The sequence below is a fragment of the Hypanus sabinus genome, chromosome 10, assembly GCF_030144855.1.
Source record: "Hypanus sabinus isolate sHypSab1 chromosome 10, sHypSab1.hap1, whole genome shotgun sequence".
Classification (NCBI taxonomy): domain Eukaryota; kingdom Metazoa; phylum Chordata; class Chondrichthyes; order Myliobatiformes; family Dasyatidae; genus Hypanus; species Hypanus sabinus.
In genome coordinates, this window is record NC_082715.1 from 23777767 (window position 1) to 24066124 (window position 288358).

Consider the following 288358-nt stretch of genomic DNA (forward strand, 5'->3'; position numbering starts at 1 on the left):
ATTGCTGAGGTTCCCCACCATCCATCTCACTATCTCTTTGACCCACTAGCATCAGAAAAGAGGTACAAAATTAGATTTGCAAGACTGGGTAACAGCTTCTTCCCTCAGGTATGAGACTAATGAATACCTGCCACCATACAGGTCCTGTAAATAGGACACCAACTTGTTTACTGAGACTGTACAGTTGACTGCTTATCTGTGTTGCACACTACATGCACTTTGAATTATATTCTATTAGCTTATTTGTGGTAATATTTTGTTTTATGTGCTGTGTGTGATATGTTTTGTAGCTGCACTGTGGTCCGGAAGAACATTGCCTCATTTGGTTATATATAAGTACAGTCAGATGACAATGAACTTGAACTTGAATTTAAGAAACTGCTGATCTCCTGGGATTTTTACACACAACATTCTCTAAAGTTTCCAGAGAATGGTAAATGGTAATGAGCAGCAGTTCTATGGGTGACAACACCTTGTTAATGAGTGAGGTCAGAGGAGAAGGGCCAGACTGGTTCAAGTTGACAGCAACCCAGATAATAACACATTAAAAGAGTGCTGTGTAGAAGAGCATCTCAGAATCCATAACACATCAAACCTTAGAGTGGGTGGACTACAACAGCAGAAGATCATGAACATTCACTCAGTGGCCACTTTGTTAGGTACAGGAGGTAACTACTAAAACAGCCACTGAATGTAAACTGCATATGTTTTCTATCTTCTTGCAGTTACCCTGATTGGAGACTCCAGGCCATATTTCTTCCAAATCCACAGCCATTTAAGTAGCGTCCATAATGTAAACAGTAGATGATTTACTGTCTTTACAGTCGTAAAGACACTGAACTAAATTTGCAACAGGATGGCTAGTTAGAATAAATTATTTTGCCCCACATGGTTTTGAGTGTTAAAATCTATGTATCAATTTGTTGGAAAGAGAAATTTTATGTTATTTTATTTAAACAGCAATTTTCTTAATGGCTGTTGGGCATTGCTCCAGATTCCAGCAGCTGCAATCTCTAGTGTCCCTATATTAACATTAAGAATTGGAGACAAAGGTCACAATAGATGTTGAAATCTGGAGTAAAACTGGAAAAGCTCAGTGTATGTATATGCAGTAGAGAAGTGAAAGATGCAGTGTCTCAACTCAAAACTGTACAAACAACACAGGTATGATTTGCAGAGGGCTCTTTCAAGGGCGCAGAGATGATTTCAAATGAGGTTGGAGGCGTTATCAGATGCACGGCAACTCTGGCAGGGTCTGTAAGAGATTACTTTCTACAAAAGCGAAACCCAATAGTATGAATGGCAGCGATGCTTCACTACTAGATGAACTCAATGCCTTCTATGCACGCTTTGAAAGGGAAAACACAGCGACAGCTGTGAAGATCCCTGCTGCACCTGATGATCCTGTGATCTCCATCTCAGAGGCCAATGTTAAACTGTCTTTAAAAAGAGTGAACCCCTGCAAGGCAAAAGTTCCCAATGGAGTAACTGGTAAGGCTCTGAAAACCTGTGCCAACCAGCTAGCGGGAGTTTTCAAGGACATTTTCAACCTCTCACTGCTGCAGGCAGAAGTTCCCATTTGCTTCAAATAGGCAACAATTATACCAGTGCCTAAGAAGAATAATGTAGGCTGCCTTAATGACTATCACTCGGTAGCACTCACAACGACAGTGATGAAATGCTTTGAGAGGTTGGTTATGACAAGACTGAACTCCTGCCTCAGCAAGGGCCTTGTCCCATTGCAATTTGTCAATGGCAGATGCAAACTCAACGACTCTCCACATGGCTTTAAACCACCTGGACAACACAAGCACCCACGTCAGGATGCTGTTCATCGACTACAGCTCAGTATTTAATACCATCATTCCCATATTCCTGATTGAGAAGATGCAGAATCTGGGTCTCTGTATCTCCCTCTGTAATTGGATCCATGACTTCCTAACCAGAAGACCACAGTCTGTTTGGATTGGTGATAACATATCCTCCTTGCTGATGATCAACACTGGTGCACCTCAGGAGTGTGTGATTAGCCCACTACTCTACTCTCTCTATACACATGACTGTGTGGCTAGGCACAGCTCAAATACCATCTATAAATTTGCTGATGATACAGCCATTGTTGGTAGAATCTCAGGTGGTGACGAGAGGGCGTACAGGAGTGAGATATGCCAACTAGTGGAATGGTGCTGCAGCAACAACCTGCACTCAACATTAGTAAGACGAAAGAGCTGATTGTGGAATCAGGAAGGGTAAGATGAAAGAACACATACCAATCCTCATAGAGGGATCAGAAGTGGAGAGTGAACAGCTTCAAGTTCCTGGGTGTCAAGATCTCTGAGGATCTAACCTGATTTCAACATATCAATGTAGTTATAAAAGAAGGCAAGGCAGCGGCTATACTTTATTAGGAGTTTGAATAGATTTGGCATGTCAACAAATACACTCAAAAACTTCTATAGTTGTACCGTGGACAGCATTTTGACAGGCTGCATCTCTGTCTGGTATGGAGGGGCTACTGCACAGGACCAAAAGAAGCTGCAGAAGTTTGTAAATCTAGTCAGCTCCATCTTGGGCACTAGTCGACAAAGTACCCAGGATATCTTTAGGGAGCCGTGTCTCAGAAAGGCCGTGTACATTATTAAGGACCTCCAGCACCCAGGGCATGCCCTTTTCTCACTGTTACTATCAGGTAGGAAGGCACACACTCAGTGATTCAGGAACAGCTTCTTTCCCTCTGCCATCTGATTCCTAAATGGACATTGAAGCTTTGGACACTACCTAATTTAAAAAAAAATACACAGTATTTCTGTTATTGCACGTGTTTTTTAATCCATTCAATATACATAACTGATTTACTCATTTATTTATTATTATGTTTATTTTATTTATTTTTTTCTCTCTCTGCTAGATTATGTATTGCATTGAACTGCTGCTGCTAAGTTAACAAATTTCACATCACATGCTGGTGATAATAAACCTGATTCTGATTCCTTTGCCTCCACAGGTGCTGCTTGACCCACTGAATTCTTTCAACAGTTTTCTTTTTATTTGCTTAGAATTAAAAATTGCTTTCTTTCAACAGCTTGTTCCAGGAGGATTCCCTGTCGATATATCCCCTGAAATTCCTCCAGGTGGCTTTCTTAAAATCCAGTTATCACCAATGTGTTGCTCATTTTTAATATCTGTGAAGCTCTAATCTCAATCCTCCACTGCCTTGCAGCTATACCCACTCATGGACAAGGATTAGGGCATAAACCCTGAGGAAAAATCTGGAGCTAGAGTCCCTAAGGCAGTCATACGTTGAGTTCAATGCTGACTGGCAACTCCTGCAACACAACTGGTGCCAAACTGTATTGGACTCTGCCTTCCTTTGGATTCATTAGTTGTGTAAAGAGCGGACGTCTGCTGCTTGGACAACAGCTTGCTCTCCATATCGTATTGCCCTAGATTGCAATGGAGGGCCTCAACTACTGTTGAAATTCATTCATATATTGCCTTCGTTTTGTGTGCTTACACCACTGATTTCAAATGCAAAGTCTATCTCAAAATGCAGTTATCACGTCTCTACATGTGTGCTCTCTGATATGAACTGTTGCCTTCTGCTCCCATTATGTGCCAATGTACAAAAGTCATTGCGCATATACCTGTGGCATCCATCAGATGTCACACATGTCTGTTGTTGCTAATTTGGACTGAAGAAATTTGCTGAAATCCCCAGGTACAGCTCCGAACCATCCAAACCACACTTTGATCAGATAATGAAGGCCTATTCAAACTTAAGTTTAATGGCCAGACTTGTGCTGCTGTCAAGGAATCTGCTACAGAAGCTTGGTATTGGACTTCCATTGATACCAAGTTTACAACAGAGCCTTCTGAAGAGCCATGGCCTGTAAGATTATGGACGGAACTGAATGGACATGAAAAAATAGATGGCCTTTTTGTGGTACCATACAGTTTCTATGATTCTTACTGCAATTACTATTTCTGTTACAGTCTCTGACCCTGACCTCACACTCCTGGCTGGGATGTTATAATTCATGCATGACACAACCACTCCTGTGGAGAACTCTCATTTTAAAAGCTCCTGCCATGGTTGAGAATCACGCTCGTAACATTAGAATGCTAACACAGCATGTAGAATTACTTATGGTCACTACATATATCTGTACTCTAGCTTCAGCAATTGCACCACCTTGCACAAAAATCCTTGTACCATATGCCGGAGAGAGCCATGCTGTTTCTCTGGAGCAAAATCAGTGCAGGTACTACACAAAGAACTGTGTCAATGTGGATTTTGCCATACCACATAATTTCAAGTTCATTTTCAGGTACTCAGATAACATCCTGCTTCAGAAAGAATATGAGAAAAACATATGAAGCCCACTTAAAGGATTTGAAAAGCAGAGGCATAAAAGAAATCTTTCAAAATCTGCTTATGTGAACAGACATATTATTGTTTAAAGCAAGCATTCAATCCGGAGACTGAAACAAATTCCCATCTGTCGGGAATTCTCCACTATAAGGGGTTGTGAAGACAATATATCTAAAGAGGAGATGGATCAATTTTCAACAGATTATGGAATTGATGGCTGTGAGAAGCCGACACAGAAGAGTAGTTGAGGCATGGGCCAGATACACCATTATCATATCTTCTCAAGTCCATGTGTTCAATGTTGCTGGTTAATATTTATGATAATATTAAGACATCTCCACGGTCTGACCAGACTAGATGTCAACAAGGAAGTGTCAAACACCTGGCTCAGAGTTGGAGACCTCTTCCTAGAAACAGAAGTGTTCTTTGTGGTAATACAGGACCAAGTAGTTAACGCAAAAATTTGTCAAAAATACAGAATAAAAGACCAACAAATTCCAGATGATAAAAGTAGAAAATTCCGAGAAGAACCAGAAACAATCCAACACATTACTGTATCCTGTGCCAGTTTAACTCAACTGATGACTTACACAGGTACAATCACATGGCAAACATCATTCATTAAAATCTTGCTTTAAAATACAAATTCATAAATAAAATCACACCTTACTATAAATACACGCCTGATCCAGTTTTGGAGTCAGAATACCACAAATGGCTGATCAGTTATTACAGATAGGATAATCCATAATAACCATCTGGATGTAATAATACAGTATAAACAAGCAAGAACAATTTATTTAATATATATCTCTATTCCAAACACATGTAACTTATAGAAATCAATAAGTCAAAAATACCAAAAATATGCTGAATTAAAAGAGGAAATTGAAAGACTTGGGAAAATGAACAAGATGTACTTTGTCCTGATAATAATATCTACAACTGGAGTCATCCCAAAGGCACTACACAATAGCATTTAACAACGAGGGCTACACAGTAGTACTGTACCTCTATAAACAAAGCCACAGTACTAAGCACCATTAGAATAGTCTGAAAGTTCCTAGCAATTGAGAAATGTGTGTGCTTGGCTGTGCCCATACCATCAGGTTTTACCAGCTTGACCTAAGAAAATATAAATAATAAGAATAATAACTATTTATATAGCACATTTCATACATTAAGATGCAGGCTCAAAATGCTTGACATAGAATGTAAAGAAAAATCAATATAGTCATAAAAATGAGGCAGAATTAAAAATTATAAGTCAACTGTTATACAGAATAAAACGTAATCAAATGTACCACATTATATAAACATAAACAACATCAACAGACATTAAGAAATCCTGTAAGTTGGTCAAATTAAAGAAATAGGGTTTTAGAAGTGTTTCGAAATGTTTCGCAGTGTTAAGATGGTGTATCTCAGTTGGTAGAGTATTTCAGATCTTTGGTGCACAAGAGCAAAAGGCAGCATCACCTGATCTTACATGCTTGGTCCCAGGAACACTAAGCAAACCAGTATTCATGTTTGAATGTAATTATGTCTGAGGATATTGTTCTGAGTAGAAATACTGATGTTATTGAACTCCTGTGAATTTGGAAGACTTTGCAAATACATTGGTTTCATATTTTAATTGCCTTGTGGTGTCTTCTGTCACTAGCCCAGCTGTCAGAGCATAAAAGAAGACAAGTCAATAGGAGCAAGAGTCACGAGACCTTTCAAACCATTCAAAATAGTTCAAGACCATTCAAGAGCTTTGACCAGCGGCCAATTTTGAGAGGATGTCCACTGCCTAAGAATAAAAGGCAGCAGCGGGTCAGTACAGTGACAAAGAGCATTGACCAGTGACCAGTCGGTGTTTGAAAGTGATTACCAAATTAAGGAAGGCAGAGACAAGCACAGACGCCATTATCCTAACAGCTGTCATCTGAGTGGACATACAGTGGTGGCCTGGAAGCTTCAAAGAAGAGAGGCTTCATCAGCTAGGCTCAGAGGGATGATAGGCAGGATAGTGGAATGCTCCTCTTGCAGGATGTGGGAAGACAGGGAGACCTCCAATGTCCCCGACAACTACAACTGCGAGAAGTTGTGATGTTGTGGCCATTACTGAGACTTGGAAAGGTTACTTCGAGTGCCAGGCTTTAGATGTTTCAGAAAGGACAGGGAGGAAGGCAAAGGAGGTGGGGACGTGGCACTGTTGATCAGAGATAGTGTCATGGCTGCAGAAAAGTTGGAAGACATGGAAGGATTATCTACTGAGTCTCTGTGGGTGGAAGTTAGGAAGAGGAAAGAGTCAATAACTCCACTGGGTGTTTTTTATAGGCCAACCAATAGTAACAGGGACATCGAGGAGCAGATACAGAGATAGATTCTTGAAAGGTGTAATAATAACAGGGTTGTTGTGATGGGAGATTTTAACTTCCCAAATATTGATTGGTATGTCCCTAGAGCGAGGGGTTTAAATGTGGTGGAGTTTGTTAGGTGGGTTCAAGAAAGTTTCTTGATACAATATGAAGATAAGCCTACAAGAGGAGAGGCTATACTTGATCCGGGTTTGGGAAATGAACCAAACCAGGTCAGGTGTCAGATCTCACAGTGGGAGAGCATTTTGGAGATAGTGATCACAACTTTATCTCCTTTATTTGGAGAGGGATAGGAATAGACAAGTTAGGAAAGTGTTTAATTGAAATAAGGGGAAATATGAAGCTATCAGGCAAGAACTTGGAAGCATAAATTAGGAACAGATGTTCGCAGGGAAATGTACGGAAGAAATTAGGCAAATCTTCAGGGCATATTTGCAAGGAGTTCTGCACAGGTATATTCCAATGAGACTGGGAAAGGATGGTAAGGTACAGGAACCATGGTGTACAAAGACTATTGTAAATCTAGACAAGAAGAAAAGAAGAGCTTATAAAAGGTTCAAAAATGAGGTAATGATAGAGATCTAGAAGATAATAAGGCTAACAGGAAGGAGCTTAAGAAAGAAATTACAAGAGCCAGAAGAGGCCATGAGAAGGCCTTGGCAACCAGTATTAAGGAAAACCCCAAAGCATTCTACAAGTATGTGAAGAGCAAGAGGACAAGACATGAGAGAATAAGACCAATCAAGTGTGACAGTAGAAAAGTGTGTATGGAACCAGAGGAGATAGCAGAGGTACTTAATGAATACTTTGCTTCAGTATTCACCAGGGAAAAGGATCTTGGCAATTGTACTGATGACTTGGAGTGGACTGAAAAACTTGAGCATGTAGATATTAAGAAAGAGGATGTGCTGGAGCTTTTGGAAAGCATCAAGTTGGATAAGTCACCAGGACCAGACAAGATGTACCCCAGGCTACTGTGGGAAGCAAGGGAGGAGATTGCTGAGCCTCTGGCGATGCTCTTTGCATCATCAATGGGGAAGGGAGAGGTTCTGCAGGATTGGAGGGTTGCAGATGTTGTTCCATTATTCAAGAAAGGGGGTAGATAGCCCAGGAAATTATAGACCAATGAGTCTTACCTCAGTGGTTGGTAAGTTGATGGAGAAGATCCTGAGAGGCAGGATTTATGAACATGTGGAGAGGCATGATATGTTTAAGAATAGTCAGCATGGCTTTGTGAAATGCAGATTGTACCTTACGAGCCTGATTGAATTTTTTGAGGATGTGTAAACACTTTGATGAAGGTAGAGCAGTAGATGTAGTGTAAATGAATTTCAGCAAGGCATCTGACAAGGTACTCCATACAAGGCTTATTAAGAAAGTAAGGAGGCATGGGATCCAAGGGGACATTTCTTTGTGGATCCAATCCAGAATGGGTTTGCCAACAGAAGGCAAAGAGCAGTTGTAGATGGGTCATATTCTGCATGGAGGTCGGTCACCAGTGCTGTGCCTCAGGAATCTGTTCTGGGACCCCTACTCTTTTTGATTTTTATAAATGACCTGGATGAGGAAGTGGAGCGATGGGTTAGTAAATTTGCTGATGACACAAAGGTTGGAGGTGTTATAGATAGTGTGGAGTGATGTCAGAGGTTACAGCGGGATGTTGATAGGATGCAAAACTGGGCTGGGAAGTGGCAGATGAAGTTCAACCTAGATAAGTGTGAGGTGGTTCATTTTGGTAGGTCAAATATAATGGCAGAATGGTAAGACACTTGGCAGTGTGGAGGATCAGAGGGATCTTGGGGTCTGAGTCCATAGGACACTCAAGACTGCTGCACAGGTTGACTCTGTGGTTAAGAAAGCATACAGTGTATTGGCCTTCATCAATAGTGGGAATGAGTTTAGGAGTCAAGAGGTAAAGTTGCAGCTATATAGGACCCTGGTCAGACTCCACTTGGAGTACTGTGCTCAGTTCTGGTCGCCTCACTACAGAAAGGATATGGAAACCATAGAAAGGGTGCAGAGAAGATTTACAAGGATGTTGCCTGGATTGGGGAGCATGCCTTATGAAAATAGGTTGAGTGAACTCGGCCTCTTTTCCTTGGGCAACGGAGGATGAGAGGCGACCTGATAGAGGTGTATAAGATGATGAGAGGCATTGATCATGTGGATAGTCAGAGGCTTTTTCCCAGGGCTGAAATGGCTAGCACAAGAGGGCACAGTTTTAAGGTGCTTGGAAATAGGTACAGAGGAGATGTCAGGGGTACGATTTTTTATGCAGAGAGTGGTGAGTGTGTGGAATGGGCTGCCGGCGACTATGGTGAAAGCAGATACAATAGGGTTGTTACGTACCCCGTAACTGGGTGTCTAACCAGCAGAGAAAGAAGAATCTGTTGGAGTCTGGTGGTACCAAACTAAAGGTGTTTATTAATAAAAATAAGCAAAAACCGTATCAATAATGCAAATATACATATAAAACAAGTTAACAGTAATAAACCTAAAAGTGTAGGAATAATAATAATAAGCAATAATAAACAAGCTCTATCAATGTCTAGGGGTAAATAAATTGCCATAGAATATAAAGTTCAGTTCATGATTGCTGATGTAGTTATGGTTGTTGTATTGTAATTGTTGGAGAGAGAGAGAGAGAGAGAGAGAGCGAGTGAGAGGTAACAGCTACAGCATCCAAACCTTCCTTTGCTTTCTTAATCCATCGTATCGGTGTGGTCATTCAGTTATGACCTCTCCGTCCTTCTGCTAGACCGTTCTTCTGTGGCAGACTCGTCACTCTGGCATGAGTGGACACACACACACACACACACACACACACACACACACACACACACACACACACGTCCCCACCGGCCCTGCTTTTACACTGATAGCCTTAATGACTGACCTCCTGGTTCGGTCTTCGAAGCCCCCACCTTTCTTGTGGGTTCCAACACTCAATCAGTGTCCACTGGCGTGTCTGGAGGGTGTCTCTCCAGACCTGTCTTTTTATCCCTACTCACGGGGACTCAGCTATCCATCACTCCTGAATGACTGCGTCCATCAAATAAGGCCACTGCTTCTGTCCACTGAGGAATGTTTATGAGCAAACTATTGTCCTTGCAGCAAAACAGTAAATAATTTAAAAAAAAGGAGTCACAATACAGTTAATCAGCAATTTCCCCCTCTCTCTTATCTGTTGCAGATGTCCTTGCCTGTTTTTCATCTCTCTCTCATGGTCAGCATAACAACAGTAATAGTTCATGGTTCTCAGGAAGGGGGGGGGGGTTGGGAATGGTTAACCCTTCACCCCATTGTCCATCAGGTCTGTTCATCACTCATAACAGGGTCTTTTAAGAGACTCCTGGACAGATACATGGAGCTCAGAAAAATAGTGGGATATTGATAACCTTAGGTAGTTTCTAAAATAAGGACATGTTCGGCACATCTTTGTAGACCGAAGGGCTTATATTGTGCTGTAGGTTTTCTATGTTTCTATGTTTCTAAATGCATGACGGTCCAGCTTCTAACGATCTGTATTAAGAAGTTGGAGCTGGAACTGAATGAACTCCAGATCATTCAAGAGGCTGAGGGGATAACAGATAGGAAATATAGAGAGAGGTAGTTACACACAAGTTACAGGACACAGGAAACTGGGTGACAGTCAGGAAGGGGAAAGGGGTTAAGGAGCTATTGCAGAGTACCCCTGTTAATCCCCCTCAACAGCATATATATCACTTTGGATAGTCTGGGGCAGATGACCTAACAGGATGAAGGTGCAGTGTGTGAGTCTCTGGCACTGAGTTTGCCTCTGTGACTCAGAAGGGAATGGGGAGAGGAGGCGAGCTGTGGTGATAGGGGACTCATTAGTTAGGGAATTGAACAGGAGGTTCTGTGGACGAAAATAGATTTCCAGATGATATGTTGCCTCCTGGGTGCCCGGGATATCTCAGATCAAGTCCTCAGCATTCTCAAGTGGGAGGATGAACAACTAGAAGTTGTGGTCCATGTTAATACCCAATGACATGGGTAGGACGAGTGATGAGGTTCTGCCTAGGGAGTTAGGTGCCAAGTTAAAGGTCAGAACCTCCAGTGGTGTGATCTCAGGAGTTTTACCAGTGCCTCATGCTGGTGAGGCCAGAACTAGGAAAATTATACATTTTAATACATGGCTAAGGAGTTGATGTAGGAGGGAAGGCATAAGATTTTGGGATCATTGGACTCTCTTCCAGGTAACGTGGGACCTGTACAGAAGGGACGGCTAATATCCTGGTGGGAAGGTTTCTCAATGAGGTTTAAACTAGAGTCGCAGGGGAATTGGAACCAGAGTGCCAGAACTATCAATGGAGAGGTTGTGGAGGCAGATGTTGGTAAGTCCTCAGACAAAGTCAGGAATCAAAAGGTTGAGCACGGTGCATCTGGTTTCCTGAGCTGCTCTTATTTCAATGCAAGAAATATCATAGGAAAGGCAGATAATAGTAATAGATAATAGTCTGTAAGTCTAAACCATGAGCGGGGTCAAGCAGTGCTGCGTGTGAGGCATGGGGGCCACCATCTTGCATGCCCGGATGTGGGCAGCTATCTTTGTCGGCATCAACATGCCCCGCCCCCAACCTGTGTGAGACATGGGGGCCACCATCTTGCATGCCCGGATGTGGGCAGCCATCTTTGTCGGCATCAACATGCCCCGCCCCCGACCCACCGGTGTTTACCGGGCACCAAGACGGCAGTTCAACTCTGGCCACCGTAACCCTCGACCAAAGCGCCCCACACCAGCTTGCAAGGTCAATGATGGACATCCTGGTGGAGGGGCACAGGACTGGCTGCCTGTTTGACACGGGCAGCATTGAGAGTTTTATTGACCCGGACACAGTGCAACACTGTGGACTCGTGACACGGCCTGTAAGTCAGAGGGGCTTCTGGGTCACATTCCACGGACATCCGGGTGGGTTGTGTAGCGACATTGGTGGTGAATATTGGTGGCACAGAATATCGGAACTTTGCGCTACTAATCATGCCTCACCTGTGCTATTGGGGCTGGACTTCCAGAGCCATCTCGAAAGTGTGACTATGGCATATGACGGGCCCCTCCCACCACTCACTGTCAGGAATCCTCAGTTTGGTGGGACTTCGCCATATACCCCGCTACTGACCCCACACACACACACACACACACCGAACCACATGTCCCGCCCAGCACCATGCCGACAGCTGTGCTACCGACACCACTTGCAGCCTCTCCACCCTCAAGATCCCTCCCCCATCGCTGTTCGGCAACCTGACCCCCAACTGTAAACCTGTGGCAACTAAAAGCAGGAGGTACAGCGCGGGGGACAGGGCCTTCATTCAGTCAGAGGTGCAGCGGCTGCTTGGGGAGGGGATCATTGAGCCAAGCACAAGCCCTTGGCGGTCCCAGGTGGTTGTTGTTCGGACCGGGCAGAAAAATAGGATGGTCGTGGACTATAGTCAAACCATCAATAGGTTCACACAGCTTGATGCGTACTCCCTACCCCGCATCGCAGATATGGTCAACCAGATCGCTCAGTACAAGGTGTACCTGACAATAGATCTGAAATCCGCTTATCACCAGCTCCCCATCCGCCCAGAGGACTGCCCCTACACTGCCTTCGAGGCGTGCGGCAGGCTCTATCACTTCCTGCGCGTCCCATTTGGTGTCACAAATGGTGTCTCGGTCTTCCAGAGGGAAATGGACCAGATGGTGGACTAGTGCCAACTGAAGGCCACATTTCCCTATCTGGATAACATCACCATCTGTGGTCGCGACTGGTCGGATCACAACGCCAACCTCTAATGATTTTTCCAAGTGGCCGAAGCCCTGAACCTTACTTATAACAGGGAAAAGTGTGTGTTCGGAACCACCCGACTCGCTATCCTTGGGTATGTCATGGAAAACGGGGTCATTGGCCCTGATCCCGACCGTATGCGCCCCCTGTTAGAACTCCCTCTTCCCACCACTCTCAAAGCCCTCAGACAGTGCCTGGGTTTTTTTTCCTATTACGCCCAATGGGTCCCCCATTACGCAGACAAGGCCCGGCCCTGGTCAAGTCTACCACTTTTTCCCTCTCTGCTGAGGCCTGCGCAGCCTTCAGCTGCATTAAAGGGGACATTGCCAAAGCAACGATGCATGCGGTGGACGAGACCATTCCCTTCCAAGTAGAGAGTGACGTCTCCGATTTCGCGCTTGTTGCTACCCGCACTCAGGAAGGCAGGCCAGTAGCATTCTTTTCTTGTACCCTTCAAGGCTCTGAAATTCAGCACTCCACGGTGGAGAAAGAAGCCCAGGCCATAGTGGAAGCTATTAGGCACTGGAGGCACTATCTTGCCGGCAAAAAGTTCACCTTGCTGACCGACCAGCGCTTGGTTGCGTTCATGTTCAGCAACCAACCGCGGGGCAAAATCAAAAATGATAAAATTTTGCGGTGGAGAATAGAACTCTCCACCTACAACTATGACATCCTGTACTGGCCTGGCAGACTCAATGAACCCCCTGATGCCCTATCTCGGGGAGCATGTGCTAGCGCACAGCTCGACCAGCTATACGCCCTTCATGCACATCTTTGACACCCAGGGGAACCCGACTTTACCATTTCGTGAAAGCCCAGAACCTGCTGTACTCCCTGGAGGACATCAGGACGATGACCAGGGACTGCCAAATCTGCGCTGAGTGCAAACCGCACTTCTACCGTCCTGAAACGGCGCAACTTGTCAACCCGCCCTTTTGAGCGACTGAGTATTGACTTTAAGGGCCCCCTTCCCTCCACCAACTGCAATGTCTATTTTCTCAATATTATCGACGAGTACTCGCGGTTCCCCTTTACCATCCCCTGCCCCGACACCACTACCACGTCCGTCATAAAGTCCTGTGCCAGCTCTTCACTCTGTTCAGATATCCCTGCTATATCCACAGTGATAGAGGGTCCTCCTTTATGAGTGACGAGCTGCGCCAGTACCTGCTAGCTAGGGTCTGACTACTACTAGTCGGACTACGAGTTATAATCCCCGGGGAAATGGACAGGTGGAGAGGGAGAATGCCACAGTTTGGAAGGCCACACTTTTAGCCCTTAAGTCAAAAGGGTTGCCGGTCTCTCAATGGCAGGAGGTCCTCCCTGAGGCACTCCACTCTATCTGCTCCCTGTTATGTACGTGATGCACCATCAATAACTCACTCTGAGACGTAAAGGCAAGATATTGGCTTTTACTGACTGGAAGAAGGAACAAGCAGTGGTTGACCACCATACTACATCCTGGAGACTGAGAGGCCTGGCTCAGGCCTCAATCGCCTTTATACAGGGGTCTGTGGGAGGAGCCACAGGAGCAGTCAGCAGGGGGCGTGTCCAGACAGGTATATATAGTTCACCACAGTACGTCCACCAATGCCACCCCTCACGAGCACCTATTCTCTTTTCCCAGGAAGTCTGTCACTGGGACCACCCTACCAGTTTGGCTGATGTCCCCAGGGCCAGTGCTGCTCCGGAAACATGTGAGGAGTAATAAATACTCCCCGCTGGTCAAGAGGGTTCACCTTCTACATGCGAACCCCCAGTATGCCTACATGGTCTTACCTGATGGGTGGGAGGACATGGTCTCCATCCACGACCTGGCGCCCGCAGGAGCAGCAGACCACTACCCCGAACACTCCACGGTAACTATGAACCCTGTACCCGAGGTGACAATGCACACACCAAGCCCTACACAGACTCCTCACAACACTCATATACCGGGCATCTCGTACGCGTAGATCCAGGCGCCTCGCACACGCGTGAGGGATCACTGACACCTAGTGGGCTGACACCTCCAGTTAGGCCGGAACCAGCACAACCTCCATCTCTGGTGCAAGCACCACCGGCGCCTGTGCAATCACCACCACCGGCGTCTGTGCAATCACAGCCGGTGCTACGTAGATTGCAGCGACAGATTCGACCACCTGAAAGACTTAACCTGTAAATATACTTGTAAGAAACTTTGCCACATGGGGACTCATTTTTTAAAACAAAGGTGGGGTGAATGTGGTGAACTACATATACCTGTCTGGACACGCCCCCTGCTGACTGCTCCTGTGGCTCCTCCCACAGACCCCTGCATAAAGGCGATTGAGGTCTGAGCCCAGCCTCTCTGTCTCCAGGATGTAGTATGGTGGTCAACCACTGCTTGTTCCTTCTTTCAGTCAATAAAAGCCGATATCTCGCCTTTACATCTCAGAGAGAGTTATTGATGGTACATCAGGAATAAGATAGATGAACTTGCAGTACAGGTTGCAGATTGGCATCATGATGTTGTAGGCATCACAGAATCATAGTTGAAAGAAGATTACAGCTGGGAGCTTAATATCCAAGGATATACACTGTATTAAAAAGATAGGTAGGAAGGCAGAGGAGGCAACTTTGAAAACAAATCCTCAGAAAGAGGTGACACTCAGCTGGTCAAGCAGTATCTATGGAAAAGAATACAGTCGACGTTTTGGACCGAGACAATTCATCAGGGCCTGATGAAGGGTCTTGGCCTGAAATGTTGACTGTACTCTTTCATAGATGCTGCCTGATCTGCTGAGTTCCTCCAGCATTGTATGGATGTTACAACAGCCGCGGGGAATTTCAATATGCAGGTAGATTGGGAAAATTCGATTGGTGCTGGATTCCAGGAGGGGGATTTTCTAGAGTGCCTATGAGATGGCATTTTAGAGCGCCTCTTGACTGAGCCTACTAGAGGATCAGCTGTTCTTGACTGAATATAGTGCAATGAACCAGAACTGATTAGAAAACTTAAGGTAAAAGGACTCTTAGGGGAAAGTGATCACAATATGACCGAATTCACTCTGAAATTTGCAAAATAGAAGCTAAAGTCAGACGGAGAGCATTCTGACAGGCTGCATCACTGTCTGAAAGAAGCTTAGAAGGTTGTAAATCTAGTCAGTTCCATCTTGGGCACTAGCCTACAAAGTACCCAGGACATCTTTAGGAAGTGGTGTCTCAGAAGGGCAGCGTCCATTATTAAAGACCTCTAGCACCAAGGGCATGCCCATTTCTCACTGTTACCATCAGGTAGGAGGTACAAAAGCCTGAAAGCACATAGTCAGTGATTCAGGAACAGCTTCTTTCCTTCTACCATCCGATTCCCAAATGGACTTGGAAGCTTTGGACACTACCTCACTTTTTTAAAATACAGTATTTCTGTTTTTGTACATTTTTAATAATCTATTCAATATACATAATTGATTTACTTGTTTATTTATTGTTATGATTTAGTTTTTTTTTCCTCTCTCTGCTAGGTTATGTATTGCATTGAATTGCTGCTGCTATGTTTACAAATTTTAGGTCACGTGCCGGTGATAATAAACCTGATTCTGATTCTGATTCTGTTTCAGTATTACAGTGGAGTAAAGGGAATTACAGGGGCCTGGCAGAGGAGATGGCCAGAATTAGTTGGAAAAGAACACTGGCAGGGTTGACAGCAGAGCAGCAATGGCTGAAATTTCTGGAAGCAATTCAGAAGGCACAGAATATATACATCCCAAAGAGGAAGAAGTATTGGGAAGGAAAGAGGGCACTACTGTGGCTAACAAGGGAAGTCAAAGCCAACATAAAAGCCAAAGAGAGGGCACATAATAGAGCAAATATTAGTGGGAACTTAGAGGATTGGGAAGTTTTTAAAAACCAAAAGAAGGCAAGTACAAAGTGACCAAGAATGTAAAAATGGAATATTAAAGTAAGCTAGCTAACAATATTAAAGAGGATACCAAAAGTTTCTTCAGATACATGAAGTGTAAAAGAGAGAGTGAGAGTGGATCGAGCAGACTGCTGGAAAATGATGGTGGAGAGATAGCAAAGGGGAACAATGAAATGATGGACAAACTGAATAAGTATTTTGCATCAGTCTCCATGGTGTAAGACGCTAGCACTATGGTGGAAGTTCTAGAGAATCAGGGGTCATGAAGTATGTAAAGCTACCATAACGTGAGAGAAGGTTCTTGGGAAACTGAAAAGTCTAAGACAGATAAGTCATCTGGACCAGATGGTGTACACCCCAGAGTTCTGAAAGAGGTGGCTGAAGAGATGTGGAGGCATTAGTAATGATCTTTCAAGAATGACTAGATTCTGGAATGGTTCTGGAAGACTGGTAAATTGCAAATGCCACTCCACTCTTTAAGAAGGGAGAGAAGCAGAAGAAAGGAAACTATAGGCCAGTTAGTCTAACCTCAGTGGTTGTGAAGATGTTGCAGTCGATAATTAAGAATGAGGTCTCAGTGTACTTGGAGACACATGATAAAATAGCCCATAATTAGCATAGTTTCCTCAAGGGAAAATCTTGCCTGACAAATCTGTTGGAATTCTTTGAAGAAATAAGGAGCAGGATAGACAAATGAGATGACCTTTGACAAGGAGCCACACATGAGGCTATTTAACAAGCTACAATCCAATGGTATTACAGGAAATATTCTAATATGCATAAAGCAGCGGTTGATTGGCAGGAGGCAAAGGGTGGAAATAAAGGGAGCCTTTTCTGGTTGACTGCCGGCGACTAGTGGTATTCCACAGGGGTCTGTGTTGGGACCACTTCTTTTTACATTATATGTCAATGCTTTATATGAGAGATTAAATGGTTTTGTTGCAAAGTTTATAGATGATATGAAGATAGGTGGAGGGGCACTTAGTTTTGAGCAAATAGGCTACAGAAAGACCTAGACAGATTTGGAGAATTGGCAAAGAAGTGACAAATAGAATGCAATGTTGGGAAGTGTCTGGTCATGCACTTTGGCAGAAGAAATGAAAGGGTTGACTGTTTTCTAAATGCAGCGAAAATACAAAAATCTGAGGCGCAAAGACACTTGGGAGCCCTTATGCAGAATTTCCTACGGGCTAATTTGCATGTGTGAGTCTGTGATGAGGAAGGCAAATGCAATGCTAGCACTTGTTTCAAGAGGACTAGAATATAAAAGCAAGGATATAACGTGAGACTTCATAAAGCACTAATGAGGCCTCAGTTGGAGTATTGTGAGCAGTTTTAGGCCCCTCATCTTAGAAAGGATGTGCTAGGGTGGCGAATCAGAGGGACATTAGGACCATGTGAGTCCTTTGTTTCAGGGAATCCTGGTTAACCCATTCTGTACCGGACGCAGCAATTCAGATCAATGGGTTTACTATACACCATCAGGATATAGAGTCTCTGAGAAGCAGAGTGTGGAGGAGTATGCCTCATGATCAACTCTTCTTGGTGCACAAATATATCAATGATGTTCCAATTCTGCTCACCAGACCTGGAATATCTAGCAGTTAAGTGCCGTCCTTTTTACCTACCACGGGAGATTTCCAGGATCATTTTGTAGTGGTATACATTCAACCACAGGCCAATATCAATCAGGCTTTAGATGATCTGAGCAATAGGATCAACATGCACGAAACAGCACACCCTAATATCACCATCATTTTGGGGGATTTTAACCAGGTCAGTCTGAAAAAGTCATTAAGCAATTACTATCAACAGATTACTTGCAATACCAAAAGAAACAACACACTGGATCCCTGTACACCACCATCGAGATTGCCTCTGTGCTATTCTATGCCCTCACTTTGGGAAGTCTGATCACCTAGCTGTACTTTTACTCCCTGAGTACAGGCAGAGACTGAAAACTGCAGCACCAGTAATGAGGATCAAGAAGGTATAGACAAGGGAAGCACAGGAGCACTTACAGGACTGCTTTGAATCGGTGAACTGGACTGTATTCAAGGATTCATCTTCAAATCTGAATGAGTATGCTGCAGTTGTTACTGACTTCATTAAAACCTGTGCAGATGAGTGAGTGCCTACACAGTGTTACTGTACATTCCCAAACCACAAGCCGTGGATGAACCAGGAGGTACATCGTCTGCTGAAGGCTAGATCTATGGCATTTAAGTCTGGTGTCCCAGGTCTGTACCAGAAAACCAGGTATGATCTGCAGAGGGCTATTTCAAGGGTGAAGAAACAATTTTGAATGAGGTTGGAGGCGACATTGGATGTATGACAACTCTGGCAGGGTTTGCAGGACATTACTTCCTACAAAGCGAAACATGAATGGAAGCGATGCTTCACTACCAGATGAACTCAACACCTTCTATGCATGCTTTGAAAGGGAGAAGATAACTGCAGCTGTGAAGATCCCTGCTGCACATGGTGACCCTGTGAACTCCATCTCAGAGGCCGACTGATGTTAGGCTGTCTTTATTTATTTAGTTATTTATTTTTACCAGTTCCAAGTTTATTGCAGGTAATATGAACATTCAGTCATTGTGACTGACAAATCCAACATGATGAGTTGCAGGCAGATTTAACATTTCTCAATTTCCAAACCATCCTTGAAGAAAACCATATATGGAGTACCATCTGGATGATAAATTAGCAATGCAACCATCCCTTCAGTATCCATATTTTCACCTACATAAAACTTATAGTCTGAAAAGTTACTTAGAATATCTCCAACAACAGCCTTAGCACTCAAAGTAAAATTTTCCAATGCTTCTGGGTTTTCTTTTTGAATTTTTTTCTCTCAGGCGTTTCATGTACTCCTTTATGTAAACTTTGTAATCATTTTTGGCGAAATAAGTTTCTTTGAGATGGTGATTCAAGATAGTGTCAACTCCACTGACCGTTAGCATGTCAGACAGCTCAGGAGGACTTTCTTGGGAAGCATTGCCACCAATTAATGAGTCATCAATCCCTCCTTCAGTTCTGCTAACATACTTGCCCTCCACCTTGTAAGTGAGACCCTTCGGGCCTTCCTTGATCTTGTAGATGTCGGAGAACACCTCATCTCCCGAAACGACACACCTGAAGAGCCTCATGGCGATGGAAGGACGCACCTTACGGCCCTGCAATCCCGACCGAAAAAGCTAGGCTGTCTTTAAAGAGGGTGAACCCTTGCAAGGTGGAAAGTCCCAATGGAGTAACTGGTAAGGCTCTGAAAACCTGTGCCAGCCAACTAGTGGGAGTTTTCAAGGACATTTTCAACCTCTCACTGCTACAGGTGGAAGTTTGCACTTGCTTCAAAAAGTCAACAATTATACCAGTGCCTAAGAAGAATAATGTGAGCTTCCTTAATGACTATCACCCGGTAGCACTCGCAACTACAGTGATGAAATCCTTTGAGAGGTTGGTCATGACTAGGCTGAACTCCTGCCTCAGCAAGGACCTGCATCCATTGCAATTTGCCTGTGGCCACAATAGGCTCTTCACACAGCCATAGACCACCTGGACAATACAAGCACCTATGTCAGGATGTTGTTCATCGACTATAGCTCAGCATTTAACACCATCATTCCCATGATCCTGATTGAGAAGTTACAAAACCCGGGCCTCTGTACCTCCCTCTGCAACTGTATCCTCGGCTTCCTAAATGGAAGACCACAATCTGTGCGGATTGGTGATAACATATACTCCTCGCTGATTATCAACTCTGGCGCACCTCAGGGGTGTGTGCTTAGCCCACTGCTCTACTCTCTCTATACACACGACTGTGTGGCTAGGCATAGCTCAAATACCATCTATTAGTTTGCTGATGATACAACCATTGTTGGTGGAATCTCAGATGGAGATGAGAGGGCATACAGGAGTGAGATATGCCAACTACTTGAGTGGTGCCGCAGCAACAACCTGGCACTCAATGTCAGTAAGCTGAAAGAGCTGACTGTGGACTTCACGAAGGGTAAGACAAAAAACACATATCAATCCTTATACAGGGATCAGAAGTGGAGAAAGTGAGCAGTATCAAGATCCTGGGTGTCAAGACCTCTGAGGACCTAACCTGGTCCCAACATATTAATGCAGGTAAAAAGAAGGCAAGATAGCATTAGGAGTTTGAAGAGATTTGGTATGTCAACAAGTACACTCAAAAACTTCTATAGATGTACTGTGGAGAGCATTCTGACAAGCTGCTTCACTGTCTGGTATGTTGGGGGTGCTGGGGGGGGGGGGGGTGGTGGCTACTGCACAGGACCAAAAGAAGCTGCAGAGGTTTACAAATTTAATTGGTTCCATCTTGAGTACTAGCCTACAAGGTACACAGGACATCTTCAAGGAGCAGTGTCTCCAAAAGGCAGCGTCCATTATTAAGGACCTCCAGCATCCAAGGCTTGCCCTTTTCTCACTGTTACCATCAGGTAGGAGGTACAGAAGCCTAAAATTACACACTCAGTGATTCAGGGACAGCCTCTTCTCTTCTGCTATCCAATTCCTAAATGGACATTGAACCCGTGAATACTACCTCACTTATTTAATATTCATCCTTCTTAATGCTTGTTTGAGCACTTTCCTGCTATCTTTATATTCTGTATTGGCTTAGTACAGGGGTTCCCAACTTTTTTTATACCATGGACCCTGCCATTAACCAAGGGGTCTGTGGACCATAGGCTGGGAACCTCTGGATTAGTATGATTTTAGCTTCCTAAACCTTAGGTATGCTTCCTTTTCCTTCCTGACAAAATTTAGGATGTCTTGGGTCATCCAAGGTTCCCTTACTTTTACCTTTCTCATCCTTATTCCTAAAACAATGAAAACCAGGGATGCTGAGCTACCAGACCTTTCCCCCGCATGGCCAGATCTCTGTAATGCCCAAAATGTCACAATTCCATGCATTGACCCAGGCTCTAAGTTCATCCTCCTTACTTCATTCTCAGTATTGAAATAACCATATTTCTGCCCATCAGTCCCACCATGTCTATTATCCTGCCCTTTGCTGGCCTTTTCAGTCTTGCCTGTCGTATCACCTTGTGGCTCGTATGCCCTGCCATTCTAGTTTAAACCTTCTTGAGCAGCTCTAGCAAGCCTCCTGGTGAGGTTATCAGTTCCTCTCCATTTTCAATGCAAACAGCCTTGATCGCACAGGTCCCATCTGCCCTGGAAGAGAGCCAAATGATCCATAAACTTGAAGTCTTAACTCCTACGCCAGCTCCTCAGCTGCATATTAAACTGCACTATGTATCAATTTCTCACCTCAGTAGCACTACTAAACCTGAAATTGTTGTTCTGGAAGACCAGTTTTTTAAAATTTTACCTAGCTCCCTAAAATCCCTTTGCAGGACCTCAGGCATGGTCCCACTGGTGGACTATGACCTCTGGCTGCTCACCATACTCTCTCAGAATGTCTTGTATCAACTATGCGATATTGTCTTCACCCCTTTATATTGAGTCCCCTATCACTATAACTCTGTCTGACTTCATCCATCCCTCCTTTGCCTCAGAGCCTGCCCGGTTCTGGTTCTGTGGCTTTTCATGGTCCTGTATCTTAATGTCTGTTTACTTCCATTACAATTATCAATAAACCTTCCATTCAATAGTGTCTTTTATGTTGTGTTATTTCTAAATTAGCTTTTAGACTGCAGTGTTATGAGGTCATTCAACAATAAACTCTGATTAAGCAATAGGACCGCGAATTATTTTTACTTGTGTTGTTTTTTTTAAGTACAGTGATTTTAGATGAAGAACACTCTGCTCTCCTTTGTGTGCTGCCATTGGATCTCAAAATATATACTTAAACTACAAGGCTGCCTCTGTAAATACAGCATCCTCTCTGCCGTACAAGTGTGCCAGCCTGAATAATGTACATACATATTGTGCTTGAGTCATTGAACTTCCTACTTTATTACAAGTTGAACAATATTTAGAATCAAAGAATGGTATTAAACTGGTACTGTGAGGTGGCATGTCAGAGTAGCAGGTAGCATAACGCTATTAGAGCACCAGCGACCCGAGTTCAATTCCTGCGGCAGTCCTGTAAAGATTTGTATGTTCTCCCCATAACTGCTCTGGTTTCTCTGGGTGCTCCAATTTCCTTCCACGTGCCCAAGATGTACAGGTTAGTAAGTTAATTGGTCATGTGGGAGTAATTGGATGGTGCAAGCTCATTGGGCCAGAAGGGCCTGTTACTGTGCTATTTCTCTAAATAAAAAAAAGATGTTCTGTGACCCATTGCACCTAAGGCAATTGATTCAAAGTGCTATTCAGTTACTCAACTGTTCTACTCTTTTCCCATAGCCCTGTAACATTTTCCCATAAGACCATAACACACAGGAGCAGAATTAAGCCATTGAGTCCACTCTGCCATTCCATCATGGCTGATTTATTATCTCTCTCAATCCCATTCTCCTGCTTTCTCTCCATAACCTTTGACTCTCTTACTAATCAAGAACCTATCAACCTCCGCTTTAACTCACAAACAACAGAAAACCTGCAGATGCTGGAAAGCTGAGCCACACACACAAAACGCTGGAGGAACTCAGCTGGCCAGGCAGCATCTATGGAAAAAAGTACAGTCAAAGTCAGAAAGTACAAGACCTGCTGAAGGGTTTCTGCCCGAAACGTCGACTGTACTTTTTCCCATAGATGCTGCCTGGCCTGCAGAGATCCTCCAGCATTTTGTGTGAACCTTCACTTTAAATATACTCAATGCCTTGGCCTCCACAGCTATTTGTGCAATGAATTCCACAGATTCCCCACCCCCTAGCCCTTGAAGTATTTATTCAATTCCTTTTTATTACTATCAAATCTGCTTCCATCACCATTTCAGACAGTGCATTCATTTCATAATAACTTGTGGTATATTTTTTCCTTGACATCATCTCTGGTTCTCTTATCAATGACCTTAAGTCTGAGTTCTCTGTTTACTGGAGTAACAAGCAATCCCTTGAAAGCACTCAGCAGATTGAAAGGCATCGGTGGAAAACAAATTGTCGAGGTTTCTGGTCTTGATACAAGGTTTCAACTCAAAATTTCGACAATTCCTTTCATCCACAGATACTGCGCGACCTGCTGAGATTTTCCAGCTATTTAATGTTCCATATTCCAGCATTTGAAATATCCTGTGTCTGTTCTGTTGAATGAACTTTTTGACATTATTAAGACACAGATGAAGGGCTTTCAACCCAGTGTGTCCATATCAACTCCCAACACAGCAACCCAATCAGTCTCATTACACCTTTCCTTATTTCCCTGCAATTTATTCTCTCTCCTGTCCCTCAATTCTCCTTTCAGTCCTTCTGCCACATACTTGCAGTATGGGGAAATTTAACCTACCAGAACATCTTTGAGATGTAGGAGGAAACCAAAGGGCACAGTAGAAGCTTTTCTAGGTAAACTCAACACAGACAGCAGCCAAGTTCAGGACTGAACCACGACCCTGAAAACATGAGGTACAATGTTAACAGTTGTGTACAACATTACAATATCAGAACATTCTTTATTTTAAACACCTCTGTCAGATATTGCCAATCTTATTACAAAATCCAAAGTATATTTGTTATTGAAATATGTGTACCATATACAACATTGAGATTCATCTCCTTACAGGCAGCCACAAAAGAAAGAAACCCAACAGAAACCTTTGAAAAAGAAGACCATCAAACACCCAATTTGCGGAGAAAAAAAAACAAATTGTGCAAACAATAAAAGTAAGCAAATAACATTCTGAACAGAAGTTCACAAAGGTGAGTCCACAGCTACAAAGTCAGTCACAGCCTGTCCAGGAGCCTGTTAGTTGCAGGTCACAGCCTCAGATCAGCACAGAGACAAAAAACCCTGAATACAAGCTGAATACTGACCCTGATACCCTGACTTTTCAATTTAGCCCGGTGTTTAGATTGGCCGAACAGTGAGTTGCTCCTCGCTCTAGATCCAGGCCCTGCCACTTTGATACCCTCTCAGGTCTGGGATCCGCCACCTTGATTTGGCTCATACTCAGCCTTTCCATTCTGGCTCAATGCTTAAATCGGTCAGACATTGGCCATTTCCTTGTACTTGGGCATGGGCCCCGCCGCCTCAGCTCCACCTCACCTCCACTCACCTCATTTTGATTCTGCCTCATAAAATCACCTCAAAGTCTACTCCAGGCTCATCCCCTGCTTTCAAGAGGCCAATTAATCCTTGCAAAATCAGAATCTGAATTACTTTGTAAAGAAAAAGGTCTAGAAAAGAAATAACTTTCTGCAGAATCCATCACACATGTTATGAAATATATAAACAGCACCTTGAAAGTTTCTTGAAATTCACTTTTTGTTCTAAATATTCTCTTTCCATTCCTTTGAGCATTCCACTACCATGAAACAAAAAATATTGGACTGATCTGGTGCTATCTGCCACCTTTTCAGTTTGGGTCATGAGACATGAATGTGCATGTATGAACTTCTCTCATTCATGGTGTCAATTCTGGATTAAATGAAAAACTGTAGGCAAATTGCTCAATAGATATCCGAGTTACAACCACCAATTTTCTGACATCTTAGTGGAGAAAACATGATGTAAGTGTCATATTTATGTTTACATTTCAGAATCAGAATCAGGTTTAATATCACTGGCACATGTCATGAAATTTGTTCTTCCCCCAATATATATTGTGTCAAACAGCAACTGAGTCCAGATAAAGGGTCAACTCTCCAATTCCCTTCATAGATGTTGCCTGACTTGTTGAGTCAACTGAATCATTCTAGATGATAGGTCTCAACCCAAAATGTTGACTGTGCATTTCCCTTCATAGATGTTGCCTGATCTGCTGAGTTCCTCCATCTTTTTGTGTGTTGTTTCAGATTCCATTAAGTAAATTTAATACTTTATTTATTTTAAAGAATATGTTAATTAAACACACTTTCAATATTCAAAAACTCTCTACAAACTGTTTGATGAACAATATTAAGAGTATGAGTGAAAGGAAAGAGTTAGACTTTGATTGAAGTAGCATAGGAGCAAAATAGTACTTCTCTGCTTAGAAATCCAGTCCAACTCAAAACAGTCCTAACTTGGACTTTCCTGAGTATACAAAAGCAAGGCGTTGGCTGCTGACAGGTGCTATCAGCAGTTTGGTAATTCTGCCTATATTAACATTGGTACATGATGTGATTGTTATGTTTTGCTAATGAACTTGCAGAACATGATTTATTTCCTGTTACCTGGCCATTCCTAGTGGGTATTTTGATGTCAACGGCAAGCATTTCAGCCAATGTAACAGCTGCTGTGTTTGGTATGAAATATCAGCTTTTCTTTTATTAGGACTGAAGTTTGCCCTTATTACTTATTTAGGTCTCCTGAAAGATATAAAGCTTGCTAAAATGATTACACTGCTTGGAGAGTAATGTAGTGTGGGTGGAAATGCAAGTTTCTTTCTTTGATAATTTGAAAAGAGTAAGTTTAAAATTTGTTAAAAGTTGCTAATTTGTTTAGTAGTCTCCCACTCCCCAGAATATTACACCCCTGTTCAAAACTTCTTCCGGTCACAGGGAAGAAAAATATATTTTATTACTTTAGGCTCATAATGGGAAAACTTCTTGTGACCATTTAATTCTCAGTCAGAGAAGCTCTGGATAATTAGCGACAGCCAACGTGGATTGGTTAAGCAGCAGTGTATATCTTGATTTTGAAGGGTCTTCAGATGGACAATTGCCTCTGAATGCCACCGACATGAAAGTGGAAGTCAGTCCGGAAGAAGATGGTGCCAGCAAACAACCGACCAAGGGAACATCCTTCAGATTGTTTACGAAACTGCCTCTTTCACTTTTTTTATATCCTCTTTTTCTTTCAAATGTAGTTCTGCTACCATTAGAGCCTGTGATCTACATTTTGGTGGTGCGTTTTCAGGCCAATTAAGTGATCTGGCACCTTACTGGCTCCGAGAATCTCTCTCCCTTGCTCTTGCTCACTTTTCCTGGAGGAAGTTCTGTGCATTCCAATGGTCTCTCTCTCTCCCTTGATGCTGTCGGAGGACGGTGCCGGAGTCTTGGGTCTGGGCAAGCTTTAATTGATGCAGTTTGTGGACTGGACTCTGTAGTTCATGTTATGATGTGTTTCTGGTTTCTGTGTTTTTGTTGTCATTTTGTGTGATTTTGATCAGGGTGGCCTGCAGATAATGAACGACACAGCACTAGATTGAAGTGAACTGCATTAAACTGAATATGCCTGGACTCTTCTGAAGGCTTTTGTGGGTTAGTGTTTTATTGTGTGTGTGTGTGTGTGTGTGTGTGTGTGTGTGTGTGTCTGTGTGAGAGAGAGAGAGGGGGGGGGATTTATGTGTCTCTTTGAATGGGCTCTGTGTTTTTTTTTGTTTCATGGCTGTCTGTGGGAAGATGAATCTCAGAGTTGTACACTGCATACATACTATGATAATAAATGTATTTTGAATCTTTTCAGTCTGAATTTTCCCGGTTCTTTCATTCTAACCACACTCGTGGTTTCTCCTCAGAGAATAATCAACCTCCTTCTATATGCCTAACGTTGGGTTAGACCCAGCACAGATTATTCAGCTCCTTTCAGTTCAATGGAGAGGAATGGCTCTGTGTGAGTTTCAAGTAAATTACTTTTTAAAATTTAATAAAATAAATTTTAAAGTGTTTAATTGTTAAATCAATATGTATTTTGTGTTTCAGATGCTTTCTAATGTTAGAATGTTTTAACTTATTTCAATTTTTATAAATTGTGTTTTTATTTTTAGCAGTCTTTTAAGTACTTTTCCATGTTTGTGAACATCATAGAAATTCATGGAGATGCGAAGTCTTTTGATGGTTTTAAAAATGGATAAGCGAATGAGGTCAAAATAGCTGTCAAACTATTCTACATTCAATAAATGTAATCAAATGATTATCTTTTAAAGCAAACATTCTTTCAATTACCAAATATTCATATGAAAAGTTAAGTTGCAGATAAAACTCATTTATTCATTTGGGAAAATGCAATTGGTGTTGGCCCTTCAGGATATAGTTTCCTTCTTCCTTACCGTTATCACATTACTTCACCCAGTGTCATAAGGTTTCACACTCTTGGGTTTACAGAGTCTCATTGCAAATGTAGTCGTACATTAAAGAAATCCCATCTGCTCCACTAAAATCCACAGTGCGTAACAGATGGCCTACAGGGAAGAAGAAGATACCACTGTACGGGGGGGGGGGGGGGGGGGCAGCTGTCAATATGGGCAGCTGATTGCTCACAATGCTGGGTCACGGGATCCAAAATGACTCATGGGCCTTCTGCTAAAACCTAGGAGCTAAGGACAAATTATAACACACACAAATTGCTGGAGGATCTCAGCAAGTCATGCAGTATCTATGGAAGGGAATAAACAGTCACCACGGGTAAAGTCCTCCTCACCATTGAGCACATCTACACAGATTGCCATCGTAGGAAAGCAGCATCCATCATCAGGGACCCCACCATCCAGGTCATGCTCTCTTCTTGCTGCTTCCACTGGGAAGAAGGTACAGGTGCCTCAGGACTCATACCACCAGGTTCAGGAACAGTTATCCCCATCAAGCTCCTGAGCCAGAGGGGATAATTTCACTTAACTTCACCTGCCCCATCCATGGACTGTTTGTTGAACTGTGGACACTTTCAAGGACTCTTCATCTCATGTCCTTGATATTTATTTATTATTATTTTTATCTCTTTTGCATTTGCACAGTTTGTTGTGCTTTTCAGATAGGATGTTTGTCATGCTGGGTGTGGTTTTTCATTGATCCTTTTGTGTTTCTTGGATTTACTGTGTATGCCCACAAGAAAATGAATCTCAGGGTTGTATATGGTGCAATATATGCACTTTGATAATAAATTTACTTTCAAATTTAAACACTTCAGGACTGGAAAGGAAGGGGGCAAAATAAGAAGGTGTGAGAAGGAGAAAGGAGTACAAATGTTCACAATAGACAAATTGTATCTTGATTAACCTGGCTGTGTTCTTTGACAAGGTTTCACAAACTGGAGAAAATGTGTAGATGTCTGAAATGCACTTTGGTGGAAGAAATAAACAGGCCAACTATTATTTAGATGGGATGAGAATTCAAAATGCAGAGATGCAACCGGACTTGGGAGTCCTTGTGCACGATACCCTAAAGGTTAACCTCCAGGTTGAATGGGTGGTAAAGAAGACGAATGCAATGTTGGCATTCATTTCTAGAGGTATAGAATATAAGAGCAGGGATGTGATGTTGAAGCTCTATAAGGCACTTCATGAGACCACACTTGGAGTATTGAGTGCAGTTTTGGGCTCCTTATTTTAGAAAGGATATACTGACATTTGACAGGGTTCAGAGAAGATTCACGAGAATGATTCCAGGAATAAAAGGGCTACTGTATGAGGAACATCTGGCAGCTCTTGGGCTGTATTCCCTGGAGTTCAGGAGAATGAGTGGGGATCTCCTAGAAATATTCTTAATGTTAAAAGGCCTAAACAGATTAAATATGGCAATGGTTTTTCCTACCTTAGGGGAGTCTAGGACAAGAAGGCATGATTTTAGGATTGAACGGCATCCATTTAGAACAGAGATGCAGGGAAATTACTTTAGTCAAATGGTGGTAAATCTGTGGAATTTGTTGCCACAAGAGACTGTGGGGGCCAAGTCATTGGGTGCATCTAAGGCAAGAGATGGATAGGTTCTTGATTAGCCAGGGCATCAAAGGATATGGGGTGAAGGCAGGGGAGTGGGGATGACTGAAAGAATTGGATCAGCCCATGATTGAATGGTGGTGCAGATGGGCCAAATGGCCTACTTCTGCTTCTATATCGCATGGTCTTCTGGTCTAAATCCATGCAACACACACAAAATGCTGGAGGAACTCAGCAGGCCAGGCAGCATCTATGACAAAGAATACAGTCAATGTTTCAGACCAAGACCCTTTATCAGTTCTGAAGGGTTTTGTGTATGTTAATTAAATGTAAGACCATCCTTTAAAACTATCAGCTAAAATAAAAATATTAAATTGAAAAATGTAGATTTCAAGGGAAGTTTTCACTTTGCTTGTTGAGATGGATACATCTAAGATATTTTCTTGCTTTTTTCACTGAACAAGAAATAAAGTATTGAATTGTAAAACTATTGTATTCTTTGCTTGTGGCACAATGAGTTTTAGACCAGTAGAAACAGACCATAATGAAAGCTCCAAGAGCATTTGCTAGAAACCGCTTAGGAAACTGGCTCAGCATTATTGAAACCAAGATTTGTTTCAATTTATCAAGAAATCTTTCCAGTCCAAAGACAAATTTCATTGTCAGGAAAACTGCTGCAGGATAATGCCCATACTGCCAATATGTCAATCACCAGCTAACATAGCTCATAATGAAGTTTGGAGAGGAGACCTTTCTGATTAAAATTAGGTAAATAATTATTTATTTAATAGGGATCCAGAGCAGAAAAGGCCCTTCTAGCCCAACAAATTGCATTGCCCAGCATTTCACTGAGTTAACCCTTGCCTAATCACAGGACAATTTACATTGACCAATTAACCTACTAACCAGTACATCTTTAGACTCTGAGAGGAAACTGCAGCACCCGGTTCATGAGACTGTAAAACTCTCTATAGATGAGCTCACCCGCATCTCCTCCACTTCCCGCACTTCAGCCCTTAACCCATCCTCCCGTCACCACAACAGGGACAGGGTTCCCCTTGTCCTCACCTACCACCCCACCAGCTTCCGGATCCATCATATTATCCTCCGCAACTTCCGCCACCTTCAACAGGACCCCACCACCAAGCACATCTTTCCCTCCCTACCCCCCTCAGCTTTGCGCAGGGATCGTTCCCTCTGCGACTACCTGGTCCACACGTCCTTCCCCACAGAACTCCCTCCTGGCGCTTATCCCTGCAAGCGCAAATGCTACACCTGTCCCCACACCTCTCCCCTTACCACCATTCCGGGCCCCAGACAGTCCTTCCAGGTGAGGCAACACTTCACCTGCGAGTCTGCTGGAGTCGTCTATTGCATCCAGGGCTCCTGGTGCGGCCTCCTCTACATCGGCGAGACCTGACGCAGATTGGGGGACCGCTTCGTCGAGCACCTACGCTCTGTCTGTCACAATAGACAGGACCTCCCGGTTGCCACCCACTTCAACTCTGCCTCTCATTCCCATCTAGATATGTCCATACATATCTACTGCCATGATGAGGCCAAACTCAGGTTGGAGGAGCAACACCTCATATACTGTCTGGGTAGCCTCCAGCCTGGTGGTATGAACATTGAATTCTCCAATTTCCGGTATTTCCCTCCCTTTCCCCCTTCCCCTATCCCATGTCTCTCTCTGCCTCTCTCCCCTTTCAACTTCCTGCATCTTTATCTCTACAGTTCTTTCATGCTTATCCCTTCCCCCTCCCCCCTTTATCTTTCCTCTGATTGGTTTTCCACCTGGCACCTCTAGGCCCTACCCTATCTCTATTACTGGGCTTCGGCCCTCTCTTCCCCCCCATACCTGATGAAGGGTCTTGGCCCGAAACACTGGCTACTCTTTTTTCACAGATGCTGCCTGACCTGCTGAGTTCTTCCAGCGTTGTGTACGTATTCTCTACAGATGGTGCTGGAATTGAACTCTGAACTCAACAGTTTCTAAGATACTCAAACCACTCCATCTGTCATCACAATCATTACACATTTCTACCTCATTCTGATGCTTGGTCTGAACAAAAAGTGAACCTTTTGACCATGTCTGCATGCTTGTATGCATTGAGCTGCTGCCACATGATTGGCTGATTAGATATTTGCCTTAATGATCAGGTGTAGAAGTGCTCCTAGCAAAGTGGCTACTGTGTGTATATTTTATGCCTAATGTTATTGCTACAAAAATTCACAAGTTATCTCATGCCTGGGGAGCCACTGTTATAACTTCCTGTTGTTTCAAAGAACTCTATCAGATTAATCAAGATACAATTTGTCTTAAACCTTTAGCTCATCACAAATCTGTACTCCTTTTTTTTTGAGAGCAATTGTGCTACACTGGGATATCCAGAGTTGTACTGTTTGCCTTATTGCACCCGCTGCAGATTGTTGTCTTGCAATGCTTTTAGATGAGACATAGCCTTCAACCCAGCACTTTGAAGAGCAGTAGGAAACTTGCAAATATTTGTTCTTTTGACAAGCATTAGATTCAGATCAGTTTAATTTATTATCATGTGCAGCAAAGGACTATGAAATTCCTTCCTCACTTGAAGCTGACAGAATAAGCAGTATACATGGTAATAATAAATACGACTGTGAATACAACAATGAGCTCAAAACAACTGGATCGCGTAAAAAATAGAACTGCAATCCAAAGTCTTGCAAAAAGAAATGCTGAAGTGACAATAACCAAGGGAGGAAGAATTAAGAGTCCAGTGATGCGGCAACACCATTGGGAAGGGAATGCGAAAGAGGTGATTGATTTGTCTTTCCCCCTGGATTCAAACTGAATGGTTTAAGAACCAATATATCATTTGCCTTCCTCTACTTGTATATTAGCGTTCAGTGATCTGTGGGCAAGGACAGCTAGGTTTGACCATCAACAAACTTGGAAATATGACAAGTGTTTACTTCAACCAAATTGTCAAGCACTGATAACTGTGGTACTCCCCTAGTCACATGCTGCAGATGACTTGGGTGAAAGCTGGCATCAGGGCTTGAAACGACCTCAGTTCAAAATGTTGACAATTCCTTTTCTCTCAAAGATGCTGCTTGACCAGCTGAATACTTCCAGCAGATTGTTGGTTGCAATGTCTGAACCATACTTTTCTTGAGACTTCTCTCCTAAATGCATCTACATACAGGCAATCTGCAGTTCTGTTCCTAAGAACTGTTTGTAATCCTGTTTGTACATTGCAAATGAACAAAGACAGTGTGCGGGAGAGGATCGCAGAGGCAGATGTGACAGAAGAGCAAGCAGGAATGGAATGAGGTGCTCATAGCTGGGTCACTTACTGAGTTAGTGAGTGAACTTGTCTTTTCTGCACTCTCAGTTCTGATTGTTGTGCCATGGGGCGGAGAAGCGAAGGCACATGGAAATACCCCATTCCCATCCAGCAGAAGGTGTGTGAAGTTCACCAAATCATCTCTATCCATCCTGCAATCTCCCAAATGCTCAATCTTATGTATAGGGTGTCCATAAGGAGGTGTTCATAATTAAAGGAGAACCTGCATGCATTTTTCACACTTAGTCAAAAGATCTGTTAGTTAATGATTATACTTAAAAGTAAATAAACTAAGTGATTGTGAATGTGCCGCTTGAAGTGCATCTACAATATGGTATTTATAAGCATACATGGTTATTATTATGGAAAAATAGGTAACAACTCATTGACAACAACTTCAAATCCTTCAGTGTACAAGTTCAAAGTTCAAAGCAAAATGTATTATCAGACTACATACATGTCACTACATACAACCCTGAGATTCTTTTTCTGCAGGCATATTTAGCAAAGCTATAGAACAGTAACTGTAAACAGGATCAATGGAAAACAAACTGCAAATGCAGATATAAATAAAGAGCAATAAATAACGAGCTTGAAATAATAAGATAAAAGAGTCCTTAAATGAGTGTAGGTATCCCCTTTTGTTCAACAGCCTAATGGGTGAGGGCTAGTAACTGTTCTTGAACCAGGTGATGTGAGTCCTGAGGCACTCGTACCTTCTTCCTGATGGCAATATTGAAAAAAGAGCATGGCTTGAGCAGTGGAGGTCTTTGCTGATAGATGCTGCTTTTCTATGGCAATGTTTCATGTAGGTGTGCTCAATGGTTGGGAGGGTTTTACCCATGATACACTGGGCTGAATTCACTACCTTTTGTAGGATTTTACACTCAAGGGCATTGGTGTTCCTATACCAGGCTGTACTGCAGCCAGTCAGCATATATTCCACAGCATAGCTATAGAAGTTTGCCAAGGTTTTTGATTATATGCCAAATTTCCTGAGGAAATTGAAGTGCTATCATGCTTTCCTCCCAATTATATTTATATGATGGGTCCAGGACAGGTCCTCTGAGACAGTGACATCCAGGAATTTAAAGTTACTGACTCTCTCCACCTCTGATTCTCCAATGACTACTGGCTCATGGACCGCTGGATTTGTTTTTTATCAAGGGAAATGATGAATATGACAATATACTGGGAACAACTAGTTTGTGAAGTTCACATTCTTTGCTGTGATTCACTCCAACTGCAAAGTACAGGAGGCATGGTAGCATAGTGGCTAGCACAACGCTTTACAGTACCAGCGATGCAGGTTTATTTCTCACCGCTGCCTGTAAGGAGTTTGTACGTTCTCCACGTTACCATGTGGGTTTCATTCAGATACTCTGGTTTCCTCCCACGGTACAAGGAGGTACCAGTTGGTACGTTAATCAGTCATTGTAAATTGTCTAGTGATTAGGCTAGGCACGGCTTGAAGGGGCAGAAGGGCCTATTCCATTCCATTTCACGATAAGTAAATAAATAAAACTGTTGAAATCATTGCACAGCACAATAAGTGTTTTTAAAGATAAGGCAACACAAATTTCAAATGAATTACTTGGAACACAGTCTGAAGTGAAAAAAAGCATATTACTCAAAATTCCAACTGTGTGCTTACTTTCTCAGAATAAGTGAAACATACATTTTTGACTTTGGAACCAAGTCAATTTAAGGAGATAGACAATATGGTTCTATTACGGGAAGGCATACAGTCACAGAGATCTGTTTAAAGGTTGCAGTATGTCATGCACCATTGACTTCATTATGACTTAATAGAAAGGTATGAACAGTATGTTCTGTTGTTCAGTGAGTTATGCTGGTAAAGAAGGAAATATTTAAAGAGTAGTTCCCTTTATAATATTTAAGTATAGATATTTATATAGTTATAGTTCTTGAAATGTATATAGAACTTCAAGAAATATTGAAAGTTCTTGGGGGATCATCTAGAGAATTTTAAGGTGAGTGACACTACATTGCCAGTTATACTGTAGAAGGTGGCACCTTAACAGACAAAAGTAAATCAAACAGAGGAACATGAGTGATGGTGGCATGGTAGCATAGTGGTTAGCACAACACTTTACAGGAAAATTGGGTTCAACTCCTGTCACTGCCTATAAGTTGACTTCCTCCCCCTCCCTTGCCCCATCCCAGTTTCACTCTGCCTTCTCCTCCAGCTGCCTATCATCTCTCTCATGATTCCGCCTTCATCGACTACCCATAGTGCTTTCCTCTTACATTTCTTCTTCACCTTTCCTGCTATCCTCTCCCTGCTTCTCCTCCCTCGCCCCTTGATCTTTCCCCTTACTTTATTGGTTTTTCACCTGGCACCTACCAGCCTTCTCCTTCTCACCCTCCCCCACCTTCTTTATAGGGCCCTTGCCCCCTCCCTCTTCAGTCCTGATGAAGGGTCTTGGCTCGAAATGCTGACTGCTCGTTTCCACGGATGCTGCCCGACCTACTGAGTTCCTCCAGCATGTTGTACGTGTTGCTTGTCTCAGTATGTTCTCCAAGTGACAATGTGGGCTTCCTCCAGGTGCCCACAGTCCAAAAGCAACTGGTTGGTCATTGTAAATTGTACCTTTCGCCCCCCCCCCCCCATCCTTCCAGATCCTCTTTCTTTCTCCATTCCCACCTGCTTGCAGCACTCCCTCACTCCACTCCCACCCTCCCACCCCCTTAAAGGGTTTCCTCCCTCGCTGCCTCCTGCCACTCCTTGCTCCGCCACCTCTCACCCAAGGGTGAAATCAGGGGATTGTTGCAGTGTAGTTCGAAGGGCCAGAAGGCCTGTTCCACGCTCTATCTCAACAAAATAAAGTGTTGCACTGATGAAGAGATGGTGAATGCCACTAACCTGAGAAGCCTCTTAGCCATGTCTCTGTAATTATATACCTTAACATAATTGTCTATTTTCAAGTTGACAATGCTACAATCAACAAATTTATCTGGTTCAGTTACTTAGAGAAAAGGACTAGCTAAATAGTAGAACATCAATTTCCTTTATTTTCATGTGTAAAGGGGGTTTCTTCTTTTTTCTTTGTTACTGTGTATGTAATCAAAAGGGCTTCGTTGTTTTGTTAAAAGCAGGAATGCTCCTTTGTTGCGAGAGAGTGCTGGAAGCTTGTTTGGGTTAAAATTTACTGATAACGAGAATTGTATTCCTTTGTAAACCAAATGGGGATTAATGTTGTTCTTTCTTCTGAGTCTGTAAGCGGTTGTTGATGGGCTTTTGGGCAGATCGGCGCGAGGGGGTGAGAGAGAGAGGACGCAATGTTGTAAGCTGGGCGAGGAACGGACCCCAAGCGGGGGTCCGAGGCCAGGAAGTACTCCGAGGAGGGGGATGAAGCTAGATGTGCTTGGTTGACCACTCGGAGGTCCTGAGCTGCCAGTTGAGGAGTTCGGAGGGGATCGAATGGTGACCAGAAGACTTCAGTAATTGAGCTCCAACAGTTGTGCACGAAGTGGTTTGGACTTTGATAATTTTGGCGCCTTTTCTTTATTTTTTTTCTCTTCATATATACTGTATCGTTATTAATCACTTAGTTATATTAACCTTTATAAATTGTACTCATTTAATCGCTTATGGTGTACTGTCTGTTTTTGGGCGAGGCAGACAGTACACTTTTGACTTTTGATTACATACACAGTAACAAAGAAAAAAGAAGAAACCCTCTTACATTCCTGCTTTTAACAAACAAAGAAGCCCTTTTGATTACATACACAGTAACAAAGAAAAAAAGAAGAAACCCCCTTTACACATGTGCCATAGAATCCAGGGCCATTATTGACTATCTGTGGCCTCACCTACAGTAAACCAGAAAATGCAATGACTTAACAGATTGGGACATGCAAATAAATTAAGGCAAAAGCTAAGATATCATAAACAAAAAATACATTACTGAATAAATTTAGAATTTTTTGAAGTTTTTCTAGGGGATTAGGGCTACGTAGATAAAATCTAATAAACTGCCAGGAAAATATATCATGTAACAAAGTTGTTGTGGTAGGACCTTGTTGTTCAGAGGGCACCAACCAGTGTTTAAACACATTTGATTTACTGAAGGTAAACCCACAGTGAATTTAAAACAGGTTGCATTGAAGAATCAGCAATATATTTCCAATTCAGGATGGTGTGAGACTTAGAACAGAGAACAGCACAGCGAAGGAACAGACCCTTCGGCCCAAAGTCTGTGCCTAGCATCGTGCCTGGTATGATCGGTAGTACTCCATACCGTCCTGTGCTTACCTAAGAGCGCCCTGAGCGCCTGTGATACCTTTCAGGGAACCTGCGTGTGGTGCTATTCTTATGAACCTGTTGACCTTTTGCCTTTCTCGCTGCTTCTTTCTGGTTGGGAAGAGTAATTGCAGAAAAGCTGTCACGGTGGCCGTAGGTATTGAGGGTCATGGAGGGCGCAGGCTACTTAGTTCAGGCTACAGGTTAGTTCAATGTTCAGTTACTGTATAGATTTCCACTGCAGGATTATTTACAATTTTGAAAACTTGTCATCCTTGTAAGGACAGTCTGGCAGAACGGCATGTGAGGTGAGGTGAGGTGAGGCGAGGCAGCTCCTCGTTACCGCAGGACTGGAGCCTTTGCCCAGGCGCTCGCTGTCATTGTTGCGTCGCTAACGCGCAGGCGCAGAGGAGAGTAAACAGGCGGGGAGCGGCGGCACTGCGGCTGGTCGCCGATAACGGTCCGCCGGTGCCGGCCATCGGAGCAGCGCCAGTCATGTGAGTGCCGCCGTCCCTCCGCGGCCCACGCTCGCAGGCCAGGCCCGACTCGGTGACGAGCCTGGTAAGTGAACGAGCGTGGGAGGCGGACGAGGAAGCAAGACCAGGAAGGGTGGGAGGTGGCCGGCCACGGAGCAGTAGGTGACGGGGAGGGAAGGAAGGAACGCTGCAAGGAGGCGGGAGTGGAGTGAGGGAGCCTCCTTGCAGCGCTCCCTCACTCCACCCCCGCCTCGCAGCGCTTCCGTCCCCGAAGACCTGCCGTTTCTTGCTCAGCAAGGAGGAAGGGGGCGGGAGCGCTGCCAGAAGTCGGGGGTGAACGAAAGAGAGGGGAATAACATGGGAGCATGAGGTAAGAAAGGGGATTTGGGAAGAAGAAGAAAGGGGTGTGTGAGGGTGAATGTAGGGGTTCTGGGGAAGGAGGCTGCGAGTTGCAGTGGAAAGGGCTGGGAAGTAACGTGGTGAGATGGTGGTGTGACTAGGGAACAGGGTAAAGAGGTGCTTGAGAGAGATGGTGGAGTCTATGCAAGATGGGGTGAAGGAAAGGGAGGTGTACAGGATGTATTCATGATGGAGATTTGGTGAAACAAGTTTAGTATGGGGGCTATATGATTTAGATGGGGGACTGGATGTTCAAGAGGTCAGGGTTTGAACAAGCAAGAGGAGATTGGGGTATGAGAAGGGAGTTGCGAGAGGGGGATGAAGACTGTGTGTGGGTAGGGATAGTCTGCAGTGAGCTGTTGGGGTATATGGCTATGTGAAGGGGATGGGTGGTGATGTGGGGTATGAAGGGTTAAGATGAGAGGGAAATGGGGAAAAGTTCTGAGGGTGGGAAGATACAAGGGAAAGGACAAACATTAATGGGAAGGAATGAGGGCATGAGCTGGAGTCAATCGAGGATTGTGACGTGACAAAGTATAACAGAAAAGGTGAAGGAATTGGGGGTAGGTGAAGAAAAATTGGTGTCAGCACCTTGAAACTTAAACATCACATAAATGAAACGAGATCCAATTTCAGAACACTCAAAAGAGGAAAACCTCTGTTAATTGTAGCAACATTAATAATTATACACCATGACTGTACTTGTACTTGAGCTATTGCTCTGTATAAGGATTGCTGTCTTGTTTTTCTGAGTTGTACTGTTCATTTAAAGCATTCTCTCATCATGCCTTTCCACACAATGCTGCTAAATTGAGAGGTGACATTTTGAGTGAAAGTCTCAGTTCATGTTTGAAAAGATACATTCAGTGTGCTGCCAGACTCTGACATGATCTCAACTAAATATATTTTAAAAACTGCAGATGCCGAAGATCAGAAATAAAAAATAACAGAAAATGCTGGAAATGCTCAGCTGGTTCAGCAGCATCTGTGGGAAGAGAAATAGTGTTTCAGGCTCAAGACATTTTGTCAAAACCGGGAAAGAAGCCTCTAGGTTTTTGTTTATTTCCATATGTATTCAATTGCTTTTCAGAATCAGAGTATTCTGATGCATTTCTCTCCATCTCCTCAAAAGGCCGACATCACTTTGCAGAATATAATCACAATAATGTATGTGACTTTGGATTTTGCTTCAGTGTTTGTCCATTCATCAGAAAGATAATCCCAATCCATTAAGTTTAGTGTGCTAATTTTTTTTTTTGGCAATTGACAAAACTGTGTTACACACTGAGGAAAATACTGGAGTGAAATCACAAGGCCCACCCAGCAAGTGCTAGTTTTATAGATCCAGACTCTCTGCTGTTGAGGGAAAAAATCCTCGTCCTCAACTGAACACTGCAAATTATCTGTATCTGATATGACAAAACATTTGTGTTATCTTCAAATGTGTGCTTATAAAAGGAAATTAAAAGTTATATGCAATGACAGCAGTCAATAGAAAAACATTGTAAAATATGATAGATACAGGGAGACCTGGAATATATGTCAACTGGTTAAGAAGTGATCTATAATACCTGCCATTATTGATGGAGTCAAAGATATATAATGTGAAATACATTTATAGTTTGCAATTGGGTCAGAAGGGAGAGCAGATTACAGGATGTGATAGTACTGCAGAGGAAATTTACAAGGATGTTGTCCTTTCAAGTGAATTTATGCGACTAGATGTTCTGTCTTGTTTTTCTTTGGAGTAATGGAGGCTATAAAATGATTTAATGGAGATATTTACAATTGACAGGCCTAGGCAGGATCAATAGAAAATGTTTGTCTTTGCAGGAACATTAATGCTAGGGTCATGATAAAAGTAGTTGGAAAGATTAGAAAATTGAGGAATTTTTTGTACCCTGAGCACAGAGCATCTAGGACTCTTCATGTGAAAGAATCATGAGGGCTGTAACCCAGTCTGGCAGCCCATCCTGATGCTCCTGTACCACCTCCCTGAAGGTAGCAGGTCAAAAAGATTATGGGATGTGTGGTAGGGATCCTCAACAATGCCATGGATTCTTTGTATACAACACTGTCAGTAAATGTCACAAAGAGAGCGGAGGATGACCCCCAGTGATCCTCTTGGTAATGTTTGCTAACCTTTTAGCAATTGCTTTTATGGTTTTTACCAAATTGCCTGGAAAAGGGGAACTATTAGATTTTTGGATTTGGATCCAAACTATTTGGATTTCCAGAAGAAATTCTATAAGATTCATTATAACAAGTTCCTGTGAAAAATAAGAGTGCTTAGGTTTTGTTGTAAGGCCGATTAGCAGCAAACAAAGTTAGGACACTTACATCATTTTAAACATTGCCAATCAGTATCCAGTAGGGTGATACAGACACTACAGTGAAATAAAGAGAATTACAGACACATGAGAGATGACCTGGCCAAAGTTGATTGGAAGGTGACACCCGCTTGGATGATGGTGGAGCAGCAATGGCTGCAGTTTCTGGGAGCAATTCCAAAGGGTAGATACATCCCAAAGAAGTAGTAGTATTCCAAAGGCAGAATGATGCAACCGTGGCTAACAAGCCAAAAATAAGTCAAAGCCAACAAAAAGCAAAAGAGAGGGCATATGATAGAGCAAAGGTTGGTGGAAATTTAGAGGATTAGGAAACTTCTAAAAACCAACAAAAGGGAACTAAAAATGCCATGGGGGGACGGAGATGAAATATTAAGGTAAGCTGGCCAATATTATCAAAGTGGATACTAAAAGTTTTTTTCAGATACATGAAAGGGTAAAAGCGAGGCAAGAGTAAATATTGGATCGCTGGGAACTAATGCTGGAGAGTTAGCAATGGGGATAAAGAAATAGATGAACTGAAAAAGTATTTTGCATCAGTCTTCACTGTGAAGGCACTAACAGTATGCCAGAAGTTCAAGAATGTCAAGGGGCAGAAGTGAGTGCAGTTGCTATTACTAGGGAGAAGGTACTTGGGAAGTTGAAAGTTCTGAAGACGGATAAGTCACCTGGACCAGATGGTCTATGCCCCAGCTTCTGTAAGAGGTAGCTGAAAAGATTGTGGAGTCATTAGTAATCTTTCAAGAATCAACAGATTCTGGCATGGTTCTGGAGCACTGGAAAATTGCAAATGTCACTCCGCTGTTCAAAAAGAGTGGGAGTCAGAAGAGAGGAAATTATAGGCCAATTAGCCTGACCTCAGTGGTTGGGAAGACGTTGAAGTCGATTGTTAAGGACGTGGTTTCGGGATATTTGGAAGCACATGATAAAAATAGGCCAAAGACAGTATTATTTCCTTAAGGGAAACACTTGCCTGAAAATATTGGAATTGTTTGAGCTAACAGCAAGAAGAATCAGTGTACTTGGATTTCCAGGCCTTTGATAAACTGCTGCACATGAGGCTGCTCAACAAGAAAAGAGCCCATTGTATTTCAGGAAAGATACAAGCATGGATAAAGCATTGGCCAGTTGGCAGGAGACAGTGGGAATAAAGGGAGCCTTACAAACAAGAGAAAATCTGCCAATGCTGCAAATCCAGGCAACACACACAAAATGCTGGGGGAAACTCAGCAGGCCAGGCAGCATCAATGAAAAAATGTACAGTCAACATTTCAGGCCGAGGCCCTTCGGTAGGATAAAAGGACAATTTTCTGATTGGCTCCCACAGCAATTGGTGTGCTGCAGGGGTCAGTATTGTGTCTGCTTCTTTCAAAATGTATGTCAATGATTTGGATGATGGAATCGATGGCTTTGTGGCCTAGTTTGCATATGACACTAATATAGGTGGAAGGGCAGATAGTGTTGAAGAAGCAGGGAGGCTGCAGAAGGACTTAAACAGATTAGGAGAATGGGCAAAGAAGTGGCAGATGGAATACAGTGCCAGGAAATGTATGGTCATGCACTTTGGTAGAAAGAATAAACATAGAAACATTAAAAAACCTACAGCACAATACAGGCCCTTCGGCCCATAAAGTTATGCTGAATTAAAGCATAGACTATTTACTAAACGGAGAAAATTCAGAAATCGGAGGTGCAAAGAAACTTGGGAGTTCTTGCGCAGGATTCCTTAAAGGTTAATTTGCACTTTGAATCAGTGGTGGAGGAAGACAAATGCAATGTGAGCATTCATTTTAAGAGCCTGTGAATTAAAAGCAAGGATGTATTGCTGAGGCTTTTTAAGGCATTGGTGAGGTCTCACTTGGGATATTGTGAGCAGGCACAGGAGATTTCAACATGCAGGTCGATTGGGAAAATCAGGTTGGAATTAGATCTCAAGAGTGAGCTTGTTGATTGCTTATGAGATGGTTTTTTTTAGAGCAGTTTGTGGTTGAGCCTACTAGGGGTTCATCTGTACTGAATTAGATGTTATGTAATGAACTGGAGGTGATTAGAGAGCTGAAGCAAAAAGAACCATTGGAAGTCAGTGATCACAATATGATTGAGTTCAGCTTGAAATCTGATGTGGAGGAAGTAAAGCCTGATGTAGCAGTATTTCAGTGGAGTAAAGGAAATTATAGTGGTATGAGAGAGGAGTTGACCAGTGTAAATCGGAAGGAGATGCTGGCAGGGATTACATCAGAGCAGCAGTCACGTGAGATTCTGGAAACAATGAGGAAGGTGCAGGGTGGATGTATTCCAAAAATGAAGAAATACTCATGGCAAAATAGTCCACCTGTGGCTTGACAAGGGAAGTCAAAGTTAGTTGTTAAATTATCACTGGCATATAGCGTGAAATTTGTTAACTTACCAACAGCAGTTCAATGCAATACATAATATAGACAGAGGGAAAATAATAATAATAAGTAAGTTAATCAATTACAGTATATGTGTGTTGAATAGATTAAAAATGGTGCAAAAACAAATAATATATAAAAAAAGTCCTGTGTATTTTATATATATAAAATATATTTTAAAAAGTGAGGTAGTGCCCAAGGGTTCAATGTCCATTTAGGAATCGAATGACAGAGGGGAAGAAACTGTTCCTGAATCACTGAATGTGTGCCTTCAGGCTACTGTACCTCCTTCCTGATAGTAACAATGAGAAAAGGGCATGCTCTGGGTGCTAGGGATCCTTAATAATGGACACTGCCTTTCTGAGACACTAATCCTTGAAATCCTGGGTACTAAGTAGGCTAGTACCCAAGACTGAGACGACTAAATTTATGACCCTCTGCAGCTTCTTTCGGTCCTGAGCAGTAGACTCCTCCCCCCCCCCCCCCCCCCCCCCCCCCCCACCCCCATACCAGACAGTGATGCAGCCCGTGAGAATGCTCTCCCTGGTAAATCTATAGAAGTTTTTGAGTGTATTTGTTAACTAACCTCTTCAAACTCCTAATGAAGTATAGTTGCTGTCTTGTCTTTTTAATAGCTGAATCAATATATTGGGACCAGGTTAGGTCCACAGAGATCTTGACACCCAGGAACTTGAAACTCCTCACTCCCTCCCCTTCTGATCTCTCTATGAGGATTGGTGTGTGTTCCCTCGCCTTACCCTTCCACAATAATTGAAGTCCACAATTAGCTCTTCTGTCTTACTGACATTGAGTGCCAGGTTGTTGCTGTCACACCACTAGTTGGCATATCTCACTCCTGTACACCCTCTTGTCTCCATCTGACATTCTACCAACAATGGTTGTATCATCAGCAAATTTATAGTGGTGTTTGAGCTATGCCTAGCCACACAGTCATGGGTATAGAGAAAGTAGAGCAGTGGGCTAAGCACACACCCCTGAGGTGCATCAGTGTTGATTGTTAGCAAGAAGGAGGTATTATCACCAATCCGCACAGGTTGTGGTATTCCGGTTAGGAAGTCAAGGATCCAATTGCAGAGGGAGGTACAGAGGCCCAGGTTCTGTAAATTCTCAATCAGGATTGTGGGAATGGTGGTATTAAATAGCTATAATTGATAAGCAACATTCTAACATAGGTGTTTGTATTGTCCAGGTTGTCTAAGGCGGTGTGAAGAGCCACTGAGATTGCGTCTGCCGTTGACCTATCGTAGTGATAGGCAAATTACAGTGGGTCTGGGTCTTTTCCGAGGTGGGAGTTCAGTTTAGTCATGACCAGCCTCTTAAAGCATTTTATCACCATAGATATGAGTGCTACTGGGTGATAGTCATTAAGGCAGCTCACTTTATTCTTCTTGAGCACTGGTGTTATTGTTGCCTTTTTGAAACAAGTGGGAACTTCTGTCCATAGCAGAGACAGGTTGAAAATGTCCTTGAAAACTCCTGCCAGTTACTATTGCGGTTACTATTACAAGGGAGAAGATGCACAAGAAGCTGAAAGACATAAGTGTACATAAGTCACCTGGGCCAGATGAACTGCACCATAGGATTCTGAAAGAGGTAGTTGTAGAGATCGTGGAGGCATTGATAATGATCTTTCAAAATCATTGGACTCTGGCATGACTCCAGAGGACGAGAAAATTGCAAATGTCTCTTCACTCTTTAAGAAAGGAGGAAAGCAGCAGAAAGGAAATTATAGATCAGTTAGCCTGACCTCAGTAGTTGGGAAGGTGTTGGAATCAATTGTTAACAATAAGGTTATGGAGTAGTTAGTGACACAGGACAAGATAGGACAAAGTCAGCAAGGTTTCTTTAAGGGAAAATCTTGCCTGGTGAACCTGTTGGGATTCTTTGAGTTTACAAGTAGGGTAGATAACCGGGATTCAGGGGCTATTGTATATTTGGACTTTCAGCAGGTTACAAGGTGCCACACATGAGGCTGCTTATCAAGTTAGGAGCCCATGGTATTACAGGAAAGTTATTGGCATGGTTAGAGCATTAGCTGATTGGTAGGAGACACAAAGGATCCTTTTCTGGTTGGTTGTCAGTGACTAGTGGTGTTCTGCAGGGGTCAGTGTTGGGGCCACATCTTTTTATGCTGTATATCAATGACGTAGATGGCTTTGTTGCCAGGTGTGCTGATGATATGAAGATTGGTTGATGGGCTGGTAGTGTTGAGGAAACAGGTAGGCTGGAGAAAGACTAAGTCGAGTTAGGAGAATGGGCAAGAGAATGGTAAATGTTGGAAAATACATGGTCATGCACTTTGGGTATGCTATCTTCTAAATGGGGGGAAAATCCAAAAATCTGAGAAGCAAACGGACTTGTGAGTCCTTGTGCAGAACACGCTGAATATTAACTTGCAGGTTGAGTCAGTGGTGAGGAAGGCAAATGCAATGTTAGCATTAATTCGAACAGGCAGCTATGGAGGCCAGGTCATTGGTTGTGTTTAAGGCAGAGCTTGATAGGTTCTTGATTGGACATGACATCAAAGGTTACGAGGAGAAGGCCAGGGAGTGGGGCTCAGTAAGGGAAAAAAGGATCAGCCATTTTCAATAGTGAAGAAGACTCGATGGGCCTAATTCTGCTCCTATGTCTTATGGTCTTTAATCCATTCAAGTGTCTGCTAACAGTGGGATAGATCTCCACTCCCCCACATTCCAAATCTTCTACTAATTTTTTTTCCTCTAGTCCTGCCAAAGGTTTTTGGTCCGAAATGTTGACTACACTTTTTTCCATAGATGCTGCCTGGCCTGCTGAGTTCCTCCAACATTTTGTGTGTGTTGCTTGGATCTCCAGTATCTGCAGATTTTCACTTGTTTGTGTGGATAGACGTTGTTCTTGAGTCCGATGGTACCTGCTTTCAGGCTTTTGTATTTTCTGCTCAATGGGAGAGGGAAGAGAGAAGAGAGAATGCCTAGTATGGGTGGGTCTTTGATTATGCCGACTGCCATACCAAACTCCAGACAGAGCAAAACGCTCAATGAATGAACAGTCAATGTTTTGTGTGAAGACTCTTTATCAGGACTGATGAAGTGTCGTACCCAGAACGTCATCTGTTTATTCATTTCCATAGATGCTGCCTCAACATATAGTGTGTTTTGCCTTGGATTTCCAGCATCTGCATAAATATTCATTTCTGTGATGCATCCATTATGGTGCATCAATAAAAATCAGCAAGAGTGGATGTGGACATGCCAAATTTTTGTAGCCTCCTGAGGCAGTAGAGTCATTGGTGAGCTTTCTTGGCTATGACATCAACATGGATGGACCAGGATGGGCTATTAATGATGTTCACACTTAGAAGTTGAAGCTCTCAACTTCAGTACTATTGGTACAGACAGGAACATGAGCAGCGCACTAATTTCTGAAGTCAGTGACCTGCTCTTTTGTTGACATTGAGGGAAATGTTGTCATGACGCTGTCATTAAGCTCACTATCTCCTTCCTGTACTCCGACTCATCGTTATTTGAGATGTGGCCCACAATAGTGGTATTATTTGCAGACTTGTAGATGGAAACAAAGCAGATTTGGCCATGCAGAACCAACACTACAGGGAGTAGAGAGCTGAGGACGCAACCTTGTTGAGCACCAGTGTTTAGAATAATTGTGGCGGAGATGGTGTTGCCACCTATATTTACTGATTGCACTCTGTTAGTCAGAAAGTCCAGCATCCATTGCAGAGGGAGACATTATTTCTCAGGGTCTGGAGTTCAGTGATGAGTTTGCTTGGAATATTTTGAAGGCAAAACTGTAGTCAGTATGCAATAATACACACAAAATGCTGGTGGAACGCAGCAGGCCGGACAGCATCTGTAGGAAGAAATACAGTCAACGTTTCAGGCCGAGACCCTTCATCAGGACTAACTGAAAGAAGAGATAGTAAATTATTTGAAAGTGGGAGGGGAAGATCCGAACTGATAGGAGAAGACAGGAGGAGGAGGGATGAAGCTAAGAGCTGGAAAGTTGATTGGCAAAAGGGATACATAGCTGGAGAAGGGAGAGGATCATGGGATGGGAGGCCTAGAGAGAAAGAAAGAGGGAGGGGAGCACCAGAGGGAGATGGGGAGCAGGCAAAGAGTGATTGTGAGAGGGACCAAGAGAGAAAAGGGGGGGGGGGGGGGGAAAGAGGATAAATAAATAAATAAATAAATAAATAAAGGGTGGGGTAAGAAGGGGAAGAGGGTCATTAATGGAAGTTAGAGAAATCAATGTTCTGCCATCAGGTTGGAGGCTACCCAGACAGAATATAAGGTGTTGTTCCTCCAACCTGAGTGTGGCTTCATCTTGACAGTAGAAGAGGCCATGGATTGACATATCAGAATGGGAATGGGACGTGGAATTAAAATGTGTGGCCACTGGGAGATCCTGCTTCCTCTGGCGGACAGAGCGTAGGTGTTCAGCGAAACGGTCTCCTAGTCTGCGTCGGATCTCACCAATATACAGAAGGCCGCACCAGGAGCACCAGACACAGTATATCACACCAGCTGACTCACAGGTGAAGTGTCGCCTCACCTGGAAGGACATTCTGGGGCCCTGAATGGTGGTGAGGGAGGAAGTGTAAGGGCAGGTGTAGCACTTGTTCAGCTTGTAAGTGCTGGGAGGGAGATCAATGGGAAGGGATGAAGGGGACAAATGGATAAGGGAGTTGTGTAGGGAGCGATCCCTGCGGAAAGCAAAAAGGGGCGGAGGGAGATGTGCTTGGTGGTGGGATCCCGTTGGAGGTGGCTGAAGTTATGGAGAATTATACTTTGGACCCAGAGGCTGGTGGGGTGGTAGGTGAGGACAAGGGGAACCCTATCCCCAGTGGGGTGGCAGGTAGATGAAGTGAGAGGAGATGTGCATGAAATGGGAGAGATGTGTTTGAGAGCAGAGTTGATAGTAGAGTAAGGGAAGCCCCTTTCTTTAAAAAAGGAAGACATCTCCTTTGTCCCGGAATGAAAAGCCTCATCCTGGGAGCAGATGCAGCGGAGACGGAGGGATTGCGAGAAGGGGATGGCATTTTTGCAAGAGACAGGGTGAGAAGAGGAATAGTCCAGGTAGCTGTGAGAGTCCGTAGGCTTATGGTAGACATCAGTAGATAAGCTGTCTTCAGAGATAGAGAGAAAGATCAAGAAAGGGGAAGGACCAGGTAAATTTGAGGACAGGGTGAAAGTTGGAGGCAAAGTTAATGAAGCCAACGAGCTCAGCATGCATGCAGGAAGCAGCACCAATGCCGTCATCAATGTAGCAAAGGAAAAGTGAGGAACGGATACCAGTATAGGCTTGAAACATGGACTGCTCCACAAAGCCAACAAAGCAGGTGTAGCTGGGACCCATACAGGTGCCCATGGCTTCACCTTTAATTTGGAGAAAGTGGAAGGAGCCAAGGAGAAATTATTAAGAGTAAGGACTAATTCTGCTAGCTGGAGGAGAGTGTGGTAGAGGGGATCTGGTTAGGTCTGGAATTCAAAAAGAAGCGGAGAGCTTTGAGACCTTCCTGGTGGTGGATGGAGGTATATAGGGACTGGACATCCATGGTGAAAATAAGGCGATGGGGGCCATGGAACTTAAAATAATTGAAAAAAAATAAGAGTGTGAGAAGTGTCACGAACATAGTTGAGAAGGGATTGAACAAGGGGGGATAAAACAGTGTCGAGGTATGCAGAAATGGGTGGGTGGGGCAGGAGCAAGCTGAGACAGTGGGTCTACCTGAACAGACAGGTTTGTGGATCTTGGGTAGGAGGTCGAAATGGGAAGTGCAGAGTGTGGGAACTGAGGTTGGTGGAAGTGGATGGGAGATCCCCAGAGCTGATAAGGTTGGTGATGGTGTGGGAGTCAATGGCCTGGTGCTCCTTAGTGGGGTCATGATTGAGGGGTAAATAAGAGGAGATATCAGCGAGTTGTCGCTGTGCCTCAGCAAGGTAGGGGTTAGTATGCAATAATCTAACATAGGTGTCTTTACTGTCCTGATGATCTAAAGATGAGTGTAGGGTCGGGGAGATGGTGTTTGCTGTAGGCTTGTTTTGATGGTGTGGACAAGAGTGGCAAATAGAGTACAATATTGCAAAATATGAGGTGGTGCACCTCAAAATGAAGAGTTTGAAAAAAGCAGATTATTATTTTTAAATAAAGTGTAAAAGAATAGTATATTTTAAGACACAAAACTCCAAAAGGAAAAGATGAGGCTCATGAAGCCTTCTGAAACAGCAGTAGACCTGAGAATTGGGAGTAATTTTGAATTCAGCAGAGGAGTGCCAAGATACTGACGAAGAAGAGTAAAGTGGAATATTAGTGTCCACTGGTGAGAAATTTTTTAAAAAGACTAGCAAAAATGTAGAAAAAATTAATTAATGCAAGCAATTCTGGGTCCATTTTATAAAGTGACATAGAAATTAAACAAATACTTTACATCTACTTTCACGGAAGAATTACCAGACACATTTACAGAATCAAAGGTTTAATGCGGATGAGAAACTAAGTGGTGATCAAAAAATAGTACTAGAGAAGTTCCTGAGCATGAAAGCTGATACATCATGAGGACCTGATGGTCTGCAACTTTGGGGGTAGTGGATGCTCTGAATATCATCTTCCTGTGTGCTATGGATTCTGGATTTGTTCATTTGGAATGGAATGTTGTAAATGCATTCCCACTATTTAAGAAGGTGGGGATGCATTTGTCAACAAATACACTCAGAAACTTCTATAGATGTACCGTGGAGAGCATTCTGACAGGCTACATCACTGTCTGGTATGGGGGGATGGGGCTACTGCACTGGACTGAAGGATGCTGCAGAGGGTTGTAAATCTAGTCAGCTCCGTCTTGGGTAATAGCCTACAAAGTACCCAGGACATCTTCAAGGAGTGGTGTCTCAAAAAGGCAGCATCCGTTATTAAGGACCTCCAGCACCCAGGGCATGCCCTTTTCTCATTGTTGCCATTGGAAAGGAGGTGCAGAAGCCTGAAGGCACACATTCAGCGATTCAGGAACAGCTTCTTCCCTTCTGCCATCTCATTCCTAAATGGACATTGAACCCTTGGACACTACTTCACTTTTTTAATATTTACTATTTCTGTTTTTTTTTTGCATGATATTTAATCTGTTCTATCTATCTAATTAATATATACATACACACACACACACATATGCACACACACACAATATACTGTAATTGATTTACTTATTTATATATTTTTTCTGTTCTATATTAGGTATTGCATTGAATTGCTGCTGCTAAATTAACAAATTTCACAACATATGCCAGTGATAATAAACCTAATTCTGAATCTGAAAGTAGGAAGGTAGAAAACAGGAACTCCTGATCTGTTAGCCTAATGATAACAGTAGGGCTAATGGTGGAACCATAGTGAAGAATGTAAAAGTAGATCACCTTGGAAAAAAAAATAGGATTGACCAGTGTTAATTTACACTGTTACATGTAAATCTAGTTTGACTAACATATTGGAGTATTTTGAGAATCTTGACTGGCAGGATAAGTGGCAGCAGTAGAATTAATTTCCATCAGGCTGCTGAGGTCAGTGCAGGAAGTTTGCTAAGAAGGTTAGAGTACTGGCATCATGGGTAAACATACTGATACGGACTGAAGTTATTTTTGGACAGAAAACAAAGGAGTAAATGGGTCTTGGCTGGGATTGGCAGTTTTAAGACGAGTGGGTAGCACAAAGGTTAATCATTTACTATTATCAATGAAGTTGGAAATATGACATTTTGTCTCTTTGAGCACATCCTTGATTATAAAGTAGCCGGATCCCAAGCAATATCATATTTCCAAGTTTACTGATAATAAAGCAGAAGTAGGATTGTGAGTGCAGACAAACAAGTGAGAGATTCCAAGAACATATGGACAATCTAATTGTGTGGGAATATAATTAATATCATTCAGTTTGGTGCACAAAGCAAATAGTAGAGTATTTGTCAAATACATGGGTAGTGTTCAAAGTGACACGTGTCTGTAAATAAATCACCAAAGTCAAACTACATTTATTGTGAAAGTATGCATACTACATACAACCTTGAGATTCAGCTCCTTATAGGCAGCCACAAAACAAAGAAACCCAATAGAACCCATTTTAAAAAGACTGTTAAACACCCAAAGTGCAGAAAAAAAGACATCATGAAAACAACTGAAGTTCACGAAAGTGAATCCATAGCCACAAAGTCAGCCATCAATGTAGTCTTAATTCAGCACGGAGATGAGTAAACCTCGCAAGGCAATGAGCTGAACTGGCCCTTCCCTCACCTCTGGCCCTGACACCCGGATCTTTTCAATCTAGCCAGGCTCTTACATCATTCAGAATTTGGGCCATTCCTCACTCTGAGGCCCAAGCCCTGCCCCACCACCTTGATTCAGCCCATACACGCTTCACTTTAACCCTTTGAGACTTTAGTTCACGCCACAAAAATGCCAGCTCATAAAGGCACTTCAAATGCTCAGCTTCAAAAGGGAAGTTACAGGCTATTGATTGCAGTGATCATTTACCAGAAAAAAATGATTAATACAATAATCAGTATTTTTCTTTATTTTGTTTCTTACCAGCAAGCAGTTGTTGAGTTTCACCAGTGCCATTTTAAATCATCTAATATTAAGGTGTGGCAAGCAATTAGGAAGAGATTTGGTATATTAGCCTTTATTTTGAGTAACTTTCAGGAGTAGGGAAACATTTGCGCAATTGTAAAGGGCTTGATAAAAACCATAGCTGGTTGTATAGAAAGTATGGTCTTATGGAAGAAAGGATGCACTTCCATTGAGAGACTGCAGTGAAGTTCCATTGGACTCATTCCAGAGATTTCAGATTTGCCACATAGGGGGAGATTGAATAGACTGGTAATTATTCTTCCTATCTAGAAAGGTGAGAGGATATTTAATCAAAACTTAGAATATTTTTCAAGGGTTTAACACAAGGAGATTATTTCCCCTGGCTGAGGAGTCAAGGTCAAGGGTACTGTGCAAGTAAAGCCATAAAGATGGTGATAAACCTTTTGAATTCTTTACTCTGGTTGACTCTGGAATCGCAGTCATTTTTATTTAAAACTGATATTACTGGTCACTTATGAAATAAAGACATGGGCTTGATGTTTGAAAATGGTACTTGGGTAAAAGACCATGGTCTTGATGAATGATGCCACAAACCTGAAGGGTTGTATGTCTGTTGCTACTCCTGCTTCTGTGTTTCCTGTTAAGACTACAGTTCTGTCCAATACCTCCTTTTTGGGCATTGATGGTACCTACAAGAGTCACTGCCTCAAGAAGGCAGCATTCATCACTGAAGAGGCCCACAATATTTCAGTAAGCACTTGATACATTTTTTGTGCACAATCCGTTTAAAAATTGGCAGTCAGAGCTTTTGCATAATATAAAAGCGCTTAACTGAAATTCTTGGTTAAATTTCTCTACAGGTAAACAATAACTAATTATTTTGTTTGTGAATTGAATCACAAGATCTTGTCATTACAGGAATTTTCCACGTGGATGACAAGGAACCTTGAAACTCGCACAGCTTAGCTGCAGAGCACCGGAAGAAAACAAACATCAGCATTTGAATATCCTGCCATGGAGACTAAAGAGTTGAGAAAAGAGAGAAGACCAGGTTACTTTGCCAGGTGAAATATTTCATATCTACTTGTACACTGGATCATCTGCTTTCACAATACCATTTATTATTGTTGCAAAGAATTTAAAGTGTTAATGAATACCTACAGATCAAGCATGCTTAGATATGACTGGAGCACAGACTGGAATCTGGAAATATTTGTTGATTATTGCCTAGACTCTGGAATAAGCATTTACAAACTAGACTGTTTGGATGCAATAAGAAGTTTATTTTGAGAAAGGAAAATAATATTTAGGGACAAATGTGTCATATGTCAATTAGTGGAGAAAATAAGTTTCCTACTTTATAGTTTCTAATATCTTAGGCTGAACATAGTGTTGGAGATTGCAAGAATTTAAAGAAATTTACATGTTCATTCATCTGTCCTACTAAATGTGCCTTAGCCACAAATTTAGAATCTGTATACATGATAGGTACATTTTATTTTGTTTTGAATTTCCCCTCTGCTAATATAACATCTTTGGGTAGAGTTGTTTATCTGTTGTCTGATTCTCCACATTCATTTCATTTCATTCTTGTCCATGAGGTATTAGGTTTGAGCTCTGGAATCTAATATTGATGTTGATGCATCATGTATTTGAAGAACTGAATAGAATAGATGGGTGGAAACTAATCCTGAGACCTTTTACAATATTGTAGCAGCAGTGGGTCTGGTTTAGGCATGAAATTAAAAGCATCTGGAATATGCCATATTGCCCCCATCCTAAATTTTAAGACTAATCTTTTTTTAAACCAATCTATGCTTAATATAATTGACAGTGTGACAGATCTCTGCAGCCATGAAGAGGGGTAGAAAGCTGCTGGGGAATGGGGGTTGTGACAGAAAATAAAGAAAGTGCTTTTCTCAACTACTGAGTCAGACTTTCTCAAATCCAAGATGTTGGAGAAATGGTATAGTTTATATTAGATGGCAAGGAAGCAAGTGAGATGGTTGTGAGGTCAAGATGGCTGTTGTCAACTTACATATATGCCCTGATGTGTGTTTGCATGCCAAAGTCCAAACTGCCCGAGGCGTTTATTGGATAAGGTTTGCTTTGAAGCTCTCCATTTTTAAATAATTGATTATACTGTTCCAAAGTTGCATATTCTAGTTGACCAGAGCCATGAATTTTATTCTCTTGTTCATTTCTATGCTGCTTGAAACACGAAGATAAAACTGCTAAATATTTAAGAATTTTTCTAAGTAACTTAATATTAGACCATACTTTCTCTAAGTAACCCTCTGCCAAAGCATTTTATTGCTTAAGAGCAAAAAAAAAGGAAGAAATCATTGTGTGATACTAGTTTAGTGGTTTATAAATATTCTCTTCAGCATTCATCAAAATTTGAAAATCTTTATTTAGCTGAACTGCTTAAATAACTTGGTAAAGCAACATGGTTTGGACAATTGCAATGTTTCAGTCTTATCATTTTGTGTTGTCAGAGCCAAATTCAAAGGAAAACAAAATGTACTTAGGAGTACAAGTGGTGGTCAGCCTTTTTGCACTAGTAGCATTGAGTCTTGCTTTTCATTCGCAGGTAGACACACAAGGTGAAAGAAGTGAGAAAGGAAATATTGGATGTAATGAATGGATGTATAGAAAATTTGAAATGTGATGAGAGTAAATAGAAATAGATTTTGCAGATTTAGGAAATCCAGAGTTGCACACAAAATGCTGGAGAAACTCAGCAGGTCAGACAGCAACTATGGTAAGTAATAAAGAGTTGATGTTTCAAGCCTAGACCCTTAATCAGAAGTAAATGCTACATTAATATTTTCATTTTGTAGTGGTACATCATTTTGCTGTGTATTGTAATATTAGGGTTTTTTCTTCTTTGAATAGTTGCCTTTGAAGAATTTTGAGCATTCATTTGGACTCTGGAAGAAAATTATGCTGCCGAAGTACTGATTCAGACTTTGCTTTGAGTTGGTCATGTCACATGTGTTTAGTAGCATTTCTGAATCTGTTTTAAGCAACCCAGTCACATGGGGTTAGATTGTTATGATTAATTTAAACTGAAGTATTAAATTGATAACAATAACAGAAGGGATGATTAAATGTTTCAGTAAAAAGTGCAGTCATAAATTCATTTCAAATCTAGTGGTTTAATATCTGGATTTATTTATTTTTTATTTAGAGATACAGCATGGAACAGGCCCTTCCACCCCAGTGAGCTGCACCACCTAGCAACCCACCTAGTTAATGCAAGCCTAATCACAGGACAATTTATAATGACCAATTTACCTACTAACTGATACATCTTTGGACTGTGGGAGGAAACCGGAGCACCTGGGGAAACCCCAGGGGTTTAAAAAAATAGATATCTTTTACCATAGCCATATAGGAATTTGGTTCATAAGATTTAGTGTCAAATGAGTATTGAAGGAAGATGATGAATAGTGGCTCTACGTTTTTTAACTAAGTTTATTTTGCATTATAGTGGCATGCTGCAGAGTTCCTTACCATTTATATTTTGTGTATTCTATGGGTAATAAAATCTACATCAATTGATCTCACATGAACTCTGTTCTGGCACCTACCTCTCTCTCAGATACCTGGAGTGAGAGTGTGAATTGAATCAACTTTAAAATGAGCCATTGCTTATCACTGTCATTAGTCAAGAGCCAATAACATAATGTACTCTCATTGGAGTGAATGTGAACATGGACATGTTTTTCAATATTTATGAAGCAGATTTTTGTCATTTAGTAAAAATATTTTTCCTTCTGCTTGAATGATATAATGTGTCAGCAGTCTGATAAATAGTGCTGTGAACTGGTGTCAGCTTGTAGTCAATGACAGAGCCAAATGAAACCTTTACTTCTAAATAATGTGCAATTGGACCGTAACTTCTGAAGAATGAAGATTTCATATAGATTAGGAGAACATTGTATCTACTTACCTGTATCAGGTTCCGACTTTGAGCTTTTGAATAGGTAGGGTTATTTTGTAAAGCATTCAATTTTTATAATTATGGCCTATGAGTCCAGTTAGGCCCACAGAGCAAAGACACCTGTGCATGTATTTGTTTAACATGTACTTGATGTTGCACTCCAAGAAGCACACAATACTTCACAAATCAACCAACTGATTCCGCTGGCATGGAAACCATGATGATTGGAGCTGATGGATTTGTTGCAGCCTTCATCCGCCTTCACAGCAGTTGAGTTCGAAGTAACTTGGTCCACCTGTTCCACCATTGAGGTCTTGGTTGGATATTAGTAAAATATTATAAATAGAAAATAGAAGTAGATCATTTGGACTTTCAATCTTGCTCTGCTGTCCAATATGATTACTGTATACAAATTACAGCTTTTTCTTAATTTCTCTTAAAGCCTTTGTAGCTAAGAAATCTATCTGTCTCCTTAAAGAATATTCAGTGTCTTACCTCTACAGAGGTTCCTACAATTGTCATAGCCACAAGAGACAGTGGGTTAAAGCTCCCAATAGTTTGGTGACCAAGCTTGGTGGAACAGTTTCTACTGAGAGGAGAAGTGGCAAAGGCCACTGGCACTTTAAAACCAGTTGCTTTGGGCAGATGGGCTCATCAGCTGTGGTTGGTAGCTCAGCTAGGAGAAGAAAATCTCTGGAATTAAACCTCTGCTGCTTTGCAGCTATACCCAGTAATGGCGAAGGCTTCAGGAGTAAATCCTGAGACAAATCCACAGCTGGAGACCCTAAGTTGAGTTCAATGCTGACTGGCAAATCCTGCAGTGTCACTGGTGCTAAACTAACAGTGTCTGCTGTTCCTTTGGATTCATCAGCTGCATGCACAGGGAAGCCTACTCACCTGGCCCTGGCTCACCTATATAGCTACTATGCAACATCCATATTTGGCCCTGATCAATGCAAGGCCTACGACCTCTACAGATCTCTGTGATAGAAAGATTCATCAGTCTCTGAATTTTAAAAAAATCTGTTGTTGTCTCAGTCCTAAATCTCTTATCTGATAACCTGAGACACTAACTTCTTGCCATAGATACTGCAGTCAGGCAAAACATCATCCCATATTCAGAACACAAGATATCTGCAGATGCCAGAAATCCAGACCAGCACCCACAAGAAGCTGGCAGAACTTACAAGCTCAGACAGTGTTATGAACATGAACAAACAGTCAACCTTTCAGGCTCAGACCTTCTTCAGGACTGGAAAAGAAGGCAGAAGACACCAGAATAAAATGTGTGGAAAGAGGAAGGAGGGCAAGCTGGAAGCTGATGGGGAAAAGCCATGTGGGTGGGAAAGGTAAAGGCTGGAGAAGAAGGAGTCTGATAGGAGAGGAGAGTGACACATGGGGGAAAGGGAAGGAGGAGGGGACCCTGGGGGAGCTGATAGGCTGGTGAGGAGAAGAGAGATGAGGCCAGGATGGGGTATAGAAGAAGAGGGGAGGGAGAGGGGAAAAGAAAAAAATTACTGGAAAGAGAAATCAATGTTCATGCTTCAACTTAGAAGAGTATAAGGTCTCTCCTTCACCCTAAGAGTGGCCTCAGCGTGGCAGAAGAGAACATAAACTGACATGTTGGAATGACAGTGGGAAGGAATTTAAAAAGTTGGCCACTGGAAAATTTGGCTTTTGCTGAATGGAGTGAAGGTCTTCAAAAAAGCCATTTCCCAATTTATGCCGGGTCTCACCAATGTAGGGGAGGCAGCATTGGGAGCACTGGATCCAATAGATGACCCCAACAGATTTGCAGCTGAAGTGTTGCCTCACCTGGAAGGACTGTTTGGGGCCATGAGTGGAGGTAGGGGTGGAGGTATGTACTAGGAGAGAGATTAGTGGGGAGGAATGAATGGACAAGGGAATTCTGGAGGGAGTGATCCCTGCAGAAAGTGGAGTGCGGGTGGCTGTAAATATGTATTTGATGGTTGGATACTGTTGAAGATGGTGGAAGTTGCAGAGTGTGATGTGTTAGATATGGAAGGGACTCTGTCACTGTTAAGGCTGCAGGAAGATGGGGTGAGTGCAGACATCTGGGAAATGGAGGAGATGTGGGTGAGAGCAGTGTCAATGGTGGAGGAGGGGAAACCCCTTTCTTTGGAGGTGAAGAGATACCCTCCTCCTTCACCTTCCACATCCAACCCATCATTCTCATCAACTTCTGCCATCTTCATCATGATTATACTGCCAAACAAATCTTTACTCCCCCATCCCCACTCTCCGCACTCTCTGCAACTCCCTTGTTGATTCGTCCCTCCGCACTAATCTCCATCCCTGCAAGTGACAGGGATGCTTCACATGCCCAATCACCTCCTTTCGGGGCCCCAAACAGTACTTCCAGGTGAGGCAACCCATCAGATTTGTTGGGGTTGTATATTGTATCTGGTGCTCTCAATTCAGCCTCCTCTACATTAGTGAGATTGGACATAAATTGGGGACCGCTTTGTCGAGCACCTTCACTCCTGTGGTAAACTACATATACCTGTCTGGACACGCCCCTCTGCTGACTGCTCCTGTGGCTCCTCCCACAGACCTCTGTATAAAGGCGATTGGAGGCACTGCTCCTCCCTCAGTCTCCAGGATGTTGTGTGGTGGTCTCTTGCTGCTAATAAAAGCCTATCGTTCGCCTCCCATCTCCAAGAGTTGTTGATGGTGCATCAATTCCTTCTGGCAAAAGTGTTATTTCCCAATGGCTAACCATTTAAATTCATATCACATATCCATTCTGAATGTCGGTCCATGGCCTACTCTTTTGCCACGATGAGGCCACTCTCAAGGTGAAGGAGAAACACATTGTATTCTGTCTAAGTAACCTCCAATTTTGTGGCATGAATCTCGATTTCTCCTTCCACTAATTTTTTTCTTTATTTTGCTTTTCCCCTCTTCCTTCTTTCATTCCCCACTTGGCCTCCTACCTCTTCTCCTCACCTGACCATCACCTTCCACTGGTGCCACTCCTCCTTCCCTTTCTCCCATGGTCCACTCTCCTCTCCTATCAGATTCCTCCTTCTCCAGCCCTTTACCTTCACCACCCACCTGGCTTCAACACTTCAACAATCACCTTCCAACTTGTCCTCCTTCTCCTCCCCCCCCCCCCCCCCCCAGTCTTTTTATTCTGGCATCTTCCCCCTGTCTTTTCTGATGAAGGGTCTCGGCCTGAAACATCAATTGTCTATTCATTTTCATTGATGTTGCCTGACATGCTTAGTTTCTGCAGCTTTTTGTGTGTGTGGATCCCAGATCTGGCTGTATCTGTACTGTCATCAAATTACAAAGATTGCTCTAGTTTGCCCATTTTAAAACATATGCAAATTTGCTTGTTCTACTGATTTTATTAGGATTGCTAAATAGGTTCGTTCTTTTCCTTTAGTTTGTGTAGTTTAGCACAGTAATTCCTTGTAATTTATGTTAGTTTTAAAGTTAATCTGTTTCCTCTGTGTTTTGCTTATGCCCTAATGTATCAATCATTAACCTGGACAATTGTATCATTGTTTCCAGTTGCCCTTTGGGCCCTTTCCTAAGTTTTTATGTACAGGTTTAAGTATTAAATAAAATCATAATATAACAACATATTGAGCTTCATTTGTGCATTTCTCAGAGCAGTTACAATATCTAATTACGACCAAGAACAGTAATTGTGGATTTCACCGTTTTAAATTATGCGGCAGAGTTTAAACTGAGCAAGTTTCAGTTTTTAAACAATTTTGCATTTTATATGGCATGCTTTTTATTTTGTGTTTACATTTGACCTTAATGTCTACATTCAGTTATTTGAAAGGCCATGTTGTTCATCCCACTTAAGTTTGTTATTAAATAATATAATTAAGACTTGTTTTTACCTTCAGTCAATATTTTATTATTTCTTGAATCTGCAGTTTATCTGATTTTTCTGAGTTTTGAATATATCATTCTCAATTATAACCATCTGAAATAATTTAATTTGATTAATTTGCTACTGTTTGGTGGAATGTGAAGAGTACAAATGTGAAGTTTTTTTTAATCTAGTGTGCAATGTGAATTCAGATTTAAGTTATTGGGGAATTTGACTCATGAGCAAAACAGAATTATCTATCACCTAATCTTTCTGTTCTTGCAACATTTTTGCCTAGATCAACCTGAATAATTGAATTTGCGGGAAAAGATTGGGGAAGAATTGACGTGGTGTAGGATAATTACTAAAAAGTATTGAGATTTTAGATTTGGAAGTATTCTGTGAGCTGCTCTTTTGCTCTGTGTGTGTGTGTGTGTGTGGATATATTCAGTGTGGATTGGGTCTGGAGAATGGGATTTTATATAGCCATAACAGAAACGTGGCTGAGAAAAGGGCAGGGCTGGCAGGACCATATTCCAGTATATTCTATGTATGACAGAGGTACAGGTGTAAACGAGGAGGTGGTATTGCCTATCTAATAAGGAGGACATAAAAGAGTGCTTAAGGATGACATAGAACCATAGAACATTACAGCACAGAAACAGGCCTTTGGCCCTTCTTGGCTGTGCCTAACCATTTTTCTGCCTAGTCCCACTGATTTGCACCTGGGCCATATCCCTCCAAGCCCCTCTCATCCATATATCTGTCCAAGTTTTTCTTAAATTTCAAAAGTGAGCCCGCATTCACCACTTCATCTGACAGCTGATTCCACACTCTCACCACTCTCTGTGTGAAGAAGCCCCCCCCCCATGTTCCCTTTAAACTTTTCCCCCTTCACCCATAACCCATGATCTCTGGTCTTTTTCTCCCCTTGCCTCAGTGGAAAAAGCCTGCTTGCATTCACTCTATCTATACCCATCATAATTTTATACACCTCTATCAAATCACCCCTCATTCTCCTACGCTCCAGGGAATAAAGTCCTAACCTATTCAACCCTTCTCTGTAACTCAGTTTCTCAAGTCCCGGCAACATCCTTGTAAACCTTCAACCTTATTAATATCCTTCCTGTAATTAGGTGACCAAAACTGCACACAATATTCCAAATCCGGACTCACCAATGTCTTATACAACCTCACTGTTACATTCCAACACTTATACTCAATACTTTGATTTATAAAGGCCAATGTACCAAAAGCTCTCTTTACGACCCTATCTAATTGTGACGCCACTTTTAGGGAATTATGTATCTGTATCCAGATCTCTCTGTTCTATTGCACTCCTCAGTGTCCTACCATTTACCTCGTATGTTCTACTTTGGCTTGACCTTCCGAAGTGCAATACCTCACACTTGTCCGCATTAAACTCCCATCTGCCATTTTTCAGCCCGTTCCTCCAACTGGTCCAAATCCCTCTGCAAGCTTTGAAAACCTTCCTCACTGTCCACTACACTTCCAATCTTTGTATCATCAGCAAATTTGCTGATCCAATTTGCCACATTATCATCCAGATCATTGATATAGATGACAAATAACAATGAACCCAGCACTGATCCCTGTGGCACACCACTTGTCACAGGCCTCCACTCAGAGAAGCGATCCTCCACTACCACTCTCTGGCTTCTTCCATTGAGCCAATGTCTAATCCAATTTACTACCTCTCCATGTATACCTAGCGACTGAATCTTTCTAACTAACCTCCCAGCCAGGACCTTGTCAAAGGCCTTACTGAAGTCCATGTATACAACATTTTCATCCACTTTCCTGGTAACTTCCTCGAAAAACTCTAATAGATTGATTAAACATGACCTACCACACACAAAGCCATGCTGACTTTTTCTAATAAGTCCCTGTCTATCCAAATACTTGTAGATCCTATCTCTTAGTATTCCTTCCTACCGATGTCAAATTTACCAGCCTGTAATTTCCCGGCTTACTTTTTGAGCCTTTTTTAAACAACGGAACTACGTGAGCTATCCTCCAATCCTCCGGCACCTGACCCGTGGATATCGACATTTTAAATATTTCTGCCAGGGCCCCTGCAATTTCAACACTAGGGAATACTTCAAGGTCCGAGGGAATACCCTGTCAGGTCCTGGGGATTTATCTACTCTGACTTGCCTCGACAGCAAGCACCTCCTCCTCTTTAATCTGTATAAGTTCCATGACCTCCCTATTTGTTTGCTTTGTTTCCATAGTCTCCATTCCAGTTTCCTTAGTAAATACAGATGCAAAAATCCCATTTAATATCTCTCCCATTTCTTTTGGGTCCATACATAGCCAACCACTCTGATCTTCAAGAGGACCAATTAGCCCTCCTGATTTCTTTCTTAAGTATTTTCTTACTCTTTTTATACTCCTCAAGCAACTTATTTCCTCCCTGTTGCCTATACATGTTAGACATTTCTCTCTTCTTCTTTATCAGAGTACCGATATCCCTCGAGAACCAAGGTTCGTTATGCTTATTCATTTTGCCTTTAACCCTGACAGGAACATACAAACTCTGCACTCTCAAAATTTCTCCTTTGAAGGCCTCCCACTTACCAATCACATCCTTGCCAGAGAACAACTTGTCCCAATCTACGCTTTTTAGATCCTTTTGCATTTCTTCAAATTTGGCCTTTTTCCAGTTTAGAACTTCAACCCGAGGACCCGATCTATCTTTATCCATGATCAAGTTGAAATTAATGACGTTATGATCACTGGAACCAAAGTGTTCCCCTACACACACTTCCGTCACCTGCCCTAACTCATTTCCTAATAGGAGATCTAATATTGCATCCTCCCTAGTTGGTACATCTATATATTGATTTAGAAAACTTTCCTGAACCCATTTTACAAACTCTAACCCATCTAGACCTTTAACAGTATGGGAGTCCCAATCAATGAGTGGAAAATTAAAATCCCCTACAATCACAACTTTCTGTCTCCTGCAGTTGTCTGTAATCTCTCTGCAGATTTGCTCCTCCAATTCTTCCTGACTATTGGGTGGTCTATAATACAACCCTATTAATGTGGTCATACCTTCCCTGTTTCTCAGCTCCACCCATACGGCCTCAGTAGACAAGCCTTCTAATCTGTCCTGCCAAAGCACTGCTGTAATATTTTCCTTGACTAGCAAAGTCACCTCCCCACCCTTCATCCCTCTGCCTCTATCACATCTGAAACATCGGAACCCTGGAACATTGAGCTGCCAATCCTGCCCCTCCTGTAGACAAGTTTCAATATTGGCTATGATGTTATAATTCCATGTGTCAATCCAAGCCCTCAGCTCTTCTGCCTTTCCCACAATACTCCTCGCATTGAAATACACACACCTCAGAAGATTATTACCACCACACACAACCTTACTATTTGTGACTTCGCATGAACTACTAACATCATTTATTTTTACCCCTGTTCCACTATCTACTCTGGCACTCTGGTTCCCATCCCCCTGCAAATCTAGTTTAAACCCTCCCCAATAACACTAGCAAGCCTCCCTGCAAGTATATTGGTCCCCTTGTAGTTCAGGTGTAACCCATCTTTCTTGTACAGGTCCCATCTGCCCCAGAAGAGGTCCCAATGATCTAGAAATCTAAAACCCTGCCCCCTACACCAGTTTCTCAGCCACATGTTCATCTGCCAGAGTATCCTACTCTTACCCTCACTGGCATGTGGCACAGGCAGCAATCCAGAGATTACTACCCTCGAGGTCCAGTTTTCCAACTTCCTACCAAACTCTGTACTCACTCTTCAGGACCTCCTGACTCTTTCTACCTATGTCATTGGTACTGATGTGTATCATGACATCTGGCTGATCACCCTCCCACCTCAGAATGCTGTGCACATGATCAGAGACATCTCTGACCCTGGCACCTGGGAGGCAACAAACCATCCGGGAGTCTCTGAGTCTCTGTCACGACCACAGAATCTCCTGTCTGTACCCCTGATTATGGAGTCCCCTATCACTACCACTCTCCTTCCTCCCTCCTTTCTGCACTGCAGAACCAGACTCAGTGCCAGAGATCCAGCTGCCGCAGCTTGTCCCAGGTAAGGCCCCCCCCCCCCCAACAGTATCCAAATTGGTATGCCTGTTTTGGAGGGGAATGGCCACAGGGGAACCCTGCACTACCTGCCCTTTCCTCTTCCCTTGCCTGACGGTAACTCAATTACCTGTGCCCTATTCCTTAGGTGTAACTACCTCCTGCAAGCTACTATCTATGAATTGCTCAGTCTCCCGAATGATCCGGAGGTCATCTAGCTCCTGCTTCAGTTCCCTAACGCGGTCTGTTAGGAGCTGCAGCTGGATGCACTTCTTGCGTATATTGTTGTCAGGGACACCGGAGGTCTTCCTGACTTCCCACATCCTGCAAGAGGAGCTTTCCAACATCCTGCCTGGCATATTCTCTAGTCTGAACAAAAAAAAGCAAAACAGAAACTTACCGGAGCCTACCCTCGCCTCTGCCTGTTTCTCACCGAAGCCTGATTGAGCCAAAGCCATCCCACTCCAACTCAGTCCACTCTGATGATGGCTGTTGTATATGATGGTCTTCCTTTTAAACCTTGGCATGCTACATACTTGTAAGATCATCCAGTGAGATCATTATGAGTAGAATTTCGAAATGAAAATGGGAGTGGGGCTTTATTATACACTCATCAGTAGTCAGTGGGAACGAAAAGGAGCTGTGTAAAGAAATTGCTCATAGTTGTAAGAACAAATGAGTTGTGTTAGTAGGAGATTTTAATTTCCCTGGTATTAGCTGGACAACCCAGACTGTTAAGGGCCTGCACAGATATAGTTTGTAAAATGTGTCCAGAATAGCTTCCTGAGTCAATATATTCTGGAGGTTATAATACTGAACTTCTAGTAGGGAAAAAGGCAGGGGAAGTAACTGAAGTGGCAGTTAAGGAGCACTTTGGATCTAGTGACCATAATTCTATTAGATTTAAGATTGTGTTGGAAAAGGATAGGACAGGTCCACAAATCAGGGTATTAAGCTGGAGCATGGCTAATTTTGGGGTAATTAGCTAAATTCTCATGTGAGCCTGTTTGAAGGAGTAGGAGTGAATAGAAATGAGCATGTTCCAGGGTGAAAGGGCAACTTTGGCTGATGAGTGAGGCTCTGGTTGTAAAAAGGAAGGAACCATACACAGGTTCGGGAGGTTAGGGACAAGTGAATCCATTGATGACTATAAAAAAGATTAAGAATACATTGAAGAGGGAAATAAGGAAGGCAAAGTGGGAATGTGTGATGAATTGGGCAGGGAAGGTTAAGGAAAATCCCAGGAGGTTCTGTAGCTATGTAAATAACAACAGGCAGCTAGGGAGAGAGTAAGTCCCCTTAGAAATCAGCAGGGCTTGCTGATATCTTGAGCTGTCAGAGATGGGTGGGATTTTTAATGAGTATTTCTCTTTGATGTTTGTTGAGGGGAAAATTATGATTGCTCAAGAGAAAAGGGAAACAGGTGGAGATGTTTTTGAAGGCATTTATACTACCAGGGGCAAGGTGCATCCTGCCTTACAGTTCATTAAAGTGGATAAATCCCAGGGTCTGACTGTATGTATCTTTGGACTTCGTGGGAGAAATTGCAGAGGACCTTTCAGAGAGTTTTGCTTCATCATTAGCCATTGGTGAAGTTCCCAAAGACTGAAAAGTGGCTAATGTTCCATTATTTAAGAAAAATATCAAGGACAAGGCAGGGAGCTACAGGATGGTCAGCCTAAGATCAGTAGTGGGGAAGTTACAGGAAGAAATTCTGACTGACAGGATCTATCAGCATTTGAATAGACAGAATATGATTAGGAGTCATCTTGGCTTTATGCATGCTCGATGAACCTTTTGGAATTTTTTGAAGAAATAACCAAAGTTTAAGCAGCAGATGCTGTCTTATTTGGATTTCAGCAAGGCCTTCAACAATGTCCCACGTGGTTGGCTGGTTTGGAAGGTCCCATGGAATCCTGGGAGAGGATTCATAATAAAAGGTGTGGTGGTTGAAGGTTGTTTGTTGGATTGGAGGCCTATGACTAGTTGTGTGCCGCAGTGGTTGTTGTTGGGATCCTTGTTGTTCATTCGTTATATAAATCATTTGGACACATGCTCAAGACTTGATCAATAAGAATACAGGTGTCAAAATTAGGAGGTATTGTTGATGGTAAAGAAGTTTATTATAGAATGCTGAGAAGGATCTTGGAAGTGGGCTGAGAAGTGACAAATAGATTTCAATACAGATAAGTGTTAAGCGATGCATTTTGGAAAGTTAAACCAGCATAAGACTTATATTATGAATGGCAGGACACTAGGGGGCGTAACAGAATAGAAGGACCCAGGAGTGCGAGTGCATAACTTGTTGAAAGCAATATCACAGATAGTTGGTGAAAAGGTGTTTAGCATATTGACTGCCATCAGTTAAGGCACTGAGCATAGGAGTTGGGACATTATGTTCAAGTTTTACAAGTTAATTGGCTGCATTTAGAGTACTGTGTACAGATTTGGTTGTCTTTGTAGGAAAGACATGGTTAAACTGGAAAGAGTGTAGAAAAGAGTGACAAGAATGTTGCTAGGACTAGAGGGCCTGAGTTATAGGGAGCAGTTGGCCAGGCTAGGTATTTATTCTTTTCTTACACTTCCAAGGAATAAATGAGAGATGACCTTAAAAAGGTTTATAAAATCATGAGGGGGGAAAGATAAGGTGGATGATAGCATTCTTTTCTGGGAGGAGGGGGGTCCAAACCTAAGGAGTGTAGATTTGGGATGAGGGGAGATAGGTTGAAATGAACATGACAGGCAACTTTAGAATTCAAAGCGTAGTGAGTGTATGGAATGAACTGCCAGAGTGGTTGAGACAGGTACAACAATATTGTACTAGAAACACCTGTATAGATACATAGAAGGACAGGGCTTCCTGACCTTCTTTACGTCATTAACCGAGGAGTCTATGGACCCCAGTGTTTGGAACCCCTGCCTTATAGGGATTAGGGCTGAATGCACAAAATTGCCCTGCAGTACTTCCACATATTTGGATGCATATTCAAAACAACTGGGTTCTGCTTATGTGCCTTTAAGCTCAGGTTTGTACTGCTAAAGTAATTCTGCCGATTTACTTTTTGACAGAAAAGCAGATTTTTGTGTATATATTCTCCTCTATTACTTGATTTCTTCATTAATAACTGGTTTCTTTAATCTGCTAGTTTTCTAGACTTAGATTTTAACATCATTGAGACTGCTGATATTATGCTTTGTTTTGTCAGTCCCCAGGTCCTTAATAAAGAATCCAATTAAAATAACAACACCTGCTTATTGAGTATTCACTGAGCATATGTAATCCAAATGCATAGTACACAACCTGACTGATAGAGCAAGTGCCTCTAGCATACTAGAATGGTTTGTCCTGCATTCAGAATATTACAGTCAGAGTAACCAAAGAGGTCTCTGAGTCAGGGGAAGGGGAGATATCACTGCATGTGTCACTGTCACAATCTCTCCCCTCTTGTTTTACCACAGTACTTCATGGAATGTGCATATTCTGGCATACAAAACCCAGTGAGGATGAATTGAGGATTTAAAGACAGAAGATCTGCAGATCATTAATGCTTTTGATTAGCTTCTGGCAATCCAATACCTTATTCCTCTTACTTTAGCTTCAGAAAAGCAGTAGAATTCAGTCTTGCAGAATTTTAAATACATGCTAAAAAGAAAATTCACAGTTGTCATCCTCCTGCAAATAATCCAATTCTTATCCATCTCCTATCACTTTTTTTGTTTCATTTGTTACAGCAGTGCCTACTGTAATCTTGAGATGCAGATCCACAGTGATTGATTTCTCCCCATGCTTTGGAACTGAATAAGAACCCTTCATGTCTGACATTAGATAGTGAATATCTGAACTTAAAGTAAATATTGTCAAGGACTATTAGTATCCCAGCTAAATTCTGACTCCTTCGATGTTATTTAGGGGACATTAACCAGCAAAGAAAATCTACATTGATTTCCACCTCCCATATCTGTCCCAGGATAGTTTTCTTTCTGTCATTCACAGTAATATGTGTTGGAGAATAAGAGTTTTTTATTGTGTTGATAAATGTTTATAGTTCTCAATGATTTAATCTGTGTCATATTAAAATATTCCAGACCACAGAGTGCTGGCTGCACCTCCTGATTAAAATATTAAACCAGGCTGTTTCTTGCTGTGTTGTCTCTTCACATGATACCGCAGTTTGTTAACTTATCCTCTTTCCTCCTGGCAGAGAGTTTGGATTTGGAATCAAATGGTACAGAACTCCTGATGACATTGTTTTTATTCATCTTGACTTTCAGCATCTGCATAGTATTTGATGTCAATGTCTACCATGCATAGCCTATGCTTCTATGTGAAAATAATGTAACAAATGACTATTGTGATAGGTTCAAGGGGGATGTTAGGGGCAAGTTTTTTACTCAGAGAGTAGTGGATGCCTGGAATGCACTGCCTGGTGTGGTGATAAAAAAAAATATATTAAAAGCTTTTAAGAGATGTTTGGATAAGCACAATGATATATGGAAGATGGAGGGTTATGGACATTGTTTAGGTAAGAGGGATTAGTGTTCGGGTGTTTTTAGCTGGTTCGATGCAATATTGTGGGCTGTAGGGCTTGTTCCTGTGCTGTGCTCTTCTATGTTCTATATTAAAATATTTTTAAATTGTCCTTTTCTTTCTCCTCCTCACCAAGTTGATTTTTCTAGCTCTATTTTACAGCTGTGTGTTATAGGGAAAAGTGGAGACCTTCATTGCTAGGATGAAGGAAACCAATCATGCAAGTTTTGTGGCCACTGCTGTACAGACGTGTCAGGCTGATAGCTGGGTTTTTGCCACAGCTTGCTAATAAATATTTACTCCTTATTGGAGATGCCTTATGACTTACCTGGGGAGAATATTTTTTTACTATCCTCATTGTGAAGTCTGGATTGCCCAAAATGAGACTCCCAGGTTTATGTACTGGAGCTTAACATGGAGTAGAACTGTTGATTGAGAAGTGATTATTAAATCTTCCCTCATTAATTTATATTTATATTTCATAACACTTTAAAATAATTTAACACTATTCCTTTGTTTTTGATAGTTTTCAAATTCTGTGGGAAGGAAAGTTGGTGTCTGTCCTCCAAAATGCCATGTCATTGCATTTTTTTTTGCTTTATTGTTGTAGTAATGTGGCTTTATTCTATTGAGATTTGGAAATGTTTTCTGTATTAAAGTTCCTGGTGTGCCAGTAAAATCTTTTCTGTAATTACTAATGTACCTTCAGCCATCACAGGAACATTCAATAAAATGACCAAACGTGACTTTTTTTGTAGGACATATTCTTACTGTATGTTGGTTCATGGCCTCCTCTTGTGTCAAGATGAGGCCACTCTCAGGGTGGAGGAGCAACACTTTATATTCCACAAAGTGCACTGCAGATGCTGTGGTCAAAGCAACACGTACTTCAAGCTGGAGGTACTCAGCAGGTCAGACCTGTCTGACCTGCTGAGTTCCTCCAGCTTGTTGTATGTGTTACCTTATATTCCATCTGGGTAGCCTTCAACCTGGTGGCATTAATATCAATTTCTCCTTCTGTTCAAAAAGAAAATTCCTTCCCTCTCCCTTCTTTTATTATCCACTCTGGCCTCTTACATCTACTCACCTGCCTATCACTTCCCCCAGGTCTCCTTATCCTTTCCTTTCTCCTGTGGCCCACTCTAATCAGATTTCTTTCTCTCTAGCCCGTTATCTTTACATTCAGCTGGCTTCCCCTATTACCTTTAAGCAACTCTCCCTCCCCTCTCCCCCCATCTTTTTATTCTAGTGTCTTCCTCCTTCTGTCCAGTTCTGAAGAAGGGTCTTGGCCCAAAACATTGACTAAACTGTTTATTCAGTTCCACAGATGCTGCCTGACTTGCTGAGTTTGTCCAGCATTTTGTGTCTGTTGCTTCTCATGTTGTATATCCAATTCGCTGTTGAAGAAATTTTAGTTAAAATTTTTATCACTTTTTGACTATTTTCAGGCTGCTTCACATGACGTCCCCATACGTCTCTCTCTGTAGCCTCTCACTAAATCTGCACTGGTAAGTTTGTTAGAAATTGGTGGAAGACCTCGGGAGGAAATGTTGTATGTGTAGGCATTTAGCAAGTACTTTGTACCACTGGTGATTTATGGTACGTTTAGCTGCCATTGCTATAGGCTTTATTTTCTGCAAGCACTGACATAACATGAATTTAACTTGGAGATCATAGTCCATCCATGTTAATTTCAGCAACTTTATGAGCACTTATTTTTAGTTGCATGTGTGCATAATTTCTAAGTTTGTATCTAAAATATTGGATCATTTGATCCAATAGGTTACTGCTATAAAAGGCATTACTGGAAAGATTTCTGCAGTTATGAGATATACAGTATGTCTAAATGTTTACAATTAGAATTAAAGAGTGATATACGCTAACAATTCATACTTCTGGACACTTAAAGTAGTAAATGCTCTGTAATACCTAGCAAAGAATAGCACATTTAACTCTGTGCAGTTAAATTTTGGTAAGCCCAGAATTCCCTGTTAAATATGTTTGTAAATTCCTTGTACTACCTTTTCTACAGTATTTAAAGACTCAATAATTACTTAACTTCGTAATTATCACTTCCGTGGTTATTAGTATCATAATGATTAATTTGCCAGTCTAGTATCCAGATGTGCAGGCTGTTAATCAGAGACATAAAGCAGTTACTTGAATTTCAATTCTATTAATCAGAGATTAAAAATTTGGATCAGTATTGGTGCCAATGAATTACCAGATTGTTATAAAAGCTCATTGTTTGTTTGTTGCTTGTTTATTTATTGAGATAAAGCACAAAACAGGCCTGTCAGGCCATTCCAGCCGTGCTGCCCAGCAACCCCTAATTTAACCCTAGCTTAATCATGGGACAATTTACAATGACCAATTAATTTACCAGCTGTGGACTGTGGGAGGAAAACTGAGCACCAGGAGAGAACTCTAATTTTTTAAAAATTTTATTTAGAAATACAGGATGGAGGTAATAGGCCTTACTGGTCCAACATGCCCATGCTACCCAATTACACCCATTAATTAATTACACCATTAATTACACACTAATTAAACCACTAACCCGTCTGTACATCTTTGGAATGTGGGAGGAAAATGGAGCACCTGGAGCAAACCCATGCGGTTACGAGGAGAGCATGGCTCTGTAATAGCATTGAGCTAACTATTATGATACCATGGTTTTGGTGAATGAAATCTGCCACTTTTTCCAATCTGTCAACTATGACTCCATACAATGTTGATTTAGTTGACTCTTTCTGACTCTGAAATCACCTGTGGGCAATCAATGGGAAAATATATATTTATCATTAAGTACATATTATAAAACATTACTGGAACTAGTAATTTTTTTTTCAGTAATTATCTGGAAAATTTCATGGTATATATGGCCATACTGAAGGAATCAAGTCAAAAGCTTTTTGAATTGTTTCTCCTGAAGTTTTACCCACCCCCCCTCATTATTCTGAACTCCCTACTTTTCTCTCTTAATTCACCTGCTTTTGTCTATCATTCCCACAGCCTTAATTCCAGTATTAGTGAATGCCCAGCTTTCCTCTTAGAACCTGATAATAGTTCATTAGTTAATAGTTATTTGTTAAACTGTTAATTGTTCATACTCTGTTGCTGCCTCCTTTGCTAATCACCTGGGATCATCATTCTCCTGAATAAAACCTTGATACTTCCTTTCTTAAAAATGGGTTTCTACCATGGAAGGAACTATTGTTTGACATGGTCCAGATCTAGTTGTTGGAAAGTTTAGAGTTGGCCTTGAGCAAAAAGCACTCTACTAATCATATATCTACACATTTTGTTAACGAGTTTAATACTGAACATTTTCATTGCCTCTCAGGTTTTGTGCAGATGGAGGTTGAGAAAGATCACTGTCTTGCTCTAGGAGATAGTAGATGATGGCACAGTTTCTTATTCTAGGAAGAGTTATAGACTACTTTCCACTCAACCACATTTTAATAGTTTTGAGAAGTTACATTGCTTATTTACACCACTTCCCATTCTGTAGTACACTGATGTTCTTGCATTTTAATGTAACGCTGAACAGTCCATAATTCAATGAGAAACTAAATATTTAAGATGTAGCCAAAATCTTAAAGTTTGGTGTAATTTGTGAACTGGGGAAAATGGAATTCAGTATTGTATTTATGCAGTGTAGTTAGATAATTGACTGTGGTTAAATAGTCTCCAAGTATGTGAAATAAGATATGGATTTGGCCAATCAAGCCTGTTTAACTGTTCGATAAGATTAAGACCTGCTTCAACTTCATCCTTTACAATTCCTTCAATTTCCGTTGTGTCCAAAAACTTGTTGAACTCGATCTGTATTATATTCAACCCCTAAATATCCATAATCCCTTGAACAGAGTTTCAAAATTTGACAATTGTGCAACAGAAGAAATTTCTCATAGATGTCTGAAGAATGTGTCCCTGATTATGAAGCTTTTTCCATGGATCTAGACTCTGCATTCATGGGAGCAGCTTTCCAGCATCTAGTGCATATAATCACTTAAAAATAATTGGTCCTTCTGAGGATCACCTGTTTGTTGTGTAAAATCTCGTCCTTATATATTTATTGCACTTAAGTCTTTTGAACCTCTTTCTGTTGGAAATCCCTTAAATTGCAGGAATTATTCCAGTGAACTCTGCATTCCCTGCAAGGAAAATTTTCTTTACAGTTTGCTTTTTTGCTTACTGCATGTTGGCTGTGATTAATATAGGAGTTTGCAATCAAAGCACAGAAGATTGGAAATATTTTTAGTTTTCAGTAATTCTGATAATATTAAAGGTTTGAATAATTCTTTTATCTATAAGTTTTCTACACTGCTGTTTGCTTTTCTATTTGGAGAAATAAGTCATCACTTATATATTGAATGCTATTTTTAATAACTATGTGAATGTGACCTTCACTTCCTTTGGTTGTGTGACTATGCAAACAATTCTGTCTCTTGTTGAAATGAGTTGGAATATCATATGTATCCAGAGTGATTGCAATACGTCGGGGGGAGGGGTGGAAAATGACCAACAATATGCTGGTATTTGAGGTATAATACAAAAGGGACTTGGTGCATCAGTGTTAAAGGCAATAAAACTCCCATAATGTAGCAGCTTTGGACATTAGATCATAAGATATAGGAGCAGAATTAAGCCTGTTAACCCATTGAGTCTGGTCAGCTATTTCATTATGGCTGATCCAATTTTCCTCTCAGCCTCAATATCCTGCCTGCTGCCCATAAGAATCAAGAATCTTCTGCCTTATATATACAGAAAGCCTTGGCTCCCCCTGCTGCCTGTGGCAAAGAATTCCACAGATTCACTACTCTCTGTCTAAAGAAATTCATCTTCATCTCCATTTTAAAAGGATACCCCTCTATTCTGAGGCTGTGTCCTCTGATCTTAGACACTTCCACCATAGGAAACATCCTCTATCAAGGCATATTACCATTCGATTCCAATGAATACAGGTCCAGAGCCATCAAACACTCTTCATATGACAATCCATTCGATCTTTGAATCATTTTCGTGAACTTCCTTTGAACCCTTCTCCAGTTTCAGCACATCCTTTCTAAGATAGGGTCCCAAAATTGCTCACAATGCTCCAAGTGAAGCTTCACCATTGCTTTATAAAGTCTCAGCATTACATCTTTGCTTTTATATTGTAGTCCTCATGAAATGGATGCTAACATTGCATCTGCCTTCCTCACCACAGACTCGGTTTGCAGATAAACCTTTAGGGAATCCTGCACAATTACTATTGCCAGACTAGTAGTTTTGTTTTCCTTCCTGACAATTAGATGTCACTACTATTAAGACTCAAATTATTTGAACTTTTTCCTAATACCTATTCAATAATAAATTTTCCATCTAACCTTACAAGTTTAAGCAGAAGAGGAAATGGATAAGTACTCTGGTCCTTAGCTCCAGCTACAAGGATGGGTGTTACTGACTTCTGGCTTTTGAAACACAACCCCATTCTGTTTACACACCCTACTTGCAACTGGGAACCTTCATCTCAAACCAGACCAATGAATGAGTCAGATGCCGAACCATCAAAACATGAACTTTCAGATGTTGGATTATTGGTCTTTAATTATAGATGATTTGTTCTCGTTCACAAGTACCATATTGTGTCAGGTTTGCTGGATTTCCTAACCCGTGTTTCTCAGGTACTAAATTATGGTGACGTCATCTCATGAGTAATGCTGAAACAATATCTTGGTTGGGTTGATGTCATATGTAGGAGTAAGCAGTTATGCCTTTGGTTGCAAAGGTGTATGGCAAAGATTTGAATTCTTTTTTTCTCTTGGAAGCCACAACTGTGTCACAGTTACTATAGAGGAAACTAGTAACTTAAAAAATCAATTAAACACTATGTTAACATGATCCTGTTTGTTTTGTAAGTTTTTGGATTTATTTGATTTTCACCAGTCAACATTATTTGTACCTAATACTGAGTAACTCTACAATATATTGACAAACATAAAGCTACTAATAGCTGATAGGATACTCACTCTGTTTTTCGATTCCTCTCATCTGAAACTCTCTAATTGGACATAGGAAAACCACATGCCCAAAATGCCTCTTGAAATGGAGTCTTCTCATTCAAAAATATAATATATTAGAAATGCTCAGCAAATCAGGCAGTGTTTATAGAGAAGGCAACACTTAATATCTCAGGTCCATAATTTGTTATCTGTATTGGGCAAAAGATGGAATAAAGGAAATATAATGAAGAAGGCCTGAAGGTGAAAACACAAAAGGAGAAGGTATATGATAGATCAGAGGGCAGCAGAGATTAAATCTTTGGGTTATCATATGCTACTTCTAAGTCATTCCATGAATTGATGCCTGGTGCCAGCCAATGAAGCTCATTTTCTATTGCTTGTGTATGTGTATATATATATATATATATATATATATATATATATATATATACACACACACATATATATACATATATATACACATATATATATACACACGCACACACGTATGTACATATGTATACATGTATGTACATGTACATATGTATGTAGAGGCATGCGCTTTATGAGGCATTAAGAAACAACGTTTGAATGGCTCTGCTGTTTTTATGGAAGCATGTATATACCATTCATTGCAATTGTTGCTCTAGATTTTTAAAGCATGCCAATAACCTAGAATTACACCTGAGTTCAAATATTTCCAATTCCTTCTCTTGGTGTGCATGAATATATTGAATTGATATATTAATTTACAGTGGAAAAATGAACATTAATAAGGTGAAATCTATGCATCATGATTAATAAAACTGATTTTGAAGGAGAATGCTACAGAATAAAAGGTCAATTGCAGTAGGTCAATTTGAAATGACTTGGTTGTTTTAGCAGACCATCCAGGCTCAACTCAAAGTTGAGTTTAATTGCATCGTTGTAAAAGAAGTACAGTAGGCAATAGCTAGAAAAGCATCTGAATGTGCAGTTTGTTCTTTTAAGCCAGTTTTTCCAGTTTACTTTTAAAGTACACAATCAAGAGAAACAGTGGGTTTTCCTTGTATTCTGGTTAGAAGTTAGGAAAACAAAAAAAGAGATAATAGTTACACACTAATTCAAAGATGGACCATGTAGAATACTTCACTGTGATGTGGCAGACCTTTGCTACTTTCACAACATTTTATTAATAATTTAAAAAGAAGAATTGAGAGTGTTCTGTTCACCCTCTTGTCCTTCAATGCTTTTAACCATTGTACATACTAATTTTAATCCTCTAATGTGAAAATGTTGCCAAAAATAATTAAACTATTCCAGATGCAATTTAAGCAGAGCTTAACACAATCATTTACCCCCTTGTGTTGTGATTCCTTATTGCAGCCATTTACTTTAATGACCTTTTTCCAGTATGAATGATTGCTGTTCATGAATCCCTTAATCACATTGCTCCTTCATAGTTCCAGGCTTTTAATTATTTATATAATACTTAAAATCTATTTTGAAACATTTTCTTTAGGTCAAAGGAGTTCAAAATTGATGACATAATCTTAAGTTTAGAGAGGAACTGTTCCGGTTGATAGCAATAGAATGTTCTTTGCACAAATGATATTTGAAATTTGGAACTTCCTCTCACTTGCTGAAGCTAAAGCAGTTGAAAATCCAAAACTGAATTGAGTGATTTTGGTATGTTTTGTAATGTGCTCAGAAAATGGCACTTTCTTATTTGAAATGTATCCAGTCATAAGATGAGAAGTAAAATTAATTATATTTCATATAATCGTCCCTGGCCGCCTCTTCCTCCTCATCATCATCGTGCATTGCAGAGTACTTCAGTGAAAATTACATTTCTACTATAATTTCTCTGGATGCAAGTTCTATTTACGTGCACATTGTTTTATTTTAAGGTTGAAAAGAACAAAGCAACTAAAACAAAAGGAAGCGGAATCTACAAGCTGCAATACTGAAAATCCATTGCCTAAAATAGAAATACAAACTGGTGAAGATGACACTAAAGAAAATCTCCGTGTGTCTTCACGACATATGATTGACAATGAAAAGTTCATGGATAATTCAGAAAATTCGTTGAAAAGGGATAATCCTGCAGATGACAAAAGAAAATCTGTTCAAAGGAAAGAAATCCGACGTGCAGAGCTTAAGAATTTTTACTTGTCTGGTAGGTAATTGTAAATCATCATACACAGATTTTATAGCTGAAGATTTTTTCAGTTATGTAAAATGAAAATGCATGATGGAAAAGTGTTCCTGGTGTTACTAAGTGAAAAAATACAAGCAAAATTTTTACTTAGGGCCAGTCACAAAGCGTCTTTTTTTTCAGGTCAAATGGGGAAACACCTTTTGGAACAGGAACTCCACAATAGACGCATATACATTCAATCATTTTTTACATTTATTGTGATGCGCAAGTTGTCCTGAAAGTAGAACTAAGAAAGACTGTAGTATTGCATATAGAAAGATTGGAGAGATTAGGGCTGTATCCCTAGAACAAAGATGTCTAAAGCGAATGGACAGAGCAAATAGGAAGAATCTGTTTCCCTGAGTAGAAAGGCAAAGACCCGGGGCATGGATTTATAGTAACTGGAAGAAGGATTAGAGGGGAGATGAGTGAAATTGTTTCACTAGAGAGTTGATGACCTGGGACTAGCTCTCATGCAGAGACTCTCTCCACATTTTAAACAACACTATGCAGGATTCAAAAGTTGCAAATTTGGGGCTATGATCAGGCTGGTGAATCTGTTCCTGTACTACAAGGTGTTGTGACATATTAAAGCTAATGGCTTAACAGGATGGAGTTAAGGATAAAAATATGAGATTGGGAGACAAGGCAATGTGAACTTGTACTGGACAGATTATAAGAATTTATCTGTTCTGTGGGAGGTGATGGGTTTAAATTACCGAAAAGTCCAGGGGAGATTGGGGGCAAGATGTTAGGTAAATTTGCCACTCTAACTTGATCTTAGTGTTTGGGTGAGTGGAGGAATATGATGGGAGTTGGTAGCAATGTGGGGTAAATTAAATGGCATTAGTGTAGAATCAGTAGAAATGGGTGCTTGGTGTTTCACACAGACTCTAGCCCAAATAACCTATTTCCATGCTGCATCTCCTTAACGTTTTTTAAACATCTTGTTTGAAAGGAGTTTACTTAAAGCAAGTTTCAGTGACAGGCTGAAATGATAACTGATGCACTATAGCAGAGATGCACGCAGTCAGATTTTGTGGTGGAGAGGAAGTGAACAGAATTTCATTCTGGGTTACGTAGAACGAATAGGTTTGAAACATGGCCCAGTTGATTTGGCATGCAAATTGATGTTCAGAATGAGAAGTTGGTGGCTGGCACTAAAGGTGATGACATCACTGGATTGATTTCATAAATGAAGGGGCTACCCTTTTCAGAGAGTGAGGAAGAATATTGTTTAGAAATGTTAAAGATGTTCTTATAAGTACAAAATTCTGGGAGAATAAATGTGAGAAACTGTTTCTTGAGCTGGAGTTTCTGCTGTTAGGGGTTGTAATTTCAGGATGAAGGCTTAGCCATTCAGGATCTTCAGATGAAAAGCATTTATGAACAGGGTGGTAATTTTTTGCATATTTGCTTCCGGAGGTTATGGGAGCTCAGTTGCTCAGGTTGAGATTGATTTCCATATTCAAAAATCAAAGAACTTGGCGTTGTAATAGGAAGGTGGGTAAGACACTGTGCAGGCTTGAATTTACTGATTAGTAGAGCACTAGTAAAGTATCTTAATGGGCCACTCTTGCTTTTATTTCTTGATGGTCCTGTTGTTTAACTTATTTCTTGTTCATCGTAAAACCTACGCTGTTTTTGTGAAGGGATTCGTGGTCGTATAGATTTAATTATGCTGCCTTCAGTTTACATGAGAAACAGTTAAAAAATAAGACTAGATCAACCAAAGACTTTGAATATTATGGTCAGGTTCCAGAGATGTTCCACAGCAATTCTCTTGTTTAGTATTCACAATGTGTACATTGTGTGACTACCTTGCAGAGCACCTGCATTCAGTCTGCAGGAGTGACTTAAGAGCTTTCTATTTCCTGCCACTTAAATTCTCCATCTAGCTTTCATTCTGAGAAATCTGTCTGTGGTCTGTTCTTATAACAAAGCCAGATGCAGGCATGAGGAACAATACATTTTGTCACTTGCAGCTTTCTGCACTCAGTATCAAAGTCACTCAAAATCTACGTATTTTCTCTGTATTGGGTCAAGTCATCCATTAGCCCAGTTTCTCTCTCTCCATCGCCACAGCCTAATGTGCTTTACATGTCATGCATTTTGCAGCTCTTACTTTGTTCCTCTGTCTCAATGAAGGTTTTTGGCCTGAAATGTTGACTGTTTATATCCTCCATAAATGCTACCTGACTTGTAGTCACAGAGTCAGAGGAGTACAGCACAGAAACAGACCCTTCAGTCCATCTAGTCCATGCCAAAACTATTTAAACTGCTGAATCCCATTGACCCACACCATGACCATTGCCCTCTGTAATCCCATTCACCCTCATTTCCTGGTTATCCTGCAACAACAAAACTCACATAATATGTTGTCAATTCATATTTTTAATTTTTTTTGCCACTGAACTATACTTGAGGACAATTTACAGTAGCCATATAACCTAATGGGATATCCTTGGGAAGTGAGAGGAAACTGGTGCACCTAGCAGAAATTCGTGGTCACAAGGAGAACGTAAACTGCACAAATCATTTGGGAACGTGGTTAAAACCCACTCCCTGTGGTTGTGAATCAACAACATTAAATTACTGTGCCATTAAAATCCTCAGACCTACTGGACTGATTCATTAGAATTGTTTTTTCCACCCTGCTGTTTGTTTCCTTGCCAACTGTGAATTCTAAAGTATTTAATCAACAGTATCCAAGAGCAAAAGGTCCATGTAATTTTCTCCCTCCCAGATATCTCCAAATGCTTGTGGCTTGTACTCCAACTCCCAAACTCTCCTGAAATTTTTGTGAACCTTCAACATTTACCACAGGTCTAGTCACTTCGATTAAGTGTCCAGAAGTTTCCATTTATGGAGGCAGTAGCATATCTGCTATCCTCCAATTACAAGAGATGTATTAAACAAATTACCTCAGAATCAGGTTTGCTATCATAGAAACATAGAAAACATACAGCACAAAACAGGCTCTTCGGCCTACAAAGATGTGCCGAACATGTCCTGACCTTAGAAATTACTAGGGTTACCCATAGCCCTCTATTTTTCTAAGCTCCATGTACCTATCCATAAGTCTCTTAAAAGACCCTATTGTATCCACCTCCAACACTGCCGCTGGCAGCCCATTCCACGCACTCACCACTCTCTGCATTAAAAACTTACCCCTGACATCTCCTCTGTACTCACTCCCAAGCAGCTTAAACCTGTACCCTCTTGTGGCAACCATTTCAGCCCTGGGAAACAGCCTCTGACTATCCACACAATAAATGCCTCTCATCATCTTGTACACCTCTATCAGGCCACCTCTCATCCTCCGTTGCTCCAAGGAGAAAAGGCCGAGTTCACTCAACCTGTTTTCATAAGGCATGCTCCCCAATCCAAGCAACATCCTTGTAAGCCTCCTCTGCACCCTTTCTATGGTTTCCAAATCCTTCCTGTAGTAAGGCAATCAGAACTGAGCACAGTACTCCAAGTGGGGTCTGACCAAGGTCCTATGTAGCTGCAGCATTACCTCTCGGCTCCTAAATTCAATTCTATGATTGATGAAGGCTAATACACCTTCTTAACCACAGAGTCGACCTGCACAACTGCTTTGAGTGTCCTATGGACATGTATCCCAAGATCCCTATGATCCTCCACACTGCCAAGAGTCTTACCATTAATACAATATTCTTCCATCATATTTGACCTACCAAAATGAACCATTTCAGACTTGCCTGGGTTGAACTCCATCTGCCACTTCTCAACCCAGTTTTGCATCCTATCAATGTCCCACTGTAACCTCTGACAGCCCTCCACACTATCCACAACACCCCCACCCTTTATGTCATCAGCAGGCTTACTAACCCATTTGTCCACTTCCTGATCCAGGTAATTTATAAAAATCAGAACAGATCCCTGAGGCACACCACTGGTGACCGACCTCCATGCAGAATATGACCTGTCTACAACCATTCTTTGTCTTCTGTGGGCAAGCCAGTTCTGGATCCACAAAGCAATGTCCCCTTGGATCCCATGTCTCCTTACTTTCTCAGTAAGTCTTGCATGGGGTACCTTATCAAATGCCTTGCTGAAATCCATATACACTACATCTACCGCTCTTCCTTCATCAGTGTGTTTAGTCACATCCTCAAAATATTCAATCAGGCTTGTAAGGCACGACCTGCCCTTTACAAAGCCATGCTGACTATTCCTAATCATATTATACCTCCCCAAATGTTCATAAATCCTGCCTCTCAGGATCTTCTCCATCAACTTACCAACCACGGAAGTAAGACTCACTGGTCTATAATCTCCTGGGCTATCTCTACTCCCTTTCTTGAATAAGGGAATAATATCCGCAACCCTCCAGTCCTCCGGAACCTCTCCCATCCCCATTGATGATGCAAAGATCATTACCAGAGGCTCAGCAATCTCCTTCCTCGCCTCCCACAGTAGCCTGAGGTACGTCTCATCCGGTCCCACCGACTTATCCAACTTGATGATTTTCAAAACCTCCAGCACATCCTCTTTCTTAATATCTACATACTCAAGCTTTGCAGTCCGCTGCAACTCATCACTAGAATCACCAAGATCCTTTTCCAAAGTGAATACTGAAGTAAAGTATTCATTAAGTACCTCTGCTATTTCCTCTGGTTCCATACACACTTTCCCACTGTCACACTTGATAGGTCCTATTCTTTCACGTTTTATCCTCTTGCTCTTCACATACTTGTAGAATGCCTTGGGGTTTTCCTTAATTCTGCCTGCCAAGGCCTTCTCTTGGCCCCTTCTTGTTTACCTAATTTCCTTCTTCAGCTGTTAGCCTGATAATCTTCTAGATCTCTAACATTACCTAGCTCTCTGAACCTTTTGTAAACTGCTCTATTCTTCTTGACTAGATTTACTGCAGCCTTTGTACACCATGGTTCCTCTACCCTACCATAATTTCCCTGTCTCACTGGAGCGTACCCGTGCAGAACTCCACACAAATATCCCCTGAAGATTTGCCAAATTTCTTCTGTACCTTTCCCTGAGAATATCTGTTTCCAATTTAAGCTTCCAAGTTCCTGCCTGTTAGCCTCATAATTCCCCTTACTCCAATTAAACACTTTTCTAACTTGTCTGTTCCTATCTCTCTCCAATGTTATTGTAAAGGAGAGAGAATTATGATCACTATCTCCAACATGCTCTCCCACTGAGAGATCTGACACCTGACCAAGTTCAATTCCCAATACCAAATCAAATACAGTCTCTACTCTTGTAGGCTTATCTACATATTGTGTAAAGAAACCTTCCTGAACACATCTAACAAACTCCACCCCATCTGAACCCCTTGCTCTAAGGAGATGCCAGTCGATGTTTGGGAAATTAAAATCTCCCACCACGACAACGTTACACCTTTCCAGGATCTGTTTCCCTATCTGCTCTTCGATATCCCTGTTACTATTGAGCGGCCTATAAAAAACACCCAATAGAGTTATTGACCCTTTCCTGTTCCTAACATCCACCCATGGAGACTCCGTAGACAATCCCTCCATGACATCCACCTTTTCTGCAGCCGTGACACTATCTCTGATCAACAGTGCCATGCCCCCACCTCTTTTGCCTCCCTCCCTGTCCTTTCTGAAACATCTAAAACCCGACACTTGAAATAACCTATCCTGTCCCTGAGCTGTCCAAGTCTCTGTAATGGCCACCGCATTATAGCTTCTGGAACTGATCCACGCTCTAAGCTCATCCGGTTTGTTCACAACACTCCTTTGGTTAAAATAGACTCATCTCAAACTGTTGGTCTGAGTGCATCCCATCTCAATCACCTGCCTATCCTCTCTCACACACTGTCTCCAAGCTTTCTCCATTGGTGAGTCAACTGCCTCTTCCCCAGTCTCTTGAGTTTGGTTCCCACCCCCCAACAATTCTAGTTTAAACTCTCCCCAGCAGCCTTCGCAAACCTCCCGGCCAGGATATTGGTCCCCCTGGGATTCAAGTGCAACCTTTTGTACAGGTCTCACCTGCCCCGAAAGAGGTCCCAATGATCCAGAAATCTGAATCCCTGTCACCTGCTCCAATCCCTCAGCCATGTGTTTATCCTCCACCTAATTCTATTCCTATACTCACTGTCACGTGGCACAGGCAGTAATCCCGAGATTACTACCTTTGAGGTCCTGCTTCTCAACTTACTTCCTAACTTCCTGTAGTCTGTTTTCAGGACCTCTTCCCTTTTCCTACCTATGACATTGGTACCAATATTTACCACCTCCAACGGGATCCCACTACCAAGCACATCTTTCCCTTCCCCCCTCCCCACTCTTTCTGCTTTCCGCAGGGATTGCTCCCTACGCGACTCCCTTGTCCATTTGTGCCCCCCCCCCCCAATCCCTTCCCACCAATCTCCCTCCTGGCACTTATTCTTGCAAGCGGAACAAGTGCTGCACCTGCCCTTACACTTCCTCCCTCACCACCATTCAAGGCCCCGACCTGTAAGTCGGCTGGTGTGGTATACTGAGTTCGGTGCTCCCGGTTTGGCCTTTTATATATTGGTGAGACCTGACGCAGACTGGGAAACCATTTTGCTAAACACCTACGCTCCGTCCACCAGAGGAAGCAGAATCTCCTAGTGGCTACACATTTTAATTCAATGTCCCATTCCCATTCTGATATGTTTATCCATGGTCTCCTCTACTGTCAAGATGAAGCCATACTCAGGTTGGAAGAACAACACCTTATATACCGGCTGGGTAGCGTCCAACCTGATGGCATGAACATTGACTTCTCTAACTTCTGTTAATGCCCCTGCTCCCCTTCTTACCCCACCCCGATATATTTAGTTTTCCCCCTCCTTTTTTCTCTCCCTTTCTGCCCATCACTCTACCTATTTTCCATCTCCCTCTGGTGCTCCCCTCCCTCTTTCTTTCTCCCTAGGCCTCCCATCCCATGATCCTTTCCCTTCTCCAGCTCTGTATCCCTTTTGCCAATCACCTTTCTGGCTCTCAGCTTCACCCCACCCCCTCCGGTCTTTTCCTATCATTTCGCATTTTCCCCTCCCCCTCCTACTTTCAAATCTCTTACTATCTTTCCTTTCAGTTAGTCCTGATGAAGGGTCTCGGCCCGAAACGTTGACAGTGCTTCTCCCTATAGATGCTGCCTGGCTTGTCGCGTTCCACCAGCATTTTGTGTGTGTTACGTTATGAAATCTGTTGTTTTGTGGCAGCAGTACAGTGTAATGCATATTGAAATAATTAAAAAACCTATAAATTACAATATTACCTCATCTAGTTTATTATATTAAACTAACTTAACAGACAGTTGCTATCAATCACATATCTGCCTTCTGACATCACACCATGAATTTCTGTTAAGGCACTTTTCAGACTGCCATTGACCCTACCCCTATGCCAGTGTGGATTTAGGATCATGGACACTATTCACTGTTCTTTCTTTCTTTTTAAATCTTTTTATTAATTTTTAAGCAAACATAAATGAAACATGAATACAGAGAGTTTGAGAGTACATAGTTAATAGTTTAAGTAGGCATTCAAATATATGATAATCAATATATAATAACCTCCCAAACTCATAGTATTTATGAACAAAAGAAATATTTTAAAAAACCCAAAAAAGAGGAAAAAAAACACTAACCAATATGGGCCATTGCATAATGTCAAATATATACAGTAGTGCCAATAACTCCGAACCTCCATCCAAATAATTAAGGATAATAAAAGTGAGGTTTAGGAAAAGACAATTTAACTCATATGAAAATGTTGTATTCACTGTTATCCCTTCCCTTATAGAGTTGTACAACACAGGCAGGTCTCGTGGCTCACTATCAAGTAATTTATCTATACTAAACCCATTTACCAGAACTTGGCCTTCTATATATGTTAAATTTCAAGTGCTTGAATGTTAAGGCACCATATAAGTGTTGGATTCTAGATTTCAAATGCTTCAGGTAAATAAGTTCTTTCTCAGAACCTACTTAACCACTTAACCCTTCATCTAAATCTAAGCCCTCTAGTTTTAAGATATCCCTGTGAAGTGAACTGCCTGTGCCTCTCATAATTTGGTATATCTTCATCAGGTCCTCTATTCAAAGGATAACAAATCCAGTTTATTCTCAGACTAAAATACGCCAACCCAAGCAACATCCTGGTGATTCTCCTCTGCACCCCCTTCAGTGCAGTTGCATCCTTCCTGTATGGTGTGACCAGAACTATAGGTAGATACTTTATTGATCCCAAAGGAAATTACATTGTCACAGTAGCATTACAAATACATAGATATACAGATATTAGAAGAAAGAATAAAAATAAGTTACCTCAAACAGTCTAACAGGAGGGTAATCATTTCTCCAGCTATAGGTTGACTCATTATAGAGCATAATGGCTGAGGGTAAGAATGACCTCATATAGCACTCTTTGAAGCAGTGCAGTTGTCTTAGTTTATTACTAAAAGTTCTCCTCAGTTCAGCCAAGATGGCATGCAGAGGGTGAGAAACATTGTCTGGAATTGCCCGGATTTACCATAGGGTCCTTTGTTCTACCACAGCCTCCAGTATGTTCTGTTTGGCTCCTATAACAGAGCCAGCCTTTCTAATCAGTTTATTGAGGCTGTTGGCATCACCCGTGTTGATGCCATTGCCCCAGCACACTTCTGCATAAAAGATTGTACTGGCGACAACAGACTAGTAGAACATGTGAAGGAGAGGCCTGCATACTCCAAAGGAACTTGGTCTCCGCAGGAAATAGAGGCAACTCTGGCCCTTCTTGTACACAGCCTCTGTGTTGGTGCTCCACTCAAGTCTGTCATCCAGTTGCACCCCCAGGTACTTGTAGATCCTCACCACATCCACATCCTCACCATCAGTAGTAACAGGGAGCAGTGCTAGCTTAGTCTTCCTAAAGTCCATCTCCATCTCCTTTGTCATACTAAAGTAGAGCTACAGATGATTCAGCTTACACCATTTGACAATGTCTTCCACTGGTGCCCTGTATTCATCCTCCTGTTCTCCCTTTATACACCCAACTATTGCTGAGTCATCAGAGAATTTCTGTAGATAACATGACTTGATGCTGTATTTAAAGTCTGAGGTATACAGGATAAACAGGAAAGGAGCCAATACAATCCCATGTGGCGCCCCAGTGCTGCTTATAGCCATGTCTAACACACAGCTCTGCAGCTGTACAAACTGTGGTTTGCCAGTCAGTTAGTCCATTATCCAGGATACAATGGATGTGCCAACCTGCATTGAACGGAGCTTTCTCCCCAGTATTGAAGGCACTTGAGAAATCAAAAATCATGACCTGTGCTGTCCTGTTTATCGAAATAGGATTAGTCTCTGTTCTGCAGGTAGATGACAGGATCGCCGATTCCATTGTGCTCCTGGTAGACAAACTGCAGGGGATCAAGGGCTGATCTGACCAGGGGTCAGAGGTAAGCCAGGATCAGCCTCTCTAGGGTCTTCATGATGTGTGAGGTCAGGGCCACTGGAGGGTAGTCATTGGTCCTTCTTGGGTACTGGGACCACACATGATGTTTTCCATACAGTTGGGACCATTCCCAGGCTGAGACTCAGATTGAAAATGAGTAGGAGAACTCTACACAGCTGCTCAGCACTCCCTCAGGACCTTGGGGTCCACACCATCCGGTCTTAGTGCTTTGCCGTGCCTGAGTTTCCGCAGAGCCCTTCTCATCTGTTCAGTCGTGAAGGTGAGTCCATGATGACTGGGGAGTTGGTGGAAGGTAAGGGGTGGGGGAGGTGAAGATTGGGATGATACCAGTTCGTGTGTGGATGGTAGGTTCAGGGCAAGGAGGGAATGTAGACAGTTGTTCATCTATGTGTTAAATTGGAGAGAGGAGGGGAGGTGTTGGTGCTGAGGGAACAATGGGTGCCTCGGCACTTGGACTGGTGTTCTGAGGGGGCTGTGAACAGGAGGGCAATTGTCAAACCTATTGAAGAATTGAGAATTGGTTGAACTTATTAGCCCATTCACAGCTGCATTCCAGGGTCCTGCAGCTAGTCTGATTGAAGCCAGTGATATTCTTCATGCCTCTCCACACCTCCCATGTGCCACTCTGCCTAAGCTTGTTCTCCAGCTCTCTCCTGTATTCCTCTTTAGCCACCTTGATCTTCTCCACAGTACACCACTTGTAGCCTAACCAATGTTTTATAAAATTGTCACTGATCCTTCTCCTTTATGACCTATGACTTCCCTGCTCTTACGTTCTGTACTCCAGTTAATAAAGGCAAGTATCTCTGGACTGCAAAGATGCATACATTAGGATACTCTTTATGTATTACTGCTCAGGATTTAATAACATCATCCCCTTGAAATTAATAAGCTTCTAGACTTTGGCCTCGATGCCTGCTTGTGCAATTGCTCTATTTCCTCACTTGCATATCCCAATCAATTTGGACTGGCAACAATATCTCCACAATCTCCATCAGCACAGGTGCATCTAAGCACTGTGTGCTTAGGCCACTGCTCTACTCGCTTTACACTAATGACTGTATGGCTAAGCACAGCACCAATGCCATATTCAATTTTGCTGACAATGCCACTATCATAGGCCAAATTGAAGGTGGTGACAAATCAGCATATAGGAGGGAGATTGAAAATCTGGCTGAGTGGTGTCATAACAACAACTTCTTACTCAATATCAGCGAAACCAAGGAGCTGGTTAAGACTTCAGGAGGAAGAAACCTGTCCTGGGCCCAGCATGTAAGTGCCATTATGAAGAAGGTACTGAAGCACCTCTGCTTCCTTAGGAGTTTGCAAAGATTTGGCATGACGCCTAAAACTTTAACAAACTTCTAAAGATGTCTAGTGTAACGACTGGCTGCATCACAACCTGGTATGGAAATAACAATGCTCTTGAATGGAACATCCTGCAAAATGTAGTGGATATAGCCCAGTGCATCACGGATAAAGCCCTCCCCACTTTTAAGCACATGTACCCGGAGTGTTGTCGCAGGAAAGCAGCATCCATCACCAGGGACCCTATCACCCAGGACATGCTCTCTTTTGACTGCTGCCATTAGGAAGAAGGGACAGGAGCCTCGGGACTCACACGGTCAGTTTCAGGAACAGTTATTACCCTTCGACCATCAGGCTATTGAACCAAAGGAGATCACTTCACTCAACTTCACTTGCCCCATCATTGAAATGTTCCAAAGACCTCTAGATTCACATTCAAGGCCTCTTCATCTCATGTTCTCAGCATTTGTTCCTTTTTTTTAATTTGTTCTTTGCAGCTTGTTATCTTTTGCACACTGGTTGGTGTGGTCTTTTATTTCATTTTTCATAGTTATTATTCTATTATAGTTTTATTGAGTGTGCCCACAAGAAAATGAGAGTTGTGTGTAGTGTGTTTAGTGACATATATGTACTTAGGTAATAAACTTATTTTAAGCTTTGCTTTCTCCTTCAATTTATCTACTTGTGCATCTGCTTTCAGGGATCCTTGAACATGTGCATTAAGGTTTCTCTCAATACTCTTGGATCGTATCATTTTAGCATTCAAATCATTATTTGGCTTCACAAATGCATCACCTCATTCATCAGCATTAAATTTACAGCACCAATGGGAAACTAGACCACTCCAAAATTAAAACTGCCTCTACTTCCATGTTGCATTATGTGGATAGTATTTACATTTGTGTACATTCAGAAGCTGATGGCCAAGTTCACTGAAGTGTGGCCAAATTTTGCAAAACAAAGATTTTACCAAACTTTTATCTTCAAATGGTAAAGATCCACAATAAATCTCTGGGAACTGTGATCCACTTTCCTTATCTTGGTGCCACTTGTCAACAGTAGTAATAGTATTAACCACCAATTTCCTCTGGTAAAGTGTTTAGTCATCTGAGGAAGGATGATTAAGTCTAATCTGTCAGTCAAAAATGAAAGCAAATTTATTATCAAACTATATAATGTCACCATATACAAGCTGGAGATTAATTTTCTTGTGGGCAATCACAGTAAATACGAGAAACACAATAAAATCAATGGAAGACCACATCCTACAGGACAGACAATCACCAACATGTAAAAAACAACAAACTGTACAAATACAAAAAGAAAAAGTAATAATGATGAAAAAATAAGCAATTGTGAGAATCAGAATTGTGTTTATTATCACCAGCATGTAATGAGAAATTTGTTAACTTAACAGCAGTTCAATACAATACATAATATGGAAGAGAAAAACACAAAATATCATAATAATATACTAAATAAATTACAGTCTAGGTGTCCCCTGCTTTACGAAAGTTCGCTTTACGCCGCTTTGCTTTTACAAAAGACCTACATTAGTACCTGTTTTCACTAACCGAAAGAAATCTGAAGAGGATTTTCACTTTTACAAAGAAAAGCGCCCACTTTAAACTTGTGTTTACCCCGAGAATACCATGATAGTGAAGCCTTGTGTGGGCAGGTGTTTTATGTGCTATTTGGTAGGTTATTTTTTGGGTCTGAGAATGCTCAAAAATTTTTCGCATATAAATTAATGGTAATTGTTTCTTCGCTTTACGCCATTTCGGCTTATGAAAGGTTTCATAGGAATGCTCTACTTTCGGATAGCAGGGGAAACTTGTATACATATATTGAATAGATTAAAAGTTGTGCAAAAAAACAAGTAGTATATATTTAAAAAATGAGGTAGTACCCAAGGGTTCAATGTCCATTTAGGAATTGGATGACAAAGGGGAAGAAGCTGTTCCTGAATCGTTGAGTGTGTGCCTTCGGGCTTCTGTACCTCCTACCTGATGGTAACAGTGAGAAAAGGGCATGTCCTGGATGCTGGAGGTCCTTAATAATGGATGCTGCCTTTTTGAAACACCACTCCTTGTAGATGTCCGGGGTTCTTTGTAGGCTAGTACCCAAGATGGAGCCAACTAAATTTACAACCTTCTGCAGCTTCTTTCGGTACCAGGCAGTGATGCAGCCTGCTCTCCACAGTATATCTATAGAAGTTTTTGAGTGTACTTGTTGACATACCAAATTTCTTCAAACTCCTAATGAAGGATAGATGTTTTCTTGCCAACTGCATCGATACGTTGGGACCAGGTTAGTTCCTCAGAGATCTTGACACTCAGGAACTTGAAACTGCTCACTCTCTCCACTTCTGATCCCTCAATCTGATCCTTGGCTTACCTTTCCCGAAGTCCACATTCAGCTTTTTCATTTTACTGACCTTGAGTGCCAGGTTGTTGCTGCAACACCACTCCACTAGTTGGCATATCTTACTCCTGTATGCTCACTCGTCACCACCTGAGATTCTACCAACAATGGTTGTATTGTCAGCAAATTTATAGATAGTATTTGAGCTATGCCTAGCCACATGTGTATATAGAGAGTAGAGCAGTGGGCTAAGCGCACACCCCTGAAGTGCACCAGTGTTGATTGTCAGCGAGGAGGAGATGTTATCACCAATACCTACAGATTGTGGTCTTCTGGTTAGGAGGACGAGGATCCAATTGCAGAGGGAGGTACAGAGGTCTAGGTTCTGCAACTTCTCAATCAGGATTGTGGGAATGATGGTGTTAAATGCTGAGCTATAGTTGATAAACAGCATCCTGGCATAGGTGTTTGTGCTGTCCAGGTGGTCTAAAGCTGTGTGGAGAGCCACTGAGATTGCATCTGCCGTTGACCTATTGTGGTGATAAGCAAGTTGCAATGGGTCCAGATCCTTGCTGAGGCAGGAGTTCAGTCTAGTCATGACCAACCTCTCAAAGCATTTCATCACAGTAGATGTGAGCATTACCGGGTGATAGTCATTAAGGCAGCTCACATTATTCTTTTTAGGCACTGCTATAATTGTTGCCTTTTTGAAGCAAATGGGAACTTCTTCCCGTAGCTCTGAGAGGTTGAAAATACCCTTGAATAGTCCCGCTAGTTGGTTGGCACAGGTTTTCAGAGCCTTACCAGGTACTCCATCGGGATCTTCGGCCTTGTGAGAATTCACTCTCTTTAAAGACAGCCGAACATCGGCCTTTGAGGCAGAGATCACATATTGAAAACATGTGATGAAGAGTCCTTGAAAGTGAATCCAGTTCAGTGGGAACAGTTCTGTGATGGGGCAAGTGAAGTTATCCCCCCTAGTTCAAGAGCTTGAAGTTGAGGGTTAAAAACTGTTCCTGAATCTGGTGGTGCAGGTCCTTAGGCTCCTGTACCACCTTTCTGATGGCAGCAGTGAGAAGATGCATGCCTGGGTGGTGGGGGTCCTTGATGAAAGCTGCTTTCCTGTGAGAGTGTTCCATATAGAAGTGCTCAATGGTGGGAAGGATTTTACTTGTGATTGACTGGACCATATCCACTACTTTTTTGTAAGCATTTCCTTACAAAGCCTTTGGTGTTTCTATGCCAGGCTTTGATGCAACCAGTCAATATATGCTCTACCACACATGGAATCCATTTAGAAATCTGATGCAGAAGGGAAGAAGTTGTTCCTGAATCGCTGAGTGTATGCCTTCAGGCTCCTGTGCTTGCTTTCCCATGGTAATAGTGTGAAGAGAGCATGTCCAGGGTGATGGGGATCCTTAATGATGGAGTTAATTACTACAGTCAAGAGACATTTATTCTGACACAATAGTCTGGCTGATGAGGATCTGGACCTAGTGTGAGCAGATGGGATTGGTGTAGACTAGCGAGAAGGTTGGCATGGACTTTGTGAATTAAAGGGGCCATGTTGAGATTATATGGTTCCAACTTAACACTCCCCTCCATCTTTTTCCCTTTTACTTACTTCATTCTCAATTTTTTTTCTCGCCTGTCCTGTTGTGTGTGTGTGTGTGTGTGTGTGTGTGTGTGTGTGTGTGTATATGTTTGTGTGTGTGTTTGTTTCTCTGCCTGCCTTTCCCAGTTTGAGTTCATCAGTCTCAACCGTCCATTTCGGAAGATTTCCAGTCAGGGACAGACAGTTAAGAGCTGTGTTTCCATGTGCCTCCAGTTTTAAAATTTCTGTCCATATATGAGAGACTATCCTTGTAAATATAGCTAGCTGCAGTCAACCCCTAATACATACTAATTATCAGCTATCTTTTTGAAAAAATTTTTGTACATATGTCCAAAAGTATGCAGAGCTCCAATTTTCAGCTATTTCCTCCACATCAGAATCAGGTTTATCACCATGAGATTTGTTAACTTAGTAGCAGCAGTTCAATGCAATACATAATATAGAAGAGAAAAAACACAAAATAATAAATTACAGTATATGTTTATTGAATAGATTAAAAATCGTGCAAAAAACAGAAATGGTATAAAAAAAAGTGAGGTTGTGTCCAAGGATTCAATGTCCATTCAGGAATTGGATGGCAGAGGGGAAGAAGCTGTTCCTGAATCGTTGAGTGTGTGCCTTCAGACTTCTGTATCTCCTACCTGATAGTAACAGTGAGAAAAGGGCACGCCCTGGATGCTAGAGGTCCTTAATAATGGACGCAGCATTTCTGAGACACCGCTCCTTGAAGGCTAATACCCAAGATGGAGTTGACTAAATTTACATCCCTCTGGCAGCTTCTTTTGGTCTTATGCCGCACTCCCCTCCCCCCACCATACCAGATAGTGCTGCAGCCTGTCAGAATGCTGTCCATGGTACATTTATATTAGTTTTGGAGTGTTTCAAATCCAAGATGTTATTAGCTATTTTGAGAAGGAGCTTCTGTAAGTCCTTCAAGTTTATAAACTGTCTTGTTCTTGTAAACAATGAAGTAGGATAATATCTCAAACTTCTCGGCTTCACAGCCTTAGCAGTCTACCTCCTTTTGTGCGGAGATGTGGTGTGCTTGTGTTTACACCTACCAGGTGGGATCGCTGTGTTCCTCCTGGAAAAAGCGTTGTGTAAAGCATGTACGGAGTGCACCGACAGAACAGCTATTGGCTTTTGAGTTCTGGGGCTACGATAGTAGTTGCATTGTAGTTTTTTGGAATTGCTGTTCTGGGGTGTTTGTTCACTCGAACTGATCGGGTAAAGACTTTGAAGCGCTTGCAATCCAGTTGTCGCAGAATTCTCCACAACTTTTAAGAATGTTTGCGCTGGATTTTTTTTAATGCATGATCCCATTGAAATGTGGAGGATTTTCACTCCAATTAGTTACAAATTACTTGGGAAAATCAGTCCGAAGGCGAAGAATTATTTTCTTCTGGTTATTCGGCAATCAACGGTAGCGAAGAGTCATTGAACCCTGATGCCGAAAGAATAAGTGGCAAGGAAAACTTGATTGAATCAGCTTCTAGTACGTACTTAGCTATTTTTCCCAGCCAATATTATAAAATAGTGACACTTTCCTGTAGCAGTTTTCTAAGTAACAACTGTGAATTTTCTGTAAACACATAAATATCATTCACCAGACACCGTTGAATTGCTGTTGTAAATCGTTGGCCATACAATTCCCTTCTCAGCCTCGGGATGGCATTCTTGACAGTTCTCTCCCGAGTAGCGTTTCCCACTCCTTCAGACTTCTGTTTAACACAGCTTTTCAAACAACTGTTGCCTCCTCTGCCTTTGTAAACAGCCATCCTACTTCAACCTGATTTTCCTTTAAAATCCTTTGGCGTAGAGACATTGTCACAGACCACTATAGTACAGAAAAGAGCCTTTCGGCCCATCTAGTCCCTGCTGAACTGTTATTTTGCCTAGTCCCATCTACCTGCACCCAAACCATAGCCCTGTGTACCCCTCATTTTGCAGGGTTGCCCTGACGAATGGTTTTGACCTGAAATATGGACAGCTTGTTAATTCCCACAGATGCTGCTAGACTTGTTGAACTCTTCCAGCAGATTGTCTGTTGCTGCAGATTCCAGGACCTATAGTCTCTTGTGTCTCCTTGACATATTGTAGTCACTTAAATCTGAGCCAATCTTGCCCAGAATTGTCATTTACATATTAATCTGAGAAGTACAGGCTACAGTGAATATATAATTTTGCAAGCCATCCATCCAGCTCTTTTCAAAACAAATACTTTGAGGTAGTTCAAGTGAAAAACAATAACAGAATACAAATATAATCAAAAACAAGAGTCCCGCTGAATGGTTTCAGCCCAAAATGTTGACTTTGTTCTATGCCTGTCCTGCTGAATTCCTCCAGCATTTTGTGTGTGTTATAGTCTTTCAGTCACAGTGCATGTAAATCACAAAGAGCAAGAGCATTAAGAGATAGATTAAGAGCAAGAGTTCACCATTAAAGATCAAGAGGTCTGTCTGTTTTAACAATGGGATAGAAGCTGTTCTTGAGTCTGATTGTGTGCACTTTCAAACTTTCTTTTATCTTCGAACCAGTGGAAGTGGGGGGAGAAGAGAGAATGTTCATGATGGGAACAGTCTTTGATTATGCTGGCTGCTTTTCCAAGGCAGAGCCCATGGAGGGGAGTTTGGTTTTCATGATGGAATGTGCTGTATCCGCAATTTTCTGCAATTTCCCACATAGGCATACTAAGCTGTGATGCAACCAGATAGGATGTTTTCAGTGGTATATTTGTAAAAAAAAAAATTTGGTGAGGGTCAACAGAAACATGCCAAATTTAAGAGTGTTCTGCGTGAGTCATTTCAATATTTTTCTGCGCTTTTTTCAGTATAGAAAAACTTCAGATTAAAACAATTAATTACACCCTGTATAATGCTCTGGGACAACTTCTTCCACCAGGCCGTCAGAATGATTCATTCACGCTGGCACAATTGTATTTCCAAACTATATTGACAGTTCTTTTCTATATCTTACTGTACATACTATTTATTACAGATTACTATAATTTGCACATTGCACATTCAGACGGAGACGTAAAGATTTTTACTCCTCACGTGTGTGAAGGATGTAAGAAATAAAGTCATTTCAATTCAATTCCTTTCTCTCTGTCACCCATCTGCAGCATGGCCACTGTTGATTACACCATTCTTCAGTGCCTTTGCACCATTATCCCATTTATTTCATTAGTATTTGCTCAATCATATGTAGTAAATGGTTACAAAGTCTTCTCCGTCAGTGTCGTTAATACATATTTATTCTTGGCCTTCTATTTCCTGCCAACGTGCATCACCCTGGTAACATCAGAAACACTGGTGTTCATTTCTGCCCGATAACCTGGTCTACTTCATTACCACCTCTTTTGAACCCTTCACCATTTCCAGTGTCAAGATGCTTGTGTTGATATTGGATGCGTAGAGAGATCAAAGACCTTCTGGCACTCCTCCGACATTGTCTGGATTTGGATCAGTTCACAACCTTTGTTTGCAATGTGACCCCGAGATATGCTTTTAGACTGCCTTTACTAACACTGCAAATTCTTGCTTTCAGGATGTCACCTGATGCAGTCAGTCTTGTGTCCGTTGGTAAAGCCTGAGTTCTTGCCTTTGTCTGCCCTGCATCTGAAAATTCATGACAACTTACCAGCTTCCATGTTCAACTGTTTAAAACTGTTTCTGCAAAGCTGGTTCCCAAATTCCTCACTTGATTATCCACATTGATTCCTATTTAAGTGGTGCTGCATTTTTAAAATTTCTGTCTTTGTTTTCAAACTTCTTTAAGGCCCCTCCACTATTTTGGTCACTTCCTCTGACTCTGTACTTTATGGTAATAATTTAATTTTAAGTTGCAATATTTGTGGAAGTTGTTGTCTTTTCCTCAACTTGTGGCAGCCCCAGCCTGTCACCCACTTCATTTCCTTACTTTTATGAAATACTGTAATCATCAAGTCTTTAATCTGTTTCATTATAACTTCATATATTGTTTTCCATTTAAACGGTTTACACTGTTTGCTTGCCCATATTTAACTTTTTTTTAAGCACAAGTGGGACTTCTTGCTGCCCATACATTTTAATTCCAATTCCCATTCCTGTTCTGACGTTTCGGTCCATGGCCTCCTCTTGTACCAAGATAGTGCCACTCTCATGGTGGAGGAACAGCACCTCATATTCCATCTTGGTACCCTCCAACCTGATGGCATGAATATCAGTTTCTCCTTCCAGAAATTTCTTCCACCCCCTCCATCCCTTCCTCCATTTCCCTGTTGTATTCCATATATACATACATGGAATTATGATGTAGTGGCCATTACAGAGACATGGCTGGCACCAGGGCTGGAATGGATTCTCAAAATTCCTGGATTTCAGTGCTTTAAAAGGGATGGGGGGGTGGGGAAGGGAGGAGGGGTGGCATTACTGGTCAGCAATACTATTACAGCTGCAGAAAGGGTGGGTAATGTAGCAGGATCCTCTTTTGAGTCAGTATGGGTGGAAGTCAGGAACAGGAAGGGAGCAGTTACTCTACTGGGGGTATTCTATAGGCCCCCTGGTAGCAGCAGAGATACTGAGAAGCAGATTAGAAGGCAGATTTTGGAAAGGTGCAAAAATAACAGGGTTGTTATCATGGGTGACTTTAACTTCCCAAATATTGATTGGCACTTGATTTAGATGGGTTTATTTGGGGTTTAGATGGGGCAGAGTTTGTTAAGTGTGTCCAGGATGGATTCCTGTCACAGTATGTTGACAGGCTGACTGAGGGAATGTCATACTAGATCTAGTATTAGGTAAAGAACCGGGTCAGGTCACAGATCTGTCAGTGGGTGAGCATCTGGGGGACAGTGATCACCGCTTCCTGGCCTTTAGCATTATCATGGAAAAGGATAGAATCAGAGAGGACAGGAAAATTTTTAATTGTGGAAGGGCAAATTATGAGGCTATAAGGCTAGAACTTGCAGGTGTGAATTGGGATGATGTTTTTGCAGGGAAACGTACTATGGACATGTGGTCGATGTTTAAGGATCTCTTGCATGACGTTAGGGATAGATTTGTCCCGGTGAGGAAGATAAAGAATGGTAGGGTGAAGGAACCATGGGTGACAAGTGAGGTGGAAAATCTAGTCACGTGGAAGAAGGCAGCATACATGAGGTTTAGGAAGCAAGGGTCAGATGGGTCTATTGAGGAATATAGGGTAGCAAGAAAGGAGCTTAAGAAGGGGCTGAGAAGAGCAAGAAGGGGGCATGAGAATGCCTTGGCGAGTAGGGTAAAGGAAAACCCCAAGGCATTCTACAATTATGTGAAGAACAAAAGGATGACAGGAGTGAAGGTAGGACCGACTAGAGATATAAGTGGGAAGATGTGCCTGGAGGTAGTGGAAGTATCCTCAATGAATACTTCGGTATTCACCACTGAGAGGGAACTTGATGACGGTGAGGACAATATGAGTGAAGTTGATGTTCTGGAGCATGTTGATATTAAGGGACAGGAGGTGTTGGAGTTGTTAAAATACATTAGGAAGGATAAGTCCCTGGGGCCTGATGGAATATTCCCCAGGCTGCTCCATGAGGTGAGGGAAGAGATTGCTGAACCTCTGGCTAGGATCTTTATGTCCTTGTTGTCCCCGGGAATGGGACTGGAGGATTGGAGGGAGGTGAATGTTGTCCCCTTGTTCAAAAATGGTAGTAGGGATATTCCAAGTAATTATAGACCAGTGAGCCTTACGTCTGTGGTGGGAAAGCTGTTGGAAAAGATTCTTAGAGATAGGATCTGTGGGCATTTAGAGAATCATGGACTGATCAGGGACAGTCAACATGGCTTTGTAAAGGGCAGATTGTGCCTAACAAGCCTGATAAAATTCTGTGAGGAGGTGACCAGGCATATAGATGAGGGTAGTGCAGTGGATGTGACCTACATGGATTTTAGTAAGGCATTTGACAAGGTTCCACATGGTAGGCTTATTCAGAAAGTCAGAAGGCATGGGATCCAGGGAAGTTTGGCCAGGTGGATTCAGAATTGGCTTGCCTGCAAAAGGCAGAGGGTTGTGGTGGAGAGAGTACGTTATGATTGGAGGGTTGTGACTAGTGGTGTCCCACAAGGATCTGTTCTGGGACCTCTACTTTGCGTGATTTTTATTAACAACCTGGATGTGGGGGTAGAAGGGTGGGTTGGCAAATTTGCAGATGACACAAAGTTTGGTGGTGTTGTAGATAGTGTACAGGATTGTCGAGGATTGCAGAGAGACATTGATAGGATGCAGAAGTGGGTAGACGAGTGGCAGATGGAGTTCAGCCTGGAGAAGAGTGAGGTGGTATACTTTGGAAGGACAAACTCCAAGGCAGAGTACAAAGTAAATGGCAGGTTACTTGGCAGTGTGGAGGAACAGAGGGATCTGGGGGTACATGTCCACAGATCCCTGAAAGTTGCCTCACAGGTAGATAGGGTAGTTAAGAAAGCTTATGGGGTGTTAGCTTTCATTAGTAGAGGGATAGAGTTTAAGAGACGCGATATAATGATGCAGCTCTATAAAACTCTGGTTAGGCTGCACTTGGAGTACTGTGTCCAGTTCTGGTTGCCTCACTATAGGAAGGATGTGGAAGCATTGGAAAGGGTACAAAGGAGATTTACCAGGATGCTGCCTGGTTTAGAGAGTATGGATTAGGATCAGAGATTAAGGGAGCTAGAGCTTTACTCTTTGGAGAGAAGGAGGATGAGAGGAGACATGATAGAGGTGTAGAAGATATTAAGAGGAATAGACAGAGTGGACAGCCAGCGCCTCTTCCCCAGGGCACCACTGCTCAGGACAAGAGGACATGGCTTTAAGGTAAGGGGAGGGAAGTTCAAGGGGGATATTAGAGGAAGGTTTTTCACTCAGAGAGTGGTTGGTGCGTGGATACACTGCCTGAATCAGTGGTGGAGGCAGATACACTAGTGAAGTTTAAGAGACTACTAGACTGGTATATGGAGGAATTTAAGGTGGGGGGTTTATATGGGAGGCAGGGTTTGAGGGTCAGCACAACATTGTGGGCCAAAGGGCCTGTAATGTGTTGTACTATTCTATGTTCTATGTTCCCACTCTGACCTTCTACTTCTCACCTACCTATTACTTTCCCCTGGGTTGCCTCCTCCTCCTCTTTTTCCTATGGTTCAATCTCCTCTCCTATCAGATTCCTTCTTCTCCAGCCCTTAACCTTTCCCAGCTACCTGGCTTCATCTATCACCTTCCTGATAGTCTCTTTTCTCTCCCCCCAACTTTTTATTCTGGCATCATCCCCCTTCCTTCTCAGTTCTGAAGGAAGGTCTTGACCTGAAAATATCAACTGTTTGTTCATTTCTATAGATGCTGCCTGACCTGCTGAGTTCCTCCAGCATTTTGTGTGTTGCTCTAGATTTCCAGCATCTGCAGAATCTCTTGTGTCTATGATTTTCAAAGTTTATGTGTTTATAATTTCAGCTTTGATAAATGATCAGTATGAAACAATCTGATAGATCAACACATCTGTCCTGCATGAGTACTGACTGATTTCTACAAATTGCTGATAGTAGGTTAGCATGAAATGAATGACCGAGAACCATGGACACATTTGCTTGTAAAGACGAAGATCTGAAGTGCATATTAAAACAGTATTGTTTTCCTCCCCTGAATTGAGATAGATAATTAAGATGGTGACAAAGATGTAACAGGACGAGATTCTGCAGATGCTGGAAATCTTGAGTCAAGATTAATTAGCTTCTGGAGATCAAAGCTCGCCTTTCAATGCATTACATGCCCTAATGTGGGAAATTTAAGTATGTTTACAATTTTTTTTTCATGTTAATGTACATGTGGTTATGCCCACATGTTTCCATGACTTTGAATTGCTTTAGGGAAATACAGAGCATGATTATTCAGCATGTTTCAGATAGCACCTTACATATTCCTGTCCATTTTTTTTCTGGAATCTCCCTATTCCCTTGCATTCATTTAAAGCTGAGCTTCAGTGCAGTGCGAGATAGATTTTACATCGTTACTTTTGAGATCAGAGCCCCACTCATACAATAAGAAAAGTAATGCTCAGATATTTTGGGTAAGTAGTTGTTCGGTATAGGATTGCTGAAAATTATAGTTTTGATTATCAGTCTGTCTCATCAATAAGGTTGTTAGACAAAACTAGAAATTTGTGGCTATGGCTGGCCTCTGCAGGTTTGAGTCAGAAACCAATGTGCACTGTAATACTGCACCCCGTAAAGCAAAATTAGTGGAGACATTTGAAGTTGCAGAAATGCATAAAATATGTTGTATTTATTTTATAAATGGATTAAAGATAATCTGGAAATTGTTTATTAATATCATTTTTATGTACCACGGATCTTTACCTATTATTTCACAGGATGCAAATGTTGCTGAGGGATTAACATCGAACGTCTTCCCAACTGTGGAATTCAGTTTATGGAAACCTTTCTGAGTAGATGGCTGAATCTGTTTTAGTCGGCAGCGTTGCAATAGAATGTGCTATGCTGAGTGGAAACATGTTTTATAATTCCATTATTTCAGTCCAGAATTTAATCACACTTTCGTTTGGATCAATCCACAACATTGTCTTTCTTTTCAAATTCTTCAGAAATGTTGTGATCCTGTTAGTTTTGGTGTGCTTTGTTGCAATTATTTATCATTGTTTTTTATCGGAGGAAGTGGCTTTAGTCATCTAAGCTTTGGGCTTTATAAATTCCCCCTTAAATGTTTTTGCTTTTTACTTCTTAAAAAGTACAACTAGCCTCTTTAATGTTAGATTTGCAGTATTTTGTTTCCTCATTATCACTGGCTTTTCTACATTTTTTTTGGAGAATGGAGTTTTAGATGTGGAGAAAAAGGCAATGTGCTATGAGGTTTTGACTGGTATCTGGTTTGATTGCTTTTGCCATAAAATTGTTAACTGCTTGCTTCTAAGCCATGCTGTTTGACTCTGGCTTACTCTTTCTTTGGCAGCCTGACTGTAGCACTTCAGTGTATCGCAGTGTAGTTTTAAAAGTGTCACAGTGAAGACAGTCTTCTGAATGGATAATCAGTGGGAATAAAACTTCTACCATGCACTTAATCTTTATCCTTCATTTATAAACATCTATAAGGCCAGCCCTCATGCTGCCAAGGAATAAATACCTAGCCTGGCCAACTGCTGTCTGTAACTGATGCCCTCTAGTCCTGGCAACATCCTTGTAAATCTTCTTTTTGCACTATTTCCTGTTTATCCATGTCTTTTTCTATCACAGGATACCCAAAACTGTACAGTACTGTACTCTAAGTGTGTTATCACCAATAATTTATATAATTGCAACATAATGTCCTAGCTCCTATGCTCAGCTCCCTGACTGATGAAGACCAACATGTTAAAACATTTTTCACCACCCTGTCTACCAGTGACACTGCTTTCAACAAGTTGTGCATGTACTCTCAGATCCCAATGTTACATAACACTCCCTAGTGCCCTACCAGTCATAGTATAAATCCTATACTGGTTTGACTATCCAAAAGGCATCTCCTCACTTATTTGTGTTGAAATCCATTTGCCACTCCTTGGCCAATCTCCCTAAATAATCAAAGTCCTTCCCTGTAATTTTTGGTTACATTGTTCACTATGAACTAATTTTGTTATCTGCATCCTTACTGATCAGATCTTGTGCATTCGTGTACAAATCATTTATACGAATAATGAAGAGCAACACCAACCCTTGTAGCACTACTCACTGGCCTCCATTCTACAAAACAGCCTTTAGCTACCATCCTTTCCTTCCTATTCTGAGCCAGTTTTGAATCCACCTAAACAGCTCTCCCTGAATTCCATGGGACCTAACATTTTAAACTAGGCTGCCATGCAAAATCTTGTTGAAGGCCTTGTTCACATCCATCGAGACAGCATCCAATGTCCTATCCTCATTTATCCTTTTTGATTTCATCTTGATATCTCTCACGAATTTTAATGAAGACTTTGCCAGGTTTAACGCTGTGCAGGATCATCATCAGGTGGGCTTCCTAATTTGAGAGTTAGGAAGTCTTTAGCTGCTTGTGCTGACCGGTTATTCTTCATGAAGTGTCTGTTGGTGCATTGCAGAGGCAGTTGATACTATACACACCAGGCTGCAAAGTGTCGTTATCTGCTGAAAACCATGCTCGTGCAGATAATTCCCAACATGGGAGCAAATGATTAGGGCTGTAGCATTGTTGCTTCCAGACTATTATTTTCACTTTCTGGGAATTAGCATTTTTGTAGAATTGTGACACTCTGGGTGAAAATTGAAAGTTTTTTTTTAGTTTGTTGGACTCCTTGGTGCCCTTACTGCTTATCCTTGAATATGAAAACTTCAGAGATTTAATACAAACAAATTTAAGAAAATGGCACTTATTTGCTTATCAAAACAAACACAGGTGCCAACAAAACTATCAGTGGAATTAATTTATTGGTTTATTAGTATCACCTGTACTGTGGTATAACAAAAAGCTTGCCTTGAATAGATTTCGTACAGATCATTGAGGCAGGTCATTAAGGTAGTTCAAGGTAAAACTACACAATACAGAATAGTGTTACAGTTACAGGAGTGCAATGCAGCTAGATAATAAGGCCATTCAAGGTAGATTGTGAGGTTATAAAAACAGAAAACCTACAGCACAATATAGGTCCTTCAGCTCACAAAGCTGTGCCAAGTATGTCTCTACCTTAGAAATTACCTAGGGTTACCCACAGCCCTGTTTTTTTCTAAGCTCCATGTACCTATTCAGGAGTCTCTTAAAAGACCCTATCATATCCACCTCCACTACTGTTGCTGGCAGCCCATTCCACACACTCACCACTCTCTACGTAAAAAAACTTATGCCTGACATCTCCCCTGTACCTACTTCCAAGCACCTTAAAACTGTGCACTCTTGTGCTAGCCATTTCAGCCCTGGGGAAAAGCCTCTGACTATCCACACAATCAATGCATCTTATCAGCTTATACACCTCTATCAGGTCACCTCTCATCCTCAGTTGCTCCAAGGTGAAAAGGCCGAGTTCACTCAACCTGTTTTCATAAGGCATGCTCCCCAGTCCAGGCAACATCCTCATAAATCTCCTCTGCACCCTTTCTATGGTTTCCACATCCTTCCTGTAGTGAGGCGACCAGAACTGAACACTGTACTCCAAGTAGGGTCTGACGAGGGTCCTATAAAGCTAAAACATTACGCAATCCTACGATTGATGAAGGCCAATGCATTGTATGCCTTCTTAGCCACACAGTCAGCCTGCACAGTAGTAGTGTGGACTCGGACCCCAAGGTCCCTCTGATCCTCCACACTGCCAAGAGTCTTACTATTAAAACTATATTCTGCCATTATATTTGACCTACCAAAATGAACCACTGAACAACTATCTGGGTTGAAGTCCATCTGCCGCTTCTCAGCCCAGTTTTGCATCCTATCAATGTCCCACTGTAATCTCTGACAGCACTCCACACTATGCACAACACCCCCACCCTTTATGTCATCAGCAGATTCACTAACCCATCCCTCCATTTCTTTGTCCAGGTCATTTAGAAAAATCACAAAGGGTTGGGGTCCCAGAACAGATCCCTGAGGCACACTACCGGTCACTGACCTCCATGCAGAATATGACCTGACTACAACCACTCTTTGCCTTCTGTGGGCAGGCCAGTTCTGGATCCACAAAAAAATGTCCCCTTGGATCTCATGCCTCCTTACTTTCTCAATAAGCCTTGTATGGGGTACCTTATCAAATGCCTTGCTGAAATCCATATACTGTGGCGACCCACTTTCTGCGCAGGCGAACCGGCTCACAAATAGCCAACGTGCGGCAGGAGACTTTGGTAATGCACCTCTGACGTCACTTCCGCCCGGAGAGGGTGGGCGCTAGGGATTAAATGCCAGTGCCGCAAAGTTTGAATAAACTAGTCTCAAAACGACTTACCGACTGCGTGTCGTTATTTCAGTGCTGTGTGTAGCACATCGCTACATTGGTGACCCCGATGGTCCAAACGGGATTTGGACCAAAGATGACCAACTCTTCATCTGTTCACGCAGTTTCACTAAAACTGCCGACTTTCTGGACGCTGCGACCACGCATGTGGTTTAGCCAAGCAGAAGCCCAGTTCCAGATTCGGTAGATCTCTTCTGATTCCACGTGTTACTATCATGTGGTGAGCACCCTTGACCAGGAGACGGCTGCCCAGGTTGCGGATTTCATACAGTCGCCCCCGGAAGAAGGCAAATATGAAGCATTCAAAGCGCTGCTCATTGGGACCTTTGGCCTCTCACGGTGTGAGCGAGGTGCCCGCCTGCTTCACCTGGACGGTTTGGGAGACAGACTGCCGTCAGCATTGATGAACAAGATGCTGTCCCTGGCTGATGGACACAAGCCCTGCCTCACGTTCGAGCAAGCATTCCTAGAGCAACTGCCTGGGGACATACATCTGTTGCTGGCCGACACAGATTTCAGCGACCCCCAGAAGGTGGTGGCCCGGGCAGACGTGCTGTGGAAAGCCAAGAGAGAGAGCATGGCGTCCATCAGTCAGACTACCAGGCCACGCCCCCAACAGCAGACCGGACCAGACCAGACCCGGCAGGGGGGCACACACAACACAGAGGCAGGAGTGAGGAGGCCAGTGAACAGTGGTGTTTCTACCACCAGCAGTGGGGCACAAAAGCCCGCCATTATCGCCCGCCCTGCAAGGGCCAGGGCCAGCTGCCGCTAATGACTATGGCGGCTGGCCACCAGGACAGCCTCTTGTACATCTGGGACAAACAGTCAGGACTCCGCTTCTTGGTCGACACTGGAGCGGAGATCAGCGTCTTGCCCCCGACGGGGTACGACACCCGCAACAGGAAGCCAGGACCCACCCTGAGGGCTGCAAACGGCAGCACTATACGGACCTACGGCACTTGCAGTGCAGCTGCAGTTCGGCACCAGCCGGTTCACATGGGACTTCACACTGCCCGCTATGGCCCAACCACTCCTGGGGGCGGACTTCTTGCAAGCTCACAGCTTACTGGTCAACTTGCAAGGGAAAAGACTGGTACATGCCGAGACTTTCCAGACGTTCTCCCTGGGTGAAACCAAGTTGCCGACCCCACACCTAGACTCCATCACGCTGTCGGACAACGAATTCACCAGAATCCTGGTGGAGTTTCCATCGATTCTGATACTGCAGTTCACGGCAGCCATACCCAAACATGGGGTACAGCACCACATCCCGACCCAGGGACCACCCCTCCACACCCGCGCATGAAGGCTCCCCCTGGAAAACCTCTGCCTGGCAAAGGAGGAGTTCAAGAGGATGGAGGAATTGGGGATCATACGGAGGTCCGCCAGACCTCCCAAACAGAGGCTGATCCAGACTCTGGACATTGGGAGGTGTATCGCCGGTTCTGGGGGGGTGGGTTACGTGGCGACCCACTTTCTGCGCAGGTGAACCTGCTCACAAATAGCCAGCGCACGGGGGGAGACTTTGGTAATGCACCTCTAACGTCATTTCCGCCTAGACAGGGCAGGCGCTAGGGATTAAATGCCAGCGCCGCGAAGTTTGAATAAACTAGTCTTGAAACGACTTTCTGACTGCGTGTCATTATTTCAGCGCTGTGTGTAGTACATCGCTACAATACACTACATCTACTGCTCTTCCTTCATTAATGTGGTTAGTCGCATCCTCAAAAAATTAATCAGGCTCATAAGGCACGATCTGCCTTTGACAAAACTATGCTGACTATTCCTAATCATATTATGCCTCTTCAAATGTTCATAAATCCTGCCCCTCAGGATCTTCTCTGTCAGCTTACCAACCACTGAAGTAAGACTCACTGGTTTATAATTTCCTGGATTATCTCTACTCCCTTTCTTGAATAAAGCAACAGCTTCCACAACCCTCCCATCCGCTGGAACCTCTCTTTTCCCCATTGATGATGCAGAGATCATCACCAGAAGTCCTGCAATCTCCTCCCTCGCCTCCCACAGTAGCTTGGGGTACATCCAGTCCAGTCCTGGTGACTTAACCAACTTGATGCTTTCCAAAAGCTCCACCACATCCTGTTCCTTAATATCTACATGCTTAAGCTTTTCAGTCTGCTGTAAGTCATCCCTACAATGGCCAAGATCCTTTTCCGTAGTGAATACTGAAGTAAAGTATTCATTAAGTACATCTGCTATCTCAAGTTCCCTACACACTTTTTAACCGTCACACTTGATTGATCCTATTCTCTCACGTCTTATCCTCTTGCTCTTCACGTACTTGTAGAATGACTTGGGTTTTACTTAATCCTGTCCGCCAAAACCTTCTCATGGCCCCTTTTGGCTCTCCTAATTTCATTCTTAAGCTCCTTCCTGCTAGCCTTATAATCCTCTTGATCTCTATCATTACTTAGTTTTATGAACCTTTCTACAGCTCTTCTTCTTGACTAGATTTACAATAACCTTTGTACACCACAGTTCCTGTACCCTACCATCCTTTCCCTGTCTCACTGGAGTGTACCTGTGCAGAATGCCACGCAAATATCCCCTGAACATTAGCCACATTTCTTCCCTGTTTTCCTCAGAATATCTGTTTCCAATTTATGCTTCCAGGAGGTTATTTGGGTGGAATTGAGGAATGGGAAAGGTGTAATAACACTTATAGGGATGTATTATAGACCAGCTAATGGGGAGCAAGAATTAGAGGAGCAAATTTATAAGGAGATAGCAGATATTTGTAGTAAGCACAGGGCTGTGATTGTGGGAGATTTTAATTTTCCACACATAGACTGGGAAACCCATACTGTAAAAGGGATGGATGGTTTGGAGTTTGTAGAATGTGTGCAGGATAGTTTTTTACAGCAATACATAGTGGTACCAACTAGAGAAGGGGTTGGATCTCCTGTTAGGGAATGAGATAAGTCAGGTGATGGAGGTATGTGTTGGGGGGCACTTTGGGTCCAGTGATCACAATGCCATTAGCTTCAATATAATTATGGAGAAGGATAGGACTGGACCCAGGGTTGAGATTTTTGATTGGAGAAAGGCTAACTTTGAGGAGATGCGAAAGGATTTAGAAGGAGTGGATTGGGACAATTTGTTTCATGGGAAGGATGTAATAGAGAAATGGAGGTTATTTAAAGGTAAAATTTTAAGGGTACAGAATCTTTATGTTCCTGTTAGGTTGAAAGGAAAGGTTAAAAGTTTGAGAGCCATGGTTTTCAAGGGATATTGGAAACTTGGTTCAGAAAAAGAGAGAGATCTCCAATATATATAGGCAGCATGGAGTAAGTAAGGTGCTCAAGGAATATAAAGAATGTAAAAAGAATCTTAAAGAAATTAGACAAGCTGAAAGAAGATATGAGGTTGCTTTGGCAAGTAAGGTGAAAATAAATCCAAAGGGTTTCTACAGTTATATTAATAGCAAAAGGATAGTGAGGGATAAAATTGGTCCCTAAGAGAATCAGAGTGGACAGCTATGTGTGGAGCCAAAAGAGATGGGGGAGATTTTGAAAAATTTCTTTTCTTCGGTATTCACTAAGGAGAAGGATATTGAACTATGTAGGGTAAGAGAAACAAGAAGAGAAGTTATGGAAACTATGACAATTAAAGAGGAGGAAGTACTGGAGCTTTTAAAGAATATAAAAGTGGATAAATCTCTGGGTCCTGACAGGATATTTCCTAGGACCTTGAGGGAAGTTGGTGTAGAAATAGCAGGGGCTCTGACAGAAATATTTCAAATGTCATTAGAAACGGGGATGGTGCTGGAGGATTGGCATATTGCTCATGTTGTTCCATTGTTTAAAAAGGGTTCTAACAGTAAACTTAGCAATTATAGGCCTGTAAGTTTGATGTCAGTGGTGGGTAATTTAATGGAAAATATTCTTAGAGATGGTATATATAATTATCTGGATAGACAGGATCTGATTAGGAACAGTCAACATGGATTTGTGCATGGAAGGTCATGTTTGACAAATCTTATTGAATTTTTTGAAGAGGTTACTAGGGAAGTTGACAAGGGTAAAGCAGTGAATGTTGTCTATATGGACTTTAGTAAGGCCTTTGACAAGGTTCCACATGGAAGGTTAGTTAGGAAGGTTCAATCTTTAGGTATTAATATTGAAGTAGTAAAATGGATTCAACAGTGGCTGGATGGGAGATGCCAGAGAGTAGTGGTGGATAACTGTTTGTCAGGTTGGAGGCTGGTGACTAGTGGTGTGCCTCTGGGATCTGTACTGGGCCCAATGTTGTTTGTCATAAACATTAATGATCTGGATGATGGGGTGGTAAATTGGATTAGTAAGTATGCAGTGATACTAAGATAGGTGGCGCTGTGGATAATGAAGTAGGTTTTCAAAGCTTGCAGAGAGATTTAGGCCAGTTAGAAGAGTGGGCTGAAAGATGGCAGATGGAGTTTAATGCTGATAAGTGTGAGGTGCTACATTTTGGTAGGAATAATCAAAATAGGACTTACATGGTAAATGGTAGGGTATTGAAGAATGCAGTAGAACAGAGAGATCTAGGAATAATGGTGCATAGTTCCCTGAAAGTGGAATCTCATCTGGATAGGGTGGTGAAGAAAGCTTTTGGTATGCTGGCCTTTATAAATCAGAGCATTGAGTATAGGAGTTGGAATGTAATGTTAAAATTGTACAATGCATTGGTAAGGCCAAATTTGGAGTATTGTGTACAGTTCTGGTCACTGAATTATAGGAAAGATGTCAACAAAATAGAGAGAGTACAGAGAATATTTACCTGAGTTTCAGCACCTAAGTTACAGAGAAAGGTTGAACAAGTTAGGTCTTTATTCTTTGGAGCATAGAAAGTTGAAGGGGGACTTGATAGAGGCATTTAAAATTATGAGGGGGATAGAGTTGACGTGGACAGGCTTTTTCCATTGAAAGTAGGGGAGATTCAAACAAGAGGACATGAGTTGAGAGTTAGGGGGCAAAAGTTTAGGGGTAACATGAGGGGGAATTTCTTTACTCAGAGAGTGGTAGCTGTGTGGAACGAGCTTCCAGTAGAAGTGGTAGAGGCAGGTTTAATATTGTCATTTAAAGTAAAATTGGATAGGTAAATGGACAGGAAAGAAATGGAGGGTAATGGACTGAGTGCAGGTCGGTGTGATTAGGTGAGAGTAAGCGTTCGGCACAGACTAGAAAGGCCAAGATGACCTGTTTCTGTGCTGTAATTGTTATATGGTTATATTGTTCCTGCCTGATAGCCTCATATTTCCCCTTACTCCAATTTCCTAACATGTCTGTTCCTGTCCCTCTCCAGAAGTGGAGTCTATCGTATCTAAAAGTACTAGGATTCAGTTGTCTTACAACAGCAGGATGGAATCTGCCTTTGAGTCTGGTGGTACATGCTTTTAGGTCTTGTATCTTCTGACGGGAGTGTGGAGGGGGAAAGAAGAGAGAATGTCTGGGGTGTCTGTCTCTTTGGCTGTTTTACTGAGACAGTCAGAGTTCCAGGAGGGAGGCTCATTTTGTGATGTGCTGACCTGAGTCCACAACTCGACAGTTTCTTGTGGTTTAGTGCAGAGCAGTTGCTCTGCCAAGCTGGGAGGTATTTGGATAGGATGCTTTCAATGGTACATCAATAAAATTGGTGAGAGTCAAAGGAGACAGCACAATTGATGTAAACAGGATCATGACCAGCTCTTTAGTTTTGCTGTTACTAAGGGAAATGTTGGCATTGTACCATGTCACAATTTCCTTCCTTTACTGCATCTCAGTGTTATTTGAGATACAGCCCACAATGGTGGTAACATCTGCAAACTTGTAGATGGAGTAAGAACAGAATCTGGCCACACAGTCATGAGCATTCAGGGGGTAGGAGGCTAAGGACACAGCTTTGTGGGGCCATAGTGTTCACAGTAATTGCAGTGAAAGGGTTGCTGCCCATCCTTCCTGATTGCAGACTGTTGATCAGAAAGTCATTGATCCAGTTACAAAGGGAGCTTTTGAGTCCCAGATCTCAGAGTATAGAGAAGAGTTTGCTTGGACTTACAGTGTTGAAAGCACAGGTGCACTCAGTAAACCACAGGTGTTTCTAATTTCCCAGACGCTCCAGAGCTTAGTGTAGGGCCAGAAAGATGGTGTCCGCCTCAGACCTGTTCTGGATTTAACAGGTGCCATAAGCAGTCTTTTGAAGCACTTCAGGATAGTGGGTCTCAGAGTCACTGGATGGTAGTCATTAAGGCACTTTATCTTGTTTTTCTTAAGTACCCGGATGATAATGGTCTTAAAGTTGGTGGGAACCTCAGATTAAAGCAAAGAGATGTTAAAAATGTCTATAATTACTCTGCCAGTTGATCTGCACAAGATCTGAGGACACAGCCGGGAATGCCATCCAGGCCAGATGCTTTCTATGAGTTCACTCTTTACTTGTGGAAAGCATCTGGCCCAGTTGTTTGGGTTCAAGTGCATTGAAGGCTATCTGTGTGGGTGGTGATATTCCAGTTGTTCAGGACATGCATAGAATGTGTTAAGCTCACTGGGAAGCTAGATCTCCCAGTTTTCAGTTTGAGAATGCCTAGATTATTGCCTTTGGTATGCGTATGGCACTACACTTGCCAACACTGATGAAGTCCGTGACAATGGCGACATTGTCAAGCTAGCCTGGTTGAAATTACTGGCAGGGGTGAATAGGTCTTCTGGGTATCCTGTTTTAAGCTGTTGACCAGAGTACAACTCATTAAGTACAGGTTCCAAGTCCACCTGGAGTAGGGTGTAAAGTGCTGTCAGTATAGTTGAAGTGAACTCCCATGGCAAGTAGTATAGGTGGTGCTTCACCGTTTTATATTCCAGGCTGCCTGAGTAGGAACCCAGCAAGAGCATCATATCTGAGCACCATGAGGAGCTGATTAGGAAGCAGACCCCTCTGACCCTTACTTTGCCAGAGGATGCTGTACAGTCAGTCTGGTGAATTAAGATTGTAATGGCGCAGTCAGGTGAAGCAGTTATAAGCCACACTTTCATGAGACATGGCACACAAACTTTAAATATGGTCTTGGTAAACAGAATTATGTTTGTATATAAAAGTTATATATACTGCATATATCTCATACCTCTTTGGGTAAAAAAAAGTCTTTTTGAGTTCAAATTCTAGATGTTAGTTATTTAAATGTGAATGTTGACTGTGTGTGGTATTTTATGGTCTGATTGTGTAAACTTGGTGGTTTTATTCACGCTAGTGCTTTGGCAAAGCTGATAAAACAGGAAACTGTTGTGGAGAGGAGAGCCCCAAAGTTAAGCTGTTGTTGTTGAGCTTTAATGGAATTCTTGGGTTTTGGGAAGTGTTTTGAATCAATAAACTATAACATTGTGTGGGTGGGGGAATAGTTTTTAAGAATGTTGTGGCTTGTTATACCAAGGGTTTTTAGGGAGTGGTTAGATGTGGAATGTCATAAATTTTCTAACTTGTATGTTAGGAAACAAAGTTTAAATGTGCTGAGAATTTCACAAAATCAGACGTCAAATCAAGTTGTTTTTTATTGTTGACCATAACCTGCTGGTACAGTGCACAGTAAAAACAAAACTTCGTTCCTCCAGAATCATGGTGCTACATGAAACAACACAAAAGTACACTACACTGAGACAACTCAAGGCTACATTAGACTACATAAAACAACACAAAAACTACACTAGAGTGCAGACCTACACAGGACTACATAAAGTGCACCAAAATAGTGCAGGTCAGTGCAATAATCAATTAATAAGTGATAAACAAGACAATAGACACAGTAGAGGACAAATATCAATATAATAAATGATGTAGATGTCAGTCTAGACTCTGGGTATTGAGGAGACAAATGTTATATGAAGTGAAAGAGAAGGGGCTTCATCATGCCGACAATACAGTGGGATAGCTGAGAGAATAATTGCAGATGTGTTAAAAAGTGGCTGCTGGAGTTGATTTAACTGAATAGGCTGGATTTTGAACTATTTTCTGTCATTTTGTAAGTAGTTAGTAGGAGTTGAAAGTTGGCCAACATAATTCTCAGGCTTCTTGAATTATGAGCAGTACTGTCCAGCTTAGATATGTTTAGTGTTAGCTAGGAGGACCTGTAGCAATTGTTATGAAGTGGTAACTAGATGTTTTAAGTTCACTTTTGATTTTCCAAATAAAGGAATAACAAATCTAAACTAATTGAAATTGATTGTCAGAAAATAACAAATTTTAGAAATCATTCATATTAGTCTGTGCAGCTTTCCTTCTAGAATTTAAAAAATTCTGAATAACCATAATGTCTTTATGTAATTAATTTTAAATATTAAAATACATTTACCTTGTGTTTAAATTAAGAGATCTGATCTTTTTTTAAAAAGGTGATGGTCAGATGATCAGGAATAAGGAAAAGAAAATGGTTGTTAAGAGGCCAAAAGGAACCATAGAATATGAGGTAAGAATTCAGTTATTGATTTATAAGGTAAAATTACACTTAAATTTTGCTGACAAATTAGACCCAGTTATATCTATCCAAGAAAAAATGGGAATAAATAACCTTATGTAAGATGCTGATCATTAGAATGAGAGAGATGATTTTATTTGCAATATTTTATAGGCTGGGTCCCAAGACACAATTAACACCATTGCTTTGAAATTCAACATTACTCCAAATGAACTTGTACAAATGAACAAACTTTATAGTCGTGTTGTTGTTCCTGGTCAGGTATGGCTTCACTAATTACAGAAAGTTAAATTGTGCTAATTTAATAATACACTTAAATTTGGAGTTTGCATATATTTAAAGTGGCTTTGGTGCTTTCAGATCTTGTTTGTTCCAGAAGCACCATATTCTGCTGCAGCAAATTCCCCAGACTGTGGAAGCCCTCTGACTCCACCCTCATCAGATACAGAGTATGATAAACTTCCAGTAAGTATTGTTGTTATCCAATAGATTGTTCTGAAGGTAGTTTACTTGTAAATCTTATTATTGCAGCAACATTTTTAAAATGTAGTACAAAACTGTCAGCTGGAAAACATGAAATATTACCAATTACCAATTCGAATACGTTTGGTTGAGTTTTATCTACATAATTGTACTTACACTTAAATGACCAATTAACATTTACAGGATGCTGATCTTGCAAGAAAAGTAACAGCTAGGAATTTCCTCTCGTCACCTGTGCATTCCCAGCCCATTGTGAGGGTAACATCATCTGGTTCAGAAGATGATGAACCACTGACAGAGAAGTTTTTGAAAATGAATTGCAGATACATAACAGATGGCGAGGTAACCACTTCAATTTAATATATTTGAATTCTAAACATTTCAAATTTTCACTTTTTACATTATCAAAAAATTACCCTACGTTGTTGGTAGGAACTGAGGTATTGATAAGTTGTGTATCTAAATTCATGATGCTTGTTTCAATTGTACTAATAGTCCTTTCAGTGTTGATTTTTTTTTGGTTTGAAAAACATCATGAATTTTAAGATCATCTTGCATTTATTTTTGTTTATCTAAAAACATTTTACATACCTTGCCAGTAATAGATTTGATGTCTTCTCTCGGCAGCCCCTTGACAAAGCGTATCATCCTCAAGCCCTCCTGTTTTATGGCTTCTGATTTGGCTAAAGAGGCTAGTGGAAGTTGTAGGCTCTTCCACAGATGGGGCAGATGGCAGCTTAAAAAGCAGGCTGTCAGGTAGTCTACCTCTTTTGGTGTGGCCCTAAAGAGGTGTTGTGCCTACTGCCCAGTTCTTTGAAATGGCCTTTTTTTTTCCTGCCATGTATGTGGTGATGCTGGTGTCAGAATACCAAGTTCCTGAGCTATGAAAGCAGAACGGCTGTGCTGTTGTTGGGATTGTCCATGATGGTCCTGATATTCCAGATTACAAGCTTTCTATTTGTGCAGAGGAAGATACTTATGTAAGATTCCTTAAACATTGGTAGCCATTGTATACCAATTACAATGGAGGGAAGTGCCTGGTGTGAAAAGTGCCAGTCTTTGGCTCGAGAGTCATTGGCGAGGAGGCTGAGGGAGGAGACTACGCCAGGCACAATTGGAGAGGGTGAAGACATGACCACTAAGCTGATTCAGTGTGCTACGTGCATGATCTGGGAGGCCAGGGACACTGATGGTGCCCCCGGGTGCTACAGCTGTGGAAAGTATGTCCAGATTCAGCTTCTGAAGGAGCGTGTTGCGGCACTGACGAAAGAACTGGATGACCTCAGGTTTATCCGCGAAAACAAGGGTTTTCTGGACGGGATATACAGTGAGGTCATTACACCGAGGATACCGGAAGAGAGAAAGGGGGCGACGATGAGGAAGGAAAGGATGCTTGAAGTACAGGAGACCCCAGGGGATGTACCTCTCGTAAACAGGTTCACCTTCTTGGAAGCTGTCAGGGCAGAAGAGCCAGTCTGAGAGGTGGACAGGTCTGCAAACCGAAAATTGGTGCAGAAGCAGAGCCGAGGAGTCAGACATCAGGAAGAGCCATGGTAGTAGGGGACTCCATAGTAAGAGGTACCGAAAGGGGTTTCTGCGGCAACAGGCGAGATTTAAGGATGGTGTGTTGCCTCCCTGGTGCTAGGATCCAGGACATCATGGACCGATTGCAGGGAATCCTCAAGGGTGAAGGTGAACAGCCAGAAGTGGTAGTGCATGTCGACACAAATGACATCGGGAAGAAGAGGAAGGACATTCTGCAGCAGGACTTCAGAGAAGAAGGTTGAAAAGCAGGACTTCCAGGGTGGTTATCTCTGGTTTGCTTCCAGTTCCTTGTGCTGAAGAGGGCAGTTACAGGGAGATAATGGATCTGAATATGTGGCTGAGGAACTGGTGCAGGAAACAAGGCTTTACATTGTGATCTGTTTTGGGGTAGGGATGAATTGTACAAAAGGGACGGGTTGCACCTTAATAGGCAGGGGACCAGCATTCTGGCAGACAGGTTTGTCACTGCAACACAGATGTGTTTAAACTAAGTAGTGGGGGGGGGAGGGAATGAACTGGAAATATAAGGATGGAGTTAAAGGGAAAGTGAAAATAAGAAAAGTTAAAAAGGACAACAGAATCAATGGAGTAGAAAGCTCAAGAAAAGGTCATACAGTATGGCCAAGTGAAATAGGAATTGATATGAGAGGAGAAGGGAGTACCGAATTAAAAGTATTATATATGAATGCACGAAGTATAAGGAATAAAATAGCTGAATTTGTGGCTCAGTTGGAAATTGGCAAGTACGATGTTGTGGGAATAACTGAGACATGGCTTCAAGCGGACAAGGCCTCGGAAATTAATATTCAAGGATATACATCTTATCGAAAGTACAGACTGACTGGCAGAGGGGGTGGGGTGACTCTGTTGGTGAGGAATGATATTCAGTCCCTTGCCGGGGGGGACATAGAATCTGGGGATGTAGAGTCAGTATGGATAGAACTGAGAAATTCTAAGGATAGAAAGACCCTAATGGGAATTATCTACAGGCCCCCAAACAGCAGTCTGGATGTAGGCTGTAAGTTGAATGAAGAGTTACCTTTGCATGTCGCAAAGGTAATGATACAGTTGTCATGAGGGATTTCAACATGCAGGTAGACTGGGAGAATCAGAATGGTACTGGACCCCAAGAAAGGGAGTTTGTGGACTGCCTCCAAGATGGATTCTTAGAACAGCTTGTACTGGAGCCTACCAGGGAGAAGGCAATTCTAGATTTAGTGTTGTGCAATGAACCGGATTTGATCAGGGACCTTGAGGTAAAGGAACCATTAGGAGGTAGTGACCATAATATGATATGTTTTAACCTACAATTTGAGAAGGAGAACGGAAAATCGGATGTGTCAGTATTACAGTTGAACAAAGAGAACTATGGAGCTATGAGGGAGGAGCTGGCCAAAGTTCAATGGAACAATACCCTAGCAGGGATGACAGTGGAACAAAAATGGCAGGTTTTTCTGGGAATAATGCAGAAGGTGCAGGATCGGTTCATTCCAAGGAGGAAGAAAGATCCTAAGGGGAGTAAGGGGTGGCCGTGGCTGACGAGGGAAGTAAAAGGCAGTATAAAAATAAAAGAGAAGAAGTATAACATAGCAAAGATGAGCGGGAAACCGGAGGACTGGGAAGCTTTTAAAGAGCAACAGAAGATAACAAAAGAGGCAATATGCCAAGAAAAAATGAGGTACGAAGGTAAACTAGCCAAGAATATAAAGGAGGATAGTAAAAGCTTCTTTAGGTATGTGAATAGCAAAAAAATAGTTAAGACCAAAATTGGGCCATTAAAGACCGAAACGGATGAACTTATTACGGGGAACAAGGAAATGGCAGATGAGTTGAACAGGTACTTTGGATCTGTCTTCACTAGGGAAGACACAAACAATCTCCCAGATGTAATAGTGGCCAAAGGAACTAGGGTAAAGGATGAACTCAAGGGAATTTATATTAGGCAAGAAACGGTGTTGGATAAACTGTTGAGTCTGAAGGCTGATAAGTCCCCGGGACCTGATGGTCTGCATCCCAGGGTACTTAAAGAGGTGGCTCTAGAAATCGTGGACGCATTGGTAATTATTTTCCAATGTTCTATAGATTCAGGAGCAGTTCCTGCTGATTGGAGGGTGGCTAATGTTCAAGAAAGGAGGGAGAGAGAAAACAAGCAATTATAGACCGGTTAGCCTGACGTCAGTGGTAGGAAAGATGCTGGAGTCAATTATAAAAGAGGAAATTACGACACATTTGGATAGCAGTAGAAGGATCAGTCCGAGTCAGCATGGATTTATGAAGGGAAAATCATGCTTGACTAATCTTCTGGAGTTTTTTGAGGATGTAACTATGAAAATGGACAAGGGAGAGCCAGTGGATGTAGTGTACCTGGACTTCCAGAAAGCTTTTGATAAAGTCCCATATAGGAGATTAGTGGGCAAAAGTAGGGCACATGGTATTGGGGGCGGAGTACTGACATGGATTGAAAATTGGCTGGCTGACAGGAAACAAAGAGTAGTGATTAACGGGTCCCTTTCAGAATGGCAGGCTGTGACCAGTGGGTTACCGCAAGGTTTGGTGCTGGGACCGCTGCTGTTTACAATCTACATTAATGATTTAGATGAAGGGATTAAAAGTAACATTAGTAAATTTGCTGATGACACAAAGCTGGGTGGCAGTGTGAAATGTCAGGAGGATGTTATGAGAATGCAGGGTGATGGACAGGTTGGGTGAGTGGGCAAATGTATGGCAGATGCAGTTTAATGTGGATAAATGTGAGGTTATCCACTTCGTTGGCAAGAACAGGAAGGCAGATTACTATCTAAATGGAGTCAAGTTAGGAAAAGGGGAAGTACAACGAGATCTAGGTGTTCTTGTACATCAATCAATGAAAGCAAGCATGCAGGTCCAGCAGGCAGTGAAGAAAGATAATGGCATGCTGGCTTTTATAACAAGAGGAATTGAGTATAGGAGTAAAGAGGTCCTTCTGCAGCTGTACAGGGCCCTGATGAGACCCCACCTGGAGTATTGTGTGCAGTTTTGGTCTCCAAATTTGAGGAAGGACATTTTTGCTATTGAGGGAGTGCAGTGTAGGTTCACAAGGTTAATTCCCGGAATGGCGGGACTGTCATATGTTGAAAGATTGGAGCGACTGGGCTTGTATACACTGGAATTTAGAAGGATAAGAGGAGATCTGATTGAAACATATAAGATTATTAAGGGATTGGACACACTGGAGGCAGAAAGCATGTTCCTGCTGATGGGTGAATTCAGAATTAGAGGCCACAGTTGAAGAATAAGGGGTAGGCCATTTAGAACAGAGATGCGGAAAAACTTTTTCACCCAGAGAATGGTGGATATGTGGAATGCTCTGCCTCAGAAGGCAGTGGAGGCCAAGTCTCTGGATGCATTCAAGAGAGAGTTAGATAGAGCTCTTATAGATAGCAGGGTCAAGGGATATGGGGAGAGGGCAGGAACGGGGTACTGATTGTGTATGATCAGCCATGATCACAGTGAATGGTGGTGCTGGCTAGAAAGGCCGAATGGCCTACTCCTGCACCTACTGTCTATTGTCTATTACTACACAGATTTCACAGAGCAAAGTCTTAATCCAGTGGCAATTGAAGGTCAGTCTATTCTACATGAGATGTATACATGGATTTCTGGTGCAAAATTGTAATGAGATTTCTGAAGCTATTGCTAAATTTAAGCATGGTACAAGTTCCTTACCAGTCGCCTGCAAGACTATTTTATCATTTTAAATATTCAGAAGTGGAAAATACTATTTGAGGTGGTTGATAATCCCTTTTCTTCAAAATACAGATTGAAACAAGGTGTACCTTTTCACTTTGGTGAGGGGGGGTTGTCGAGAGGAATTTTACATTTTGTTGATTCTTTCGTTAATGTTTTATAGAGAAAGTCAGTTGGTCTGGATACCCAGTGCACCAACTCAAGATCGAGTTAGGTGTCACTTTGAAGAAACAAATGTAAGCATAAAAAATATAAACAGACAAAAACAATTTTGGAAGTTTTGAAACAAATGTGGAAGATGGAAAGAAAAATGAACCATTTGCATTTGTTTTCCACAATCTTAGAATATGTCAAAACATTTAATTGATAATGAACTGTAGTCACTACTTTTAAAATAATAAACGCTGCAGATAATTCATGTCCAAAAACACTCAAACAGCAATGTAGTCATTACCAGGTAACTTGCTTACCAATGTTGATTGAGGGTTTCAGAGGGAAAAGTTCTTTGTTCTACGATTATGTCTGTGGGATCTTTTATAAACAGCCAAGAGGATAGGCAGAGGTCTTGCTTTTATTAGCTGCACCACTGATGATGGAAAACACCATGGGTACACCAAATTTTGATTGTTGAGCCCAGAAGTTTCTGACTGAGAGATATGATTGCTACCAACTGAGCTGTGGCTGAAACTAAGTCTATGGATACCCATCATCTTCACTTCAGCTATCTTTATTCACCATCTATGTTCCAGAACCATTCACTGCATTTTCTTGAATCATATGTCCTCTTCAGTATTTTTCACCTCTGTTTTTGAATAATCGTCTCCCACATGTTCCTGTGGCACACTACACCAGTAAATACATCATTGAACAGTTTCAGTTTGACTCATTTCAAGCTGCTTCATATTGTGCCATCACCACACCACACAAGACAGTTTATTTCTGATTCGTGTCATTGCAAATTGCGGGATCTTGTTTTACTTGCATAACTGTAACTGACCATTACATTTTAACTGAAGTACTATGAAACTCAGCTGCAGAGGTGCTAGATAAACTCAACTGCAGAGGTGCTAGATAAAATTCAAGTCTTCCTAGAACTTAGAGTAACAGATGTAATAAGTTCTAGCAGGACATATATTCATTTAATACATTTAAAGCTGTTACTGAAGTATTCTAATTTTCCTTTTTACTGAAATAAAATTTCACATAAAATTTTCCCCTCATTAGGGCGTGGTTGGAGGTGTTATGATCGTCACTCCAAATAACATAATGTTTGATCCACACAAGTCTGATTCCCTTGTCATAGAAAATGGCTGTGAGGAGTATGGACTCATTTGTCCCATGGATGAAGTCGTATCCATTGCCTTGTACCCTGATATCTCGCACATGAAGATTAAAGATGCCCTTCCATCGTAAGTGGTTTGCATTGAGAAAAAATGTTTAATGTTTCTCCTTTTGCTTTTATGTGTTTTTTGTATGCCTTCAAATGTAAAACTTCATTATAATAGGCAGGTGTTTTGACCAACCATATTCAAACATGGCCAAACTGTCTCAAGAAACATAAAGCATGAAGAGGGTTAAAGAAACTAAGATTATTGTCTGTTCTACAAAGAAAATTACATTGTTCAGTTGAAACCAATAATGCTGAGAAAACATTTCTGTGATACATTAGAAGTATTTAATTTTGCTATATGCTTAAAGAATAAAATAACCTATTTCAAATTTGCTTTACCATTTTCCTTTGATTTCAATTATTTTTCAAAACATCAAGAATTCTGAGATTTGTTAGTAACATTAAGTGGTTCAACTTTTGTTACATTTTATTTGTTCTAAGTTATGTTTCTCATTGCCTTTGTTTTAATTTCAAGATTTCAGATTTTGTTCATCACTTTTGTGTTCATTTTTATTTTTGATTTAACATCCCATTTGCTGCATCATTTATCCTGACAGTGATGTACCAAAGGATCTCTCTCCCCTGTATAGGCCAGGAGATTGGGATGATCTATCTGCTGAGAGGGATCTAAATCCATTTAATCGCTTCAAGGGCATGAGTAAAAATCGCCAGGTGAAGACTTCTGATTCTTTGGAAAACCATTATCCTGTCCAAAACCGTATGGAAGATGCAGCTGATGAATGTTTTACTGAACTTGCACCATCTCCAGAAAAAGAGAAAAGTGTTGCAGCAAATGGTACTTCTGGAGGCATATCTGAACATGTATCAGAAATGACTGCAGCTCTGTCTGTCTTGAAAAGCCAAGAATATTGCAAAAATGACTCAGCTACTGAAGAGAAACCTTCAGAAATGCCTAAGCCTGTGGACTCTACGAAACTTGACTTACTTGTGAAAACTGATGAGTCCAATGACCAACAAACCATGCTTAAAGAATTGTTACTTGAACGCACTTCAAAAATATGCATTAATTCTTCTGGAAGTCCATTGCTAATATCTGGTGTTCCATTGGATGAGGGACTTTCTGTGGACAGTGAAATTACCTTTAATAGTGACGGTTCAATTATAACACCTGAGGGAATTCACCAAGATAATGACTTGAGCAAGGTTCCAACAGTGCAGATTTTGTCAACTGGTATGCATCCAGATAAGATTACCAAATCAGCTTTGAAGGAGGTAGTTGAAGACAATGTAGAAGCTGGCTGTCAATCAGAAATACAAGCTTTCTTTGACAAACTTAAAGGACCAATTGAAGGTAAGATTCAGAAATTTAATTTTTTTGTTCGGAATTGCGAAAAGCTTTACACAGAGAGAATCCGTCTCATTATGCTTCTCACTTTTCTGAATGAGCATTGCAAAGTGTGATTTTGATTGAGTAAAAAGGGCAATTGCTTAGCTGTTTACCATCATATTTTAAATAAAGTCACAAAGCCTTAATGAATTTCTGCTTTCCTGCTACAATTTCACTATCACTGGATCACCTGGACTGCTGGCTTTTGAACTTTGTCCATTAACTCTTGCTTTAACCATGCTTACAATTTTGTGCAGATAGCTCATGGATGGATTTGGGATTAAGATCAAGTGCATTTTTTAGGTTGCTGCATCTACCACTTATTGTTCGATCCAGCTCACAAGACCAAAGATCAATAATCAAAGTAAATTTATTATCAAAGTACATATATGTCACCTTATACAACCCTGAGAATAATGTTCTTGCAGGCATTCTTAGTAAACACAAGAAACATAATAGCAATGAAAGACCACACCCAACAAGACAGACCTACAACCAAAGTGTAAAAAACACCAAACTAAAAAGATGAGATGAATGAAGTTATCCCCTTTGCTTCAAGAACTTGATGGTTGAAGGATAACAAATGTTTATGAACTTGTTGGTATGGCTCTTGGGGCTCCTGTACCTCTTTTCTGATGGCAGGAATGTGAAGAGAGCATGGCCTGCATGGTGTTGGTCCTTGATGATGGATGCTGCTTTCCTGGGACAGCACTCCTTGCAAATGTGCTCATTGATGGGGAGGCTTTACCCATGACAGACTGGGCTGTACCCACTACTTCTTTGAAGGCTTTTCCATTCAAGGGCATTAGTGTTTCCATACCAAGCCATGATGTAGCCAGTCAGTGTACTCTCCACCAGACATCAAGAGAAGTTTGTCAAAGATTTAGGTGCCTAACCAAATCTTTGCAAACTCCTTTTAAAAAAAAAAGTAAATGTGCTACTGTGCTTTCTTCGTAATGGCACTTACATGTTGGACCCAGGACAAATCCTCCAAAATGGTAACACCAAAGAATTTAAAGTTGCTGACCCTCTCAACCTCTGACCCCCAATAAGGACTGACTCACAGACTTTCTAATGTTCCTCTCCTAATTCCAAAATTTCATTTTTCTATAGTTGTTATTCCTGTTTACAAATATAGAATAAGAACTATAGAAACAAGAATATAGTAAACTTGCTATGTTTGTCGGAGCTGTCTCAATACTGTTCCCAATACATTACTGGCCACTGGCTTTTTATTCTCTAAGTTATTTAATATAATTGAATTGTACAATATAGAAACTGACCCTTCACACCACATTCATGCTGACTTTCTTTTGTCCATCTACATTAATCCCATTTGCCCACATTAGGTCTTTATCCTTCTGAACTTTACCTATTAAATTACTTTTCTAAACATTCCTTAAAAGCGCTACCTCCTTCAACATTGAGTTTCCAGTATCATAAACTCTCAGGGGCTGGGGAAACTTGCCCCTCAAATTCCCATTGAAATTCTTTCCTTGCCTTAAACCTATGCTATCCTGTTTCTGAAGCTGCCACCATGGACTAGCTAACCTATTTGTGCCTCTTATAATGTTGCATTCCTTTATATTCCTTTGCCTACTTTGTTCCAGGATAAAGAACCCTAGCTTATATCATATCTCCCCATAACTAAAGTCCTTCAGTCGAGGCAACATCCTGATTATCAGTATTTTCCCACAGATGATTTTCCCTGCAGCTTTTAAATTTACTGTCAAAGCTAATTCAGTAGCCACAGCACCAGCCCCCCCCCCCCCACCAAGTTCTTATAAACTACTGCTCCATCTCCAAATCTCCATTATCTATTCCCTCTGCAGTCTTTAGTCAAGTCATTTTATTGTCATTTCGACCATAACTGCTGGTACAGTACATAGTAAAAACGAGACAACGTTTTTCAAGACCATGGTGTTACATGACACAATACAAAAAATTAGACTGAACTACATAATAAAAAAAAACAACACAGAGAAAGCTACACTAGACTACAGATCTACACTGGACTGCATAAAGTGCACAAAAACAGTGCAGGCATTACAATAAATAATAAACAGGACAATAGGGCAAGGTGTCAGTCCAGGCTTTGGGTATTGAGGAGTCTGATAGCTTGGGGGAAGAAACTGTTACATAGTCTGGTCGTGAGAGCCAGAGTGCTTCAGAGCCTTTTCGCAGACGGCAGGAGGGAGAAGAGATTGTATGAGGGGTGCGTGGGGTCCTTCATAATACTGTTTCCTTTGCGGATGCAGCGTGTAGTATAAATGTCCGTGATGGCTGGAAGAGAGACCCCGATGATCTTCTCAGCTGACTTCACTATCCCCTGCAGTCTTGTGATCCAAGATGGTGCAATTTCCGAACCAGGCAATGATGCAGCTGCTCAGGATGCTCTCAAAACAACCCCTGTAGAATGTGATGAGGATGGGGGGTTGGAGATGGATTTTCCTCAGCCTTTGCAGAAAGTAGAGACACTGCTGGGCTTCCTTTGCTATGGAACTGGTGTTAAGGGACCAGGTGAGATTCTCCGTCAGGTGAACACCAAGAAATTTGGTGCTCTTTACGATCTCTGCCGAGGAGCCATCGATATTCAGCGGGGAGTGGTCGCTCTGTGCCCTCCTGAAGTCAACAACCATCTCTTTTGTTCACATTAAGAGACAGGTTCTTGGCTCTGCACCAGTCTGTTAGCCGCTGCACCTCCTCTCTGTAAATTGACTCGTCGTTCTTGCTGATGAGACCCACCACGGTCATGTCATTGGCAAATTTGATGATATGGTTCGAGCTGTGTGTTGCAGCACAGTCATGGGTCAGCAGAGTGAACAGCAGTGGACTGAGCACGCAACCTTGGGGAGCCCCCATACTCAGTGTGATGGTGTTGGAGATGCTGCTCCTGATCCGGACTGACTGAGGTCTCCCAGTCAGGAAGTCTAGGATCCAGTTGCAGAGGGAGGTGTTCAGGCCCAGTAGGCTCAGCTTTCCAGTCAGTTTCTGAGGGATGATTGTGTTGAATGCTGAACTGAAGTCCATGAACAGCATCTGAACATATGTGTTTTTAGACACATAGCCTCCCAAATTCATGTCTCTTTTACTTGAAGTTTTTAATTTGGATCAACCAGGTTTCCAGTCTGTTACAACACTGAAGCAGGCCCAACTAATCACTAGTGAGATCCTATGTGATTGTAATGAAGGTAATCTGTCCTTTTCCACTATGACCTTTCTGCAAACTTGATGGTGGTTAGTTGATTATCCTACTCTTTTCTAACATCTCCGTAGCTGGATAGTACCACACTCACCTGCTTCCATTATTTGTAATCTGAGCCTAGCCTGAGAATTAGTAGTGATTGCTTATTATTCTACAGCTACATCTTTGTCTGTTACCCACTACTAGATGGTGCTCCTCAGTTTAAAATAAAGATCCAAAATATTGGCATAATTTTCTACATTCACTATTCAATCTTTGACCCCTATGATCTAGATGTTGAATTGTTTGTCCTCCATCCAGGGGTGGATGAGTTTAAATTTCTTTCAATTATATGAGGAAGACTGAATTCTGTTTACTAGTAACATCTGAAATTGAACTTGACACTTGTGATCTTGTTCTCTTTTTTAGAGTTCATGTTCTTGCCAAAATTTCCTATTCTCTTAACCTGCTGCTGCAAGACCCTTGCCACATCTGTGTTACTATTAAGTTGGTTTTTCTGATGTATTCTTGGACTCTGATACTATTTTATTCTCCATAAACTTAATGCCCTTCAGAGTTCTGTTCTGTGTTCTAACTTGCAGAATTTTAATTCCTTGTGTTGTCTCATTGCTAATTTAAGCACATCAGAGTTTAAAAAAGATTGTCCTTGTTTCAACTCCCTCCATAATTTTGCCTTTTCTTTATCTATAATCTCCTCCAACACTAGAACTTTCAGGTATTTACACTGCTCCAATTCCAGACTCTTGCACCATTATGAATTTAATCACTGTTTTGTTAGATGGCATGTCTTCAGCTGTAAAAGCCTTAAATACAGGAATGCTTTTTTTACTTCCTTTTAAAGATGCTCTTTCAAAGCTAACCCACTGACCATACCTTGGGGCATCTGTATTAGTTTCCTCAGTTTATTAGTTTGGTAATTCAGGTGAGATTTACTTCAGATTTATTTCGCTAGTGGATTTGTGTCACAGAATGTTGAAGGAGTGCATACCAGCTGTACACACGAGTAATCCAAGCAGTTTCACATCCCCACTCTCTCCTCATTGTCAAGCAAATGCTTTTCCTTCCAGATGTCTATTCAACTTTTTGAATGATGCTATTTAATCTGGCATTTCATCCTAGATGCACTGCTTGGGAGTGGGGGACAGGGAGGTGAAGAGAAGACGACTTGTGATTCTTTTAACGGTTAGCTTAGTTTCATGCCCCTAGATCATCTTTCCTCCACTGGCAGCAATTCTCTCTGCATAGTTTTGTGTCTTTTTGATGATATAAATAGTTTCACCACAACTCCTTGTAAGGACTCCCTTTGCCAGGAACAACATAGTCATCTCCAGCATATCCATAACTTTTGTTTTGTATCAATAGACAATAAACAATAGGTGCAGAAGTAGACCATTCGGCCCTTCGAGCCTGCACCACCATTCTCAGATCATGGCTGATCATCTACCATCAATACCCGGTTCCTGCTTTGTCCCCATATCCCTTGATTCCCCTATCCATACGATACCTATCTAGCTCCTTCTTGAAAGCATCCAGAGAATTGGCCTCCACTGCCTTCTGAGGCAGTGCATTCCACACCCCCACAACTCTCGGGGAGAAGAAGTTTTTCCTTAACTCTGTCCTAAATAACCTACCCCTTATTCTTAAACCATGCCCTCTGGTACTGGACTCTCCCAGCATCTGGAACATATTTCCTGCCTCTATCTTGTCCAATCCCTTAATAATCTTAAATGTTGCAATCAGATCCCCTCTCAATCTCTTTAATTCCAGCGTGTACAAGCCCAGTCTCTCTAACCTTGGAATTCTTTTGGTAAATCTCTTATGCAAAGTCTTCACCTTTGCTAAAGTGTACCAAACATTTACTTTACAGATTCTTTGTATTTTTTTGATAGTCCAGGAGAAATGTACTTAGAGATTGTTTGAAGCTTGGATGCTTTACAAAGGGTCAGTATATTTTAAGAAAAATGTAGATAACATTTTGAAACAGAAGAAGAATTGAGTTTTGTCTAAGACTTTTGTGGTATCATTATGGTTTCAATGGCCACAAGCTGTCCTGTCACAGTTTCTGTCTATATTCAAAATGTACAAATGGCCCCAGCCCTTGATTTTTCTCTCAGGCTGATTCATTCAGATTGGTAACTCTGCATCTGATGAACAGCAATCAGGAAAGAAAATTTTCATTATTTGGCTGATTTTTTTTTAAGTCATAATTTTATCATTATTGTAAGCTAAACAAAGAATGTATTAGAAATGACAAAAATCTTTTTCTAAAGTTTTTTCTACAAGGGGAATCTAGAGAAAAGGAGGATAATCAGAAGCCAGAGTTATGAGATCTGTTATTTATCATTTTCCAAAAGCCAGTATCAACTTTCATGGAGTTAGTTAGTCTGACTAGTTTCATTCACAACTTTTCTTTTGGTTACCCTTTTGGCTATGTTTTGCCACATCCCACAAGTTTTGTTTGAATTTCTGCATTGATTAGCAATGCTTATTGTTTAGTCTTTTAAGAATTGTACATCCTCAGCTTTTGTTTTCAATACCATTGTTCATTTTCAATTGTAGTTATAATGTTGATTTTAATTCTTTAGACATGCTTCCATCAAAGGAGGAGAAGAGTAAAAAACCACCCATGTTCCTTTGCATTAAAGTTGGGAAACCAATGCGAAAGTCATTCGTGTCGTATGGCATCACAAAAATACACCAAAATGTGAAGAGGGAGAAGCAGCCAGAATATTGGTTTGCAGTTCCACAAGAAAGGTAATTTTTTGAATATTTCATAAAGCTGCTGTATCTGAATTTTCCAACAAATGTATACTTCAGCTTATTTTAAAGCTTTGCACTAACTTGAAATCAAATTTGCATGGAGATAACATTGAGAATTTTATTTTTCAGTATCTTTAATCCAATGGAAATCTCTGCTTCATAGAGCTGAAAGTTGATGTGAATCATAACTTATCTTTCCCCTACATGATTACTGTTTTGACTCTGTATTTCAATATTCTGATGCAAGGTCATCAGCCTGAACAATTAACCTTTTTAACCTTCGTACATGCTACTTGATCTGCTGAGTTTTTCCAGAATTATGTGGTTTTATTTCAAGTTCAAAATTGTATTAGATTTGATACTATATATTGATTGGATAGATTTACTGTCCAATCTATTAAATTCAGTAGGTTTTCAAATTCTGTTATTTCAACACAGTTCTGAAGATATTCATTTTTTGTTTAGTGTAATTGCTGTGAAGTCTAATAGTGTAGTTAACCCTCTTTGATTTATCTGATAATTGAATGAGACCTAAAAACAGATATTGATGTTCTGAGTAAAGCAGTGACAAAAGTTCAGAAGAGTTTTTTGAAACTCACAAATTCTTACAGAGCTGGATGCTGGAAGGATATTTCCTCTGAGTTTGGAGTTTAGAACTGACGATCATAGTTCAGTAAAGGGATCAATTATTTAGGGTTGTGATGAGAAGAAGTTTATTTTTGCAGAGTTAGAAGTTTTATAATTTTCAATTCCAGTGAGCTGTGAAGGTCTGCTCATTGATTCATGTTTTGAATACATTCACTAAATATCTGGATATTATAGGATTCAAGAGATTTGGAATTGGTGTAGAATGATAGCATTGAGATAGAGGATCAGTCATGATTATTTTGAATGGCAAAGCAGGCTCAAAGTGTTCTACTATATATTCTTAAGTTATAGTTAAGAATATAGTTATAGTTAAATATATTGTCTGGTGAGATGTCCATAGCATCTAGAACTAAATCTTTCTCTAAACCACCATCACAAAAACTGAGCAGCATATTATTATTGCTGTGTGGAAACTTGTTGCTTTATCCCTATGTAAAAAGAATGGTAACACTTCACTAATATTTCATTGCCTATAAAAGCATTTTGAACTCTTGAAAGGAGCCAGGGAAATGAGGTGTAATATACGTGCAAGTTGTTTATTACTGCATTGTATTTCACTGCGGTCAATTTTGTTGATGGTAGGGAATATGCTCATGCGTATTGTTATTCTATATGTTCTTGCTCCAACTGTTACTTGCCCTCATTTTCATAACAACAAAAATAGGATTTTCTACTTTTAGATCACTGCATTAAATAAATGGTTAACTGTCCAGTTAAAATGTATATCAGTACATAGTAGAGATTTTATCAAAGATCAATGACATTAACTCAACCAAGTGGACATCCCCGTATGTGTGTTATCTAAAGCTCTGCCGTACTAAAAGGAAGTTGGAATTATTACAAGAGAAATATCCATTAATTTGCTTTCTGAGCAGGTTGCTCAGGAATTTATTATATTGATATAATTATAAAACAGCTATGTAAGATTAAAATGCCTTGTATGTCCTGTTACTTATAGTAAGTTTCTCCTTCACAACATGTTCTAGATATGTGGTAGGGATACAGAGACATTTGGTGTTCTTTCTCAGTTTTTTTCCCTTAAATTATTTGACATTATAAAACATTACAGAACTTAATTAATTTTACTTAAATTTAATTAACAATGGCAAAGGAATCTTATATCTCCTGTCATTTTTTGTTTGAGGATTGGCAAGATCTTTCATTGTACAATAAAACTTTGTGCCAAAAATTGAATTATCGAACGTGTTGCTTCACTAAACTAACACAGTTGTACTGCCAATCTTTTTGAACTATTTAAGCCTGATTGGAAATAGGGCATTACGCAAGTCAAATATGCCTGTTCAGCAATGTACTAACTTGTGCAAATATCCAGGTTCAATCTTATTTTAATAGTTCAGTCAGGGGCTTATCTGCAATAATGCCTAAAATACAGAAATATGGATATTAAATTCAATCTAGATCTTGGGGCAGAACTTAATGAATTGTCTTTGCACTCTTATAAAGAAGTAGAATGTTCTATTGAAGTTAATTGAAACAACCACTGTCTACATTAAACTACCTTATTACACTGTCCAGATTATATGGTTGATTTGGAGGTAGTAATGATATGGTTAGAGCTGCTATATAAGGCAGAAGGTTGTGGTGGAGGGAGTACATTATGATTGGGGGGGTTGTGACTAGTAGTGTCCCACAAGGATCTGTTCTGGGACCTCTACTTTTTGTGATTTTTATTAATGACCTGGATTTGGGGGTAGAAGGTGGGTTGGCAAGTTTGCAGACGACACAAAGGTTGGTGGTGTTATAGATAGTGTAGAGGATTGTTGAAGATTGCAGAGAGACATTGATAGGATGCAGAAGTGGCAGATGGAGTTCAACCTGGAGAAGTGTGAGGTGGTACACTTTGGAAGGACAAACTCCAAGGCAGAGTACAAAGTAAATGGCAGGATACTTGGTAGTGTGGAGGAGCAGAGGGATCTGGGGGTACATGTCCACAGATCCCTGAAAGTTGCCTCACAGGTAGATAGGGTAGTTAAGAAAGCTTACGGGGTGTTAGCTTTCATAAGTCGAGGGATAGAATTTAAGAGTCACGATGTAATGATGCAGCTCTATAAAACTCTGGTTAGGCCACACTTGGAGTACTGTGTCCAGTTCTGGTTGCCTCACTATAGGAAGGATGTAGAAGTATTGGAAAGGGCACAGAGGAGATTTACCAGGATGTTGCCTGGTTTAGAGAGTATGGATTATGATCAGAGATTAAGGGAGCTAGGGCTTTACTCTTTGGAGAGGAGGATGAGAAGAGACATGATAGAGGTATACAAGATATTAAGAGGAATAGATAGAGTGGATAGCCAGCACCTCTTCCCCAGGGCACCACTGCTCAGGACAAGAGGACATAGCTTTAAGGTAAGCGGAGGGAAGTTCAAGGGGGATATTAGAGGAAGGGTTTTTTTTTAAATATTAGTTTTTTTCTACATTTTCTACATAGTTACAGATAAAAAAAACCCAGATCAAAATGAAGAACATTGATACAGTGCAAAAATAAACAATAAATAATAATGATACAAAGAAAAATAATTGAAAAAGCACCCAAATTGAAGACATGTAAAATTAGTATCCTCCCCAAGCCCCGCAACAAAAAAAAACTCCAGACCAACCACAACACAATATGGAGAATAAAAATCAGGACAATCATGCCCCCAGAACTGTAACTACACTTAGCAACAGAAGATATTAATGCCTACTGCCAAAAAAAAGGATCTGAAAGCAAGGGACCGAAAGATTCAATCCCTTTACATTCCAGCTCACAAATTTAAGTGTATTAACCATTATCAATTGTTAGTGCATAGAAGGCAGCAGGCATATAAAAAGTCAAGCAGTACAATAACAATCTGGGAGCAAAAATGTAAACATAGATTTGTAGAATCAAAACAGAAACATGTCCTGAGTAACAAAGGAAGGCAAAAGAAACAGTGAGTCGTGTTGGAACTGGAGAACCCACCCCATCCTCGCAACCCAAAACTAGATGGCTACCAAAAAAAAGCAGCTAGCTCTACCAAAAAAATTAACCCAAGTATGACTTCCAGTTCTGTGTCGTTAACAACAGTTCCATATAAATACTATAGCAAATGGTAACTAGTTTATGCATTAGAAAACATAATTACAAATAGGAACAACTTCAACAGAAGTATAAAACTTAATACAAAGAAAATCAGAAGAAAACCAAAACTAACCTACCCGCGAAAAATTATAGAAGATTAAAAGAAAAAAAAGGAGGGAGAAAAGGGGGAAATTATAGATTCGAAGAGAGTACTTATCAACCATTTACAGAAAAAAAAAGCAAAACTTAAACTATGAATCAACCAACAGGGAGGCCTTCAATAAAAACTCCAAGCCTCCAAAACAAGATAGAGTCAATTGTAGATCTCTATAAATAAAGTTATACAAGAATAAAATAGATTACACAAGTACAATCTAAACGTCCGCAGGGAAACATTAAACTCGGATTATCTATTTAGGAAAAACGCACCAAGTCCAGGGAGAGATTGTCTACAGTCCTTAGAGTTTCAATAGATAATGTCTGAATTATTCAAGTAAAGTCTGAGTCCGGAAAAAATAGCTTTACTACAAGAGGTACTTATCCACCAATTTTAAAAGGTCAGACCGGGTTCCGGAGGAGACGGGATGACCGGGAGACTTCCAACAAATACCTCAGCCTCCTTCACTGATTTAAACCATTTATATTCTCCAGTAGTAAGCGTAATTCAAAGATCGGCTGGGTTTCGAAGGGAGGGTCTGAGTCCGCGATCAAAAAGCACTTTCATTACACCTTTAAACTCAGCACGCATCTTCAGAACCTGGGGGGCAAAATCCTCCACAAAACGAATGACTGTATTTTGAAAAGCAAAAGTAGCTCTGTGGCATGCCTCCATAATCAAACGGTTTTTCACCTGGTATTGATGAAAGCACAAAATTACCGGCCGTGGGCGAGAGCCCAGAATTGCAGGGGGAATGTAGATCCTGTGTGCCCTTTCAAGCTCAGGTGGAGTCGGAAGAAATTCTTTCCCAAAAATCTCACAGAGGAAATCGGAGAAAAATTTCACGGGAGAGCCCTGTTCGGTGGCCTCTGGCAAACCAAGAATTCGTAGATTGCAACGTCTGCTCCGGTTTTCAAGATCCACCATTTTGGAAAAACGTTTACAATTCTTCTCTAGGCTGGAACAGAGAGTTTTGAGAAATTGAACACGGCATTTTAAATCTTAAGAAGTTGAGTCGATGCAAGATAAATGTTCAGCATGTTCGTCCACTCTAGCGTTGATCCGATCCAATTTGACATCCAGCTGGTTGAAAGAAGTTCTAAATTCCTTTAAAATATCTTGTCGATGCTGTTCCAAAGCAGCGAGAATATCAGCCGGCAAAGCCGTATAAGTTTCCTTTTTCCGGGTTTTAGTACTTTTGGTAGCCATTATAAAATAGATGTGTTCGCAGGCAAGTAAAAGAAACCTAATAAAATACCTAACTAAGGTTTAAGAATGGAGACATATAGTGCAAAGTTAGGGAGAATGACGGAGCAAAAGTTCGGAGCAGCTAAACAATCGCCATCTTACCAGAAGTCGGAAGGTTTTTTTACTCAGAGAGTGGTTGGTGTGTGGAATGCACCGCCTGAGTCAGTGGTGGAGGCAGATACACTAGTGAAGTTTAAGAGACTACTAGACAGGTATATGGAGGAATTTAAGGTTGGGGGTTATATGAGAGGCAGGGTTTGAGGGTCGGCACAACATTGTGGGCCAAAGGGCCTGTAATGTGCTGTACTATTCTATGTTCTATATCTATGAACAACTGAATATTGGGTCAAGCTGTGTCATAGAGAAGTACAGCACAGAAACGGGCACTTAGGCCCTCTGAGTCTGGTCTGACCATAAACCACACAGTTCTACACATCTGAAGTTAGTCTTATTTTTAATTCTGCCCACATTCTTATCAATACCACCCAGAAATTACTACTCACCTATACAATGTGCCTTCCTACACTAGAGAAACCAAATGCAAATAGGCAATCACTTTATACAAGAGTCTGCAGGCATGATCCTGAGTTTCCCATTGCCTCCTACCTTTAGTTCACACTGCCATTTCTGGGGCCTGACCAGGTAGATCCTCAAGCATTGTCAGAAGCTAGGGAAGACATTGCAGGGGCCCTGCAAAGGTATTTACATCATTTTAAGTGACAGGTGAGGTACTGGAAGACTGGAATGTGACACATGTCTTGCATTTATTTAGGTAAGTTCTACAGGAATAAGACAAGGAACTCTGGTAAGCATAACATTAGTGGTGGGAATTAGAATTGTTTTATTATTGTCGCATGTACTGAAATACAGTGAAAGGTTTGTCTTGCCTACTGTTCATACAGATCAAGTCATTACATGTTGCATAAGGTACAAAGTTTGTAGAATATGGTAAAATAGCAATGCAGAGTAAAGTGTAACAGCTACAGAGAAAGTACAGTGCAGTTAATCAATAAAGTGCAAGATCATAAAGAAGTAGCTTATGAGATCAAGTTCAGCTTATCATGTCAGGGAACCATTTAATAGTTTTATAACAACTAGGTAGAAGATGTCCTTGAGACTGGTGATACGTGATTTCAGATTTTTGTATCTTCTACACAATTGAAGTTACTGTAGGAGATTCTGAGGGGCAGGATTGTCTACACAAACTTTAGCAAGGTCTTTAAGGGCCTACGAAGTGGGATGGTCTAGAAGATTAGATTATACACAATCTGATGTGAGCTAGCCAGTTAGGTACAACACAGATTTGGTGGATGGAGTCAAGGGTGGAAGTAGAGGGTTGTTTATTTTTTAGACTTAAGATCTTTGACTGCAGGGGTGGTGCTGGGTCTATTGTTGATTAAAATTTATATTAATGGTTTGCATGACAACATAGTTGGCATGATTAGTAATTTTGCAGGTGACAGCAAAATTGGTGGTATAGTGGACAGTAAGGAGGGTAATCTAAGGTTATAATAATTGGGAAAGTAGGCCAGAGAATGGCAGATGGAATTTAATTTGGCAAAGTGTTTTTTTTGCAGTTTGGAAAGTTAAACTAGTGCAGGACTTGTATGGTAAGTAGCAGAGCCCTGGAGCATGTTGTAAGATGGAGAAATCTAAAAGATTGAATACTCGAATTGGGACATTAAGTTGCAACTAAACAAGTCATTGGTGACACCACACTTGAAGTATTGTGTGCATATATGGTTGCCCAGCTATAGGAAGGATACCTTAAAGATGAAAAGGGCGCAGAAATGTTTCTAGGGGATGTTACTGGATCTGGAGGGCTTGAAGCGTATGAGAGGCTGGATAGATTGAGACTATTTTCCCTGAAGCATGAGAGGCTGAGGTGAGACCTTGTGGAGCTGGATGAAAATCAGATGAGCAATGGTTACAGTCTTTTCTCCAGGGTATGGGAGAGAGGAAAGATTTAAAAAGGACCTAAGGGGCGTCATTTTCCATACGGAGATAGGCGGCTATATGTTATGAGTTGCCTGAGGAAGTTGTCGATGCAGGTACAATGACAATGTTGAAAAATATATGAAAAAGGGGTGTTCAGAGAGATGGCCAGTTGCACGCAAATGGAACTAGCTGGGGTAGAGAACTTGGCATACACTGATGGGTCTGTTATATTTCTGTGTAACTTTGACTCTATGAATCTGACCTCTCTATCAGTGTCCTTCTGTACACTGTTACAATGAGTTCAAGAAGAAACACTTCATTGGGTTTTGCCTGGTTTGGTGTGAGTTTGCAGAACTCTATCACAATTTTAGATGCTCTTTTTTTTTCTGTATAAATCAGGAGTAGCCATTTTTGTCTTCCATCCTTAATTTTGTTGTATTATTTGACCTGCAGGGTATATCCCAGTAGGCCTTATTGTACAACATTACACAGGTTTTACAACATTAGCTGCACACAACACAGATAAAGGAACTCAACTACTGCCTAATAACCACATTATTTCACCATCAGACAAATTTCCTTTGTTCTAATCATCCCCCACCTTTCCCGCTACCAAGACGAGCTTGTTTTTCTCTTGGTTTGGATGTTGGGAACTAGACATGAAACGGTAATTGCTTCTCTTTCCATCAATGCTGCCTGATCTGCTGGGGGGGGTTCAGTACTCTCTATTTTAATATATTGAATAGTTTGTGTTACTTATATTCACATTGGAAGTCTAATATCTCAAAGATTTAGGTTAAGGGCATTTTATGATTATCATTTGTGATAAAATACTGCAAATATTTTAGGAGTATATTGCAACTCTTTCAAGGACGTGGGGCATTGCAAAGTATCTGCATCAAGCTAAATACAAATGTAGTTGTGTGTTATTTTTGATGTGTCTATTGATTTCACTTGCATAGTGAAATTAAATTGCTACATGATATTTTTATAATTGGTCAAGAACTGATGTTGCTATAATCTCCTTTCTCTGTCCCTGGGCTGTAAAAATATTAATCTCCTTTCTCTGTCCCTGGCCTGTAAAAATATATCTATGTATAAAGTATTGAGTTGGGAGAAAGATTATAAATGATTGACCTTCCATGACATTTTGAGCAGCATACAGTGGCATGCAGACGTTTGGGCACCCCGGTCAAAATTTCTGTTACTGTGAATAGCTAAGCGAGTAGAAGATGATCTGATTCCCAAAAGGCATAAAGTCAAAGATGACACATTTCTTTAATATTTTAAGCAAGATTACTTTTTTATTTCCATCTTTTACAGTTTCAAAATAACAAAAAAGCAAAAGGGCCCGAAGTAAAAGTTTGGGCACCCTGCATGGTCAGTACTTAGTAACACCCCCTTTGGCAAGTATCATAGCTTGTAATCGCTTTCTGTAGCCCACTAAGAATCTTTCAATTCTTGTTTGGGGGATTTTCACCCATTCTTCCTTGCAAAAGGCTTCCGGTTCTGTGATATTCTTGGGCTGAATTGCATGCACTGCTCTTTTGAGGTCTATTCAGATTTTCGATGATGTTTAGGTCGGGGGTCTGCGAGAGCCACTGCAAATTCTTCAGCTTGTGCCTCTTGAGGTAGTCCATTGTGGATTTTCAGGTGTGTTTAGGATCATTATCCTGTTCATTATCCTGTTGTAGAAGCCATCCTCTTTTCACCTTCAGCTTTTTTTTTACAGGTGGTGTGATGTTTGCTTCCAGAATTTGCTGGTATTTAATTGAATTCATTCTTCCCTCTACCAGTGAAATGTTCCCTGTATCACTGGCTGCAACACAAGCCCAAAGCATGATCGATCCACCCCTGTGCTTAACAGTTGGAGAGGTGTTCTTTTCATGAAATTCTGCACCCTTTTTTCTCCAAACATACCTTTGCTCATTGTGGCCAAAAATTCTATTTTAACTTCATCAGTCCACAGGACTTGTTTCCACAATACATCAGGCTTGTTTAGATGTTCCTTTGCAAACTTCTGACGCTGAATTTTGTGATGAGGACGCAGGAAAGGTTTTCTTCTGATGTTTCTACTGTGAAGGTTATATTTGCGCAGGTGTCGCTGCATAGTAGAACAGTGCACCACCACTCCAGAGTCTACTAAATCTTCCTGAAGGCCTTCTGCAGTCAAACAGGAGTTTTGATTTGCCTTTCTAGCAATCCTACGAGCAGTTCTCTCGGGAAAATTTTCTTGGTCTTCCAGACCTCAACTTGACCTCCACCGTTCCTGTTAACTGCCATTTCTTAAGTACATTACGAACTAAGGAAACGGCTACCTGAAAACGCTTTGCTATCTTCTTATAGCCTTCTCTTGCTTTGTGGACATCATTTATTTTAATTTTCAGAGTGCTAGGCAACTGCTTAGAGGAGCCCATGGCTGCTGATTGTTGGGACAAGGTTTGAGGAGTCAGGGTATTTATAAAGCTTTGAAATTTGCATCACCTGGCCTTTCCTAACAATGACTGTGAACAAGCCATAGCCCTAACAAGATAATTAAGGTCTGAGACCTTGGTAAAAGTTATCTGAGAGCTCAACTCTCTTGGGGTGCCCAAACATTTGCCTGGTGTTCCTTTCCTTTTTTCCCCCACTCTAAAATTGTACAAAACATAAATAATACACTAAACTTGCTTAAAATGTTGAAAAGAATGTTTTAACTTTAACTTTATGACTTTTGGAGATCAGTTCATTTTCTGCTCACTTAACTATTCACAGTAGCAGAAGTTTTGACCGGGGTGCCCAAACTTTTGCATGCCACTGTATTTGCCAAAACTAACTTAGCAGCAGCTTAGTTGAGTACGTGCTTGAAATCAGACCAACATTGCAGTTTTATCAAGGTTCTGTGGTCTTCTGAACATTGGCAGACAACTTTGATTAATAAGCAACTTCTAATAGGCTCGTAAAATGTGAATGTACTGGCAATGGTTCAGAAGTTATCTAAGTGGTTCAACCAGTGAAGCCACATTGTGGACTTTGTTGAATGTACTTTGCTGTGACTGTGTTAAAACTTCAGTAGCTTCTCTATATTCATTTGAACTCCAGAAAATGGGCCTTGGTTATAGTGTTAGAGAGTAAGTACCATCTTTTTCTCTTGTTAAAATTAACTGTATCAAAAATAAGTTTTTGTAATATATATTTAATGCTTGTATTTTATTTAATTTTCTATTGATTGAAAAGATTGTTAAGGGATTGGATATGTTTGTATTGATAAAATCAATAATCACATTGCCAATAATTGCTATGAAATGCAGCATCTAAAACACTTCTGTTGCAGATAACTGTCTTCCATTGATAACTTTTCTACTTTGCTTTTTTTTAATGTTGGTATAGAGGGGACTCTTCTTATGGCTATTTAAGGTGGCTTTGGTGTCAGTTCATTACCAACGAGAAAATCTGCAAATGCTGGAAATCCAAGCAGCACACAGAAAATGCTGGAGGAACTCAGCAGGCTAGGCAGCATCTATAGAAAAGAGTATAGTCAATGTTTCAGGATGAGACCCTCTCTCTCCCCTCTTCTTCTACTAACATTCTGGCATCTCATCTCTTTTCACCTGCCTACCACTTCCTCCTGGTCGCCTTCCTCCTTCCCTTTCTCCTACTGTACTCTCTCAGATTCCTAGTTCTCCAGCCCTTTGCCTTTCTCACCCACCTGGCTTTACCTATCACCTTCTAGCTATCCTCCTTCCCCTCCCCAAGCCTTTACATTCTGGCTTTTCCCCCTTACTTTTCAGTTCTAAAGAAGAGTGTCTTCCCAGACTGTTGACTGTACTCTTTTCCATAGATGCTGCCTGGCCTGCTGAGTTCCTCCAGTATTTTGTGTGTGTCAGTTCATTAAGTGTCTGATACTTAACAGCAAACTGGCACAATTGAATTTAATTCTGACTGTTCACAATATTTCAATGTTTTTTAAATGAAAAAGCATACATTTTTTAAAAACATATTGCTAAATTTGAATTATTAGCACTTTCATTCTGTTGGTGTGTTTCTGTCACTTATTTGAATGCCTTAGAGAAAGAGTATTTGAGCATCCTCAGATCTTTTTTCTCCTTTTTTCTCCTATCTGTGATGTACCAGCAGGATGTGATCCTTTCCCTTTCTGTAGTCTATTTTAGAAAATGTTAAACATAAAGGCAGTAGTAAATACCTTAATGCCACATTATGAGCAAATGGATCCCAAGGTACTGAAATAGGTGACATCGTGGAATACAGGAACTTTCACTGAGGAGCTGACAGCTTAGTCTTGGAATGGGTTAGTATCCTCCTCCATAAATTTATTTCCGAAACTGAAATTCTCCTATGATCTGCAGCAAAGTTTATTGAAAGGGATGAAAGTTCTGAACTACTAATGGACACTTGAATGCTCTGGCTAATAATGTGTTAATTAAATGTAGTAGGAAGAGTGGCGTGGAATGTTGACTTGGAAAATACTGATTCAGAACTTGGCCAGCACGTTATTTGACTACGGAATTACATTAAAAATGCAGTGACGTTGCTCAATATCAAGACTTCAGGGTAGTTGAAACATAGGTTAAATGATTTTAGTTCAGAAAACCATTGGCAAGTAAAAAATACTAAATCATGATTGAATTTCAAAAGCAAATGGAGTCTTGATTATAAACCTGTCTTTGTGACTCATTTGAACATTTTGAAACTGTTCAGCAGTTAGGTTGTGGATTGTGTGTGCCACTGGAAGAGCATTTTGTGACATTTGTATTGTCTATACTGGATTTGAACCTGTAAGTGTGTTTGGGTGGATGGATGGATGGAGGGAGGGCTGGCTATTGTTATGTTGAGAATGAGATTGTCAGTGAAGTGGTCTACAGATGCTCTTTCTAAGTGAGGTTCCATCTTGCAGGTCTGACAGTTGTAGGTCTTTCTGCTAGACAGCTCACTTTTGAATGATTTTTTTTTTGTGTGGGGAGAGGATGGGATAAACCCTGGGGAGATAAAGGGATGTGTAAGCGATGAAGGGTTGTTTTACTTGGCCATGACTCAAATGCTCTGTCTCACATTCTGCAGTTAAGTCACTTGAGTCATAGTTTCAACCCTTCCCACCGGTTTGCATTAAATGGAGTACGACTGACTGACTGTTAAATTGCAAAAAATTGCCTCATTATTGCAATTAAATGAACCATCCTTTCTGCATGAACTGGTTGGCTGTCTACCCATGTTAAAATGAAAAATAGGGTGGATTTTCTCAGATGACTTTAGCATGTTAACCTCTGACACAATTTTGAGCAAGCATTCATGTTCATTGACTTTCATAAATTAATTTCTACAGTGTCAGGATATACAAAGGATATTTCTGAATATGTTTCAAAAGTCTCATCTTTTGCAGCTCGTGTATGGAAAGGTGGCAGCATATTACAGCTGTAGTTAATGATTTTATTATGTTAGTCCTGCTATCCCATATAATCTTCAACTCTGCTCATAGTTCAGTAATGTCTTTTATTATTATTACCTTTTCCAGATTTAGCATCTTTTATGAAGTAAGTTGCAAGCTAGTCTCCTTACCAAATTTTTGTGACGATTCACCTCATGGCTGTTGTTAGTGTTAATTTCCCCCACATCTCTTGGTAGCTTTGTGCAGACTTCATTATCTCCTTAAGTTCTTCTGAAGCCTGGGTCTTTAGAATAATGCTGTAACGAAACAAAGTTATTTTCTTGTCCTCCAACATGTTGTTGTGAATTCTTCTTGAGATTTATCAGTTAGTATTTGTGCTCCATTATTCAGCAAAGTACTTTGTGCAGCACCCTCAAATATGCAAAAAAATGGCAAAGAATGGAGAGATGTATAATCATAATATCAAAACACAGTATTTGCAGTAATCATTAGAGAAAAAAGGGCCTAGAAAATGAAAGAAAAGTAGTAGATGAAGCTATCAATGTTTGCTTGATTTTTAACTGCCTCATTTGAAGGCAGTAATTGCTAGTTCAGGTCAGGGCATCCACCTTCTATCAGTGAATAAATAAAAATGGACAAAAAGCTGGCCCTGGCAATGCAAAAATACCAAGCAAGATAGTAACACATTATTTAAGCATGAAAGAGAAAAGGAAAATTCAGCCAGTATAAGAGGGGAATGTACATGTTGTACTAGTGATCATACCAATAGCTTCATCAGTTTTCGCTTAACTTGGGTTCTAATTAGAATAATTCTAAATTGGCTGAAACCACAAACAAGCAATTTACTGCAAGTTTGGTTCAAATCTGGAGGAAGCACTGAAATAGAGATCTGAAATCTCTGTGTTGTCTCTATGACACACACATCAGCAAAAAGGACATCTTTTAAATAACGTGATTGGCAGAATGGCGGATGGAGAAGAAGAAAAGTAAAGTATTTTGCCTAGAAAGGATGAGTTTTTAAAATTGTTGCATTTAAGGGTTAAAAATATAGCAGCTACACAAATGTAAATTGAGTTTTAATAATGTGGAATTGAAAACGTGACAGTGACTGAAAACCCATCTGGCTCACTAAAATCCTTCAGGAAAGGAAATCTTGCTGTCCTTACTTGATTTTAAAGTGACTACAGAACTCTAGAATCCATGTCACCAAAGCTTAAGAGCAATTGAAGATTGACGGTAACAACTGGCCTCAGTAGCTATTGAGATACCAAAAATGAGCATAAATAGATGTGTATAAAGTCCAAGTACAAAAATATTGTCCCATTTTACTGTAAATTAATTACCACAACAGCAATTTCAGACTTCCAGTAGCATGCACATTCATTATAATGGTAGCATATTGGTGTAATTTCCAAACTTTATACAAAAATTGAATTTAAATATATTATTTGTATATATTATTTAAAATAAAAATAAATTTATTTTTATTCATGAGAATCACCTTGTGAAGAAGAAAAATGTTACGACATAAGTAAGGTTCTGTGTATCTTAATTGTGCAGTGTAATACATGGAAGGGAGGCAATGACAAAAATTGAAACGTTTCTGCAAGGGAAACCGAAGTACTGAAATAAGAATGCAACTGGTATCTAATTTAAGACGTGCTGTCAAAACAGTAAACAGAATTGAGCATGCATGGTCCAGGCAACCTGTAATAACAGTTCATACTAACGTCGGGCTGCACATTGAAATTTAAATACTGGTAGTTTTGTTAACTTTTACCTTTAATATTCACATTGCATGATAGATAACTATTCATGTTGAAATGTGGTGTTTCTATTTTTGTGAAAATTACTTAGAATTTTATTTCCAGTGCTAAACTTTGCACTCTAATTGAGGCTCTGACTGCTTCACAGGATAGATCTAAATGTGCATGTGGGTGTAGCCAGCGTTGCAATTCATTTGCGTCAAAACATTACTAATTTTATTGTTTTCAGCTTCTCAAGGGTTATTTTCCGTTTTATTGTAAAAATATAACTAAAAAGCATTTAAAATCAATAGTATACATTTTTGTTGTAACCTTCAATAAAAGATTCTTCTTCATTCCACCCCTCTTCCTGTTTTATTCTGCTATCCAGGGTAGATCATCTGTATGCATTCTTTGTTCAGTGGTCACCTGAAGTATATGGGAAAGATGCTAAAGACCAAGGATTTGTGGTGGTGGAAAAGGATGAATTGGAAGTGATAGACAATTTCTTCAGTGACCCAGTTCCTAAAAGTTGGGAGGTAAGTTATGTTAGTTACTTTTAACACTCGTGCATCCAAGTATTGGAAGTTTTATTTGTTAATGTATGGTAAATACATTTGGAAATATGAGCAAATCTTGAGGACTTAAGATTGGAGCCAGGTTATCCAACTTTGAATTAATTTGATAACTGTAGAATAAACGAATATTAGAAATGGGAGCAGGGGTTGGAAGTCTAAGCCTTCAAGCGTGTTCAACCATTTATTAAGGTCAAGACTGATCTTGTAGTTCACATCCACATATCTCATGATTTCCTTGATTCCCAGAAATCTATTTAGTACCTGTTTTGAGTAAACATAACATCTTTCCTTTCAAGTGCTTTTGGGATGAAGAGTTCCAAAGACTCACCACCCTCTGAGTGAAGAAATTTCTCATACTTTCAATTTTTAATGGTTTAGTATTCATTCTGAAACTGACCACTAGTGTTTGATTCCCAGGTCCGAGGAAATTATCCCTCCTGCATCTAGCCTGTTCAAATCTTGAGTGATCCTGTTTGTTCTGCTGAGATCTCCTCTCATTCACTGATAGCCTAAGAATCCAATCCCAGTCCACTCAATCTCTCCTCAAATGGCAAATTTGCCATCCACAGAACCAAAGATTTGCTCTGTTCCCTTTGTGGCATTTATATCCTCTCTTAAGTAAGGATAAACTGTACCCTGTACTCCAAGTGTGGTTCCATTAATGGACTGTACAATTGCATTAAAACTTCCATATTCCTGTATTTAAAGTCTCTCGAAATAAAGGCTAAGCTATCACTTTCCTTGTGGTTTAGCTACTTATTGACCTTTAATGATCTGGATGCAAATCATACTCCGAAGTTACTGATAGTAACCTCTAGCCTTTCATTCACATTTCTGTGTGGTTAAGATGCCGATTACAGAAAACAGAGAGGAGGTGGAACTTCCCTTAAGCTGTAATTAAGCACTTTTAGAGGTAAATGGGCAATCTAATAATATGAAGCAGGGTGGAATAATCTAAATTAGCAGTTAATATTACAATAAAGTATATGTGCTTGATAGGAAAAGAAAAGTTTGATGAAAGTTAAATCAAGCTTGTGGGGGACATCCAAAAAGGGAGAACAGTTTTAAAACAAACCTAAGCCTGTTCTCATGTTATCATATTAGGCTTCTGCACTGACTTGTACTGTTCCAAATAGTTATATTTAGCAAGTTCAGATCTGCTGAGTCTCTGTCCTTTAATGGATGTAATTTCTAGTTCTGTGTAACTCTCTGGAGAAAATTGTTGAAATTTCCCATTTAATAGTCACTGCCATTTTAATTGGATAAATTATTTAGTCACAGAATTTTGTTTTCAAAAAGTAGCTACAATAAATGATATTCAGATGTTAGAGTCTTGAACTAATGGCAATTGATGCATTTGAAAAAACATTAATAAAATGTTTGAAATTTAGGTGAGATAGAAATTGTGTATAACGACTGATATAAAATGCTCAAAGGAAGTGGAGAAGAGGGAGAATGGTTTTATATAAGTACACCTTTCTATAGTTATATTAGGGAGTATTCTGGAGTTCTGTGAATATAGTAGATATTAATTCAAACAAGAACCAGACTTCAGTTCTTAGTGTAAATGTACTTAAGTTCATAAAAGAAGAAACCTCTTACACTTGCAATTAGCCTTCAGTTTTTTTTGTGACAAACAGTAAATTGAAGTTTAAAAAATCCAGGCTGCTTCATAGATGAAGAGATGGCAAATGTAAGAGCCAATCATTAGGTCAATGGGATTGTGTGAATTGAGTGCAAGTTGGCTGACCAGGCAGATGTCGCAACTTAGCATATCAAACATGGTCATAGTTCAAAAATTAAAAGTAAATTTTATTATCAAAGTACCTATATGTAACCATAAAACCACAAGATTCATTTTCCTGTGGGCATACTCAGCAAATCTACAGAATAGTAACGATAACAGGATCAATGAAAGGTCAACCAGAGCACAGAAGACAACAGACTGTGCAAATGCAAATATAAATAAATAACAATAAATAAAGAGAATTGAGATAATGAGATAGAGTCCTTAATGTGAGATCATTGGTTGTGGGAAACATCTCAATGATGGGGCAAGGGAGTGTAATTATTCCCTTTTATTCAATAGCCTGCTGGTTGAGGGGCAGTACTTGACTTTGAACCTGGTGGTGCAGGTCATGAGGCTCTTCTACCCTTTACCTAATGGTAGCCATGAGAATAGAGTATGGCCTGGGTAGTGGGGATCTTTGATGACAGCATTTCATGCAGATGTGCTCAATGGTTGGGAGGACTTAACCTGTAACATGTTGGACTGAATTCATTGCCTTTTGTAGAATTTTCCATTCAAAGGCATTGCTGTTTCAAAATCAGGCTATGATACAGCCAGTCAATACGCTCTCCATTACACAACTAGAGAAGTTTGTCAAAATTTTAGATGTCATGCCGGATCTCCGCTGACTCCTAAGGAAGTAGAGGCACTGTTGCACTTTCCTCACAATTGCATTTATGTACTTGGTCCAGGTCAGATCCTCTGAAATAGTGACACCCAAGAATTTAAAATTGCAAACTCTTTCTACCTCATCCTCCGATGAGGACTGGCTCATGGACCTCTGGTTTCCCTCTCCTTAAGTCTACAATCAGTCTTGCTGACATGGGAATGAGAAGTTGTTGTTATGACACCACTCAGCCAAAATTTCAGTCTTCTTCCTGTATACTGATTCATTACCACCTTGGATTTGGCCCACATCAGCAAACAGATATAGGCAATCAATGGCTTTTGAGTACTTACCATATTTCCATACTCAGACAGCTCCGGCAATATTAATTTTGGGTGTCCGGCTCTCTGTCATCAAGAAGTTTAGAATATTCGTGTTAATTCATTTCTTCTAAAGGCATTTGGACCTTCAGAGGTGTCTTATCAGTTATGATGTGCTTCCACTATATATCTCAAAGGAACCATTTGTCAACCCAAACTACTGAAGTAAACAATGTCTTTGTAACTATTGAAAATGTGTTGAATTGCTTACTGTCACCTTTGATCTTAAGGGTATATACCTTTGGGTTTGTGAGTCTTCACTGAGAGTGTCTCCAGAATAATGTCTACTTGTTATGCAAAATAAAGACTTCTGTATCAGAGCTTCAGCATCTCTACTGTGACTTCATTCACAGTCACAACAATACTGACTGTTGTTCAAATGAGCGCAAGAAAATAGGTACAGGAGTAGGCCAGCAGATCTTTCATATTTGGTTCATCCATGCTGACTTCAGATCTTCCTCTTCTGTTCCAGTTCCCCACAGTCCTCATTACCTTTCAACTATATATCTATGTCAACCTTAAATTTACAGTGAAATTCCAATTAAAATTAAAGTTTTATTTGCAAATGCAGAAAACACAGATTGCAATCTTTAGAATTTTTTTTAATATAATTTTGCTTCTCAATAAATAAATTTACATTTTCAAATTTCTGGACGAGCAAGGTGAATGAGCCTTCTGGTTCAGACAGGACAAGTCATGGTTTGCCTGTGTGAGTGTTTCCAATACCCTTTAGCCCAAAGCATATTTGTTCTTACTGGCAGAAAGTATGAACAATAGTCTTTTTCAAACCAGTGAGGTTTGTGGATTGTGAAAAGTGATAAATTATTGAGAGGATGTTTGCTATCATGTTGGATATGGAAAGAAATCAAAGTGAAAAAGAAAACAAAGTTAAGAAAATAAATTCAATGCTGGAAAGATTGATGATTGACCATCAACAATTAACATATACTCAGAACTCTTTTTTTAAAACAAGTATGGCATTTAATATGCAGATGCAAGCCTTCGTGAAAGACCCAGTGGAGTTAAAAGCAAAACGCTTTTTCAATTCATGGAGTACCTTTTGCACCAAGTTGCTTGCCACATTGGACTTACCATATATTTAAAGCAAGTTCCATGACACTGACTTTACTTAACATTGATAATAGTTTGTCATTGTATAGATGTACACCATTGTTTTTGTTTCTGACATTAAGTTCTGAATTTGTAATACTTCATAATAATTTGTATATGAATGTAAAATACTTGTTATAAAGCTTGGACTATAGTTGTTAGTGTATAGATATAGCAATTTACTCACTGTACCTGTTTACTCACTGAGCTTCAGAAATAGCAGGGAGAATAATCTAGTTTGATAGTTTGCATAAAAGCTAGCCAGAGGTCTAGTGGAAATCCTAGCTGTTCTCCAAATTGTACCACAGAGCGTAACAGGCATGAATAATAAATTATTAACAAAGTCCAAAGTAAATTTATTATCAAAATACTTATATGCCACCATATGCAGCCTGAGATTGATTTTCTTGTGGGCACACTTAACAAATCCATAATAGAATAATAACTATTAGGATCAATGAAAGACAGCGCCAACTTCCATATTCAACCAGTGTACAAAAGACAACAAACAGTGCAAATACAAATACAAAAGTAAAAAAAGTGATAATATTTAAATAAGCAATAAATTTCGGGAACATGAGATGAAGAATCCTTAAGTGTGTCCATTGGTTATGGGAACATTTTCAATGATGGGGCAATTGCAGTGAAGTTATTCCCTTTGGTTCAAGAGCCTAATGGTTGAGGGGCAATAACTGTTCCTGAACCTGGTGGTGTGAGCCCTGGGGCTCCTGTACCACCTACCTGTTGGCAGCAGCAGCGCAAAGAGAGCATGACCTGGGTGATGGTAGGGTGGGTCCCTGATGATGAATACTACTTTCCTGTGACAATGCCCCATGCAGATGTGCTCAATAGTGGGAAGGGTTTTACCCGTGATGAACTGGGTTGTATCCTCTACCTTCTGTAGGATTTTCCATTCAAGGGCATTGGTGTTTCCCTACCAGGCTGTGATGCAGCCCATCAATATACTCTCCACCTCATTTCTATAGAGATTTGTCAGTGTTTTACATGTCATGCCAAATCTTCACAAACTCCTAAGGAAGTAGAGCCGCTGCAGTGTTTTGTTTCCAATTGCTCTTACAAACTGGGCCCAGGACAGGTCCTCTGAAATGATAACACTGAGGAATTTAAAGTTGCTGACCCTCTCCGCCTTTGATTCTCTGATGAGGACTGGCTGATGGACCTCTGATTTTCTTCTCCTGAAGTCAATAATCAGCTCCTGGGTCTTGTTGGCATTGAGTAAGAGGTTGTTATTGTAGCACCACGCAGACAGATTTTCAATCTCCCTTCTGTATGCAGATTCGTCACGTATATAGTGGTATATTAGTAACCACAAAAGACATTGCCTGATGATTGGGGTTCTAAACCTGAAAGAAATTGTGGGGAAAACGGTACAAACTGGTGGTATTGATTAGGGAATTTTACAAAATGGGTTAATGGTGAATCAGGGGTAAATAATACTTGAGTCTGTTGATGAATTACAAATAATCATTCCTCTCTTGACAAAAACTAAATCAGGTAAAGGGGTTCGACCTGTGGCTTTTGAAAGCAGTTAAACATAAGAATAAATCAAAAGAAGAGGCTTACAGAATTGCCAGAAAATGAAGTGTCTGAGATCAGTCCTTTGGCTGTGGGAACTAAATATAATGCCTTAGTTTGAAGAAGACACAAATTAGAGGCAAGTGCATGTTGTGAGACAGATACAAAGAGAGAATGTGAGTCAGTAAATGCATAGCCATTATAGTTTAATGTTGATGCATGAGCTTATCCACTTTGGTTCTAAAAACAGACAAATTATTATTTGAATTATATTAGACTGCAAAATGGGAAGATGCGCTAAGACCTGGGTCTCTTTGTGCATCAGTCACTGAAAGCAAGTGTTCAGGACCTTAGTTTTGATTGTAAGACCAACAATCATTCAATGTAATTTTATAGAGCCTAGCTGGGCGGCTGATTGAAGTATCTGTGCTTGCAACGATACATTTAATGTCAGAGGAATCAGAGGAGTTCCCTGAAGAATGAATGACAGTTAAATGTTAGAACCCCAAAGGCCCCCAGCTCTCCCCCCCCCCCCATGCATAAGCAGCAGCAATGTGACAACTCCCCGTCCTCCACTAGCAATAAAAAAGCATCGGCACTCCTCACCAAGCACTGAAGGCTGCAACTAAGTGTCAATAAAGACACAGACTTGCAGTACCCCAAAGACTACTCATTCACCTGGTAATTCAACATACCACTGGTACACAATCTCCCTCTTCCCCTCTCTCTCTCTCTCTCTCTCTCTCTCTCTCCCCCCCTCCCTCTCTCTCCCTCTCACCCCCCCCCCCCCAGTTAGGGAAAAGAGATGTCCCTGTTACACAGCGAGAGGGGAGACATAACAAACAACTTGCTGATTTGCGATATTAAAAGTTTGTTTCCTCGCTTTTTCCCGTTCTGTGCCCAAAGAACTCGGGTCTCTGGGTACATAACCAGCAGCCAGTTGGCTGCTTTCGATCTTCCGTCTCCCATTATACAACTATTTCCTGCGGAGGCGACAACCTCGAATCCGCCAGCTTCTGGAGCTATGAAATCCCAGAACCCTGAAGGCATGCTGGTCTTCTCGGCTGCATACTGGTCTCCATATAGAGGAAGATGTACTTATTGTGGAGGATACCACAACAAGGCTCTAGTTGGTTGATAAGAATGAAGTACAAAGAGACCTTGCATCAGTTAGGGCTTTTTTTGTAGCACTTAAGTGTTAGAGGGATTCTAATTCTAACAGGACACAACAGCCTAAATAAGGGGAATATGTTCTCAGTGGAAGAATTTAGAATTGTGGTTACAGCTTCAGGATAAAGGAAGATCAGGAGAAAATTCTTCATCCAAAGAGTGGTGCACCTGTGGAATTCTCTACCACAGGAAGCAAAGTATGAAGTATATTCAAGAAAAAAGGTAGATACGTTTTTTAATGCATTAGGGGAGAAGATAGGAACAAGTGGATGATCTACCATGATAGTGATAAGTTATGAATTGGGCCAGAAGAGGCAAATGACCAACTAGTTCCATGTTTGATATTGTAGAATTTCCTTGGATATCTTAGTTTATGTAATAAAGCCCCAAATTCAACATTGAATACGAGACTACCTGGCTCAAAAATGAGAATGTTATAATGGCAATCCTGAAGAAGGGTCCTAGCCCAGAATGTCAACTGCTTATTCCACTCTGCAGGTGCTGTCCGACTTGCTTAGTCCCTTCAGCATTTTGTGTGTGTTACTCTATTATTATGGCATATGTAATCATAAACTTATGATTACAATTAAATGGGAAGGGGGAATGATTTTGATTCTTGTGAAAACAGGCCAAAAACGTAAAGCTAAGAAGTATAATTAAAGAGCTACAGAGCTTCAGTAATCACTCTTTGCCTTGTAAATCTTTCCATGAGAAAAGAATTGCCATCAACAATTTATACTTCTGGCCTGGTTTTTGTCCGCCTGATGCTTTTTTTGGAGTTCCCCTGGTTCTTCCCCCAACTCAGTACCCGGTATTGATAAACCACAGAAGAAACTGGGTTCTTTTGGTTCTCTTCATGCTTTATTATATCTACATCAACAAAATTCAGCTGTTTTGGTTACATTGGGCATTTTTTAAACAAAAAAATTCTTTTTGAATATTGTACTTTGGGCCTGTTCATTTTCCTTTGACCAATTCAAGACACAAGTATGTCCTTGTATTTTTTTTGTTTTCTCTTTAGGATAGGAGATTAAGTCAATAGTTATTCTATTTTTGCAGTCTTGTGTAAATTTAAACTATCTGTCTAAATGTAGTGCATCCATTTAACACAATCTGTTCATCTGATGAAAATAAATATTTCAGGACATGAAATAAAGTACGCATGCAGGTACAGCAGGCAGTGAAGAAAGCTAATGGCATGTTGGCCTTCATAACAAGGGGAGTTGAGTATAGGAGCAAAGAGGTCCTTCTGCAGTTGTACAGGGCCCTGGTGAAGACCACACCTGGAGTATTGTGTTGCAGTTTTGGTCTCCAAATTTGAGGAAGGATATTCTTGCTATTAAAAGAGTGCAGCGTAGCTTCACGAGGTTAATTCCTGGGATGGCGGGACTATCATATGTTGAAAGATTAGAGCAACTGGGCTTGTATACACTGGAAGTTAGAAGGATGAGAGGGGATCTGATTGAAACATATGAGATTATTAAGGGATTGGACACGCTAGAGGCAGGAAACATGCCCCAATGTTGGGGGAATCCAGAATCAGGGGCCACAGTTTAAGAATAAGGGGTAGGCCATTTAGAATGGAGTTGAGGAAAAACTTGTTCACCCAGAAAGGTGTGGATCTGTGGAATGCTCTGCCTCAGAAGGCAGTGGAAGCCAATTCTCTGGACGCTTTCAAGAAAGAGTTAGATAGAGCTCTTAAAGATAGCAGAGTCAAGGGATATGGAGAGAAGGCAGGAACGAGGTACTGAATGTGGAAGATCAGCCATGATCACAGTGAATGGCGGTGCTGGCTCGAAGGGCCAAATGGCCTACTATTGGCTATTGTCTACTGAAATACAGGGCACATACATAAAATGCAGTGGGAGCTCAGCAGGTCAGGTGATATTTAGGGAAATGTACTTGACATTTTGGGTTAAGGCCCTTGTTTGATCTAAAAAGCCAGTTTCCATTGGAAATTACTTCATTTGTTTCTATGCCACTGATGTTTTAGTTATTAGACTCCTGCTGACAAAGGGTTTTTCTAAATATCACTAGATTGTTTCAGTTGGAGAAAATTAACCAAGCTTGTTCAATTTTCTTCCCTAGATTAATCTGATTTAACTTCAGTCTACCTCCTTTTCAAAGCATAGTCACTTGTGCAATGTAGGAAATGCAATAGCTATTTTTCCATTGAACTGTAAAGCAGCATTTACTAAATAAAATAATCTCAGTGATGTTGCTTGGAGAAGAAATAATCGGCCTAAAAATGCATGGGATCCTGTTTGTCCTTCAGGAAGTATTTTGAGCTATTTATGAGGCCATTCAGCATGAAAATAGGCTCTGTTAAATCTACATTCTTCATCAAGCATCCATTTACAGTACTGTGCAAGTCTTAAAGAGATAGATATATTTTGATATAGATAGATTAGATATATAGATAGCTAGGGTACTGTAATTGGTCGGAGCAAAGGATGTTGGAAATGGCAAGGATGGAGTGTCACAGGAGAGGCGTGGGTCAGGTGGCAGAGAAGGGGTGACCGAAGCAGGAGTCTAGTGTGGGTGCAGACTCACCCAGCCCTGAGACATCAGGCAAGGCCTTTTGATTCCAAACAATTGGTTATTGGTCATTACAGACTGTCTCTTTGGTGCTTCCCTCTCCCCTCCCCTTTCCCCTTTCTCCAACTCTCCCTTCCACCTCTTAGTCAACAAAAGAGACCCATATCAGAATCAGGTTTATCATCACACATATGTCACAAAATTAGTTTTTTTTTGTTGCAGCAGTACAGTGCAATACATAAAATTACTACAGTACTGTGCAAATGTCTTAGACACCCCAGCTACTAATATATATACTATATTATAAGACTTTTGCATAGTACTGTACATCAGCCAGTCCTATACTGATGCCATTTCATTCACTACATATTTCCAGTAACCCTCCCCTGCTTTGCACTTTTGAGCATGTTAATCTGTAGCAACTGGAGAAACTCTCAGAGTCACTTTTTCTGGAGAAACACTGCTTCTCATAGAGGTTATTCAAACCTCTAATTGTTTACAGATATCAGGGTAAATGTGGGATCATATCCTGAAGGCATTAATTGCTACTGGTTTGCCTTAGAGCATCCAAACCTCCCAAATTCGGCAGATTCTGATCAAGCACCTTCCTTGCACTTGAACATTTAATCTTGGTTGATTAATTTGTGATGGACATGATTTTAATTGAAGGTGACCATGCATGTATGGATGTTTAAGATCCCATTTCAGTTTTGGAAGAAAAGGAAGGAGTGGTCCAAGTGTACCAACTGACATTCATTCTAGAGATACCCCACTTAAAACTGCATGATATTTTTGATCATGGATGCAGGATATTTTCAGCACATAGCATTGTTGATACACTCCTGGGACATGAATATGAGCCTGGCCTTTGGTGGTGTCTGTATGGAGTTTACGCATTTACCCTGTGTATGCATGTAGTTTGGTTTGGCTGCTCTGGTTTCTATCAATATTCCAAGGTCATGCTGGTAGTTAAGTTAATTAATTGATTGGGAACTCAAGAAATGCAGCTACAATCTATGCAAAATTATTAAAGCAGTGAAACGACAATACAGGGACAAGGTCCAGACACAACTCTCTCTACCAACAACACCATTCACAGACCTCAAAGCTAAATTCAGTGGTGCTGCCAAAAATGCTGCCTCTCTCCCAGATGAGCTAAATCTTTTTTACACTCAGTTCATTGTCGCCAACACTGAGTCCCTGAGGAGAGCTGCGGAAGCAACTCCTGCCTTGGTCATCTCTGAGGCTGAAATACCCAGGTGTTCCCAATGACTGGACAGTTGCAAGGCTACAGGACCGGACGGCATCCCAGGGCGGGTACTCAAGATATTTACAGAGATGGGTGCATAAAAAGGGCCCCAGAGGATCATTGGGGACGAGCGTCACCCCTAACAAACTGTTCCAGCTGCTACTATCCAGGAAATGGTACCGCAGCATAAAAGCCAGGACGAACATGTTCCAGGACAACTTCTTCCACCAGGCCATCACTTTGATTAATTCACGTTGATGCAATTATATTTCTTGGTTAAATTAACTGGTTGAACATACTATTTATTACGAAGTACTGTAAATTGCACATTGCATATTTAGACAGAGACGTAACATAAAAGATTTTTACTCCTGACGTACGTGAAGGATGTAAGAAATCAATTCGATTCGATTCAATTCAGTTGATCCTGGTATAGCTGCGAAGCAGGAGAATTTGGAATGGGGGATTGTGCATGTGTGAGAGAATAAGCTTTTGGGAAGTAATTGGGAATGGGATCGATGAGTGTTTGAAGGACTATGAGATGAATAGCCTCTTGTAAGAAGAATGAAATTATACACTAACAGGGAAATTTAATTATTTAATTGCTTTTCCCAGTTGCCTTAAGGATTTTTATGTTCTCTGTAGAATTAATTAGGGAGCTATGGAGGATTCATTACAAAAGCAAATGTATTGAAACTCGGATGTGGTAATCAAATTTCTGATGCTGGAGTTTCAATCAATGGCAAGCAAAGTTTCATGTCATGAAGATAATTTTGTCATTTATCCAGCTATCTATTTTACTGACCTTACCTGATTTCATCGACTTTTAACTGGAAAACTTTGGGGGTTTTGCTGGCTCTAATATGCTGCATATTTCAGTGTTGGAAATGGTGAGAAGGAATTGGTTGTGCTCCAGTTCTGTTCTGACTCACTGTTAGGAATTTACCATCTGGAAAATGAAACTTAAGATTTTTGTGATAATAATGGAAGAAGCAAGAATGTTTTTAGAGCAATGAGTACTGGCGATTCAATAACATATCATTCAAGCTGAGAAGATATGACAAGAATATTCATGTTTTTCAGTGTTGTTCTATATAGTTCCAAACTGAACACACCCAGATTTATCTCCTTCTCAACACTAAATTGTTTTTTTCCTCTTTCTCAGTTCTGGGACAGGGTCTTGGATCTGAAATGTTTTGTGTTTTTCTTTCTAAAGATGCTGCCTAACTTGCTGCAGTACTGAGGCTACTTTCTTCTTCTATTTCAGCTTTCCATTATCTGCAGTTTCTTTGTATAATTTCTTGAGTCAAATTATATAGCACTGATAAGAATTGATTAATAGAACTAGCATCAGATCTAATACACACAGTTTCTTCAAAATAGTCCTTTCACTGACTAATGGAAGTTAATAATTCGGTTTTTTTTTACACTAGCTTTGATATTTAGCAAATTTTTCAGTCTTTAGATTATAAAACACCCCAGTTGCCATATTTACCACTATGACCTCCTTTAAGATACTACTAAAAATATTTTATTGCACTAACGTATTTTGGTCTTGATTGGGTACTCTTCCTGGTTATAATTTGGAATGAGTATTTGGTTCCTTTTAAGGCAGTCCAGTAAGTTCAAGAATGATTTGCTTCTACTAGATTTGTGGGTACTGATAATTGCTAATGAGGCTAATGTGGGTATTACAGACATTCCTACAGATGAGGCAAAAAGCACCTGATAGGGTAGATCTGTACTTTGGGAGGTGGTAGCTTCTTGTCAACTACACAGTATCGCTGTATGCCCAATGTATAGGCTCCATTTTCGATATCCTGCAACTGCTCCTTCTCCATTATGAGAGGTTATGGGCTGGAGATTTCCAGAATGCACTTGGGTGTTGCATTTTTTTAAAAGCAGCCTTGAATATTTTCCTCAGTCTGTTGTGAATCTTTTCCGTCTCTTTCTATGTTGGTAGGGAATATTGTCAATATATTCTATACACATTCCAGTTCTTAGAATATATAAAAGGGCAGAGATCACTGTTTTGTACCAGGTCTCAGATCTTGATCTTCAGACATTCTTGCTTACTGGTGCTGTACTGGTGCTTTAAAAGTAATCGTGAATTCTGTTGTCACTGAGAGGTGGCTCTGGGGATAAGAGCAGTAGTGGGTTTTTTCTGTATCTCACTATAAACTTTCATTGTCAGAGAAGCATTGCATAGAGGTGGCAGGTGGATAACAGGACCCATTTCTTTTTGAATACAAGGCCAGTCCTTGAGTGTGCTTTGATAAATGTGTCAGTGATGTCTTGGTGCACCAACACACGCATCATCTACTTATTTTAGCTCTGCCATGGTTGGGGTGGCCTTGTTTGGCATTTAGTTGCTGTAGGTTGAACAGCTTGTCATTAGTTCTTAAAGATCAGCTTGGAAGAGTGATACATTGCAGTGATAAGGCATTAAAAGTGACAGGCAGTATGTAGTCTTGTTTGACTTCACGCAAGCTAGCTTGGAAGGACCATGACTTGAAATTTCATTATAGATGCATTTTCTTCTGAATAGTTGAACTTGAGAGGCTGTTTGACAGTCCCTCCTAACTGATGGAGTTAAAGACATCAGTGAAGTTGAAAATAATACTGGAGGGTTCTACTTTCTGCATTTCTCTTGATCTGTACAGATCGGGTCTAGTGTGTATCAGTTTGGATGGACTTCACAATGTAAGTTTTAACTTTGTGGCCTTACTTGCACCAATGCTAACTTTGGAAGGATTGAGAAGGCAATGCAAGTAGGACACCAGAAAGGGCATAATCGTGAAAAGTCTTTGTGAATGAACAAAAGGAGGTGAACAAAATATTTTTTTGGGCTGTACGTTCCTTTACTCCTCCCCCATCCCCACTTGCATAACAAATAGTCGAAAAAAGAATGGAGAAAGAAAGCATTTCCTCTTGAATGGTGCTTAGTGAGAGATGTCATTTTTCACCAACTGATTTAAGTGCAGGCTTCCCAAGCTAAAATGGCATGCACATCCTGGAAATACCATCCAAGTTTGATATTGGCAGTTAAGTACTCTGCCACTCCTGTAACATGTTTTTTATGTGACTGAAATTAGGCCAGCTAGCAGTGAGTTTCTTCTACCCCTTCATCTTGATTTTATCCTGTACCACTTCCACTCAGTAGAAGTGAAGACTACATGTTCACCTTCCGGTTGAACATTGCCTACAGAGAAACCAATCAAAGAACAAGACCTCCCTCTGATGACTTGGCTGCTTCATCTGCCATTAATCAGATCAGGATTTGAATAAAGCACTCTTTAATTTTGTTCAAATTAATGGCTGATTTTTGCCTGGTATAGGATGTTTTTTATTCTAAAACTGGGCTAAGCAGAATTGAATCTGCTGTGGTAACTTTGAAATTATTCAATTTGTAATTATTAACTTAAAAAGAAACAATTATTTTAAATTTTGCTTCCTCTATATGAAATCCAATAAAAGTAATAATGTTTGAACTGAGAGATCTTTTTTTGATTAAAGCGTGCATGCATTACTTTGAGTAGGCGAAATAGGAAACTTGGCTATGTGCCAGTTTTGGTTTCAGAAAAAACGAAAGTTACTATGTAAAATGTAAATTAGCTCACAATAGCCAATCAAGTACAGTAAAGCAAAGAAGCAAGCCTTTCATAAGTGATAAGGATGTTAACAGTTCTTCACATGGATTTTCAACTGCTGTGCCAGAACTTTGAGCGGACTAAGCTGGAGAAATGAGGGGTTTAAAAAAAAGAGCTAATATTCAGATTTTATTCAGAGCAAAGGGAGATGATGGATCTTTTGTACAGGTCAGTTGTATTTTCTCAATTGATTCACTATAGGGCTTTTAAATAAGTTTGTACCTAAAGCATTTTTGTAATTTTACTGTCAATTATGTATTTTCAATTTGACATACTAGTTTTCCTTTGTCATGTAAGCATTTCAATTGTCTTAGACTTATAGATATTTACAGTATTTTACACAAAAAATTATATTTGGAATATTACAAGTACTATAAGGTTTATAAAAAAAATTCATATCCACATATGCTATTTTGTTTTCTGCTAGTGAATTTTAAGCTTCTTAGAAGCAATTCTTTTTTTCTTGCTTACATTGATGTTTTTAAATTCATTGTAGTATATTATGCTAATCTTGTAAGTGATATTTTTAATGAAGCGAACCTATAGAAATTTTAAATATGATGATTATGTGCTGTAAAAATATTCTACATTTTTAAATGTTAAAAATAAAATTATTGAGTTTTAGATGTACATGTGTATTGAGGCAGTACCTTAAGTGATAAAGATTTAGAAAATAGCATGAAAATCTGGTTTTTAAACTTAATCTAATACAGAAAAAATGTTATTTGAATTGCCTTATCAAATTGAAATGCTAAAAGCGGGAAATCACAAAGTTTTGAACTTTTTCTCCACTTGTTCTGAACTGTCAATAGAAATTGAAGCATGTAACCATAATTTTGTTTCTGGATCTTTTAATTTATATTAATTCTGCTGTAATAAAATAAATTGGAGATATCTGATTTTTTTCATATAATTTGAAACTCGGTTGCAAATGTGCAACTTTTAGCATAGTTTTTTTTGGCTCAGTGTGAACATTGGTTTTAAGAAAACATTTGCATAAATTCAATCAGAACTAGGTGAAAAAATGTTAAATCCCCTCTTGAGGTATACTATTTCTGTTTGGTATTTCTGCTCTTTTCTGAGAACACTGATTCATTCTGGATATTTTTGCCTCTTTCCCAAGCATGCCACAAATTCATTGTGAAGAGGCATTATTCCAAAGGCAAAATACGTCTTGTAAAAGTTGAAAATATTAAATAGCAAATTGGCGATAGGAAACTGGAGTGTTGGAGAAATGGTAGTGTTGTGGTTAGCGTGATGTTTTTACAATTCGGGACATTCTGGAGTTTGCAGTTTGATTCCGGTGCCATTCTGTAAGGAGTCTGTATGTCCTCCCTTTGGAATGCATGGGTTTCCCTGGCTCCTCCGGTTTCTTCCCCCAGTCCCAAAACATAATGAATAAGTTACTTGGTCATGTAAATTGACCAAGTTAGAGTTAAATTAGAATTTTAGAGTTAATCAAGTTTGTTTGGGGAGGAGGGTTGCGTGGCCTGGGTTGAAGGGCCTACTTTGTGCTCTATCACTGAATAAAATAAAAATGAAAATTTTGAAAAGTGTTCAAGATTGTGAAATTGGTTTTCCAGATCATCACTATTGAGGAAGCAAAACGACGCCAGAGCATTAGTAGTTTTTATGAAGAAGAGATAGAAGATCTTCAGCCTGTACTTACAGACCCCAGTGAACTGCTTGAGAGTTTCCACATTGAGAAGGTAAATATACGAAACACTTTCTTGTGGTTGTAATCTTTAGTAGATTGAGAAACCTGCTAATGAAATGCTTTTATCAACATAGCTTATGCTGCATCTTCCTGCAAGAACACAGGGATACGCTTGGCGCCTTATGTACAGCACAGCTGTCCATGGAACAAGTTTAAGAACACTTTACCGTAGTTTGGCTGTTATCGATTCCCCAGTTCTCTTAGTTGTCAAAGACATGGATAATCAGGTAAACAACTTGAAATAATCTTAAACATCAAATCAACGGTGCATAATTTGCTGGATAATTTTTAGAATTGGTGTGTGTAAATTTGTGAGCTATCATTTTTTTTTCTTTTTGCAGATATTTGGAGCTTTGGCATCGCACCCTTTCAGATTAAGTGACCATTGTTTTGGTACAGGAGAAACCTTTCTGTACACATTTAATCCACAGTTCAAGGTATCTATTATCATGCTGTTTTTTTTTTAAATAAAAAAAAGAAAATTGGGTAGAACTGACAAATTGCCAGAAAGTCTCAAAGAAAAATTAGTCTGGAACTTCTTCACAGCATCTCACCACTTGCAGCCTTTCTACTTTGTTCTCAGTGAAGCTGGTTGGAAGCCATTTTAAATCACACAGAAAGGCTTTAACAATGTGGGAAATTGTCATTATTCACTTCTGTAGAAAAACAGAAGTGTCTTCTACCTTCTGATAATAATTGATTGGGAAATACTAAAAGACGTGTAGAAGTCTTTAAAAGAGGTGCAGCAGGCAGTTAGAAAATTAAGTGGTATGTTGGCACTTTTTGCAAGGGAATTTGTTTTTCAATGTTGATCCCCATTCCTTAACAAGACCATACTTGTTATAGAGGGAGTGCAGGCTATGTTTGCTGGACTGGTTCCCGGAATGGTAGACTTGCCATGCAAGATGAGATTAAGTAGGCTAAACCTCTGTTCTAAAGAGTTTAGAAGAATGAAAGGTAATCTTATTGAGGAAGTGTTAAGAAGACTTCGCAGTGTAGATGTGGGATGCATCCTTCCCCTGCTCAGAGAGTCTAGATTAAGGACTTTAAGTGTTAAAATAAATGCTAGGCTATGTTGGACTGAATTGGGAGTTTTTTTTATATATCAGAGAACAATGAATCTTTTAAATTTGTCCAAAATGGACGTGTACTCAATCAATCATTCTGACAGGTTGAGACATTTTTGAATAATAATAATAGATGTATGAGTCTTAGGCATGACAAAGATTTTGAGAAAAAGATCACACATGATCCTGGCGAATGGCAGAGCATCCTTAACAGGCTGATTAGCCTACTCTTAGCATTCTTCTGATATTATTAAACACCTTTAATATCTACAAATGTCTTTGGTGTTCTTAAACATGCAAAAGCTATTAAAAATTAAACATGCTATTAAATATTCAATGATTACATATGTTTCTAGTAAAAATAAAATGAAAGAATTAGGAAATTAAATACATTTAAATTAGCTGAACAAAATAAATTTGTAGATTTGAATCAGAATCAGGTTTATTATCACTGGCAAGTATTTGAAGCTTGTTTTGCGGCACCAGTATAAAGCTATATATAAACAATTGCTTTACGTTACAATAAGTTACGAAGAGTAGTGCAAAAAGAGAGAAAAATAGTAAGGTCATGTTCATGGGTTCGTTGACTATTCAGAAATCTGATGGCGGAGGGAAGAAGCTGTTCCTAAAATGTCGAGTGTGTCTTCAGGCTTCTGTACTTCCTCCCTGATGGTAATAATGAGAAGAAAGCATGTTCTGGGTGGTGAGCATTCTTAATGATGGATGCAAACTTGAGGCATTTTACCAGACACTTGTATGTTTCCACTGTATCATTGCACTCCGAAATTAATGGAGTTGCTAAATCCGCACCATGTATAACCTAGAACTTCTTCAGCTGGTAGATCTTCCAGAATAATAACTGGGAAACAGTTGAAATATTGCAGATTGTCATATGTTTCTATTCACAACTAGAATGGTATTGAATTACCCTAATCATTTTAGAGCAAATGCCAGCATTTTCTGTGTACAATTTCAGGCAATTTTGTTTTTAGCTTGGAAATATGCTTATGATTTGTGATATAGGCTTATATGATGCTATGTTAAATTGCTGAATCAAAAGCTGTTTTGGGGCCGTTGTTGGAAAAACATTCAAAGAAAAATGTTTTAAAATACTAGATTGGCTGGTTTGATACTTGGTTTTTCATCTGAGAGGAAAATTGCAAGTTTTTTTTCATTGAGATACAGTAATTATAAAGTGTATTCTAATGAGGGTTTTATAGAGCTGCAACATTATTTCACAACTCTTGAACTTAACCCGCCAACTAATGAAGGCCAACACACCATACACTTTCTTAACAACCTTATTATCTTTGAGGGATCTATAGACATGAACCCCAAAATCCCTCTGTTTCCCCCACACTAATAAGAATCCTGCCATTCAATTTCAACCTTCCAAAATGAATCACTTCACACTTTTCCAGGTTGAACTCCATCTGCTACTTCTCATCCCTGTTTTGCATCCTTTCAATGTCCCGTTGTAACGTATGACAGCCTTCTACACTTTCCACAACTCTACCAACCTTCATGTCATAGTTACAGTATGTGTTCAAATTAAGCATGTTTCCTACATTTAGAAATTGAATTAATATATGTAATGGATTTGTGAAACAGAATACAAGTTCCATAGTAGAAAATCTTCCTGTTCTAATCTGTGAAGTAATTTGAATATAAGAATAATATAGTTTTTTATTTAATAGATATTTAGGTGGAGTGGAGAAAATTCGTATTTCATTAAAGGAGATAAAGACTCGTTAGAACTAGGTGGAGGAAGGTATGTTTTCACAATATAATATTATTGTTTCATGTTATTTCTTGCATATTTCCCTGCAAATTAGTATAAAATATGTACATTTGCTTCTGCTTATTTGCTTGCTTATGTACATTTCATATTAAAATAAGGCTATTGTAATATCCCAGTGGACAGTTGTAGAAGGAGAACAGCACGTGGGGGCTGCTACAATGTATGAATGAGCCATGTTAGTTCGTTATTGACTGAATTTTGTCAGATGGTGTCATATAATGTTGTGGAATATTTTAATATAGTAGATGCAGAAATGGTCTTTCCAAGGAGGAAAAATTGAACTGATTTTTCAAACTCTTAAGGTGGTATCCTGAGATAAATTTTACCCTTGCCAAAGTATCTTATAATTATATCCATTTAGCATTTTTTTTAAACTGCGCAATATTTATTTATTGTGACATAGTGCAGAATGGGCCCTTCTGGCCCTTAGCCCAGCAATCCCCTGATTTTAATCTGAGCCTAATCACAGGATAATTTACAATGTCCAATTAACTCACCAAACGGTACATCTTTGGACTATAGGAGGAAACTTACACAGTCACAGGGAAAAATTACAAACTCCTTACAGGCAGTGGTGGGAATTGAACCTGTGTCATCTGTACTGTAAACCGTTGTGCTAACCACTGCATTACTGTGCTGCCCACAATGTACGTTTGTGAAATATCTCATGTTCAACTGTATATGAATAATGCGAATTGGAAAATTCCTTGTGCATTATACTCTATTAAAGATTCTAGAGCTAGAAGATGATCCTTTTTTGAGAACTCCATTGAATAGACTGAACTAACTCAAGGTAGTTACACTTGGTAAGGTGGAAAACATTTCCTTAGACTTAGATCTGCATTACCTCCTCATAAGAACAATGCTTCCTATTACTAATGAACTATTGTTTTTAATTAAGAAACCAAGGATCAACTTTAACTGTAAATTTGAGAAGTAAACACAAACATGATGATGAATTTGTTGATAAGTACTTTATATTCTAATAATCCAATAATTTTAATATTCTGTATTTCAGTGGCCATTTTGGCTTGTGGCTAGACGCAGACTTATATCACGGCCGAAGCAATTCATGCAGTACGTTTAACAATGAAACACTTTCAAAAAAAGAAGACTTCATTGTGCAAGATCTTGAAGTGTGGACTTTTGTATAAGTTAGCCTGATTCAGTAGTCCACTTGGTTCTGTTTTCCAGTCCATTGGATGTTATGATTCCACTGCTAGCTGCCTTATATTGTGTCCAGTGCTCACAATTTACTGTAAATGAGCATGTTTCCGAATGCTTGAGCTACACTTCTCAATCTGAATTACAAAGGAGATCACAGGGCTCAGCTTTCCAGAGAGGCAACAACTTCTTTCCATTCTGTCAACTTGCTTGGAATTACCACATGCTGAAGGAAACCAGCTGAGTTGGCAAAGTCTTTTTAGCGGAACTGTATTTGGTTGAAAAGGGAGAGCAAAACAATACTTTTGCTATGACAGACGTAGCTTCTTCCAAATGCTGTATGCTAGTCGAAGAATGGCTGGCAATAAACTGAGTACAGCCAAAGCCAGGGTGCAAGGCAGTGCTTTTCAACTTAAGAGGATATTTAATATTTAAACCTTCAGTGACAATGCATGTCGAAGACATTTTTAAATACTCATTTGCTTTTCTGATTTTTTTAAATTGTTTTTATCACATTGCTTAAAGTCCAACTGGAATATTCAATATCCTCTAAGAGCGTTTGGTGGTTTTGCCAGTAGGTGGGGAAAAATTGTTGAAGAGTTAATAGTTACGGAAGAAAAGAATTGCAGTTAAGCCAGGACCATTTAAATGCTATAGTACAGTATATTAACTTTTATTTTTAGTTACAATGGATGTTGTATCCTTTCGTTTAGGGATGGTTTTATATCGGTGCAGGCACTGAACGCCATGGTGTGAATATTTGTTTACAGTTAGCAGAAAGATTATGTAATATTCTTAATTCTGTATGCATTTTTGCATTCATTTGAACATTCCAGTGTCTTGAGGGTACCAAGGGAACCTAAATGCACATGAAGAATATTAGAGCACTTTGAAAGAAATGGTAGTTTATGGCACCAAATACAATTTGAATGTGTAAACTTTTTTTTACATTGTTCTCCATTTTGAATTACAAGTTCATTTTGCACAACAAAGGATGTGAAAATGTACTTTCATTTCTGGATTATTTTCATTAATCATTAAGCATATTATAATACTTCAGGAAAGCTTAAAACACTTCAATATGTTAAACAAGTTTGATTTCTTTCCTGTCCTGGAGTAGATAATTGGAATATCAAAGAAGCATCATTTTTTGGTTTCTATAGGTGCCATTTCTACTTGTATCACCAAAATTGAAGAAATAAAGAATATACAAAGTTAAAATTTTCTATAATATTTCTGCATATTTGTTTTTGTGGTGCTGTTTAAAAAATATCTGAACTGAGCACTAAAAGGTTTCACCATTTTTTTTAAGTTTAGCATTTGATATGTTAAATAGCTTAAAAATCATATTGTATTTAATACATTATACCTGTATTGTCAGAACAATCAAAATTGTATCTGAATTCTGTATCTGTGAATGTTGTTAAGAACAAAAGACTTGCAGTAAATTGAATAAATCTGTGTACTTAAGAACATTGTGAAATAGATGTTTGGAAGATAAATTGGGAGGAAAGAAACTGATGATATCTAATTGCTGATGATAATCTTAGAACTTTTTATTCAAATCCTATCTTGTGAAAACCACCTATTCTTGTCTGAAGAAGGGTCTCTGCCTGAAACATTGACAAGCTATTCTTTTCCACAGATGCTGCCTGAGCTGCTGAGTTCCTCCAGCATTTTGTGTGTGTTGCTTTGGATTTCCAGCATCCGCAGACTTTTTTGTGTTTATCTTTGCCTATATCATTACAAAATAGTAAAGAACAGGCAGAACTGAATGAATGATGTTTCAAACCAGTGAGAGCCCCATACTGAACTTTTTCTGGCTGATATTTTTCTTTCACAGCAATAGCATCACTCAACAAGTGGGTTCTCAGGTCAAAATGAAACACATTTATTCAGTTGATTTCCTGAAGAAGCACGGGAGGCCTTGGTACTAAGTAGAGTGGTCTGCACACTCTCCCTGAGTGTATAAAGCAGATGGAGGCACAGCAGCACAGTGCCAGCAACCAGGGTTCAATTCTGCCACTGTCTGTAAAGAATTTGTGCATTCTCTTGTGAACACCTGGGTTTCTTCTGTGTACTCGGGTTTCCTCTGTGTACTCTGGTTTCCTCCTACATTCCAACGAGGTATGGGTTAGTAAAGGCTAGGAAGTTGTGGGTATGCTACATTGGTACTGGAAGCATGGCAACACTTGCACGCTGCTCTCAACACAACCTTGGACTGTGTTGATTGTTGTTGCAAACAATGCATTCCACTGTATGTTTTGATGTACTTGGGACCAATAAATCTAATCTTTATATACACCTTTTGGAGATAAGGTACAAACACACATAAGTAAAGAGGTTATGTTATCATCTGTCAACCAGACTAAAGCAAGAAGGTGCACAAACTAGAAACATAGAAAACCTACAGCACAATACAGGCCCTTCAGCCCACAATGCTGTGCTGAACATGAACTTACTCTAGATATGGCAAAGTTATTTCCCATGGTAGTGGATTCTAGGACAAGAGGGCACGACTTCAGGATTGAAGGATGTCCATTTAGAACAGAGATGCGGAGAAATTACTTTATAACAAGAAGGTGGTAAATCTGTGGAATTGGTGCCATGAGTGGCTGTGGATGCCAAGTCACTGGGTCTGTTTAAGGCAGAGATAGATAGGTTCTCGGTTAGCCAGGGCATGAAAGGATATGGGGTGAAGGCAGGGGAGTGAGGAGGACTGAAAGAATTGGATCAGCCCATGATTGAATGGCGGAACAGACTCAATGGGCTGAATGTCCTACTTCTACTATATCTTATGGTTTTAATTATCTAGGGTTACCCATAGCCCTCTATTTTTCTAAGCATGATGCACCTATCCAGCAGTCCCTTAAAAGACCCTATTAAATCTGCCTCCACCACCGTTGCTGGTAGCCCAATCCACACACTCACCACTCTGCGTAAAAAAGAAATCTTATCACTGACATCTCTGTACCTACTTCCAAGCACCTTAAAACTGTGTCCTCTTGTGTTAGACATTTCAGCCCTAGGAAGAAGTCACCTCTCACCTCTATACACCTCTGTCAAGTCACCTCTCATCGTCCAATGCTCCAAGAAGAAAAGGCCAAGTTCACTCAACCTATTCTCATAGGCCATGCTGTCCAATCCAGGCAACATCCTTGTAATTCTCCTCTACACCCTCTCTATAGTTGCCACGTCCTTCCTGTAGTGAGGTGACCAGTACTGAGCACGGTACTCTGAGTGGGGTCTTACCAGGTAAATATACAACTGGAACATTACCTCTCAGCTCTTGAACTCAATCCCATGGTTGCTGAAGGCCAATTCACTGTTTGCCTTCTTAACCACAGTCAACCTACGCTGCAGCTTTGAGTGTCCTATAGACTCGGGGCCCCAAGATTCTTCTGATGCTCGAAGCTCATCCACTTTGTTCATGATGCCTCTTGCATTAAAATAGACACATCTCAAACCATCGCTCTGAGCACATCCCTTCTCTGTCACCTGTCCATCCTCCCTTTGCACTGTCTCTGAGCTTTCTCTATTTGTGAGCCCAGCCCATTCCTTCTTCAGTTCGGTTCCCAACCCCCAGCAATTCTAATTTAAACTCTCCCCAATAGCCTTAGCAAAGCTCCCTGCCAGGATATTGGTCCCCCTCGGATTCAAATGCAACCCGTCTTTTTTGCTCAGGTCATGCCCACCCCAAAAGAGGTCCCAATGATCCAGAAATCTGAATCTCTGCCCCCTGCTCCAATCCTTCATCCACACATTTATCCTCCACCTCACTCTATTCCTGTACTCACCGTCACGTGGCACAGACAGTAATCCTGAGATTACAACCCTTGTGGTCCTACTTCTCAACTTCCTTCCTAACTCCGTGTAGTCTGTTTTCTGGATCTCGTCCCTTTTCCTACCTATGACATTCATACCAATATGTACCACGACCTCTGGCTGTTCACCTTCCCACTTAAGGATATCGTGGACGTGACCCTTGCACCTGTGAGACAAACTACCATCGGAGTTTCTTTCCTGCGTCCACAGAATCACCTGTCTGAGCCCCTAACTACAGTCCCCTATAACTGCTGCCTTCTTCCTTTTCCTATCCTTCTGAGCCACAGGGCCAGACTCTGTGCCAGAGACACAGGCATTGTTGCTTTCCCCAGGCACCCCCCCACCCCGCCCAACAGGACTCAATCAGGAGTACTTATTGTTAAGGGGGACAGTCACAGGGGTACTCTTAGTATCTAACTCTTGCCCTTCCCTCTCCTGACTGTTACCCACTTATCTGTCTCTCGAGGCCCCGGTGTGACTAATTGCGTATAGCTCCTCTCTACCACCTCCTCACTCTCCCTGACCAGACGAAGGTCATCGAGCTGCAACTCCAGTTCCCTAAGCCAGTCCCTTTGCAGCTCGGCACATTTAGCACAGATGTGGCTGTGCAGGAGGCTGGGAGTCTCTTGGACATCCCACATCTGAACACTGGCCTCACAGACATATTTCCTGTTCCTATTCCTCACAGGTAACTTTCCTTGCCTTGATGCATTATCATCAAATCCCTCCTTCTCTGTCTACCTCTAACTCAGACTCCTGCTCTATAAAGAGTATAAAAAGTCTTCTTATACTCTTCCAGCTGGTCTAGCTCACTAACATTCACATGCCTGTGCAGTCGTTCCTCATCAAGCACAGGCAAATTCAGCAATTTCTGACATCACTTTTCCAACTTTTTATTGCGGAGACCCTGGTCTCTGGTCAACATGTGACCCCAGCAGGACATTTCTGGTTTAATCAGTCAATATTTCATATGTAGTCATTAGGCTTCCTTTTAGCCATACCTACTGTCTACCTGTATGTCACAAACTTATCTACATGCATCTACTTAAATTGTGAACAGTGACAATTATTTCAATTATCTCAAAGCCTGTGTATTCTTTAAAAAATATTATTAACTACAAATATGTCAATTGCTATGGAATTTCTACAAAGATTGCTATAAATCCAGGGAGGAAAGGCGATCATTAAGAGAATATTTGTATAGACTTATATCTCCTTTTAATCGGTTATAGAAATCACAACACAAATACACTTTTGCCTTCCTGTGTAGATGTTCCACATTAGGATGTGCAAGAATCTTAGTCATTTTTGTATGTGGATTTCCCACCAAACACTTTTTGGATGCTGTTTTACCAGCCATTCCTATTGAGGAAATTGAATCCTATGTGATTAGAGATTGCCTTCAGTTCATATTGCTTGCAAACATTGATTCTAAACAGGCACTCCTTTGTGCTGTTGAACATCACAACACAATCTATCTTAAGGCCAATTGGGAGGATTTTCCACCTTGTGGTAGAAATTAAAACCAGCGGGCACAGTCTCAGAATATGGGAGTGTCCATTTAAATTGAGGTGGAAAAAGTTCATCTCTCAAACTGCTGAATTGGGATTGAAGGCTGAAGGCTAAATCCTTGAAAATGTTCAAAGCTGAGATATATTTTAATCAATAAAGATATTGTGTATTACAGGAAGAGAGAAGGAAAGTGGACTTGAGGAAATTTGGATCAAAAATGGTCTAATTTAATACTAGTGCATACTTGAGAGACCAGTTGACATACTCCTGCTCTTGTTTCTTGGCCGATAGCAAGAAGTAGTTTTTCTGTACCCAGTGATTAAAAACTGGTGTTGTTTGTCCTTTCAATTGAACTGAAGGTGTATAAAACGATCTGTGATATTTACCCTTCAACTGAAACAGATTATCTTGCTGTTGGAAACGCCAGACTGCAGATGCTGGAATCTGGAGCAACACAACCCACTAGAAGAATTAGCCTGCCTGCATTGGTCTTCAAAAAGGAGCAAAATAGAGAATAAATGTATTCTGTAATTATTGGATTGCAGAGGCTGTAGGTGAAAATCTCACTTCAGAGACAGTATCAAAAATCTACAGTCCTGTTGCTGTTCAAACTCAGTGCATAGAATAACCATTTGTTAAGAATACCCTATCTAATCATCACATTGCTGTTTGTTTCAGAAAGGGAAAATCAGACAAGTTTGTTAGAGGCAATTTGAACACTTCTAGAATGGCAGAAAGTGTGGGAAAAAAGAATCTGTGGATGTAGAATATTTGGATTTTCCAAAAACATTTGTTACAATATCACACAAGTGTTATCTCTAAAAGGTATTTTATTAGCTTTAGCATAACATATCCAAGTAGATTGAAGATAGGTTAACACATAAAATAACAAGGTTATTTACAGGGTTGTAATTAGTGGATTACAAGAAACAGCTCTTGTGTCTTGGCTAGTTGTAATCTATATCAATATGTCTACATATATCTGTATATGTAACACTCGCTTCACCAAGTGGCTTAATATTGGGGGTGATAACCCCCTGCCTGGCCAAACTTAAGAAATCTTGTTTGGGTGGATGCTGTGTGGAGTCCCCCGTTACACATCAGTACCCCGAAATGACAAACAGTTCACAATATCTGATTAAACAATTAAGCTTTATAACTCTTACTTTAACTATATGATTAGTAGAGACACAAAATATAAAAGAAAAAGGGCCTAAAACTTTTTAAGCAGTCATGTGCACACAAAGTTGGAGCTCACACAGTTCAGTAGTTCTTCTTCCACCATCGATCTACTCCGAGTGTTCAACCTTAGGACCCCCACTCCGAGTCCACCCTGTCTACCAAATTTCTCCATTCGTGTCTTCTCTCTTCATCTCTCTCTCTCTCCCTCTGGCAAAAGCCTGTGAAAACAACTGCTTCCAGAATCACAAGACACAGCAACAATCTCTTATTGGCTAGCCACTGAATTCCAAATTCCCGTTATCTCCAGTCATAACCCAAGCATTGCTGCTACAGAGAAACCATTACCTTAACAGTGGTATATTACATAGAAGCCATTACATTAGCCTTAGCAGTGAAACCTTACAGTGTGTTAGATGTAGGTAGTTGATAAAGGTGGAGACGGGTAATATAATGTAGAAGTTGGGAAATTATTACAAAAATGCTGTGAAAGGATGTTATAAAGTCATACAGAAGTACAGCACAGAAACAAGCCCTTCAGTGCAACTAGTCTGCACCAAGCCATTTAAACCTTCTATTCCCATTGACGTGTCCTGGAACCATAGCCCTCTGTACCCCTGCCACATGTACCTATCCAAGCTTCTCTTATAAGTTGAACTCAACTTTGCTTGCGCTGGCAGCTTGTTCCACATTCTCACAATGTTCTGAGTAAAGAAGTTTCCCCTCATGCTCCCCTTAAACTTTTCACCTTTCACCCATGACCTCTTGTTGTCCCACCCAATTTTAGGGGAAAAAGTCTGTCTGTATTTACTCTACCTATAACCTCATAAGTTTGTATACCTCTACCAAATCTCCCCTAACCTTCTACATTCCAAAGAATAAATTCCCAACCTGTTCAATTTTTTCCATATTGAGTGGTTAGAAAATTGAGCAGAATTGCTGCAGCTGGAATAATATAATGGCAGACAAACTGAATAAGCATTTTGCATCAGTCTTCACTGTGGAAAGCTCTAGCAGTATGCCAGAAGTCTGGGAGTGTCAGAGGGCAGAAGAGCTCTAACTAGGGAGAAGGAGCTTGAGAAACTAATAAGTCAACTGGACCAGATGGACCGCACCCCAGGGTTCTGTAAGGGGTAGCTGAAGAGATTGCGGAGAGATTGGTAATGATATTTAAAGACCTACTAGTTTCTGGATTGGTTCTGGAGGACTGGAATATTGCACATGTCACTCCACTCTTCAAGAAGTGAGGAAGGCACAAGTAAGGAAATCATAGGCCAGTTAGCCTGACCTCATTGGTTGGAAAGCTGTTGGAATCAACTTTTAAGGATGTGGTTTTGGGGTGCTTGGTGACTCATGATGAAATAGGCCAAAGTCAGCATGGTTTCCTTAAGGGAAAATCTTGTCTGACAAATTTTAGAACTCTTTGAAGAAATAATAAGCAGGATGGACAAAGAAGAATCATTGGATGCTGTGCAGTGTATTTTAAGAAGGATTTTGACAAGGTGGCGCACATGAGGTTGCTTAACAAGGTAAATGATAAGCAAGGTACTACAGGACAGATACTAGCATGGACAGAGGATTGGCTGATTGGCAGGAGGCAAAGAGTAGGAATAAAGGGGGATGTTTCTGATTGGCTGCCAGTGACTAGTGGTGTTCGGCTTCTTTTTACATTGTATGTCAATGATTTGGATGATGGAATTAATGGCTTTGTGGCCAAGTTTGCAGACAATACGAAGATGGGTGGAGGTGCAGAGAGTGTTGAGGGAACAGTGAGGCCACAGAAGGACTTGGACAGATTAAGAGAATGGACAAAGAAGTGGTAGATGTTCGTACATGTTTAGCACAGCATTGTGGGTCGAAGGGCCTGAATTGTGCTGTAGGTTTTCTATGTTTGTATATTTCTATGGAATACAGTGTCTGGAAGTGTGTTGTCATGCACTCTGGTACAAGGAATAAAGCAGGCTATTTTCTAAACGAGGTGCAAAGGGAGTTGCAGTCTTTGTAGAGCATTCGCTAAAGGTTAATTTCAGGCTGAGTTGGTGGTGAGGAAGGCAAATGTAATGCCAGCATTCATTTTGAGAGGGCTAGAATATAATGTTGGGATGTAAAGCAAAATCTTTAAAAGGCACTAGTGAGGCCTCTGAGTATTGTGAGCAGTTTTGAGCCTTAAGGAAAGGATGTGCTGATATAGAAGCATAGAAAACTACCTATTTTAACTTAACTATTTAACAGACATATAATAGAATACTTGCTGCAATTCCATTTTCTTTTATTTATTTATCAGGCATTTCATTGTACTGCAAATTAACAAATTACACAACGTGTGCCATGATATTAAACCTGATTTTGATTCAATAAATGCTGAAACTGCTGTTTTCTTTTTCATTCTCTTTTTAAAAATCAATTTCTTCTTTCTTTCACAATGCAAATAATACAAGCTGTTGCATCTATCTTTACTCTTCCAGTAGATCAAATTTGGTCAGAATTCGGAGACATCTCCCAGCTGTTTCTGCTGTAGCTCTGGATTTCTTCTTTGACCTCAACAAAAATAATGAAAAGAAATCCCCATCCATAAGAATAGTATCCATGCATCAATTGCAAGAAGAGACCTACAGGCATCTGGTTTGTCCTGCATGACAAACAATCCAGACACTAATTGCTAAACGAGTTTGAAAATGTTGAGCATAGCAATGATATACATCGCAGAAGTAGTTGCACTATTCGATTCAATCAGTAAATGAAAATTTTAAAAGCTGAAATGTCAGACATCAAAAAATACTGTACTCAGCTCTTTGTCATAACTACATGGCTACCTCATCAGCTCTATTTCTGAATTCAGTCCATCTGGTGTTTATACCCCATTCGAGCCTCTCAGGCTTTTCTTCACCATAACCCTCTGGGCCTTTCAGCTTTATGAACCTACCAGCCCAATGCTATCAATTGTAGTGAGCAACACACACAAAATGCTGAAGGAACACAGCAGGCCAGGCCAAAATGTTCTGATTTGCTTTCATTCATCTTTTGGTGATTAGGTTGCATGAAATCACAGTGTTTGTGCAATAATAAAATCTGTCGTTCATTTTGTATAATTTTCCTTTCCGAGGTTGATATCCTATTTCAGGTACATGGATAAGCAAGGTTTTGTGCCAAAAGCGGACGAATAGAACTAGCTTAAATTGGGATTTTTGGTCAGTATAGACCAGTTGGGCCGAAGGGCACGTTTCTATGCTTATAACTTAATGTCTTCCGAAATTTTAAAGCGCTGATGTGCAACAAGTAAGATAAAATTAAACACCCAAGGAAGGCCAGGAAGATCCAGTAATTGAGATGATTGAGTTTGAGCCGATCAAAGTTCCCGGGCATGGTTGAGATCAATCGACGACGTCGGAGTGCGATTGCCGCTAATCGATGCTCTCGGAGTGCGGCTGATCACGTTGTCATGGCGGCGGCTGTTGACACCCAGGTTGCGGCCTCGGGAGAGTCCCAGGTTCTCGATGAGGCCGAAAGGGAGTCCGTCAGCCCAACTCCAGCACCCGCCTTGACACCCGTCGCGTCTCCGACCCCCGCACCATCCGGTACTGATGCCGAGGATCCGGCCCCATCCCCCGCAAGCACTTCGGCCCTGGCAGAGGCTGGGAGCAGCTTCGATAAAAACTGCATCTTCTGTAAAATCGGGAGTAAAGAGCAGCCGGCGGTCCTGGTGCATTGGGTGAGACGGCGGAGCTGTCCTCGGGGTGAAGGGAGGTCAAACGGCTTCCTCCCTGTTCCGTTTCATCACTCGGTCTGGGGAGAGGAGGGTGGCATGGAGATGGGGAGAAAGGGTTGATAGTGGTGAGGTTGGTGATTGATGTACCTTATTGTGGAACATCGTTAATAACCATTCTGATTATGTTCAAGTGCAGCACACTCAGAATCAAAGTTGAATCTTTTAAAAACCACGTCAGATCTCACACTGAAATAACGTGGAAAGAAACCTTGAGAATGAGTTATTAACCAAACCAACCACAGCATATCTGATGTGCTGAAAGTTAAAACCACCTATACTACAACTATGGTCAATTATGCAGTCTGCTGTATGAGGGAAATGAATGAAGATAAGTGGGACTGACGTAAATGTACATTACTTTGTATTACTAATTTGAAAATGTGAGGAGAAAAAGAAGAGATAATTAAAATAAAAACTGCGAATACTGGAGATCAAAACGAAGAAAAAAAGAACAGAAATGCTTTAAACACTCAGCAGGTCACAGGCAGCATCTGTGGAAAGAAAGGTAACATTTCAGACTTGTGCCCCTTCATTAAAACTGAGAAAGGAAGAAAGCAGATAGTTGGAATGGGAAGCTTTTTCTGAAGTAACTTTTAGTAATGGACAAAAATATAGGTGCTATTTGGGCTATGTGAAAGTGATACTGATCTCAATATAATTGAAGTAGTTCACTTAAGATATAAAATATTTTCACACACATTCTGCTAATTGAGCTAACGACAATATAGTGTTATATGCTGGATGGTTTTGTAAAAATATGCAGACGTCTAATTTTGTGAGCAAATTTGTAATGCAACATCCAATAAGAACATCGGATTTAAAATACTCTAATTTAACATAGCCCAGTAGCTATTTCAATGTGTTAATCAGTCATTCCCAAAGTGGGTAACATCAAGCTCTGCCAGCAGTGGGAGTCTCTAAATGGGTGATAAAGATAAAGGGGTGTTCAGTAGCAAGTGGAGCAGCTGAGGGATTACAGGCTTGTTTTAAGAAATCTATTACATTTTATAAGCATTGGATCATCAGTGCCTCATAAATGATTACAATTGCAACGTAATCACCTCATCTCTTGCTAATTCACTGTTCTCTTAGACTTTGTTCGAAGTGCATTATAGTTATTGAACAGCAATGAGACACTTCTGTATGTGGCTTATCATGATAAATCTGGACTGAAGAAATTGTGTCATTTCCAGACACAGCCCACGCATTATTGCCGTTCACTACTGTAGTACAGTGTTAGTACGATTCCCATTCTCTAATCATGTAATGACAGAGTTCCTGTGAATTAGGGTATGGTGTTCAAGGGGGTAAAGTTCAGAATCTGTCCTTTTGAATAGGCTTGACAGCATTTCTCTAGCCTATGGCCCAACTGAGATAATGCTGCCCCCACTTTATGTACTTTCAGGCAGAGAGTCAGTTTTTGCTTGAGATATGATGATGTCATAAATTTCCCCTTTATTGATCACAACACTTGAGGTTGGATTTAAACCAAAGCTGATTGGCCATGGTTGTTAATCCATAATGAAAATGGCAGAAACAGACCAAACCAAAAAGAAGTGTAGAGTATCTGAAGTAATGGATTTATACCGGTACTAAGCAACCAATCACAGCTAATGTGGTTGTTGTGTGAAAATGTATTTTTCAGTTCCTTTAACATTTGAAGAGAATACTTACTGTCATTACACATCTGCCGTTTAGAGCAGCAATGAAAGTTCTCAAACTCTGCTGGTGTTCAAGGCTTCCTTCATCACGTCAGCAGCTTCCTCTCAGTTTTCACTACTGTCAGACATACAGGTCCTGAGTGGAGACTCAGAAGTGCTGTCACACTCAGATGTAGAAGGATTCTTCAATGCAATTTCCATACCAATTTTGCTTTACTAGTCAGGGTTGTTAGCCCTGAGCTAAACCCCCAAACCTGGAGGACTTATGGACTGTTCTTAGTCTGGCCTCTACCCTTTGACCTGTTTTGCCATGTTTGACCCTTTCCAAGAGCCAAAGCATAAAGCCCTTACTCCACACAACACAGCTCTGTGGGTCATTGAGACACACCAGTCTTCAAACGCAACAACAAGGTTGTGGTGTTCTTGGAGTTTTTGAAGAGAATACACTCATAAAGCAAAAAAGAACTTGGTTTGCTTTCAGTCACTTTGTAAAAACTTTCTGAAATGGAATACACTTCAAAACATGTTTGCAAGCACTTCACACCAAAACAGTGATGGTTTGTGTGCTTCATAAATTTCATTGCTAAATCTCCAAAGCTCATACAATTGGAGAAGAACTGTGTCTGCCAGCAGTTAGGGAGGTTCTGAGTATGGTTTTGCATAAGTCACCAGATCAAATAATTAAACCAATTCCACTCAGTGACAGCTCTGTTCAAAGACAAATGGATAAAATGTCTGAGAATGTCAAATAATCATTGTGTATCATATTTAGGAGACCAGAATTTTCACTGCATTTGCATGAGTCAATTTTGCCAGGCAATGAACCTTTGCTTCCTGGTTATGTTCCCTTCGTACAAGGTGAAAGCATGGTCGAAGACTTATTATTTTCAAGGGCACTAGAAACAGAAATATTTTGGTTTGTTGAACAATTTTTCAAAGAAGGACATTCTGCTCACCATCATTCTTGCTTTTGCAACATATAAGGCATTATCAATGAGAGGATGCCACCATGGGGTTATTACTTCTTGAAAAAAGCTGTATCTAATGTTTATCGTTCACTGTGTAATTCACAGACAGCATCTTGTCATAAAAAGTGTAAGTGATCAGCTGCAGAGATAGTAAATATTGTTATCTCAGAGGTAAATAAAATCAAGTCCTGTGCTCTCAATTCTCGACTATTTTGAGAGCTTTGTACTGCGAGCGATGAACAGTTTTGAACATTTGCTATTGCATACAGAAGTCAGATGGTTCTCACTGCTTGAAACATGCCAATGGGCTTTTTGAAACTGATAAAATTATTTGAAACTCAAATGCTTCATTCAGTAATCAACTTAAGAATATTAAGCATGACATTGCTCTTCTCTTACAATTATTCGCAAAGTTTACTGAAATCAGTCTTCAATTGCAAGGAAATTATGTGAATCTTATCAAAGTCAAATCTGTCATAATCACATTTCTGTCCAAGTTAACTCTATTTAAGTTCAACATCAGCCTTAGTGACCTTTTCCAATTTCTGAGCCTCTCTGAGTTGGAAGAGAAAGAAAGAATACCAGATGATCTTCAAGTATACTCTGCACACCTGGGTGAGCTACATAAGACATCTTCTCACTATCCAAATTCCAGATTGGATAATAAATCCATTCCTGAACACTTGTAATGAGGAATTAACAGGAAGGATGGAGGAAGACCTGATCTCATTATGGAATGACCTGGCTGAATCCGAGGTTCAAAAATCATTTCAGACTTTTGGTTGCAGAAAGAAATTTCTGAACACTATATTGCATCTTGGAAAAAGATCAAGATGTTCTTATTACCTTTCCAACATATTTAGTGGAGTGCAGTTTCATTGCAGTTGTCCAACTTCTTTCAAGACAACAAAGCAGACTGCAAATTACTGAACATGGGAATCTGAGACTCCTGAGTGGCATTTAGCCTGCCTGTCATTGCATCAAGCCCATCCATCTCAGTGAAATGTGAAAAAGCAATAAATTAGTGAATAATTGGACTGCTAATGTATGCTCTAAAATTGTTGATGGAAATTGTTTTACTGTAATTAAAGAAATAATTTTATTTGTAGTTTTAAATAGATTTTGCAGTTATTTGTCACTGCTTTGAATTTGCAATTCCTATTTTCTTTCATTATGCATCATAAATCAAAGTTCTTTATAGTTCTAATGTAATGGCTGGAAAGAGAGAGGGGAGGCACTGGGGATGTGGTCTGGGAGCCAAGGGGGGCAGTAACCCAAAGAAATTAAATGAAAGTGAATTTGGGAAATCAGATATTGTGATTAGAATTCTGTATTTACCAGGTTCCGGGTCTGTTTATCACATATAACACAAAATGTCTCCTAATTTAAAATAACTTGCTGAGGTGTGACTATTTAAAACATTGCATTTTATTTTGTTCAGGATGAACAGTTTGCTTGTTTTCGGGACATCCATCCTGGTGCACCCCATCATTATCTTGTAGTGCCGAGGAAACATATTGGAAATTGCAAATCTCTGAAAAGGGAACACATATCAATAGGTGAGATTGTACTGACATTTGTTTTTAAGAAATTAGTTTAAAATCATGTTCCAACCCTTTACAGTATCTTTCATCTTTTGAAAACTTCTTGTAAAGTTTTCAAAAAAATAACTTAACTTTGGACAGACCAATGACCCAGTTTAGATATAGAAACCTGGGTTAGGCAGCATCTCAGGAGAAAGACTTTTTTTTAGTATTTCAGGTCAGTGATTTAGCAGATGGAATTCAGTGTGGGGAAGTGTATGGTCATGCACTTTGGTAAAAGGAATAAAGGTGTAGACGATTTTCAGAAAGAGAGGTGCAAAGGGATTTGGAAGTCCTAGTGCAGAATTCCCTAAAGTTTAACTTGAAAGTTGAGTCAGTGGTAATAGACAATAGACAGTAGGTGTGGGAGTAGGCCATTCAGCCCTTCTAGCTGAATTTGGCTTAAAAAAGACAAATGTAATGTTAGCATTCATTTCCAAAGGACTAAAATATAAAAGAAAGGTGTAATGCTAGGATGCTTTTTAAGTCATTGGTCAGACTGCATTTAGAGTATATGACCACTCTTGGGTCCTGTGTTTAAGAAAAGATGTGTTGGCAATGGAGAGGGTCCAGAGGAAGTTTACAAGAATTACCCTGGGAATGAAAGGGTTAACATATGAAGCTCTGTATTCACTGGAGTTTAGAAGAATTGTGTGGGGGGGGGGGATCATTGAAACGAACAAATATTGAAAGCCTAGATAAGAGTGGACGTGGAGAGGATATTTCCAATAGTGGGAGAGTCTAGGACCAGAGGCACAGCTTCAGAATAGGATATATCTTTCGAACAAAGATGAGGGGAATTTCTTTAGCCTGAGGGTAGTAAATCTGTAGAATTTATCGCCATGAGCATATTTAAAGCAGAGGTTGATATGTACTTAATTAGTAAGGGTGTTGAAGGTTACAGGTCGAAGGCAGGAGATTGAAGGCAGGGAAAATAAATCAGCTACGATTGAATGATGGAGCAGATTCGATGGGCTGAATTGCCTAATTCTACTCCTTTGTCTTACGGTATTTTTTAGCAGTACTGAATAAAGTTGGGGATGAAACAATATGCTTTTCACTGGCTCTGGATGGAACACTGGCATTTAGTTGTTGAAATGACGACAAAACAGGCATTTAGCTATTGAAATGACATAATATCTGTTATTTTCATACGTGTTTTACAAATAGAGACAGCCTGATGTGATTGACAGCAAGTTTCATTATATCTGATGATACAATCCCTTAAACTACAGACTCCTCTTGGATTCTGTGGCAGGGTAGTCGGTGCAGCATTTGAGACCCCCAGGTTTCATTTTGGATTTTAGGGATGTATTGTAAGGCAAGATCCTTTTTGTTTTTTAAATTATTTGTGATGAAATTAGCATTTTTCATTTAATGTTTTTATATAATTTCATTATATTGTGAAGGATATGATAGAACAAGAGGGGGAGGGGTAAGAATTATTAGGGGGTCTTTTGGGAATCTTTTTTTTTTACCCAGAGAGCGGCAAGTACATGATGATACCAAGTATGGGGTCTTGCTGATAGGTGAAGGAGGAACTACAGAGAGATCTTGATCAGTTAGGGAGATGGGCAGAGGGATGGCGAATGGATATCAACCCAGAAAAGTATGAGGTGATACAGTTAAAGCAGACATGGATTGGCAGGGCACTGGAACCTGGGAGTGCAAGGGCATAGTTCACTGAAAGTGGCCACATAAGTAGACAGGGTAGTAAAGGTGGTGTTCAGCACGAAAGCCTTCATTGGACAGGGCATCGAGTTTAGGAGTAAGGACATATGTTGCATTTACACAAATCATTGGTGAGGCCACACTTGGAATACAGTGTACAGTTTAGGTCACCCTGTTATTAGGAAAGACATTGTCAAGCTGGAGGTTTGTGAAAATGCTATCTGGACTAGAGGGCCAGAGTTATAGGGAGAGGCTGGCCGTGCTGGATTTTATTCCTTGGAGTACAGGAGAATGAGGTGTGACCACGTTGAAGGTTTATCATGAAAAGTATTGATAAGAAGGACAGTTATCATATTTTCCCCAGAGGTGGAGAGCCCAAAACTAGAGGGAACAGATACAGAATAAATATGGAGAGGTTTAAAAGAGACCAGAGCTGTAACTTATTTATACAGAGAGTAATGCGTAACTGGAATGAGCTGCCTAAGGAAGTGGCTGAGGCAGGGAGAACTGCAAAATTTAAGAGATGTTTGGGTAGATACGTGGAGGGGAGGGACTTGGAGAATTATGGGCCACATGCAGGCAGCTAGGACTAGCAGAGAGGATGCTGTGGTTGCCATGGACCATCTGGGCCAAAGGGCCCGTTTCCATGCTGTATTACTCTATACCTGGAATGCATCAGCTCAGAAAGCGGTGCAAGCAGAGTTACTAAGAGCATTTAAGAAGTATTCAGATGAACAGTTGAAAGACCTAGGCAGAGAAATCTGTGGGACAAGTGCTAGCAAATGGGATTGATATGGATTGGTGCCCATTGATCAAGAGTGGATGTGCGAGGCTGAATGGCCTATTTCCATATTATATGATTATTGCTATTAATAGTTTTTGAATGCCTCATTGTTAGAAATATTTATGAACTAATAGAAAATCTTTTTGGCTTTAACGGTCAATAAAGTTGGGGCAAGAGAATTCCTGACTGTTGAAATTCTCGGAGTTTTAGGAAGGCGCTTTCTTATGTGTCATTGGCAGTTCTGCAGATTTAGATAGGCTGGAGGCTGCATGGATCAGTATGGTCATCAGGACCAGGTTAGTATGGTCATAGGGCATTCAGGGATGATGATTCTAGGAGATGAAACTTGGCCAGCTGGATTCAGCTCAATATGTTTTATGAAGGAGAGGAAGTGTGGAAGGAAGAAGGGTTGAGTACAAGAGGCATTGATTGTGTTAAAGGTATGAATGAATAAATTACAAAAGTGTTAATGGAGTAAGATGAAAGAAGGTGTTAAAGGGATGATCTGAAGCTTTTCCTGTATACATCCACCCAACCATAAGATATAGGAGCAGAATTGTAGGCCATTCAGCCCATCGAGTCTACTCTGCCATTTCATCATAGCGATCCCAGGTCCCACTCACCTCCATACTCCTGCCCTCTCACCATATCCCTTGATGTCCCAAACAATCAGGAAACTTCTGCTTTGAATACACCCACGGACTTGGCTTCCACTGCAGTATGTGGCAAAGCATTCCACAGATTCACTACTCTTAAAAAAAAATCCTCCTTACTTCTAAAGAAGCCCCTCAATTTTGAGGCTGTGCCCTCTAATTCTGAATACCTCCAACAGAAGGAACATCCTCCACATCCACTTTATCTACTCCTTTCTACATTTGGTAGGTCTCAATGAGATACCCGTGTATTCTTCTAAATTCCAGTGAGTACAAGCCCAAAGCTGCCAAACGCTCCTCATATGTTAAGCCCTTCATTCCCAAAATCATCCTCGTGAACCTCTTCTGGACTCTCTCCAATGAGAATACATCCTTTCTGAGATATGGGGCTCTAAACTGTTGACATTACTCCAAAGGCGGCCTGACTACTGTCTCATAAAGCTTTAGCATTATCTCTTTATTTTTATATCCTATTCCCCTTGAAATAAATGACAACATCGCATTTGTCTTCTTTACCACAGACTCAACCTGTGAGTTAGCCTGGGAGCCTTGCACGAGGAGTCCCAAGTCTCCTGCACTTTTGATGTTTGAATCTTCTCCCCATTTAGATCATAGTCTGCACTATTGTTCCCTTTACCAAAATGCATTATCATACATTTTCCAACACTATTTCATCTGCCACTTTTCTGCCCATTCCTCCAATTTCTCTAAGTCCTGCTGCAATCGCACTGCTTCCTCCACCCATTTTCATATCATCCACAAACTTTGCCACAGAGCCATCAATTCCACTACCTAAATCATTGACAAAGCATGTGGAAAGCAGCAGCCCCAATACTGACCCTTGAGGAACACCACTCATCACTGGCAGCCAACCAGAGAAGGCCCCCTTTATCTCCATTTGTTGCCTCCTGCCTATCAGATTTGTCAGGCAAGATTTCCCTTTACAGAAACCATGCTGATTTTGACTTATTTTATCGTTAGTCTCCAAGTACCCTGTAATCTCATCCTTAGTAATGGATTCCAACACTTTCCTAACCACTGAGGTTAGGCCAACTGGCTTATAATTTCCACTCTTTTGCTTTCTCCCTTCTTAAAGAGTGGAGTGACATTTGCAATTTTTCAGTCATCCGGGATCAGGCCAGAATCATGTGATTATTGAAAGACCATGACCAATGCATTCATTATCTCTTCAGCCACCTCTCTCAGGATTCTGGGATGTAGTCCATCTGGTCTAAGTGACTTATCCAGCTTAAGACCTTTCAGTTTACCTAGTATTGCAAATTGCCTAGACTTGCTGAGTATTCTTGCAGTTCCTGTTTGTATTTCTGATTTCCAATATTTGCGGGATTGATTTTAACCATTCATCGATTGATTTTAACCATTCATCGATTGATTACCAATGTCTTTGATTACCAAAAGTTTCTTTAGATACATAAAAGTGTAAAAGAGAAGCAAGAGTGGATATCGGACTACTGGAAAACAATGCTGAAGAAGTAGTGATGGGGTGCAAGGAATTGGCAGATAAACTGAACAAGCATTTTGCATCAGTCTTCACTATGGAAGACACTAGCAGCATGGTGGAAGTTCCAGGTGTCAGGGGTTATAAAGTGTGTGAAGTTACCACTACTAGAGAGAAAGCTCTTCAGAAACTGAAAGGTCTGAAGTTAGATGGTGTATACCACAGGGTTCTGAAAAAGGTGGCTGGAGTGATTACGGATCTTTCAAGTATCACTAGATTCTGGAATGGGTCCACAAGACTGGAAAATTGTAAATGTCACTGCATTGTTCAAGAAGAGAGACAGGCAGAAGAAAGGAAAAGAAATTATGGGCCAATTAGTCAGTGGTTGGGAAGATATTGCAGTCAATTGTTAAGGATGTGGTTTCAGAGTACCTGGAGGCATATGATAAAATAGGCCGCAGTCAGCATGGTTTCCTCAAGGGAAAATCTTGCCTGACAAATCTGTTGGAATTCTTTGAAGAAATAACAACCAGGAGAGACAAAGTTGATGTTACATACTTGGATTTTGACAAGGTGCCACACAAGATAAGAGCCCATGGTATTACAGGAAAGATTCTAGCATGAATAAAGCAGTGTCTGAATGACAGGAAAAAAGAGTGGGAATAAAGGGGTTGCTTTCTGGTTAGTGACCAATGATTAGTGGTGTTCCACAGGGGTCTGTGTTGGGAATGATTCTTTTTACATCATGTGTTAATAATTTGGACAATGGAATTGATGGTTTTGTTTACAAAATTTACAGATGATATGAAGATAGGTAGAGGGGCAGGTAGTTTTGAGGAAGTAGAGAGGCTACAGAAGGACTTATAAAAATTTGGAGAATGGGCAAAAAAGTGGCAGATGGAATACAGTGTCGGGATGTGTCTGGTCATACACTTTGGTAGAAGAAAAGGGTTGACTGTTGCCTAAATGGAGAGAAAATGCAAAAAAACTGAGGTGCAAGACGAGTTGGGAGACCTTGTGCAGGATTCCCTAGAAGTTAATTTGCAGGTTGAGACTGTTGTGGAGAAAGCAAACGTGATGTTAGCATTAATTTCAAGAGGACTAGAATATAAAGCATTGATGAGGCCTCACTTGGAGGATTATGAGTAGTTTTGGGCCCCTTAGAAAGCATGTGCTGAAACTGGAGAAGTTCAAAGAAGGTACATGAAAATGATTCTATGATTGAAAGGTTCGTCATACAAAGAGCATTTGATGGCTCTGGGCTTGTATTCACTAGAATTCAGAAAAAATGAGGGGTGATATCATTGAAACCTATCAAATGGTGAAAGGCCTTGTTAGAGTGGGTGTGGAGAGATAGTTTCCTATGGGAGAGTCTAAGACCAGAGGACATAGCCTCAGAATATAGGGGTGTCATTTTAGAATGGAGATGAGGAGGAATTTTTTTAGAGAGAGAGTGGTGAATCTGGCAGCATGGAGGTCAAATTGGTCAGGGCATGAAGGGATACAGGGAGAATGCAGGAGTTTGGGGCTAAGAAGGAAAATGGATCAGCCATGATGAAATGGTGGAGCAGACTCGATGGGCCAAATGGCCTAATTCTGCTCGTATATCTTACAGTCTTATGGTTTTTTTTCTGTTTACCGCCAGGATTACTCAGTACCAGCATTGGTAACCACATTGCATGTTTACCAATCACAACAAAACTATAAATGGAAATATTTGACAGATCAAGCAGCCTATCTTTGCAACTTAACCAATTCATTTATCTCTTTCTCAGTCCTAGTGAGGAGTCCACAACCTGAATTGGTAACAGTTACTGTTTGCACAGATTCTGTCTGATCTGCTGAGCACTTTCTGCACACCACATGTATGCTACTTCCTTTTACTAGTTTCCTTGTAAAAGGAGTTAGGAGAAAGGCCATGTGTGATAGCTGGCAGGTAAAATGAGAGAAGTCAATGATTGTAAGACCACAAATTTAGATGGCTTTAATCTACCTGTGTCTATTTTATAAGTTTATTTTGATTTGTTGGAGAATTTTTTATGTTGTAACATTCTGCTTTGATTAACAGTTGAAGCGATGGTGACTGTTGGGAAAAATGTACTCCTTCAAAATGGCATAGATGATCTGTCCGATGTGAGGTATGTACACCATTGTAGAAATTGACTGCTTGTATGCCAATAATTGTTTTATTCCAAAGAAATTATGGTTAATATGTATGTTAATTTTGATAAGCAATGAACTGTATTGCAGTTCTCAAGAAAGGCATGATTAGCATTTAGACTAATTAAAATGACAAATCGCTATACAACATTAAATGAATCACGATTTTATGAAATGTATCGGTGGTTCATCTTTTAAAATGGTTCATTATTTTGTATTGCTGCAAAACAAATTAGAATGCTTGAATTTAAATTTAACATTGCATTGTTGAGGGGAGGTGACATATAATGGCTGTGTAGGTTACTTTGTGAATATGCATTTGTGGCTGGCATTATTTTAGTTTGTGGTAATGTGACAGATTCTGCCAACATCTAGTGAAAGCTGCCCTTAATGTCTAAACATGGAGAGTTAGAAAATTTAAGATATCCTGATGCCACATTAGTTTTATGCATCTTTAATTTTGCTGTAAATATTTAGGTGTAGCGATATGCTACACACAGAGCTAGAAATAACGACACACAATCTGTAAGTTGCACTCCAGACTAGTTTATTCAAACTTCGTACGAACGTATGTGGACCCGTTGTTCCTGATCATCTTGAATGGCCCCTCGTATGGCTGCTATAGCGGTGCCCGGTGTGCACCCCTTCGTACAAATACAAACTTACAGTTCTGCAGGTCTTTGGGTACATGGGTCGGGGTCTGTCCGTGCTGTAAAGTCTGTACGGGGGCCAGGTTGCCGAGCCTTTTGCGTAGTCTGTCCAGGACTGCTGCGGGTTCTTCCTCTTGCCCCCTTGGGGCTGGTATGAACTCTCCTGGGAGGAACGGGCATGCCGTACACCAGCTCAGCTGACAAGGTGTGCAGATCCTCTTAGGGCGCTGTGTGGATCCTGAGCAGGACCCAGGGAAGCTTGTCCACTCAGGCCCTTTCAGGTGGGCCGTGAGAGCCAACTTCAAGTGAAGGTGGAAGCATTCCACTAGTCTGTTCGACTGTGGGTGATAGGCAGTGGTGTGGTGTAACTGTGTTCCCAACAGGCTGGCCACAGCTGACCACAGGCTGGAGATGAACTGGGCTCCTCTGTTGGAGGTAATGTGGGCCAGTACCCCGAAGCGTGCTACCCAGTGTGAAGCCCCACGTGAACCAGCTGGCGCCGAACTGCAGCTGCACTGTGTGGGTGCCGTAGGTCCGTATTGTGCTGCTGTTTGCAGCCCTCGGTGGATCCTGGCTTCCTAGTACCGGTGTCGACCAAGAAGCGGTTCTTGACTTGTCCTGACTTGACTTGTCCTGACTGTTCGTCCCATTAGCGGCAGCTGGCCCTGGCATTTCCCGATAACTTGCAGGGTGGGCAACAACGGCAGGCTTCTGTGCCCCACCGCTAGTGGTAGAAACACCACTGTTCATTGGCCTCCTCACTCCTGCCTCTGGGTTGTGTGCGCTCCGTTGCCAGGTCTGGTCTGGCCTGCTGTTGGGCACGTGGCTTGGTAATCTGTCCGATGGATGCCCCGCTCTCCCTCTTGGCTTTCCACAGCACGTCTGCCCAGGCGGCCACCTTCCGGTGGTCACTGAAATCTGCGTCGGCCAGTAGCAGATGTATGCCCTTGGGCGGTTCCTCTAGGAATGCCTGCTCAAACATGAGGCAGGGCTTGTGTCCTTCAGCCAGGGCCAGCATCTCATTCGTTAATGCTGATGGCGGCCTGTCTCCCAAACCGTCCAGTCCAGGTGCAGCAAGCGGGCACCTCGCTCATGCCATGAGGCCAAAGGTCCCTATGAGCAGTGCTTTGAATGCTGCATATTGGCCTTCTTCCAGGGGTGACTGTATGAAATCCTGGTCAAGGGAGCTCATCATGTAATAGTAATGTGTGGAATCAGAAGATATTTGCCAAATCTGGAACTGGGCTTCTGCTTGGTCAAACCACAGAAGCAGTTTTAGCGAAACTGCGTGAACAGATGAAGAGTCGATCATCTTTGGTCCAAATCCCGTTTGGACCATTGGGGTCACTAATGTAGCAATGTGCTACACACAGAGCTAGAAGTAACGACACGCAGTCTGAAACTTGCACTCCAGACTAGTTTATTCAAACTTCGTGGCACTGGCTTTTACGCAGTTCCGTTCCCGCCCTCTCCAGGCAGAAATGACGTCAGAGGTGCATTACAAAAGTCTCTTCCCGCGCACGGGCTTTCTCTCCTTGCTGGTGAAGTAGGCGGCCCAGCGCCATTTTGGGGCTGGTCTCTCTGCCGACATGTGCACCATTTTGAGAGCCGCTTCTCCTGCATAGAAAGGGAGTCACCACATAGGCACATTTTCTCCATCTTGGGATTGAATCATTTTTATTCACTGCTGTACTTTAAAAACGTTAAAATAAAAATAAACATTGTTTAAATTTAACATTTAGGTTTCATATAATTGACCTAATTAATTTTTTTTATTGAAGCTTTGTTGCTGTGATTTTTGTGAAACTTAGGTTGGGTATAGTTACTTATTTTTGGGTTTTTTTGCAGGCTTGGTTTTCACTGGCCACCATTTTGCTCAGTAACTCATCTACACTTGCATGTACTAGCTCCAGCTAGTCAGATGGGATTTATATCAAGAATGACTTATAGACCAAATTCCTACTGGTTTATCACGGTGAGTGTTTTGTTTTCATTTGATGAACAATAATGTGGTAAGTGAAAATGTAAATCATTTCTCTCGGGGTTGTTTACTAATATAGTTAGTAATGTAACTGCTAATCTGGTTCCTAACATAGTAACATAACCGCTAGTCTGGTTACTAACATGGTTAGTAACATAGATAATCCTTGATTGTTACAAGAAAGATCGATATACAAAGATTCATATTAACACTCCTGGGATTGGAAGATAGGTTGGACAAGCTCTGTTCCCTCTTGCTATTGAATAATTCATGCTGAAAGTATAGTTTGGGTCTGTTATAGTTCAGTTTTAAAGTTAGTTTTAATTAATTGACTACATTGATACAAAGTTTTGTGTTATGGTGCATGAAAGGTATATGTCATGGGTTTAAATTATTCGAAGATTTTGATTAACATTGAAGATTGCTTGGGATTGTCATGGTTTAGCAGGCCATTCAATTCAATAATTCGTAAGCATCTGAAAATAATCACAGCACCTTGATCGTCAGAGCCTATCCTACCAGATCTTTTTTGAACAAGCTGCCCAATTTACTCCTAAATACCCAGGGTTTATCCCATGATTCTGCACTTCTCTTTAGGGTTCAAATGTCCAGTATTTGGATTGCTGTATTAGAATATTTTAACTAAATCTTTCCATGTAGTGTGGATGCTTAAGCACTTCAAGATACGTGTTTATTTATCATGTACAGATCGAACCATACTACAGTGAAATGTGCCATTTGCATTAACATGGGTGTGCTGGAGGCAGCAAGTGTCACCACACATTTGGGTGCCAACATAGCATGCCCAGCAGAACGACGAAACAGAACACGACAGGTTAAAAAAGAGAAACAAGCCCCGTTCTTCCCTCCCATGCGCACACACAGTCCTTAAACCCAACACCCAAGACAGGCTGCTTTCTTTGGCGTCCACCCACTGTAGACTCACACACACATACACTGTGCCTTCAATAACCCCAGAGGATACATGGACAAGGGGTTCTGGCCAATGGACCACTACTTCTGGGCTACTGATTTGGCCCTCCTCATCAACCATAGGACTCAAACTCTGGCCTCACTGATGACAGGACCCTGAACATTAGGCCTTGAGCTGTGGCTTCACCGATTCACAATCCTAGTGGATCGATGCTCCTGCCTGCACAAAACTCCAACTCCAGAACCTGCCAGCAACTTGCCACCACCTTTCATCCACGCTAGTCTGCCTAGGCCCCATCACCTCAATTCGGCCTGTACCTGACCTTTCTGATTCATCACAGCAGTAAAGTCTCCATCCAGGCATCGAGTTCAGTTGAATCCATATGCTCTGGTGCCAGAACTTTGCTGCCTCGATTCAGCCTTTGGAATAGCATTTAAAATGATTGAACTTCGGGTCATCCTCGCTCTGCCCAATGAAGCAGTGGAGGCTACCTCAGTAAATATATTTAAGACAAGGTTGGATAGATTTTTGCATAGTAGGGGAAATTAAGGGTTATGGGGAAAAGACAGGTAGGTGGAAATGAGTCCGTGGGCAGGTCAGCCGTGATCTTATTGAATGGCAGAGCAGGCTTGACGGGCCTGATGGCCTACTCCTGCTCCTATTTCTTATGCTTCAGCTTGCCTCGGTTCTGCCACATAGGGTTACCTTCAAGCCCAAAGGGAAGTTGTAGACTATTACTTGCAATGATCATTTGCCTGAATAAGAACAAAATATTTAGTTGTTTTCCTGTTACCAGCCAGAAGTCGCTTAAGTTCATGTGCGCCATCTTAAACCAGAATCTTCGAACGCAGAATGAAGACTTATGACTCCAACCAGGCCTCTCAATTCCCCCATATCCCTGTCCCTAAATCTTAACCTGATCCCTAACTTCCTAACCCCAAAAATATCCCTGTAAACCCAAAAAACACTAAAAAAAAACCTGCTAAAACTGAGCCATGACCTGAAAGGGCTGCAGCTCAGTGCCATTTTGAACATTGTTCATTAGTGTAGAGTGGATTCAGGCAAGTTAACAGGAAAATAATTTGCCCAGGTCTATCCAGATAAAGAACTGCTTTTCTTTAGTTTACAAACTGCTGATGAAAGCTATTGAGTTTTCTGCACTAGAAAGGCAATATTGCTGTTAACCATTCAGCATTTAGTTCGATTTACTGTAAACATTAAAATTATTAAACTAGTGGATTTTTTTTAATGCAAGTATTTGAGTTAATCTGGTGTGATTCATCGTTAATTAAAAGGCAATCAAGTGGAACCTTTGTTCATATCTAGGAATGCAGAGGAGGGCAAACTAACATTATGAGGAAACAATAAATTAAGGAAACTGGCAACATTAGATAGTCCATAGGAATGCCGGCATTTGTTGCCAGGCTCTGCACATCTCTATCCCTGCAAAGAGATTATATGGAAATCATCGTAAGTGCCAATATTTTAGAGAAACTGAAGTTTCAGGATCAGGTTGTGAAATTTGTTGTTTTGCAGCAGAGGTGTAAAAATTACTATAAATTGCAAAGTAAATAAATAGTGCAACAAAATATAAAACTTTTAAAAATACCCAAAATGATTTATATTGTCCTTTGAAAGGAAGTTTAGTACTTTATCAAAATAATCTTCCCATGTAATATGTCCCAGAGTTTTATTTTAAGAAATGTTTCTCTACTTCCCTCTTAAAATGATTGGCCCCTTTCATCTATTAATTTGAACTTTCATATCCATTTGTAGAAAGTACAGTCAGTCCATGCACCCTCCTAGTAAGGTTTAGCTGTTGGCCCATGGTGAACCATTTCTTTGGCTCTAGGGCTTGTTTTGTAAATTTGGTTTGTATTTCCTAGTGTTCAGAATTTGAGAAATGATCAGATTGAGGTTTTGTTTAAATCTGGATAAATAGATGTGAGGAATGGATCAGCCAAGGATAAATTGTCCAAAGATCTCTTGTCAGTTTACTTTATCCTTGGCTAATCATTATCTCAGCTCTGTTTAAGCTAATACAATCAAGACTTCAATTAGATAAATAGTGCTCAGGTATTGATTTGACACAGTTTAAATGAAAGAACCTGGTGAGTAGCTAGTTCTGTTTCTGTTGCTAAGGTAACTGCTTAGTTCTTGGGATTGCTAGCAAACATTAAAGTCTCACTACAATGTTTTTCTCCTCTCTAAGGTTGAACAGTTGATTGAAAAGCTTAAGACTCTCCCAGGTGATTCCAAATGAAGCTGAACAATTGAAGACCAGGGTGTAGATCCAGAAGTTCTTTCTATTTCAAGACTATAATTGTTCTTTAACCTGATCCAACTTTTGGTTTAATCAAATAGCATTAAGAGATGATAATTCTACCTGAAAAATGTCATTTAATAGGTTCCTGAATACTTGATGTTTAAATACAATACGGATTATAGCTAGGCTTCAAGTCCATTTAACTCGGTCCTAAGTTGAATGCATAGAAGGTCGTAAATAGTTAACTAAACCTGACAGCATGCAATTGATTGTAACCCAAAATGGAAAGATTGAAGAACTTTTATTACATATACAAATGTTCTTATACAGCTTATCTTACATTTTGTTGAATATTTAATTGCACTGGCATCAATACAAGTTTTGTGGTAGATGTTTCAATGTGCATCAAGTACTTAATTTGTATCTGAATATATAGAATGGAAGTCAGACTTTAGTAATTTAAGTTTGATAATTGTATTCCCACTTGAACAGTTCAACTTATAAAATTGCACAGGCACGAAACAATCTTTCACTGCTTGTAATTTATAAACAAACGCAAGTTAAAATTGAATGTCCAATGTGTCATTGAGTTAAGAATTATTCAAATCTATGACTTACTGAATTAATTTATTTATTAATAAAATAAATATAATGAATCACATTATAACAGCTGGTGATGGTTTCCAGCACGCATAGCCACAATACATTTATATTATAAGGAAATGCAATACATTTTAAATGCACTCTTTAAAAAAAAACCAAGTTAAAATCTGTTTCTCAACTGAATGGAAGAAATATTTGGAAAGCTGTTAAGTTGGTGAAGGGAAGGGTGAAAACAACAACCACTTTGACCTCCCTAATCTGTTAATCACTCAACTGTTAATCACCCTCCCATCACTTGCCAGCTTGTGCCTCACCTCTTCCCCTAGTCTCTGTACAGGCTACATCTCCTCTAGCTTTCAGTCCAAATGAACCAGAAACTGCAATTGTCTGTTTTTCTCCACAGATGCTGATTTCCACTGGCATCAATCCTCAGTTTTATTTTGCTCTATGTGTACTTAATTAACAACATCAGAGCAGTGGATGTAATGGATGTGAATTTCAGTAAGGCATTTAATAAGGTTCCCCATGTGAGGTTCCTTCAGAAAGTAAGGGGGCATGGGATACAAGGAGACCTTGCTTTGTGGATCCTGAATTGGCTTCACCACAGAAGGTGGTTGTGGATGGTTCAAGTTCTGCATGAGTACAGTGACCAGGGTGTTCCACAGGAATCTATTCTGGGATCCCTCCTCTTTGTAATTTTTATAAATGACCTAGATGAGAAAGTAGAAGTTTGTTGATGATACAAGAGTTGGGGGCATTGTGGATAATCTGGAGGGTTGTCAGAAGTTACAGCATGACATCGATATGATGCAGAACTAGGCTGAGAAGTGGCAGATGGACTTCAACCCAGATAAGTGCGAAGTGGTTCATTTTGGTAGTTCAAATTTGAAGACAGAATATAATATTAATGGTAAGTCTCTTGGCAGTGTGGAGGATCAGTGAAATCTTGGATCCATGTCCATAGGACACTTAAAGCTACTGTGGAGGCTGAGTGTTATTAAGAAGGTGTATAGTGTGTTGGCTTTCATCAACCTTGGGAATGAGTTCAAGAGCCATGAAGTAATGTTACAGTTATATAAGACCTCAGTTAGACCTTACTTGAAGCACTGTGTTTAGTTCTGGTCATCTCATTACAGGAAGAATGTGGATGGTATAGAGAGAGTGCAGAGGAGATTTGCAAGGATGGTTGTCTCGATTGGAGAGCGTACTTCATGAGAATAGGTTGGGTGAACTCGGCCTTTTCTCCTTAAAACGACAGAGGATGAGAGGTGACCTGATAGAGGTGTATAAGACGATGAGAGGCAATAATTTTGTGGATAGCCAAAGGCTTTTTCCTAGGGCTGAAATGGCTAACAAGTGGGGGGCCTAGTTTTAAGGTGCTTGGAAATAGTACCAGGGGGATGTCAGAGTTTTTCACACAGTGGTGGGTGTGTGGAATGCACTGCCAGCGAAGGTGGTAGAGGTAGATACAATAAGATCTTTTGAGAGACTCTAAGGTACATGGACCTTAGAAAAAGGTTCATGGGGTAGGAAAATTCTAGGCAGCTTCTAGAGTAGGTTACATGGTCAGCACAACATTGTGGGCCAAAGGGCCTGAAATATGCTGTAGATTTTCTATATTCTATGTTCTATTTACTTAATTCTATCCATCACAATTACATGCACTAAGACTTTGATAATATGTAGGCATAGGCTGATAAGTGATAAGTAACACTTGGTCAGGTTGCCACAAATGCCAAGCAACTTTCACTATCTTGGATCTTCTATGATATTACCTTCAGTTGTCTACAATATGTGGGGAGATAGTGCTCTAAGGAGCCATGATAACTAGGCTACTAGAGCAAGTCAGAATCAAGCTTAATATCATTAGCATTATATTTGTTAACTTAATGGCCACAGCAAAATGCAATACATGATTTAGAAAAAGATGAATTACGGTAATTATTAAATAATTAATTAGAAATAGTAGTGTAAAAACAGAAATGATTTAAAAATTGAGGTAGTTGTTTACAGGTTCAATGTCAATTTAGAAATCCAATGGCAGAGGAGAAGAAGCTGTTCCTGAATTGTTTCTGTATTGCCTTTCTAACTAAAATGGGAAGAGGACATGTCCTGGGTGATGGGGGGGGGGGGGGGGGGACGGACATAATACTGGACACCACCTTTTTGAGCCACCACTGCTTGAAGATGTCTTGGATACGATGGAGGCTAGTAGCCATAACGGAGATGACTAATTTTACAATTTTATGTAGTTTCTTTTGATCCTGTGCATTGCCCTGCTCCCCCCACCCCCATACCGAACTGTGATATAGACAGTCAGATTCCTCTCCACAGTACAGCTGTATTAGTTTGAGTGTTTTTGGCAACAAGTGAGATCTCCACAAACTCGTAATGAAATATAGCTGCTGTCTTGCCTTCTTTATAGTTGCATTGATATGCTGGGACCAGGTTGGATCTTCTGAGATATTGACACACAGGAACTTGAAATTGGTCACTCTCTTCACTCCTGATCCCTCTATGAGAATTGGTTCTTGTTCCACTGTCTTACCCTTTCTGAAGTCCACCATCAACTCTTTGGTTTTACTGATGTTGAGTGCAAGGTGGTTGCTGCATCACTACTTGATTAATTGGTATATCTCACCCCTTTACACTCTCTTGTCTCCATCTGAGATTCTGCCAACAGTGGCTGCATCATCAGCAAATTTATAGATGGCTCTTCAGCTACACCTAGCCTCACAGTCATGGGTATAGAGAGAGTAGAGTAATGGACCAAGCACACTGAGATGTGGCAGTGTTAATCATCAGCGAGGAGGAAATGTTATTACCAATCCACTCAGGTTATGGTCTTCCAGTTAGGAACTTGAGTATCCAGTTGCAGAGGGAGGTACAGAGGCCCATATTCTGCAGCTTATTCATCAGGATTGTAGGAATTGTAACCCTCAGGTTCAGCCAGCTTCATTAATCTAGGGGGAGACAGCCTCCGGCCTGGCCAAACTTGAGAAATTTTGTTTGTGTAGATGCTGCGTGATGTGTTCCGTTACAAATCAGTACCATGAAATAACAAACAGTACACAATATGCAATTAAACGATTGAGCTTTATAATTCTTAATTTGACTATGGGGTTAGTTAAAAAAAAAACCCCGAACCAAAAGCCTGCGAATCCCTTCTCTCAAACACACAAGAAAGAAACAACGTGCCTTTCATTGGATGGTACACATTCCAAAGCCCCATTATCTCTAGTCATAACCCAAACACTGCTGCTACAGAGAAACCATTACATTAGGAGTGAAACCTTATAGAGAAACCATTACATTAGCAGTGAAATCTTACAGAATGATGGTGTTAAATGCTGAGCTGTAGTCAATGAACAGCAACCTGAGATAGGTCAAACATGAGGAAATCTGCAGATGCTGGAAATTCAAACAACTCACACAAAATGCTGGTGGAACACAGCAGGCCAGGCAGCATCTACAGGGAGAAGCGCTGTCGACGTTTCATGCCGAGCCCCTTCCTGACAAGTCTCGGCCCGAAACATTGACAGTGCTTCTCCCTATAGGTGCTGCCTGGCCTGCTGTGTTCCACCAGCATTTTGTGTGTGATCCTGAGATAGGTGTTTCTTTTGTCCAGGTGTTCTAAGACTGAGTGAAGAGCCATTGAGATTGTGTCTGCCATAGACCTATTGTGGCAATAGGCAAATTGCAGTGTGTCCAGGCCCTTGCTGAGACAGGACTTGATTCTAGCCATGACCAACTTCTTAAAGCATTTCATCACCCTGGATGTGAGTGCTACTGGACAATAGTCATGAAGGCAGCTCACACGACTCTTCTTGGGCACTGATGTAATTGTTGCCCTTTTGAAGCAGGTGGGAACTTCGAGCGTAGCACTGAGAGACTGAAAGTGTCTTTGAATACAACTGCCAGCTGGTTGGCACAGGTTTTCAGAGCCTCACCTGGTATTCCATTGGAGCCTGTCACCTTGCAAGGGTTCACCCTCCTGAAAGCCTGACGTTGGCCTCGAAACAGAGATCACAAGGGTTTCTCACAGCTGTAGTTATATTCTCCCTTTCAAAGCAGGCATAAAAGGTGTTGCTCGTCTGGTAGTGAAGCACACTGCCATTCATGATGTTGGGTTTCACTTTGTAGGAAGTAATGTCCTGCAGACCCTGCCAGAGTTGACTTGCATCTGATGTCACCTTCAATCTCGCTCAGAATTGTTTCTTAACTCTTGAAACAGCCCTCTGCAAGTAGTACTTATTGACTTGGGTCACCAGATTTAAGAGAACACATATCTAGCCCTCAGACAATATACTCCTGGTTCATCCACGGCTTTTGGTTTGGGAATGTACAGTAATTTTACGTAGTCACACACTCATCCGCGCAGGTACTTATCCAGACTCGAAGATGAATCCCTGAACACAGTCCAATTCACCAATTCAAAGCAGTCCTGTAAGCACTCCTGTGCTTCCCTTGTCCATACCTTCTTGGTCCTCACTACTGGGTGTTGCAGTCTTCAGTCTCTGCCTGTACTCAGGGAGTAGAAGTACCGTCAGGTGATCAGACTTACTGAAGTGTGGGCATGGAATAGCACAATAAGCACTCTTGATGTTGTTTCAATGTGTTTTTTTCCGCTGGTATAAGTGACTTGTTGAAGATAATTATTTTGTGACTTTCAAGCTGGCCTAGTTAAAACCTCCCAAAATAACAGGAAGGCGTCAGGGTGTGCTGCTTCATGCCTGTTGAGCACATCACTCCGATCATCTAGAGCCTGTCTAACATTGGCCTGAGGTGGAATGTACACCACTACCAAAACAATCACTGAAATCTCCTGCGGCAGGTAAAATGGCCGACACTTCATTGTGAGGTATTCCAGGTCTGGTGAGCAGGATTGGGACATCACTGACACAATAGTATACCAAGAGGAATTGATCATGAGGCATAGACCTCCACCTCTGCTTGAGAGACTTGTCAGTCCTATCTTGACAGTGTATAGTGAACCCAGTGTCCAGTACTGAAGGGGTTAAGCAGGATTCAGAAGTTGGTATCATGCCACAAGTGATTCACCTGCCACTCCAAAAGCTTTCAATCATTTACAAAATACAAGCCAGGGGTATGAAGGACTACTCTTACACGAATATGAATACAGCTACAGTATTCAAGCCCAACACCATTTAGGACAAAGCATCCTGCTTAAGACAATAAGGTATAGGAGAATTAGCCCATTTGGTCCACCAAGTCTGCTCCACCTGCTCTCAGCCCCAGTCTCCTGCCTTCTCCCCGTATCCCTTCATGCCCTGACCAATCAAGAATCTATCAAACTCTGCCTTAACTATACAAAAAGACTTGGCCTTCACAGATTCACAATTCTCTGGCTAAAGAAATTCCTCCTCATCTCGATTAAAGGACATCTCTCTGTTCTGAAGCGGTGTCCTTTGGTTCTAGACTCCCACCACAGGAAACATCCTCTCCATATCCATTCTATCAAGGCCTTTCGCCATTTGATAGGCTTCAATTAGGTCACCCCTCATTATTCTGAATTCTATTGAATACAGGCCTAGAGCCATCAAGCGTCTGGTGTCGGTACGCAGTACATATAGCAACTGGTGGTTTGCGAAGGCCAACACAGGTGCTTTAATCAACAACTCTTTCAGCAGCTGAAAGGCCTCTTAGCATTTTGCACTCCTTTTTTCTCTGAAAGGCTGTGAAGGGCTGATAAACTTTATCTTCTCCTTTCAGTCTCTTCTCTTTCTTCTCCAAGGGAGGGTAACCACACAGAAGCCGATTCAAAGGGCAGCTTACTTTGGAGTAGTCCTTCATATCTCCGGTAGTACCCACAAAATCTAAGGAATGAGCATAGAACACTCACATTCTTGGGCCTTGGCCACGTGGTCACCTCTATCTTGGACGGATCTGTAGCTACTCCATCTGTGAGACCATGTGCTCGATGTAGCTGACTGACTTACAGAACTGGCACTTGCCCAGTGACAGTTTTAATCTACACACACAAAATGCCGGTGGAACACAGCAGGCCTGGCAGTATCTATAAGGAGAAGCACTGTCGACGTTTCCGGCCAAGACCCTTCGTCAGGACGTCGACAGTGTTTCTTCCTATAGATGCTGCCTGGCCTGCTGTGTTCCACCAGCATTTTGTGTGTGTTGTTTGAATTTTCAGCATCTGCAGATTTCCTCTTGACAACAGTTTTAATCTTTCTGGTGTCAGTCGCCTTGTGTTGTGCTCCTCCAGTGTGGCTCTGATCATCCAAGTACACCAGTACCTCAAGCAAGTTCATGTCCCCAACAGTCTTCTCCATGACATGTTGGAAAGTAGCCAGTGCTCCCTGATATGCCCTGGGGCATTCGTTCAAACTGAAAGAATCGAAGTGGACAGATAAATGCCAAATTCTCTCTGTCAGCTTCACTCATGGGTATCTGTTAATACCCACTGCTTAGGTCCAGCACACTGAATCATTTTGCTCTGTTCAGGCAGGCCAGAGCATCCTCGATCTGAGAAACAGTAGATTGGTCAGGGACTGTACGTCGGTTCAGTGTCTAATAGTCAATGTACCTTCCCATTCTTCGTCCTCACCACCACTATGGGAACACATAGGGATAATTCCAGCTCCCTTCAGTTTTAGCAGATGCTGCTGAACATTTCACCTCCACTGATGCCAACCATCAAGACCCTTCTTTGAAAGGGGTATCTGCTGTCACTCGGATGGTGTGGCGAGTACTCCTGGAGCAACCCACATCAAATTCATCAGTAGAAAAGACACTTTCAAACTTCAGCATCTTCTTCGGTAGTCTTCCTGACAATCACCGTCATCCTGTTTACGCGTACAGCTGAAGGTTTCTGCATTTCGCGTCTCACCAGCGCCCCCAGCAAGCAAGTGTGACTCTTCTTCGTGATCCTCTGCAGCATCCACCAGGAGGGCCTCAGCATCAGACAGTCCTGAGAATTTGGGGTTCCCTGTCACTCCAGCTACTCCCCTGGGATGTAACATGGCAGGTGTGGGCTGGGTGTGCCTTGTTTATGATCATCCTGATTAGGAGGAACATGCACCTTCTCCGAAGCAGCTCTGAACACCAGGTGAATAGACAAGGTTTTCAGAAAATTCTCTCCATTCCTCTCCCACAAGCCTTCTCACAATGGGAGTATTTGTTCCCACAATAATGGAAGCATCACCCTTTTCAACCGGCTCCAGACCAACACTGATGTATCAAAGGCCTCAGCTACTCCAATATCTTCCAAAAACTCCTGTTTCAATGACGTGTAACCATCATACTAAGGCCCCAAATTTCTAACACACTGAGTGGCGTCAATGGTGAATGCATCAAGTACCGGTTGTAAAGGGATCTGTATAGTAGAGCAGCCTGAGTACATGTGTCAAGTATGGCTCTTGCATGAATGTCCTCAATCCGTGTGGATACACCACAGCTTGGCCCCACTAAGCCTCCAGGTAAAGGGTTTTGCCCTCTGGTGTTTTCCTTGATACACTGATTGTAATGTGTTTCTCCCCCCCCCACCCCCCCCCCCCAAGATGCCAGGCCATTTCCTTACGGGGTCTCTCCAAAGTTTCCCAACTTCCTATTCTGGTTAAGTAACCATTGGGTCACTTTAGAACCATAGAACATTACAGCACAGAAACAGGCCTTTTGGCCCTTCCTGGCTGTGCCGAACCATTTTTCTGCCTAGTCCCACTGACCTGCACCTGGACCATATCCCTCCATACCCCTCTCATCCATGTATCTGTCCAAGTTTTTCCTTACATGTTAAAAGTGAGCCTGCATTCACCACTTCATCTGGCAGCTCATTCCACACTCCCACCACTCACTGTGTGAAGAAGCCCCCCCCCCACCATGTTCCCTTTAAACTTTTCCCTTTTCACCCTTAACCCATGACCTCTGGCTTTTTTCTCTCCTAGCCTCAGTGAAAAAAGCCTGCTTGCATTCACTCTATCTATACACATAATTTAATATACCTCCATCAAATCTCTACTCATTCTTCTACACTCCAGGGAATAAAGTCCTAACTCATTCAAACTTACTCTGTAACTCAGTTTCTCAGGTCCCGGCAACATCCTTGTAAAACTTCTCTGCACTCGTTCAAACTTATTTCAACTTTCTGAAGGTTTTCCTGTCCTTCGTACTCCCACTTGAAATATCCATACTCACCACAGTTGTATCAGACAATACTAGTTAAAGGCCCCCAGTCAGTAGGAGCCCTCTGCTTAGTATGTCTTACCAGTGGGTCCAATTTCCTATCCGACTTGTCACACTTGGTGACAGCAATAGCCAACATGAACCGAGGTCCTTTGGCTTGCAGGCTTTTCACTATTTCCTGCAAAACCTTCATTAGGTTGTGGCATTAGGGGTCACTTCAGCAACTGAGGCTATTCCTGAGGGCTTTGTCCTGCTGCTGGAGGCCTCCCGCTTCTCCATCATGTTTTCCTCCTCTGATCAGCTCTTATGAGGGATGGGGGGAATGTCTTATGAGACATTCCAATGCTTAAAGCAATCACTTTGCTTGAAAGGAGGAGGAGGACGAGGAGGACGAGGAGGACGAGGAGGACGAGGAGGACGAGGAGGACGAGGAGGAGGAGGAGAAGAATCAAACAGGAAAGTTGGGATGCTTCATTAACAGAAGCCTGATTTCTGCAAATGCTGTGTAAACACTGCCCACTTCCATCGACATTATCCATCAGCAAGAAATAACAATTGTACGCTGCATACAATTATAAAGTATTTACTAATTTCAGCTTTATCAACCAGTTATTAGGAGGAAAAGAAAAAGGAAAGATGAAGGGGTCCATTACAATTAAAACCAGTCTAGATCAGCACATTGTTGGAGCTTGTATCTTCCATAAGCTGGTATGACTGCTACTCATGGTGCTGAATTCTCATCAACAATCACTGGTAAAGCTTCCCATCTTGGACTCCTTTGCATCATGAAGCACTCCTTGCAACTGCCTCTTCCTGTTGGATCGAATCCTATGGCTGTCTCTCCTGATCTTCTCCCCTCTCCATCTCCCGCCAAAAAGACCATGAAACCCACCAATGTCCATCATAAGTCTTTCTCTGCCCAGCTTTCTCTAGAACCTTCTCCCAATTCCACCATCCTGATTAGCTGACACAACACTCCTAAGTTGAACGCTCCTCATCTTTAACTGAAACCCAAATACTATCAGCACGACACACTGCTTCTACAGAAAGCTACTAAATGAAATACCCTACAGCATTAGCAGTAAAACTTGTAACCAGGCCATTACATAACCCCAAAACTACATTCTTAGCAATTGACTCCAACATCTTCCCAACCACTGAGGTCAGACTAACTGACCTATAATTTTCTTTCTTTTGCCTTCCTCACTTCTTAAAGAGTAGAAGGGATTTTCAATTTTCCAGTCTTCTGGAACCATTCCAGAATCTAGTGATTCTTGAAAGAATTACTAATGCCTGCACAATCTCTTCAGCTACTTCTTTCAGAACCCTGGGGTGTACACCATCTAGTCTAGGTGACTTACCTTCAGAGCTTTCAGTTTCCCTTAAAACTTCTCCTTAGTAATGACAGTTTCACACATTTCATGACCCCCGACACTCTGGAACTTCCACCATACCGCCAGTGTTTTTCACAGTGAAATCTGATACAAAATACTTATTCAGTTTGTCTGCCATTTCCTTGTTCCCTATTCCTAGCTCTCCAGCATCGTTTCCCAGTGGTCCGATATCCACTCTCACCTCTCTTTTACACTTCATGTCTCCGAAGAAACTTTTGGTATCCTCTTTAATATTATTGAATAACTTACTTTTGTATTCTGTCTTTTGCTTCTCAATGACTTTTTTTTAGTTGCCTTCTGTTAGTTTTTAAAAAAGCTTCCCAATCCTTTAGCTTTCCACTAATTTTTGCTCTATGATATCCCCTCTCTTTAGCTTTGATGTTGGCTTTGACTTCTCTTGATCACCACGGCATACAGGAGGAAGATTGGACAATTGGCTGAGTGCTGTCATAACAACAACCTCCGACTCAATGTCAACAAGACCAATGAACTGATTATAGACTTCAGGAGAGGAAAACCAGTGGTTCGTGAGCCATTCCTCATCGGAGGATCAGAGATGGAGAAGGTTAACCACTTTAAATTCCTGGGTATTACTATTTCAGCGGCCCAACACTTAAATGCAATTGGGAAGAAAGCATGGCAGTGTCTCTACTTCCTGAGGAGTCTGCGGAGATTCGACAATGACATCCAAAACTTTGTAGCTGTGTAGTAGAGAGTACATGAACTCGCTCCATCATGGGCTAGTATGGAAGCACTAATGTCTTTGAACTGCAGTGGGTACAGTAGTGGATCCCTGTAAAAGGTAGTGGATGAGGCCCAGAACATTACTAGTAAAGCCCTCCCAACCATTGAGCACGTCTACATGAAACACTGTCGTAGGAAAGCAGCATCCATCATCAGAGATCCCCACCACCCAGGCCATGCTGCCATCAGATAGAAGGTACAAGAGCTTCATGACTCGCACCACCAGTTTCATGAACAGTTACTACTCCTCAACCATCAGGCTCTTGAATAGAAGGGGATAACTACACTCACTTGCCCCATCATTGAAATGTTTCTACAACCAATGAGCCCACTTGAAGGACTCTGTGTCTCGTTATCTCGTGTTCTTGTTCCTCATTGCTATTTATTTAAATTTGCATTTGCAGAGTTTGTTGTCTTCTGCGCTCTGGTTGATCTTTCATTGATCCTGTTGTAGTTACTGTTCTATAAATTTGCTGAGCATGCACACAGGAAAACGAATCTCAGAGTTGTATATGGTGACATATATGTAATCTGTGTCAAAAGCATTAGCTCAAGCTGTCGTACGGTAAGCGCAGATTTACTGCTTTAAAAAAAAACCTAGAGCCGCGGAGACCGGGTTTGAAGGTCAAAAACAATTCCATCTCCAAACTCGTCAACAGTTATCAGCGGAACTTCACAAGCTGCCCGGCACCATTTCCAGCAAAATCTCAGTGCAGCAGCGTGATGAGAACCTGATCGTCCCTTCCTTGCCACAGCATTTCCCCATCAAAGTCAATCAGACCGTGTTTCCTCGCTCGTAAGAGAAGCCCCACCACTTTATTGGAAATTGTCACATAGGCGTCAAACAACTTTCCAAACCTCACGCAAATGTTGCCATCTGGACCGGGTTCTCCGTTCCTTCGGATAATATACAACAATTCCTCGATTTCTCTATCGACCAGGCGCTGTGCATCTTTACCCCTTTGCTCAGTTTTTGATCCTTTTTTCGGACGCCCGTATTCCTCTCCCGCTCTGTGCGGTTCCCAAGCCGGGACGTGGGCGCCGCTGAAAGGGTTACTCCTCTGGTATTCCCTGTGGTCACCAGCCCATTTCTGCCACCTTTGCCTCAGCGTCGCTATTCCGTGAGGCTCCGGCGTCCGCGGTTCGTTTATGTGAACACTTCCACGCTCTTCCATATTCTTTTCCAAAACATTACAATCCTTTATTCCGGGAGAAGTTTTCGGAGTTATTCTTCCTTCAGTGTAGCTAACAGCTGGATTTGAGTTTGTCGCGCATAATCTTCCTGATTTGGGCGGATCATTTTCCGGCTCGTCTCAGCGTTTCTTTCTGAAACGCGAAAAACAATCGCTCCGTTACACAGCTCGCAGCCCCCAAACCACCAACTCAGGACGGAGGCGGGGCGGGCATCATGATCGCCACGTTAATCAACCAATAACTCGGCAAGCATCGCACCAATGAACAAGAACAGCTGGAAACGGCGGCTGGCTATTGGACAATGTTTCACGTTACCGCCTTTATTGTTACGACCGCCTCTTTGAGGATGATTGGGGTTAATTTCTCCAGTCGAGAAAAATAAATGATTGGGGGATGATCAGAATACAGTGAAAAATAGCGCAAATCTGATTTTTCAATTAAGATTTTTTTTCAAGTGTTCTCGGATATTACAGGATAAATGAAAATCGGAACAGTCACTTGGTAGAAGCCATTTCAAATCGACCGAGCGGTTGGACACCAAGGCTGGCCAGGAATAAACAAGCAATGATAAATTTCACCAAGTGAACATGGTCATAAAAGTTAAATGTGCTGTGTGAAACTATGCTGGGTAACTTTATATTTTAATCACAAGATGCTGGATGAACTCAGCAGGTCAGGCAGTATCTATGGAAAAGAGTACAGTCGACGTTTCGGGCTGAGACCCTTCACCAGTCCCGTTGTCGACTGGTCAATCTTTTCCATAGATGCTGCCTGGCCTGCTGAGTTCCTCCAGCATGTTGTGTGTTGCTTGGATTTCCAGCATCTGTAGATTTCTTTGTTTCTATATTTTAATGTCTTCCTGAAAGGAGGGAAATGTTAATGTTGAGTCGGGGAAGGAGGAAAATGATAAGATGAAAAGGAATGGTGTTAACTAGGTTAGCTTCACATTTTCTCATGTTTGCTTACGACGTTCGGATCTAATTTTATACATGTGTAATAAATATCCATTTTATACATGATGGCTTTCTCATTTATTGTATTATCACTCGAAATTAATGTCACGTTGTCCAAATAATATCAACTTATAGTTGATATATAGGTTATCAGGGACAATAAGATGGAAATATAAAGGACACTGGCAATAATATTTTAATCTTCATTAGACGTGGGAGTGATTCAGGGGATCTGGAAGACTGAAAATATTATATCCCTGTTCAAAAAAGGAAGAACAAATCAAGTAATTATAGCACAACCAATGCAACATCGATAGTGGAATTATCACTCAAGGTCATTGAAAGGCAGAATTAACTATCACATGCATCAAGAAAGAGCAGCCAGCATGTATTTAAGTGCAGTACATCTCACCCTGCCTAATCTGATTTAGTTCCATGCCACAATAGTGGAGGGTTGATGGAAACTTTATAAATAGACTTACAGACAGATATGAAAACAAAGTATTACTGGCCAGACCAGGGGTGGACAAACTTTTTGACTTGTGGGCCACAAAGGGTTCTAAAATTTGACAGGGGGGGCCAGACCAGGAGCAGATGGACGGAGTGTTTTGGTAATACACCTCATAAGAGAAAATAAAATATCATGGGATATGTAGAAAACATGTGCTTTAATTTCAATTGAAAATAAAAAAATGCATTACAACAAAATATCTGTCTTTGAAGTCCCATGGTATTTAGCTATTTATTGAAATGACTTTTAAAACACTAAAAATTAAATGAATAAAATACAGCTTTTTTAAATAGTAACAGTTATTATTTTAAAGCACTGAAAATTCTGTTATCCTTCAAGATATTATCATCATCACTCTCCTCCTGACTGTCTTTATTTCAAAAATGGTAGGAGATGCAGGTCTACTTATCCTGCTCCTTCTTATTCAATTGTCCCCTGTGCCAAAACTCAACAACGACCAGCACAAATACAGAACAATGACAGCGCGCCAGTATGCGGAGTGCGTTATTTGATCTGGAACGCATTTTTTATTTTGAGAACGTACGTGCACCTGCGCACTACTCATGTCCATCACTTAACAGAAATGACATGTAACATGTAAGGCTTATTGAAAAAAATATTTTCAAATGCATTTTTTACATAACACAACAAAGAAACATATTTTTAATTTCAGTGGGAACAGTGTTGTTGGTCTCCCTTTTTAGCCAGCGCATCAAAGTCTGGATTTAGTTTTGTTGTGGTGATTCTCAGGATGGATCTGAGGTGTTGGTCAGTTAACTTGGATCTGTAGCTGGCTTTATTGATGTTCATGACGCTGAATGCCTGTTCACACAAAATTAGTGCTAAAATTACGACACGGAGTCGGTAACTGCAGTCGAAGAAAAAAACTTTATTCAAAATCCCCAGCCTCACTTTTAAGCCTCCCTCAACCTGCCCCCCGTGGTGCAGAGGCTCCAAAGCTCTGTGCTCGCAAATCCCCGCAGGCTATCTCCCTTAGCCGGAACGCTGGCTAATTGTGAGCCGGTTCGGATGTGCCAAGAAATGGGTCGCCACAAATGTATATAGAGTGCGTCATCTATTGGGAAAACGCCAGAACTGCGGGGTAAAAACGTTAACAAGGTTTATTAATATAATTTCATCAAGTTCTGCGGGCCAGATTAAAAAGCTTAACGAGCCGCATATGGCCCCCGGGCCGTGGTTTGCCCATGCCTGGGCCAGACTCATTCAGAAAACAGATGCGCACGTGATTTAAATGACTGTTAAATAACTTGTTCCTGTAAATTCAAGTTTAATTGTCATTCAACCATACATGAATACAGGCGAACGAAACAGCTTTACTCCGGGGCCAAGGTGCAAAATGCAGTACCAGGCATATAAACCACATATAAAAAGCAGGCACACATCAGGTATCAATAAATCATAAACACGAGAAATTTGTTGGAAATCAAAAGCGAAACATAAAGTGCTTTTTTAAATAATTACAAAATCATTTATTACAAATATCAGTGCTACATAAAGTGCTTTTTTTAAATTTTTTTTTATTTTTTTTATTCGGAGGCACTGCAATACCGGGTCGATGCGCGGAGTGGACGGAGCAAGCCCCTATTCCATCTCCCTGTTCCAAAAATCAATTTAATATATAGTCCCTAGATAAGGGACGTATCAGATATTGTGGGGGAGCTCGGCAGTCTACAGTCGAACACAATAATGGTTGTCTTCGGCTGAGCGAACACTAGAGGACAGCACCCACTACGCAAATGATATCGAGCAGTTGATTTGGGAGAAAATCCGAAGAGCGGACGTTTCGTGGACGTTATAAGAAATTTTGGATAGAAGCAGGAAACTAATTTCTACTTCATAAGTCTGAATTGAGTTCTTTAATGATATAAAAAAGATATTATTAAAAAATGATATTAAAAATTAGTCAGCCTATTTTAAATTGCCGAAGACCATTTCAAAACAAATATAAGTTCATGTGCCTAAAGAACTCAAACAATAATTCGAATGGACATAATTTTAAGCAATAAGTATTGAGCAGTGGGTTGTAATGAAAGAGTTTGCTGTGGAGAGTGAGTCGGTCCCGGAACTGATCTTGGGTGTTCCTGCAGGTCTGGGATGTTGTTTGTGACGGATGTGAAGATGGCGCTGTCCAGTGGGTTCTTGGGTCGGAGATTTTTGCTTCTTTTAGCCCAGGAAAACGTGGAATTCCGGCTCCCGGTGAGTTCCCGATGCCGGGAGCGGGGCTGTTGGTCATGCAGTCTGGGAGCGGTTTAATTGGGGGCAGGGACTGCGGGGAAAGCCCGGAAAGTCGCGTTCGGGGATAGGAGACTGCAGCCTGGCTACTGAGGAATCTCGGCGGATCCAGACCCTGCCTGTGGAATCGGTTCCCCGAGTAAATTGTTTGACGCTCCTGCGCTAGGTGTATTGACCGCAGCGGAAAAGGGACGAGATGGACACGATGCTGGAATCTGGAGCATCTCAGGGTGTGGGTCATGATATCTTTGTGTGTATCCATCTATCATCTCACCTGCTGCGGTCTTACACTTTCACAGCCCAGAATCAGACCCTTCAGCCCATCTAGACCATGCCAAAACGGCCTACTCCTGTCAACCTGCAGCAGGATCATAGGCTTCCAGACCCCTACCATCCAAGTACCTATCCAAACTTACACATTGAAACTTAGCTTGCATGCACCACTTGTGCTGGCAGCTTATTCCACACTTTCAAAGTTCTCTTAGTGAAGAGGTTTTCCCTAATGTTTCCCTTAAATTTTTCACCTTTCCCCCTTACCCATGAACTCTGGTTGTAGTCCCACCCAACCTCCGTGGAAAAATCCTGCTTGCATTTACCCTGTCTATACTCATCCTAATTTAGTATACCTCTGTCAAATCTCCTCTCACTCTTCTAGGTTCTAAGCAGTAAAGTCCTAACCTAATTCAATCTTATCTTATAACTCAGGTCCTCCCGACCCAGCAACATCCCTGAAAATGTAATGCCCTGGTTCGTATGTAAAGGGGGTTTCTTCTTTTTCTTTGTTACTGTGTACATAATCAAAATGGCTTCTTTGTTTTGTTAAAAGTAGGAATGCTTCTTTGTTGCGAGAGAGTGCTGGAAGCTTGTTTGGGTTAAAATTTACTGATAACGAGAATTGTATTCCTTTGTAACCCCCTGGGTCACCTCAGGCTCGCTCAGCTCGTTCTCGTCCAGGGGGAGCAGCCTTCGGCCCCGCCAAACTGGGTAATCAGCTGGTGTGGATGCTGTGTGATGTCCCCGCCTCGCCCAAAAACAGACAGGACACCATATGCGATTAAATGAGTACAATTTATAAAGGTTACTATAACTAAGTGATTAATAATGATACAGTATATATGAAGGAAAAAAATAAAGAAAAGGCGCCAAACTTATCAAAGTCCAAACCACTTCGTGCACAACCGTTGGAGCTCAATTTCTGAAGTCTTCTGGCCACCATTCGATCCCCTCCGAACTCCTCGACTCACAGCTCAGGACCACCTGAAGTGGTCAACCAAGCACATCTATCTTCATTTCCTCTCCTCCTGGTACCTCCTGGCCTCGGACCCCCCCCCCCCCCCCGCTTGGGGTCCGTTCCTCCCCCAGTTTACAGCATCGCGTCCTCTCTCTCACCCCTTCATGCTGATCTCCCCAAAAGCCTGCCAACAATAGCTCACAGACTCAGAAGAAAGAACAACATTAATCCCAATTGGTTTACAAAGGAATACAATTCTCGTTATCAGTAAATTTTAACCCAAACAAGCTTCCAGCACTCTCTCGCAACAAAGAAGCATTCCTACTTTTAACAAAACAAAGAAGCCATTTTAATTACGTACACAGTAACAAAGAAAAAGAAGAAATCCCCTTTACACATATTTTCCCTGAACTCTTTCAACCTTATTTACATCTTTCCTGTAGGTAGGTGACCAAAACTGCACACAATATTCTAAATTAGATCTCACCAATGTCTTCTTCAACATCAATATTACACCCCATCTCCTGTACTCAGTACTGAGTACTCAGTACTCGGTACTCAGGGCCAGTATGCCAAAAGCTTTCTTTCTGGCCCTTTCTACCTGTGACACCACTTTCAATGAATTATGGCTCTGATCCCTTTGTTCTACCACACTCCTCGGTGAACGGCCACGATAGAGTGGATATGAAGAGGATGTTTCCTACAGTAGGAGACTCTAAGACCAGAGGATACAGCCTCAGAGTAGATGGGTGTCCTTTTAGAATGGAGATGAGATGGAATTTCTTTCGCCAGAAGTCATGAATCTGGAATTCTTTGCCATATGTATATTTAATGGTAGAGGTTGATAGATTCTTAATTGGTCAGGGCATGGCGGGATACAGGGAGGAAGCAGGAGATTGGGGCTGAGAGGAAAACTAGATCAGCCATGATGAAATGGCAGAGCAGACTCCATGGGCCAAATGGCCTAATTCTGCTCCTATATTTTATAGTCTTATAGTCCTCTATTCACTGTGTAAGACCTACCCTCACTGGTCCTACCGAAGTGCAACTCTTCACATTTGTCTGCATTAAGTTCCATCTGCTATTCTTGCAACCCATTTTTTCCAGCTGACGCAGATCTCTTTGCAAGCCATGAAAGCTTTTCTCATTGTCTACTACATGCCCAATCTTGCTGTCACCTGCAGATCCAGTTTACCACATTATCATTCAGATCATTGATATAGATGGCAAACAACAACAGACCCAGCCACAGGTCTCCAGTCAGAGAGGCAACCTCTACTACCACTCTCTGGCTTCTCACACAAAACCAACGTCTAATCTAATTTACTACCTCATCTTGAATGATGAGCAACTGAACCTTCTTGACCAACTTCCATGTGGGACCTTGTCAAATGTCTTGCTAGAGTCCATGTAGACACCATCCACTGCCTTGCACCTTCATCCACTTTCCTGGTAACTTTCTTGAAAAACTATAAGATTGGTCGACGTGACCTACCATGCACAAAGTCATGCTGACTATCCTTAATCAGCCAATGTCTATCTAAGTACTTATATATTCAGTCCCTTAGAATACTTACAATAACTTTCCCACTGCTGATGTCAGACTCACTGGTCAATAATTTCCTGGTTTATGTTTAGAGCCTTTTTTTTAAACAGTGGAACAACACTGGTTATCCTCCAATCATCTGGAACTTCTGTTGCTAAGGATGATTTAAATATTTCTGCACTTGCCTCCTGTAGGGCCTGAGGGAATACCTTGTCAGGCCCTGGTGATTTATCCACACTGATTTGCCTCAGGACAGCAAACACCTCCTCCCTTGTAAACCGTTTCGGGTCCATGGAGTTTCTGCTCCTTTGCCTCATTTCTATAGAGTCTGTGTCCATTGCCTGAGATGCAAAATATTTATTTAAGATCTCCCCTAACACTTGGTTCCACATATGGATTACCATTCTGGTCTTCCAGAGGACCAATATTGTCTCTTGCAATCCTTTTGTTCTTAACATGTCTTCAGAATCCCTTGGGATTCTCCTTCACTTTGTCTGCTAAGGCAACCTTAATCAGTAAGCCTTACTGATTAAGGCTAATCAGTAATTAGCCTTACTGATTTCTTTCTTAAGTGTTCTGGTGCATTCCTTATACTTCATAAGCCACTCATTTGTTCCTACATGCCTATACCAGCTATGAGTCTCTTTTTTCTCTTAACCAGGGCCTCAATATCTCTTAAAACCCAAGGTTTGCTGCACCTGTTATCTTTATCTTTTATTCTGATGGGTACATACAAGCTTTGTGCTCTCAAAATGTCACTTTTCAAGGCCTCTCACTTTCCAAGTGCACCTTTGCCAGAAAACCTCCTGTCCCAATCCACACTTACCAGATTATCTCTGATGCCCTCAAAATTGGCCTTTCTCCAGTTTAGAACCTCAACCCATGGATCAGACTTGTCTTTTTGCAGAGTGAAACTTATGGCATTGTGGTCACTGGATGCAAAGTGTTCCCCTACACAGACTTCTGTCACCTGCCCTGTCTCAGTCCCTAATATCAGATCAATTATTGCAACTCTCTCATTGGGACTTCTATGTACTGATTAAGGAAACTTCCTGAACACATTTGACAAACTCTACCCCATCTAGTGCTTTTACAGTATGGGACTCCCAGTGAATATGTGGAAAGTTGAAATCACCTACTATAACAACCTTGCAGCAGCTTGTGTTCTCTTTACAAATTTGTTCCTCTAAATCCTTCAGACTGTTGGGTGATCTGTAATATAGCTCCACTAATGTGGTCATACATTTCTTATTTCTCAGTTCCATCCATAACTTCTCAACACAAGAGTTCTCCAGTCTGTCCTGACTGAGCACTGTCGTGACATTTTCCCTAACTAGTAACACCATCCCTCCTCCCTTAATTTCCCCCCCCCCAGTCTGTTGCATCCAATACAGCAGAACCCTGGAATATTGAGCTGCTTGTCCTGCCCCTCCTGCAACCAAGTCTCACTGATGGCGACAGGATTGTAATTCCATGTGTTGAACTCAATCATTTGTGACCACTAGCTCTTGCATTGAAATATACGCAGCTCAGGACTCTACTCACACCAGGCTTAAACTTTTGATTCCTGAATTTGTCTGAGGTCTTACCAGCATCTGTCTCCACAACCTTTCCACTAACTGTTCTGGCACTCTGGTTCCCAACACCCTGGATTTCTAGTTTAAACCCCACAGTGCAGCATTAGCAAACCTTTCTGGTAGGAAATTTGTCCCCTTCCTGTTGAGGTGCAAATTGTCTCTTCTGTACAGGTCCCACCATCGCTGGAAGACAGCCCAGTGATCCATATCATGTTTTTGGGATAAGGATGCCGAGCAACAGCTTCTTAATGTTCAAAGCTACTGCGGGCGGAAATGAACGTCGTTAGACGGTATTTCTAGGAAAGTGAAGAAATTAAAATATAGCAGGTCAGGAAGCATCTTCCACAGTTGTTCCCTCAATCTCTAAGTGTTTTCAGCAGTTTCTATTTTTTAATTCAGATTTTCAACATTTTGTAATTTTTGATTTATTTCTATTTCCATGATAAAACGAAGCAAAAGGAGGCCAATTGTCTTCTCAATCTTGTTCTGCCATTAAAGTAAGATGAAGGCCAATCCAATCTTTCCCTCTGATTACTTTCCCAATCTCTACCCATGTCCCTTGATTCCATTGTATGCAATTACTCAGAATCTTCATCTCAATATATTTAATGATTCCAACTCCACAGTACATGACTTTCTGAGGGAGGTATCTCCTCTTCATCTCTGAAACAGTCATCCCCTCAGAATAATAATTAAGCCAATGAAATCATCTCTCATTTTTGTAAACTCTCAGCATAGGCTTAACTTCTTTCCACAATTTAACTCTATTTGCTCTAGGACTCGGCTTGCTGAACCTCTGTTGCACTGATTCCAAAGCAAGTTTGTTCTTAAGTACACTCACGGTACTCCAGGTGTAGTCTTACCATTCCCCTATAAAATTGGATCAAAACTTCACTACTTTTATTCTCTGAACTCTGGATTAAAGGCAAACATTCCAATAGCCTTCTAAATTACTTCTTGTATCTATATTCCTGTTGTTTTTTTTCATTCAGTAGGATTTTAGATATTTTGTAGCACAACGTAAAACAAAGCACATTCCATTCTATCACACATAAGAAACATGAAGCTGTAAAATCAATCAGCACAGCTAGAGATTATTTGGAAATTCTTTGAAAGAGCAAAATGTTAGCCTTCTCTCTGTAACATTCCATACTTATTCCTTTGTTCAATAACCTCTTTAAAATTAAAATCTAATTCCAGCATTCTTTCAGACATAGGAGCAGAATTAGGCCACTTGGTCCATTGAATTTACTCCATCATTCCATCATGGCCCATCTGGTTTCCCTCTCAACCCCATTCCTAACTAATCAAGAGCTTCTCCCTTAAATACACTCAATAATCTGGCCTCCATAGCTGCCTGTGACAATGAATTCCCTCAGATGGCCAAAGGAATTCTTCCTTATCTCCATTCTAAATGGATGTCCCTGTATTGTAAGGCTGTGTCCTCTAGTCCTAAACTCCCCCACTATAGGAAACATGCTCTCCACATCCACTCTATCTAGGTCTTTTAACATTCAATAGCTTTTAACGTGATCCCTCCCCATTCTTCTAAATTTCAGCGAATGCAGGCTCGGAGCCATGAAATGCTCCTCATGATAATCCGCACATTTCCAGAATCATTCTCTTGAACCTGCTCTGAATCCTCCGCAATGTCAGCACACCCTTTCTCAGATCAGCGGCCCAAAACTGCTCGCAATACTCTAAGTGAGGCCTCACCAGAGCTTTATAGAGCTCCAGCATTACATCCTTGCTTTTATATTCTAGTTGATGTATTTTAAAATCATAACGTTCCAAAGTAAAACTAATTAAAATGTACAAACTGAGATTTAAAAGAAGTAAAAGCCTCAAGGAGGCCAGGTTTGCTCATTCAAGTAACTTTGATTCTGAAAATGATTGGAGAAGTGGATTCCCATAGTATTTATGGGGAATTACAGGTGCCAGTGTCAGAGCCGATTGTGTCCACAGCATTTTAGCGAGGGAGGGAGAACAGCCAGATGCCTTGGTACATATTGGTACCAATGACATGGGAAGGAAAAGCAATGAGGTCCTGAAGAAAGAATTTAGAGAGCTAGGCAGAAAGCTGAGAAGAATTTAGAGAGCTAGGCAGAAAGCTAAGAAGCAGTATAGTAATTTTTGGATTGCTACCTGTGACATGTGCTGGATAGGTTAAAACCAGGATGTTTTGGTAGATAAGTGCGTGGCTGAGAAGCTGGTGCAGTGGGCAGGGCTTCAGGTTCTTGGATCATTGGGATCTCTTCTAGGGGAGATATGATATGTATAAAAGGAATGGGTTGCACCTGAACCCAAGGGGGAACCAATATTCTTATGGGCAGGTTTGTTAGAACTGTTGGGGAGGGTTTAAACAAATTTGGCAGGGGTGTAGGAACTGGAAAGAAGGGACTTAGGACAGGACGGATGGTAAAAAAGCAAAGGTAGGATGCAGCCAGACTGTTAGGAAGGGCAGGCAGATGATAGGACGAAATTGTAGCCGGCAGGGTGAATATCAGTACACTAGGGATGCAAAATCAAAGAGGGTAGCAAACACAATACTCAAAGTGTTACATGTCAATGCATGGAGTATATGAATTAAGGTGGATGATCTTGTTGCATTTTTACAGATTGCTGGGTATGATGTTGTGGCCTTCACTGAATCATGGCTACAGCATGGTTGTAGTTGGGAGCTGAATGTTCAAGGTTACATATTACATTGGAGGGATAGGAAGGTAGGCAGAGAGGTGGCATGGATTTGCTGGTAAAGAATGGCATCAAATCAGTAGCACAATGTGACATAGATCGGAAGAGTTAAGTGGGTTGAGTTAAGAAGCTGCAAGGGTAAAAGGACCCTGTTGGCAGTTATATACAGGCCTCCCAACAGTGGCTGGGAGGTGGACCACAGATTACAACAGGAAATGGAAAAGGTGTGTCAAAAGGGCAATGCCATGATATTCATGGGAGGTTTTAACATGCAGAACAATTTGGAAAATCAGGTTGGTAGTCGATCTCAAGAGAGCAAATTTGTTGAATACCCACAAGCTGGCCTTTTCGAGCAGTTTGTCGTTGCGTCTGCTAGGAGATCAGCTATACTGGATTGGGTGTTATGTAATGAACTGGAGGTGATAGGGAGCTTAAGATAAAAGAGCCCTTAGGTGCCAGTGATCACAGTATGATTGTGTTCAACTTGAAATTTGATAGACAGAAAGTAAAGTCTGACATAGTGGTATTTCAATGGAGTAAAGGAAATTACAGTGATATGGGAGAGGAGCTGGCCAAAGTAAAATGGAAGGAGCTGCTAGCAGGGAAGTCAGCAGAGCAGCAATGGTGCACGTTTCTGGGAAAGATGAGGAAGGTGTAGGGCATGTTTATTCCAAAAACGAAGAAGTACTCAAATGGCAAAATAGTATACCTGTGGCTGACAAGGGAAGTCAAAGCTAAAGTAAAAACAAAAGAGAAGGGTATACAACAAAGCAAAAATTAGTAGGAAGATAGAGGATTAGGAAGTTTTATAAAATCCTACAGAGAGCAACTAAAATAATCATTAGAAGGGAAAAGACGAAATATGAAAGCAAGCTAAGAAACAACACCAAAGAGATTAGTAAAAGCTTTTTCAAGTACCGGTATGTAAAAAATAATAGAGAGATGAGAGTGGATATAGGACAGCTAGAAGATTAGGCTGGAGAAATAATAATGGGGGACAAGGAGTATTTTGCATCACTCTTCACTGTGGAAGACTCTAGCAGTGTGCCAGATGTTGTGTGAAGGAAGAGAATGAGTGAAGTTACTATTACAAGGGAGAAGTTGCTCAAAAAGCTGAAAAATCTAAGGGTACATGAGTCACCTGGACCAGATGAACTGCACCCGAGGTTTCTGAAGACGGTAGCGTTGGAGATTGTGGAGGCTTTAGCAATGATCTTTCAAAAATCATTGGACTCTGGCATGGTGCCAAGGAACTGGAAAATTGCAAATGTCACTCCACTCTTTAAGAAAGGAGGAAGGTAGCAGAAAGGAAATTATAGACCAGTAAGCCTGACCTCAGTGGTCGGAAAGGCATTGGAATCAATTGTTAATCATGAGGTGATGGAGTACTTTGTGACACAGGATAAGATAGTACAAACTCAGCGTGGTTTCCTTAAGGGAAAATTTTCCCTGACAAACCTGTTGGAATTCTTTGAGGAGATTATAAGTAGGATAGATGAAGGGGATGTAGTGGATGTTGTATATTTTGACTTTCGGAAGGCCTTTGACAAGTGCCACACATGAGACTGCTTATAAAGTTAAGAGCCCATGATATTATAGCAGCATTGTCTGATTGATAGGAGGTAGTGAGTGGGAATAAAAGGATCCTTTTCTGGTTGGCTGCTGGTGACTAGTGGTGTTCCGCAGGGTCGGTGTTGGGACCGCTTCTTTTTATGCTGTGTATAAATGATTTAGATGATGGAACAGATGACTTTGTTGCTGAGTTTGCACATGATATGGAGATTGGTGGGGGGTGGGCAGGTAGTGTTGAGGAAAGAGGTAGACTGCAGAAGGACATAGACAGATTTGAATGGGCAAGAAAGTGGCAAATGAAATACGACGTTGGAAAATGCATGGTCATGCACATTGGTAGTAGAAATAAATGTGCAGCCTATTTTCTAAATGGGAGAACATCCAAAAATCTGACATGCAAAGGACTTGGGAGTCCTTGTGCAGAACAGCATAAAGGTTAACCTGCAGATAGAGTCGGTCTTGAGGAAGACAAATGCAATGCTAGCATTTATTTCAAGAGGACTTGAATACAAGAGCAGGGATGTGATACTGAGGCTTTAAAAGGCACTGGTGAGGCCTCACCTTGAGTAATGTAAACACTTCTGGGTTCCTCATCTAAGAAAAGATGTGCTGGCATTGGAGAGGGTCCAGAGGAGGTTCACAAGGATGATTCTCAGAATGAAAGGGTTATCATACAAGGAAGGTTTGATGGCTCTGGGTCTGTACTTGCAGGAATTTAGAAGGATGAGGGGGTAATCTCATTGAAACCTGATGAAAGGCCTAGACAGAGTAGATGTAGAAAGGTGTCTTCCATGGTGGGGGAGTCTAGGATGAGCGGGCATAGCCTTAGGATAGAGGGGTGTCCATTTAAAACAGAAATGCAAAGAAATTCCTCTACCCAGAGGTTGTGAATTTGTGGAATTTATTACCACAGGCGGCTGTGGAGGCCAGGTCATTGGATGTATTTAAGGCAGAGATTGATAGGTTCTTGACTGGCCACGGCATCACAGGTTACAGGGAGAAGGCCAAGAAGTGGGATTGAGGAGGGGACAAAAGGATCAGACATGATTGAAAGGCAGAGCCCTTGATGGGCCAAGTGTGAAAGGAGGTGCCAGTGGAAGTGGTAGATGGAGGTTCAATTGTAACATTTAAGAGAAGTTTGGAGCGGTACATGGATGGAAGAGATATGAAGGGCTTTGCTCTAGATGCAGGTAGATGGGATGAGTCAGAAGATTAGGCTGGATTGGATTACATGGGCTGAAGGGCTTGTTTCTGTGCTGTAGTTCTCTATGCCTCTTACATGCAAAGTCTTTATTTTCATCTATCTTTTCCTTACAATTCACAAGCTTTTAACTGTTTTCCTACTTTCCGGTTTAGTTGCAAATTTACGGGAAAAAATAACAATTCTTACTTTTCCTGCATTATCATCTGACATGTTTCCTCTGCATTCAGCTGTGTAGGCAGACACAAACTATTTGTTTTTATGCCTCCACCATTTTGTTGATTCTTATTATAATTTCTTACTTTGCTTCCGAGGCATCCACCTTTATTTTCATCACTCTTTTCTTTACAATGCGCAAGCTTTTAGCTGTTTTCCTTCAGTTTAGTTTCATTCTGGTTTCTCCTCCTTCATCTGTCTTCGTATATTTTTGAAAAAGTCTCAGTCATTGCATATGACAACTTAATTACTGCTTTTAATTTAAAACTTTCTTGTGTAGGGCACCGAGGAATGTAGTTGGACAAGGGATCTGGGAATCCAGGTCCATAATTCATTGAAAGCGTCATCACAGGTAGACAGGGTAATAAAAAAAGCTTTTGGCACATTGGTCTTCATAAATCAAAGTCCTGAGTACAGAAGTTATGATGTTATGTTGATGTTGTATAAGATGTTAATGAGGCCTAATTTGGAGTATTGTGTGATGACTTAATCACTTACCTATGGGAAAGATGTAAATAAGGTTGAAGAGGTACATAGAAAATTTACAAAGATGTTGCCGGGTCTGGAGAACCTGAGTTATGAGGAAAGATTGAATAGGTTAGAAAATTATTCTCTAGAACATAGAAGATTGAGGAGAGATTTGATAGAGGAATATAAAATTATGAGCGGCATAGGTATGGTAAAGGGTAAATACAAGCAGGCTTTTTCCCACTGAGGTTCGGTGAGGCTACAACCAGAGGTCATGGGTTAATGGTGAAAGGTGGAATGAGCTGCCAATGGTTAGAAAATTGAGGACCCAGTTGCAGGGGGAGGTACAGAGGCCCAGGTTCTGGAGCTTTTTGATCGGAGTTGTAGGATTGCCATCATGTAGAAACTTTGAACTATAGTCTATAAACAGCATTCTGACATAGGTATTTGTATTGCCCAGGTGATCCAAGGCTGTGTGGAGAGCCAATGAGATTGTGTCTGCCATGGACCTATTGTGGCAATAGGCAAATTGCAGTGGGTCCAGGTCCTTGGGGAGGCAGGAATTGATTCTAGCCATGACCAACCTCTCAAAGCGTTTCATCACTGTAGATGTGAGTGCGACTGGATGGTAGTCGTTAAGGCAGCTCACCCTGCTCTTCTTCGGCACTGGTATAATTGTTGCCCTTTCGAAGCAGGTGGGAACTTCCGACTGTACCAATGAGAGATTGAAAGTGTCTTTGAATGTCCTGCCAGTAGTTGGCACAAGTTTTCGGAGCCTTACCGGATACACTGTCGGGCCTATTGCCTTGCAAGGTTTCACGCTCTTGAAAGACAACCTGAAGTTGGTCTCAAAGAAAAAGATCACAGGGTCACTGGGTGCTGCAGGGATCCTCTTAGCTGTAGTTTTATTCTCCATTTCAAAGTAAGCATAAAAGGCATTGAGCTCACTACCATTCATTATATTGGGTTTCACTTCATAGGCACCCTGCCAGAGTTGGCGTGCATCCGATGTTGCCTCCATCCTCACTCAGAATTGTTCCTTAACTCTTTAAGTAGTCATCCACAAATCATACCTGGTTTTCTTGTACAGACTTGGGACGCCAGACTTAAATGCCACAGATCTAGCCCTCAGCAGATTACAAAACTCCTGCTTCATCTATGGCTTTTGATTTGGGCATTTCAGTAAGTTCTCATAGGTGTCCCCAGCAATTGCTATTCTGCCATTATCCCTGCTAGTGTCCCTTTCCAATAAACTTTGGCCAGCTTCTCTTGTGTCTCTGTAATCCCCTTTACTCCACTGTAATACTGATACATTTGATCTTATTTTCTTCTGAAACTGCAAGGTGAATTCAAAGTTCAAAGTAACTAATGTATAAGCAATAAATATTGAGAACATGAGGTGAACTGAGTCCATAGGTTGAGTTCATATGAATTCTGTCATAACAGATACATTGAGGAGCAGATACAGACAGACATACTTTATTGATCCCGAGGGAAATTGGGTTTTGTTACAGTCGCATCAACCAAGAATAGTGTAGAAATATAGCAACATAAAACCATAAATAACTAAATAATAATATGTAAATTATTCCAAGTGGAAATAAGTCCAGGACCAGCGTATTGGCTCAGGGTGTCTGACACTCTGAGGGAGGAGTTGTAAAGTTTGATGGCCACAAGCAGGAATGACTTCCTATGACGCTCAGTGTTACATCTCGGTGGAATGAGTCTCTGGCTGAACGTACTCCTGTGCCTAACCAGTACATTATGGAGTGGATGGGAGACATTGTCCAAAATGGCATGCAACTTGGAAAGCATCCGCTTTTCAGACACCACCGTCAGAGAGTCCAGTTCCACCCCCACAACATCACTGGCCTTACGAATGAGTTTGTTGATTCTGTTGGTGTCTGCTACCCTCAGCCTGCTGCCCCAGCACACAACAGCAATCATGATAGCACTGGCCACCACAGATTCATAGAACATCCTCAGCATCATCTGGCAGATGTTAAGGGACCTCAGTCTCCTCAGGAAATAGAGACGGCTCTGCCCCTTCTTGTAGACAGCCTCAGTGTTCTTTGGCCAGTCCAATTTATTGTCAATTCGTATCCCCAGGTATTTGATAGGGAGGCAGATTCTGGAATGGGTGATTTTAACTTTCCTAATATTCACCGGCATTTCCTTAGAGCAAGGGGTTTAGATAAGGTGGAGTTTGTTAAGTATGTTCAGGAAGGTTTCCTGACACAATATGTAGATGAGTAAACTAGAGGAGAGGCTGTACTTGATCTGCTATTGGGAAATGAACCTAGTCAGGTGTCAGACGATGGGATAGCATTTTGGAGGTAATGATCACAACTCTATCTCCTTTACCATAGTGCTGGAGAGGGATAGGAGCAGAAAACTTGGGAAAACATTTAATTGGGGTAGGGGGAAATATGATGCTATTAGGCAAGAATCTGGGAACATAAATAGGAAGCAGATGCTCTCAGGAAATGCAAGGCAGAAATGTGGCAAATGTTCAGGGAACATTTGCATAGAATTCTGCACAGGTATGTTCCATTGAGGAAAGGATGTTAGGGTTGAAGTACCATGGTGTACAAAGGATATAGAAAATTTAGTTAAGAAAAGAAAAGCTTACAAAAGGTTCAAGAAATTGGGTACTGTTGGAGCTGTAGAAAATTATAAGGTTGCTAGGAAGGAGCTTAAGAACGGAATTAGGAGGGCCAGAAGGGGCCATGAGAAGGCCTTGTTGAGCAGGATTAAGGAAAACCCCAAGGCATTTACAACTACTTGAAGAGCGAGAGGGTGAGCCGTGTGAGAATAGGACCAATCAGGTGTGATAGTGGAAACGTGCATGGAGTCGGAGGTACTTAATGAATACTTTGCTTCAGTATTCACCAGTGAAAAGGACCTTGGCAATTGTGGGGATGACTTAAAGCGGACTGATATGCTTGAGTTTATAAACATTAAGAAAGAGGATGTGCTAGAGCTTTTGAAGGGTATAAAGTTAGACAAGTCACCAGGGCCGGGCGAGATATACCCCAGGCTATTGTGGGAAGTGAATGAGGAGATTGCTAAGCCTCTGGTGATGATCTCTGCATCATCAATTGGGATGGGAGAAGTACCAGAGGACTGGAAGGTTGCAAACATTGTTCCCCTGTTCAAGAAAGGGAGTAGAGATAATCCAGGTAATTATAGACCGGTGTGTCTTACTTCAGTGGTGAGCAAGTTGTTGGAGAAGATCCCGACAGGCAGGACTTATGAGCATTTGGAGAGGCATAATCTGAGTAGGGATAGTCAGTATGGTTTTCTCAAGGGCAGGTCATGCCTTACGAACCTAATTGAATTCTTTGAGAATGTAACAAAACACATTGATGAAGGTAGAACAGTGGATGTAATGTATATGGATTTCAGTAAGACATTTGATAAGGTTCCCACACGAGACTCATTCAGAAAGTTATGAGGCATGGGATCCAAGGAGACCTTGCTTTGTGGATCCAGAATTGGCTTGACCACAGAGGGCAAAGGATGGTTGTAGATGGTTCGTATTCTGCATGGAGGTGGGTGACCAGTGGTGTTCCACAGGGATCTGTTCTGGGACCCGTTCTCTTTGTGGTTTTTATAAATGACCTGGATGAGGTAGTAGAAGGGTGGGTTAGTATGTTTGGTGATGATACAAAAGTTGGGTGTGTTGTGGATAGTGTGGAGGGTTGTCAGAGGTTACAGCGGGACATCGATAGGGTGCAGAACTGGGCTGAGAAGTGGCAGATGGACTTCAACCCAGATAAGTGTGAAGTGGTTCATTTCAGTAGGTCAAATTTGAAGACAGAATATAATATTAATGGTAAGATTCTTGGCAGTGTGGAGGGATCAGCGGGATCTTGGGGTCCATGTCAATAGGACACTCAAAGCTGCTGTGCAGGTTGAGAATGCTGTTAAGAAGGCGTATGGTGTGTTGGCCTTCATCAACCATGGGATTGAGTTCAAGAGCCGTGAGGTAATTTTACAACTATATAATACTTTAATTAGACCCCTTGGAGTACTGTGTTCAGTTCTGGTCACCTCATAACAGGAAGGACGTGGATGGTATAGAGAGAGTGCAGAAGCGATTTGCAAGAATGTTGTCTGGATTGGAGAGAATACCTTATGAGAATAGGTTGGGTGAACTTGGTCTTTTCTCCTTGGAGTAATGGAGGATGAGAGGTGACCTGATAGAGGTGTATAAGATGATGAAAGGCATTGATCATGTCGCTAGCCAGTGTCTTTTTTCCAGGGCTGAAATGGCTAACACAAGGGGGCATAATTTTAAGGTGCTTGGAAGTAGGTACAAGGGGGATGTCAGAGGCAAGTTTTTCACACAGAGAGGGGTGGGTGCATGGAATGCACTGCCGGTGAAGGTGGTAGAGGCGGATACAATAGGGTCTTTTAGATAGGTACATGGGGCTTAGAAAAATAGAGGGCTATGCAGCAGGGTAATTCCAGGCAGCTTCAAGAATAGGTTACATGGCCAACACAACATTGCGGCCCGAAGGGCCTGTAATGTGCTATTCTATGATCTTTGCCTCCTAAGGTTTCCTTCACCTTAAGCTTCCTAATCAAATCTGGGTCATTACATAACACCCAATCCAGAATTGCAGTTCCCCTAGTGGGCTCAACCACAAGCTGCTCTCAAAAGCTATCTTGTAGGCATTCTACAAATGTCAGCATTACTTTCTGTTCTCTTTTAATATAGAAGTAATTTGAGCAATTGTCATGCTAATTTTGTGAATATAGCCATCATGTAAAGTTCTTGAGAGGATGATTGCTGGAGCTACATCATTGCTGGTCCTTCCTCGTACCATTATTTGTGCTCAGGGGATTGCTCTCTGTGATAAAGCTTTTAAGTGAGCTTACTTTATGTTGTTTATTTCATGGTCTTTAAATCTGCACTACTGCCATCTTCAGTGTGTGTTGAAGTGTGAGATGAATATTTGTGAAGGACAATGAAAAATTCAGTTCTGGTGAAGGTATGCAGTTAATTGAAGGGAAAACAAAGATCTGCATTGTTGAAGGACAACACTGGAGAGTTCCCTGCTGGCATTGAGTTTTCATCTGTGCGTGCGTGTGCGTGTGTGTGTGTGTGTGTGTGTGTGTCTGTGTGCGTGCACGCGCACGCATGCTTGAGATTGCCTCATTGTGTTACTCTGCTTAGATCAGGGATTGAATGGGCAACGGACAATCTGTATTCTTAGCAACTTAATGCTATTGGCATAAACAATTCGAATGAGTGTTATTGTTTTAATCCAACCCAGTTCTCACTTGCTCAGTGTGATTTTAAAAATTATGTTATTTTGTAGATTTTATAACTTTTTATTCACTTGTTAGTGCAAATATGTAGCTGTTGCCACAATTAAAACGCCATGAACAAAAGATAGAGGAATATTGCTGCTTAGATTAGAAAGACCTGTGCTATAACCAAATAAATGTTTGGTAATACTGTGTAAGTTTTGATTTGAAAGAAATTTTGATTTAGCTGCTTCTCAATATTAATACCATTTTCAGTACGCACTAATTTTTTATTTATTTTTTGGTTGCAGGAAATTAAATCCTTGTTCTCACTTTGTAAATGCCAGTTCAGTTGTGAAGAAAACTTTGATGAGAGGGTATGTTATGTTTATATTTTGTAATAGTAATGTGTAAGCAGAGCAGCAACTTAATATTTTGGTTGGGTTTATATTTACTGATTTACTTCTTTACATATCCACAGATTGATATCTTGTTATCCGGATTGCTTGTAACTTAATGTTTGCAAAATGAGAGATTTTATTAAGGCAAAATTAAAAATATTTAGCCAGCTGGTAGTAAAGTGGCATCCGTACAGGACTTTGAGACGAGTGGTCCTGGGTTCGAATCTGGCTGGCTCCTTATACGTTTTCTAACCATGCGAGGTTGAGCGTTGAGCTAGCAACTTGGCTTTGTAAAAGACAAGTATATGCTAAGGAAACAGCAAGGTTGCCGCCCGATGCATCACAAGGCACGGAAAGGAACAACATTTACACAAAATGAAAATACCACCGTTGTTGAAAATCAGAAATAGCATCACTAAGCAAGCTGGAATACAACTGTTGAAGAAGCTGCAGAGGTTAATGCTCCAAGTCTTGTGACCTTTAATTGTCATTTATTCACTTACTGAGTGTTTCTTACATAAAGGAAGAATGATATGCTGATTAAATTCATACATCACCTTGTACATAAATGTACTATGTACCTTGTTCAAGTTCAAGTTTAATTGTTATTCAGCTATACATGAATACCCAAAAATATAGCCAAACAAAACAGCATTATTCTGTGGCCAGGGTGAAAAACACAGTACACACACAGCAGAAGACACATATAGCACATATAAAATATCAGAAAATAAATATAGTCCAAGACCCTGAGTCGAAAAATGTTGCAGCAGTCGGTAGTTGACCACAATCTGGTTTGTCTTCTGCTGAGTGAACAGTGGGGAGCAGCCACACTGCCTCTGATAGAGCACCCTGACTCTGACGCCTCTCCCCTGGGTGGCTGTAAGCAGGCGACTCTGCAGCTTGAGGCCTAGACCTTGCTGTGACCCAGGCTGCCCAGCTCCCCTACCGTCTGCTGATAAATCTGTGAATTGGACGCGCTATTCCATACTGACAATGTCCAGTGGGGTCTTGCAATCACAAGAAAAGTGACTAAAACGACCACTTGTTGTTAGACCGTGCGTCTCCTTTGCACGCCAATTCTTCGGACGCCTCTCTGACACAGGCAGCAGCACAGTCTGCACCCAAGTCCAGCTCCTTCAGATTCTCCACCAGCGAGCAACTCGCAGAGGAGATAGACCTACAGTTCTTTAAAGTTCTTAATGTCCAGTAAGGTCCAGTGACTGTAAAAAAAAAATTTTAAAGTTCAATAACATCTCTGCTGACCCTTTAGAAGCCACTGCAGTTGAATGAGCTGCCACCTTACTGGAACATACTACACTACAATTCTATTTATCCATATTACGTTCATAGCCTTCTATGCCTTGTGAGTCAAGTACTTGTCCAGCTGTTTATTATAGATCATGGGAGCATCCATCTCTATCCTGTGTACAGTTAGTGCAGTCCAGATGCCAATCAATCTCTGTGTGATAAAATCCCCTCAGATCTCTTCTAAACCGCTTAACTCTCATCTTAAATCTACGCCCTCTCTTGTACACCCTCACTGTGGGAAAAAGATTTTTTATGATCTGCCTTACCTACCTATATATCTCTGTAGCGGGAGATGGCTATGATGGAAAGTGGGGTATACTTACTATTAAATGTGGTGTATGAATGTCGTAATTTACAGTACAAGAAATAAACATCAAATCCCGCACCACATGATTGACAAAGGAAAATGTCAGACAACACAATGCCTTGCCGTCTCATTCTTAATGCATTTAAACATAAATGGTGATAGGTGTTCAGTGATGACAGGTCTAACAGAGATCTGCAATCCCTGCTGTGGAGTGTTGGCCAGAAAACTGCAGGGAGCTCAAAGCTGGATAAAGAGAAGGTGTAACTAAAGTTACTGATCAGTTTCTGCCTTCTTAATGTTGCCATTTTCTTTCAGTGAATATGTTAGTGCATGCACACTAGAGCAGCAAACTGAGTTCTAGAAGTTTATTGGCAACAGAGTTCCATTTAATGCCAAGCTCTTTTTGATGTTGATTTATATTTGCCAGCTTGCTTCAGTATTCTTAGTGCTTTATCAGTTTAAAGATGCTCGTTTTCTGCTCTCAGCATTGTAGCTGATTGTAAGGCTATTTTGCTTTTCAGTCTCCTTTCTGGATCGTACGTATTCCTTCCGAGGAGGTGGCAAAAGCAGTCATGAGGCGGACAGTGTGTGCAAAGTAAGTGTCCTTGTTACAGTAACTAACACAGAATTCAGACAAATACTAAGTTGGCTGGTGGTGTAGTGGCACCTGCACTGGACTTTGAGGGAAGTGGTCCCGGGTTTGAATCCAGCCGACTTCTTGCAATGCTGGGTTGAGCGTCGAGCTAGCAACTTGGCCTCATAAAGAAACAGACACAAAAGCGGTGAAGATGCTGCCCGAGACGCAGGAAGGAACAGCATTAGTCAAATATTATCTGTGGCACCAGCTTCAGGCATTTGGCTGTCGTGCAAGTATTTATAATCCAACAATAAGTTATGGTTGTTTAACAGATCTGGTTAGCATGAGTTGCAGCCACCATATACACAATTTAACAGTATTGTCAGGTGCTCTAGGTCTAGGTAGAATGGAAGAGAGGATTCAATTGTGAGAAGGGATAATCTCAGCATTCAAAAACAGAAAATCAGCTCAGTGTTTCCAGCACTGACTGTTTCTGTTTACAACCCTGTCTACCTGTGATGCCACTTTCAGGGAATTATGTATCTGAACTCCCAGATCTCTTTGTTCCTCCACACTCCTCAGTGCCCTACCATTTATTGTGTAAACAGTGTAATCCTTCCCACCCCTGCTCTGCTATCCTGGACTTCGTGCCTCTTATTTCCTCTTTTAGTCGACTGCTCACACAGGGAAATTACGACGTTGCCCCAGTGTTTATCTACAGGTTTGCATTAGCACTGAAATAACATCTTTAAGGATTAGTCATGATCAGAAGAAGCAGAAGGAAAAAGACATAGATGGAGATGAAAAGTCTAAAATAATTTAACTGGAGTAGGAAGCATTTCTTCACAAACAGAATGGGTAAAAGTTTGAAACATACTTCCCAAAAAAATCTGTTAATGAGTTTTGTAAAGTTTAGCACTTTCATTGATTCTTGTTTCATAAAGGTGCCTGATTTTCTAAGGATACGTCCACACTACACTGGATAAATCCGTAACCGAAGCTTTTTCTCTTCGTTTTTACCCTTCGTCCACACTAAAACGGTGTTTTCGTCCCCCAAAACCGGAGCTTTTCAGAAACGCTTTCCAGGCTGGATATTTTTGAAAATGCCGGATTCGCAGGATCAGTTTGGATGGGGTAACCGGAGACTTCTGAAAACACTGTCAGACGGCAGCACGCTATTTCATTATTTTCTTGAACGCAACCTAACAATTTCAGAACAGACGGCAACGAGACTGAAGCCAGAAGAGTTAGAAATGTACTCACCAAATACTTTGACCCATAATTTACTAAATAAATAAGTATACTCACTTTGCCCTGTTTTCTGTCCTTGCTCGTATGAAGGTGGTTTACCTATTTATGCAAGTACTTCTCTGACAATAGATGTGTAACAGTCTAATGTAACATTGTATGGAAATACAAGATAACACTGATGCAGACATGTTTTATACATTTAACAAGGTGCTTTATTAATGCAACAGAGTTAGTCAGTTTTTCAATGTTCGTCGTCAGCCGGGTCAATCTGTCCGTGAACTCCCTGTCGGTTGCCTCCGTACGCGCCAGTATTTTTTTTTTACTTTTAAATTCTCCTGCGCGAAAGCCAACAGCTGTCCGTCATTTTTTCTAGTCTGTAACTACACAAACGTGCATTTTTGCGGTGAGTTTCGACACCAAACATGTCACTTGTTTTCGGTAGATGTGTCCTGTGCATATGCAGGAGGAGGAGATTCGCCGAAATCTCCGTTTCAATGTGGATAGAGATATTTTCAAAAAGGCATAGTGTGGACGCCTATCGCTTTTACGTGAAACCGGCGTTTTCAAAATTATCTGGTTGAGAGTGGACATAGCCCGAGTATTTTGTTTTACATTTCCACCTTCTACAGTTTACAGAATAATGAGTTTTGGTATTGTACCTGGTTTAGCTACATAATTTGTCTGAAGAGTTTGTTTTCGACATAGCATCCGTTCTTCACTTTGCAGGTCAATATTTGAATTGTGGGGTCAAGGAAGAACACATGAAGAACTGCATAACTCACTGAGAAATTATCCTGTTGACAAAATGGTATGTATGGACAGGAACCAACCTTACCATCTGATGTACACACACAGAGTACTATGCAAAAGTCTTAGTCACATATAGTAAGGGTACTTGACAATGTAGAGCAGAGATTGAGTTTGTAAATCTTGCAGGAGCAAATAAAGTTGGGAATGGTGTGGGTGGATCACTATGAGAAGGATTTGGAACAGGTGACAGAGAAGGATTGTCAGGGGCAGGGGTTTCATTGTGGGCAGACACACCCAGTCCTGAGGCGAGATCATTACAGAATGTTTCTCTGGCGCTTCCCACTCCCTCCTCACTCCCTTCCCTTGTCCCAACCATGACTCCCCTCTCCCTGCCCCCTTCCCATTCTCAGTCCACAATAGAAACACATATTAGAATCAGGTTTATCATCACTTACAAATCTCATGAAATTAATTTTTTTGTGCGGCCGCATTACAGTGCAATACATAAAATTACTACAGTACTGTGCAAAAGTCTGAGGCACTGTAGCTATATATATGTGTGTAGTACTTTTGCAAAGTACTTTATATATGTAAAAGATATTTGACTGTATTCAACTAACAATATTCATTTTCCTGCTTTAGGCCCCATTCCTTCAGCAAGGTTCAACATATCAGATAAAAGTTTATGCATTCAATAAAACCTTGTCGCATAATGAGAGAATTCAAAAGATAGATGTATGTATCAAACTTTTTCTTTTTACTGTCTCTAATTTAGTGTTTGACATTTGTACTGTTACTTGGTATGTTCAGAGTTCTGGTAATAATGTGTTGGAATAAAGAGGTTTCTTCAGTGTTTTAGGTAGTAACTAACATTGTGTGGTAAAACGTCACATTTACTCTATTAGCTAACTTATTCCCAATTTTCAAAAGATTGGATAGTTAAGTTTGCAGTTCATCTCAGTACTAGTAATTGTGGGAGAGAGAAGAGAAGTTAAATCACGATAACTATTCTTAGTGACCAGGTGGAAATGTGTTCAGGATTTGGTTTTCACCTTAGATTTACAGCTGATAAACTATCTTATAATACACACCTGGATAACAATAAAACATTTTAACCTGGCATCAGTAGTTAGGAAGTTTTTGGAATCGATTGTTAGGGATGAGATTACAGAGTACCTGTAGACACATGACAAGATAGGACAAAGCCAGCATAGTTTCCTGAAAGGAAAATCCTGCCTGACAAACCTACTGCAATTCTTTGAGGAAAGTACAAGCAGGGTAGACAAAGGAGATGTAGAGGATATGGTGTACTTGGATTTTCAGAAGGCCTTTGACAAGGTGCCACACTTGAGGCTGCTTAGCAAGATATGCATCAGATAAGCAAAAGCTTAGTAAGATAAGCATGGAATTACAGGGAAGTTACCAGCATGGCTGGAGCATTGGCTGGTCAGCAGAAAACAGAGAGTGGGAATAAAGGGATCCTATTCTGGCTGGCTGCCGGTTACCAGTGGAGTTCCACAGGGGTCATTGTTGGGACTGTTACTTTCTATGATGTATGTCAATGATTTGGGCTACGGTATTAATGGATTTGTGGCTGAATTTGATGATGATACAAAGATAGGTAGAGGAGGTGGTGTTGAGGAAACCGAGAGCCTGCAGAGAGACTTAAATAGTTTAGGGCAAGGAAGTGGCAAATGAAATACAATGTTGGAAAGTGTATGGTTATGCATTTTGGTGAAAGAAATAAACGGGCAGAATATTATTTAGATTTAGCATTCAAAATGCAGAGATGCAAAGGGACTTGGGAGTCCTTGTGCAAGATACCCTAAGGGTTAACCTCCAGGTTGAGTTGGTGGTGAAGAACGCAAGTGCAATGTTGACATTCATTTCTAGAGGTATAGTATATAAGAGCAGGGATGTGATGTTGAGGCTCTATAAGGCACTCGTGAGACCACACTTGGAGTATTGAGTGCAGTTTTGGGCTCCTTATTTTAGGAAGGATATACTGACATTGGAGAGGGTTCCGAGAAGATTCACAAGAATGATTCCAGGAGTGAAACATGAGGAACATCTGACAGGTCTTGGGTTGTATTCTGTGCAGTTCAGGAGGATGAATGGAGATCTCATAGAAATATTCCGAATGTTAAAAGGCCTTAACAGATTAGATATGGCAAAGTTATTTCCCATGGTGGGGGATTCTAGGACAGGAAGGCATCACTTCAGGATTGAAGGACTTCCTTTTAGAACCGAGATGTGGAGAAATTACTTTGGTCACAGAATGGTAAATCTCTGTTGTTACGAGTGGCTGTGGAGGCCATGTCATTGGGTGCAATTAAGACAGAAATAGGTAGGTTCTTGATTAGCCAGGGCATCAAAGAGTATGGGGTGAAAGCAGGGGAGTGGGGATGATTGAATGGCACAGCAGACTTGATGGGCTGAATGGCCTACTTCTGCTCCTATATCTTATGGTCTTACTTCAGACAGCATCTGCACTGGTGACCACATTTCAGAAATCAACAGGGTTCATTTCTGGAAAAAAAAGTTATATCAGACACAGAATGCACTTGGCAAAATAGTTGAGGATTATTGATTTTCTTACATCTTGGAAATACTGCCTTTTTATATTTTCCACTCTAAATATAAGTATTAATGATTCCAAAATGCTTAAAACATTCTGCATAATTTTTCTTTAACTAATATACATCCTATTTTAGTAACTGAATAGTCCACTTTCTTTTCAGGAATGATAAATCTCTAACTTCATATTGTGTATCTCCTTGCATTTCGGGCACCACGTTAGGGAAGGAGAATCAGCTGGCTATTTCCTCAGCTTTATATAGCTGGGGTTAATTTGGCAAAAAGCTAGTACAGCTCTTTACAGTGCTAGCACCACGGGTTCACTTCTCACTGCTGACTGTAAGGAGTTTGTATGTTTTCCCTGTGACTGCGTGGGTTTCCTCCGGGTGCTCGGGTTTTCTCCCACATTCCAAAGACGTGCTTCAGGTTATTAAGATGTGGGCATGCTACGTTGGCACAGGAATTATGGTGACATGTGTAGGCTGCTGCCTACACATCCTCGGACTGTGATGGTCGTTAGTGCAACTGATATATTTCACTGTATGTTTCAATGTACATGTGGTAAATAAAGCTAATCTTTAGAGATGTGTTAATCTTTGTTTAGCCACTCCACTGGTTACAGTGCATACAACCTAGAGAATGTACTGATATCATATTAATATTAGTTCCCCCTGGTGATATAACTAATGAGGATGTTAAACCTATCGAATGTTGAAAGGTCTTGATAGAGTGGTTGTGGAGAGGATGTTTCCTACGGAGGGGGAGTCTAGGACCAGAGGACACAGCCTCAGAATAGAGGGGCATCCTTTTTGGACAGAATTTCTTCAGCCAGAGAGTGGTGAATCTGTGGAATTCGCGGCCACAGAAAACTGTGGAGGCCAAGTCCTTGTGTATATTTAAGGCAGAAGTTGATAGTTTCTTCATTGGTCAAGGCATGAAGGGATAAGGGGAGAAGGCAGGAGATTGGGGCTGAGAGGAATAATGGGTCAGCCATGATGAAATGGCAGAACAGACTTAATGGGCAAAATGGCCTAATTCTGTTCCTATATCTTATGGTCTTATGGTAAACAGTAGTCTTGTAGAAACATTATCACTTCAGAGTTACACATCACTGTGATTTGGACATGCATTGCCATTCCAGTATTATTATTGCTTGTTAAATATTCTGTAAGTCCCTATCATATTCCTACCTATATCCTATGAAAGCTTAATAGCTCAAAGGCTGCAGTGAAATTGAGAGAGAGTTCCCCTGGGTAACTATTAATTGTTAATATTAGCTATTGATTAATGCAGCCATCATAATGCCATCACAATGCCATCCCAATGCCATCCCAATGCCAAGATGATGGAAAATAACTGTTTATTGGAGGTGAAGTGCTCATGCATTTAAAAATGCGAGAAGGACCACCTTCAATAATAGTAAGACAATGGTAAGTGGTTAGAGAAAGAATATTGTCTGGCAAAAAGATATCCTTTCATTCACAAGTTAAATTGTCAAAGCCTAGTGGATGTCAGGTACAGCAAATAATTTCGAAGTTAGAACTACCAATCTCATGAATGTTACAAATGAAATTTACCTCAGAGCAGGCTATTGATAATTCTTCAAAACAAAAATGGCAATGCAAATGGCTGATTTGTTAATGAAGCCCAAATAAGTAACTATTGTTCAGCAATATTGCCAATTCCACTGATCTAGTGCTCATGTTCCAAGTTCAAAGTAAATTGATTATCAAAGTACTTACATGGGGTGATTGATAAGTTCGTTGCCTAAGGTAGAGAGAGTCAATTTTAGAAAACCTAGCACATTTATTTTTCAACATAGTCCTCTCCTACATTTACACACTTAGCCCAGCAGTCGTGGAGCATACGGATCCCTTCTTTGTAGAAGTCGCGTTTTGGACCTCCAGAAGTGGGCCACAGTATGGGGTGATTGATAAGTTTGTGGCCTAAGGTATTTAGGAGATGAGTTATACAGCTCTCGTTACATGCACGTGCAGTTCAACTCTTTGAGTGATTATGCAGAAAGTTCGAAGTTAATAATCTACTTTGCTCTGGGCCACTTCTACCAAAGAAGGGATCCGTATGCTCCACAACTGTTGGACTAAGTGTGTAAATGTAGGAGAGGACTATGCAGAAAAATAAATGTGCTAGGTTTTCTAAAACTGACTCCTTCTACCTTAGGCCACGAACTTAATCAATCACCCTCATATATGTCACCATATAGAACCCTGAAATTCAGTTTATTGTGGGCACACTCAATAAATCCAATGACCATAAATCTCTTAAAATTTAAGAATCTCTTAAAATACTTAGAGCATTGGGAAAAGGTATTGCTAATGACATCCACATAGAAGTACAGGAGGATAAGGAAGGGAGAACTAATCTGATGTGTTCGGCATCAATTATACAAGGAAAACATACACTGTTTATAATTTGCTCTCAACATTAAAAGATATAATGCCCTCCCCTGAGTTTCACTGCGGAAGCTTTTGAAAAACATACTATGTTTCATTTTCCCCCCTGGCAATTATAAAGATGTGGTTAAAATGTTTGCAAATTGGAAAGATGTGACAGAGGCAAATATTATAAAATAGTTATGGAAAGTAAGATAACAAACAGCACTAAGACACTTAAAGTATTGAAAGTGTATATTAATCTAATCTACACACACAAAATGCTGCCTGGCCTACTGAGTTCCTCCAGCTTTTTGTTTGTGTTGCTTTGGATTTCCTGCATCTGCAGATTTTCTCTTGCTTGTGATTAATCTATATTTTCAAGAAGTTAACAAAATATTTATTCTGACCAGTAACTTTCCTTCAGTGTTGCATATGCTTTTGTCTTGACTTTATTTCATGTATTTACAGGATTTAGGATTTTTGCCATTTCAAGGAACAGTGAAATTAAAGGAACCAGAACATGTGTTCTGGTTACTTGAAGACTACGGAACAGATCCCAATAATGCCCCAGAGAAGCCCTTTCATATTTATTTTGGAAGATGGGTGAGATTTATTGAAATAGAATATTAATTTATAATTTTAATCTATTATCCTGTGGAAATGAACTAACAGACTGATACCTGAAAATGTCAGATGTTTAACCCTAATCAGTGGTGAATTGGTTGGTCAGACAAACTGGCAGTGGATCATTTCATTGGCCTCTGTGTCTTAACTGAATGAAGGTTGTCTGGATTCTCATTGTTGGAGAAGATAGTGTGCTGGATATTGAATACTCAGTGTATGCTTTCCTTGGTATATAGACAATAAACAATAGGTGCAGAAGTAGACCATTCAGCCCTTCGAGCCTGCACTGCTATTCTGAGATCATGGCTGATCATCTACTATCAATACCCGGTTCCTGCTTTGTCCCCATATCCCTTGATTCTCCTATCCATAAGATACCTATCTAGCTCCTTCTTGAAAGCATCCAGAGAATTGGCCTCCACTGCCTTCCGAGGCAGTGCATTCCAGACCGCCACAGCTCTCTGGGACAAGAAGTTTTTCCTTAACTCTGTCCTAAATGACCTATCCCTTATTCTCAAACCATGCCCTCTGGTACTGGACTCTCCCAGCATCTGAACATATTTCCTGCCTCTATCATGTCCAATCCCTTAATAATCTTATATGTTGCAATCAGATCCCCTCTCAATCTCCTTAATTCCAACGTGTACAAGCCCAGTCTCTCTAACCTCTCTGCATAAGATAGTCCGGACATCCCAGGAATTAACCTTGTGAATCTAATTAACCTTGTGAATCTATGTGAGTATTGGTTGTGGTTCAATTTATAATTGGCTCTCTGCCGAGTGAAAAGGTTCTGGGTTGAAGATCCACTCCTGATGGCACTAAAAGCTATGTTAACGTTCCCAAAGCGTTGCTAGGAGACTGGCTGAAATATGGTGTTTCTATGACGTTACCTTCATCCGGGTGCCACGTAGCGGTTTGTGTGATGCTATTCCAGCCTGGGGCATCGGAGATCAGGGTTTAATTCTGACATCATCTGTAGGGAGTCTGTGCGTCCTCCCTGTGGAACATGTGGATTTTATCTGGGTGCTCTGGTTTCCTCCCACAGTCCAAAGACGTATTGGTTAGTAGATTAATTAGATAATGTAAATTGTCCTGTATTTAGGCTAGGTTAAATCGGAGGGTGGGGGTTGGTGGTTCTGAGTTGTGCAATGTCCAAAGGGCTTTTTCTGGTCTGTATCTAAATAAAATCAAATAATACTGACAACATCTCAGGTGAATGTAAGAATTAGTTCATGGTGCTTTGTATGAGCATGTGGGATCCCCAATGTCTTCCGTGTATATTTATCACTGAACGTCACAAAAATAGAGAGTTTGCCAATTATTTAAGTTTGAGAATCTAATTATTATTTAACAGCAATATCACCACTTATAATCTAAGGATTACTATTGACATGGCAACTGGACCAACCACATAAACAGGGTGATAGTAAGAGCAGGTTGGAGGCGAGATATTCCGCAGCAGGTCACTCCCCAAAGCCTTTCCATCATCCAACCACCACTTGTCTAAATGAGTGAAACTCCAATGACAGTTATGTACTTGATATCATCCAGGCAAATCATCTGGGTTAATTGGAACCTGTCCACTGTTTTAACCATTCATTCCCTTCACCAGCTCTGCATTGTCTGCTCTCAGCTGAACCTACTGCAGTTACTCACCAAGATGACTGACAGCATCTCCCAAGCCTGCAATATCTTCTACAACAAGGACAAAGACAGCAGGTGAATGGGAACTTCATGATCTTCAGGATGCCCTTCAAGTCATGCATCATCTTGACTTGAAACCTATGACCATTCCATGACCTTTGTTGGATCTAAATTCTGTGAGTTCCAGCCCAAAGACATTATGAGAGTATTTTCACCAGAAAGACTGCAGCAAGTCCAAATGCAGACTTCCCTAGAATCATTTCAAGAGCAGTCAGGGATAGGCTGTAACAAGAGTGGAGGATCAGTTTATTTGCCATATATCGTCGTGGCTATCCCTCGAGGTCAAGGATGATGGTTTTCATTCTGTTTCCACAGAGCGAAGACGCCTGTGCGTGTATTTGTTTAACGTGTACTTCATGTTGCATTTCAAGAAGCACACGATACTTTGGCATGGAAACCACAATGATTGGAGCTGATGGATTTGTTGCAGCCTTCATCTGCCTTCACAGCCGTTGAGTTCAAAGTAACTTCATCCACCTGTTCCACCGTTGAGATCTTGGTTGGATTGTTCTTTGTCAGGGACCTCACCCTCGACCTTACCGCCATGGGTGACCCTACCAGGAGCATAGCTCCAGATGGCATCGCTCTCGGGATCTCAGGACCATACAAGCTTCTCCACCACGATGAAGTGACGACCCATGGAGAAGTCGCCATATATATTTATGTACTTACTTGCTGTCCGTTATGCCGCTAGTGTTTAGCGCAGTAATGATGGTCCTCCATTTCTGGCCATGTTCAGAGCTTCTTTCATCAAGTCAGTATCGGTTTTCACTACTGACAGTCGCGCAAGACCTGGGTGGAGCCTCAGGACTCAGGATTCTCCATAGCTGTTTCTGTAATGATTGTTTTTTGACCAGTCAGGGTTGTTCGCCCTGAGATGAACCCCCGAACCTGGAGGACAGGTGGACCACTCTTAGTCTGTCCGCTACCCTTTGACCTCTATGGCATGGGTGACCCTACCACGAGCCAAAGCGTAAAGCGCAGACTCCAGCCATCTTGACTCTCTGGGTCATCGAGGCACGCAAGCCTCCAAACCCTATGATAGAGTTGTGGTCTTCTTGGAGGATACACATTTACATGTGTTAGATATTTGCTGTGGTGTGTTGGTGTGATAAGCAACAGGAAGCAACACCATGCAACAATTATAAAGAACAAAAAAGTGATATAAAAAGGAAGTTATCCTTCTCAGCAGCACACACATTCTAAGTGTTAGATATGCAAAATACTGGAGGAATTCAGCAGGTCAGGCAACATCTATGGAAATAAATAAACAGTTTACGTTTCTCGAAGGATCTTCTCTCTCTCACCCACCTGGCTTTACCTATCATGTTCTGGCTTGTACTCCTTCCCCCCCGCACACCTCCAACACTTTATTATTCTGGCATCTTCCTCCTTCCTTTCCAGTCCTGGTGAAGGTGTTGGCCCAAAACGTTAGTTATTTATTCATTTCCATAGATGCTGCCTGACCTGCTGAGTATTAAAACAACACACACAAAATGTTGGAGGAATTCAGTAGGCCAGGCAGCATCAATGGAAAGGAGTACAGTTGACTTTCTGGGACAAGACCCTTTGGCAGGACATTGTCCTCCAGCATTGTGTGTGTGTGTTGCTCGGATTTCCAGCATCTGAAGAATGTCTTGTGTTTGTAAATAAATATTACTCTTTGTAATAAGAGCTGGTAGGTTCAGCAGTTTGGTTGAAACCTCAGATTTGGATTACAAGACTGTGATGATTCTTTTTTGATCAGGAAAGCAAAAGATAACATTCTTTTAAAATCTTCTGGAGAAGTAATGAAGTAAATGTTGGTGCTGTTTCCTCTTTAGATTGCTGATGGTCGGAGGGAGCTAATCAACTTGTACAGTGTGAAGAAACGTCACTTCATCGGTAATACCAGCATGGACGCCTGCCTTTCCTTTATCATGGCAAATCACGCTAAAGCAGGAGCCGACAGCTTGATTTTTGATCCATTTGTGGGAACAGGTAAGAAGGAGACGACTGACACCAACACCCAGCATTTTAGCCAGTACAGCACAACACACAGAATCTGTTTGTCTCAAAGCTGTCACTGTTAGGGAATTTTTGTGGCATTTATAAACATTCAGAAGCACTCAGCTGATGAAGTTAGTCAGAAGGTAATACAAACATGGGCACCCACACAATTATGATGAAAACTGATCTCAAACAATAATTTTTATCTGCCTTTCTGCACAGAGCAGATTTCTCCCATTCATTTCATGGAGCCTGTTCTTTGGCTCAATAGATAGTGGCACAGGCCAGTAGACAGATTTCCCAGCATGAGCAGTGGGTATCTGATAAAGCTGGTAGATTCAGTCTTCGTGTGAGTGGCAGTCCATGCTTGGGATTAGCCCTGTTACAAACTTAACTGTCAGCAGATCTATATGGATGTTGGCAGATCCACGATAGCCTTCAATGATAATTAAAATCAGTAAGAACGATGGTCTGTACTCTCAAGCACTTCCAGTGTTATTGTGCTCACAAGCTCTTTCAGGGTTATCCAAGACTTATCCCACTGTTTAAAAATTCACTTTCTCTTGAAATGCCAAGCCATAACTTTTCTCAGCAACACACATAAAATGCTGGAGGAACTCAGCAGGTCAGACAGCATCTATGGAAGGCAATAAACAATCAACATTTTGGGCCAAGATCTATCATTGGGATTAACCATAACCTTTCACTTACCATAAACTTGTGCCATAATAATGCCATTAACTTTTTCTCAACAGGGCATATAACGAACTGTTACGTATTCAGGCAACAATAAATATATGAGTTTGGCAAGGGTTTTTATAACAAACAACACGTTTATTAAACACTGAAAACAAACCCTCCAAAAGTAAACAAACACTAACGTAACCGGAAATCAGCTGCTGTGTGGCAGCTTGAACAGTTCTTAAAGCGAGGCAGCTCAAACAGTTCTTTAAAGTAGTATTGCCAAAAGTTCAAAATGCTCACAGTCCATTTAAGGGAGAGACTTTTTAAGATGATTTAAATTCTCTTTCACGTCGTTTTGCTTCGATCCCCGGCGTCGAACTTTTCCCACGAAGAATTTACGAAACGAAACGGCTTAAAGGCACTGACCTTTCCTTTATCACACTGTCCTCAATCTTCTGCTATCCCGCAGAGATTAACACGAGAACAGTCAACGAATTCCTTCTGAATAAGGATTAAACAAGGTCGAACCCGTTTCACTGTCGAAAATCGGTTCTCCTCGATCTTTAACTCCCGAACTCCGATCTTCACTCTCCACTTATTTCTCAACTAGCAGTATTGTAAAGAAACTGCTGGCAATGACCTTTTAAACTTTAGGCATTAGATAAAACTTCATCCTTCAACTAAACTGCATCATCACATTAAACCATGCAGTGGCATGAAGTCAACATGGCAAATCCAGCCACGAACTGCCCCTCCTCACAGGGTGGGGTCTTCCTTTTATAACCTGTAAAAAAAACCTGTCACATGATCTCTACTGGCGGGAAAATGACGTCACTCCACCATCACAAGACCATTACCTCAAGTCCAGTACAGCTTCAACCCCAGTCACGTGACAAGGGTACGTAACACGAACAAACAAATCCTTTTCTCATATTTAGTTGGGAAGTAAAGCAGCTTTATGGGAAAAAAAACTGCACGTGTTTAACAACTGAAATTAGTCCCAAAACTGCTGGATTCACGCAGCAGGTTATGAAGCGTCTCGAGAAAGATAAAGAAACGTAAGGTTTTAAGTTGAAGACTGGTTGACCCTGCCAGTGGCATATTGCTTGTTTCAAAGATTAAGCCAAACATGTCATAACACACACGAACATGAGAAATTCTGCAGATGCTGGAAATCCAGAGCTACACAAAGTGCAGGAGGAACTCAGCTGATCAGCAGCACCAATGGAAAGGAATGAGCAGTCGGTGTTTTGGGCTGAGACCCTTCTTCAGTACTAGAAAGGAAGGGGGAAGGTTCTGGAATAAAAAGGTGTGAGAGGAAAGAGGATACCTGGTGAAGCCAGGAGGGTGGGAAAGGTAAAGTGCTGGAGAGGAAGGAATCTGATAAGAGAGGAATGGGGATCATGGGAGAAAGGGAAGAAGGAAGGGATTCAGGGAGGTGATAGGCAAGTGAGGCCTGAGTGGGGATTAGAAGAAGAGGAGAGGAAGAGCATAATTTTTTTTTACTGGAAGGAGCAATCAATATTCATGCCATCAGGTTGGAAGCTACCAACATATGGAATATAAGGTATTGCCCCTCCACCCTGAGGGTGGCCTCAGCATGGTCAAGAGGAGGCCATGGACTGACAGGTCAGAATGGGATTGGGAATCAGAATTAAATATTTGGCCACTAGGAAATTCCACTTTTGGTGGATGGAGCGGAGGTGCTTGACAGACATGGCTCAATGAATGAAACTGCGAATGGCTCATTAAATCCTAATGAGGGAAGGATAGATGAGTTAATATTAAAAACCTCACAGCTGTTGATTTAGCATTGCACAATTCAACAAACCTGTGCTCTATCATATGTGCTTAGTGCATTAGCTACACTCTGACTACCTTTCAGAGTCACACTAAGTCATTAAGATCTATTTCCAAACTTCAGAACTACTATCCAGGAAACTCTTTATGTTGGTTTTAGGAAAACAGGGATTCCTTAACAATTCCACAATTCCAGTGGGAGATGGTACAAACTCTGGCTGTTTTAATACAGTGTTCTATAATGGACAGTCTATTATTCTGTTTTGCCGTTCATGTTATATAATCACATTTTGTTTTTCTTCAGGAAGCCTTCTTGTTGCTTGTGCTCATTTTGGTGCGTATGTATGTGGGACCGATATTGACTACAACATTATTCATGGGCGTGGTGAGAACCAAGACTTTTACTAGCATTCATTATACTTGCATATGTAATCTACCTTTACTGATGTCTCTTTAAAAAAAAGTTACTTTTCTGTACCTGAGAAAGTTGCGTTTTAGTTTAAAAAGGGTCCGTTTCCTTAAACTCATTTAAGTTTCCTTGTTAACTTAAATAAGTTAATTTTTTAAATTAGTTTGGGTTGGCTTTATTTGAGACAATCACATTAAAATGTACAGTGAACCAATGCACACAAAATGCAGGCGCGGCAGCAGCTATGGAAAAGAGTAAACAGTCGATGTTTCGGGCTGAGGCCCTTCTTCAGGAGCTGATGCCGGTGGAGGTCAGATCATTAGATATATTTAATATGCAGATAAATATTTGAAGGACCAAGGAGAGCTTTGGGGAACTGGCACAGCAGAGGTTGTGGGCAAGAAAGTGGCAAGTAAAATGTAATGTTGGAAAATGCATGGTCATGCACTTTGGTAGAAGAAATAAATGTGCAGAACACCTTAAAGGTTAACTTGCAGGTTGGGCCGGTGGTGAGGAAAACAAATGCGATATTAGCATTTATTTCAAGAGGTCTAGAATACAAGAGCAGGGATGTGATGCTGAGGCTTTATAAGGCACTGGTGAGGCTTCACCTTGAGTATTGTGACCAGTTTAAGGCTCCTCATCTGAGAAAAGATGTGCTGACTTTGGAGAGGATTCAGAGGAGGTTCACAAGGATGATTCTGGGAATGAAAGGGTTATCATACAAGGAACGATTGATGACTCTGGGTCTGTACTCACTGGAATTTAGAGGGATGGGGGGGGGGATCTCATTGGAACCGTTCGAATGTTGAAAGGTGGAGACATGGTGGATGTGAAAAGGATGTTTCCCATGGGGGGGGGGGTAGTGGGATGTCTAGGACAAGAGGGCACAGTCTCAGGGTAGAGGGGCATCCATTTAAAGCAGAGATACGAAGAAGTTTTCTTAGCCAGAGAGAGGTGACCTTGCAGAATTTTATTACCACAGGCAGCTGGGGAGGCCAGCTCGTTGGCTGTATTTAAAGTGGAGCTTGATAGATTCTTGATAGGACATGGCGTCAAAGGTTTCGGGCAGAAGGCCGGGGAGTGGGGCTGAGGAGGGGAATAAAAAAGATCAGCCATGATTGAGTGGCAGAGCAGACTTGATGGCCCAAATGGCCTAATTCTGCTCCTATGTCTTATTGTCTTCTGGTCGGAGGAGCTGAGGCTAGCATGGATAATCCACTCATATGGAATGGTGGGGGAGTCTTAGCCGTTAGACATAGGAGCGGAGTTAGGCCATCCTATATCCTCCCACATTCCAAAGATGTTTGGTTAGGATGAGTGAGTCATGGGCATGCTGAGCTGGTGCTGGTAGTGTGACGACACCTGTTGGCTGCCCACTGATTTAATTTGATTTTTTTAAATTCTATTGAGATATACACAGGGCTCTTCCAGCCCTTTGAGCTGTGCCATCCAGCAAATCTCCCAATTTAACCCTAGCCTAATGATGGGACAATTTACAATGACCTACCAACCTGTGGATCTTTGGACTGTGGGAGCACCCGGAAGAGAACCATGTGATCATGGGGAGAGCATGCAAACTCCTCACAGGCAGCGGTGGCAATTGATCCCGAGTCGCCAGTACAATAAAATCTTATGCTAACCACTTCGTTACTGTGTCAACCCATTTGATGTGAACAATGCACTTCATTATATATTTTGTTGTTTCAAAGTGATAAATAATATTTATCTTTAATCTTCAAGAGTGCTCTCAGCTAAAGGTAGGTTTTGTTATTTTGGGATGCTTACTATCTTATTTCTATAAATCTACAGGCAAGGCCAGTAGGAAGAACCAGAAATGGAGAGGACCCGATGAAAACATCCGGGCTAACCTCCGGCAGTATGGCCTGGAGAAATTCTATGTTGATGTGCTCGTTTCAGACACTTCCAAAAACATATGGAGGAAGGCGAATATTTTTGATGCAATCATTACAGATCGTAAGTTGATTTTGAAGAAAACACACGATGTTATCTTAGGTTATGGTTTGTGAAATCACTGCAAATTGATCAGTTAGGATCAGATTTATTATCACTAACTTATGATGTGGAGTTTGTTGTTTTGCAGCAGTAGTTCTGTGCAAAGACATAAAAATCTATACATTACAGAAAATAAATGGTGCTAAGAAGAGAATTAATGTGGTAGTCTCATGGGTTCACAGTTTGTTCAGCAATCTGATGGCCTTGGGGAGGGAGCTGGTCCTGAATCATATCAGTATGGGTCTTCCTCCTTCACTGATGGTGATAATGTCGCAGGTGGTGAGGGTCTGTAATGGTGGATGCCACCTTTTTGAGGTACTGCCTCTTGAAGATGTCCTTGATGACGGGGAGGGTTGGAGCTGACTAAATCGACAATCCTCAGCAGCCTCTTGTGATTCTGTGTATTTAACCCTCCATACCAGGTGGTGACGCAACCAGTCTTTGGTGATGTTCTCGATCACCCCAAACTCCTAACAGAGCTGCCCATGTCGCTCTGCTCCTGAGGTATTGACAGCCGGGGAGCTAGAGGCTGCATACCTTTTCCACCACGGACCCAATGAGGATTGGTGTGTGTTCTCCCAACTTCCTCTTCCTGAAGTCCACAAACAATCCCTTGGTCTTGCTGACAATAAGTGCAAAGGTTGCTGTTGCAACACCGCTCAACAACTTGACCTGTCTCATTCCTCTGAGCCTTTAAAAATGCTTTTGTCAACACAACTGGATTAAATTTAATGTTGTCAAATTGACTCAAAATGGGCATAAAATAAAGCAGAGTTAACTTCCTTAATTGTTAAAAATGTGGATTCCTTTCTGACAACTTAAAGTACTTTCTTTTTAAGCTCCATATGGTATCAGGGAATCTACGCGGAAAACAGGATCACAGAAAGGAAGTATAAAACCAGCGGAAGAATAGTAAGTTTCAGTTTGACTTAAATATTTGAATACAATTGATATTTATGTCTCAACTCTATAAACCACTGTTAATGTACCAAAGTTTTAAAAAATTATTTGGGAAATTGAAATTATTTTATCGAACGAATGAGGTTATGAGGTGTTCATCATAAAATCTTCTAGCAGTCTGAGGGATGTATCATTTTGACATCTTTCTTTCATTGGCTACTGTGTAAAATACATTACAAAGAGAGACTATTCCCATCTCCAAACAGCTCCCTTCACCTTACTTTGTATGATATTTGTGAACAATTCAGAAGAAGGAACAGATTGCAGTTTGAGGAGGATGCAAGGAGGCTTCAAGTGACTTAATGCCACAGTTAGTACAGTAGTTAGTGTACACTATTACAGCACCAGTGACTCAGGTTCAATTCCCGCCGCTGTCTTTAAGGAGTTTGAACCATGTGAGATTCCCCTGGGTGCTCACGTTTCCTCCCCGATTCCACAGTTGGGTTATTAGGTTAATCGGTCATGTGGGTATAATCGTGAGTTTGTTGGCTGGAAGGCCTGTTTCTCTAAATAAATAAATGCTGTACAGAAAACATGGCTAATAGACTAACGAGAACAAATGTGATCCACTTCAAAAGGTCAGAAGCATCGTAGCAGTGTATTATTCAAATAATGTTCTCATACAATGCAAACAAGCAGGTGCAGCAAGCAGTTAAGGAAAGTGGCATTTTAGCTTTCATGGTGACAGGATTTATGGACTGGACCAAAAAGACCACACTTCAAAGTTCAAAATAAATTTTGTTATCACCATATGTCACCATAATACAACCCTGGGATTTGTTTCCTTGTGAGCAAATCTATAGAATAGTAGTGATAACAGGATCAACCAGAGTGCAGAAAACAACAAATTGTGCAAATGCAAATATAAATACATAGCAATAAATAATGAGGTCATGAGATAATGAGATAGAGTCCTTAAAGTGAGATCATTGGTTATTGGAAATGTCTCAGTGGATGGGGAAAATGAGTTTAACTATCCCCTTTTATTCAAGAGCCTGATCATTGAAGGGTAGTAACCGTAATTGAAACTGGTGCTGCAAGTCCTGAGGCTCTTTTACCTTCTAGCTGATGGCACCTGTGAGAAGAGAGCACGGCCTGGGTGGTGGGGATCTCTGATGATGGATGCTGCTTTCCTACAACAGCGTTTCATGTACATGTCAATCTTGGAGTACCTAAGTAAGGATACTTGTCATAGAGCATAACAAAGGTTCACCAGTTTGAGTCACTGTGGTGGAACTGCCATATTAGGTTAACTAGATTTATATTCACCAGAGTTAGAAGAATGGGAGGGAACCTAATTGAAGGTTACAAAATTCTGATGGGACTAAGTGAATTGGATGGAAGAGAAATGTATCTCGTAGCTGTGGTGTCTAGTATGTAGAGTCGCTGTCTCAGGTTTTAAGAGATACAGTTCTGAGATGAAAAGGCATTTCTCCTCTCAGAGGGCAGTGGTGAACATAAGCCAAGTTGCTGAATAAATATATGGAATAAATAAATATATTTCAGGACTAAAGGAACTGGGAAAAGCAGGGGAGAATGCTATTGTGATAGAAGTAAGCAAACATCGCTGAATGATGAACAGCACTATTTTCAATATATTTTTTGCTTTTAAAAACACAGTAGCTTGAATACATTTTTGAGAGCGAGCAAATGGGCTCCCCATTTGTGAAAGTAAAATGTTCATAGTGATCTTTCTGCTTGTTTACAGCTCTGTTTTGGCATTGCTGTTGTCTTCATCAATTGATGATTAGGGGAGGAATCCATGAAAATATGCAGATTAGGATTCTTCCTGACCGATGACCCATTTAAAATTTGTTATTGTGGCCAGAAGCAGAAATTGTGCTTCTGAGGATCAAGAAGAAGTTTGGGCTCAGGTCCGGAGTTAACCTCCCTCTCTAATTGTCATACTCTGTTATACAGCGCCAAGCTTAAATTACCAGGACATCAAAAGGCACTGAGCCACCTTTAAATACTAGTTTTGAATAAAGTTGTGGATGTCTGGATGTTAAAAGAACGTTATACATGAGAAAGTTTTTTTTTCTTGTTGACTTGATGTTTCCCTTAGTTTTATTTCATGGTATTAACTTTATCCACCAGGTGGCAGTCGTGTGTCAGATAGCATCTTTAACTCCACTAAGTGAGGGAGGAGCTAATCTGTAATTCATGTATAAATAGGCAAAACATGCTGACAGTAATAAAAATTAAATTTTAAAATAATCTGTAGGTCGATGATCAATGTTGCTGACTACCAAAGATCAAGCATCAACAAACTGAATAATACAATTCTGAACCAAATAAGATATAGGAGCAGAATTAGGCCATTAGGCCCATTGAGTCTGCTGCACCATTTCAGCAGGGCTGATCCATTTTCCCTCTCAGCCCCAATCTCCCGCTATCTTCCCATATCCCTTCATTCCCTGACTAATCAAGAATCTATCTACCTCAGCCTTAAATATACCCAATGACTTTGCCTCCACAGTCACCTGTGGCAAATAGTTCCACTGATTCACTACTCTCTGGGTAATGAAATTCCTCCTCATCTCTGACCTGAAGTCAAGTGTTTACTATAGAAACTCAAAAGTGTATAGGTGAAACTACTATCTGAGTCTCGTACCTATTCTGGCTAATACATTGAGAGAGACATTCAGTGCTGGATGTCTTGGTATGTGAAGCCTTAGTTTTGAAGAAAAGCCAGAGGAATCTGTGCTTGTATTTCAGGTTGTTCCGAGCATTACCAGAGAAAAGGAGAGAAATAAAGCTAGAATTCATTGTTAAGACACAGGAAAAGTAGATCACGAAAAGAATCAAATTAGGGCTTCTTGCTTAATAAAGCTGGTGTGTCACCTGAAAAGTGATTGATTGGAATTGTTTGCTTTTTGTCTTTCAGTATTGAAAGTCATGTTCCAGTCTCCATGAATTATCATCTGAGTGATATTTTTATTGACCTACTCAACTTGGCTGCAGAAAACCTGGTCATGAATGGTCGGCTAGTATACTGGCTACCTGTGTATAAACTTGAGTATATATCAATTTATTTTTGTCCTTAATGAAAATTATACCATCTTATATTTGAACTTTACAGGAACCCATAAAAAGAAGTCTGGTCTTAGCCACATATTTGATATTTTATGAATTGGTTTATTACATATATTTATCTCATGAAGCAAGCTATATTTTAAATTATAAATGACACTTCCTTGGACGAAGAATGTAAAATATATTCTTCTGTTATTTTTGTTTTGTCAGAAGTTTCTCCTTTGATTTTTTAATAGAAAAGACTCCTACTTGTTGAAGAGATACGTGTCGAAAAGCAGTCCAATCCAAGAAAGACACATTGAAGTGGGCTGTGATTCATCGTCATCATTGCCTGCTGTGTCATATGACATGGGCAATCATGGTCTTTTGAGCATGGTTGTTCTTGGCAAATTTTTCTACAGAAGTGGTTTGCCATTGACTTCTTCTGGGCAGTGTCTTCACAAGATGGGTGATCCCAGCCATTATCAATACCCTTCAGACTGTCTGCCTGACGTCAGCAGTCGCATAACCAGGACTCGTGGTTTGCACCAGCTGCTCGTACGACCTGATATCATGGCTTCACGTGACCCTGATTTAGGGGCGAGGGAAGGTGGGGGTGCAGGGGTGCTCAGCAGGTGCTGCACCTTGCCCAGGGGGTGACCTGCAGGCTAGCGGAGGGAAGGAGCACCTTACACCTCCTTTGGTAGAAACAGAAATCAATCCTGCCATCCAAGGTCTGTGGTCAGAGTTTTGAAATTCTGTTTACAAATTTATACCATCGAACCATTCCCCCATAAAGGGAATGATTCGATGTTTTATCATATTGACATTATGTTTCAGTTAAATATAGAAAATCAAGTTAATGCAAGATGAATTATTTTTGTTAGGTTGCTAGTTCGGGAGGAGAGGCAACATTACACAGTTGAAATATCTGCACTTCATGCCCTGTTGAACTAGAACCTTGGATGAATTCAATATCATAGATGAAATCTTACAACACCAAGGCACTTTTCCTTTCCCTTGTGACCCGTATGGCATAACTTGAAAAGATCTGTGCAAAATGGAATACAACTACCCAATTAACCTCCATTGACAGTACCCTGCCTTCAAGGCTGGCTTGCTTTTACACCAGTTCTTTGCGTTATAAAGTGGCTGATGAATATAACAAGGTATTGGCAGGTCTTGTCAGAGGTGGGGCAAGTGAATCAGAATCTGGTGAGTGGGTTGGTTGAATTTTGGTACATTCCAAATATTCAGTTGGCTATTTTTTGCAATGCTGTTCACAGGAATGGTCTCACACGTGGTATTGTAACAACTGTGTTATCAGAAGCATTTCACAAGTAAGGTGAACTGCTCATATTATTGTAATATGGGAATGTTATTCAAATCTTCAGGATGTTATCTTCTAGTGTTTCTGTTCCATGTGGCGCAGTGTGCAAAGTACTTACATTTGTTTGCACTGAGAAAAAAACCTCATTTAAACAGTCTTTTCCTTTTGAAAACAAACACGTACTAAATGTTGGAAGTAATGATTTGGTTTCATAGAATGAAATATATCATAAAATCTTAATAAAATTCCTTTAAGCTGCAGATAATACTGCTCAATGGCAGCATGTTTTGCTCATGTGTAACATTGCGCTTTGCTCAAGCCTGCCCCATAATAAGTATGCTTTTTAGTGTATCTCATTGAACAACTAATGGATTGAGATACTTGTAAGAGATCTTACAATACTTTTTATCATGTACAATGTCCAGAAATACATCCTCTTTCATTACTTTAATTCCTGTTCTCTATGTTGGTATGTAATTCCCATCAACCTTAAGTCCCCTTGTTATTGGGATGTTGTTTATATTCATTTGAAAATTCTGTATAAAATTTAGTTTAGAATTTATTTTGGAATTATTTGCGTGCAGTGAAGTGCGTATCCAGGAGCTGCGTGAGTAGATCATCATGAATATCTGGCTGAAGTAATAGAATCAAAGAGATAAACAGTATTTGAAGCTTATGGGCAAAGAAATACCAATCAGCCTGGCGGTCATACACACAAAATATAACCCAATGCAGCTCACATTTTCCCACTGGCTTGAAGGATCACAAATAAAAAAAAAAAGTTCTGCTTAAAGTCTCCATTTTAAAAGAGGCTCATCCACAATTTGGTAGCTGTCTGCAAACTATTTTGGAAATTGAGCAGGCAGCATAGCAATTGTTAATAGGATATTTTTTGAATATTTTACTATAAGGCATTTCAACTCATACATTTTAGCAAAATTTGAATGTGTACTAGATAGAGGACAGAGTAAATCTCGCTCTGAAAGTTTACATGGAACATAGAACAGTACAGCACAGTACAGGCCCTTCGGCCCACAATGTTGCGCCGACTCTTAAACCCTGCCTCCCAAATAACCCCGCACCTTAAATTCCTCCATATACCTGTCTAGTAGTTTAGATCCCCTGTTACTGATTCATTAAATGGTAAAATGATCTTTAACTATTTATCCTCCTCAGTCTCTTTTTGTAATTAGTTTGGTATTTATTAAACTCCTTTGTTTTTGTGTATAAAAACTTTTGTTTTATTATAGAGATATCATCTTATCAATGTGGCACTCTTCCCAGGACTTTAATATTCTTTTGCTTGGCTTGAGCAAAATTAGACGCATTACTCTGACTGACCCCTGATTGTATGTAACCATTCTCTTCCAGCTCTTTGGTTTTGTATTTGTGTTCCTTTATATAATTTTTTAAAATGATTGTTTTTATCATACTCCTGTCTATAGCAATCTTTTATATACTTGGGCTTCATTTATATATCCTCTTCTTTGAAAATTGAAGTAATTTGTTTCCCTTTTTTTATGCTTGGGCTGAGTGAGGCTTTTGTAAGCTGTCTGTTAGGATTGAGGATCATTTGTTTGCACTCCAGGTTTGTGGCTTGATGCGGGAACCGCACTGTTTCTGTTTGCCTAGTTCTGCTCCTGTGTCTCATGGTCTTATAAAAATGGGACAAGAGTGAACTTATGATGCAGGCGGGTAGGTAGTTTGCAATATTTATTTATTTTATTGTAACAATCATTTTTATGTCTTGCACTAAACTGCTGCAACAAAATGGCAAATATCATGACATATGTCAATGATAATAAACCCGATTCTGATTCTTTAACAAGGGCAATAGATTTTACATTGTAACTTCCAGATATTGTGTAGTTCTTAAATACTGCCAGATGGGGGTGCTGCAAACCAATAATTCAGCTAAATCAGAAGCATTGCCTTATACACTCGTAATTCATGTAAAAATGGCACGTTAAGCGAAATCAGTCTCAGAACTATAAGGTTTATTTATTTATTGAGATGCAGCACCAAATAGGCCCTTGTGACCCTTCAAGCCACCCTGCCCAACAATCCTCCAATTAAATCCTAGTCTAATCATGGTTTAATTTACATTTAGACAGTGGGAGGAAACCAGGGCTCCTGTAGGAAACCCACACAGTCACAAGTAGGAAGTACAAACTCCTTGCAAGCAGCAGCGGAAATTGAACCCCGGGCCGCAGATACTGTAAGGTGGTGTGCTAACCACTACGCTACTGTCCCGCGTGCGACAGAAGATGCTCTGGGTTCAAATTTTGCTGAGAACTGATGTATAATTATTGTAGTTAAGCTCTATGGTATGAAATTGATGATGGGCGCAGTAGAAGAAGTCCTGATCCCTCGAGCCGGATTCGAACCAGCCGCATCTTTTGAGCATTCCAAGCTTCGCAGGGATTTGATGAGGCGAGTTCCTCTGAATACAAAATGTCCATGGAGAATGTGAACGTCGATCCCGCTACCTCTCGCATGCTAAGCAAGCGCTTAATAAAAAAAAGTTATTGTAGTTATGATTTAATTGCAGATGGTGCACGGAGTAAATCTTTGTGTTGCAATGTATTCTATAGATTCAAAGATTATGTGTAAATGCCATACATGATCGGCCACTTCATACTTAAATAAGAATATTTATCATAGATTGCAATAGTTCTTTCTGCCATTGATGTCTGGAGGTTACAGTGTCTGCAATGCAGATAAATCACAGTGTTGGAGAATCATCTCTTTATCCCTCTCACTTAGCTGTTTTTACCACAACGGTGACAAACCATGTACTATCAGTAGTTATGATCAGTGTGATTCCATATCTACAACGGTGATGTGTGACATACTACTGGGAAATTTGGGACGCTGATCCATTAATAATTGTATTCTATTCTTTTGTTTCCATCTCAGTATTAGATCAGCATTGTCAAATAATCAGCATTGTTGGATTTTTCAATTATCTGCTGTTCACAGCTCTCAGAGCACATTGTCCAGAGCTGCATTTAAAATTTAATCTGCCATCCATGTTCAGGCCTAAAGATTTGTTGCTGAAGTTAATATTTTGCTATATAGCCCAAGTACAGAATATATCGTAACAGTCACTTAAAATGGTTGGAAGGAAACTCCAAAGCAAAATTTATTTGATGGTACATCCCTATATTGAAAAGAAATTGAGAAAACTTTACCATTAACTTGGTTTGGAAGGTTTTACAATGAGACTATGATCTTCATGGGGATATAGCTTTCAAATAATAATATGTTTATCTAATTCATAAAATTCATTTCATAAGTTAGAAATTTATATTGGCAAAAATGTAAGACTTAGCACAGGCAAATATCTCTGGCAATTAAAACGATTTAAAACTGCCTTGTAATTCCACGAGCACTCAATGCAGGATGTACTGTGTCAAAGTGACTGCCAAAGAAGTGCTGGCCCTCCCTTCCCTGAGATCACAATGATATTATCTATTCTACACACTTTCTACAGTTTGATGACCCAAACAGCAGATAAATATGCCAAATATCACCTCACGGAAGTTTTACACGTGCGGCATACAATATAATACAAATGTCTTGGTAATCTTGTTTAGAAAACACCACACATTTATGACCAGAAAGAGAAATAAATACAGATGAGGAGGAAAAAATAATATTCTCTATCATGCCACTTTTAGTATACAATTTAATCAGGAGTTGCATGATTATTTATTTGTTTAGTGTGGAATAGGCTTTTCTGACCCTTCGAGCTGTGCCGGCTAGCAAACGCCAATTTAGCCCTAGTCTAATCATAGGACAATTTACAATGATCTATTAACCTACCAACCGGTTTGTCTTTGGACTGTGGGAGGAAACCCACACGGTCACAGAGAGAACGTACAAACTCCTTACAGACAGCAGCGGGAATTGAACCCAGGTTGCTGGTACAGTAGAGCATTGTGCTAACCACTGCGCCACCATATATAATTAACTACAGCATGTAAATGGGAAATAAGATGACACCAGGGTTCACAGGTTGTGCTTTCAATGCACTAATGCCTTAATAGGAGAAGCTGGATTTTCACAGTGGAATACTCATTTAAAGTTATGGCCTTGTGGAAATGATTTTGCTCTGTGCCGTTTGGATGCTGCATTGTTTGATCCCACCTACATGAGTTGTCTTCCTGCTAATGTATACAAATACAAGGTACGGGTCATGGAATAAACGGGCCTCAAAGATGTCAGTTTGAGAGTTGTCATTCCTTGGACTATGTTTCACATTTGCCTGTTTTATCTTTATTTCAGCTACTCTGAAGATGTTATCCCTCAACATCCTTGCCTGAAGCTTATTAGTAACTGTGAACAGCCTCTTACAACTCACACATCTCGACAACTAATCACAATGGAAAAGGTGAAAGAATTTGAGGTATGAAAGCTGAACTTACGTCTTTTACGTTACCTGGAAAAGGGAAAGAGGCTATCATGAAAAAGGGTTAATTTTAATCAGCTGCTTTTATCAGGTGATAAAGGAAAATTATGTTGTTATGATTTTATTCACATTTTATTTCTTTTCAGAAAAACTGCATAAAGTATTGATCTTTTGTGATCTGAGTAAACAATTGAGTGGACTTGGGATCAGGAAAACAGTTCACTCTTTTGATACTCTTTCACTCTTCTTGTCCTTCAAATTTTTAAATTTGGAAATGATTGAGATATTTTCAAAAGAGCTGCAAAAATATTTGGACAGGAACAGGATGGAAAGCTGCAAGAATGTTAATACACAAGAATGTAGACTGTTGAGAAATTCACTTGAGGATGCACAATAGGTCATTTACTTGAAAATGCATAGAAAAAAGGTTAATAGATTAGATGGTTATAGGCAGATAGTTGAGTAATTGACGTTAGATTTCTAGAACTTGGAGGTTTTTCTTCTTGATTGCGATATTCTGGAATTTATAGTACTGTGCAAAAACATTAGGCACATATATATAGCTAGGGTGCCAAAGAATTTTGCACAGTACTGTAGTAATTTTTTGAATTGCACTGTACTGCTGCTGTTGCAAACAAAATCATTACGTATGTGAGTGTGATAAACCTGATTTTGATAATGGGTCTCTATTGTGGACTGAGAATGGAAAGAGGGCAGGGAGAAGGGGAATCATGGTTGGGAAAAGGGGAATGAAAGGGGAGGGAGCAGGATGTACCAGAAGCGCATTCTGTAATGATCAATAAACCAATTGTTTGGAATCAAATGACCTTGCCTGGTGTTTCAGGGCTGCCCTTCTCTGCCACCTGATTCATACCCCTCATGCAACACTCCACCCTCGCCATTCCCAACATCCTTTGCTCCCGTCAGATTTACAAACTCGCTTTCCACTCCACGTTGACAAATACAGCACTGTGCAAAAGTCTTAGGCTGCCTAGTCGCTCGTATATATGTTCCTAAGACTTTTGCACAGTGCGGATCAAATATTTAATTATGATTGAGCAGAGAGAAACGTCAAGAATTCTCCTCAGGAGAGCAAGTGAGGTGACTGTGGTTTGTGAATGCTGAAGGAGTGGTTGACAGGCCAACTTTTTGTCTTGGAAACAACAGTTCAATTGTAGGTCTGTACTGCCTAGCAGTTGTTTCCCTTGCTTATCTGCGAAAGAAGGATTGTGCTTATAGTTTTAAAGTAGTTGTTTATCTGTCGTTTTCCTGTCTCTGCTCACTGCGCCATCCTCCAATGTACTTCCTCTAGACAATGGCTCGGGCTGCTGTTTGCTTCAACCACAATTAATTAAGAATCTAGTAAGGCGCAACAGACCTTTGTAAATCCACGAATAAAATGGATATTTGGTTTGGATGAATCCTCAGTCAGATGTAATTGGAGATGTACTATTCTGAGATGCTAACTCAGATATTAACTCTGAAGCTCCCTGCCTCAAGCTGCTTTTCTGTTTCGCAATTTGAAAATAAGGCTTCATTATTAAAAAATGTAACTTGATACTGTAGGTACATTTAAAGTAGACTTATCACATGGAGAATGATGGACGTTTTTGTTAAGCCAGTCTTTACAGTCACTGTTACCATTGTTTTTGATTTTTTAGCAATTTAAATACTTCATTTTCCTGTACCACATTGTGTTTCATCATACTGCAAGCAAAGTTGTTCTTATGCTAATTTAAATGCTTTTGGCAATTGCTCTTACAAGAATAAGGAAGTGTCTAGGCCAGGGGTCATGCACCAATACCGTCAAGCAAGGGGGTCTATGGACCCCAGGTTAGGAATCCCTTCTCTGAGCAAATTAGAGTGGAGGAGCTGTGATTGAAGTTACTTTAAAGTGGTGGGAACATTTCAGTGATCATAATGAGTCTGTGATCATCATTCGGGACCAACTGCCTCATGATTCTCCTGGTGCTCCACACCACTTAGTTGTTGCTTGCAAAGCAACTAATGTTCTCTGCTGGGATCTGTGGATTTTTTTGATTACAAAGTTGTTCAGGGGACAGAAAGTTGTGCGCCTTTAGGATACACAAGCTCCCATGAGGTTTTTTCCCCCTTTAATTGAAGGGAATCCAGAGTGACGGTAAGTAGCATTGGTAACTTGAAGTAAGGTAAAGAGTTAACTGCTGTAATTCTCTCTGGGTCAGCCTCACTAGTCACTCCTTTCACCAGTCCCTAGATTACATTCTTTTGGAAGTTTGAATTAAACCCAAATATCAAATTTCACAATAAGTTTTGTGGGTAGTTAAACCCAGATTTGCAGTCAGTGTGCTCAATATAGATCACCAAATAAGTTTATCCCTAAAAGACACTATAGACTACTGGTGCTGGCTTAGTCATAGTGATAGAGTCAGAGAGCTTTACAACACAGACAAAGGTGCTTCAGCCTCTCTTGTCCATGCTGAACCGTTGCTCTGCCTAGTTCCACCAACCTGTACCTGGACCATAGCCCTCCATCTAGATGTGCGTCAGGCAGCATCTGTGGAGACAGAGGGATGATCAATATTTTGGGCCAAGACCCTGTATCAGGACCGATCCGCAGAGTGGCAGCCTGGAGTATGGAGTCTGCATGTGTTTCTTATTGTTAGGAAATAGAGTATTTGTGACTGAGAAGGATCACAGGTGGTTGGAGAGGGGGGAGGAAGAGTATTTGTGGTACAGAGAAAAAGAGGAAAAAATTCACATTTATCTGGCTTATGTGTGAAACCATTGAATGTATTTGACGCTAGTAAGTTTCAGAAGATATTGAGAATAGTTTTAAAATCTTTAATAACTGGAGAGAACCATTCTAAACATTTAAGAAACATTAAAAAGTACTTGCAAATTTCTAAATTAACCAACCCTTGTCTCAGTCCTCTGTTGCCATCCCCCCCCCCCCAACCCATTGAGTGAATGATAAACAACACACACAAAATACTGGTGGAACACAACAGTCCAGGCAGCATCTGTAGGAAGAAGCACAGTACAGCATCCTATAGAGGCTGCCTGGCCTGCTGCGTTCCACCAGCATTTTGTGTGTGTTACTTGAATTTCCAGCATCTGCAGATTTCCTCGTGAATGAATGATAAAGCAGTCTTTGCACTGTCCAGTCTGGGCCAGGGTGTTTTTGTTTCCTTACTGAGCTCCATGAGGACTCCAGCTTCAGTGAACCGCAGACTACTATTTAAGACTTTCCACATTTTGTGTAGAGATCCTAAAATGACTGTGCAATGTGCTGGGAAATGCCAACATTTTACCATGCAATCCCAAGCTGTAGACAATGAAGCCTTTCTGTTATCTTGTAGATATCCCTGTTGTCTTCTGTAAGGCAAACTAAACAGTAGATTAGAATATCTGTCAACGAATAAAATGCTCAGAGGCTTATTTTATAGGCAACACACCAAAGGTTAATTTTCATAGTCAACTTATGCACGTACACTACAACTCTGATATCCCTCTTCTCCAGATAGCCAAGAAATACAGCAGTCGTTGAAAGAAAAGACGTCAACAAAACTTGCAAGTCCCAAACCCACACCCTCCCCCACACAAAAAAAACTAACAGATCACCCACATGAAAAATGACAGCTGGATCATCAAACCCTAACCCCACCCTCGCACAAAATCTAACTGACTGCCCACACAGAAAATGGCAGCTACAGCATCAAATCCCAACCTACATTATATATAAGGAAATTTATCTCTATCGTTTTCTCTAGGGACAAGATCCATCTATTACTTTCCCTACAGTTCCTTGAAATGTCAAAAACAACTTATGCCAACTTACAGGTCGATGGGACAGGGCAGATTAATAGTTCGGCGTGGACTATGTAGGCTAAGGGTCCCGTTACTGTGTTGACTCTAAACACTGGTGCTGATCTGATCTCACCTTTAGTGTTTGATAAGTTGTGGAATTGAGAGCTTGAATGCACAGCCAAAGTTTTCTCTTTTTGAATAACTTGGTCTTGACCTCCGAACACCCCTCCCCCCCACCACCATTCTGCCACTCTCCCAGCTTTCATTGTGGAGTTTGGTCAGCGGAGTGGTTAAAAGAGCTGGTTCTCACACTTTGTCATCCCACTGTGTGATCTGCTGGCATGTCAATGGATTAATCTAGGCAAAAGCTTCAAGGAACACACACAAAATGCTGGTAGAACACAGCAGGCTAGGCAGCATCTATAGGGAGAAGCACTGTCGACGTTTTGGGCCGAGACCCTTCATCAGGACTAACTGAAAGGAAAGATAGTAAGAGATTTGAAAGAGAGGGGAAAATGCGAAATGATAGAAGACCGGAGCGGGTGGGGTGAAGCTGAGAGCCAGAAAGGTGATTGGCAAAAGGGATACAGAGCTAGAGAAGGGAAAGGATCATGGGATGGGAGGCCTAGGGAGAAAGAAAGGGGGAGGGGAGCACCAGAGGGAGATGGAGAACAGGCAGAGTGATGAGCAAAGAGAGAAAGAAAAAAAGGGAGGGGGAAAAAAAACTAAATATATCAGGGATGAGGTAAGAAGGGGAGGAGGGGCATTAACGGAAGTTAGAGAAGTCAATGTTCATGCCATCAGGTTGGTGGCTACCCAGCCGGTATATAAGGTGTTGTTCCTCCAACTTGAGTGTGGCTTCATTGTGACAGTAGAGGAGGCCATGGATAGACATATCAGAATGGGACGTGGAATTAAAATGTGTGGCCACAAGGACATCCTGCTTTCTCTGGCAGACAGAACATAGGAGTTCAAGCAGAAGCAGAAGCTTCAATTTGTTTTTCTTATACCTAGTCTGCTGGCTCTCTGGAAAGTAAAGCTGTGGTTCTGGTGGAATTCAGTAGCAATTCTTAAATACCAATGACTTGACACTCCTCTTTCTTAGTATGGTCAGAATCCAAGCATGACATTGTGCCTGCACACTTCAGCTCCATGTTCTGTCCTTTACTGTTTGGTAGTTAGCGATTTTCCACTCATGTTGGGAAAGTGGAATTTAGGAAGAGTGTTCTATCAGTAGGAGTTGTTTCTTATGTTATATTGAAGCTGTGATGATTGGTAGGCAGTAAGCAGAGAAGATTAGTTAATCTATGCCTAGTCTGTGCACCGTACTTAGTTTTAAAATGCAGCTGCCTGAAGGTCCTGTCAAGATCCCACGCCAATAAAAGGGGTGATTTTTGTCCCCTGTTTGCATATATTTTGATTTTTAATGACACTGTGCTGGAAGCCTTGCCTTCTGGCAGTGCCTGGGCGGAGACCAATGGAAGCTCATTGCTACTCATTGCTCGGTCCTCCAAGTTTCCACGTATGGACTACTTCTACATTGGAGCTGAAGTCATCCTCTTTTGAAAGCGTGTCTTCTGAAAATGGACTCTGAAAGAGCTAGTTCATATTTGGTTAAATTCATATTCTGAAACTATTCACTGAAGCTGGGAAGAAGTTTTCAAGTTGACACTTGCATGAAGGCGAATTAATCAAACTGGTGTTGAATGATTGTGACACACAAGAGATTCTGCAGATGCTGGAAATCCTGAGTAACACACAAAATGGTGGAGGAGCTCAGCAGGTCAGGCAGCATCTATGGAGAGGATTAAAGAGTTGACGTTTTGGCCGATTCCTTTCACCAGGACGAGTAGGGGGCGGAGGGAAGAAATAAAAATGAGAGTGTGGAGGGAGGGGAAGGAGTGTAAGCTGGAAGGTGATAGGTGAAGCCATGTGAGAGGGTAGGTGGGTGAGGGTGGGGGGATATGAAGTGAGAAGTTGGGAGATAGTAGGTTGAAAAGGCAAAGGGCTGAAGAAGAAGGAATGTGATAGGAGAGGAGTGTAGACCATGTGAGAAAACAGAGGAGGAGGGGCATTAGAGGGAGGTGATAGGCAGGTGAGGAGAAGAGAAGGGGCAAGAGGGCAGCCAAAATAGGGAATGGAAAAGGAAAGGGGAGAAATTAGCAGAAATTGTAGTAATTGATGTTCATGCTGTCAGGTTGGAGGCTACCCAAATGCAACATGAGATGTTGCTCCTCCAACTTGAGAGCAGCTGTGCAGGAGTGGAATTAAAATGGTTGGCTACTGGGACACCCTCCCTGTTGTGGATGGAGTTAAGGTGCTAGAATGATTGTGATTTACTTAAGCAGTGATCTAAACAAGCAAGTGGTAAGACTCGGGTCTTTGCTTCGATTTGCTATCTACCCTCTCATCTCCATTGACTCTCAGAACCTTTATGTAAACTATGCTAGTCTCTGATGAAAACAGACTGGTTGCCTTTCTCATTTTCATGGGTACTGTTTGTAAAAATAATCTGCTCTGTATCCCTTTTGCTAATCAACTTTCCAGCTCTTAGCTTCATCCCTCCCCCTCCTGTCTTCTATCATTTCGGATCCTCCTCCCACTTTCAAATCTCTTACTATCTTTCAGTTAGTTCTGACGAAGGGTCTTGGCCCGAAACGTCAACTGTACTTCTTGCTATAGATGCTGCCTGGCCTGCTGCGTTCCACCAGCATTTTGTGTGTGCTGCCTTTATTTATGTTAGAGTATAAGTTACCCTACAGTGCTGTTTCAGATGTAATGACTGATTCCAGTACACTATGTTCTTGATCTTTTGTATGAATTCCATGTATTTCAGCATTAATATGTGCGAGCTCTTACCACATTTTTGGAAGCAAAGTTTAGAAAACACAAAAAACATAGAAAATAGGTGCAGGAGTGGGCCATTCGGCCCTTCGAGCCTGCACTGCCATTCAGTATGATCATGGCTGATCATCCAACTCAGAACCTTGTACCTGCTTTCTCTCCATCCCCCCGATCCCTTTAGCCACGAGGGCCATATCTAACTTCTTCTTAAATATAGCCAATGAACCGGCCTTAACTGTTTCCAGTGGCAGAGAATTCCACAGATTCACCACTCTCTGTGTAAAGAAGTTTTTCCTCATCTCGGTCCTAAAAGGCTTCCCCTTTATCCTTGAACTGTGACCCCTCGTTCTGGACTTCCCCAACATCGGAAACAATCTTAGTTGGCCTTTCACTCTGAAATGCTGTTATTTGAACAAAATTGAGAAAATTTTAAAATATAGAAAGATGACTGTAATATATTTATCAGCTAATAATAATCACAAGACTTAAGATTATGTTGTTTATGATTGTTGTCCAAATTAGATTTGGAAATCAGTCCTATTTGGATTATGAAAATTGGATCTAAAAGTTTTCTGCACTGACACAGTGTGAACAAAATAATATGAATTAAAATTTGATGCCATATTAGACAAATTATATTCTTCATTTTGTTGATTTTACATAATTGATCAGTTTATTGCATCAGTAAAGGCCGTATTAGTGTTGTAGATTTGGCAATACAGCATAGTTAAATTCCATTAATTCAGTATCTAATTTTCTAGAAACCCTTATGTTTCAGCATCTGGCTCACACACTGATACACTGAATCCTCTTTATTCCATCTGTAAATTCACCTGCTTGCAGAGTTGGCTGTGCATTTCAGGGAGTGTTAGGCTGGCTATGTGGTTGGTGCTTGGGTTGGGAATACTGGGGTCTGGAATGGGGCTAGGCTTACGGGCAGTGCTGGATTCCAGAATGTGGATTGATGTCCGGCTGAAGCCTGAGTCCAGGGTTTAATGAGCCAAAGCTTGTCGGATTCTACTTCCCACGTTCTATAGGACCATAAGAACTGGAAGCAGAATTAGGCCATTTAGCCCAAATGAGCCTGCTCCACCATTTCATCCATTGTTCCTCTCAATCCAATTCTCTTGATTTCTTCCCATAACTTTTCAACCCCTGGCTAATCAGGAACCTATCAACTACTACCTTACGCATACCCAATGACTTGGCCTCCACAGCCACCTGTGGCAATGAATTCCATGGTTTCACCACCCTCTGGCTAAAGAAATTCCTCTTTTCTAAGTGGACATCCCTCTATTCCGAGGCTATGCTTTCTGGTTCTGGACTCCCCCCACTATACTACAGGAATCATCTTCTTCCACATCCACTCTACCTAGGCCTTTCATGATAGGTTCGAATGAGATCACCCCCCCCCCTCCATTCTTCTGAATTTCAATGAGTACAGGTCCAGAGCCATCAAATGCTCCTCGTACGATAGCCCTATCATTCCCAAAATCATTCTTGTGAGCCTCATCTGAGATCTCTCCAATGTCAGCAGAACTGTCCACACTTCTCCAAGAGAGGCCTCACCAATGCTTCATAAAACTTTAGCATATGGATACCCAGGTCTCTCCATGTAGCAACATTCTGATATCTTTCCGTTCAACAATATCCTACCTATTTCTGTGGGATTACTTATCTATTAGATTGAAATGCCTGATATTCGTCAGTCCTTTCTCATAATTCGGAGCCCCAATATTAGAGATTGGTTTTTTGACTGCCTCCAGTGCTTTATGACTGAACCAAAGGTGTAAGATAACTGGAGTATTGTTGGTATTGGTGTTATAATTGTCAAATTAGCTTCCGGTGAGATGGGCACGTACTTGGTCACTGCAGCCTCTCCGGGTCCAATAAATGGAGCAAATGTGTGTCTTAAATGTTTTCCTTGTGAACACAAGACCCTGTTGGACATTGGTAATACAAAATACCAATGTTTAGTTCATTGGAAAGATTGACAGCAGGGAAGTTGCGTCGCCTTGGTTGTTGCATGGACCAGGCCCTTGTAACACGGCATCACCTGTTGCAGCCATCAGATGAGAAGGTACTGGAGGCGAAGTGGGAATATGGGAATGGACAGAGGTACAGTGGGCGCACTGAAATATTCAGGCCGGCTCTCCTTTTGATGCTGTTCTCTAGTGTTCACTCTCTGTATTGCCTTCCTCTGCGACTGATGCAGCACGAGACAAGCTGGATTATCCTTCGTCTGCGGCTGGCACAGTGAGAAATGAGGAACTGCTGCATACTTGTTCTTGCAGAAGCATGGCCCCAGGACAACATCCCATGCACCATCAGTATTGAGTATAAGAGTTGGAATGTTATGGTGAGGTTGTATAAAGCATTGGTGAGGCCAAATTTTAGAGTATCGTGTGCAGTTTTGGTCTCCGAATTACAGGAAGGATATTAATAAGGTTGAAAGAGTGCAGAGAAGGTTTACAAGGATGTTGCCGGGACTTGAGAAACTGAGTTACAGAGAAAGGTTGAATAGGTTAGGACTCTAGTCCCTGGAGCGTAGAAGAATGAGGGAAGATTTGATAGAGGTATATAAAATTATGATGGGTATAGATAGAGTGAATCAAGCAGGTTTTTTCCACTGACGCCAGGGGAGAAAAAAAAATAGAATGAACTTGAACTTGAATGTATGAAGATACAGAGAAAAGCTTGTTTTGATTAAATTATTACACAGTGCATTCAGGTAGAGCAAAGTAAAACAAGAATGCAGAATAAAGTGTAAAAGCTACTGAGAAAGTGCAGTGCAGGTAAAGAACGAAGTGTAATATCTTCACTAGGTAGATTGTGAGGTCAAGAGATCATCCTGAGTCCATTGTGCAAGTGTGCAGCTTTGGTCACCTACCTACAGGAAAGATGTAAATAATGTTGAAAGAGTACAGAGAAAATTTACAATTATGTTGCTGGGTCTGGGGAAACTGAGTAATAAGGAAAGATTGAATAGGTTAGGACTGTATTCATTAGAATCTAGAAAGTTGAGAGGAGATTTGATAGAGGTATGCAAAATTATGAGAGGTAAATTCAAGCAGGTTTTTCACTGAAGTTGAGTGAGACTGCAACCGGAGATCATGCATTAAGGGTAAAAGGTGAAAAGTTTAAGGGGAACATGAGGGAAAACTTCTTTACTCAGAGGATGGAGAAGTGTGGAATGAGTTGCCTGCCCGAGTGGTGAATGTGAGCTCGATTTCAATGTTTAAGAGAATTTTGGAAAGGTACATGATGGCTAGGGTTTTGGATGGCTATGGTCCCTGTGCAGATTGATGGGAGTAGACAAAAAAGACCCTTACCAGGAAATGGTTATCACAGGAGAGCCCAACTTTAAATGTATGGATGGAAATTACAATGGACATCTACAAAATAGAGAAGATAACAGCATCTGTTAATCATAAGTTGGAACAATTTGATTCATACTGGGAAAGATGGTTTAACTACATAACCCCTCATAGGCCTGATTTTATTCTCATAAGTCAATGAATATGTTGTAAAAAAAAAGATCACTCTCTACTTTGTACATAGTTTTCTTATTTTGATTGTTCCTTCTCTCCTCTCCTTTCTATAAGTGTATAGCTCCGATAATTATTATGTGGAGATTTATGACAAATAAGATTATATGATATATATGTACAGTATCTGAAATACATCTTATAGAAATGTTTGATGATAAACTTCAATAAAAAATAAATTACAACATTTTTTTTTAAAAGACAGTGTAAATGGTTTCAGCATGGTTTAGATGGGCCGAAATGCCTTTTTCTGTGCTGTACATTTCTATGACTAACTTATAATATGTAGTTAAGACATCCTCTGGGCTACATCTAGCAATTTTATTTCTGCAGTTTAATATTGATTTTATTGCTTAATGCTTCAGTATCTTTAAACACTTTAAATCATCCTTTGAAAAAAGCCATGGATCCAGGAAATCTGATATAGGTTCTCAACAGTAAGATTTTCTCCGCATTGCATGTGGAAATGAGCTGATTGGTTTGTGGAACATGCCCTATTCAGCTGGCAAATGAGCCCTTGCATTGTAGTTGCCCTTGTATCTCACTCACATTAGGATCATCTTGTACTTGATCCGCTGTACACTGCAAGCATTTAGGAGCAGTGTCTCATCCCTCTGTTGGGCAAGTAGTCTTCGGCTACAACAGCGAGTTGGACCATTTACAATCTCAACCATTGATCATCAGCTGTTGCTAAAGAGTTGAACGTGAAGGTATGAAAGGAAGACAAAATGTTTAGAGGTAAGACAAAGTGATTTTGGCTATGTTCAGAAAGTAACCTTGTGAGGGGAAAAGAGGCTGATTTTCTTGAAGATCTCCACTTCCTAATACTTCCCCATCCCCAACAAATGTCACCTACTGCCAATGTCTATCCCCTAGCACTTCTTCAGTTATCCCGATAGGGAAGAAGAAACGGAATCACTGAAATATGACTTTAAGAAAGGGTCATTCATGAAAGATTAACAAACTGAACACATTAGGAATATTTAAAAAGAAAGATCACATACTCTGTGATATACCATATGCAGTTGTTGCAATACAAGTTGTGATACTTAGTCTAGGAACATGGATAGTGAATCTTGTTTGGCATTTTGACAGAGAAGGTGCACTGTAGAACAGTGGTAATTTAGAATAGATTGTTAGCAGAAATACTTCCCCTTACTTGATTACAATTTTGGCACTTCTACTTATCCGGATCAGGGAACAAACCCATGGCTGACATAGTTCAACAGTTATAATGAATTGATTGAGATAAAATGGAAGTATTTTCTTGTCTTCTCAAGGTCTTTGTCAATGTTGTTTTTTTGAGAAGTTGTGTTTATTACCTCAATCCATACATATATAGAACATATGTTGGAAATTTTCAGTAATGCTAATAGAGTTCTCTACTTAGCATTGCGTAGAGCAAAACTATGCAGATTAACACTTGTTCTGTTGCCCAGATATGAAATCATTTTATTTGGTTGTTTATTGTTACATCTCTGCAAGAAATATAGAACTATTAGAGTAGACTACCACTGTTTCTGATTACTTAAGCCTGTCTTTCATGGACCTGGCAAGAGTTGGCTCATTGCATGGTTATAGAATACTAAATAGCAAGCTTTCTCTTTTACAAAAGGAAAAGGTCAGGCTTTTAATGGATATCATGTCTTGGTACAAACATTGAAGAATGCTTGCCTTATGAAGTGTGTATTTCTGGGAATACAGTTAGAACATGGCAAACAAAATAAATACTTTGTGCAGCTGCAACAAAATAAAGAATATGCATCTGTATTGTACCTCAGTGCACGCTGGATCTAATGAGTTTTAAAAGCTAACCACCTGAGTTGTATGGCAGTCAGATTTGTACACAGTCAGTTCTAGAAGTAGTAAATAGCCTTATTAAACATCCTAACAAAGCCTATAGACCTTGAAGTACAGTTTCCTCCTCCTATGGCTGGGTATCACCATTTCAAAGGATCCCTGGTTGTAGAACAGACAATCACATTGGCGCGTTGTCACAGAGAGCAAATCATCTGAAAGCAGACAGACTTTTTATAAGCCTTATAAAAATTTTTACAGGACTGCATGTGACAATTTTTATAAAGTATACAGTATATTTTTAGCTGGCTGGTGGTGTAGTGGCATCAGTGCCGGACTTCGGAGCGAAGGCTGCTGAGTTCAAATCCAGCAGGCTCCCTTGCGCGCTTTCCATCCGTGCTGGGTTGAGTGTAGAGCTAGCAACTCGGCCTCGTAAAAACAGGAAAGCCTGCTAAAAAAACGCCGTCACAACGGATCCCAGTGACTCCACTCAGAGTTAAGGGCTTTCTTCTTCTTCTATACAGTATATTTTATAAAAATGTTACATGCAAATGTAATCAAGTTAGATTAAATAGTACATATAAAAATACATTAAAAAGCCATTGTACTTTGAAAAATTTATTCAACTGAATTTATACTTTGCTAAGCAATATATATATAGGTTGGTATACCACTAAAATTAATTCAGACCTCACTGAACAAAGTCAGATATTTTCAAGATATTTTATAATGAGCCGGGATTTGTTTGTTTTTCCTATCTATTGATAGAAACCACTGCTCCCTGGTCCTTACATCCACAAAATCCATATTTTCGTAAGATCTGGGCCAGCAAATTAGAATTGTTTAGAATTGTTAGTTGGAATTTCGAAGGTTATTGCACCATGTCTCTGTTTGAAAGTAGATTGATTAGTTGGTTAAATAGCTGGATGGGATTTACCTTGCTTTCTGTGAATGGGATGTATCTGGGCAATTCCCCACATTGTGTACATGTCAGTTTTGTAAGTATACTGGAGCATGCCTTCAGTATTACAGCTGGGGTGTCGGAAAATCTGGAGGCTAAGCAAGTCATCATTTAACCTGAGAGACTGCCTGAGAGTGTGACAAATGAACCTAAGCTGATGTGGACAATCCTTTAATGCTGCTGAAACAGTTAACTATTTAACCATTATAACCTTGGCTGCCTAATCGTCATGGATCAATTACTGCCCAGTATCGTAAGATCTTGTTGGCCAGTGGTGTAGTGTCATCCGCTCTGAACTTTGAGGTGAGTGGACCTGGGTTCAAATCCCACCTGCTCCTTGCATGCTTTCCGTCTGTGCTGGGTTGAGCGTCAAGCTAGAAACTTGGCTCTTAAAAAAAACAGACACATGTTAACGGAACAGCAATTGCTGCTCGTTGCGTCACAGGATGCGGAGAGCAACAACAACTGTAAGATCTGGAGCAGGGTACCTGGCTGATTATGCTGCGGTTAACTCTATTTGCAACACATCCAAAAATAAAGTACCAACTACTACCCAGGTTCAAAACCAGAAAAGCATTTGGGCTTGGGCAACCAAGGGGTGGATAACACTCATGACATTGTGACAGGTGCCACAGTAGTGTAGAGGTTAGTGCGGCACTATTACAGTCTAGGTATGTCCTCCCACCTTCCAAAGACATGCCGAGCAGATTAAATAGTCATTGTAAATTGTCCCACGATTAGGTTAGGGTTAATCGGTATTATGGAGTTGCTGGAGTGGCATGGCTCGAAGGGCCAACTCCATGAAGTATTGCTAAATAAATAACTAACCAAATAAATAAATCTAGTTGCAGAGAATAAATTGTGCCCAACATGAAAGACCCAGTGACTTTTGAAGACACTCCCTTCACTAAGACTGCAACATCAACATCTTGGGGATCCCATTATCCAGCAAATAGAATTGCAGTCAACATTGCATTGTGTAATTGGTATTGAACTTAGTGTCAATTGCTAAGAGTGGATGATTTCACAATAAAGACCATGGAGATTATGAATAAATATTAGAAGCTAGAGTACAGATATGTAACAGCTGTTAGAAATATTAGAGAATCCTTTACTAACCCACAGTTGAAAGGGTTTTACTGAAGAACTGGGTTAAAGCTTTTTTTTGTTTTGCCAAGAAATAATTGAAGGTGTCTTGTACTAACATTTGGATCTTGTTTTTGTACAAGGAATTGTTCGTGTGTTGTATATTTATCATAATGTCTATACTTTCTGTTGATACCCAGTGAAGAACAAGATAAAGGTTCAAAAAAGTATCCATTTGAATGGGGAGGCATCACAAAATTCTTGTTTTCACCAATAAGCATTTGTGGTTCAAGAGGCCTTTCATTCCCTTGTCTTGCCTGTAAAATACAAGCATTTTTGTCACCAAATACAGATAAAAGAAACCATTTATGGTTCCCCTCCCTCTCTAAATGTGTCTGTTTCTCTCCCTCTCTCCGTGTCTGTCTCTGTCTCTATCTATCTATCTCTCTCTCTCTCTCCCCCTCTTCCCTCTCCCCCTCTCCCCCTTCCCCTCCCCTCTTCCCCTCTCCCCTCTCCCCCTCTCTCCCTCTCTCTCTCACAATATGGTTGTAAACTCAGGAATTCTTATTTATTACCCTAGACTTTGAGGTTTCAGCTATCTGTTTTTTTCAGTTTTAGGACTGTTTCTGTGCACTAAAAATTCTGTTTATCAGACACTGAAGTCAGTGCTGTAACTGTCAATTACACGGCTCTTATCTGGCAAGCCTGTACTTTCTGACTGGCGTCGTCATTCAGCTCTATTGGAAGCATGCAAAATTGATCTGGTTAGCTCTGGGCATAGTCAAAATGACCCTCACCTCATAAATGTTCCCAGTGCTGTTAATGTGGTTTTCGGGGTCTAAGCTCCTGATATTTTACCAACATATAGTACTGTGCAAAAGTCTTGTGTATATATACTTACCAAGAATGCCTAAGACTTTTGCACAGTGTTGTAATAATTTTATGTATTACGCTATACTGCTGCTGCAAAAAAAACAAATTATATAACAAATAATGCTGAGAAGTGTGAGGTTCTAGATTTTGGCAGGAATAATCCAAATAGAAGATACAGAGTAAATGGTAGGGCATTGAGGAATGCAGAGGAACAGAGAGATCTAGGAATAACTGTGCATAGTTCCCTGAAAGTGGAGTCTCATGTAGATAGGGTGGTGAAGAGGGCTTTTGGAACGCTGGCCTTTATAAATCAAAGCATTGAGTACAGAAGTTGGGATGTAATGCTAAAGTTGTACAAGGCTTTGGTAAGGCCAAATTTGGAATATTGTGTGCAGTTCTGGTCACCGAATTATAGGAAAGATATCAATAAATTAGAGAGAGTGCAGAGACGATTTACTAGGATGTTACCTGGGTTTCAGCAATTAAGTTACAGAGAAAGGTTGAACAAGTTAGGTCTCTATTCATTGGAGCGTAGAAGGTTGAGGGGGGATTTGATCGAGGTATTTAAAATTTTGAGAGGGATAGATAGAGTTGATGTGAACAGGCTGTTTCCATTGAGAGTAGGGGGGATTCAAACTAGAGGACATGATTTGAGAGTTGGGGGCAGAAGTTTAAGGGAAACACGAGGGGGTATTTCTTTACTCAAAGAGTGATAGCTGTGTGGAATGAGCTTCCTGTAGAAGTAGTAGAGGCCAGTTCAGTTGTGTCATTTAAGGTAAAATTGGATAGGTATATGGACAGGAAAGGAGTGGAGGGTTATGGGCTGAGTGCGGGTAGGTGGGACTAGGTGAGATTAAGGGTTCGGCACGGACTAGGAGGGCCAAGATGGCCTGTTTCCGTGCTGTGATTGTTATATGGTTATATATGGTTAAATATGAGTGATAATGAACCTTATTCTAATATGGGTCTCTATTGTGGACTGAGAGTGGGAAGGGGACAGGGAGAGGGAAAATCATGGTTGGGAAAGGGGGTAGAGTGGAATATACATACATGCCTCAGACTTTTGTATAGTAGTGTAGTTTGGTTAAGGTTTCAAGGCAACCATGAATGAATTGTAGGTGCTCAAATAGTTGGCATTTTGAGAATTTCTCAAGTAGTGGCATGAAAAGGAATGGTGTTTTTGCACACATTCCATAAGAACGTTGCTACAGAACCATAGACAATTGCAATAGGAAGCTACAAGTCCATAGAGCTTAATATAAGAGTGTACTGGTACTGATGAAGGTGCTGCAGAGTTATTTGAGGATGTGGAGGCTTCCAGTCTTCTTCACGGTTTACCGTTTATGATGGCACTCCTCCGGTGCCTGTATCGAACCATTCACAAAACATGTTGAATATGTTACCTTCGAACAATAAAGTTTGTCTGATTTGCTTATATTATAAAGCAAAAGCCTTTTATTTTCCAAAAACAAATGAGATAGATAGTGTTGCTTCTTGTCCACGAGAACTGAATGAGCGAAACAAATGGACATTCTGTAGTCATAGAAGCCAACATTAATATAAGCAGCCAGTTCAATGATTGAAGTGAGAAAGAGATTTGTTATGGACCCATGTTCTTGTTGGCTTGCTTTGGGGGCTACCCACATTTAGTCTCCTCCTTGGCCATGGTAGACATTACGTCTCATCCTAGTTCATATCCATGACACTTGACCAGAATAAATTGTAAGCTTTTCACTTACACCCAAGTTGCACATCATTTCTGACTTGGAGCTTTATCACTGTTCCTGTCAGTCAAATCCTAGTCCAATATTCCTGGAGGTGATAGTCAGATTTTAATCACATTGCAGCTGTTGGTGTTAGTGTGAAGGAAGTAGCTCCCAATTAGACTATATTTAGTTGTCCCATAGTCACAGAACACAGAACAATCCCTCAGTTCATGATATTGTGCTGAACTAATTAGACATCCCCTTTCATCTTGTACGTGTTGTTGTTCCACTCTGCACCTTGCTGTTTCTTTAGCATTTTGTCTGTTTTTTACAAGCCCGAGTTGCTAGCTAGAACAGATGGAAACCATGCAAGGAGGCAGCCGGATTCAAGCCCAGGACCATTTGCCTCAAAACCAGGTGTGGACGGCACTGCACCACTGGCCATCACCTTATACGTGTGCCTTCTCGTATTTTGACTCTAATACCATCTGATGACTCTATCAATGCCTCTTATAATCTTTCATATCCTGACCAGGTATACATTCAGCCTGTGCCACTCTAATGGAAAGAATCCAAGTTTGGTCAACATCAACTTATAGCAAATGCTCCCAAATCCAGGCAGCATCGAGGTAAACCTCTTTTGCACCCTATCCAAGGCCTCAACCAGAACTGAATGCAGTACTCCAGGTGTGGCCCAGCTGTTGCGTTATAAAGCTGCAGCATAACTTCCCAATTCTTGAACTCAGTGCCTTCATAAAGCCTTCTTTGGCACCCTGTCAGCTTGCGCCGCCGCTTTAGGAAGCTATGGATTTGAACCCAAAGTCCCTCTGTGCATCAACACTGTGAAGGGTCTTGGCATTACTAGCGGACCATCACTTTATATTTGATTTCCTGAAATGCAGCACTTCATATTTATCAGATTAAACTCCATCTGCCATTTCCTGGCCCATATCTACAAATGACCTAGGTCCCACTGTATCCTTTGGAACTCTTCTACACTATCCACAACAGCGTCAACCTTTGCATCATCTGCAAACTTACTAACCAACCCATCGACATTTTCACCCAGATCATTTATGTATGTTTCCTACAGCTGTGTTCCCTGTATCAATCCCTGCAGAACATTACTAATCAGAACCTCCAATCTCATCGATCTCTACTTGTCTTCTATGGGCAAACCAATTCTGAATCCAAACTTCTGGATGAGTCTCCCATGGGGGACCTTGTCAAACACCGTATTATAATCCAGGTAGACAACATCCACAGTTGTACCTTTATCCTAAAAAAGCTCGGTTAAGTTTGGCAGACACAACCAGCCCTGTTCAAAGCCATGCTTACTGGTCCTAATTTAAGGCATGGTTTCCCAAATGCTCAAAAATTCTAATCCACAGAAATATCTCCAGAAGTTTCCTTCTGCATCTGGCATAGTCTTTTCAGGTCTGGCTGCAAATTCCCAAGAGCCAGTCAAACAGTCAAATACAAAGTAATGAAATGGAGTTCGTTCCATTCTTTCCCCGTAATGCTTCATTTGTTTCTCCAAGTACCCTGCGGTTTGATGTTTAATATTCTGTGCATTGCTTGTGGTTTTACTGTTTGCGTGATTTGTTCTTTTTTTCGGCTGTTGGGTGTTTGATGTTTTCTTTGAACGGGTTCCGTAGTGATTCTTTGTTTCATGGCTGGCCGTGAGAGGACGAATCTCAGGGTTGAGTACTGCATACAAACCTAGATAATAAATGAACTTTGAATCTTTGAAGCATTTATTCAGTTTACTTCAGACAATTGCTATTTGGCCTGTCCCTATCCACCTCATCAGGGCAAGCATTGTAAAACATCGTATTCTGCATAAAATGTTTGTTGCCTCTGGTTCTTTTGCCAAACCTCATAAAACTATGCCTTCAGCTATTAGAAAATATTTTTACTTTATTTAGATTTAACTATCTTTACCAAATCTTCTTTTAGCGAATTCAAGTTTATTGTCTTCGGCATGTTTATAAAGGGTATAAATGCCATGAAAACAGCAGCAGTACAGTACATGACAAATATAAGTTAACATAAACTTGAATATACATAAATTATACCCATCCCCAAGGAGACAGTCCGTAGTCTATCTGCATAACTATAATTTGGATCAATCAAACGAATCTCTTCTGTACCTTGTCCAAAGTCTTCATGTGTTTCATAGGTATGGCCAAAAAAAGCAATTACCATGATCAAAGGAAACTGTAAAAAGTCTCTAAACTCCAATAATCTACAGCAACAGTGATTTTTGGATCATGTCTTGTGCAATCTGCTGCTCAAATAACCACAATAATTGAGACAGCTTTGAATTTTGAAGACTCCCCCAAAATATCTGATTTGCGCTCCACTGTTACAAAATCAGCTATTTTATTTCTCTGCTAAGCCAGTTACTAAATTTTTTTAGCAATAAGGTTAATTCAACCTGTAGATATTCTGCCTAAGCACCACAGCCATTTGAACAATGGGAACATTGTTACATACTTTGCAAGGGCTTAGTTATTTATTTATTGAAATACGGCCCTTCTGGCACTTTGAGCCACACCACCTAGTATTCCCCCCATTTAATCTGAGCCTAATCACAGGACAATTTAAATGACCAATTAACCTACCAACCAGTAGGTCCTCAAGTCAAGTCAAGTCGTCACTTTTATTGTCATTTCGACCATAACGGCTGGTACAGTACATAGTAAAAATGAGACTATGTTTTTCAGGACCATGGTGTTACATGACACAGTACAAAAAACTAGACTGAACTACGTAATAAAAAAAAACAACACAGAGAAAGCTACACTAGACTACAGACCTACACAGGACTGCATAAAGTGCACAAAGGAAGTGAAGGCATTTACAATAAATAATAAACAGGACAGTAGGGCAAGGTGTCAGTCCAGGCTTCGGGTATTGAAGAGTCTGATAGCTTGGGGGAAGAAACTGTTACATAGTCTGGTTGTGAGAGCCCGAATGCTTCGGAGCCTTTTCCCAGATGGCAGGAGGGAGAAGCGATTGTATGAGGGGTGTGTGGGGTCCTTCATAAGGCTGTTTCCTTTGTGGATGCAGTAGTGTAAATGTCCGTGATGGCTGGAAGAGAGACCCCAATGATCTTCTCAGCTGACTTCACTATCCACTGCAGGGTCTCGCGATTCGAGATGGTGCAATTTCTGAACCAGGCAGTGATGCAGCTGCTCAGGATGCTCTCAATACAACCCCTGTAGAATGTGATGAGGATGGGGAGGGTGGGAGATGGACTTTCTTCAGCCTTCACATAGAGACGCTGCTGGGCTTTCTTTGCTATGGAGCTGGTGTTGAGGGACCAGGTGAGATTCTCCGTCAGGTGAACACCAAGAAATTTGGTACTCTTAACGATCTATACCGAGGAGCCGTCAATGTTCAGCGGGGTGTGGTTGCTCCCTGCCCTCCTGAAGTCAACAACCATCTCTTTTGTTTTGCTCACATTAAGAGACAGGTTGTTGGCTCTGCACCAGTCCGTTAGCCGCTACACCTCCTCTCTGTAAGCTGACTTGCTGATGAGATCCACCACGGTTGTGTCATTGGCGAACTTGATGATGTGGTTCGAGCTGTGTGTTGCAGCACAGTCATGGGTCAGCAGAGTGAACAGCAGTGGACTGAGCATGCAACCCTGGGGAGCCCCCATACTCAGTGTGATGGTGTTGGAGATGCTGCTTTGAAGATGCGTAGTCTTTGGACTATGGGAGGAAATCATAGCACGAGGAGGAGACCCACATGGTCACGGGAGGAACATACAGAGTCCTTACAGATTGTGGCGGGAATTGAACCCAGGTCACTGGTACTGTAAATCATTGTGCCAACCACTACGCTACCAAGCCAAACTTAAATTTATTGAAGGCTGTGTTTCCTAATAATTTAAAATTAGTCCACAGTTTTAGTGCTGCTCATTACTTCTTTTCCAGTGCCTTGAAATGTGCTTATTCTTCTTCATTGTATGTACAAAAGTTTGTTTTACAGGCTTTTGTAAACGAGAAATAAAAGAAACTACTTCAAACGTTAAGATGGTGCTTTACAAGTCACATACGAGGGGTGATTGATAAGTTCATGGCCTAAGGTAGAAGGAGTAAATTTTAGAAAACCTAGCACATTTATTTTTCAACATAGTCCCCTCCGACATTTACACACTTAGCCCAGAGGTCGTGGAGCATACGGATCTTGGACCTCCAGGTGGTGATTGATAAGTTTGTGGTCTGAGGTAGAAGGAGATGGGTTATACAGCTCTCGTTACATGCACATGCAGTTCAACTCTTTGAGTGATTATGCAGAAAGTTTGAAGTTAATAACTCATCGGGGTGATAGATAAGTTTGTGGCCTAAGGTAGAATGAGATGAGTTATTAACTTCAAACTTTCACCAAAGCAATTGTCCTATTTGACAAGGAAGGAAACAAACTTTCTGCATAATCACACAAGGAGTTGAACTGCTTGTGCATGTAATGAGAGCTGTATAACTCATCTCCCTCTACCTTAGGCCACAAACTTATCAATCACCCCTTGTATCCATTGCCCATCTGTGGACACTTTCTGGAGGTCCAAGATCCGTATGCTCCACGACTGCTGGACTAAGTGTATAAACGTAGGAGGGGACTGTGTTGAAAAATAAATGTGCTAGGTTTTCTAAAATTGACTCCTTCTACCTTAGGCCATGAACATATCAATCACCCCTGTTTCTCCAACCCATTTCCCAGATTGTTATTCCTAAACTTTATGATCAAATAAAATACACATGTACTCAGGTGCAAATCTAAGTAATAAAAAGTTTCTTTTACCTACACCGGATTACTGTTTCCAAGTTTGCAAAACAGAGGTTTTTGTGCTTTGTGAGTTTCATAGCATCTTTCTAAGCCCTAGTGAATTTTAAATAATCTTTCAAAGTTGGAAACAAGGGTGCTCCTTTCTATTACCTGGATATCATTTTGCTTGAGTCTTGGTTCAAATCAGTTGTTGTGAATGGCTGTAGGATTTTGCTTTATTGCTCTATCAATGAAAGTGTGTTTCAGCTTTACTTCAATGATGTCTTCTTGTTTCTTCAGATGTGGTTTGCTGTCTCATTTCTGTCTGAATCACGCCATACACATTCTCTTTGGTTACTGCATCCCTCCTCTTTTTGATATCTTAACTTTGCTTAATTGCTAACTTTTACTAACTCTGATAAAAAGTTACCAATCTGAAACTTCGGTTCTTTTTCCTCGGAAGCTGCCACACGTGTTGAGTAATTTCAGCATTTTTAATTGTTATTTTATGCAGAATTTAATTCAATATATAGATAGTTGCATTAGGTTTCCACATTTGTTCAAAGTCCAAAGTAAATTTGTTATCAGAATACACATGTCACCAAATTACTACTATGAGATTCATCTTCTTGTCGGCATTCACAGTAGAACCAAGAAATGCAATCAAATCAATGAAAAATTACATGATAAGCAACCAACCTGCAGAAGAAGGCAAATACAAAAAAAGACACAAATAACAATAAATAAATAATACTGTGAACATGAGCCTGCCTGAGAGCATTTGTTTATTTAAATTGCACCAGACTGAATCTATAAGATCAAGGGTTCTCATGGTGATGTTCCACAGGCCCCTCGGTTAATGGTAGAGGTTCATGGCATAAAAGAGGCTGGGAACCCCTGTACAAAATGAATGAGGTAATTTAATCCAGAGATTAAAGTGGTAAGTAAACCTCAGTATTTTACCACATGTTGGACAAAGCCAGAGGGATTACTGATGGGTGAGAATCCTGGTTGTATAAGGGTTCAACATTTTAAAAAAAAGTTTATCATACAGTTTCAAGTGATCATGGACCCATAGAATAAATCCTGGCCGTACTTCACAATCTGTATGTGAGGTTAAGAACAACTATTGCAGAAGCCGCAAAACCATGTTTAGGTAATTAAAAAGATCATGTTAAAAGCAGGTAATCCAACCTTAAAACTGTGATTATTTATTTTGTTTATTGACATATAATGCCGAGTAGACCCTTCGAGCTGCGCAGCCAAGTGATTCCCCAATTTATTCCTAGCCCAATCACAGGACAGTTTACAATGACCAATTAACCTACCAACTTGTAGATCTTTGGAATGTGGGAGGAAACGCGAGCACCCTGGGAAACCCACGCGGTCACCGGCAGAACATACAAACTCCTTACAGGCAGCAGCAGGAATTGAAGCCAGGTCACTGGTACTGTAAAGCATTGTGCTAAGCACTATGCTACTGTGCTGCCCCAACATTCACAGATGCACAGTTATGCACAGATTTAGAAAATGTCCATATCAGGAGTGCATAAATTGATACTTTCTTCAGAACTTGTGTTGCAGTTTTCATAATGAATCTTGTGTTCAGGTACAGATGACAGATAATTGTGTTGGTGTGACTGTTAAATCAAAGTTGAATTACATGGTGGAAATTGGATACCTGTGGTAAAGACTAAGTGCTAAATTATTAACAAGCATCCTGGTAAAGGTGCCCTTGATGCTGCTTTAAAACACAAACAAGATGTAAAATAATACAGGGAAGAAAGGACACTTATCAGTGGGGCACAGTATCTGCTGGTGTGTAACCCCACTGGTTAGCAAAATTGTTGCACACAGGTCTTTGGTGATATGAAAGCAGATTTATTATGCCTGTCCAGGAAAACTTTGCTTTCAGCTTACAGAAAGAGAAAAAATGAGCAAAATATCATTTTTGACTGGAGTCATGTTGTGGAGTCCAACTGTAAAAAAAGAAACTGGGAGACAGATCTCTAGAATTTAATCAGAAACGGTATATGCATTTATGCTGCTGTCTGAAAGAAAAATAAGCTGGTGAAAAGGGGTTTCTAAACATTAAAGAATTATTATTCAAAACACCTTTTTTTAAGCTTTCTGGTTAAGTGAGATGAGAGCAGTGGTAGTACTACTGACATGATTGGCCTTATACCACCATGATTAACTGCCTTTGACTGTGCTCTTGGTAGTTATTTCAACTGTTCCAAATTGCTTTAAGAATAACATCTGCAAAATAAGGCTCATCTGCATCAATAATGAATGCTAGTCTTCCAGTTTTGTATCTTCAGAAAGAAATTAAGGTGGCTGAGAGAATGTGGTTATCTTCAGGAAATCTCTGGGGTGATGATAAGATCATCCAGTAATCCATTGCAGAAACCTACTTGAAATTGACTACATATTCTTTCTGTTTGTTGTGGAGAAAGTAATTTCCAACCATGTTAAAATTTCTTACCCACAACAGTTCAGCAGCACAATGCCATCCATAACTTTATTTGTATATTTGTAGGAGCCACAAAAGTCATGAAAATCCTCATCTCTGGAGTGCACTGGAATTGTTTTTTTCTGAAGTATGGGAATACCTTAGATGGCATTGTGGAGACCTAACCTTTACTTGAAATTGCCATTTCAAGATAAAAATGAAATGCTTTTCTTTTAAAAAGGATAATATGTGTTCTTAAAGAATTATCTCTACTAATTTACTGAGTGGAAAGATTATATTTTCAACAAAAATTCTGCAAAGACAAAGCTGGGGAGCTTAGTGCTTGAGGAAAGTGGCCAGGAATATCAAGAAGAATCCCGCCCACCTTGCTCATAGAGTGTTCACTCACTCCCATTGAGGAAAGGTCTACGTAGCATCCGCTCCAGGATCACCAGACTCAGAGGCAATTAGTTTTCCCAAACAGTAAGGCTGATCAACACCACCACTCACTAGTCCACCTCACCACAGCCCCATAAGACATTGGAGCAGTACCAGGCCACTCAGCCCATCAAGTCACTACCATCACCACCACCACTACTTTATCATTTCCTGTCAGATTCACCTTATGTACAGACGCTCCTGTGCCTAGTGTCACTTTATATAAATCCATGTATACAAGTTATCTTATGTATTTATATTTATTTTGTTCTTTATCTTACCTTGGCTTTTTATGCCGCATTGGATTCAGAATAAAGTTCAAAGTAAGTTTATTATCAGAGTGCATATATGTTACAAGATACAACCCTGAGATTTGATATCTTGCGGGCATACATAACAAATCCAATAAGCAATAGAATCAATAAAAGTCTGTTTCAACTTGGCCTACAACTCGTGTGCAGAAGACAGCAATCTGAGCAAGTACAAAAATAAAGAAAGAAACAAACAAAATATTAATAATAGTAGCTAAATAAGCAATAAATTTCAATGACGTGAGATGAAGAGCCCTTGAAAGTGAGTCCGTAGAAGTGTGGGAACAGTTCAGTGATGGGGCGAGTGAAGTTATCCCATCTGGTTAAAGAGCCTGATGGTTGAGGAGTAACAACTAATTAATTCTCCTTTACACCTATGTTCTGGAAATTAGATCAAATAATCTTGAAGTATATTTCTAATAATTTAACTTGTATTATAATTTTGACATGATAAAGGTAAAAATTAAATATTAAAATTCAGTTTTTACTTTTACCAAAGAACAATTTCTTGGTTTTGCACAATTCTGAAATTTGTAGATTATGTATCCAAGGTAGACCACGCTGTTTGAAATTTTGCTTAAGAATTTCAGTTGACAAGTCTCTTTGTTTTGTGTAATAGTTTCTGTCAACAAGCTGGTCTGTAGAGAATCTAATCTTTGATATTAGTTAATAGATGCCTTGTGTCTCATTTTTTTAAACTGTGTTGTCATTTAAATGTTAGTTTGCTGGATAGTAATATAATTTGGATTAATTACAAATTGACGTTCCCCTTTTATACTGTTCTGAATTTCATGTCAGCAGTTTTATGTCAGAAATAGTTGTCCTTCACAATGTTTATAGCTGTATGCTTTTGCACAAGTGGTTTCTATAGCTACTGTACAGCAGCAGATGTAAAGCAGTGAAAAGCTGTGATAAGAAAGACAGGATTTTTAAACAAAAACCAGACATGGACAATTACCCCGAAGCTGAACTGAGGCCCATCAGAGTAAATGTAGGATATGAATTTTTAAAAAGTGTAAGCAAATGCTGCACTACCTGGTACTCTCTTTTTCCTGTTTATAAAATGGCAATAGCATAGTTAATAACAGATTAGATTTTGCAAGTGCCAGACTAATGCTTTAGGTCAGTTTTTATAAAGAAACAGATTATCAAGGGTGAGTTTGAAATTCCAGAGCGGAGGTGAGATGCAGTGACTAACAAGTTTCTTTTGTTATTTTATGCTCTCAACTGCCATTTGCCTCTAAAGTTTACAGATAACATTTCTCTCTTCAAACAGCTGGTTTTTAAAAGGCCTCTATATGACTTGTGGTTAACACTGCAACCAATGATTATGTTATCATTTGAAGAGGGCCTGTAAGTTTTAATGTAATAATAGTAGCACAAACCACTGAAGGTCAAAGATGACACTGTTTAACCCTCAAACATCTGAAAGGAATAAATCAAATTTAGAGGTTTAACATAGGTCTAACTAAATGCGTTTCTGATCCAAGCATACACTTCCACCGTACTGAACCACTTGGCAGACAATCTCATTCTGTAGTAATTCTTGATCCAAGTGCAACATTTAAAGTAGAAATGCTGATCATAGCACAAAAATATCACCGGCTATCTGACTGCATTGATTTGCACAAAAGAACTTTGGTAAAAGACACGTAAAACGCCCTGCCTGCAAGAGAAAACGATTTGTGCGTGAGTGTTCTTGTTTCAATCGCATTGCTGGATAAAAGATTAAATGATCTGCAGTATGAGGGTTTGGAAATTGGCTGCTTTTAGCTGCTGATTTCTGATCTGACCCCTTTTATTTTTATTAGTTGAGATTTTGCGGGGAACAGGCTCTTCAGGCCCTTTGAACCATGCCACCGAGCAACCCTCAATCTAACCCTAGCCTAATCACGGACAAATTAACAATGGCCAATTAACCTACCAACTGGTCTGTCTTTGGACTGTAGGAGGAAACCGGAGCACCCGGATGAATGCCATGTGGTCGCAGGGAATTGAATCCGAGTCGCCCGTACTGTAAAGCATTGTGCTAACCACAATGGGGCCACCCAGTTAGTTACGTCGACTCAGGCTTAGGGGGCCGGCGTCGGGCAATGCCTTACAAGGTGCGAAACGAAGGACTTTGGCGCGCCACTCCTCACATAGACAGTAGGTGGCCGTTGACTCACAAGGAGTTCATCTGCCCTTTGACAGGTTTTGTTTTCAGTCCTGCTTGGTGCCGACACATCCTCCTCCACCCACCTTCTTGGTAATTTGGAGTATTTGATTGGAATGAATCTCAGGCATGTTGAACATAAGGTAAATGGTTTGACTGTCTCATTCTCAATTGCTTCATTGGAGGAATAGTGACAATCATCGGTTATTTTAAATTCAATTTTATCACAGCCACCCCATTAAATGTCTATTTTTCTCAAAGCCAGTTAACTTAAAGGTGTAGCAGAACAAATTAAATTCACATTCTTAAAGGATAGACAAATCTTCATATCTAAGACTACGCTTGAGGTTAAAGTGCTTGTTTGAAATGATCACTAATTAATGAACTTATTTAGCATGTTAAATTTTCAATATGTTAATCATGGTTAATGAAATAAAGTTGATCAATAGTTTATGAAGATCTTTAGTGGGGATAAAAGGGGCAATATAGATGAAACTACATCCAAACAGATGAATGAGACATTCCTTCAGTTTGTTGTCCACACATCTGAAAAATAATATGATTAATATAATGCATATAATTTATAACTATTCCTGCATTTTTCTGGAGAAACTGCTCTGTTATTAATGGAGCTTGGGGTAGTTTCATTTCACTCCACTTTTTAATGGACCTCATTTTTCAAAGCATTGGATTTGTCTGTTGTAAGATTAACACTTTACAGTGAGTCAGTATTCAATCTCTGACTCAATGGCTGATGAAATGTTGACAATAAGTACACTTTAAAAAAAATGGAGTGTTACATAATACAGCGGAGTTACAACAGGGTTCTGTTCTTGACCCAGACAGTTTGCAAGATCGAAGTGCAGCTGCAAGCAGAGTCCCAGTCCTGAATCAGCTGGCAATTTTATCCCACCTGCTTCCCAAACTCTCATTCATATGTACGGGCAGTACTTAAATCAGGCATGTGTAACCTGTTGGGAGAGCCTGGACCCTGATAAAGAACTTCAGCCTCAGAATACAGGGAAGTCCATTTGGAATGGAGATGAGGAATTTCTTTAGCTAGAATGTGGTGAATCTATGGAATCCGTTGCCGCAGGTGACTGTGGAGGCCAAGTTGTTGGGTATATTTAAGGTATTTGATTAGTCAGCATGAAGGATTGCGGTGAGAAGGCAGGAGATTGGAACTGAGAGGGAAATGCATCAGCCATGAGCAGACTCATAAATGGAGCAGACTCGTTGGGCCAGTGGCCTAAATTCTACTCCTATATCTAATGGTCTTACGGGTTGAAATTTACTGGTAATTCCAGAATAGGCACTGTGGCTTCTTCCTTCTTTTTGTCCACTGTTCAGTGCCTTCATTAGGTTTTAACTGAGGACATCTCATTAAAAAGCTGGACAAGGACTTTGAGATTTAATCTATTGTTGAAATTCTGAACTGCATTTGAACGTGCAGTGTATCCAGTTTCCAAAGGTGCATCAGTGTTTTTCCTCTGTTTAGTATTTAATGCCTAACAATTTTACAAATAGCATTTTTACATGTTATATCCATGTTATGTTTTTAATAAAAAGACAGGAAACTGCACACATCAGACACTAAAGAACCAGTGTTCAGAATGCACAGCTTTACCAGATTGTTTTTTGTTTATATTGAATAAATCATAAGTAATTGAAAGAAAGTGCAGCAAAGTAACAGCTAATAATATATTAGCGTGAACAGAATGAACAGAAATCAAGGATGATGGGTTGCACACACAAATGACCTCAGCCAGCCAGACAGCATCTGTGGAGAGGCATAAACAGTTGACATTTCTACAATTGCACAGGATATTACCAAGCTCACAAGAAAGAGTCCCGTGTTCAATTTTGGTTTCCTTGTTTAGGAAGGCGTTTACGTGCCTGGTAGTCAGTTCAGAGCTGGGTCACTGCTTTACTTCGAAGATGAAAGGGTTGATTTAAGAAAAGAAGTTAGGCGGGTTGATCCTATGCTCACAGAGTCATTGAGAGAGACAGCAGGCAAACAGGCCCTTCAGCCACTGACCATCAACCTCATGTTTACGGTGCTCTGACAGTAATCCCACTTGTTCTTTAACTCCCCCATATTATTTATTTTTTATTTAGCGATACAGCCCTTCTGGCCCTTTGAGCCATGCTATCCCAGCAACTCCTGAAAGACCTGATTAACTATAATCTAATTACAGGACAATTTACAATTAACCTGATCTGGTACATCTTTGGACTGTGGGAGGAAACCAGGGAACCTGGAGAAAACCCGTGTATCCCATGGGGACAATGTACAGGGACTCATTAAAGAACGGCACTAGAATTGAACACTGAATGGCAAAGAAAACTCAAGGAGCCAAATGGCCAACCTTTCTGTTTTTTATGTATGTACGAAAGGCTGGGCACAACAGAGAGCAAGAGAAGTGAGGAGAGAAATTATTATCACGGGGGCTCTGAGCTGGGGTCAGCCAGGGCAAGATCAGCATCAGAGGCAATTGAGAGACACCAAAGTTGCGAGAGAGTATCTTCGTTTGAAAGAACGGCATGCATTTCTTTTTGTGAATTTTATGTTGAGCGTTGTCATTGAATTCATTGTTAAAATAAAGCAAATGTGTTTTTGAAGAAAACTGAAAAGCATGAGGTTGGGAAGCAGAGTTGAGGAGATGTGGTTGGGTAGGAGCAGATCCTTGCCCAGTGATCCCTTGCCCTGCGAAAGAAGTACATTCAAAAGGAGAGAGGGAAGATGACAAGCTTACAAGGAAAGCTTTTTGAAGAGAAAAGCTAGGGGGGAATATTATAGTAAGAGTGATTGGAAAAGAATTCAATTGTTCATTTACTTGGCTCTGACATGAAATGGGTCCATTTGCAGATAGGCGTTTATTTATATTTTGTGACTGAAAGCACATATGTTACATAACAACAGCAGCCCACAATTTATTAGGAATTCTACTGTTGTTACATTAAATATGAACAATCTCCTTCAAGCTAACCTCTCTTCTTCATCCTTAGGATAAGGATCGATATGCCCACCTTAATGATGGAAGGTATAATCCATATGTCGGCCACAATTCATTCCGTGAGAAATATTTCAGCGGAGTCATGAAGAAGATTTCTAAGGAGAATAGAAATACCCAGAACTGAGAAGCTCTGTTAGAGACTTTTTAAGTTAATAAATGTGGATCCCTTTTAGTTGATTGTCATAGTTTCTTATCTCAGGTATGGAAGTAATTAGTGTGAAATGTATTTTAATATTAAATGACAAAATAGAATATGCATAATCAGCTAAAATAATAATTGTCCTTTTACAGGCATTAAGTACACTTAGCTGTTAAGTGAGAAAGATACAAAGTAGAATGTATTAAAATAATGACGTGTGCTAAAAGGACAATAGACCATAAGACCAAAGAAAGTTCAAAGTAAAATTTATTATCAGTGTGTATGTATGTCACCACATACAAACCTGATAGTCATTTTTCTGCAGGCATTCTCAGCAAATCTGTTGAATAGTAGCTGTAAACAGGATCAATAAAAGAGCAAGACCATAGAAGACAACGAATTGATCAAATGCAACTATAAATAAATAAAAATAAATTTCGAGAGCATGAACTAACAAGATAAAGAGTCCTTAAAGTGAGATTATTGGTTTGGGAACATCTCAGTAGATGTGTGTAGTTATTTTCTTTTGTTCAAGAGCTTGATGGTTGAGGAGTAGTAAGTGTTTTTGAACCTGGTGGTGTGAGTCCTGAGGCACTTGTACCTTCTACCTAACGGCAGAGGTGAGGAAACAGCATGGCCTGGTCGTTGTGGTGAGGATCCCACGACTGCATTTCACGTACATGTGCTCAATAGTTGGCAGGGCTTTACCCTTGATGTGCTGGGCCAAATCCACTCCTTTTTGCTCAAAGGTATTGGTGTTCCCATACCAGGCCGTAATGAAGCCAGTGCCTCCTCCTACTGCACATCTGTAGAAGTTACTCAATGTCTTTGATATCATGCCCAATCTCCTAAGGAAGTAGAGACCACAACAACATAAGGGTCTGTTGAGTCCACTGTGCCATTCTATCATGGCTGATTTATTATTCCCCTGAACCCCATTCTTCTGTCTTCTCCCCATAATCTTTGACACCTTTACTAAGCAAGAACCTATCAAACTCTGCTTTAAATATACCCAAAGACTTGGCCTCCACATCCATCCATCCAGATTCACCACCCTAGGGCTAAAGAAATTCCTCATCATCTCTGTTCTAAAGGGATGTCCTTGTATTCTGAGGCTGTGCCCTCTGGTCTGAGCCTCCCCAGCTCCTCCCACTGGAAACATCCATTCTATCTAGTCCTTTCAGTATTCAATAGGCTTCAGTGAGGTCCTCCTCATTTTTGTAAACATCAGTGAGTACAGGCCCAGAGCCATCCGATGCTTCTCATACATAAACCCTTTCATTCCTGGGATTGTTCTTGTGAACTGCCTCTGGACAGACTCCAGTGCCAGTGTACCTTTCTTAGATAAGGGCCCAAAACTGCTCACAATATTTCAAGTGCCTTATGGCCAAAGCCTTATAAAACCTGAGATAATACAAGAGATAATCCTGCTATCCTGTGGCAAATAAATTAAACCAAGAGACTAGGACCAAATGACACAGTTTCAGAAATAAGTCAATTTAAAACATCATATAGAAGTATGCATTACACAGTAAGCCATGAATTGAATGACTTCCTAAGAGAACTGTAATAGTGAAAATGACTGAACTATTTGAAAAATAGTTATATGATGAACTCTGCCATGGCTGCAAAAGGAGGAGGATTGGGCTTGGTGCTAGCGACCCTACCCCATTTAAAAAAACCCAGAGCTACAGAAATGCCAACAGAAGCTCCAAAGACCTCATCCCTGAGAGAGGAAGGATCTTTGAAGTTAGGCTACATCTGGGGACAACTCAAAAGACGGTCCCAAGACAAGGACTCTGGCCAGCTGCAGTCGCTGGTCTCTGCTTCAGGTGGGGTAAGTAAGTAATGCTGAAATAGGGGAAACCATATGATTGTCAGAATGGATTAATTAAATTGGGAGCTTTGACTGCCATGGCTCACACACTCCTGTTTCGGGTCGAGTGGATCAATTCATTGGCATTCATTTCCAGTTCTCTGGCTGCTCTCTCCATCACACATACACTACAGTCTCAAAATTCCAGAATTTTTCTTCAGTGTACCAACCTGTTAACATCCTGTTTTTATCAAAGAATAAAACTCCTGGCTCTCAACATGTCCAAAAATAAATGTGAGAGAATGGAATGTACAATGAGAGTAATTTTGAGGACATCTGTGCAATAGCAACCTAGTGACTGACAGAATGCATTCAGCAGAGAATATCATGTCTGATGCCTGTGTGACTTTGAAGAAGTATTATCTCAAGTGGACTCTGGAAGTTTCCTTAATATGGTACATCTTGACTTAAGTAGATTCAAATGAACAATTAAATTCAAAGCTCTGGACTTTCAAGATAGCCCATAAGGATAAGAAACTGGTCAAAGGTTAGGAAGCAAGGAGTACTTGTTGGAGGAGTTGTGTTCGTGTGGGGGAGTGATGTCTCTAATTGGAGAGCTGCAGGGCTAAACTCTGGGACCTCCTACTGTTTTGAATTACAGAAATGGCTGTCAGCAGTCCATGTTCCTGTCAGAAACTATAATCAAATGGTCAAATTTGTCGCCGATGATACATTCAAAAAAGACTGAATGAAATAACCTTGTATTTCCTTGTATTTTCAGTATCCAGACATATGACGGAGTTTGTGTGGGTAAGTATAGCTGAGGAACCAGAAAGTGGGGGGCATCTTGTAATAACTCATCAAAGTTAAATGCAGGAGAAAATGCCTCAAAGGTCCAGTCCCTCAAAATATTGATTAGTCAGTGGCTTTTCCACAGGCCAGAGCCTAAAATCCAGAGGACTCCTCCCCCGTATCTAAGCAGCAGTTCAAACCAGGGCTGATTGCCTAGGGATCAGAGTGCAGCTTAACCACAGTAAGGAAGTAGGAGGGGTTGATGCTCATTATAAAGAAACATACCATTCATACAAGATTGCCACGAGTTTGAAATTGTGTTGTTGCTCAAGTAGCATTTGGCAATGGGGTAATTCAATTCAGAGTGTGAAGTATTAATAATAAAGTTTTATTCAGAATAATGCCACTTCTTATTCCAAGAAATATAAAATAACATTATAATAATGTACCATTATAATAATTTAAAATGCCAGGAACACAAAATAAACAACCTACTGAATGTGGTTTTAATCCAAATCTGACTAGTCAAGGTCAAGTCACTTTTATTGTCATTTTGACCATAACTGCTGGTACAGTACACAGTAAAAATGAGACAACATTTTTCAGGACCATGGTGTTACATGACACAGTACAAAAACTAGACTGAACTATGTAAAAACAACACAAAAAACTACACTAGACTACAGACCTACACAGGACTCTGTAAAGTGCACAAAAACAGTGCAAGCATTACAATAAATAATAAACAGGACGAGGTATAAGTCCAGGCTGTGGGTATTGAGGAGTCTGATAGCTTGGGGGAAGAAACAGCTACATAGTCTGGTCGTGAGAGCCCGAATGCTTCAGAGCCTTTTCCCAGACGGCAGGAAGGAAAAGAGATTGTATGAGGGGTATGTGGGGTCCTTCATAATGCTGTTTCCTTTGCGGATGCAGCATGTAGAGTAAATGTCCGTGATGGCGGGAAGAGAGACCCCGATGATTTTCTCAGCTGACCTCACTATCCGCTGCAGGGTCTTGCGATCCGAGATGGTGCAATTGTTAATGTTTATGCAACTCAAATGAGATCTTCAGTCAATATTTTCTGGATAGAAATCGGAAAAATTCACAGTTTCTGTACTTTGTCAAGAATGCGAAAAATGTGCATCTTGATTATGGGCAACACGAGTGAATCTGCAGATGCTGGAAATAAATAAAAAACACAAAATGCTGGCAGAACTCAGCAGGCCAGACAGCATCCATGAGAGGAGGTAGTGACAACATTTCGGGTCGAAACGTCCTGATGAAGGGTTATTACCTTCTCCCATCAATGCTGTCTGGCCTGCTGAGATCTGCCGGCATCTTGTGCTTTTTATCTTGATTATGGGTTCATTTGTTTACTTCAGATCAAAAGGAGAATTTTCTTGCTTACTTTTAGATGTTTTAAATTAGTGTCTTCCAGTCTCCTGTTGGTTTTGCATCTTTTCCTATCTTCTTGTGATGTAATTCAGCCTATAAAGTTTGCGCTCATTCTTTCAGTAATCCCATCAGCCCCATTCCCTCACCATTCTCTCTCATATGCCTTTCAGCTATCCCCAATGCCTTTGTCACTCTCACACACTGACATTAAATAAGAAATTGGTTCATTATTAGTACAATGACTCAAGTCATTGAGTATATTTAAAGTAGAGGTTGATAGGTTCTTGATGAGTAAGAGCAACAAAGGTTACGGGGAGACGACAAGAAAATGAGGTTGAGAGGGATAATAAATCAGCTATGATCAAATGGTGGAAGAGACCTGATGGGCCAAATGACCTCATTCTGCTCCTATGTCCTATGGTCCTATGAAAAGTTAAAGAATGCACACAGAGGTTTATTAGTTTTTGCAGATTGTAGTTCCTGAGATAGTTAATGGTTTAAAATTTAGAATGTTTTTTGGCAGAAAAGTTGACTTTGACCTTAAAACTATCACAAAGATAGAAAAAGACCACTCTCGCTTAACTTTAAGTTCTTTGTAAGTATTCTATTTGAAAATTGTGGCACTGCTTTTTATAGGGCCAAAAATCTGTGTTAATTTTGGCAGCTCACAACTTGAAGAGTTGCAGACCTTGGTTCAATGAAGGGTGCTGGCTCTATCTTACTGGTGTCTTACTCATATGTTCAAGTTAATGCTGGCGCAGTCTCAATCTGCCCTGCTGGGGCAATTTTTCTTCTGAATAATTGACAAAGTTAACAGATTGGAAAAACATAGATGACAGTTTACAGCCAGATTTCCTTAGCTGGTTTATTAAAGATATTAATGATCTTTTGAGTTTCACAAAACTCAATGGAATGGATCACTACAAATATGAAAAAGTGGAGATCAGCAGTGGCAAGCCAAGCTATCCAATGCCAATTATGGTACTGTAATAATTTTAATTTACATAAGAAATGAGCTCTGAATAAACGAGATTTAGGAAATATGGAAGTTCACCATTAGTAAGAGTCGAGATTACAGTAGCCATGCATGCTTTGTCAGGGTTTGGGTTTAGATAGATAGATAGATACTTTACTGATTTCAAAGGAAATTACAGTGTCACCATAGCATTACAAGTGCACAGATGTGCAAAGATACAAGTATTAGAAGAGAAGTAAGAAAGAATTAAAAAATTAGTTACATCAAACAGTCTAACAGGAGGGGGGGGTCATGACCTCCCCGGTTATAGGTTGACCCATTATAGAGCCTAATGACCGAGGGTAAGAATGACCTTATATAATGCTGTTTGGAGCAGTTGCCTTAGTCTATTACTAAAAGTGCTCCTCTGTTCAGCCAAGGTGGCATGCAGAGGGTGAGAAACATTGTCCAGTATTGACAGGGTTTCCTGTAGGTCTTTTGTTCTACCCCAGCCTCCAGTGTGCCCAGTTTAACTCCTATATTAGAGCAAGCCTGATATCAATCAGCCTAACACTATCTCTGATCAACAGTGCCATGCTCCCACCAATATGGCCTCATCTTTTCTGTCCTTTCTGAACCATCTAAAGTCTGGCACTGTAAGTAACCATTCCTGCCCCTGCCTCAAGTCTCTGTAATGACCACAACGTCATAGCTCCAAGTACTGATCCACACTCTAAGCTCATCCACTTTATTCATAATACTCTTTGCATTAAAATAGACACATCTCAAAGCATTGGTCTGAGCGCATTCGTTCTCTATCACCTGCCTATCCTCCCTCTCGCACTATCTCAAAGCTTTCTCTATTTGTGAGCCAACCGCCTCTTCCTCCGTCTCTTCAGTTCGGTTCCCACCTGCCAGCAATTCTAATTTTGAACTCTCCCCAGTAGCCTTAGCAAATCTCCCCACCAGTATATTGGTCCCCCTGGGATTCAAGTGCAATCTGTCCTTTTTGTATAGGATACTCCTGTGCCAAAAGAGGTCCCAATGATCCAGAAATGGCATAGTGGCATAGTTTTAAGGTGCCTGGAAGTAGGCACAGAGGAGATATCAGGGGTAAGTTTTTTTACGCAGAGAGTGGTGGGTGCATGGAATGGGCTGCTGGCAACAGTGGTGGAGGCGGTTACAATAGGGTCTTTTAAGAGACTCCTGGATAGGTATATGGAGCTCAGTAAAATAGAGGGCTTTGGTAACCCTAGCTAATTTCTCTGGTAAGGACATGTTCAGCTCAGCTTTGTGGGCCGAAGGGCCTGTATTGTGCTGTATGTTTTCTATGTTTCTACATTACTAAATCTGAATCTCTGCCCCTGCTCCAATCTCTCAGCCACGCATTTATCTTCCACCTCACTCTATTCCTATATTCACTGTCACGTGGCACAGAAAGTAATCCCGCGATTACTACCTTTGTGGTCCTGCTTCTCAACTTCCTTACTAACTCTCTGTAGTCTGCTTTCAGGACCTCCTCCCTTTTCCTGCCTATGTTGTTGGTACCAATATGTACCATGACCTCTGGCTGTTCTCCTTCCCACTTCAGGATCAGAAACATCCCAGACACTGGCACCTAAGAGGCAAACTACCTTTCCCTTCCCTTCTGAGCCACAGGGTCAGACTCTGTGCCAGATGTGCAGCCACTGTTGCTTTGCCCAGGTAGGCCATTCCCCCACCCCCCCAACAGTACTCAAGCAGGAGTACTTATTGTCAAGTGGTACAGCCACCGGGGTGCTCTCTAGCCTCTGACTCCTGCCCTTCCCTCTGCTGACTGTTACCCACTTATCTGTCTCCCCAGGCCCCGGTGTGACTACCTATCTATAGCTCCTCCCTATCACCTCCTCACTCTCCCTGACCAAACGAAGGTCATCGAACTGCATCTGCAGTTCCCTAACTTGGTCCCTAAGGAGCTGCAGCTCGACGCACCTGGCGCAGATGTGGCTGTGCAGGAGGCTGGAGGTCTCCCGGACATCCCACATCTGATACCCAGTACAGAACACCGGCCTCACAGACATACTTCCTGTCTGTATTTTACCCAGGCAAGCTATCTCGCTTCGACCCGTTAACGCCGAAGCCTTCCTACTCTGTTGCCCGCTCCATAAAGCTGTCTCCTGTTAAACTCTTCTCGCTGTTCTCAATGGCTGACATCCCCGTGTCTGCGCAGTAGTGCCCCGGTCAAACCGCTGAAGAAATAATCCACAAGATTTCACTGGCAATAACAGGCTGGTAGAACATGTGAAAGAGAGGCCTGCATACTTCAAAAGTCCCTCTGTCTCCTCAGGTAGCAAAACAGAGGTTCCCAACATGGGGTCCACAGACCCTTTGGTTAATGGTAGGGGGTTTAGGGCATAAAAAAAGTTGGAAACCCCTGGTTTAGAGTGTAGACTTTTTGCCCACCTAAGTCAAAGCCATATAATGGAAAGCTAGTGCACAGACCGCAGGAAAGCTGCTGAGAGCTCTACAGGGACCAAACTGGTCATCAGACATGGGACCCACCTTATTGGCATACAATCTCATGAGGAAAATATTGTTTTAAAGTGGGAGGCCTGCTTTAAGATTGTCCTTTTATGTTGTGAGATGAAGTGAGGCTGAGATGAGGTTACATCCCTTTATGGATTGACACAGGCTACAATATGTCACTTGATTGTATGATGTGGGACTCCCTATATCTGGTGTTAACTGTTGTTGGCTATTGTAGGCATATCACAACAATTGTAGCATTATTTCATTGAGCAATTATCTGGTGATTTATCAAAATCACTGTTTTAAGATCATTCGACCAGAAGAGTATAGAGCCATTAGACACATCGAGTCTGCTCTACCATTTCATCATGGCTGATCCAATTTTCCTCTCAGCCCCAGTCTCCTGCCTTCTCCCCTTCATGCCTTGGCCTCCATTGCAGCCTGTGGCGATGAATTCCACAGATTCACCACTCTTTGGCTAAAGAAATTCCTCCTAATCTCCATTCTAAATGGACACCCCTCCTCTCTGAGACTGTGTCCTCTGGTGTTAGACACCCCTACTATAGGAAACATTCTCCCCACATCCATTCTATCAAGGCCTTTCAATGAGACAGGTTTCGATGAGATCCCCTTTCATTCCTCTGAATTCCAGTGAGTGCAGTCCCAGACCCATGAAGTGCCTCTCATATGATAAGCCTTTCAATCTCAAAATTATTTTTGTGAACCTCCTTTGAACCCTGTTGAATATCAGCACATCCTTTCTTAGATAAGGGGCACAAAACTGCTCAATACTCCAAGTGAGGCCCCACCAGTGTGTTATAAAGCCTCAACATTACATCATTGCTTTTGTTGATCTTAGCTTTTGAATGTATTCAGTGCAGTTCAGAAGTTTGTTTGTGTACATTGGGAAAATAATATGAAGAGCTGTGTAAACTCGCCCTTCAGCAGCAACATTGAACTGATGGATGTGGTACTGTCTCAACTTAGTATTGACAGATTATTTGGTTGACGTGATGCTTGAAAAAGTGAAGGATTTATTCAATGTCCTCTATCAGAATTATATTAAAGACATCCTGAAAATATTGTTGATAAAATAATGTTTCCAAAAAAAGTTTATTTCTTTGTAACAATGATACAGTGTAGATGTTCTATTACATTGCCCAGTGCAGATCCCTGACAGAACAACATTATTCAATCTCATATTTAGGATTTAAAATCTGAGGAGGATCATTTATAGAAAACGACTGCTTCAAGTAGAAGAAATCCAGTTTGCATTGATTCTGACATTGACACCAAATGCTGGGAGGAACTTAAGCAGATCAGGTATTTTGTTTTGTTTGTCAACATTTTGGGTTGAAATCTTTCATAAATCAGGAGCCCATTGTCTCTGCTTTACCTTGTAAGTTTGACGGGAACAGACTTCTTCATTTCCGTCTTTTACGTCTGGAGAAAGCATCTCGTGTTTTAATAATTCAACTTGTTAGCTCTGGATAATCTATAGTGCTATACAGCCAATAAGACAGCATTTACACTACTGTTGTAGTGTAAGAAGGTGGTATATAATTTGTGAACACAGGAGATGTTGGAGGAACTCAGCAGGTCAGGCAGCTTCTATGGAAATGAATAAACTGTCAATGTTTCAGGCCGAGACCCTTCTTCAGGACTAAGAAGACGCCGGAATAAAAAGGTAGGGGAGGGGAAGCAGGCCAGCTGAAAGGTGATTGGGTGAAGCTGGGTGAGTGGGAAAGGTTTAGGGCTGGACAGGAAGAACCCAGATAGGACAGGAGAGTGGACAATATGACAAAGAGAAGAAAAAACAGACTGGGGGAAGTGAAAGGTAGGTAAGAAGAGGTGAAAGGTCAGAGTGGGGAAGTGGGGAATAGAAGGGATTGGGGGGGGGGGGAAGATGGAGAACCAGATGGAGGAATTGATATTCATGCTATCAAGTTGGAGGCTACTGAATTTTAAGGCGTTGTTTCCTCCAGCCTGAGCAGGCTGTGGACTAACATGTCAGAATGGGAATGAGAATGAAAATGTCTGGTCAACAGGAGCTTCCGCTTGTAGCAGATGGAGTAAAGGTATTGACGAAGTGGTCCTCCAGTTTATGGCAGGTCTCACCAATGTAGAGGTGTAGAGGAGGCCACATCGGGAGCACTGGACACAATAGGCAAACCCAGTGGACTTGCAGAAGAAGTGTTGCCTCATCTAGAAGGACTGTTTGGGACCCTGACTGGGGGTGAGGGAGGAGGTGAATGGGCAGGTTGCTTGCAGGAATAAGTGCCAGAAGGGAGATTAGTGGGGAGAGATGAATGGACAAGGGAATCGCAGAGGGAGCAATCCAGAAAGTGGAGCCAAATGAGGAGGTGAAGGTATGTTTAGTGGTATGATCCCTTTGAAGATGGTCAAAGATGCAGAGGATGATGTGTTAGAAATGGAGGCTAATGGGGTGGTAGGTAAGGACAAGAGGAACTCTATCACCATTATGGTGGTGGGAAGATACATAATTTGTCCAAAATCAGCCCTTACAAATAGCAGTTTTTAATAACCAGTGCATCTATATTTTGGTGCTATTGATTGAGGGTAAATGTTGATTCTGTTTACCTGATAGTGCCTCTGCAAAGGCCAATGGTTGCAGAAAAATAGTGATGTCATCTTGAGAAGGACTAGACATCGAGAAACTGTGGCATGGAGGGTCTTGCGCATCCATATGGGTATTACAGCTGACTCATTTTGCCAGGAGACTGACAGGGCAAATTTCAAGGTTACCCAAGGCCCTGAGCACCACATTTTTTGTCCCACAGTGGGGGGACTGAGGACATGGTTTAAGATAAGAGAGGAAAGACTTAAAGATGACCAGAGGGGCAACCTTTTCACAGAGAGAATGATGGGTATGTGGTACTAACTACAGGACGTTAAAGGCAGGTATGAGCACAATATTCAAAAGGCATTTAGACAGGTGCATGGATAGGAAAGGTTTAGAGCAGGAGTTCCCAACCTTTTTTATGCCATGGACCAATGCCGTTAAGCAAGGAGTCTGTAGGGCCCAGGATGGGAATCCCTGGTATAGAGGGATATAGGCCAAACCCAGGCAAGTGTGACCAGCTCATGACCAAGTTGGGTGGGAAGATCTATTTCTCTGTTGTATTACTCTGTATAATTCAATGACTAGTGTGAGGGCATTGCACTTTACAGAGTGGGAAATGTGCCAAATAACATAACATATAACCATATAACAATTACAGCACGGAAACAGGCCATCTTGGCCCTTCTAGTCCGTGATGAACGTTTAATCTCACCGGGTCCCACCGACCTGCACTCAGCCCATAACCCTCCATTGCTTTCCTGACCATATACCTATCCAATTTTACTTTAACTGACAATATTGAACCCACCTCTACCACTTCTACTGGAAGCTTGTTCCACACAGCTACCACTCTCTGAGTAAAGAAGTTCCCCCTTGTGTTAATTTTGCCCCTAAACTTTTGCCCCTTAACTCTCAACTCATGTCCTCTTGTTTGAACCTCTCCTACTCTCAATGGAAAAAGCCTATCCACATCAACTCTATCTATCCCCCTCATAATTTTAAATACCTCTATCAAGTCCCCCCTCAACCTTCTATGCTCCAAAGAATAAAGACCTAACTTTTTCAACCTTTCTCTGTAACTCAGGTGCTGAAACCCAGGTAACATTCTAGTAAATCTCCTCTGTACTCTCTCTATTTTGTTGAAAGAAAAGGTATCAACTTCCCTCAGCTAGCATGAAAAATAAAAAAAAAACAAATCTTGGAAACCCTAAAATCCCCCACCTCTTCCCTGCAGAAACTAAACAGCAACAATAGCATCAAATCCCCAACTACTCCCCCACAGAATAAAAACAGACACAATAACAATCTCCGAGCCCCTCACTTGCAGAAAAGAAGAGCAACAGTAGCATCAAGATCTGTCCTCCACACAAAAAATTCACAGATTGGTTATAAGAAAGAAAACACCAAAAATCTGAAGGAGACCTGTCTAAAGTACAGTCCAATAATCACATAAATCTCAGAATATCGAAAACATCTTTCCATCAGCATATGAGGTGAGCGCCCGTGCAAGCTCAATCCTTCCGTGAAGAGTGCCCGCCATGCCACGCCGCTGACCAGGCTGCTGGGTCACCCCAGTGGCCTTCGTCGGGAGTGACTGCTGACCCCCTCCGCCTTCATCTCGATGCTTCGATCTTCCTCGCTTCTTCGAGATGGAGTCGATCATGACCCCGTGCCCCATCTCTAGACGGCGCAGTCCAGCAGGAGAGTAATGTGGAAGAGAGGTCTGGTGGATACA

At 41.0% G+C, this 288358-nt stretch overlaps 4 protein-coding genes and 1 pseudogene across 10 annotated transcripts; 3 read left to right on the forward strand and 2 right to left on the reverse strand.

The window, feature by feature from the left end:
• Positions 1–18960: 18960 nt before the first annotated feature.
• On the reverse strand, positions 18961–19594 carry LOC132400265 (translationally-controlled tumor protein-like; annotated as a pseudogene).
• Positions 19595–36763: 17169 nt separating this feature from the next.
• LOC132400500 (nuclear receptor coactivator 7-like) lies at positions 36764–161028 on the forward strand. Of its 5 annotated transcripts, none has more exons than XM_059981506.1 (16): positions 36764–36867; positions 51790–51935; positions 75163–75431; positions 110469–110542; positions 110705–110812; positions 110912–111016; positions 111218–111376; positions 117530–117714; positions 118253–119007; positions 124834–125002; positions 139577–139724; positions 155376–155501; positions 155584–155736; positions 155851–155946; positions 158274–158347; positions 159396–161028. In XM_059981506.1, exons 2-16 carry the CDS (start codon positions 51886–51888, stop codon positions 159529–159531), a joined length of 2607 nt encoding a protein of 868 aa, XP_059837489.1. In that variant the 5' UTR covers positions 36764–36867; positions 51790–51885; the 3' UTR covers positions 159532–161028. The 5 variants fall into 5 exon arrangements, with proteins under 5 accessions (XP_059837489.1, XP_059837488.1, XP_059837487.1 ...); XM_059981505.1 differs by lacking the exon at positions 36764–36867 and adding an exon at positions 37051–37161; XM_059981504.1 differs by lacking the exon at positions 36764–36867 and adding an exon at positions 37060–37225.
• An 8375-nt stretch (positions 161029–169403) lies between these two features.
• Positions 169404–189525, forward strand: hint3 (histidine triad nucleotide binding protein 3). Its single transcript, XM_059981509.1, has 5 exons — positions 169404–169766; positions 173894–174011; positions 180671–180740; positions 183261–183387; positions 186540–189525. Exons 1-5 carry the CDS (start codon positions 169419–169421, stop codon positions 186588–186590), a joined length of 714 nt encoding a protein of 237 aa, XP_059837492.1. The 5' UTR covers positions 169404–169418; the 3' UTR covers positions 186591–189525.
• Positions 189526–194740: 5215 nt separating this feature from the next.
• Positions 194741–198898, reverse strand: si:dkey-29b11.3 (actin-binding Rho-activating protein-like). Its single transcript, XM_059981510.1, has one exon. The coding sequence runs from the start codon at positions 198664–198666 to the stop codon at positions 198199–198201; it is 468 nt and encodes a 155-aa protein (XP_059837493.1). The 5' UTR covers positions 198667–198898; the 3' UTR covers positions 194741–198198.
• Positions 198899–202245: 3347 nt separating this feature from the next.
• Positions 202246–277014, forward strand: trmt11 (tRNA methyltransferase 11 homolog). Of its 3 annotated transcripts, XM_059981513.1 has the most exons (14): positions 202262–202366; positions 206928–207083; positions 218478–218543; positions 220707–220780; positions 222740–222821; positions 223406–223498; positions 228205–228339; positions 231888–232044; positions 234842–234922; positions 236759–236923; positions 237802–237874; positions 240810–240941; positions 246558–246678; positions 276427–277014. In XM_059981513.1, exons 4-14 carry the CDS (start codon positions 220758–220760, stop codon positions 276556–276558), a joined length of 1194 nt encoding a protein of 397 aa, XP_059837496.1. In that variant the 5' UTR covers positions 202262–202366; positions 206928–207083; positions 218478–218543; positions 220707–220757; the 3' UTR covers positions 276559–277014. The 3 variants fall into 3 exon arrangements, with proteins under 3 accessions (XP_059837494.1, XP_059837495.1, XP_059837496.1); XM_059981511.1 differs by lacking the exon at positions 206928–207083 and having other exon boundaries at positions 202246–202366; XM_059981512.1 differs by lacking the exons at positions 206928–207083; positions 240810–240941 and having other exon boundaries at positions 202258–202366.
• The last annotated feature ends 11344 nt before the right edge of the window (positions 277015–288358 follow it).

Coding starts and splice junctions, on each gene's coding strand:
- LOC132400500 (XM_059981506.1), top strand. CDS start 51,886: ATGGAGACTAAAGAGTTGAGAAAAGAGAGAAGACCAGGTTACTTTGCC. Junction 75,432..110,468: donor TAAGAATTTTTACTTGTCTG/GTAGGTAATTGT, acceptor TTTTTTAAAAAG/GTGATGGTCAGATGATCAGG. Junction 158,348..159,395: donor TTAGAACTAGGTGGAGGAAG/GTATGTTTTCAC, acceptor TCTGTATTTCAG/TGGCCATTTTGGCTTGTGGC.
- hint3 (XM_059981509.1), top strand. CDS start 169,419: ATGGTTGAGATCAATCGACGACGTCGGAGTGCGATTGCCGCTAATCGA. Junction 174,012..180,670: donor AAGGGAACACATATCAATAG/GTGAGATTGTAC, acceptor TTTGATTAACAG/TTGAAGCGATGGTGACTGTT. Junction 183,388..186,539: donor ATTCCTACTGGTTTATCACG/GTGAGTGTTTTG, acceptor CTCCTCTCTAAG/GTTGAACAGTTGATTGAAAA.
- si:dkey-29b11.3 (XM_059981510.1), bottom strand. CDS start 198,666: ATGGAAGAGCGTGGAAGTGTTCACATAAACGAACCGCGGACGCCGGAG.
- trmt11 (XM_059981511.1), top strand. CDS start 202,265: ATGTTGTTTGTGACGGATGTGAAGATGGCGCTGTCCAGTGGGTTCTTG. Junction 232,045..234,841: donor TGATCCATTTGTGGGAACAG/GTAAGAAGGAGA, acceptor GTTTTTCTTCAG/GAAGCCTTCTTGTTGCTTGT. Junction 237,875..240,809: donor ATAAAACCAGCGGAAGAATA/GTAAGTTTCAGT, acceptor TTTGTCTTTCAG/TATTGAAAGTCATGTTCCAG.